Raw genomic sequence first — 288,358 nt, 5'->3', positions numbered from 1 at the left:
TGAGAAGTCTGAGTGCTTATGAACTTCTTTATCAAGGTGTCAGTAGTTTGTGTGTAAAGGCTCAGAGCGTATTTGAGGGACTGTAGGTCTGGGCTCTTTTCCAGGAAATTCTTTTTCAGCCCACTCCCTCCAGCATGGAAGTATTGCTAAAATGAAAAGCAAATATGGTTGTTCATAGAGGAAAGTTATCTGAGAAAGCCCCCAGTTGCAGACGTACAATTTTAAGTAAAATTCTTAAATGAACTTTTAGAGATAAAAGCAGGCATGTGGAGCTGGATTTATGACTAAAGCATTTGAGATAACTATTATTATCTCTGCTACAGAGCTTCTCTACCAGGGTAAAAAAAATAAGTGTTGGGGGAAGAAAAAAAATACAAGATTTTAATTTTGGTCCTCCAGATCGGAAGTACTTCTCTGCCAAAACTGGATAAATATTTGCAGCATTCCTTTAGGTTGCACAGAGTGGAATCAGTTTAAATTCTTTATCTAAAAAAAACCCCAAACACCAAACTTTCAAATCAAGGCACATTTACAATCACAAGTAAAGAATATATTGCTTTTTGCCCCTAAGATGGGGCAGTTCTTCCCTCTGCAATCAGCTGCACCAGTGTAGAGGTCACTGCTGGCTGGGCAGCAAGGCCTAACGCGACAGCCCTGCTCCTTTTACTGTCCCACTTGTCCCTTGAGTGCTCCCCCCTTCTTTCATTAAAAAAAAAACCAAACAAACACATATATATAGAAAAATAGATATTAGCAGAAATATCTAAAAGAGAAAATGACTACTGATCTACTAGATTTGGAACAAAACATGTTTACCACCTTGATGCCATGCTGTAAACTATATATATATATAAAATATATGTAAACTGACTAGAAAAACATATTATAGTCCCTTTTCAGTCCCAAAGCTGACTTCAGACAGATTCTTCTCTTCTTCCTCCCTCAATGAAGAATTTTTCCTAAAATTTCAGGCGAGACAGTCATTGATGAATTAATGCACTTAAGCTCCAATGAAAAGATAAATGTGCTACATACACTCATTTTGTTCAAACACCTTGCAAAGCATTTTGCAATCTACGTTACAGCTCTAGGTCTCAAGATCAATAAAGCTCCCATTAATGGCTAATTAGTAAAAACAAACAATGTTTTTCAGGAACACACTGTGACTACTTGATGACATGGTCCACTCTGTACAGGGAGTGCTGGGGACTGTAAGCAGAATCTTCTGGCTGCTTTTCTGGTGTTGCCAGAGGAATATATGCAATATACACTCTCTACATACATATATATCCACTAAATGCTGTATCCTAAACTTATGTGGACAGTGCAGACCTACAGTCCCTTTGTATTTAGTGTACACATTTCACCTTCTGATTCTCAAGATTTTGCAGGAGATGAAACGTAAATGCACGTTTCATAACAGTTATTATTTACATTTCAGTGTTGAAGGCTGCTGGTCATTGTAGGGAAAAAATGTCTGTAGCAGCAAAACAGGATTTGAAATCATCAGGCTGCAAAGTTTTATATATTGCTCTATCACTATGGGGGCACTTAGTGTCAGCTTAAATGGTTCTGACTAAATCACCTCTATCTTCTCATCATTGCATACTTACATAAAATTTATGTCTTTCCTAGCAAATTATTTCATACTATATATTCCAAAGAAATCTCTCTTGTCTTAATTGCTTAAAAGTGTAGCCATGATTTCACTAAGGATTATAATCAATTTATAAGCAAGTGTTAAAAGCTGTTAATATTTCTTGCTATTGTGACAATTACTGTGATTTTTTTTAAGTTCTGTCTCCCAATAAAATGTTATCTGCAGTAGCAGCTGCAAATGGCTAAAAGCTCCATGAAAGCTAATATAATTAAAGAAACAAGGACACCTGACCCTTATCTTCTTGAGTTTTTTACATTGCTTTGCTTTTGCCCATAAATGGTAAATTTTGCAAGCAAAACCAGTAATGTGAACATATCATTACTGTATGGAACCAAATATAGAAAAATAATGAGTAAACAGGGGTTTACAGATTCAGCTGGATGGTTGATATCCTGCTCCTGAGAGATGGAAACCTCAAAATAGTTCACCTGCTCCTCGTGTTCCTGTCTGAGGGGTTTCAAGGTCTGTAGGTGACACAAAAGGTTTGAAGGGCTCAGTGTCAAATGAAAGGGGCAGATGTCAAGTATATGGAAATCAATGCAGGAGCCACTGCAGTCAGCCAAAACTTGACAAATGTCACACAAGCCCTTTTGGGTGTGGGTGTCACTCTGCAGAGAGCCTCTGGGTGCACAATGGAAACTAGGACAATATTATCAATATACATATTCTCTGGGCTGAGATAATGAGACAGCAGAGAGAATTCAGCTTGAGATAACTGAGGCCAGAAAGCCACTTTTCCTAACAGTAAATTGCAAATTAAGATTAAAAAAATTATATATATATAGCTACAGTTCTTTTTACATAATATAAAACCTCATGATACGCTATATATAAGATAAAAAAATTATTCCTTTATTTTATATTCTTTGAAGCCTTAATTACATCATCAACTATTAAATGATAATTGTTTCTCAGTGAATAAATGAAAAGAAAAATAAAAAAGTACTCCTCTCTGCAAAACCTTTCCTTATCATAATCATGTACTTAATTTCTGTACACATACCCTATGTCATTTTTACCATTCTTCTATTCTTATTTGGGCAGCTTTGTTTTTTTGCTTTTCAACGAATCATATTTACTTAGCATTACCAAAAACATTCTATATTTTGATCATTAAATTTATGAACTGCATTCCTAAATCAACAGAGTAGTCTTTTTTTCTTGAGGTAACTCACAAAGTTTGTCTTTGTTCACTTTCTACCAGTGTAAGCCCTATTTCTGCATGGTCAAGGTTATTTGCTTGGTATTTTGGAAAGCAAAGATTTTGCCATATCAGGTTCCAAGTACAGTAGGCAGTTATAATGCCATGTCATTGCCTTACCATTTGAAAAGAGGTTTCTCAGAAAGCATTATTTAGCTCAGTTATGGAGCATACAGAGATAAGAATATTGAGTTAATAAAGGTTTTCCCCTATTTAACTATTCCCTCCATTTCTGGACTTTTTCTTTGTAAAATACCTATCTCTGCCTCTTTAAATGCTGGAAACTCAGGCAAGGTGAGAGTTTAGATTTTTCACAACTTTTATGTGTTTAGAACAAAGGCCTTCAACGGAAAATAGATTCACATACTGAAGACTTCACATGGCTTAATTTGGGAGCATGCAGTACTTCAACATTTTGTTCCATTTATGTTTCCACAACATTAGTAATCCCCAACGACTATTTTTATTTCTGAAAGAAATGCCAATTCCACTGCAAATCAAAAAAATGCAATTGGGCAGCCCTCTCTGATGCTTTTTTCTTGTCTTTTGAGACTCTATTTTGTTGTACAAGACTTAATCCTAAGTATTTCCTTGTGTTTATATCTTCAACTTTATACTCAGTAGCTGTCTCTTCACAGCACACACAAAACCATGCTGTTATTCTAGTAACTGATTGCTTTTAAGTTACACCAAGTAATGATACAGGCCAATGTGAAAAACACCAATAAATACATTAAATGATATTCCTTAATGGCTTCTTTTGACTTCAGAAACCCAATCTGTGAAGACTGCATGAAAGTCTCCAGTTTTTTTTTTTTTAATCGAAAAACCTGTCAGTCATGTTCTTGGTCATTCCAGCACAGAACAGAAAAACACATAAAGCTGTACCTTTATAGTAACCAGTGCTACTTCCATTATTGCACATTGCCTCAGGGTCAGGCTTTTGGCTTCCTCTCGAATCACATGGTCCTGCAAAGCAAGTGAAGACTGCAATTGGTTTTGAAAGGAAACTATTGTGGCTTGGTCTTGGAAAAACAAATATACAAGAAAATCTGTCAAATGCCCTACAAGGACATATGATTAATAGGCATTAATTCAACTTCAGATTTCTTTTACAAAAAATTATAACAGAGCAATCATGTTGTTTCTTGAAAATATGGACTGCAGGGGAAAAGATCCCCTGTTTAATACTGAGTATCTGCATAGCTTTATTTATTTTCCTAGGATGTGTTATTTCTCTGTTCTAGGGAGTAGGGGAGAGGTTAAAATTGAAGTTCAAATAATTAGATGATACAGAAATTATTACTCTTATTAATAAACCTGAGAGTTTAACTAATCTTTGTTAATGCCACATGTTTTTTTTAAAAGAAGAGGCTCCTGTCAGAATATGTTAAAGAGTCATAAAGTGATGCACTCCTGTGAAATCTTTGTGTAATGTAAGCACCAGTGACTTACTTATGTAACATTTTAACTCGTCTAGCAAACCAAACAATTATTCATAGAAGCACGAGTTGTCACATATCTGCACAAATCTGAAGTCCTAATGGCAAAATTAATTGGCAAACAACTGACATCAGTATCAAACATCTCAGCTCTCCATCAAGTGGACTCCAGCGCTGTACTGCTGAAGAGTTTATTGCAGAGGTAAATACTATGTTTCAATGCACACCATAAACAGTGTACAGAAAGAAAATTAATAGCTTTCTCACCTTAGAGCTTTTTAGACCTGGTTCCAGAAGGTAACACAAAGATCTCATATTTTTTTTGGTGATGTTTAATACTTTTAAAGCCTAGTTGTGCAACATGGGAATGAGATCTTCTTGACCCATCTAGTGATCACTTACCACATTTATTCATTCACTTACCAGTCATTTATTCATAATTGGGTTTTGATGAAACTGTAAAACCATTATTCACCTTTGAGTAGTTACTGCCATATTCAACTTATTACAGTAAATAAGAATGAGGCCTGAGGTTTGACCTCACAATCACTAAGTATCCATCTATTTTTTTTCATTTGCTCAAGCCATTCACAGCTTCATCTGGCTCCATTACCTTGAGTTTTGACAGTTGTCCAAGATCTTTGGCTGCACTGAATATCATCTGGGGCCCCTGTAATCACATTGAAAATTAAGGAAACAGACTCACTACGACACATTTGCTTTTTATGTCAACATGATCTTATTGTCTGCCAGGGCATCAGCCAAAAGTGTTTTGCAAGGGGTTTTGCAAAAACAGTGTTTTGCAAAGCTAAATAAAAGTTTCAATTACACGTGAGACACATTTTCCCTCAGTTGATAAGGCCAAGTAGTTGAATTCCTCAGCACGATTCCCTCCAGGATCCTGCACTTGAAACAAATACTGCACATTCTGCTGATAGTGGTTTCGTGTCCTTCTTTCTGCTCTCTCATTTTGTGTTTAATATTTTAAGCTGAGGCTGTGATTGCTTTCACACAGAGTGTCAGTGAGATATTTGGGCATGACCACAGCTCTCGGGCATTATGCTAAAATAAACAATCATCCTGGGAAGTGAGCAGCCCCGAGGAACCTGCAGAAGCATGACTGCCTATAGTGAAATCTCAGTTGAACAACACTCAGAAGAAAGGTAGACTGTTAAGACAAAGCCTTTTTTTAAAAAAAAAAAGAAAGCAATATTTTACAATAGCCAACTCCTGGCATGACACCAAAGGCTGATACCTACATTTTTGTCTCAGACAAGCAGAATCTTACTGTAATTCCATGCTCACATCTTTTATCACAGTTACTCCAAATAATATAATTATTAGTGCAGTTACTTGGCAGTTCAGCAAGACATAGTTCTGAATAACAGGATTTCAGAGAAAAAGGTTCATCCAACTTATGTTGGACTAATTTTTCATCAGTCTTTCTGTACCAACAGGTTTCAGTTTCCAGAAATAACTTTGATTCTATATCCTTCAATTGAAGAAGATATAATATAAAACTGCAGTTTAAATCTTTATTATTTATTAGTAGTGAGAATGGTAAGATAAATATGAAAATTAAAAAATAAACCCTGCTTCTGAATACTTGTGCCTCTCACCCTCAGACAGAAAGAAATAATCAGGGCTAGAAAAGGAAAACATTTCTCATGGTATCCTACTTTTTATTGATTTTCTTTAATTGTGTGTTTAATAGTAAGCAGAAGTGCACCAAAATAAATGCAACGAGTTAATACACCTTTCTCCTGCCAATGGAGACACTTTATATTAAGTCTACCACTAGTAAAGCTCACCTCTGAGCCATGCTGTTCTATGAATGAAAGTGTAACAACTGATTCTGCATAAAGCTAATAAATGCTCCTAGAGCATGATGGAAAATGCCAATGTTTACCCAACGTAAATTCTACTTCTGTATTTGCAGATAAGATTTCCCCCCAGATGTTGGAAAAGCAAATTAAAGATCTCAGAAACATAAATTTGAAACAGTCATTCATTGAAAGAGAGGCTGTTCCTAATTATGCATAGTAAACAACATCATTATGGTAAATATGAAAAAATTCAGTGATTAGAGTCCTGGCTATGATTTTAAGATTAGCTCTAGTCTAGAATTTTTAATAGCTCAGGTCATTTCATTACTACCTTAGCACCATTTATACATGTCCTATTAGATTTTTTCCTGCCTCTCCAGCAATATTCTTTCACGTGTCTTTAATGTATGATATGATTTTATGATATGCCTTTAACTTATGGACACTGACTAATAGATTTTTAGCAGCTTAACTGATACCATAGGAGGCATATGGCAAAATTGCCCAAAGGCACACTATGACAACATCATGATTATCTCGTCATAAGATGGTCAATTTATATTAAATAAGATTGAAAACAAGAAGAATTAACAGTTATATTATCCTAGTCCCTGAAAAACACAAAAAAAGCAATTAAAAAAAGGCCCTTCAAGCCAGGCTCTTTTTTGTTGATCCTTAGACAGAATCAGGTTTTACTGGTCAGCTCAGTCACCACTCAGAGTTCATGCCAGGCCATGACCCACATGGGTCTTGTGTGTAGCAGCCCTACTTTTTGTATTTACAGTTTTGTTCCCTGTTCTTGTCAGGCTGTAAATGTAGTGCTGCCCCAAAAGGACCTCCCATCAAATCTGCTATTAAAATACCCTAAAACTTTAGAGCTATATTTCGCTTAAGCTTCCTAATGTTAATTAAGTGCTGCCTCAAGATGAGGAATGGCAGAGCAGGCAAACCTGGAGACTGGGATGGGGCATTCCTGCCTTTTTGGAACCTGCAAAAATGGAAGGGATTGAATTTCTGCTGCAACAGGGAAGGGCAAGGAATATACTTCATGTTACTGTGCACAATGAAGTCAAGAGGAATCAAACTTAAAAGCCCTTACACAAAAGCACACTACTAAGTCAGTGATGCAGCTTCTTTTACATGACTGCGTTCACAAAAACTGCTCTGAGTCAGGGCAGGCAGTAAGTGGCAGGAGCAAGGTCTTTCCCACCATCTACATACAATCCATGTGTTATTCCTTGTGGTCAAGGTACAGAACAGGACAGTGTCAGACCCCTTGGCAAACACCTGATCAATCACTTTATTACAATCCTCTAGAACACAGGAGAATTACTGCTGGAACACTCACGGTTTGGTCTGTCAGTGGTGGAAGCACAATTTGTTTTTCTATTTTGTTTAAGACCAACTTCCAGAGCTCTTTCAAAATCCGTTTCAGAACTGTCTTCTCACAGATTTTTGCCGAGATGCTTAAACTGGAATAAAACAAAACAAAACCAGTCATTGAGACTTGTATTAAGACCTCAGAGATTCTATATCAGTATACACTCAGATTAATGGCCATTAAGGCTTAACTTTTCTCTACCAATAAAAATTTCTCAGTAGCTTGGCTATTTTGCAATATTACCAGTAAATATTTTTGGTAAAAATTACTTGCAGATTACAAACTCATGTAAATCTCCACTATGTAATTTAATGCTTAGTATATAACTGATTTATATTTATCAGAAATGCAAAATGATGATGAGTTATAAAGTTTGATGGATGATAGAATTTAGCACTCCCACACCCTTAAATTAAAGATTTGGCATAAAATTTATGTCTTAAAAATAAAAAACAAATATCTCCCTTATTTTATATTTCTGCTGGGATCTAAAACTAGGTGCTGTCAGCTAATACAAATTCACAGCTACTGCTTGGAAGCATTTATTTCTATATACTGACATGTTTGTGCAATTATACTATCTATTACTAACAGTAAAATTACATTTTTGGAGCACCTTTTCCATCTTAACTCTGAAAATGTCTGGCTAGGGAAAATAGGCATGAGGAGCCAAAAGGGTATGTAATTTGTGTCTGTGTGACTGCAGATCTGAAGTGCAGGATCAGTGCCAGGCTGCTTGTTCAATCACTTCCAGTGAAAGGCCACTGGTGTTTCACAAGTACCCGTAACAACGTGACCAGGGACAGCAATGTGCTTACAGAGGTGTCTGTGCTGTACATGGGCTTGCAGAACCTGTCACTGCTGGAGGATGAGAAGATAAGTTACCCTCACTTTCAGAGGCCAGAGTAAGTTTGCAAGGTCCTTTTAAAAATGTAGGATTTTACCAAGTGAAAAAAAAAAAGCTGGTCTTTAGGTGGTGACTAGGTTTTTGGGGACAGAGAAGTGCATATTAATAAGGAGTGGGACACTGGATGCCAGCCTAAACAAATGCCTATTTCAGTATGGGAATTTTGTTCTTTTGTTCAGTACAATCTTTTTCATAACACAGCAAGTGGAGGAGAGACTGTACACCAGTTCCTTTGCAATGACTCAAAACATGACCAGACATAGAAAGGCAAGTATGTAGCTCATGTAAAAATTGCTTAGCAGAGGTAAACAGGTTAAGCATGGTATTCTGCACACATGTGAGTACTGCAAGTATTAAAAATGCTACAGAGTGTTTCTAGATATTAACAATCCTTCAGGGTAAAGCCAAGAATGCCTGACTGTAGCATCCAGTTCCTAATCTGCCACACTTACGTTTTGTCCAGGAAATCCATGAGAGGCCGAAGCACAATCTCAGCATCAATGGCTGCACTGTTCTTGTTGGCTGCTGCATTCCCATTGCCTCTCATTTGATTCAGCTCATTGCTCATTTGTCTTACACAATCTTCAATAACAAATTGGAAACTATACGATGAAAAATAAAAAAGAATAAGAAAAGAATTCAAAATTTATCGTTTTGCATCAGAGTCTTCACCAAGATTTAAAGCTTTTCTGCAGTGGTGCAAAGTTCACAAGTGAACATACTGTGGTTACTGAACATAACTTCTACTAAGAATCATAGCTCATGCGACTAATCCATGCGGTGTTCTGATCTTTTCCCCCTTTTCTATTCTGTGATGTTTTTCATAGCCTTGTAGAGGTGCCAAGTATTTATTTTCCAGAAGCACCATGTGTATCAGAATCTGTAGGTCAGAGTATGGTTGACTGCCAGCTAGGGATGATTTCTCAAGATTTGATTTTTGGTGTCAAAGAACAATAGGAACAGTTGACGATAAATAGTTTTTCTCTTGATGGTTAATAGGAACCAAGCTTCGATATTCTTCTTGAGGACAAATAGGAAACTTCTACTGATTTTGCCCCATTTGGCTCAGTTTGACTTCTTATGGGCATCACACAAAGTCAGTGCCATCAGAAGCTTTGTGTGCTTCTTTGCAACTAGACAGAGCTAAAGGATTTGGTCTGTTTAAAATATTCTTTTCAAAAACCCTACTGAAAAGTACTGAAACTTTTCCTCCTGGGAGGAAACTTTTCCACTTCAAAGTGACTGTGAACACATTCTTGGTCCTCAAGTTTGTAGTTCAGCTTTTCTGAAAACTATTCTCTTTCCTAACTGATCTGATTAAGTGTCTGACAGTCTTATAGTGCTATTGATGTGATAGTCTTTGGTCAATATATTATACAATGCAGAACAGCAGTAAATCAGAATCATCAGTTCAGAGGCAGAATGAGTCTCTGCACACATGGAAATTCGGTTTATGGATTAATTTATAATGAAGTGAAATGGTTTAGGATTAGTTTATGAACAGAAATGCCAAACAGAGGCCAAAAATATATCAGGGCTATTAAAGTGAAAAGATAAATGGCAAAGATTAACTCGAGAAAAGTGAAAGAGAATTTACTGTGAGAGAAAAGAAACATTATAGTTAGGCAGTAAGCTTTTCCAGTGACATGGCTAATCATAAAAAGAAATTGCAAACCTCCTTGTGAAAAAGCTGGAAAACTTGGAAACTTTTCCAAGTACTCTTGGAAGTATACTTACCTACACACATCAAAGCCCTAGATAAAATTACATGAGGCTGCTGGTGATGCTGCTCATGTACATCCTTGGGACCAGTCCCTCCAACAAGTGCCAAAATAATTCATTGCCTTTCTTGACATTAGCCATCTTTCTAACATTGTTAACCTCACAAATCCAAGAAGTAAACTGACCCATGAGGAATGTTCTAGCTATATGGAGCATATCCTAGATTGTGCTATTCTGGGTTCTCTTTTGCAGAAACCTAGTCAGCTCATTCAGAAAGAAGCCCTGGAAAGAAATAATATTCATGCACTGTCAGTGATCCGAGAACCAGGGCCTGGGAGCAAAAATAAAGTAAGACAATACAGCAAACTAAGCACACAGAAAAAAGCAAACACTGTCCACCCAGACAGTTCATCGGTGGATTAAATAAGTAACTACAGACTTTGCTTAATGAACACCACTACAGCACTAATCCCTCTCTCTTAGATTTCTTTCTAATTTGAAGCAAAAGTAACTTACTGCTTCTTATACCACAGGCACTCCTGGCACAGCACCATGCTCATTCAAGACTGCACTCTGACTAATGAAAGATTTTGAGAGTAAGGCTCAGTAGACAATTTTTGCAGAGCCACAGGCAAGCAAATGATGCAAGAAGGCCATTCATGATGACCACTTGAAGCAGGCTAAACACAGGCAGACACCCCTGATTGAAGCAGGCCACTTGGAAAAAGCTGTCAGTCTCAGGAAGTAACATAAACATGGGCAGAGAGAAAAGTTTAACACAGCATCAGGCAAGACCAAACCGGCGATTTTGCTTTCCAAAGAGCAGAACAAAAGTCATCATGTTACAGAGCCTCACCTCTGTAACACATTCATGCCCAGAGATGATGTTCAGTTTTCTTTACAGCGAGGTTAATGTTACTTGTTTCAGTCTAAACACATACACAGACACAAATGCACACACCACTTCACCAGGGCAGAAGCAAGCCATGCCTTAGGACAACCAAACAACCACCCAGACTTCATCAACGAGGTAGCTTTTTGAGCAGGAATATTTCTCTAAGGTTTGCAGTAAAATGGGTTTGTTACCTTGCAGCATATGTTACACTGAGTTCATCCAATACATTGCTAAGTTTCACCTGAAGTTCTTTTAGAACAACACTAGCTTCAGGATCCAACTGCAAAGAGATAAATAATGTTATATTTTACTTATACACTAGGTTTCTGTGTTTTCCATTACAGTTAATTAATTGGGAATTATGTGCAATGATACACTGCACTATGGAAAATCAAATGTGGAAACACCTGTTGCAACACAGAATTGCTTTAGTAGGCCTAAAAATCCAATTACCATCCAAAGAAAAATATGGAAAATATTTGATTATGATAGTGAAGAATTACATTGTTAGGAATCGAAACTGTGCCATTGAAAAATGACTTTCTATGGGATTGTGCAAATAGGGTTGTCAGTCACAAGGATAGAAGTACCATTATCGGGCAAGCAGTGTTCACAAAGCACAGCAAGGGAAGGATGCATAAGAAGTTAGTGCTTGTGTTCATAGGACTGCAGATGTTTTTATATTTTTGTTGTTTTTGTACGTGTCACCACTGTTGATATTTCTTTTTTTGTGATTTGCATTGAAGATGTTTCCATATTTCCACTAATGCAGTGTAAAAGTAGAACAGCCAGCACTGGAAAAGATGGCTTGAAGACTATCCATGCTTCTTCTACTGATATAGTATGCAGGAAGGGAACCTACCAAATTCCAGTACTGCTGTTTCTAAAAGCCTTTAAGGCATACATAATTCAAGCACAGAGCAACACATTCTGATGCACAGGGAGAACAGCTCTTGTACCTCTGATACAGGTTTACTGAACACAGGAAAAAAGAAAATGCAGGGGAGAAATATATTTTTTCACTTACAGAGATAAGGATCCATGCATAGATATTTAATCAAAAAGGTATCATGTTGATATTGATCAGCAGCTTGTTTATTTGCTATGCATTCTTTTTCAAATTAAAAACCCATATTTTTTTCATCTCCTTGATGAAAGGAGTATTTAGGAAAAATAGTGACAGCCCATTGGGAGATACGACTGATGATCATCAGGATCAGCAGCTGAATGTGAATCAGTAGCTCATGTTCCAGGTCTTTCAGTTATCTGCCCACAATGTTAAGGAATGATTTGCAATGATAACCCTCAATTTCTGGACTCTGTTCTGCAGTAAGGTCAGGTACAGATCTGACAATTTCAAAGGACCTGTGCATTTTGAATACATAATCAGCTCTGTCTCTATTTGCATATTCCTATCTTTCAACTGCATGAGTAGCATTTAGTGCTTATCCTTCATCTGGTGCTTCAGAGCGCTGTGGTGCAGCAGGTCAGTTCTCATAATCACACTTCAGAGACAAGGGGAAGCTATCACAGCACATTGGATAATTTACATGAGACTACACAGGAATTCTTTAGCAAAGTAAACTCTCAAAATAGATCCAATGATCTGCTGTGTTCTGTCTTAGACCATCCTTTCTCTCCTTCGAGATTATGTGTGGTCTAAAAACATAGAAAATCCAAGATGTTCACTACAATTTTTGACAAAACCTGGAATAGGTGACAAAGGGGGTTTATCACACATCCTTTAGAAGATACTCAGCACTCTTCTAATCTGACAAGCTCACTTTTTACTATTGTAAGTACTTACTGTGGCTACTTACAGATTTAGTTTTGAATTACTTTGCATTGAGAGTTCTGTTGCTTCTCTATATCTTAGTAGTTTTCCTGGCAGATATACTGTGACAGTTCATACACTTAAAGTGATTGTTTTCCTTCATATGAAAAGCAGGGATTAAAGAGCTAATTTTACTGCAATGTCTACATTAGTTAATAGAGTTTACTAACAAAGGCAAAGATTTTTCCAGGAAATGTATTTCACTGGGGAGTTATACTGCCTCCTTTGGTGGGATACATATAAAACACAAATTTAAGACCAGAATGTTAACATAACCAGAATATTTAAGACTAGAATATCAACATTTAACAAATATTGAACACATAAGCATTCACACTGAACATGGCACATGTCAAGGAAAGCACAAAATACCAGGCAGGCAGAAGACTCAAAATTTCTTAGCAGGTCATGCACAAGCTAGAGAATCACCTTGTTACTGGGCCTACGGAGGTCAATGGAGTTCTTTCTATCAGAGGTTGTTGTGATAACCAGAAAACACAATATATCTGCTAAATTCACCTAGAACTGGACTCAGTCTGGCCAAAATTGGATTAAATACTAATGCCAGATATAATGACACACTATAAAAGGGTGCATGCAAGTGTTAAATGTTTTAGAGGGCTTTGTGCTCACAAATTGCATGAACAAGTTTGTGTGTGCACAGCTGGAGGCATCTGGCAGGACATCCAGCCTTGTGTGGACACGTGCTCATGCTTCTTAATGCGGTGTCAGAGGGAGGAGTGGAGTATAAAGAGATATGCGGGCTGCCCACCAGGTGCTGGACACCTGGGGATGCTCTCATGGCTAAGAATATGTTAGCAAGAGTTTGAAATGTCACTGTTCCTTTTGTTTAACTGGAAAATAAGGTGATTTGAGCGTCTCACAAGAACTAAAATGTGCACTTTTCATTTATTTTAACCTGTGCCTTCTACGTGCTATTGGTTGTCCTCGGGCATCATCCAAATGTCCCAGAACCATGCCCTGCCTTTTTCTTTTTCTCCTATGGTATAGCTAAGGTGGGAGCATGAAAGTGAGACAGTAGGCAATGCTGATCAGCATCCAAGATGATGTCATACAGGGATGTACAGATATGAAAATGAAGTATCTCCAGTATTGGGGACTTTTCTTTTTCTCCTCAAGTCTCATCAGCTCCACTGAGTTTGATGAAGAAGGAATAAAAGCCAACAAACTTGCCTGAATTATTTTTCAGGAAAATAAAAGGAAAAAAAGCCCTAACTGAGCAGATTATTTTTGGGGAAAAAAAAAAAAAGATGAGTGTCATTAGTGTGCCATATCTGATTTAAGCATCAACAGAGAAAAGGTCGTTTATCCCTTAGCTCTTTGGATTTCATTTCCAGTTCACAGCATGTGTGGGCTAGTCTTAAAAACATTCATAGGTTGCTCAGGTATCAAAACAGTAATTTTTTAAGGAGCAAATTGAATGTGTAAATTGTACTTTTCTACCAATTCTAAATTTGCTTGTCTTTCTTAGAGTCATATTTCTGTTATTTACCACCTTCTTAAATAATTGAGTTAATTTTTACTCACAGCAGAATATACTCATAAATTTGTTGGCACATTTCACGATATCTGTTAATTATGGGTTATTAAACAGACAATTAGAACTTTGATTTTTTTCTGAGCGTTACACGAAAACAGAGAATATATTTGCTAAACAGTTGAAAAATAAGAAATATTTGAACATCGCTGTTTCCAAATGCTGCCTGTCTAGAACTGTGACTATTTTTACACATACAAGCCTTGGAAAAGAGTTAAGAATCTTTCAACATAACGTGTTAGATTGAGCCATTCCCTGCTGTAATTTCATGTGTGCTAGTAGGGACATAATCTTGTTAACTGCAAATTTGGTTGTGTTTCAGTAGGAAACCACAGAGATGCAAATTACTTTTGCATGCGTTAAGTGGAACCCCTCTAACCTGAATTCAACTATTTATCTGCAATTTCACAGGTTTAACTGCTTATAGTTTCCTAATGCAGCTAATTCTCTTCAGAAAATAGTTTTACATATTGTATGTGCATCTAGGAAGGATACAGGTATTTATCAGATCCATCACTTCAGTGATTCTTTTTGTCTTTGATGCACATCATCCTTCCTCCACCCCCACCCAGCTCTCCAGGGACAGTGAGATGTTTGGCTGCTGCTGCTCTAACTACACTTATGAACACTGGGGCCTCTGACTTTACAGATTTAAAGATGGACACTTCAGAACTACCCTGCTTAAGTCTGGCCCTCTGTCATCCCCTCAAAGTCTGTAAGGCCACATATGGATTCCTATAGGAATTCCTGAGCTTTACACATGAAGTGGGAACTGAACTTATCAAAGTGGAAATATGACTTATCTACAGTCATTATAATACTGTCCTACATAAAGCTTTACACCTTTTTTTTTTCTGATCCTAATTGCTGTAACTCATTTCTGCCATGTTCTGCCATCTGACGAAAAGCAACATAAACATTAATTTTTTTCCTTTCTCTTTTATCAGCTTCCAACATGTCAGACATGAAAAAAGTACTTAGTGTAAATGTATGCATTCCTTTTGGATGAAAAAAACAGGAGCTAAACCAAAATTTTATGACGATGAACCTGTTTTCATGTTTTTAGACTTGATTTAAAAAAACCAAAACAAACAGTGGGTTGAATCCCACTTTACTACTCTTTGTTATGGCAGACTGTTCTCATTGATATAATTTTTAAGTACCCTTTCTGCTTTCCTGCAGCAGAAAAGGATAGTTATAAAGAAACTCATATTGTTCAGACTATTTTATTTTAATGGTGGGGATGCTGAGAAACCAGTTTTTTCTCTATTTATAGAGCTCCCTGCCCTGCAATATGCAATAAGCCTACCCTGAACATAGGGACTGCTGCTTGATTGTGGTTGGTTTGACTGCACAGTTTGAAAGACATACTGCTCACAGTATGACACTGAGGAGATTAACAGCATTTAATTTTTCTTAGAATTAGTTTTGCTTCAACTGAAATAGGTCTCATTATTCTGCTGAAAATCATCTGACTTTTATGCCCTCCACAAGTAAAATATTAAACTATTTTTTCCTTGCAAGGAAACTGCTTACAGATTTTATTGCTGGCTTTGTTTCTTATAAGTACCAGTCCAATAAGCCAAATTGGCCATTAGCAGTTGTGCTTTTGGAGTAGCTAGGGGAATTAATATTCTAACTTGAGGACAAACATTTTAGGGGCACTTCGACACGGGTGACAAAAAACTGAAAGTGAATGTACTTTTCTTCAAGAAATTGCCCTAAGGACAAACAAACAAAAGTCTGAATATGTTTTTTAGGTCTTTTTTCTTAGACCGTGAATCAGAGATGCACTTAAGGTATCTAACAAAGGGATATTAGAAAAATATATCCAAATTCTCTATGAGGGTTGTATATGTTGACCACACTTGTAGGAAATGTTGCTTTGATACTCTTAACAACCTTAATAATTCATCCTCATTAACATCAAAAGGAAAGCAAAAAGGAATGAGAAGTGATGAGAGATTTTGAAAGAAAACTGCAATGCAAAAGTCCTAATTATTTTTTGTACTATTATTTTTTATTATATAAGGTGTTAGGAGCAAAAAAATTATTATTTTCTTGAGGAAAATGGAACATTTTGGAGAAGAATCAAGAAAGTATTCTGATTTGAAATTAATTTGATAGAAATAAAGTGTTACTCAGCTTTCCACTGCCCTTGTCTGTATCAGGATTTATGGACAATTAGCTGTTTTTACGATTCATGACATTCAAATGTGGGATTGGATCCAAGACCTAATACAAAATTACTTTGCACAGAACATAAGTGCACAGAAGACAAGTTTATTTGTAACATTTAAAGAATGAAAGAGGATTAAGAGGAACCACAAAACCAGCCATGTCTGGATGATAAATATACATTCTCCAAGTTTGGTAAGATGTTTTCAATGACAGCAGGGCTGCAGAAGTTTATTTCATGTCCTCTGGAGCCACGGCAGCTTCAAGAAGCTGTTACTGGCTCAGCAGAACCTCCTCACCATGAACTTAATCTGTAGGTTTATGTGGAGGCTGCATGACACAGGGGACTCTCTCACCTCTGAGTGCCCCACTATGGATGTGGGAATATGAAATGCTGTGTTTTCCAGTTCTCTCTGTAATGTGTCCACATTAGATCAAAATTTTGTGAACTTATCAAACTACAGTCTCAATGAGACAGGGCTGATGTATCTAACTTCTTTTTTAAGGCCAGCTACTGTTATTAAGGGTAGTATGTTCATGGTATAAACATTGCTTCTCAACAAGATGACAGAATTTTTTCCATGGCTGGAAAACATGTTAGTGTCTTCACTATGTTTCAGAACGGTCAAAGACTACAGTCAGCAAAGTGCTGAAGCACATGTTTATGTCCTTTTACTGTTGACAGGACTTCAGGCACTTTTAAGCCTTCTGAAATAAAAAAGGAGACAAAGCTAAGCATGTTCTGGACTGTTGAGTAGCAGCTCTTGGTGAAATGGTATCTTGAAAACAAGCAGGCCCTCAGATACTGAAAAGTGCACTTAAAATGTTTTATAGAATTTTTTAAAGCTTTGAAAGACTTTACACTATCTGCCTAGTAAAACTTTCCAATTTAGAGTGTCAAATGAATGCCCAAGCATAGCTCTTTTTGATTTTAGATCATAGGGAATTACACAAATGGAAATAAGTAGAAAATGTGACTGTTCTTAGCCTTAGAAAATAACGGTCAGGAATAATAAAAGATGCTTACTATCACAAACCTCATAAGAGAATCTCTCTCCTTCTTTCTTCTGCTCAGTGGATTGCAAGTCAAAGGCATTAGACAAAGACATGACACATTACAGACAAAACGTACCAATACATAAAAAGCAAAGTATAGTCCAGTACAAACATTAAAATAAAGCTGGCACTCCAGATTGCAACACAGAACACCCAGAGCTGACTGAACATTACAGATCATTAGCATTTTTCTGTGAAATAGAGGTAGGTCTTTCTACTGTTGTCAGGATGTTAAATAGGTCTTGGAGACTTTTTCTCTTAACATTTTGATTTTCTTTGCAAGTAAAAGCGAAACCTGTTACTAGGTTGCAAACATGGTGCTAATGATCTCTAAGGAACTTTGAACGAACAAAGAAACAAATATGGCTCACCTCCTTCCCTCCCATGGACTCAAACATTTTCTCAAGCTGGACTCTTAATTGTTGAATGTTGTTCATCAAGATGCAGGCCTACAAAGAGAGCATCAAATGTGAGGTTGTGCATGACCAACTCTTCAGCAGCCCTGCATTAGTAGAATTATAGAATCATTAAGGTCGGAAAAGATCTCTCAGATCATCATTCATGCAACTATGTTTTTCAGAGGAGATCCCCAAACAGTGCTGCCTTTCCTTTTTCTTTAATTGATGATCAGACCCCAGTATTTCACATCCTGAGCTGTACATCCCAGGTAGTTGCTACTTAGTACAGTTACATCTGGGGATTAATGCAAGTAGCACATCATCATCTCTTGGAGAGCAGAGGCAACAATGATCAAAGTGCTTTGGAGTGACAATAAGAGGGATGAAAGGGATTGCCAGATTGCTTTCTAGACCCAGCCTTTGCAGAAAACTGACAGCACCATAACCCGGATAATGGCTGATGCTTAAGTATTTGAATAAATCAACAGGCAGATCTGCTAAGAACAGAATATTTCAGAAATATGCAGTTTTGCATTACTTTTTTGCATTACTTGAAAAGTTGGTGAATTAGACAAAGGAATTCTGTAATCATATTATTTTTGTCTAGAAATGTTGCTCTTTAAGCACATTTTCTTATGGCAGAACACAGAACCAACAAGTAAAAGAGAGTGATTTCTGTATAAATATAGGGTGAAAAATAAAATTAATAAAATTAAGGATCTTGTTAAAAAATTGTGGAAGAAAGAATCTATTGTGTACTCAGATGATCCTATATGCTGGTTTGTTATGGTGCAGGAAAAGCAATATGACAATACTTGGTAGAAGAGCTCTGGCTGGCCAAGGCCAGTGTCTTTTAGTGCATATCTGGCTTAATTTAGGCACTGAAGTAGTGCATATAAATAAATAAAACAAAACACATATATTTTTTTTCAGACAACAAGAAGGTGATGGAAGATTACAGTATTGATAAACATTTGTACCTTTCTAGTTAATAACATGTTCCAATGTAGTGCTGAAACATGGTGGGAATCAATAGCATGATTTAGCTTTAATTATTAATACATTACTCTCAAAGGCATTTAGTATCAGAGTCTTTCTCAACTGAAGGGAAAAAAAAGAAATTTAATCTAACTGCTTAATACTTAGATTACTGCTTCCCAGGAAAGCATGCTGTGTGTGCTCCTGCAGAAGGCTGCTGGCTTTGTATAGCAGCTGAAATGTTACCTCTCTGCCTGTCTCTTCTTATATTTGTCTATATACCTTCTATTAATTCACAATCATGTAAGACTGTGTCCTCTTTTCCTGTGCTATCTCCTCTCTTCTAAGAAATTCATTATTCTGGAAATTACCTGCAATATCACAAGTCAATAATTACAATTTCTGATGGGGGCATAAGTAGTTGAGTATGACACCTCGGTCCTTTTGTTCCAAACAAATGCAAATGCCTTTGGCAATGTACTGAAGCTACAAGCGAAATGCTTCATGCTGAAGTAGTTTTCAAAGTTTCCTTTGAGGCTGGCTCAGCTGGCTCTTTCAGAGCCTAAGCCTAACTTGGCTCACTGAAAAATTTGCTATTGTTGTCAGTAAAGAACATTACTTATAAACATTCTCTTTGTATTTCATTATCATCTTGCTCTTCAGAACAATCTTTGCAGCATTTTACAGGAATCAGACAGCCAGATGCAACAACACGTAAAAGTGAGTGGCAATCACAATACATAAACCAGGTTTGTTTGTAAATGCTGACAGGAGGTGGAAGATAAGATATGTAGCTTTATGAAAAGCATCTTCAATGTGCTTTTTTTTGAACCCTTTATGTGCACATTTTTTAGTGTTTAATAAAATTACTGAAAGTATTGGCTTGAAAAAGAATGCCAAATCCTAATTTTAATAATAAAAATTATTTGTTTTAATGTCTTCTATCTAATCTAGTGCAGGAGATGGACATTTATTGTGGCTGAAATTAACAGAGCAAATGGTCTTTTATTAAGCTAAAAGCTATGTATTTCAATAGGGCAACTTCTGTTAAAAAAAAGTTATGTTCCTCAAGGACATTTGATACGATAATTTATACCTGCTCTAGTGGAAGGTATGTCTGCTCATGGTAGGGGGGTTGAACGTACATGATCTCTAAGGTCCCTTTCAACCCAAACCATTCTATGACATTGTGATACTATAAGGAGATTAATTCCATCTAAATCCTTAATAAAGATGGGCATATGAGGATGACTTCAGAAATCCCGCTGGACAGGCCAAAAGACTACACAAACAGTTTGACCTTATGATTCAACACTGTATCAAGACTCATTTATTCTAGAAACCAGTAAGCTTTATTTAATATTAATACTGAAGTTGTAAGAACCACCAATAATTGATATTTAGCTGCAATAGATGTCTTTCTGAATTCTATTATTGCATTTTTTGGAGACCTGTAGATCATCACACTTCCTCTCAATACAGAGAGCACAGATGGGACAGGTACAGGTGAGATCTGTGATGGGCTGGGTAAGGGCTGTACCACAAAAGGTGCACAGAGTGAGGATGGAGCTGCAGTTATTTTTCTGACTGTAGATTGCTACAGTTGTACAACATACCACTAAATACAGCAGTCCTAGTGCTAAAGGTTGCCAGTTGTGGGAGTACCAGCTTTGACTGAATATCAATGATACTGAAAAGTCAGTTTACAAGAATAATTTTCCTAGGTCTTGTGAAGGTATTGATAATGCCTCCATCTGCTCAACCACATCTTTAGTGTCCACATCTCATTTATTTCTGAGCCCATGGCAATCTGGTCCTGCATTAGGGACTTCCTTGTAAGCAGTGAGGCACCAAAACAGCATGTGATTTTTTTTCTCACTGCTGCATGGGTAAAGCACAGTCTGCACACATTCCCTGCACAGGGAACAATGATCTTATAAACTCTCCAAGGTATAAATTGATAGAGAGAGGCAAGCCAGTGCTAAATGAAAACTCTAAACAAAAAGGTTTTCTTCTATTTGGGAAACAAGATGAAGATACATTCACCATATTCATCACTGCATAAGGCTGATGTGTTTGGATGTGTTTGTGGTCATCTTTTTTTTTTTTTAAACTTTGATACTGAAATTATTAACTAGGATTTTTAACTAACGTTGTCTATTCCAGCTTGTACATGTCAATGTAAGCAGCTATGAAAATATGCTGATCTCCTTCCATTCATGCCTTTTCTCATATAAAGAAGTGATTACATTTTCAAAAAGTACAGTAAGTCATTTAAAGGTAATTTTTGAGGCAGAAAAAAACACAGTTTCTTACCACGTTTTCTTTATCACAATATGAGCTGAAGTAACTTGAAATAATTGCAGCATACTGAAGAAGCACTTTGTTGATAGTCTAGAAGAGGAGAAGAATCTTTTAAATGGTAAATTTCATAATGTAAAACAAAAATAATAAAAAAAGAGGTTTATATAAATGATAGATTTTACAGATACTTACACATCTAGTATATAGTATTGTTTAGATATTATATAAACAATCCTGTGAACACATTTTCAAATGCCTGCACAGCAGATGGTGGGTTGTTCTTAGTGCAATGTAATCTTCAATAACAGAGATAGTTTAATTTTAGCTGTACTGTTTTTGAGAAGCATTGAGAGCTCCACTCCTTGCAATGTTCTACATAGTTCTTGGAACAGTAGCAAGCTCAAAAAATCCTCTAGGGTGACAATACATAGATTAGAAATATAATGGAAAAAATAAGACAAAAGCAGCACTGCTCAAGGCCTGGCAATATGAGTTACCTCACAATAATCATGTAAACAGGAACTTCGTTTGCAAATGGGAATTGTTGCAATGAAAGAACAGGATTAAATATAAATGTGAACTTTTTTAAAGTCAGCAGGACTATAATGGACATCTAGAGCTTGTGAGGAAATGTTACAATACAAATAGAAAGCTGCCTTAAGAGCTGAGTTTATCAAACAGCAGGTGAAAAAACCCCTCACACCTCAGGGCCTCAACCAGAAATACTTTATTGCCACACCTTGAATTTTTACTTCAGTTGCACTCACTAATTAGTAATTGCATTTCACTGAATTTCTCCATTAATTGTAGTCAGTGCTTAGCAAGGTAATAATTGACTATATAACACATGTACATGTACATATATGTATAAAATACATAAATATGAAATCTCAGAGAGGACAGAACTTCTCAAACTGGTAAATCATTTTGACAAAGTAGATGAAAACCAGTCTTAGGTCACCAACAGCCTGTCTTTCTGAGGATCCCACTCAGACAGAAAACATTGATTCTAAAATCATTGGGATCACTTAGCTTTTAAGTACATGACAACACAATGTCATTCTCTCTGAAGCTCAGTCGAGACACATTGATTTTAATTTACCTTTGCAAATCTTCTCATTAGATGAGATAGTGCTTCTGGATTAGGACACTCCAGTTTCCTAATAATCTCAAAGCTTTGATTGAGCTGTGTGAAGACATCAACCACAGAACATGAGAAGAGGGCATGATCTGATGTTTGCTGAAACTGGAAAGAAACATTCAAATGAGTTAATATTTGTTCAGAGGTCAAAACTGTATTAACTGATTCTTACACTTGAAATTCTTCCTAGAGTCGCAAAAAGTAATAAAGAAAAAATAATTTAAAAAAATCTCACTGATAATACTGAGAAATGTATCTTTTCGTGTTTCTGATACTTTCAAACCTGTTAAAAATAAAACCAAAATTCTTCTTCATGACCTCATTGTCATATGATAGGTCAGTGAAACCATAGATTAAAGTCTGTGGGGATTTAGACAGAGAGAATTAGAGGAGGAACTTGTCTATAGGGTTATCTTCCAAAAGCTGTTAACTTGTTAGGTCTAACAAGAATACTGTGAGACCAAATGTACTTATGGTTTTGCAATACTAAATCACTGTCTTAATACTTTACTTATTCTTTTATTTAAAAAGTAAAGGCTCACCCCATCTTTTTTGTCTCTTTCTAGTGCTCCATGAAGAAATTCCATTGAGACATCTTCATTTTCATCCAGCCACTGAATGACAAATGGTTCGAACCACCTGAAAATTAAAAGTAGTTTTGTAAAGTAGGTATGTTGCATAAAGATCCTGAGAGGAGAGATGTCATACTACCCAGCCATTTGGCATCTCATGTCTTCATATCCATTCTTATTGCTGAAAAGTCTAACAACCCTGGAAAAATTTTTGTCACCAAAGATGCTGTGGCTACCAAAAGGTTTTTGGGCTTCAGTTTCATAATACTGGTGTGCCTTAGCGATGTAAAATTAGCAGCTAATTCTCTACCACGTGGAAGGCACTTATCTTGTCCATACTGGCTTTTTGTTAACATTAAATAACTTGCATAAAACTCTGTTTTAGTAAAACATCAGCTGTGTTTTATTTTTCTTTAGTTTATTAAAAAAAAATAATGTAATAAGAGGCCTCAAAGCATCTCAGTAAATCAGCACACTTGCAGAAGAACAGGGAATGAGATTAAGGATAGCTCACATAAAATGACAGGACTGAATGCATTTGCTGCAGGGATAGAGGTGAAAATGAAAACAGCAGCTGAATATTAACCCAATGCAGTAAGAATCATTTCAGTAGTGTATCCCATTAGCATTGTACCTTCATCCAGATTTGGGTATGAAACAAATGCAAGGGCCTATAACAGTGCTGTTGTTCCCACATCTCATACCTTCCTCAGACATTTTATGACCAAAATATTTTGTCATTTATGAAGACTTGCAGTTACAATGGTTGTATAAAGTCTATGAAATAGCTGATTGCACATTTAACACCTGGGCTACTTCACTTGATAGAATGAAGAATTAAAGAGGAGAAAGCTCAAAAGGTGCTACACACCTTGAGATCTTGCACAAACCTGAGCATAAATATTTGACCAAAATAAACCTTGTGCCAAGGCCAAACTCATGGAAGAGTTCCCAATTCAGCACTTACAGAGAGTATTCAGGCACTGCATCCTTGAAAGCAGAGAGTTCTCGCACATATTCATTATAAAACCATTTCACTTTGAAGTGCAAATTCATATAATCTGTGCTTTTGCATAACCGCTGCTTTTCATGTTCTGTAAGAGAAGGAGTGGGAAAAAAGCACTTAATAACATTCTAAGAGTAAATAACATTCTTGTGCCTCCATGCACTGGTGACATAATAATACAGGACTTGCATTTTAAAGCATAATTGGCTTGATTTTTTTTACAGTTAGTAGTACCCACTGTTACAATTTTCAGGTTCAGGAAAAACAAACCAAACCAAAGACCAGACCACAAATCAGGCTTTTTACCTCTCTTCACTGCAATGAGAAACAACCCCCAAATTTGCTGACTTCCCATTCTTTAGATTCTTTGGCTGTTACAAAATGGTTAAGAAGCTGTCAGGTGTCAAGTGAGAAAAGACAACCATAGGTTGTGTAGTAGCCATATGAAATAAGAGTTATAAATGCCACTCCTGTATGAATCTGTAAAACCTGCATTGGCAGACGGACTGCATTTATCAGAGTTAAGAAAACCAAAGAGGAGACAATTCCACAGTCTTACAACCATCTGATTTATGGTACAAGTAGACAATCTGGCTTAATAAAATGTTTTTGAAGTTTCTCAAATGGACTTCAGCTTTTCACTGTCCTCCTGTTTTCAACATACTGGATATGCAGATGGTCATGAGTGGCAGGGGCCACCTGTAACCACTTCCTATATTTTTAAAGTCTGATTTAATTTGTTTGGAACATGTCCGTCTTTTTGCCAGGGTTATGACCCTAATTTTAGTTTATACACTATGCTCTGTAGCCTCTACCCAGCCACTTCACACCTGGACTATCCATCCCTTTGCTCCATTAGTAACAGGCACTTTATCCTTCCTCAGATCTTTCATTTCCTTCTCCCAGTGCATGAAGTCATGGAACCACAAATCTTGGGCAGAATAATCATACCTTTACTTACTGCTCATAACTTCCTAAAATCTCCACAGATCTCATCTGTTTGAGGTGTCATATCACTTGCACATTCTTCCCTAAGCAAAAGACTAATTTCTTTTCCCAGCTCCCTTAAAAAACGACGTGATACAGATGCTTAGCAGGAGTGATGTTCTTGTGTAAATAGTATGTATTAAGAACTTATCTTTTTCAAACCTCCTCTTTGCCCCTTACTTCTGCTTGCTTTGCAGCACAGTATTACACAATTTTTTCATACATATTTGGATGTGAACCTAATTTTCTGTAACAGCAGGAGCATCCCATCCTCTGTCACACAACTGAATATACCATTTGATTCTCTGTCAGTGCAAATGCACTTTGAATTACACATTCTGTGCTTTTCAGATCTGACTAGGTACATTAAAAAGAAATTTTTAGTTTTATTATTATGCCAAATCAGCACTCCAGTAATATCATCATGGCATATGAGAAGTGTTTCAGAAGCATATTATTATGCAATGAATTACTAAGTTTTGTGCAAATCAGCTTACCAAGTGCCCCTGTGGGCTCTTATTGCCTTTTTAGCATTGTGGTAGCATTTTCACCTTCACTGCCTTTTCATCACACTCAAGAAAAATCAGTAAATCAGTTTCTGTCTGAATATTGCATTTATTCATCTTCATGCTACTTGAGAGTACTACAAATTCTGTCCAGTATAATATCATTAGTTACTAGCCTTAAACAGAACCACAGAGAGAAGAGAAAGGGATGTCCCTGCTCTTGGTTCATGCTTTCTACAGACCTGAGGTACTTTTTGTTTGTTTCTGGGTAGCAATTTTTCTAGAACTTATTATTGTAGAAAGCTAAATGAGCAAATCTTTGCTCAATAAGAGGTAGTTCTTACAAGGTAGACCAGCCTTTCACTGAGAACAATTATTGCTGTGACATTCCCTGCACATCTACTGCTTAAGTCAATATTAAAAATCTGACTTACATTGCATCCCAAAAGAGTGGAATTTCCGAAATAAATAGCATTTTTTTTCATTCAAGCATTGCATGAATGGGTTAGTAGATTACACAATGTAACTTAAGAATGTTTGCTATGGTATCACAATCCAAGCAAATATTTATTTCAGTTTTAAAAATGAGCTGTCATTAATGGGCAAACTTGTCCAGGAGGGTACAACTTATACACCACCATTCATTGATATTTTCTTTTTTAAGTTAAAATTTATAAAACATTAGAAATGAGCAAAAAAGTCATTCATGAATAATTGAGCTTTTTTCTCCAGGCTGTTATACCTTGTATGGAATATTTAAAGAGTCTCCCAGGATATTACTTGTGAAAAATGCATCCTCAATTCCCAATATTAATGAATGAGAACATCAGCAAACACTTCAGATGACCTACAAAGTCACTTAGTACCCATGCATATTACCTCTTCAGTTTATATGAACCAAAGAATAGAGAAAAAGGCTTCCGTATGAGTCAGCCCATGAGAATTCTAACTGGAAAATGAATGGGTTTATCCACAGTAACCACGGATTTTGGTTACAAAACAGCAACATCACTGTAGGTGTTCTGAATTTACGTTAGGACCAATGGATTGCTTTCTTAATTTCTGAAAAATTGGCACAAGTTAATGCAAATTAACACCAGAGGATACACTTATGCATTTTGAAGATCTGTGTCTTTTTTCCTGGGAGGAAAACTGGTGCCATGTTTCCCTATACAGATGTGCCAATTTTGGACTTTCTGGAAGACAGATTTAGTAGCTGCACCACACAACTTTTTTCAAAAAAGCCCACTCTTGCTTTGCAAGATTATTATAACACTGAGTCAGTCAGTCTGGAAGTAAAGCTGCCAATTGTGTGCAGATGTGCCTGGGAGAGATGGTAACAGAAACACCTGAACTTTCTCATAATCGATTCTAGATAATGAAATCTCAGTATAGCAAACCTAATGTTATTAATCTTCTTTATTTTATGCTGCTCCTTTTATGAGACATTCCTTGTACTGCAGCACATTTTTATAAGCATCTATTAATCTACTGAGTTCCATAAAGAAGGCATTTTCAGTTCCCATTAGGGATACTGGCATATCCTATATTACTGTATCATGCATCAGTGAAAAAAACACTGGTAAGATTTCTGCAAACTGTAACATCTGTAAATTTCAGTCTGTGTGCAAGGGGCACTTTAGCTGCTTTTATGCACTGCAGTCCCAGTAAATGTAATTTTTTTACAGCATTGGGGGGAGGGTTCCATATTTCCTTGTGGGTAATGCTCTAATGCACATGTGCTTTCCTCGGGCTTGCAGTAACAGGCACTGGAACTGCAACCACGAGGAAAACTGTAGAGAGTTGTTCCATCTCCATGGTACAAATTACAGTGACAGTAACACCTTTAAGAAGACTTCCAGTAAGCAACAGTGCTGGGGAAAAAAATAAATCTGTTCAGGTGTTGTTTGTATAACCAAGAAAGAAAAGAGTTTGTGGTTTTTTTGCTTGTTTGTTTGTTTGTTTTTTAAAGGCTGTTACATGGAATCCATTAATATATACAAATATATTTGGTGTGTGATGATATCAGCTACAGACCTGGTGACGCTGTATCTTGCAAATAATCTAATTGTAGGCACCTTTTCTTTCAGAGAAAAATCTATGAATAGACATAATAGGAAGGACTGTAACCCAAGGTACTTTCCTCACAGGCCTGTGACCAAGCAACAGTACTTTGGAATCACGTTTGGTTTCTTGCTCATTTTCCCAGCAATTGATAAAGAAAGCTGAGAAGATTTTCTCAAAGCTACAAATAAAAGTCATAATGATAACTTATTACATAATGATAACTATTAAGCAAAAGTAACTACATGACATTAAAGACATAATGTCATTTAACAAACTGGAATACAATCTTGTTCATACAGAATTATTTTTTCTTTTTAACCTTGAGGTAATAACATCACTCTGAGTTTCCCTGTGATTTTTGATATATATTAGTTGCTAAAAAAGGAAACCAGAGTAATCCAACAACCTTCATAAAAGATAAACATGTTAAATATTCAGATAATCAATTTGATATTTTGTTCAACTCCGATTTTTCCTTATTTGGGTACAAAAACTCACAGGGTTTTTTTTTTAACAGCAGTTTCTTAGCCACTGTTTTCTGTAACAATGTACAGTTAAACTGCTCAAAGGATTCTAATGAGATGCTTTTAAAGTATACTTCAAATCTCTATGAAGAAGAACTACAAGGAAATTAGTCTTTAAAATAAATGAACAAATTTACTAGATACAAATAAATATATATCTAACAAAAAAGCTTTTCCAGTTTTCAGGTTTTATAGATAATGTTGCAGGGATTAATAACTACTACAAAGAATATTGATGTACAGCAAATTAATTATATCACAACCAGTTGGTTTGACTGACATACATACTATTACCCTACAGTTTGTTAAAACAGAAGTGATTGAAACTAAGCATATGGGAATTGTGTTTGGATTAACTGCAAATTTTCCCATCAAAACTCAGCTGTTATTTTCAGCCATTGCAACATAATTCCATATTATTTGCAATAATTACTTATGAATTGTTCTAGAGATTACCAGCTGCATATTTTATCTATTTATTTCAGAACTGCTGTTTCAGAAAACCCGTGATTTCCAAACTTTCAGTCGTATAATTGGGAAGTGTATGTGTGACACAAACTGAGTATGGCTAGAGGAGAAAAGCTCCTATAAGCCATGATATTGATTGAGAATGAATTGTTATCCCTCCCTCTGCATCACTGTGGGAACATCACACCTGTATGACACTCACATGTTTTGGATAAAACTAGAAGTTAATGTTTAGTGTACCTGATCTCAATGCATCTTCCCTACAGTGGTATACTATTGCCTTATTAAATGTGAGTATTGTGCTTGCAGTGCTCTTGACTTAATCCCTGTACCACTGAAATAAGCTTAAAGGCCCTGTTTGCACGTAACATAGTGGATCAGGGCACAATGAAGAAAAATGTAAACTCAAACAAAGTTCCTAACTGATTTAGAAGAAGGAAACATTACATTCTACTAGACATTCCAGGATTCTTCTACTTTGCTAAAGGCAGTAGAAGTCACTGGTTATTAACCAAAATACAGAGTAGAACACAACTAATTGACAATTATGTATAATTTACATTGATTTTGATAATGTGAAATACTACTGGCCTTTCTAAAAGGGCTCTTCATGTCAAGATAAATACAATAAACCAAAAACTGAAAAAATTCTGTCATTACCTCTTTTTTGTGTTACACTTAACTCTAATTTACTACTAAAACTCACTCTAATTCTCTTTTAAAATATATATTGTGTCTCTCATAACAGATTTCTACATATTCAGTCTTTTCTCTACATTTGCTTCGAAATTTCCATCAAAATATCTTTGAACGCTTCACAGAGGTAATGGAATGCACCTTGAACAACTGATTAAGTTGTTCAAATGGTGATTAAGCTGTGCAAATGGAAAACCAGGGTGTAGGGATTTTTTAAGAGAATATGGATAAATTATCAAAGGCAGGGTAGATCTTGAAGATTCCTTAACCATGGAGTCATATCTCCTCCCTGGATAGGATCTACAGTCAGACATAAAGAAGCTTTAACTCTAAGATCACTGCAGACTTGTAACTCAGTAGTACTCACTGTTCTGGCTATGGTTCAATATGTAAAATGCAAGAAAATGGGTCAGAGAACAAGGAAATGATAGATATAGTGGGCACCTCCCCAAGTGCAAGGTTGTGCCACACTAGAGATCGCTGAGGTAGTTCCAAGTAAAGATGACACGTTGCTACAGCACAATCCAGTGCCATGAAGAAGTATTAACTCAGCCCCTGGGAACAGTTCTATCCACTTCATCTGTCTTAATTACTGGGTCTAATTAACTCCAACAAAATAGTGCCATTTGGTATGGTTACAGTGCTTTATAGGCAAGCCTGGAGATCCCTGTGGTGCACATGATAGGTGTGGATTCTCATACTGGCAAAGCTCAGCTCCCCAGCGTGTGCAGTGGGCAGCTGCTGCCATTAACATCGTTGTCTGTTATGGTGACCAAAGAAACTTTTAACTCCACTCTTCCTCCAACTGTGTCAGCATTTTATCTTATTGTCTGCCAAAGGAAAGTTTAACTCCAATTTTAATCCCCTTGCCTTTGCCTTTACAGACTCTGAATTGCCATGACACTACATATTCCCCAGGTCTCTGAAAAAGCTGGGATGGAATACATTTGTTCAAGTGTGCCAGTGCAGAGATGAGTCTGACTAAATGAAGAAGGTTTCATATTTCGATAGCAATGAAACCCTGCATTCTGGTGGATGCTGCCTTCCTGTCCTTTCCAAAACCTCAGCCTCACCTCCCCAAACCTACTCTGCAGTCTCCCTCTAAGCCAAGGCTAAATGCTATTCACAAAGGGGAACTTCGTAAATTTGGAGTGAAAATAGACATGAAATCTGCCACCAAATGGCGTGACCTTTCTCTGGGCAGCATCAGCCTTTTTGGTTTTTTCCTATGCTGTCTCTGTGCTCAACATCATCTCACAGACCTGCCTCTTCTCTGTCAAATCATTTTATCAGTTTTTGTAGTGAAAGAAGTATCTGCCAGAGAAACAGGAAAATGGTGTCTGCTTATGCACTGGGGACAACAGCAAACTTGGAAAGCAAACCTATGTTAAATGAATAAAATGGAGGAATGACTTTCTTGTTCCTCTTCTGTTTTTATAAGGCCTTCAGAATCTCAGCTCTGCAGGACTGAGACTGTCTATTGCTGTATTTACACAGCAGCTAATTAATTTCTGGCTGGATTCTGCTCTTGACTTCTGGCTACTACTGGAATTAGATTACCATAATAACAGCAATTAGGATGTTCTCCTTCCAACAGACTGGATAGCTTCAGACACTTGATCTGACCTATTCAAAAGTTGGACATCGGAAAGATCTGAAAATGACATTTTTGAGAACAAAGAATAAAAAAGATACTTTGCAACTGTGTGTCTAATTTCAGCTCATTACTCTCTCATCATCTTTTATCCTTTGCATTTTCATACTTGTAAAGGAAAAGATTTGCTGCCATACGAAGTCAGTAACAAATCACTTGCACTACTGGTGAAATTCTCTCTCTGTTCTTATTTCTTTGTAGCACAAATGCAGAATAATTGGGGGTTTGGACCGTACAAAAATAATACCATCCTATAAGATCAGCTATGCTTGTGTAAACTGAATGCCAAACAACAGCATATAATCTGTCATGCAAATCACTGATGCTTCATGAATAACCTGTAAAGAAGAAAAAAACCTCAAAGGGATCAAATCTAATGAAGTCAGTTCTCAAAGAGAAGCCTGTGATACCTCCTCCATGCAAAATCTATACATGAGAATAATCCCAAGATCCTTAGATCAGAAAAAAAAATTAGAACTGGTGTGAGCACTATTTGTTACAGTTTGCCTAAAACTTGTAACACTATGCAAAGGCTAAACATTTTTATTAACTTAAATTGGAAGAAAATCCAGAATGAAATTATGAACTTGATATCAGAATTTAGTACAGTTTTGTTTCCAAGGCATGTCAGTTTGGCACAGCGTAGCCCTGATCTCAGCAGCTGTGGAGAACTGTGCTTTGTGATGTCCTTTCCTCCCTCACCAAGAGTGACAGCAGCCTGTCACGTGCCAGTGTTCTTCCAGGGTATTCATAGAGACACACAGCTGCTTTGCTCTTCTCTAGCAAAAGCCACTGCTGTGGAAACTGCTGTCCCCTCTGCATTCTCCATGTCACAGCAGCAGCCTCCCAGCTGAACTGTCCTGGGCAAGGATCAAGGGAGAAGAGAAGGCAGCAGGGTGTGAGCTGGTGTCCTCACAGGGCTGCTGGGTTCTACTGCAGAGGAGGTGACAGCACTGCTGGAGAGCAGCAACGCTGCCCAGCAGCAGCTGCAGCTCCACACATCCCCTGGGAAGATACAGGAGGCATCCAGCTCCACAGGGAGGGGCTGAACAGCCGTTCTGAACACTCAGGGAAAAGGAATGTAAAGTGGATGCTCCAGTATTGGTCTTCTGTTAGAGAATGGAGATATGACATGCTTATTTTCTGAAATTAAGCTGATGGGTGTGGCTGCGTATATTTGGGAATGCATTAGGTGGGTAAAACCAGAAGCAGTATCTTGGATGAGCTAATCTTTTTATCACAGGAGCAATCCTTTTGCAAACAATGTTGGACTAGTTCATTGCTTCTTGATTGGATGCAGAAAGGAATCAACTTTGTAACACAAAATATGCTGCTTCAGGAGATTAATACTAAATTGGATCAGGGAAAGATTGCAATCACAGCCCTGGACATTACGTATGAACAGATGGTAGCCTATGTTAATAACTTGGAAGGCGAGAGTGGCAGAGCAGAATGCAATGCATTTTAATGAACTCCATTAAAACCAGGAGAATCAACTGTGGCCATATTCAAGGACTTGCTTCTAATCTTATAGAATTCAAAGCAAAAAGTTTTATTACCATTAACAACTGAGTTAAACTCAGTTTCTAGAATATCTATGGGAAGAATCAATGATTTAAAAAGTAGCAGAGCTGGAAAGAGAAACAGAATACTGATCTATATTTTATGACTAAATTTACTGAGATTCCTGTTTAGGATTGAGAGTGAAAATGTGTATATTTATAATATTTTATATTAATTTCAATTTTTATTAATTATTATTTATCCACAGGAACTTTTTCACTATTGATTCTGGGAATTACTTAGAATATCTAATGACAAGAATGGCATTTACTCTACTCAGAAAGACAGTATCCACAGCAACACAGAGATGAGACCATATTCGGGGACAGGTTTGGAATAGACAGAAAGAGTGAAGTGCCTTCTAATGAATTCTCTATATCACTCTCTGCAGAATTAGGATTAATGTTAACATTAATATTTGTTTTAAAGTCCTGATTCAGCCCTACCACCCACACTTCATATATTGTATAATTAACTCTTCCTCAAGAGCTTCCTGTTCTATCCTTTACAATCAAGAAACAAACCGTGGCTTGATCTGAAGACACCTTTGAGTGATCAGCATGCTCTACTTAGCAAGTAGAGTGAATTATGTTTCGTGAATTATCTTGTTGCAGTACAGAATGTTTATAGTTCAATGACTAAAGCACTACGAGCGTTGGGGTGCTCAGGGATGTCTGTGTGCAGACTAAAGCTACACAGTCGAGGTTATGAAACAAGTTATGAAGCAAGTAGTGGCTGTTGGAAATTCTTAGTAAACTGTGCTAACTGTATGTAAATTCAATCCCAACACTGAGTTGCTGAACAGCAATTTTCTGGTAGCTGTTCTCCAAATAGGAGGTTGTTTCACCAGCAAAATGTTCTAACCCAAAACAGTGGCTTTCATTTGGTTTTCATGCTTCTCAGCTCTTGGAAGCTTTTGCCTTCATTGATCACTCTCAAAGGATAATCTCCTGCCTGACATCAGCTTTCTCAGACTTGTGTTTTTGGTTCATTCTGACATGACCACATAACATCACTTTCAAACATTAGTTTGAACATCTCTTCTACCTGTATCTTAGATTTCTCATCTTCTTTCATTCTACATATTATATTTACCTTCCTTCCTTTCTTCCTGTCTTTTTCCTCTGCTGTGTTTAGTATGCAAGTTCCACATTCAAATAACATAACAGAATAAACTAACATAACAGCAGATGAACAAAATAGTTCTTCCATCAAGAGACACTCTAGTAATTCATCTTTTTTCTGTTTTTCTTTGTCATCATAAAAATCTACCATACCATCAAAGCCATTCTGGACAAAATAATATAGAAATGATCTTCAAATATTCATTTTGTTTAAACTTTTATGTCTGTTGAATTGTATTATTTTTTAAGTCCAACCTCATACTTCTTTTTCACCCTGTCAGACTTGCTCTGTAATTAGTAGCAGACTTGACTAAAGACAATGGTAGTTTCATGCAGGTATTTTTACTTGGTTTTCTGCAGTAACCATATTTTAATGAGTAGGTTTGAAGCCATTAGTTGAAGACTGTCTGCTATATAGAAAAAAATGTATATTTTAGCAATGGTTAACCACAGTAATATCATAGGGGATAAAATGAAATTGCATTTGATTCTGTTGGAACTAGAATGAATACAACCTCCTTTTGAGCACAAAAAGATTTAATTATAGTGTGTGCTTTCTCCATAATTTCATTCTGTAAATGTTTCTTACAGCCAGGTTACCAATTTTCAGCTAGTAAGAAAATATGGAGTGTCTAAAATGCTCTCCAGCAAGGATATTTGTGGTTCTTCGGACACTTATGATTTTTGTCAGAAGTAGGTAATAAGAAATAGCATTTCAAGTCACAGTTCTTTTGTCTTCTTCTTCCACAGATGACTTCATATACTCACACTGCAATGATTTCCTTCCTTTACAACACTTCTTTTTCATTAATCTGTGAAACATCTAAAACAAGTACTCCAGAAAGCTCTTACCACACGCAGAAATCTGATGCCAGGTGTCACTTACAGTGGAAATCAGTCTTAGTGAACTCTCTAGAGTAACTAATAGTTTGTTCTAATTACCTTCCAGAGCATATTTCATATCCTGGGCAAACAGAGTCCACATGATTTCAGCACTGATTTTCCCCATGTTCAACTCTTGAGGGAACCTGCAATCAATCACATGACATCAGTTCACCTGCTGTTAGAAATTATGCTTACAGCTGCACAGCAGAAAGGCAAATATTTCCACAAAATAATTCCTCTAGTATGCACTTGCTGTATTTTATATTTTGTACAATTATATAAACCATCAAATCTTCAAATACAAACTTCTTCAGTGCAGAGGCCTGAGTAAGTAATTAGTTGAACGTTGCACAAATTCCCTCACATGACATTTTAAATCAAGAACCATCCATCTATCTTGCAGATGACTCCTCAACTTCAGATAAATCAGATGGCTTATGAAAAATCTGATACAGCTGGCTCAGATGTTTAGCAGCTACAGCTTTTCTTTAATTCCCTTATTACACTGGAAAACAGTGAAGCTGTCTGTGAAGCTATAATGGTTTTTACTAGTTGAATCCAATTCACTGTCTGAAGACTTCCACTTTGAAGTATGGATAAAGCACTAAAGAATATAACAGGTAGTGAAATGCAGATTTTAATTCAGAATTTTAGTTTTGGTTTTATGCTTCATGTCATCTTAAAGAAACAGTCCTTTTTAGACACATTCTGCAGCTATCAATTAAATGTTTTTTCCACAACTTTTTCATAGGTCCCATCTGCTCCTTATTCTATGTAGAAGTTATAACCTTTCAGTTACCATCTTCACTGTTAGCTATGAGAAAAAGCTGACATTTATGTGATAGACACTATGTTTTATGTCACATTTTAAAGAAGAGTTATTTGTCTTGAAAAAAAGAGCCGTTCTTAGTGCAGGTGTGGGATGTTCTCAGAAGCAGATCACGCCAGGTCATGCAGCTGAAGAGCAGAAAGTACATCACAGAACCACTGAGTGTTAAATCAGTTGTTTACACCACAGGGTGCAGTGAGAGCCACACAGATACACTCACAGTTCACCGGGAACACATAAAGTAAGGAAATTCTCATACTCATGAGAAAATACACTCTGTGACTTTTGTCTTGAGTTTATTACACCATTTTACACGAGCAGAGAATTTGATCCAAAGTAGTGCTTTTATTAAAGCACTAATGAGATTCAGAAAATATTCTGTAATAATTTTTGTAAAAGTGTAAGAATTTTTAAAGCTCTTGCTGACAAAGAAAGAGTGAGAATTATGTGCAACTTTATAGTGGTAGCAGTATGATCTAATTAATGTATACTTTCTAGGCACATATTTGACCCTGATAATATCTGCAAAGAAAAAGTACTTAAACAGCTCATTAGCTCAGTCACTTTAATAGGAGGCAATTGCTATCTCAGTTCACTGAGCCTTCTTTGTGCTAATGGCTGCTCAACTAAGGAACTCTGTATTAATTCTGTTAACACAAAATTAATTACTGCTCAAAAGCTGAAATACAACTCAGCTGCCTTAATTTCTTAAACTTCAGTCCAGTCTGAGTGCTCTCTTAGCACCAGACTTGAACTTTGGCAGTGTTACTCTGAGGGAGTATTTGACAGATGATTTAACATTGACATTGTCTTTTGACCCTAATACAAAGCTGGCCATGAAGCAAGGCTGGGTCTGATAAAAATGCATTTTTTTGATTAGTGGGATATATATGTGTATGCATTTTAATTTGTGAAAACACATGCGCACACACACACAAACTTCAATTATCTGTGTTGTATAAATTACTGTAGTTCAACACAGTGTCCTGGATTCATCCTACCTGACTTCACTTAGACAAAGTCTAAAATCGATAGACTTGTCTTTTGCCAACTATTTCAGAATTTGGTCCCTAAGCAGCAAAATATCAGAGAAATTTCCCACGCCAAACTCTACAAATTGCATTTTCTAATCTTTGTAAGCCACGTATTATCACATTTCTCAGCAAAGAAAAAGGATGACCAGAAGAGTGCTCTGTTAGTTATTCTTTTTGCTCTTGATACTGTTATTTGTTCCATAGGCTGTAATTTCCCCAATTTCTATGTCATTCTTAGAACAACACCATAAAATCTCAGTTTATCTCGAACAGTTAGGTTGTCCCTACATGCTGATATCCATGTATTTCCAAAAAGACTAAACTGCATATAAAAGGCAGCCACTTGTGGATGTCTTCTCTCTATTGATTTTAATTAAGTAAAAATTTAGTGAAAACTGTTCTTGGTGGCTAGTTCTAACAAAGGGCTATATATAAAACCACAGATCAATGGAGCAAAATTGAACTCAAATGAAAATGAAAAGAATCAATGTATAAGCAAAACATAAATAAACCCCCAAAGCATTTATCCCAGGTAGTGCTGCATGTCTCCAGTTAAACCCTGAAATAAGAAAATCCTATCATGACAATTAAAAATGCTTTTTCTTAATTTGTGCTGTCAGATCTTCAGTCTGCTACATTTTGAGAATATCAAATCCCTGAAGCTCAGAGGCACATTCTCAGAATAGCTCATATTCCATACTTGGATGGTTCAATCTCATCCAGGTACTAAATCTCACTGGTCCTGTGGGTGAATACATTCATTTTTGTGCTGTGCTTGCAGCAAGAGGTTAGATTACACCATCTGTGGAGTGCTGGCCATGGTCACTGCTTCACTAACCCTTAAGACAAAAGTTCTACCTGACTTCGGAAAATATGTATTTTACTTAAACTATGAGCAAAGAGTTCATTTATTCTTACTTTTTGTGCTCTATTCTCCACCTAGCCAAAGTTTTCATTTTTTACAAAGTAACATTCCTTTTCTTGAAGAAAACATAACACGTAAGACAGACACTTTGCACTACAAAACTAATAGTATAACTAATCTGGTCTTTCAGTACTACATGAGCAAATGACAGTGTATGTTGTGAAAAAACAGAGCACAGCTTTGTTTTGCAGGATAATTTTCACAAGTTCAATGAAAGAATTGATATTCATATGTTTCCACAGAATAAAGCGTAACTGATAATGGAAAATATCACTGAATCAAGACACAAAACATGTCAGATACACTCTCCACCATCAAAGAAACATTCTAGAGTCAGCCTGACACAGCCCAATTCCTGATACAGTGTACCCTGACTTTTTTAATCTTCTTTCCATAATTTTTTCCCCACTGACATACCTTTCATAACTCACTGACTCACAGGTTGCTGTTTCTGCAATACAAGTTACTATCCTTAATTTCACGGATTTATCAAACATCCTAGCTCCTGAAGCATGAGGAAATCTGCTCCCACAGATTTCACCAGCCAGTAATTTCCATGCTGTGGAATGGGGAGGGAGTGTGTGGAACACAGTGTGATCACAGAGAAAACAGATCCTTACATTGCAAAGATCTAAGGATCAGTAAAGAACAAATTGAAAAGTCCCACTAGAGCTGTCTTGTTTCTTAAATTTGTGCTACAATAGCAACTTGACTATTCTGGGCATATATGCAAGAAAAAAAAATATGTGCAGAGGCACAAAGTTTAGATTTTGCTTTCAAAATGCACAAGCATGTTTCAGGTGAAGATTTTGGTTTTGATTTGTTGTTCCTTTTATTAAAATAACTCTTTTATTTTGATAGCAATTTCTTCTGTCTCACAGCCTGTCCAATGTATATTTACAAGTGACAGGAAGCCCTAGATTTGCTTGTGAATCAGATTTCAAACACATTTTACATTGTTCAACTACTTGAATGAGAATTTCACACTTTAAATACCAGACCATGTTCTTCCCCTCAAACCTGTCGAGTTTCTTATGTCATATAAGAACTGCAGCTTCCTCCCATACTCCCACTGGATGGTCTGATCTGGTCTGTCAGTGGCTGCAGTGCTTGCTGAGGCAATCATGTCATGTTTCATTTGGATTCATAATCTGATACAGTTCAAACTACTGTATCACAGCATAATTTTTGCCTCTAAGGTAGATATAAAAATAGGGTTTCCAAAAATGGTTGAGGAAAAGAATTCTGAGCAATATTATAAAATTGTGAAAACTCCTATCAGAATGCTTGGAGGTCTCCTGAGGGTCTTCAGTTACCTCATTTCTAAAATAGATTTCAAATGGATGTAGGCCTGAACATTTCACTGAGACACTCCATGGCCATGTATTCCTGATAAGGAATCATAGTTTTGTGATATTCTTAAGTATTCAGCTTATATTTCCTTTTCATTCATTTTAATCTATTTTCTTTTCTGGGGTAAGCAAAGAGGAAGAGGCTGTAATTTGTTCTCAATAGTTTTTACGAGCTGCTTTTGTTTTAGGAGAAGCTTTTTTTTAAAAAAAGGTATCCAAAGCAACTGAATAGTTTTGCAATTTTTTTCCCCTCACAGCCTCTTCATCTTTTGCTCCTCATGTCTCCTACTTCTCAAAGACATGTTATTCCCTGTGCTCACTCTTCCACTTACAAACAACAGTGAAAATGGGAGAGAAGTCAGAGACACCAGCTCTCTCCCTTAAACTGCCCCAATTCTGTCCACTCCTGATTCTCTTTTCACATCTTACACAATCACTCAGCTGTACTTTAGGGCACCTACTAATCCCCTTAGAAGAACTCTGTTATTTATCCCTTTACTTTCTCCCTCGCATTTGTATAAAAATATAGCTAGAACAACTTTTTAAGATAATTAACCCCCAATTACACTTGTTTAATTTCAATGAAGAGACTGAAATGAAATGCATGTGTGTATTTGTTTCAGTTACATGTTTTATAATAAGTGTATTTGTTACACAGCTGTCAGACAAAAAGTTAATGGAGGAACTAAGTTGTACTACTAAGTTGTAAAAATCAGAAGGCAAATAAATATCTTCCAGGAGGTTTCTTTGTTGATTATATTTCAAGTCCATAAATAATATGGTATCTTTTATCAACAAATAAACACATCTCAATGTGCAGAGTGCCTTCAGTATCTACACTACACTGGCTAAAAGAAACAAGCTTATTCCTGCTCCCCTTCAGACCATTCAGCTAAATGCAACCACAGACACCTCTATTACTTTTTCTGTCATAATACAGCTGTAGGTTTTGATTTTAACTTTTGCATAAGTCATTACAGCCAGACTGTGCCCAGATTTTCTGTCTCTCTGTAAAACAGCTCTGAAGAGCTAAAGGAGCTAAAACATTTCCCTGGGGCCTCATCACGTTGCATTTCAATTAATGCTACGCCAGTTTCTGCAGCTGTAAGACGTGAAACGTGTTCCTTTGCACTCCTATATATTTTGTGTTCAAACCCAGCACTCTGTCTCCTCCTTCTATATTTATTGATTGGCTCTCTCTTTTCTACTACTGCATCAACCTTAAGTTATTTGACTTGTCTTGGTTATTGATTGTACCTCCCTCATCTGTTACATTGTCAATTCTGAGTAGTCAACTTCAATCTCTAGGATATTGCTCTCCATTTTATAATTTTCAAGTCAGTGTGGCTAGGTTTTCTCCCTAGCCAATTGTAAATCTGGAGAGGTTCTTTTTGTGAAGTTCATTATTCTGTTACAAATAAATCCCTAAAACTCATACCTGAAAGACTCTCAGCATGATTTGAACACTATGTGCATAAAGATACTACAATAACATTAATGCCATCACACCTTTTTACTGAACTTTCCCTTCTACCCATTTTGTTCTCTTGCATGGTATTTTGCTACTCAGCTTTTTGGGATGGTTCATATACCACCTGTCTTTAGTGTTCCCAAAACAAAAGGTTCTCTTTCCATTATCAGAGCACTAAGTTTTTATCAAACTATGCCAATGTTATATTCTGCATAAAACCCTCTAGCTAGATTCTATTTAAAATTACAAGTCCTGATTCAAGTGTATTTCCTGTCCTTATTTTAATAAAGCCATGATTCTTAATTTTTCATGAGGAATTAATTACTTACTGGTTCAAGATTGGTGTATATGCTGTTTTATCTTCATCTATAATGGTGACCATCAGAGTAATAAGCTGTGCCCAGAAATCCAAATTCTTTGTTGTTGGTCCCTGTTCTTCTTTAGGAACTTCTTGTTTCTTACTCTGTTAAAACAAGATTGAATATATTTTTACTAGAGCAATTAGAAAAAATATTATGGATTTTCACCTACAGACTGTTACTTGGCCAAGAAGTGTGATATGCTAAGAATCTTCAGAAATTTTAGAAAAAGACTGGTTATCCAACTCAGAGTAGATTTGATGGAGTACTGTACTTGACTGTGGACAAATATTAAAAAACATAGACAGTGCAAAGACTGTCACATCAGCAAAGAAGATCAATAAAGGCTTTATTTTTGGTGTATGTCTACACTTTAATTAAGTACATTCTTAAATTCTTTGTTGTGCTGAAACAGAGTGCAGGTAAAATTTTCTGCTGAGGCAGAACTTATACTCTACACAATAAAGAACAAATCAATGCTGAAGAGTATTTAATGTTTTGTTTTGAATTATACACTGAGAATATTCAGCCTAACAGCTGCTATGCTGTATGGTCTAAATGCAGAAGCATTTCCCTTTATTTTATTGGGAATTTTGTATTTTTTAGTTTAATTGAAATGTGCACTTACAGCTAGCTTTTGCATCTACAGTTTTCATTTATGAATTCTTAGCCTACAATTTCATAGACAAAGTATTTTGCAGTTCTTTACTTGACAGAAGGGTCAGATTCCTTACTAATGTCCAATAAATAACTTCACTGCAGAGACCCAAAGATGAAAATAAATATTTCTAGTTCTGTATGGATACACACATACATACACACATAATTTTTGCCTCTTCTACACAGCTGTCTGAGATAGAAAGGGGTCTCAGCTAGTAAGTCAGAAAGAACATATGCCTATGATCCTGCAAATTTAAACATATATTCCCTGTACTTTTCATTCCTAGTCCATATATGACCACTTCAATGGATCCTGTATCTTTTTGAATAGACATAACACTGTATCGGTGTCATGGTGAATTAATTAAATGTAATTTTAACCTCAATTAACTTTTATCTATTAACGGCATTTAAAATGGCAGAAAGGGAATTTCAACAGCACTTAATTGAAATTGTTTCTGTGGCCACTGTGGAATATTTTAGAAAAGTGTCATTAATCACACAGCTACATACTCAGTTGCACTACAAATGGTACCACTTCAAATGTCTAAAGCAACCGAAATAAAGCTCAGGTACAGGGGAGGATGGGCCTCGTGTCACTGGCAATTAAAAACATGTGCTAAGGAGAGTGCTTTTCAAAACAGAAATGAACATTGGAGCATTAATATCACTCACAAGGGCTTTCATTGGTGTACATTATATTTTTTTATTAGAAGGCCTTGTTTCTATATCAAAGATTTATGTCTGATATACCATCTTTTTCTGAGAGGTTTGTGCATGTTTAAATCAAACCAACTGAAAGGCAGCTGTAGAGGACAAAGCCACTTCACATTTTTCTCAGCATCTTATACAAAAACTATATTGCACAGAAAACAACCTGCAGTGAGTGACATGTAGCTTAGAGAGCTTTTCATGACCGTGAATGTGAATCACAGAATGTGAAATCCATTTTTTTAATAGAGATAGTAAAAAGTAACTAATTTACAAAGTAGTAGTTGCATAAGGAGGTTCTTTCTACAAAAATTCTCTGAAACATATATCTCTCAAAAATCAATATGGTCCTTTCAAAAGCCCCAGAGAAGGTATTTTTAAAATAGTCTCACATTAACAGATGGAGTTGTGTGCCTTGAAATAAAAGTGCATACTCTGCCCATGCCCAGTGGTAATTTCAATTCTTTATCCTAAAGTCTAACTAGTGTATTAGAAACACTCAGAATCGTTCAAGCTGTTTTTACACTGTTAGCATAGTTGGCATTGTTAGTTGTTTTATGTGGTTTCTAGCAACAGATACCTTCATGGAAGCATTATAGAAACATAGAACACCCTGAGCTGGAAGGGACCCACAAGGATCATTGAGTCCAACTCCTGGCCTTGCGCAGGGCAACCCCAAAAAAATCACACCTTGTGTCTGACAGCATTGTCCAAATGCTTCTCCAACTCTGGCAGGTTTGGTGCAGTGCCATTATAATGGGGTAAAACAATGCTGGAAATCTGATTGCATTGAGTAGTTGCAGGGTTGAAAAAAACAACAGAAGAAAGTTCCATTTTGGAATAAAAAATAACTTGAGAACAAGCTATTTTCATATAGAAAAAAAATTTTCAGTGGTGTAGTGTGTTTGACTTCGAAATATTTCTATTGACATGACTGAGAGGAACAGTAAACAGCATAACACTGTAGAAGAAGTGAGTGGAGGTACAACACCATATAGTTATACTTGCATTTTAACATTTTCATAACTAAATGAAACACTTTTTAGAGGCACTGCAAGTTTGATTTCCAAACTGCTTTGCTGAAGTCAGCTTTGGTGACATGGGTTCATCATCAGTGTGTTGTGAACAGTCAGAAAGAACTGTTAGTATAGTCGGCATTGTTATTTGTTTTACATGGTTTTTACTAGATAAAAGAGCAAGTTTTTCCTTCACTGTGATCTCAAAAAACTGAAAAACCAAGCAATTATCTCCTCTAATTTTGTAACTGTGATCATAACTCGTGTCTCAATCCTGTGATTTAGTCCCACATCCAACCAATTCTCCATGATATGCATCCTCTCACTTTAGGAAATAATACCATACACATCTACTTAGTACAGAGTATTTACAGGCTATGCAGAAGTTGTGTAAAGGGGCTTTAAAATGCCAAGATTAGATTAGGTTGTACAGAGGCAAAATATACACTTACAATAGCTTACAGATCGAATTTCTGGAGTATAACCATAGCTAACTGTGTGGCCTATTAAGTGGAAAAAGCTTATCTTGGTAATAGTAACAGTCTTTTTTCACTCTAGTTATATTCATTAGAAGAAACTGCCAGTATAAGAATATGAACTAATACCTGATATACCCAATTAGTACCATGTTGGCACAAATACAGTGAGAAGATATATGAGCCACTAAATGCTGCGTATCATTGCAGAGGATATTAACAATACTGAGAATTTTTTAAAAATAAAACTGCAAAGGTCAAGAGGAAGAGAAAATCTCAATATATCGAGGTGACAAAATCATTAATTAAACAGAAGCTATTCATGATTCTTGACTTTTGAAAAGAATCATTTTGTGAAGTGTCCTGTCTTTTGTTTTTGTGAAACCACTTAAAATATCTTGACATCACTTGGGAGGCAGTGCTGGCCCATGCACAGATCCATGAAATGCCATAAGATGTCTTGTACTTAAAAGCTCAACAACTGGCCAAAGGCAAAACAGTGATATTCCTGAGAGGCTTCTGCTGGCAGATCAAACAGACAATAATACCAGATGATGTCTTATCATCAAGACATGTCAATACAGGTTTTTAAACACTCATGTTAATTGACTTGGCTACTTCTTGAATTTAGGATCACTCTAAAGTTGTAGCAAACACCCAATAAGAAAAATATCTTTAGAGAAAAGTCATGTTATTCACTAAAGATTTACAAACACGGGAAATAGATTCTATGTGTTTTTTTTTTAATGTAACATCTAAACTAGGTGATTTATAACTCTTTGTCTTGTGACAGAAGATACCAAAATCTGAAAGAGGAAGTAAGAGCAATTTTTCATAGGATATGTATCAAAACAAATTCTTGACTTGCACTAAACCATGTTTTCTCAGCTTCCTTTTACTATATATATGAATATATATATATATGACTATATATATGTATTTGCATATATGAACTGAATTCAGTTCATATATAGAGGGATATATGTTCAAATATATATCAGTTCAAATACAGAGGGATTTTTCCAAGTTCAAGTAAAAAAAAAAGGGTAAACTGTTGACAAGCAAACATATTTTATACTCTGAAACACTGACTGAAGGTGGAGAAAGCAACTGCAGGCACGGTGGGAAGCAGAATTAAAATCTACATCTGTATTACCCTGAGACAAATCTGTAAAGGCTGATCTGAGGTACACAGGCCTTTCAACTTCTCTCATCATTGATTTTACCAGTTTGTAGAATGAATGTCTGGGTTTATATTGCTTTGTTTTTATTTTGTTATGTTATGTTATGTGCAATCAATACATGTTAGTATCTGTGTGACTTTGATAAATCCAATCCTATGATATCAGAAACTTATCTATGGCTGTCTAATACCCCAAGCTACATTTCAGAATATAATATTTTCTATATAAAGAGTGATAGAGTGAAAACTGAATGGAAACCAGCAGAGTAGCCCTGATTAGCACGAGGTTACAGAGGGCTATTTTATACATCAGTCTTAGATGACGAAATATTAACTGTACTTCGGTATTTTTAAACTGCTTAGTTAATATTACTTTATTTGGAAGATGTTAAGAATCCCCAGGGAATATACAATATGCATTATATATCAAACATACACATATATAGACATTTACATATCGCATCTCTTTTTAGAATTTTACATAATTTTTATTTCTTTTTCTGTTTTTATGTACGTAAAATAATGAAAACCAGAAACTATTTGCAGACACTCAACATGCATTCAAAACCTGTGAGAAATTTCCCTGAGCAATGCTGTTGCACAGTACCTAACTCCTAAAGTGTTTTCTTGTTTGAAACTGAATCCCTATTCATAGAATCATTATAGAATCATAGAATTGTTTGGGTTGGAAGGGACATCAAAGATCATCTCGTTCCACTCTCCTGTAAGTTGAGTCAGCAAGTTATCAAAGTGCTTCCAAAACTACTTTTTCAAGACTTTTTTTTTTTCCACATGGGGAGACTAAACACTTCACTCAGATCAGTGTTAATTAAAAAGAGAGAATACTGCATCAGCTACAAAAGGAACTAGGTAGTTCCTCATCAGAGGGCTTTGTCTCGAACAATGAGGACAGTAATATACATGTCAGTGAGACTGTCAGGCTGTCATGTTTTACTCTCTGTAGTACTCATTTGTATTTTGCCATCAGCTGTTCCTTGTATTCTGGTGTGGAACGGTAGTATGATATTTTTGCATACTGCTAACATTTGCAGTGCTTCACCCCAGGAAATATAGTTGTTCCCCAGGGTGATATTTTGCTGCAAGACATTAGCTTTATAACAGTGATTGTGTGTCTGACACAAAGGTAGAGGGTAATAAAAAGAGAGGCTGCCAAGCATATTTTGTAATTTACTTGTTGTGCTTCTTATAGTGATAAATTCCCCAAAACTCCAGCCTGGGCACCCTCAAGGTCGTCGTTCATCGTTTTGTTTTCACCCCAAAAATCAAACAATGACACACATCCAGACATTAAACATACTTTCTAGAGATACTGTGGCAGGCATCTCTGAGAGTTTCAGGTTGCAGACAAAAGCAAAGGCAGGTGATGGTTGACATGAGTTACACAGAGATCTACACCCTGAGCACGCCGTGGGCCTGGGCAGGACAGCAGCTGCCAGGCTTTCCCCTGAGAGAGAGCAGGTGCTGACCTACATATGAACCATTTCTCGTTGCTTTGGGGTTCATTGGTTTCAGTTCTCAGCACTCACAGCTCAAACCTCAGCTGTGCAGCTAAAACATGAGCCTCCTGTGCTACACCTCCACGGTGGGATGAACTGCCTCTGAGAGGAGGAGACCTCATCTGATGGGGAGGTAGGCAGAGAGAGGAGAATGGGTAATAAAGAAGGCTTAAGGGTGGAATATGGTGTAGTTGGACTAAGGGGTTTGGACACAAAGCTAATGAAATGTTAATTAAAATATTGGTTACTGCTTCATTATTATAACAGTGGTACCACAAGCCACAAGTCACCTGGATTCACTGGAAAACCTCCAGAGCTATAGAGGTTTGAACAAGCTGTATACTCAGCTGTTCCTAAAAGCAAATGTACATGTGGCTATATTGATAGGAAACTGTAAGAGGATAATGGTGAACACAGTTCCCTTGTACAACACTAGAGTTGATGCAGAATTCACATAGTAATTTGAATTATTTTACTCATCTCTCTATTAAAGCTAGACTAATTATATTTCTCAGAATTGCCTCCCACCTGCTGTGAAACAAAGTTTTGTCTGGCATTAAGATTATATATGATTGTTGTTTGATTACTGCTAGCAATTAATTATTTTGAATGCAATCTATTTATTTGTATTTTAAATTTGGGGTTTTTTACAAATCTTCACTGCAGTTTCTTGCACTGCCTAATGATTGTAATTCTATAGACACTTGTCTGCTTAATGTTTCTATGTAAAACCACTCCTGCTGGAGATATTGTGAAAAAGAACACAAGAAACATAGAAATACAGTGAAATGCAGTTAATTCAGTTTTCCAACTGAATGAATGCTTGTGGATTTTTTATTTATTTATTTTTTTATTTTATTTCAGGAGTTCATATCTTTAAGTAGATATCTTTATCCTATATTAAGGAGTTATCTGTAAGTAGAGTTGGGTGAGAGAAAAATAATAAAATGACATTGCCTATCCTGCTTCAAAAAAGAAATTTGGAGAGGACCATCACTTAAATGTGTTTTACATTCGCTACCAAACAGAAGGACTATAATATCCCTGCATCTTAAAACCATCTTTTAAAATAGACAGGCTAAACTGTTTTATGAATTCAGAGAAAAAAACCAGTGAATTTTTTGACTACAGATAAGCTTTTGCAGGTGTTACAACGCTTTGCAGAAGTAAGACCACTTTTAGCTGTTTACTAAAATTGTTGGAATCTGCTGATGAACTGCAGACTTATGTAATACCCCGTGTAGCAGCACTTCATATTATATTTAACAGACAAGATCAAATTGCTGCAGAGTAAACATTAGCAAGAAAACAGAGCAGTTTCTGATGTAAATAGATGTGATGCCTGAAGCTGCTCCTTCTACTACTTTATACTCCTACTCAGTTTATAATATAATCTGTTGTAGGATAAACACATCCACGAGCACTAAGGGTGTGGAGTGCTCATGGTGCTGGTGAGAAATTTGTATGTTCAAAGCTACAGATAAGTTTTCTCACATAACAGGAATCCAACATTAGAAAATAAATTCTTGTTTCAGAAAAGTTGAATAAACAGCATATACTACCTTTCCTGAAATATAGTTATTAATATTTTGGATTCAAATAAAATGTACTTTCAGATGAAATTTGATGTCTTATATCAATAGTATGAGTGTTCCTGTTAATTATATACTACACAGAAAATGTGCTTTTGTCAAACAAATAATCCTATTCAAGGATGGAATAGTCACTGTAATACCATTTTTTCAGTGTACCATCCAGAAAGAAAATTCAAGAAACAAGAGGTAATGTGATAAAGCAGTGATGCTCCTTTAAGACAGTTCTTAATTTTAATGTTATAGAATGAACTCTGGCCATATAGTAGGAAAAAAATAAGCCACATTCTCAAAGATTTTGAATCACATTTGGAATACAACAAATGCTATAATTATTTTGCATTGACAGTTCAACCTGACAGACTAATATTAAGAATTGTTTTAGAATTATCATCTGCTTTCTTAAAGTTGTTACTAAAGCTTGGATCCAAGTATGCATCATATGTGTTAAAATATAAGGCTGGAAATACAGTATATAATTTTCAGCAAATTATAATATTTTTTTTTTCTAAAGCTGCTGAAGTAAAATATTAGATCTTCAAAAATTATTTTCCAGTTACAGATCCTAAATGAAAAGTAATCAATCTAATGTCATCTTCCCTAAAACCACTGGACAATTTTACAGTCATATCTGATGCGATGACTCAATTATGAGTTAACATGCTTGTTTTGAAACTCAGCTTGGTAAACATTTTCGAGTTCATAGCTATTTGTGGGTGTATTTATAATATATTGCTCCTTCAACCATAAATAAAATGAAAACAACCTGAGAGCTCTGATATGAAGGAACACTGGAAGGCTTTCTATTCACTTAAGGTAAATTAACAATACTGAATGAGCAAGAAACAAGTTCATATTGACCTTACCTGATCCACTAATTGGGAGTAGAGATCATAGCAATTGTCAAAAATGTATTTATAAGTTGAGTCCAGGCAAGCTCTTACACAGTCTTTCACCACTGTACTGGCTCGAGGTGGGCTCTGCAATTCCAGGACCTAATAAAATATTTGGTAAATGGTAGAATGTCAGCATTATATGGAACACAGCAAATCCAATCATTGAACGTAGTTCTGTCACACAGGATGAAAAGCTTTGAAATATAATAAAATAAAAAAAAATTAAAATTGTTTTGACTTAAGATGATCTTGGTTCAAAAATGCATTAAAACACATGCTTAAGTTAGGCAAGCAGATTGTATCACTAAGTTTTATTTGAATGAAATTACTCATATGTTGAAAGAGACGCCAGGGTTTACACCTTTACATCTTAGGGTTTGCATCCTGAAAGTTCTTTGATTATTTAGGAAATATTAAACCATATAATTACATGCTTTCCTCTGAATATCAGCCAAATAGCACTTTAATTTTTAGAGCAAGGGTTCAGCTTTTCCCTCCACTTTAGGATACATTAATTTCAACTTTAACTTAAGGGATTATTTTAATTCTCTTCGTGTAGTGCCTAATACAGTAAAATCACATACTATTACAACAACTGTTGTTTTGTGTTTCTGTTTTTTCATTCAGTAACATTAATAAGTATCATTCCATTCACTTTGATATCAACCTTTGGAGTTACTAAGGCAATAGAGTTATCAGACCTATTTTGCTGTTTGACTTCTGATTTTATGATATTACTAAGAAAACATTATTCTATGTGATACATGTTCCTAAGGAGTTTAACTGAGTTTGCTTTATGTGGTTCAATTTTAAACTCATTAAAAAGATGTTTGTTTTCTTCAGGAGATGTAACAATATAGTTAAAAAAGGAAAATACTGTTGTTTATTTTTTTAAATAATGGTTTTTATCATATTGTGAATACAAAGTATGAATAAAATTACTTTCCTTCAATGATCATCAGTAACCTGAAAGATTTAAATTAAAATCAAAGCAGATTAATTGATTAAAATATTAACTAGAGTATGATTGTCCTGGAAAATAAAAGGTAACAGCTTTTAATTTTTTTTTTTTTTAATCTGGAGTCATTGTGCAAATAAAGGACAATACCTTCATCCGAAAAAAAGTAATGCTGGTAAGCAGGTCCACAGTTGATTTAAGATCCTGGAGTCTTTCAGAATTGCTGGCAGGAAAATTATCCTGGTGAATCAGGAAGAGAGGAAGAGTGTAAAATTCTGGTTACAGGTAAGACCCTTGAACAACTAGTTAAAAACCCTCTAGGAAAACTAAGATGCTGCTTGGAAGGATTAGAGGTGTTCCCATGTTACCTGAATTCTGCCTGTGAGGAAGTCAGTGACAAGTATCCCTTTGACATGACTAGGAACATTTTTTATAATGCTCCTATATTTGTAATATCAAGATTCAAACTAGTGTTATATTTCCAAAACATGAATGGAGTAAAAAAATACTACAAAAAGACTGGAAACTGTGCTAATTTAAATAATTTATCAGTTTTCATGGTACATGCATCACTTGTGGGCATAAATGCAGTAGTAATCTTAGTGAAGAAATAATACATATAATTTTTGCTATGATCTCTGGGTTAACAGACGGATGGGAAGTAGTGTTATTTAAATGGGTTCCTACTAATGCAACATGGGCCAAACAACCTCATGCTACGATATTATCTGGATAGCATTCCTCAAAATTAAAAGGTATTGCAATGAATATTGCTGCACGAAGGACATGGTCTTAAAAACTGAGTCTGTGCAACCTCTACTCCCCCTCTAATGCCTTTAAATATTCCATTTCTCCTCCAGTTTCAGAAAGCAGGCCAGATGAACAGAGAAATCCTTGACTTGGAAGCTGTCATTCCTAGAAGCTGAGAGAGCCATGGCTGATGGAGCCCTAACTGCTCATGTGTTCTCCAAAAGTTTCATGATCCAGCGGAACAGAAAAGGAGAGGGGGTTTAGAACTGTGTGGTACCTGGCAGGTACCCAGTGCCTGCTTTCCTGGAGGGCTGGCTTTGGAGCACACCTCGGTGGACAGAGATTCCATGAGGCAAAGAAGAAACTGAAATTCCTATCATGTAGAAAAATGCAAAGACGAGTCTTTTTCAACATTACTGGGATCTTAGGATGGAGGTTGTAGCAAAGACATCAGTCTGAGTCTCTCAAATAAATACAGCAGGAACTGCACTTTGCAATACCTGAGTCAGTGAAGGTAATTCCCAGATGAATTAACTTAATTATAGACTAATTATAGACTAATTTAATCAAAGTTGTTGAATCATATTCTTTCTTGAATGTCTGCTCATCCCTTGACCCATTCTTACCTTTTGGAAAAAAATTACTAAGTTTTTATTTTCTTTCCTTTTTTACCCCCCCTTTTTTTTTCCCTTTACTTTTTTTTTTTCAAATTACAAAAAATATTGTTGTTAAGCTGCTTGAATTCTGTAAATTTTTGTTCCAAAGAATTTGGTGTCTCATATCAGCTCTAGATAGAATACATTGTACATACCCTGTATTTGGATAAATCAATCCTCAGAGAATTGTGCAGTTGATCCAGCAGTTTTATGAACTTTTCTCTCTGGAAAAAGAAAACAAGAACAGATTTTGCAGGTTCCTGTAACTGGTGGGGTTTCAGAAAGCTGCTTTTCACTTTTAACTTATTTGAAAATCAGTTTGCTTTCCATTGTTTCAGATATGCTTACACTCTTGAAGAAAGCACTTCCCCCTCTCTGCTCATTTACAGCAGAATTTGGCATAAAAGTATGACTGAAAATTATACTTCAGAAACAGTGACTTTTGTAGGAATAGGCTAAGTAATACTAATACTGTGCTGACATAGTTTTCTGTCTCAAATGTGGAGATTAAATTGTTATCATGACAGGTGAAGGTGCAGTGAAAATATTTTGCTGTGAGATATCCAACTGAGTAGTAACACTAATGAGAGTTTCTAAGTACCATATTAGAACGTATTCCATAGTCTGCTGCACAAAAGTGTGCAGAAATCCTCGCCAGCCTATGTGAAAGCAGCAGACTTCTGGAAGTAGCAAGATCTGATACCTCTCAGGATGAACTGATTGTATCCACACCCTCCCCCGAATATGATCAGCAGTAATTTGAAAATAGTCTTTGTGCACTGTCTCTCATCAGTGGAGTACTAACCTACACCAAGAGCCACTAATTTGGCACAGTTCCCTTAAGGGATCAATCAAAAGGGAACTTTTTGTCATGTTATAAATCTGTACTGAAATATTCAGTCAGCCAAATCATTCCCAGCTGTAGCCTGAGGACTTGAATTTGAGATGTTCTTTTTGATGAATGATATGCAGCTATTCACTAACAAATGCCTTTTGACCCAAGAGAGAAAAATAATCTAATATTTTGCCTATAAGTCAATTGTCTGAAAAAAGAGCTCCAAATCTCTATTAGTGATGCTTACTACTCTTTTTCCACCCATCTGTTGAACTATGAATTGGATTGGAATTGCGTCAAAGTTAAACTGGCATTAACATCAGAGAAAGAACTTAATCTCTGAGGATAAAAGTAGTTCTGATCATTAGAAAAATGGAAAAAAAAAAGAATAAAAAAATCCAGCAGAAACATTCTAAATTTCAAAAGTTGCATCAAACTCAAAGGTCTAATAGAGCTTGAACATTGAAAGAGAAGCCTGGTTTCAACAACAGTATGGAGTCATTCCATAAAAACCCATCAATCAGTTCTAAAAGGAAAACCTGAGTAAGAACAAAGAAATATTGTACTGTCATGGTAATACAATAATTGAATCACAGATGTTCTAATATCGATTTTTGACCATAAAATGTTTTCCTTTAAAGTGAAGGAGCCAGGTTAATATTCCTCTTTCAAAGCAAATCTCTAGCAGCAGGAGACAAAGTTCCAGTTCAAGAACAAGCTATCTCCAAACCAAAAACCCAGCCCTGACTAAATTTATATGTGGGCATTTCCATCAGATTGAAAAAAGAAAAATCAATTGATATTGAGAGTAAATATTTCTCTAAAAAATTACTGTGTAGACTTGAAAATAATGACAAGGGAATTCTTAAAAATTTTTTTTACTGGCTTATGACATCCCTTAAATTTCAAAATATATTGTCACTACTACTTTAGGAGTATTTAGAACTAACTGTTGGACTATTTATGGCTGTAAGCAGCAGCATCAGATCCTGAGCATATTCAGAATTCAGTAATAATAATGGAAATCAATCTTTGGTGTGTTTACTACACAAAGTGAATTTAGGGACATAAGTTCTATCGCAAAGGTACTTGTTCAGGAAATACAAACTAATGTTTAATTTCATGTATTTGAGGTCCTGTATGATAAAAGTGTGCTATTCTTAATACACTGTTTGTTACAACCCAAAACTTGTTTTAGCATCCAGAGCAAATATTCTTTGCAAAACTAAAAATTTACACATTTTTCCAGGCAGGAATTGCGTTTATTTACTGATGATAATCTGATAATTATGTTTCTGACTTCTGATGGAAAGACAAAAGCAAAGCCAAAATTAAGTCTTTCTTGGTTTACTCATCCAAATGTATAATTTCATAATGTTGTCTTGAAAATCCTAAAATTCATAATGTCTCCACTATTCTAATACTGGAGAAGAGCACTAGTACCTCTATCACTACTTCAAACAACTGTAATTTGTGTTTAATAAATTTCAATTATGATTAATATTTTATGTCAATAAATGGTATTTTATGAAAACTATTAAATCAAAAATACCTTTGATATCAGCCTCAAAAAAAAAAAAAAAAAAAAAAAGAGAAGACTAGAATTCTATTAAAAAAGAAAGTCCACTTACCCCAAAGTTAGTAGCAGCAAAGCGATCTGAGGCAGATACATTAGTTGCTGCTGTGGTATGAGCATAGAAAGCATTTATATTGGCCAACAATGTGCTCATAACTGCTGGAACACCAGGGCACATATATTTAGAAGACAGACAGGAAAAGTGCCTGCAATTCAAATAAATCAACAGTTATTAAAGGTGGCAAGGAATCTGCTCGTTTTCTCACCACAATTTCTTTTCAGCTCCAATGATGTAACTTTCAAGCTACCTCATGGAAAATTGTGCAGATGCATATGAGGAAAATCCAGACATGTTTGATACAATTGCTCCTTGCTGCACACTGATATTTTCAAATTGAACACATCAAATTCGCATTTGGTTCTTACCCTGTTAATCCTAAACAAAAAACCATGATTTAACGATCTTAATTACTGTTAAGCAAAATGTTCATTACTAACAAAAACTTAAAACCAAAAAAAAAGAAAACAACTTATCAACATAAAAAGCCACAGAGATCTACAGCATAAAAGGATTTAATTTTTGCCAACAAAAAGACTCAAGCATTTTAGTGTAGCTTTTATTTTAGAGTACATTATTGATGAAAGCAACTTCTGGGTTCACCTTAATTTGATTTAGGTCATAACTGAAACTGTTCCACTTTGATTCAGGGCAGTAAAATTTAGGTAATCAGTTTGTTAAACCCAAAGCAGCCCAAACCAGAGTTGCAATGTAGCAGCAGCACTGTTTACTTGTTTAACACAGCAGCAGATGCGGGATTGTAGCATACAAAGAGTTTACAACACAAGAAAACACGAGAGATATAAGATAGGTGAAAGATCTAACACATGAGGAGAGTGAAAACATAAATTCCTAATGTCAGGATTTATAGCTAGGCAGGACTGGGAAGGACATAAAGGGATAAAGAGTAAATGTACATAGATAGGGAAGAGAATGAAGGCGATTAGGCAGAGAAGATGACGGTGAAAATGAGTTTACAGTCCTACAGAAAAGGATGAAGAAACTCCAGTCACTCTGGAGCTCTCTCTATGACTGAAGGTCCTGATTTGGCCACATGCTCCTCTTAGCTGGAGACTCTGGTTCCTCTCTCCTGTTTTTCCTCAGGAGCATAAGGCAGAGCAGTGTGCTGGGCCTGAACCACCTGGGCACTAGTGCCCTTCCAAGAAAAAAATTAACACAAGGTACGACTGAACTCCGTCCTGCTGGACTTACGCCAAGTACCCTTTACTGCTGTCACTGCCCATATCATCTTTCAAGACATCATTTAAGATTATTTTCATCTTGGATTTGGATTCCTGTTCCTAAAGCTATAAAAAATGAGTTCTTCATACTTTCTTCCAAGCCTGCACACAAACTCACTCTACCTGCATTATTCTTTCTGATACCTGCCCATTGTCTCAGCAGTCCTCTAAATTGCTGCAATCTGCTATTATGACTGACCCTACTAATTATATTCCTGCTTTCTGATGTTCCAGGGCTGCAGAAACTTGCTTCTGCTGAAGAGACAACAGTATTTTGTTGCCAACAAGTCCTCCATGTCACTTACTCAGTATATTTGCAGATGCCTTAAGTGTATTTGTAGATGCCTCTTTCATAACCCTTTGGGGAAATCTGCAATTTTCCATCTACCAAACAACTCTTGTTCTGTTAGCCTATAGATTTAAAAGGGAAATTAGGGGGAATGGAGTGAATCACAAGGCAGCATCACATGAAGTATCTCTTGCTTCTGCTTTTCCAGTACTCCTGTCTCAGTTCACAGACTTTTACTACAGATGCCCATCTATAGATTCAGAAATGGGCGTAAAAGATGCCCTGGGCTGTAGGTCACTCACACCACTCTTCCATTTAGCTGGCAAAGGAGACATCTCAACTGTAGTGCACTTCAGAAATCTGTGTCGGGTCAGAGATGTGTTAAAAAAGAAAATTCTCAAACTCCCCAGGGGCCCAGGCTCAGGATTCAGGCTTCATTAATGCACCTGATATCCATTCCATACCTAGATATCAGAAGCAGACACCATAAAATTTTTGACCAAACTGCTCTCCTCAAGCACTTTAGTCAATGAAACAGGTTACAGAACCTGGGAAAAGATTGAAAATAGAATCAGCTACTTGCAGTAAGGTAAATGTGATGCTGAACACATCCACCTCTCACGACAGTTGCGTGACCACTGTGGTCAATGCAGGACCAAAGTTTTTAAGTGCTCTAGACTGAAAGTGTGTTTTAATCACCAGTGAGTGCTCAAAACATGTGTGTGATCTATAAATGAAGGTATTTTTCTATTTATTTTTCCTAAAAAAAAATAAAGCACAGGAGATGTATGTCAACTGATCCTGTAATTGAAAGGTAACTGGCAGGAAAACTTCTAAAATGGTAATTTTCTAACTCTTTAGCATTTTACTCAAGATAAATCCACTTACAATTTAAACCATAACTCCCAAGAAAAAAATCAAGTAATTAATTATGTATGTAAAAATACCTAAAGAAAATCCCAGCACGTATTCATGTTTTGCTACTTTATAGTGTCATCCAAAATCTCTGACATATTAAAGAGAAATCTAAGGCTACAGTCCTCATATGTGTGGTGTTTCTGTATTTGTAGCCTTTCTAGGCCAAGCCAGGTGGGCTTTCTCTAGCATTAGACTCTCTTTAAAGTATTTTCAAGCTGGGTTTATGTATCACACAGTCTTGCCCCAATGTAGTGATATATATTGATACTTACAAGTTGTATCATGGTAGTGATGTTCAAAATGCTTTGCAAGCATTTCTCAGCCCTCCTCTAAGGTTGATCTGTAAGTTCTATTATCTCTGTTTTAGAAAACAGAGAAACTGCTCAAATCTACACTCAAATCAATCACTTGGGCCAGGACCAGAACTCAGCATTCCCAGCTATCTGCTCATAGGATAATATTATCAAACCTTTCATTCACTGCCAGTATTTTCAAGAAGTACTTTTAAATACCACTGTGTGAACCTGACAAAAACACAACACAGCTCCCTACCCCTTAGGAGAACCTGTCATTATATGTCACATGCTTTCTGTCAAGTAGAAGAATAATCATTTCCTTTGTAATAAAATACAATAGTGATGTCAGGTGATTCTTACCACGAAAGATAACCTTCAAAGTTAATGGAAATCTCTCCTGATATATTAATCACATGAATTTTGAGAAATATAAGTACAAATGAACAGAATTATTTTTCAAAAAAATGACACCAAAATAATGAATATACACTTTTACCCATGACCTTTAATTTCCAAAAATTTTCTAGTGGACCTAAAGGCCTTTAGCGTATGAGTGAACCCAATGCGGAGATAAGAAGGCACTAATAACCCCACTGGCCTTAGAGTCCTACCTAAAACATAGCAGAATGATCTGCTGTGTGAGGAGGCAGGCAAAAGGGGCAGTCAGCAGCAGCCCTATATGAGAAGCCTTTGAGATTGTGCCATTTGCCTTCAGGGAACATGACAGACCATGGAAAAATAGTTTTGGTCAACATTTTAAGTTTGGCACGGCGTCTTTGCAGGTTCTTCCAACCATTTCACACTGAGCTACCCATGACCTGTACTGAGCTCTTATATTTAAAATAGTCCCAAATTGCACCAATTTGTTGTGAGGAAAATTTAAACCTCTTAGTGTAATTTGTTTATGTCCTCATTGTATCACTGCACCATTTCACCTGTGTTAGTGAAAATGATGATAAAGTATCAAGCGACAGGCTTTTGTTTCTCTCCTTTGTTTAATTAAAATCTCTCAAGTTGACAGAACCTATTAAATATATCACATGCAATATGGATCATGACTGAGAGTGCTGATAACTCAGGTTATCAGCCACCTGCAATCCACCTGGCTTTCTTCTGCTTGCTAACATATATAAACCAAAGGGAACCTCCTTCCTTGCTTTTGCAGATCTTAGAAAAGAACAGCAAATAACATGAGTTATTAACAATTTCTAGTGTGTAGCAAATGTCACAGAAAACAGTGTTAAGTCTCACATCTTAGAGCAATATTGCATTGTTTAAGCTAGAGCCAGATCTAAAACCAGGCCGGCCTGCTCCAACTTTCTTTCTATGCAATTTCTTGACTAACATGCAGTGCCTGTGATTCTTCCACTACTTCTGCTACTGTGAACTGGTGAAGAAAGAAGGCAAATTGATGTGCTGTACCCAGCAAGCAAATGCCATCAATAAAAAATTAGTTTAATGGGCGATTTGTGTGCTTCTTGCAATGTTGCCACATTAATTGAAGACTAGCAGGAGAACAAGATGACATAGTTAATGTCCATTAACCTGCTGGAATGAGAGCTATATCACTGACTGAGGAGCATTAGCTTCTACCTGTGGTGACTCTTGCCAGTAAGAAGCAAAGATCTTAGAGCTTTTAATGCACTTGACTCCATTACACAGTAAATTCAGGTTGCTGATGTTATGTATAATTTCACTGTCTAGTCAAGCACTGTTTCAATACGTGCTCTGATTTTTGCCTCTTAAAAAGAAATAAATTACATTGAAAAAGGAATGAGAGGAAAAAAGTTTTTTTTTTTGATGGTGGAGAGGAGGCTTAATATATGTAGGTAAATAAAGTTTCAGTATGATTCCTTCAAGACATTGAATTTACAGCATAAATTGCCATCAATCACCACAGTCATCAAAATAAAGGCCAGCCAGATCACTGAGCTGATTTTCTGCTTTTCCCCCCGTTTTCTATGATAGCTATTTTCTCTCCTATCTTCTCACACATATATGCTTCTACTCCTGGGAGTTACACATACTATTGCTGTAGCTAACAGCATCCATCTGGCTGCTATTCATTTAAAAAAAAAAAAAAAAAATCTTTCTGAGCCATATAAGAATGACTGTAATTGTCTTTCATTTCTTCTCCTAACACAGACTCCACAATGAGTGGAGGAATATAATAATCATAAAAAAGAAGAGTAGACTATGGAATCTGTCTGGTCAAGATTTCAAAGAACTGTAATTACTGCAACCAAAGCAGACTTTTTGTTGTATTTTGACTTTGGGTCAATGATTGTTTTTCTGCTCACATGAATTCCACATCTGGTGACTTAAAAGCAGATTTCCTTGCTTAGGAACTGGGCAGTTGTAATCTGTGTCTTGAGAGTAAAACAACCCTTCTAAGTTGGCATCTTCAGGGAAAAACTAACTGCATTTATTCTCACAGAAATGTGGATGCCTCTATCTCCAGCAACAGGTGCAATCAAGCTGAATTCATCCTCTTATAAGTTTAATGAGAAAGGTCTCACTGGGGACAATGACTGAGAGCAGACAAGTAACTACCTATGTGATACCTTTTGGGTTGGTATCCACATTCCAGTATGAGTATACTCAGTGTATTTAGAATATCAACAGCATATTTTTGAAGTGTTATTTCTTTGCTCTAAAGGAATAAATATAAATAAATATTGAGAGCCAGGAAAAATCATCAGGGATCACATAAGAGGATCACAATGACAAAGCCACCAGCATGAACCAGCAATGATAACAAGTGGGGTTGTTTACTGCTGTACTGGAACAGGATGCCAAATTGTTCTAGACAGGGGTACTTTAGGGAAGCTTAATAAGATTTTTGTTGTGTTCAGAAATGCAGAATGGCATATGTTCCTATTCCAGCATATGCCACCTACCCATACTTAAAAGGGTCAGGACTGACTATCATTAAGTGGCATTGAAGCTTTACACGGCAGTTAATTTTGAAACAAATATGAATACTAAAAATTACATTCAGACAAAAAGAGCACCTCATTAACAACATCCTAAAACTCATGTGAGTCTGATAAAGAGCATGTGGATGCTCTTGGGGATCTGGATCATGGAGTATTAAGCATAGTCAGTTTTTCATTTACAAATGCAAACATTTTAATTTGCAATGTTATCCTGAGACATGCAGTAGAAGTACTGTGCAACTAGATTCTCAGGCAAAGAATGCTTACACAATATTCCTTTGGGCAAAGTGATTACATTCAAATTCCCTCTCTGATGTATGGTAGAAAATTGCTTTTGTTTTAGTAGGAGCTCTTCATTACCAAATGGAATCTGATAATTCTGTTTTCCAAGTCAAGTAACTGTACATTTTCTTCCAGCCACTAACATTGTTCCACAAGAAAAAGATGATCTCATAAAAAGAAGTAAAACCAACAGATAATAGTCCAAAAGAAAATTCCTCATGACAGATCTACTTTTTTCACTACTCTTCTCCCCAAAGTCTGAATCCTCTGAGACATGTCTGCAGGTGAATCAGCAAAATGATATACATGAATATGTATTCTTCTCCAAGTATTACTTGAGATTACATTCATTACTGATTTTATTCCTAACTTACAAATAGGGAGGGCTCATTATTAACAAGCAACATTTAAAAGGACGTGGGTATGGGGGCAGTGAAATCTTAGCTTTTATTTCCTGTGAGTACCAATACTGAATTAATTTTCTTACTATACCTGCCTTCAAATACTTCACTTGCAGTCACCAACAGCAAGGAAATTTAGTGGAAAAGGTATAGAAGAAAGCAAGAACAAAAAGAGGACAAGGCAAAGTAGGTCATTTAACTTAAAATGGCTTGGTTAGAATTTCTGAGTAAGGATTCCTGAGAAAAGTGTTGCAGTACTTGCCCAGTTCCATGTTAGTTGTTCAGAGTAAATTTACTTCCTTTTCATGAATATCTCTGTGTTATGTTGTTTACCAAGATAAAAGTTAAATATCTTCTTTATTAAAAGAAAAGCATCTTGTTTATATGAAAACAACCTGTTTGTTTCTAACACTGGAAGTGAAAAAGTTTTTTAAATGCATCAGTTATATTGCTATTTTTGCAATGTTGCCTTTTGCAACATTTGAATTTCTAAAACCAGTTTCAAACTTTTTCTGGCAAATTTCACATTAGTGGTATACATCAAGAGATGAAGAAAAAGCAACTTCAAAATAATTTTACAGTTCAGGTTGTCCATCAGAAATACTACCACGTGGTATTGAGATAACCAACTACTGGGCTATGGTTAAGAGGAAACACTAATCAAGATCAGTACTTTATTTCTTAACGCAAACCAGTAATAACAGCCCTCCCTTGGCACTAATAGCTCTTGAGAATTCATCTTTCATCAAACCTTGAATTCATTTTGCTACACACAGCAGGACCAATGCTATCATTAACATTTTGGTAAAAACATCATACCATTTTAAATCAAGTTATAAAACTATAATACTGTGCTAGTTAATAAGAGACATAACTTAATCAAGATGTAAAAACATACATGGCTAAAGAGAAGTTAAACATGAAAACAAAAATATTCAGGAAACTCAGTGCATGAATTTCTCCATATATAGTTAAGATATGTGATACCACACAAGAGTTGTCAAGTTTAATAAATTATTCTGTGCAATGCTGTGTAAGGTCCTTGAAGGAAAAGCAATAAAATGTATATATTACAAAGACATCCTCTGCCTTTCTATTAGATGTACAGTACAATAATTCACAGAGAGCTACATAAAGTGAAAGACATGCTCATTGCAGTAGCAGATGGTATCATTATATCCTGCAATAAAAAGAAAACTTCATACATTTATGTGCCTTCATACTTATTGTATGACTTTTCAGGAGGTAAAGAGATGGAGAAAATGAGACACGTTCTGATTCAAAATTCCATAATATCAGCTTTCTATAAGAAAAACAATTCTCTATTTCTTCTTTAGAGAACTCATTTGGAGTCCTCTGCTTTCCTACAGCTGGGTGCAGAGTGTAGTCCTTTTCACCAGAAAACTTTTTACTGAACAACTGAGAATACATGATGGGGCTCTCATGCCTCCAGGCCTCTAAGCTAAATGGTGCTGTGTTCTAAAATGTTCAGGCAGCTGCTTAGAATGGACAGTGTAGCAACAGGTTTCAATACTGTCAAAACCAGTTTGCATTTATTATTTACATATCCTATGGAAGCTCACTACAGACATTGCTGCTGTTCTATAATGATTTCTGTACTCCTGGAAAAGAGTACAGAGCTTGTTCTACCACCCCAGTCCCATCTGGAACACTGGAAGTCTTTCTGAGCCCTCCTATATATGAGTATCATAAGGATTAAGAAATGCACTAGCAGTAATACCAGTAACAGCTCATAAATGCTTATAATATATCTTAATTCCACTGCAGATGAGAAGCACTTCAACAAGAATCAAACGGATGAAAATGATAACACAAATTTAAATCAGGAATGGAAGAGAAATGGAGAATGAAAGCATGAAGCCTTGGAACTCATCTGTTCCCTCAGATTCTTGAGAGTAGAGCAGAAAAGCAGACCTGCTAATACTCACGTCATAGCTTGATAAATATATTCAATTCCATAGCGCATTGCAAATTCATCCACGATTTCTTGTGCAGCATCATCAAAGTACACCTTCCAGGCCTCATCGCCTTTCACCTCAGGGATTTTCACAACCCCGTTAGATTTAACTTCCGTCAGGTAATGGAACAGATTCTAAAGGTAAGAAACGTTTCAAACAGGGAATTCAGGCTTTTAAGTAGCATTCTGAAAATACATCCTATATATAGTCATTAATATATGATTTGCCTTATAATATAAGGTTTTTTTATTGTTTATTTTTCTGAAGACTGGCACAAACTACTCAGCAGGCTTGTGATTCAGAGCATTGCTCTGTCTCCTTGATATGAAGTCCTGACAGTCAACTGGCACAGAAAGACTGCAACATAAAATACTGCAGAAACTTATCTATTAATTGCCCTTGTTAATGAATGAAATTGTGATGTTGTAACACTTACTACATAGTGTTTCAACTTTAATTGGCTCTGTGAACAATAAATTTCAAATTCATTATTTGAGACCTGTAAGTTACAGGAAGATAACAGAAATATGGCAGATGCCTCTCTAGCAGTGCAAGGGATGCAGTAAAATTGTAACCTTGGGAGTAAAGCTAACTGAGTAGCCAATTTTATTTCCTATTTTCAGTGGTGAAAAAAACCCTAAAACTTTGAAATACTTTCAGTTTTGCTAGTTAGCCCATAACTGCCTCTTAAAGATTATCTTAAAGCAATAGCAGGTCAAAATCTATCAGCACAAATGCCCTGTGAATATCCAGTTTTACAAATGGTGAACAAGGGGATTTTGTGGATACATACTAGTGCTGAACTTTCAGCCATATATTAGCTATCAGTTTTCAGAAACTGATTGCATTTTCGGAACAGAATTTCTACATGGTTGACTATTTGAGGGAAGGGGAACCAATTACTAGGAAAATCTTTCAAAAGACACACTGCTTTGTCAGTGATGATTTTTTTTCCAATATTGACAAAAGCAATCTAGATGACAAGAAAATGAAATTTTATATTGTCTGTGCTTCTCTTGCATTTTCTCACTCTCTCCAAGATATGAATTAATGTAGGAGGAAATAAATCCTTCAGAGTTAATAGCTCTATCTCTGTAATATACCAAAATGTTTGTATATTCTCTATGTCAGAAAGCATGTAAGGAGCATCAAAGTGCTAAATCAAAACACAGTACAGGGAGAGCTTATCTGGCTCTATCTCTTATTTTTCTAACACCTACTGGCAGGAATGATCTGTTGGTCTTACATTGTTCTGCCTTTGCTTCTGAACCTGATGTGCCATCAGCAATACAAAATGGGAAATCTAAAATAAACTTGTCCTGAGGTATGTCAGCAGTTATTTGTTACAGTGTTCTAATGTTCTGTAGCCTTTTTTTCTCATCCTTGCAACAACAGAATAGTCATTTCTTTAGAGTATACTTTAACTTCTCCTACATACCTCATGTAGACAGGTGTATTGCACATGATAGGGAGCAACTTTTTCCTCTCCTTCTATTTCAACATTGATTTTCAGTCTAATGGCACCAGAGACAGCTGATTTATCTGTTCGCTTTTCTGAGGAGCAGAAAAATAATACATCAATTAACTACCAAGAACACATGTATGTCATGTGAAAAGCTTGCATAAATCATTCTAGTTTAATGACTTTTTAAAGTCAGAAAGTCCTGCTGTTGAAAAACAAGAATTTTTTAGTACATCACACATGGTTCAGCCCATGAAATAGAATACTGAACTGTGAAATAATGAATGTTTCTTATTTTATCTGCCATATTCAAATCAGACTGCATTGCAATTTATTTATCGCTCTTCCCTTTTCAAAAAAAATGATTTTAATTTTCTATCTATTATCTGTACTAATTATTACTGTTTTCCTTTATTTATGAAGACTTAAGCAAGAACTTGGACTACTGTGTTTGAGTGTGGTGGGTTGACCCTGGGGAGACACCAGGTGCCCACCAAAACCAATGTATCACTTCCCCTGCTCAGCTGAACAGGGGAAAAAAAATAGAATGAAAGCCTCATGGGTCAAGAGGACAGGAACAGCTCACTCACCAGTTACTTTCATGGGCAATACCAGACCCAGCTTGAGGAAAAAATGTGTTACCAATGAAATCAGAGTAGGATAATGAGAAATAAACCCATACCTTAAGACACACTTTCCCCCCACCCCTCCCTTCTCCCCAGGCTTAACTTCACTCCCGATTTTCTCTGCCCCTCCCTGCCAGCAGCACAGAGGGATGGGGAATGAGGGCTGCAGTCAGTTCATCACACACTGCCCCTGCCACTCCTTCCTCCTCTGGTGAAGGACTCCTCACAGTCTTCCCCTGCTCCAGTGTGTGGTCCCCCCCATGGGAGACAGGAAAAAACCCAGGAGTTTATATTCATTGTCAATAAGAGATCAAATAGTTCCGTGAAATATCTATATATGTCATTGGGAAATGAAACACTAGACAGTTTAAAAAGAGCTGTTGATTAGGAAAAAAATTTCAGAAAACTACGTCATGTAATTCACTTGAAGTTTTTACAGAGCAGGCTAACTTCAATAAAATAAAAATGTTAATATCATATTTTTATGATTGAATATGGGAGATTAACTTTTAAAATTATTTTATGCTTCGATTTAGATAGAGAAAATATATTCTGAGACACTATTCCATTAATTTATTTCTGGTTGAAAGACTGATAATTTTAAAGACCTGTCCAGACAAGAAAGTGCAGTCATTGAGGACAACAGAGAACAGTGGAAAACAGATGATTAAGCCCAGAATGGTAATAAATAATTCTTTAAAATATGTGATAAAATGAATATGAAGAACAATAAAAATATTTTTAAATGTATTTCCCAAAGAATGCTACTGTTATGGGACTACCTAAGATGTTCAGTTTTCTTATACAGTTTTAATTTTGCTTTAAATGAAATATTTTTCTTTAATATCATTGGGATTAGTCTGCTCTCTGTAATTGTCAGAAACCAAAAAAGGATGAAATCAACCTGCAATATTTAAGATTTTAAGAGCTGTATATTGGTACCAAAGCTATATTTTTTTAAAGTCACAAAATTACAGACAATGAGATTCCACCTCAATTTGTTTTAAGAAATCAGTAAAAATCATACCTAAATTATACCATACATCCATTTCTCCACTCAGTGTTCTCACTTCAATGATTGTTTGCCCCAGGAAGTCATCTGATTCTTTTTTGAAATGTTGCTTTACTCTAGACTTGATGTCATCATCTTCATCCCATACTCTCACTTTTATTCTATCCGTAGAATTATGGCATTCACTGGAAATAAAATACAAATAAAATACAAATAAAATACAAAATGTGAGTAATACACAAGCTATATATCTCTGTACTGCTGTCTAATTAACTGACCTCGATTTTCATACACTTGCTTAATTGCATAAAGTGTCAGAATACAAACAACCTGCAACATCTAGTGGAATAAAAGGCCATCCCACATCGCCAGGGACAAAACTGGAATTGCTATATATATGAGAAAGTAAAGAGATTTACTTGATTGAATTATAGATGCACAGAGATTGTATTTAGGAATGTCAAGAACTCCTCATTAAATTATTAATTAATTTAAAATGTGTACTTCTTGATGCTATTATTTAACAAGTATCCTAAGAAAGATACAGTTAGGTCAGGTTTATTTGTTTAGGAATGCTATGTAGTACATAGAGCAAACTACAAAAGTAGTAGTCTAGAATAATACAAAAAGTGAAAAAAAAATTAAAGAACATTTCCACTGTGTGTCAGGAAGCTTTTGGAAAAAAAATCAAAAAGTACCCACAAACATCACTGCAAGACAAGGCAAACAGAAAAACCTAGGAAAATAAGTAGCTTCTTTCTTTAAAAGATATAGTAATTTTCTCCAAGACCTCCATTCCCTGGTAAGGAGAAGGAGTAGAGACAGACTGCCATGTACTAAAAAATTTATTGCAAATTTAATTTGCTTACTAACCCCTCATGGATTGAGTGGATTTGAGAAACTACTGGATGTGTGAGGGAATGAGGAGGCTTCACTTGCAATCTGCAGAGTATCCAGTGGATAAAAATTTTTTCTCCCAGCTACACCCTGCATGTATTTACACAGAAATGGAAAAGAAACTCTATTGCTGCTTATTTCTATAAGCCACAATGAAGACTGTTTAGTATTCATCAGTGCTGTTTTTTGATGCCTTGATTGGAATATTCTAACAGTGACTGTAGGAGTCTGTGGTAGTGAAAAATTTTCTGCTGATATTTGATGACTAGTACAGACATTAGTTATAAGGCATGTCATACTCATACATTCTAGTTGTGTTTTTTAATATCCACTCAAGAATGCTGCAAAAATATTATAAAAATTATATATGTTTAAATATAATTTTAAAGTGTAGCAGCAAATTTTTATCTTCAGCAGGGTCTTAGTTTACACTAGATAAAGAGTTTTTACTTGAATTCTACTCAAGCACTATCACTGTTCGGTGATTTGTTTCAGTGTCTCCAGCATTAAAACAGTAATACTCTAACTTATCTTCCAACTGGCACCCCTCAGGGGTATTCTAAGAATTAATTAGTGGTGGTAATGGGCTTTGGAAGAAAAAAGTGCTGTAAATGGTATTGTTACTGTCAAGACAAATCAGACACCAAAAATGGCATGCACAGCTCTTACTGTGCTGCACTGTGACATCATTCAGTATCATAGAAATGCTTGTGTCTGCCTGTGTTCCAGATTTTAACTTTGCAGATATTTCTGGTAATTAAAACACACATTGTTCTGTGATTAGCAAAACTAATAAAGCCTAGTTTCCTTTTGTCTTATGACTGGCTTCCCTGACATCTAACAAACTGCAATCATGTACTGAATCTTTCCCCATAGTTGAGATTTTCATAAATTGCCCCTCCATGTGAACTCCCTGGTGTTTGTTATGGGGTGAGCTCATATTGAGGACACCATCAGGATCTCATCTCTCATCTTTCCCTGACCATTGATTTTCACAGAACATGACAAGCAATCTGTGGAATTTCTCTGACTGACTACAAAATTCAAAAGCTATTGGCAAGGACACATAAAATATAGGAAGATAGAGATGGATCAAATAAACATCTTTGCCTTAAGAAATGAGGCTAAACCCAGAAAATACTTAATTTTCCTGAAACACAGCTCTGAGTTATTGCTTAACGTTGCTGGAGTCCTGAATTGCATTTAGGTGTGAACCCAACAGAAATATTAAAAGCAGGGGATTTCGACAGTGGCATAGGAAGATCCACCACTGGTGAGGAATTTATGTGACCCTCATCACCATGTCTGTACTTTTAGTAGAAATCTTATTCCTGCTTTGCTTCTCAAGGAGATGCTGCATATAAAAGGTCATTAAATGGTATTTCAGCACAAATACCATATTTTTATTCTCCTGAGACAGCAACGATTTCCCTCTGACGTATGCTTAGCTGATTAAGAAATATTTATTCAGGTAGTCAGGATGACTGCACTTTTCCCTGATATCTTCAGTTGTCTCTTCCACGTCCTTTTCTCCTTTAACCTTAGGTCAGTGAGACATGGTGAGACCCATCACAACCAATGTATCAGCTCCCACGTTCATCTTTGTGTCGAAACTTTAGCACTGAGTCAGCTCTGCTACGTTCGTAATGTTCCTGTGCAAGACCACAAAAATAGCATGGATTTGTGTTGCAAGAACTGAAGAGTGGATGAATAAATATTTCTACTGGCCTGTCCTGTGGCAGTGTGACTTCAGGGAAATTTACTATTAAAATCACAGAGCTGTCTCTGCATGATTCTACTTACCTGCCCAGACTCTTAGAAATAGCACTATTTCATGACATGCACATTCTGCCTTAGTCACTGGTAACATCTGTGCAGAAGCCCTGGGTGGGATTCCTACTTCTGCTTACTCTGTCTAGGAAAATCAGCCCAAGAAATTAAAGGCTAAGACAACATATGCTATTTTTAGTGTTCCTGTTCTTGCCACTCTGCTTTATATGCTCAGTGAAAGCGTTCACGGAGATGTGATACAAGACTGTGAGAAGTGAATTGTTCTTCAGCACACAGAAAATGAAGATACTGAAAGCTGGGAAAGTTGCAGTATATTTACAGATGCAAGATAGAAGAGACAGTTTTAATAATTTACCAACAATCTGGTGACACATTAGTTCTGCATTCCCAGAATGCCACAAAGACACAAAATAACCCTCACAGAATTTCTGCTTATTCAAATGGCTAGAGTAATAAAATTGTAATAGTAAACTATCTCTACAACAGTATCCCAATGTAAATGTAATATTAGATGCACTGGTATGACCTGATTGTACACCTTCTCCAAGAGATCTTCACCCAGTGTTAAAATGACAACTGAGTGATACTATGCTACTTTCAGTACGTTTAGGAAGCAATTCATTGTTATTATTATCCTCGTGTTTATTATTATTGCCATTACTGCAAGCCAGAACCAGATCCACAGCATTGCTATGAGAAGTCTGTCCACTCTGTTCTTATGTGTTTAGAGGTAGTTCCATAGTCTCTCAAGAAATCTATTCCAGTACTTCATTAGCCCCACTATTAGCAAAATTTTCTGAAGTCTGATTTAAACCTCTCTAAATGGACTTTGTGCCTATTACTTCTTGTTCTATTATAACAGTAAGCATGGAAAATAGATTATTCCTTTCCTCTTTGCAGGAGAAAGGATGTGTTTAAAGACATCCTTACCTCCACTACTTGTCTCTTCTCTAGTCTGGACAGTCCCAATTCTTTAGCAGTGTGGTCATGGGCCATGCTTTCTGATAAAGTAGAATGAGACTAATTATGTCTTTTCTTGCTTTAGTTTATTCTGTCATAACAAAAAGAAAGTTGTATAAAATTAATCTGGATTGACAGCAGTTTGAGAAAAAGACTCAGACCAAACATGCTGTACTGTGAAACTGAAAAACATTATTGCTGAACAAACAATCTATCATTTGAATTGCTTCCTAGAAGTGTTCTTCTCTCTTGATTTGGGCTGAGGTTGTGAGATATAGTTATTTTAATTAATTAATCTCTCAGAAACTTGGCTGCTTTTTGAAGAATTCCTAAAATGGATAAGTCCAGTAAACTAATATGCAGGTTTTATTACTCAATTGGTTTTATGTAATATAATTGTCTGCTATATACTTTTGCTTATGAGACAATCCTTAAGCTATTTCAACAATTCTCAAAAAACTGTGTTTAGATATCAGTGGAACACCATTTAGATATCACTGGAACACCATTTAAACAGGTAACCAATCACATTATCTTCACTTACAGTGAAGTTCATTCTTTTTACAAGTGAGTTCAGCCGATCAAGAATGTATAAAATGACTTCTTATAGAAAGTGACTTTGGTGATGTCCTCTTGTATTTATTTTCTATACATGGCTGCTTATACTAAATATTGCTTTAAATTAATGCATTAATGATTTATTTCAGAATAAATAAAATGTGTATAATTCTAAGGAAGAACATCCACATCTGGATGCCTGAAATCAGTTTGCTCCTATGTTTTCATGCACTGAAGTTCGCAGTATATATATCCAATTAAGCTACTTATCAGAGCACATATGTGCAAAATAGAAAGAATAAATAATGTAAAATAATAATCCAGTTACTTGAAAGACTTCTGTATTCTACATTTGTATCTGAGATGTTAATAAATGGTCAGAGAAAACGTGACACCTGCAAAGTCAGCAAGGCAATTAGAGATGTGTGCTTGCCAGACAACAGTGTCAGAGAAACCAGATTTCTATATTTCAGCAATCAACTGTTGAAAATGGTCAAGAAAAGAATGAGAGTAGAGTTTTATTATAGGGTATAGATCCAAACACTTCTACAAAGCTGAAAACTATATAACCCAAATATATCTTCCTGTAACTAAAGGTGAAAATGCAGTCCCTTTTCCCACATCAGATACCACATTCAAGAAGAAAGAGAAGGTGACAAACGGCTCCTATCACTGATGTTTTATTGAAAAAATAAAAACTGCTCTGTTATCTCATTTCTAATGATGCCAGTAGAAAGGATCAAAACCCTTAACACCTATATTACATTCATTACACGACAATCTGCTGGTCAATTTGCTTTTCTACCCTGTGCACCAAAAAGCTCTAATGGTTTAGGAGTTCCCATGTTAAAATCTCTGCCAATATCCCATTTAGCAGAGGGTCACATTATAGTTTGTTAGAAACATTCACTCTCTGCTTACCATGAAATCATGTCAGGTTATGTGTAACTCTAAGAACTAGAACACTGCCCTCACTTTATCTGTTATGACAGAGCAAATGCACAGTGGGGAGCCAATGTTTTTTCCAAGTCCTTGCTTTGGAACAGATGGGGAGATTTAAATGCATATTTTGGTATTATGAGTAAATATAAGATTGTAAGATTTTGAGACACATTTTATTTCTGCAATTTTATCATTTAGGAGTTATAATGATGATTAATGTTAGATTTTAAATAGGACTGTCAAACATCACTAGTAGAGCCTACTTTAAATAATACTTTTTGAGTCAATGAAACAGTTCTATTGATTTACTTTAGATTTAATCTTGAGGTTAGACATTTATAGTTTATTTAATACACTTTAGAAATTCTCATATATTTTGAATTGAAATCCAATGCATTGAATAAGTCAGGAAGATTATTTTTGAAAGCACAAGTGCTATGAAAACATTTGAAAACACATTAAGTTCAAAGCAGTTACTCTGGAGGTTCATGCTATAGTAAGGTCTGAAGGGTTTTTATAAACGTTATTGCTAGAGCAGCAGATCATAGTAATACTTAGTGATGGGAAAAAAATAGAATTTTTTCAACTTTCCAGGGATTTTATTGTAGCTCTGCTCACATCTTTGAGAAAATACATTTAAAATATCCTAACAAATTTGCTGAATTGCTCATCTAACTTTTGACACCAAGCAACTCATACTATTAAATGCAAGAAAGGAATTAATCTCTTATCTTTGGTCACTCACACTCATGCACTTCAACTATTACTGGAGTAGCACAAATAATTTGAAAAGAAAACACCATCTGGGTAGGGGAAGCCTGTAAAAAGTTTCTAGGTGTTTGTTTTCTCTGAATTATTTCTAATTATTTATTCCTAATACAAGTGTTTGAATCTGTGAAAGGCATGAGCATACATAGTTTAATATAGTTGGATTCCCTGGTACCTTTTCCAGACAAACAGAAGTGGGACATTGGACCAAACCTCTTTTGAACTCATTACTGAAACAATAACCCCCTCAACAATAAGGGAGCAGATTTTAGTGAAAACCCGGGCAAGTGCTACATGATAAGAAGGTAACTCCTCATGTTACAATATTGCACCTTCTTGAAGAAAACAGTGCTCTGCTTTAAATGCCTGAACCTTAACAGCAATTGTTCCCACTTTTATGTAAATAGGAATAATGGCAACTCATGTTTTCTTTATAGGAGGAAAAGAACATAAGAATAAACTAAACAATGTTATAGTCTGAAGACAATTATTTTAAATTGTTGTGAGTGCCTAGTTTGAAATTGCCAGTTGCACACAGGGACCAGCTGGAGCTTCTGAATCTTAAATGTCTGCAGGATCCTGAGCTATTCTGTTGCTGCTTCATAAATTCAGCATTGCTTCAAAAAATGACACATCATTTTTATCATCACTGATACAGTCTTTCATCAAGTTGCAGCAAATTAAGACCCTGTTTTGAATATAACTATTAGACATAAGCATATTAGACTTCTATAATGTAGTACCAAAAGGCTGGGCTATTAAAATGTGTCAACAGTTTGCATATGCTCTCTGTACAAATTCAAATAAAACTATTCTATTTAACAAACATTTAAATTATAGATCCTTTATTATTATAATTTCTTATTTTCAGAATTTACCATCCTAGTGTTTTCACACAGCTTTCATAAAACACCTCCTAAACTTCACTAATATTACTGTGGTAAGTGCTTTCAGAGTAGACTGGAACTTTTCTGAACAATTTAAAAAAATCTGCCTAAATAAATGTTTCTTTTTTACTTAAAAATTTCCAAAGGAAATCTAGGGGTTTCATTAGCTTTTCAGAATCCTTGACTTAGTTTAATAATAGTAATTAAGTGCACATCATATACTGTGGTACAGCATAATCAAGTTAAGAAAAGAATAAATACTCAAATATTTCTGCAACACGTAGAGGAATAGCACAGTAAATTGATATTACTGTCAAATCAGTCAAATTCTCAGTCAGGAATACGTTGCATCCTCAGGCAATATTTTCAGGAAAGGAACAGTATAGTACCTGGGAATTAGACTTTCCTGTACTGTAACATGCCTTTCTGGGGGGGGGGGGGGGGGGGGGGAATCTAGGGACTTTAGCAGAACTGGCATGAGATCATATTCAAACCTTAGACAATGTATTACAAACTGAACACTTTTGCAGTCAGGGTTGAACTTCTGTGGTGTTCTGATCCCAAACTATACCCTATTCATTCAGAGGCTGTGGCCAAAGAAAGGAGACAGGAGAATCATACTCTCCACACGTCTCTAAAAGCATAGACTTTACAAACAGCCCATCCCAGAGCCTGAAGCACATCAGTTCCTACAAAATTCCCCAGTTTCACTCAGGAGAATCACCATGTCAAATAAAAAACGCATTTACCTCGCATGGCCAGTATCTGATACAGGGGAAGGCATTTATAATGTCAGTACTTGGTATGTAAGGCTGGAGTCTGAAAACTTACTGAAGTTCCCTAAAAAAATTAGAATAAACAGACACCACCAACAGGTCCCCAAAAAGGACTTGATTATGAGCTGTGTGATTACTTTAAGATAAAGTCACAAAAAAATTTGATGCTCTCTCCATTCAGAACTTGCTAATGCATTAATGCTATGAATATGCATAGTACAGACAACAAATATTTTCAAATTAAGTGATTATTTCACTTTGTAGCATTATATCACCTACAAGTAAATTAAAAAAGCAAGAAATAACAGTATTTTCTATACTTACAAATAGAATTTTTCATCCCATACCGGATTCAAGTTTCCAAAAATAGTTTTTGTTCTACGCTTGTTTTTGCCAACTTGCACAGTAACATATGGGTCACTTGAGCCAGTTTTGTCCTTAGCCTGCAAGCCCTGAGCACAAAGAACTGCAACAAAAGGAGAGAAATGTGCTTTAGCCCTCATGACCTTCATTATCAAAAGGTAAATGACAGTGACAACAGCAACAGGAAACAAAATCATCACAGCGAGGGCTCCTGAAACAAAGATTTCTGGATTATTGTCCCAGCGTCTATAAGTCTGGAGCCTGACAAGGCTTGTCTAACTACCCTTTTGGATGGTATACGATTTTAAAATACAGTTTAATAGAGTAATAAATGCAAAGATTAATTACCAAGCACAAAACAAATACTTTTGATGCATAATTCAAATACTCTTCTCAACCCAGGGCTTAATCAGCATGGCAAATAATAGAATATTGCTGTATAACTTGGCTTGAATTTAATAATTCCCTAAAATTCCCCCCCCATCCCCACTCCCAAAAAATAAATAACGATTTCCAAAATTTCTCCAAAGTTCCAAACTAACATTTACAAAGTAAAACTTCCAATATAAAAAAATCTGCTCTGTGGATTATGAAACAAAACATGAGGGGTATGGCTATGATTTGTCATTTGTTCTCCTCATGTGAGAGATGAACCCTGATGGTTTTCGGAATACTTTCTATGCTATTACAGAGAGGGTGACAGTTCAGATCAATTATCATTAACTGTTTATGTATTTGCTAGCTTTTCTGACAGTTATTGTGGGTGTATAGTTAATGGCTATGAATTTAGAGCCAAATATAAATCCACCCAATTTGACCATAATTCATAAAACTGGAAACCTCAGGAGAAAGCGGAATTGTCAAAGAGCAACCTGCCAAACCCAGAGAACTGCAGCTAAAACACTTACTCTGTCTCCTACCATCAGCTGAGCTTGGTTTTGTTATTCTGCACATATTATTTAAAGCATCTCAGTGGTAACATTTAGTTAACATTCTCTAATGTCATTCATTTTGGATAATGAAGCTCCCTTGGTGTGCTCAGAAAAATGATTACATAAAAACGACACCTTCTTGCTCAGCAGATCAGCTCCTGTGTGGGTTCAGTCACATATGCTGACTTCAGTGAAAAAAGTGAGATTCTGTTACTCTTTTATGCATCCAATTTCTGAAAAGACTAGCTCTTAGGAACAAACTAGCATATTTTGTCTTCCCCATTCACTCTAAATCCATAGCGAAATTTTTAGAAGGCAAGGAAGTAACCTTCTGTGATTTATACAGGAGAAATAAGTGACAGCCTAGAAAATGTCTTCCAGGGTTGTTAAATTGTATGTATTATACTGGTCTGAACACAAGACAGACTTCAATATCTTTTAGAGGTACAACTAAAAGTAAACATATGAATTAACTCTGTCCCTAGTGCTTGGTGACAGTCCCAAAATTCAACAATTATTCTTTTGAGTTTCGTGCACCATCCCTCAACCTTCAGTAGAAAAAAACCACTCCCCTGTTGGTGAGGTTTTAATTCAAAAACTTGAATGTCAGAGCCAGAAGACCTGGAAATCATCATGAGCAACCAGGCTAACGTGATTGGAAGCCATCTGGAGCATGTTCTGGGTGTGCAGCATCAGCAGCACTGAACTGGAACACACCCTTAGTTAAATAACATGAATGAATGATGAGTTTCAAACCTATGGGGTCTGGGACTGCAAACTCAAGCGTTTTTAGTCACCCAAAACCTTTTTGTGTGACCTTTGACTCTTGCAGTTGCTGGCAAAAAGCTCATCATTAGCACAGGAGATACTGGCAGGAGGTAGAGGAGATGCAACAAGGCCATTTACTCATCTTCCTTCCTAGAGCAGAAGAATATAAAGTAGTTTTGCCAGCAGCTGTAACTTAAAAGCTCTTGCAGTTAGCATGCTATAAATTCAACTGTTTGCTGATGCACCAAGTGTGCAATTGAACACACAGTTCCAACTCTGCTTACAATAAATCTTATTCCTGAACCAGGAGATGACTATGAAAGAAAGAAAGAAATTTACCTGTGATGGTTATTTTTGCTGACCATTTGGATGTTCCATCCAAAACACTTTGTTTTGCTGCTTTTGTATATTGTACAAAATCTTCTTTGGAAATATTAAACATTTCCTGGATCACTTCAAACACCTCTGGTCTATTTTTCTCTCTAATCTTCATTCTTTCCTTCATAGCACTAATAATATTCTGGGTTTTGTCTTCTGCACCATGTTTGGAACTTTTTTCAGCTGCTCCTGAAATGAGAGAAAAGGTCACTATTGTTATTAAAAAGTTAATTTAGTTCTTTTTTGCCTCTAGAGTCTCCAGTCAACTCTTGGTACTGCAGTACTCAAATGAGACCTTTGTTTAACCTGAATAATACCAAGACTCTAGAATTTATTCTTTTTGATACCTAAAGTTATCAACTGATTTAGTTAAACACGATGGGTTAATATTCAACTTTCATCAGGTGTGTTATACCTAGAAATATTTATTGAATCAGTACTGCTCAGTACTGTGAAAACATCTGAACACATGAACTGAACAGTAGGCACTAAATTGTGGTCTCAAAACTCCATCATTAAACACCACTACTGTGCTTGTGGGGTATTAAACTTTAATGCTTTTCTTAAAACTCTTCTTGAGGGATCACTCATGAAAATAACATATCACAGATACAGAACAGAGAGGTTCTTCTCTTCAGTAAAATGGTCATTACTGATAATTTCAGCAAGAATATGAGGATGGTAGAAGAGATCAGAGGATATTATCTATGTGAGAATACTTCTAGACTATATTACCCTATGGCAATATGTCAGGTCTATCCTATAAAACATGTCTGGAAAACAAAGAAAACACTCAGGTAATTTTTCTGGAACATGAAAACCACTACAGATTTTATTGGTTTAATTAAAAAAAAATAAGGATACCAAGTTGTTGCAGATTTTATTCACAGTTCTTTTCAGAAGTGCTCTGCAGAGATTTCTCTCTCGAACAATTGTAAATGATCTCAGAGGTCCTTTAAAAAAAAAAAGTGAAGTTCACCTTATAAAATGTCCTTTGTGTGCCAGAGGAAAGAGTTTCTGATCAATGTCTCTACAATACCTAAATGTACACTGAAAAAACCCCAAATATTGATCTTGCAGTTGGGTGCGAGGACGGAAACATCAGACCTCTATGATCAGGAGAGTATTACAAATGTAGCAAGCAAAAATTTAAATTCCTGCAGCACTTAACAGGCTATTCCACCTCTTGATGAGACTAACATATAAAGCAAGATGAATACTAGAAATTTTATAATCAATGACACATTGCCACTTGCTACAGGCATTGCTGAATTCTGGCTCATGTTGTTAAACACTGCTCAAAGGCTTGTGGCACTGAGTGTCACAATCATCATCATCATTATCATTAACAGCACTAAGTACTTTTCCAAAAGCTTCCGGAAACATCATCCAACTAGCCATCCTCAGCTCCTGGGAGGATCAAAATATTATTGTTCCCTTTAAAAGGACAGTAAAATTAAGACAAAATTATGCTGAATAATTTGCTATGAAATTAGAATACAGATATTTCAATACTGAAGAAGAACAGAGTTCTGTCTTTACAATACCATCAAACACCAGTACGTTCTTTGGAAGGAGTTTTTTGTTGAGTCACTCTCAGCTTGCAATGGCTAAAGAAAAAAATTATCAACACATCCACAGAACTAGAAAGGGTCATCTTTCAGCATAAAACTTCAGTGGAGTCTTACTAAACAAATATTTCATGTTTTTGTTTTCCTCATTTTTCAATGTGCCTGAAGGTATCTTAGCACATCGCAGGCAAAGAGATATCTATATATAGAGAGATAGTAAAGTGGGAAGGCATAATGTCATAAGATTGGAAAAGTGTGGGATGAGATAACAGATACCAGTGATCCCAGATTGTCAAAGGGCTGAATTATATGCCTTCTTCCAGGTGTTTTCCATGGCACTAAATCTTGAAAAATTTTGAAAATCTCCAGGTCAGAATACCTAATTTTTTTGAATGCAGAAGACCACAGTTCTAGTGATTAAAGATTTTCCAGACTGAAAAATTAGGAATTAGTAGAAATAGAATTAAATGCTACTATGAAATTAAATATCAGATAAGGAATTCTCTAGTGATTTTATTACAAAAGGGATGATGGTTGATCTGCTTGGAAGTGTGACAGGTCATTCTTGGAAGATGTAGGAAGGAATATTTTTCATTTTCTCTTATTTTCTGCCCTTCCTTAAAAAGTACAAATGCAACATCATAACTGAATGATAAACCATGGACACAATATGAATGGCAATAACATATTCCTGTTAAAAACCTTGCTGATAAAATTGTACAGATAAAATTGAAATATGTGTTAAAATGCAAATTCCTTTAACTAAATAGCCTTCTATTTATATGAAGTTATTTATTGCAACTATTTTTACATCCTCAGTTGCTGACAGTCTATCAACAACTCTTTTCATGCAGCATTGATCAAATTAATTGAGACAATATCGTTAACTTACATTGCACACGAAGTTAACAAGCCCCTTTTACCCTAGGGACTGATACAAACTCAACATGATTGAAATCAATTCTAACTTAATACTGCACCTAGTACTAGAAAGGGATATCTTGTTGAAGATGAGTGGTCTAATGAAAGTACTACTGATTTTTTTTTCAAACCTAATTTAGAACAAGGTTAGATATTGACCTTTAAGAGCTTGAGATGTGACTTCATTTCTACAGTCTACATTACCAATCATTGCATATAAAAAAAATCACAGAGGTTTGGAGGCCAATACACCCTCATGATTATGTGATGGCCCAAAGAATGACTGTGATAAAAATAACTACATATCACTTTATGATACTGTTAGCATTAGCTTTCACAGCAACAGAGATTTAACCAATTGGTCAATTCATTTTTCCAATGTAAAACAAAGTGCATGAACCTAATTTTCAAAGCAGTATAATATTCCAACCCACTGAACAATTAATCTGTTGCAAAAAAATATGACAGGATGCTCAAAAGCATTTGCATGCTAATGAGAAGAGCGGGATCCCTTAGGTGTGTTAAATATTTTATCTGCAATTTGCCTTCTAGAGGTTTGTCCTTTCAAGACTTTGCAGTTCAATATTTTCAAACTGTCCACACCACAAATGACTTCCAATCCTATTTCTTTTTTTGCAGGCCCTCTCTAAGACTTTTCATTTATACATCTGTAAAAACTCTTCAAAGACAGCATGGTGCTCTGAAATATTTTTTATGTTTTTTTGGGTTAGTGATGTGGGCCAGGGAACCTCTGGGATGAATTTTTCTTCAGCTAAGTGAAAAGGAAGATAAAAAGGGACTTTTACTCTGTATGCCTTTTGTAGTTTTTCAATTTTAGCTAGATAAAATTATTTCAGGGATGGATACATCTCTCATGCCACCTGCATGATTGTGGCACCCTGAAAACCAGCTCAGCTCTTAGAAAGTTAGCAGAGGATTATTGCCTTGACAGTTGGAAAAGTGAAACAGGAAGAGGCATGATCAGCATGCAAATATGTGAAGGTATATCACCCCATAGGGAAAGGATTACTTATTCTGAGGAGTAATAACAGCTCAGTTCCTTATTGGTGTTATACTCAGGCCTAGCTGGCTTAAATGTTGTTTTTCAGTGTGCAGTCACAAGAGATTTCATCACTTTTAAGAAGCCTCACAAAGAACAACCTCTCTAACCATTCTCTGTTATGAGAAATCATAATATTACATGCAGCCTGTGAGTAACTTGTAACCCTGAAATTGTCAGGGACATGATCTTGGATCTTGCTTTTCTCACTTTGCTTTTATTACTGAGCAGAAATAGCTGTAGTAACAATTCCAGTTTGAACTGTGACTCTCTCAAACAGCAAAAAGAGATTAAAATGCTATACTTTATATGTGCTAGCTCCTACAGACACCTCAGGAAGCTTTCATTTTCCACTCTTCAAACTTCCACAGGAATGAAAAGACACAGACTTAATCACTATTTTCTTTGATAAAAATGAACCAAAATCCTAGAGGTCAGATCTAAATAGTCTTTCAAGCAGGGGTGACTGTATGTAAGGTATCTCTTAAGAATACACCACTGATCTGTATTGTGCTGTACTTGTAGAATGCACTACAGGACAGAGGATCCATGAGACAGAAATTAAATGTTCTTGCCATATGAAACTTCCAATTAAAAAAACCTCCCAAGTCCCTCCAACGTAATTCAAAAGGGGACTGAATGCAATGTAGGTTGGAAATCCTGGTGGAGTAGAGGAGGGTTTTCACATGTTTGGTGAGACGAGAATCACCAAAATAACAGTGATAGAAAGGTTCCTCCCAGCACAAAGACATGATTACCATGCTCATAACCATCTGATCTTTGCAATACTTCATAACACTACTGTTGAAACAAGATTTGTTGTATATGTTGCATGGAGCAAATTAATATTGATTTTCTTAAATTAAAAATATTTCTGAAACAAAGTGTTATAACATGACATGTTATTCCGTTAAATCCTCCAAAACAAAATGTCCCCTTCTGGTGGAGTAAGTTTCAGCTATGCTTTATTTCTAGACCATTATCGTATGCAATTATGATACGGGAATTCCCACAACACTCTACAGAAGACCTGAGAGTTATTTCTTTGTCACAGAATACAATCAGCCTTTTCAGGGAGCAGCAAAAGTGAGTCATAGCAGAGTAGCTCCTAATCCCAGCAGTAGCCCAGTTCCTGAAGGATGTGTAGAAAGTAACCTTCAATTAGATCCAATGCGGTCCATAAAGATTTGGTTTGTGGTCCCCCTACAAGATTAATCCCACATTACATTTTGAGAATATCAGTATCAATTCAGTGCCCATGTGTTTTCTACCCCTGCACATAAATAGCACTAAACAAGATAAGATGCATAAGGGGAGACATTAAATTTAGGAAAGCTATTCCTATTTTCTGCTTCCTCTGTCAGGTTGGCAAGTGACTTGCACATATCCCGTTGCCAGCAGAAGTACAAGCTTAACTCATTTCCATGCCTATAAATCCAGGTAATATAAACCAAGTGATTCCCAGCAGAAACAGGGTGTCAAACGACTACTCAAAACAGAGAAATCAATGGGCTGATGCGCAAGTCATTATTATTTTTAGCCAGTCTTAAAACGTACCCAGAATGAAACGAGACAATTAGTCAATAAGAGTGAACAGGAACTGACATTCTGAAAACATACCTGCTTTTTTTACTGTTCCAGTAACAGAACTATTTGCACTTATTGAAGAAGCTGCTCACAAGTATCATCTTTATACACCTTTGACTATTCACCACAAACAATCACATTAATGCTGTACAAGCTACTTCTGTAGTAGTTGATTTTCAAAGCAAACATTCCTTTCTCACTTGTGAAACTGTGTCAAAAGCTTACTTGTCAAACATAGCCCAGTTTCAGCCATAGTGCAGAATTACAATTAAGCACAGTTAAGCAGCTTGATTTAGAAATTCATCATTGGTTTGTGCTCCATGGGGTCAGTTGCTCTGGGAAATTTTGATTAGTTCCTGAACAGTATGAACCTTGAGAATCCATCCCTTGTGACAGCTCTTCACACAGAAAACACAGTGGGAAGAAGGAAGACCTGATTGAAATATCTATATACTTTTTCTACATGTAGAAGAGTAGGAACATATCAACAGTGAACAATGGGGAATAACTCCAGAGTTATAAAAGCGCCTTTCATCCCAAAGTAAGAATATAAGACAATTTGCAGGTCTTGTTTTTCTATTGTTTAGAATCTTGTGTAAAAATTGTGTTGTAATTTAAGTATGTTTTCAATGTACCTGGTATATTTTTGAAGGAGAATGCATAGTGGTTGGAATCAATCTGGGCAAAGAAAAAGCAAAGAAGGTCCCAAATGACTTCCTGACTAAATCTTTGCCATTTTTCAGGCTTAGGCAGTAGAAAGTAAACAATTCTCTGATGTTACCAAGCATTATTTTGTAACTGACCCGCAACATTTGGCACATTTTAAGGACAAAAGTAAAATTAACAGTAGTTGTTTCCTAAAGTTTCTGGCTAGCTTCTCAGCTGTTGAACATGCCCTCACTGATTTAGGATGATCTGGTCCTTTGTTTCAGGATATACGTGAGGGTACACACAAAAGCAAAAGATGTGAGGTATTGCAATGTTTTAGTCATCAAGAAATACTCACTCTGCAAACAGTCAGCATTCAGGAGGTCTTGGCACTTCTCATGGCATTTGACACCACATTCAGTGCACCTCATGCCTTGTCTGGCAATGCCCCAAAGCAGACCTTCACATTCATAACAGTATGTGGGAGTTGTAGCTGTCCAAATTTCAAAGTTATGAGGTGTGGTTGATGATATAGGATAGATCAAAGCCTGCAAAGTCTTCTTGAAGACATGTATTTTCTGTTGGGTAAGGAAAAAAAAAAAAAAAAATCAATACTTTGGCTGAACTATTGTTTAATACAAGTGAACTGTAGCTAAATTATATGTCATTTACACTTACAATGCTAGAAAATATCAGAATATACATATAAGTATGAATTTGCAAAATACTGATTTACTCATTTTGCCTTACACTTTGAAGACAAAAGAACCCTGGATGACTGTTTTGTTTGAATTCAGAAAGAGCAGAGTTAAGCTGGAATCAAGTTAGTCAATTAACATGAAGTCTTATGCATATTTTTAGGCAGAAATTAAAAAATTCATCAGCAATTCATTGGTGCATTTTAATGAGGTACCTAACATTACTTGTGAATATTTAAATACTTCCTACAGGAACTTAGACACACTGCACAAAATGTACTTTGATTATATACAATGCTGTCATTTAATATGTAGTGTCTATATAATCTCATCAAATAAAAGCTAGCCAGTTTTAGGGTTCCATTTTATCTGTCTTCCTGTGCTATTATCTGTAATAGCATACTCACTACTTCCTGTTTAAGAATCCATGTTGCTTTTTACCTGTAAACAAGAATGATCCATGCTCTCAAAAATCCACATCCATTTCTTTGACTGTTTTGCCTTAAGACTCATGACCAGTTCTACTACAAGAACAGTTATTGGCTGACTAGTACAGTAACAACCTCAATCTCAGCTTCTCAGTGCTTAATGAGGTAAAACCAAAGCCATTTCTGAAGTTTTGTCTGTAAAACATGGGCTTAAACGGCCACAGTAGTCCAGTTTGTTTATCTGAGCTTTGTTTTTAGGCACCCAGATCTTCTAAGTCCAGGTGATTCACTGGGAATAAAAAAAGCTCAGCACTCTGCAGGCTGTACTTGACACCACACAAAAATATGATCCTACAACATTTGTGGGTTTTTTGGGGGTTGTGTGTTCACTAAACTCATACATGGCTGCCATGAATGTATTAGAAGTTCTAGACCTGTTCCCTTATAATGAATGATTTTTTCTTTTAGAAAGAAGAAACCATATTAAAAGGGGTGGCACAGAGGGATATTTCTGAAAGTCTGTCTGTCCATCCATGTCTTCGTTCGGTGTGGATATAATATGAGGTAGCTCGAATACTGTAGAAAATGGGGAACAACACTTGGGAATGTGTGTGATTTGTCCACTTGTGCTTCAACATCTCTGCCACAGTTCTGATAGGATGGGAAGCAAAGCAAACTTACTCAGTTGAACATTAGTTAGCACTCCCTTATACTTAATGTTCAGCTGTGGTAAGTTTATACCAAATGCAAGATATTAGGTTGTCTACCAATATGCTGACATGTTCTTGGTTTTCTCTGCTCAAAACATGTGAGATACTCTGCTAATGATAAATTGTCTGATAAAAATAAAGTATCTTTTGTGCACACATCTGCATAATGTTACACAATCAGAGCCATCAATTAAAGGACTTTTGCTACCATGGGAAAACCATTAGCATGTAGCAATAAATCTACTGATCCATAGGTTCAAAGACTAAAAATAGCAGAACTAAATGTTAAGTAGCTTAGGCTGCAACAACTCTTCTTGAAGTTAAGAGTTACACACTGAAAACAACATCCATCCTGTGAAGCCAAACCAAATATACATGGTCAGACATTTCATGGGTATTTGATCCTAGCACTTCTGAGAGCACTGCAGAACTGAACTAAGAAAAAAACCTGATAAAGCAGGAAAGACTAACACAAATTCTGAATTGCTCTCTGGAGTGCTTCTTAGCCTGTCCTAATAACTTCCCTGAAAGCAAGGAGAGGTCTGCACTGGTTTGATTTGGCAGACCCTAAGGAGGACTGGGGCAGTCACAGCCACTTAACTCTGGAGAATTCCTCTTTGCACATATCTCCACCTTCTGCCTGCCATGTCACAACTTGCCAGTCACAGGGATCAGAAAGAAACCCAAGGGGAATTTATGCAGCCTGCTGTGAAATAATGCTTCTCAGAAACCACCAGATATTTGAAGATTCCTTTGCAGGTTACACTGTCCCACTCCCGAACTCTAGTAGCCTCAGTACAAATCCTGCCCTTTCACCCTGTTCAGCTTCACTGGTTTTTCACATTATAAATTATTTTGCCAGTAACTTTTATCTTTTTCTAAAATGTCAGTAAGTAATGAAATGGCACAGCTCAACAGGCCTCAAAGTAAACATTTGAGGATAAATGAAATTTTCAGCTGAAAGGCACAATTTGTAGATTAGTTTTGCTGCTGAACATGTTCCTTCCCCCGTTGTTAATAAAGCAAATTGCAAAGGAGAGTTTTATTTATCTTTCTGTCTAGAGGCTTTCATTCCTATTACTTTTCTCTGTTTAAATGTTTCTGTTATATGAATTCACTGAGCTCTGGGTATGGCAACGTTTGGCACTCAATATATAGGAGAAGTATCTAATTACCTGCTTATCCTCTGAATTGAAGTTTATTTCTGTCATATACTACTTGAAATACTTTAAAATGTCATCAATATATTACTTTTACAAACCTGCAGCCCTGTCTCTTTGTTCAGCAAAGCAAGTAAATGAATGTTCAACTGAAAACATATGTTTAAGCATCACATTTTTTAAAATGTCTTTGGACCTGTGTCTGAAAACACACAAACTCACTGTGTCATGTGTGTGCTCTACCAGAAGGACAGCACTGTTGGGTGGCAAAGCTCACAGCCTTCACCTCAGGTTTTAATTTTTTGTGTAAGTGGCATTTGATTTTTTAATAAAAGGCGTTAGTTCAAAGAATTTCCATACTGAACCTAGTCAGCCAAATAACCTGCTCCCACCAGAGTCACTAATATTCCCTCTAGAAAAAGTTGAGGGAGGGTAAAAGCCAGAAAACCTTAATCAGAGGAATAACTTGCCCAAAGGGATTTTTTTTCTTTAACTCTCATTGGTGACTGCATTTCTTCATCTGCATTTCACATCTTCATTTTGTGGAGAGTATCTGGAGAGTTCTTTTATGCCTGAAAATGTCTGTCCTTTTTGTTTTCAAATCTTGCTCTACCCTGTTGAATGATGCCCTAGGTTATTAAGTTCAGCTGGCTACTTAGAGACCAAGTACAAAAGTATTATCTTTTCCATGTTTTAAATATCTAGCCAGTGGCTTTCCTGGCTGTAGCATTACATTTATCTGTGAAAGATTACTCACTTCCCTTTATATGCTTAGTGAGGGTTGGCTCACTAAAGAATAAGACAGGCTTCTCCTATTCACCTCTTCTCTAAATTAGCTTTTTACATTTTCTCATCAAATGTATTTGCTGTCTACCTTTGGAATTACATTTTTATTTAAAGATTTCTTGGGAAATATCTATTTCTGATGCAGAGTTTTTCATATGGCATCGTTCAAAGGGAGGCCAAAGAGTATAAAGGCATAAAAACACATTGAAATTACTTCTCCATATCTCCTGAATCATAGTTCAGTCGTTTCTCCTGGTTGACAGTAAGCATTGGAGAAATGCTTACACTGAGCTGTCTACTGGGATTTGCTGCCTTCTTTTTTCCTCCTGAAGAGTACACCTCAATAAGAATCTATAAGTGCAGTCCCCATTATTATTTATTGTCCTGCATTTGTTGGCAATTAATATTATCTCTAAAACTTGCAACTAAAGTCAGTCTGATAGTTTTTACAGGAAGGGAGGCAGGTAAATGAATAGCTGCATCTATATTAATCATCATAAAAGGTAATAAATACATACATAAGGGTTTTTTTTCAGTAAACATCTTTTAGTAAAGCATATGGAGTATCTTAGTTTCTTTCACTCAACTTAGGTATTTTTGTAGAAACTATAACTTAGGTATTTTTGTAGAAACTATAACTTAGGTATTTTTGTAGAAACTATAACTTAGGTATTTTTGTAGAAACTATAACTTAGGTATTTTTGTAGAAACTATAACTTAGGTATTTTTGTAGAAACTATAACTTAGGTATTTTTGTAGAAACTATAACTTAGGTATTTTTGTAGAAACTATAACTTAGGTATTTTTGTAGAAACTATAACTTAGGTATTTTTGTAGAAACTATAACTTAGGTATTTTTGTAGAAACTATAACATAAATGAAAAAAGTCTTTATTTTGTACGACTTGCATGGTGTAAGTTTTTCTGTATAATTTTCTCTCAGCCTTGAACTTCTTCTTAAGATTCAATAGTTCTCTTTCATTCTGTCAACCTTTGTTACTATTTTGAGATAGCAGAATAAAATAACTCCTCCTTCTACTGAAAGAACATTTCAAACACCAGCTGTTTTCTACCTCAGCAATCCATCCCTGAGTACTACCAAATTGTTACTTTATGATTACCATATAAGCACAGAAATTTCACAATAAATCAGGTGAGATGGACGTGTGTGTATTTGTGCTGTGGGTTGCAGTTCCCAGAACACCTGTCAGCATATTCTGTTCTTCCATTCTACTTTGGAGCTTAACAACTGTGAAAGAAAAATTCAACACTTCATTTTTCTTCAATGTAGGATATATTTTAGAAGGCTATGTATGCACTAGCAGGTTAAGGAACACGAAATGGGCCTATACTCCTTCAAATTAGTCCTTTTGCTTAGTTTAGCCATGTAAATCTTCTTGCATCACACTTTAAATATTCCTGAGGAAAATGACACCTTTTGTGGTTTTGTTTCAAATAAATTTCTTTTTCAAAATCTAAGTGAATAATGGGAAACCACAATACACAGGTTTTGCTAGCTATAAGAATATGATTTTTCAGAATATTCTGGTGGTCACTTCTTGTATGAATTAAACATTTCTTCAAGAATGACGTGTTATTAGTGTGAGTTACACTAAAAAAAGTCAAATAGTGTCCCAGCCACCTATAAGGACTGGGAAAACATAATGATCACAAAGAAAACTTCTTGCAGAGTCCTGTCATTCTTATTGCACCCATGATGTGATGAAGACAGAGATGCTGCAAGACTGCAGGTAAAGCATGGTATAAAATGCTTCCCCCAAATAACTGCTTGGTAAGACAAAGGTTTCTTGCTCAGTCTCTTCTGACTGTCATGGGTGTGATGCAGCAGAAGCAAACCTGGCCTTGTAACCGTGGATCAGGCAGCAAATTCTGCTCAGGATCCCTGAAAGTTCCTACTCAATAAATGGAATATTTACACACTCAATTTCATCCAGTTTGGAGCATCTAAGGCTGAAATAAATTTTAAAGATCTTTTAAGAAAAATGTCTCCATTATTTAAGTTATTTAAACGTGCCATTGAACACACTTACCATTTCCTCAGTGTTTATGGAGGTCCGGGTGAGCATGGCCATGGAAATACCAGACTTTCGAGCTGCAAGGGTCTGTTTGAGGCAAATGCAAAATGGTTAAAATTATACTTGTAACACCAGCTGTCAAATCTAATGGAAGGTAATTAGCACTTGATTATACTATTGGATACAAACAAAACTGCAGAAGTTCCAAAAACTTTTAGTTAATGTTTGCAGCCCACAACTTTGAAGATTTCAGTACATAGTGGAAGTACACCTTCCATCATCATTACTGTTTCTTTCAGCAGTGCCCAGCTTAACTGCCATTTCTAATAGAAAACCTGTTATTCAGAGGTTTGTGACTTAGTTTTTTTTAAACCACAGGCTGTCACTGTTTTTCCGCTTTGCCAACCAAATTAATGTGGTACAAGGATAGGCATCCTGCCCTAATTTGGAATCTGACTGTGCCTGCAGCAACATGGGAGATCATTTTGCAGTAGTCTTACGGTTCAAGTTGTCAGTGTGGATAATTTTTGTAACTCACTGAGCATTTTTAAACTGTGCATATGTATAAAAGTGTTACTTGTTTTAAATAAAAAGACCTTGAAAAACCTTAAATTCTTATTTTCCTTAAAGAGAATATTAATTTGATACTATGGATCATAGTATCCGTATTTCTCTCTATGGATATATGGATACATGGAGAAATACTCTGGTTCCTGGAGGCAAGAAAAAAGGCTGGAACTTTGTTGCAATCTGTCCTCTTTTGGCCACATGAGGTTATTGGTTTATGAACACTTCCTGGTTCCAAATGCTACACACTGGGTTGTAGAGACAATCTCATTTGCTCTAGTACAGTACATACGAAGTAACTCAAAATAAAATATTTTTAATATACAATAAACAATGAAATTTTCTATTCCTTATTGCAATATCCCTGAAATTTAAACAGTTCCTTGAGAATTAATTAGCAAGTATAATGATCAGAAGGAAAAAGACCCTGGTGAAATGAGTTCTGTGTGTTTTCCAAATAATATTTCAAATCTGAATATCACTTCTGCTATCAGTACTCCTTTTGGCCTGACAGAAACAGGTAACATTTATTTCACTGTGTGAAATATCAACCATAACACTGTTCTGTTACTGCACTTCACCTGCAGTCGTTCTCATTCTTCCTTCCCCCGTTCTAAATCACCCCATGTGTGTCCCTATACTTGTGCTTTATCTCTGTTCTTCTGTCACCCAGTATCTGCTTTGTCATGCACTGCTGCCCTCATAGCCCAGCACTGTGCAGATCAATGACACCACCCACTAACCATAAGTCTGTTGTTGCTTTTGTTGTGGGGATACAAATTTTCACCTAACTGTGCAGTGTGTCTCTGTAGTTCACCATTACAGAGCTATTACAGGAAAAGTTTCCGTGATATTTTGCATATGACGTTTTTTTGTGAAGTACGTATCGGGTCAGAAGCAATTCAGGCTCACATCAACAGAGGAATTGCATCATTAATCTTTGGATGAAGAGACAATTCTAATTTCTTCCCATTTTATCATTTTAAACGCTGACATTTAAAATGGATTATTATTTATTTATTTAGATATATTAAGACTGTTCAATTTTAATTTTAAATGTTCACTTCCCCTGATTCAATTTTCAATAGGTTTCTCTTGATAATAATTAAACTTGCAGATTGACACAAAATTATTAATCTTGTGAAACCAATTATAGGGTAAGAAGCCGCCCTTGGTTTAGTAATATTTGATTTGATTTATCACTGTCCTAGTACAGTTAAGATGGGATGCAAAGAACCCTCCTTTTCTTTTTCTTTTAAACTCAGCAGTTTACCCTCTCTATGCCATTAATTTGCTATCACTTTTCCCATTCGATTATTATTAAGTAAATAATTCTGTTTACTTCTCTGTGAGCATCTTTTCATTCTATTTCTGTGAATATGGGAAACTCCATCAGTATGTGCCAAAGAGATTGACAAAGTCACAGGAAAGATTAAACAGAGCCCAGAGGCTTTGCTGTTTCAAACTTTTTGTGACAAAACCTAATGCTACAGGACCCATGCATCAAAGTAAAAAAATGGTAAGTAAAAATGCAATGGGATCATTAAGAAGAAACAATTTTCATAATCAGTAGAGTTTCAGGTTAAAAAAAAATTACTTTAAAAGCACCCATCATTTGATCCCTCTTAAAGCATGGGTTTCTTCTCAAAGTCTTGCAAAGTACCCATTTATATTTATTTGCCCACAGTGTGCTAGTTTTATAGTTTGGAACTGTAGACTTCATGTCACTTATACTTAGAAAAGGATTTTATCCTTTCAGGTCTCAATTGCACAATCCCAGTCATTCCAAGTGAGAGAACAGTGTGGATGACTTGTCAGGGCAGGAGTACAAAGGGCATAATAACATTAACCTGGATTATGGGGCAGTGACTGCTACTGTGTTCTGCCCTCCAGCAATTCATCAAAGTACATGAACCAGCAGAATTGCAGCTTCATGATATCAGCAGAAGTCAATAAACAGATATTATTTCCCATGAGAAAAAAGGAAAAAAGGGAGGCAATTTTGGCCCTGTCCTGTGTCCTTGAAGCTCAGTTCTTCCAATGGATGCTCACGGAATCATGGAACTTTACCATTTTGCTCCTTAATCAGAAATGTGTCTAAAATTATAGTACAGTGCCCTATATAAAATAACAAAACCTAATAGAAAACAGGTAATTAGGTTGTTCTTAATCAAGTGTTTGTCATGTTGGAAGACAGTGATGGCCAGAGGGATTTGTGATAAACCAGCATATTTAACAGTCATATGGATTAAATTTACAGGGATTTTAGTGAAAAAAAAAAATCACAAGGGTTATTTCCATTTAGGTATCACTGTCAGAATAAACTGCATGTGCAAGAGAAAGTCCATAAGTAAAATGTTGCTGTTCTGAAATACTGTAGTTGGTGATAATTCAACAGCATTATGCTTGGGTGCTAAATGTTCTGCTTGTATCATTAAAAAGGATATTTAGAATACATCAATACCTTTTTAACACCTTTCTAATAATATTGGTATATATGATGCAGAGGACAAGACATTCTCTTATGATTAAATTCTTGGTCATAAAATATTTTTCCTACTTTCCAATACAAGGTCATAATAAAATATGACATTAACAAAATTCATAAAAGTTTTTACTATAATTTTAGAACATTTATCAGTATAAAAGTACTTACCATAGCCTGAAAAATCCAGCCAAGATAGGAAAGAAATTTTAAAGAATATTAATAATTTGTCAGATTTATTGCAACAGAATTATATATGAAATTATATCTATTTCAGTATCAAAAGAGTATATCACTCATTTCTAGCAATATTATCTCTATTTTTGTGAAGCAGTCATAAGTAGGCATAAAACAAGGATCATTTACAGTGTGTCACATCTTACAAGGACCTGATCATTAAGTCATTGATTGAAATGAGGTATGTTGGAACATATTGAAAGCTCAGAGCTTGCAGGAGGCTGCTTGAAACATATACCTTTAAATACAAATAATCTTTCAAAGATGAAGACCTACACTAAGTCTGAAATAAGTTTTTCTAATGTTGTTAAAAGTTTTTTAGGCTTACAGATGTAGAACTGAATTGTAATACATTTACTCTTTTAAAGATGTATATAGTTAAAGAACACATAGCTAAGAAGGATACTGGAAGTCCATAATGATTCAACTTCAGAATGAATTTCAGTTTTAAAACTCTGCAATTTATACTTATTACAGATAGAATTCCTTCAAGAGGAGTTATCCTTCAGGGACTGGACAGTAAAGCAACAATCACTGACATACTAGAATAATAAAATGAAAGTATTACTCCTTTCAAAGTGAATAATTAACATTCTGATGTCTTAATGAATTCTGAGCTATACTTTTCTGCAAACAGTTCCAACAATTACAACAGAGTGTCATTTAATATGCATGAATGTGTCATAATGGGGCAGTACATTATACTTGTGTAATACTACTATGTCACACACTGTAACATTTCATTGATTTCAGAAGGAATTCTACCCTAAAAGCGTTGCTGTACTTTCTCTTTCTGACTGTTCAGATAACACAGTGTATCACTGAACAGTGTAGCTGAGAAAACACAGCAATAACTTAGCAAAGGCTGATCTTTTAATGACAGCTCCAGTAATATTTACTTAGCTAACTCCCTATCATTTCTTTACAATGAAAAATTGGTTTGGGGGCTCACCACCATCAGAGACTAAGTATGGATTTTCTTGAATTATGAATTCTGCACTTCAGGAAAAGAAAAAGAGAAATGTGAATAGCACTCGAAATTCTTCAGAGCAGAGAGATTCTACTTAATCTTGTTTAGACTGGAAGCCAGAATAAATCTCAAAGGAACTGCAATTCTTTTCACCTTTCTGAAATTTATTTTTCTAGACTATTATTGTCCGTGATGACTGTTAAAAACTCCATGCCTCATCTTGTACCAAAAGTACACATAAATCTTTAAAATATTCATAGTGAAAAAGGGTTGCTTTTTAAAAGGAACTTTCTTCCTCTTTCAGTTTCAAAACAAATCAAGTCAATCACTATCCCAAACCCTTAATAGCACCTGTCTTCATAAGCTAACTTAAAATGAGAATGGGCAGTTTATTATTGCAAGAAATGCACATTACTTGATTACACAAGTAGTATCTAAATATTCACTGAGATATTCAGACTTATCTAGTCCATTATAACACTGCCTCATTGACTTTTACTGGCCTCAATCCATTCTCTCAAGATACCTATTTTCCCTAACACAGTTGTTGACAAACTGTCATTCACATGCACAGTAGTAATTACCAGAAAGATGTACACAACTGACAAACAAATGAGCAGTTTCAGGAGTTACTCACCACATCTCGAACAATGGGAAAAGATTTCTTCCTGCGCAGGTCTGGCATGCTGTCAATGCCATACAGTCCACTGCAGGAGATACAAAGAAAAAGAAGAAAATACAAACATGGGGCTTACAAGTCTGCATCCTTAAGAACTGCTTATATTACCTGTATTTACAGATAAAATCAAAATTAGCAGTTAGCAGCTAAAGAAGGTAAATGTTCTATTTCTTACGAAAAGCTGGTGAAAGTGTTCTCGGTGCTGCTGTCTTTTACTTCTGGCATTCACCCAAAACAGAGTAGTTGAAAGGTTGTTTAATACCCCCTAAAACTTTTTACCATTGATTTAGAAGTTAGAACAGTAGCTTTCCATCAGAAGGTCTTGTATACCTGGTAGTTGAGATGCAGCCCAACATTGCAGAGAATACCATTGTTGTAATAAATTTGATAAAGACTACAATATCTAGCAAAGTCACAGATTCACATCTCCATGTGAATGTGGAAAACAGAGCTTGTCCCATTATAAGATACCTCCATGGTGACCATCATTATTTTCTCTTTCCCGGTTTAAGCTTTTTCATTAAGCACGTAATTAAACTCCGATTAGATCTCACATATAACTTGGAAACAGCAGTAAAGAGCAACTCGTAATCACTTCAAAGAATAAAAGGCTGACACAATAGAATTTGAAAGAATACATAGTGATAGAGATAACAATGTGCCTCATTCTTCCTGACTCTTCAGAACAGTTAATACAGGTATTATCCTCCTGAACTACTTCTGCATTGGATATTGGAAGATTGTTACATACCTTGCCAAATCTAATTCAGAGATATATTCTCAGAGAAGGTGGTGTATAACACAGTTTATCATCTGAAAGTCCTCATTTTATTCGTACACAAAACAATTTTGGGGTGAAAAGAGAGAGAACTGAAATCAGTGACAGAATTTTCTCTTCCTTTTGAAGGGTCAGCACTCTGTCCCAGATAGTCCTTTGGTGACTTGAGGATTACAACTCCCACGCCCCACCCACACCACCTGACAAACTTTGACAAAAAGGTTGACAAAGTCTGTATCTAAGGTAAGACTCTGGCTGAGGATTCCTGTTGGATGTAGATGTTACAATTTAATTCTTCTAATGCATCAAGTCCGTATTGACACAGGTTTTTGCACAGAAAATTCCCAAGTTGCCTATATTAAAATCAAGGCAGTTCTCTGTTTCTCTTTGCAGACTTCCTTCTAGTTACAAGAGAAAAAAAGGTCATGCCCTTCATATCTTAGTTGAGTGAGTAAAGCACTTAGAGTATAGGAGAGTTTATTTTAACACTTATGAGCATTACCACTTTCCAAGCACCATCTTAACTCTTACCCTATAAATTCAGGGGATAATCTGTTTCTTTCATACCCCCTTCTGATGCCCCTGCATCAGAAAAAAGGGAAAGAATTCATGAGCTGTTTATGCAATTCCTTTATATTTTGATATGAACAGTCTTTGTGAAGGGTTGTGATACTAAAATTTTTTTTCAAGAACATAAAGATCAAAGTAGACCCAAATTGCAACTTCCAGACCTACAAACCCATCAAAAGTGTAATAGAAATAAAATAACATTTCTGAGGTTGTGAAAAGTAAATGTATGGAGGTTAAGAGATAAACTCAGGGCTTTTTGGTACTCAGGAGCAGTTCCATCAGCAGCAAATAAAACTCACCCTGTATAAGGAATTCTTATGCCACAAAGAGATACTTCTGACAGACAATATCTGTAAAATGACTTCCATCTATTATTTTGCTCTGTAACATAAAATATGACTGAAATGGAGGTTCTTACTGAACTCCTTTTACTGATCATTAAGGAGTAGCACAAAGCAAGGAAAAAAAAATCCAAATTCAAGAACGACTAATAGTCTTTTTATGGGGGAAAAAAGTTATGTCTGAGTTAAGCATGTTGATGATGTTACCAAAGAAAGAAAAGGTTGGCTTCTGAGGGAACAGCAAGAATGACAGAATAAAGACAGATGAATACATAATGCAAAGATATTTTATTATGACATTAGTGGTGTAATTTATGCTCAGTCAGTAATTTGTCACAACTCACACCTCTGTCTCTTTAAATAGCTTAATATTCTACTCAATCTGTACTTCCCCCCACAATCTTTTCATTGTGGTTTTCAACTCAACTTCAACTTGGCAGAAATATCTTGATCTGCTTTTTCCTCCGTGCATCTCTACGATATAATAAATATCTACTTATAAGTTATATATGGTGAAGAGGTACCCATTTTGTTATTTTGAAAAAGTATTACTAAAACTCACTCCAGTTATCATCTGCAAAGTGAAATATCAATGACATTAAATATTTTGGTTTTAAATGCACTTCACCATCTTTTCTGACACCACCAGGGCGGTACCGTAGCTGTTACCAAGAATTTGATGTATTCCATCAGAAGGTTCTGCAACTTCTCTGCAATTAATTTTTGAAATCTGGCAATGTCAGGAAATTCTTACGCATACACACTTATTCACCTGAATACCTTTAAGAGACTGAAGAAACTAAGCACATTTGAGGGAAGAACTGCAATCTGAAACTGCAGCTTGTGAAGGGAAACTCTCTCCTTTCTCTTGTGCAATGAATCAGTGACCAGATGAAATCCTAGAAGACAATAACATCTCCTGCCTCTTGGTTGAAATCGATCTTATTTTTGGAGAACTGCTTACGTAGGACTTTTTCTTGCATCTTTACTGAAACAGCCCCGATTTTAGGGATGGAAACTAGAAATCCTCCAATGCACAAGTTCTCTGTATAAGGACAAATCGATCCTTCTAAGAGCATGTAAGAGGACTGTAAATATGCAAAGATTGTTGGCTATCACTGGAAGTAAAGATTAATATACTGATCCGGATTGTGAGATCAAATTTTATTGAAAAACAGAAAAGCTACTTCATCAGAACTAACAAACTGGGCAATGCTGTATTGACAATGAAATATTAGTCTTTGTGTATAATCTTTGGAACATTAAAGACTAGCCATAGAAAAACCATTCATGTTAATGTAGGTTATAAATTAAATTCTCTACTCCCCTCCCTATGCCCAATTATAAGCCAACAGTAACTTGGCATAGAAGAGGGTGAAGTTTAATCAAAGTTATAATTCAAGCCATGAAAAAAATCTGCAATACTGACTATCTTTTATGTGCTTCTGAAGACATTCTGCACAACAATAATGTATTTGAATTCATTGGAGTCCAAGAAAAATAAGTTTGTTTTACCATTAAGAGCATGCCACTGAAGGAAAGCAGTAATCATCTGCATGGAGCACAATCTGTGTATCATTAACAAATTTCAGAATGGATTAGGTCATGTGAAAAATTATAAGTCTCTGACTCGCCATCAGACAAACAGTAAATTAGTACAGACCAAGTCTCTGGAAAAAGTAAAACAGTACTACTCAAGATTCATGACAAAAAACCCAGCTGACCTCCTTTTACTTTTTAAAAATATGTGAATAATGAACTCTAAAGTGTCTCATTTTCAAGAAAATGAAGAAGAAAGTTAAAATGAAGAAGAAAGTTAAAATGAAGAAGAAAGTTAAAATGAAGAAGCTATTATGGGATAGTGGTATGGAAAACCCAGGAAAGGTGGTGCTTTTTGCCATTTAACAGAGAGGTTGGATGAGAAACCCCAGGAAAGCTGTCTTTGGACTTTGCCTTTGCTTTTTTTGTCCTGGCTTTTCTCTCATTTCATGCAGGCAAGTGGAGATCATTGCAGACAACGAAGTGTTGCAGTGCCTGTCATGGACGTGGGATGTGCTGGTGAGATGTGCATGTGAGGTGGGGTTCACAGCTTTGTGCTAGGACAGAGAGGGAAGAGCAAGGCAGAAAAGAGGGAAGTGAGATATTTCTGTATAGATAGAGCACAGTATCAATGGTTGGGAAGGAAAGAAACTGCCCTCACTTCAAATAGTAACATGTTTTGGAGACCGTAAGAGTAAAAAAGAATTGGAGCTAAAACTGCAGTCAGTGAAAAGGCTGAGGGATCCTAGAATTTAGGATTACTTTTTGTATGCAGGAGTAGACTAGGAAGTGTGATTAAAACAGAGCCACGGAAGTCTTTGAAATGACAGCATTATTTTGCTGAATGAGAAGTTAAATGAAAATTGCATGACTGTTTTCAGGGAGGCCCAGTGAAACAGAGGCTTAAAAAGGATATTGCAGAGAGCAAAGGGGAGAGGCCCAGTCTACAGTTTGTCAGTAGTAGAAGTAATGTTTAATCTAAAAACATGAGCTAGTATTGAGCTATTGTCAGTCATTTGAAGTCGTCCCATGCAGTGGTCACAGGATGTCCTAACAAGGGATTGACACAGCTTATTCTCAGAGGGTTCAATATTTGAATTTATTCACCTGTGACTGGAAGAAAGGGCATAAAAAGAGCACCTTCAGTCTATACAGTCACTGTCAGTAGCAAAAGTTCTCCTAACACCTATGAGATTGTTTTGTGAGCAACCCACAAGAAATTAGAATTCTATACACTTTCGTACATTACTTTTTAGAGGCCTACATCTATTAGGAAATGGTATTTAAGTAACTGCTTATGGAAAGTAGTGCATATGGCAAAAGAGTATGGTCACATACAGCTTCCTGTAGGCATAGATATCAATACCTGAGGGTCAGTACCTACACTCTTCGAGTCTGCTTACAAAATGCTCTCCTAAATTCCACAATAACTAGATATTAAACTGCTTCTTTTCTGGTTTATGTTGAGCAACTAATTCTGCCCGATGTCACATGTGGCCTCACACTTTACAGCAATTCTGAAGGTTCTGTGTGTTGGGAAAGGCAGAAACATAAGACTCTGAAGTATGAGAAACTATTTGGAAACTCCCTAAGCCACTGAAAAGCTGGAAAATGCTCTTAATTTTGTTAGAGGTCTAACAATAAGTACAAATGTTACCTTAACTATACCTTCCACAGAAGCATGTGAATTACATTAAGCAAATAAATGCCATAATTACCTTTTAGGGTAACCCCCACCCCAAAACATAGGAATCTAACCAGGAAAACTTCATAGTATCTAGTATCTGTTGTACAGTCTTTCAGATATAAAAACAAGAAGAGGAATGCTTGATTTGATGTCATCACCTTGTCTTTGTAACAAAGCATATCTATAGCAAAAAGTGCTTTCATAGTGCACCAGCAAAATGATAATATCCCTTTTAATTAGGTACTAATGTAACTGACAAATTTACCAATGACTTTTACTTCTTTTATTTTCTGGAGAATTCAAAATAGGAAGGAGAGATTTTCCTCAAAGGAAGGAATCCCTACAACTAGATGCAAGATAACTTCATCTGGAGACAACAAAGCAAAATATTCTTGTTTCTGCCACATTCGCACTCAGCCACTGGAAGATCCTTTTCCTTTGACCTTTTAGTTAAGTACTAGACTGACATTATATTACTAGCATTATATTACATTTACTAGAATGAAGACAAAATTGTGTTACAGCTTCAAAGGGCATCTATTTCATATGCAAAAAAAGGTAAAAAGATCTGTCATCCAGTCCCCTTGGCACTTGAATTGTTGTATTGATTTCACAAAAAAATAAGTAATTAAAAAAATTAAAAAGAGAAGACACGGTCAGTTTTGCTGTGTATCTTCCCTTTAAAATAATGCAATTTCTTAAAATAAGAAAACTTAGAAAAAATACTACAATGTTATGAGACTACTTTGCAGATATAAACAACAACATTTGAAGTCATATTGGTACTCACCCAGTAAATGCCTGGACTGCATAAAGCTTGGAAGCATCCAAGGAACTTCCACTTACTAATCGAGCCTTTAATAGAGACCAAAAAAAGCACAGTTACTTGGTTGCTTTTAGTAAGCTTGGGTCAGAATTTAACTGCATCAAACATATAAGACATATGAAAATGTTTAGCAGGGTCAGCTCCAGGCCAAAGCTAGAGTAACTATTCCTTTGGGATACATTTTGGTAGCATTCAGCATTTAGTGAAATACACTGGAAGAACCCATGGGAAGATAAGGTATTGCTTCCCAAATACTGTTGTCCTTTAAGTCCTATAGTGAATGCAGTGTAGGTGATAATTAGAGGCAAATATGAGATATCATGTTTGACAGCAGCAGACCCCTGTGTTGGCAATTATGATAAGCACAACAGTGAGGGTTATCCTGTTTATAAATGCAACACATTTGCAATACACTCAAAGGAGAACAAAAGAGTGGAAAGCTGGGAAAAAAACCATGCAGATTTCACAACTAAAATGAAGGAACAAAACAGGTCAAAGAAGTCACAAACAAACATCAACAAAATACATGATCCCTATAGCAAATAGGTGATTTTAAACCTTTTCATCCACAGAACCGCTGTCTGAAAGAGAATTGGGAAGAAGGGGAATATAGGTTAGACAAAACAATCTCTGAGAAAATATCTTATGCCATAAAAATCTATTGCTGTTTTAATCCGGATTCTGTAGACCAGAATCTTAGGAAGGACTGTGTGGATAGTATATAATCTACATACCGTGTCCCATCTCCACATGATTTTTAATTTCATTGTTTTTGTAAAATATATTTTTAATATTAATGAATATATATCGCAATTGCAGTGTTCAAAAAAATAATGGTCTATTTTCAAGGAAAAGGAAAATATTGCTACCAAGGATATAAACACACCACAGTCCCTGCTCCAACTCTTGAAATACAATTATTCTATCACAGCTATTCCTATAATGATAGAAAGTGTCCCCAAATGCCAAAAGAAGAACTACACTTGTGAAAGTATATAATTCTATATTGCCTAATGCAAAACCATGATGTATTCATATTTACAGACAGAAAATATTTGCTGATAGAAATATCTACCCTTTTTTTATTCACTTTCACACTTTATAGTACGGTACATACATGAAACTGTTTTGTTTTAATTGTCACCTTACTGATCTTTTCACTTTTTTTCCCCAAAGGGAGGACACATTCTATGAACCCTTTAAATAGTTAGGGTATTTTTGAGGTGTTTGGAGATATCTCAGGTTATATACATTACAAAATAATAATTTACATCTTAAATGTGTGCCTCATTTCATTTTTAAACCAGTTTATCTGCAAGAAAATATCACATTCAAATGTATACATAAAAAATATGCCAGTAAATGTAAAGCTGAATACAGTACAGTAGTGACAATCCAGGGAACTAAAAGGCTCTATTATGCCACTAATTTAAAGGCTAATTATGTGATCAAAGCAAAGCACATGCACAAGAATGGGTAGAATAGAAACTGAAGACAAACTGTTCAAAACATGTTTTACAGCTCAAATTATATCTGATTTTGTATTATTCAAAAAGTTTAAAGAGGAGATATTAGCAATGTCACAACACCAAACTGGAATCCACAGAAAATCCAGCTATGCAACAGTCTCTTCTCCTTTGTGAGACCACAAAATTTCCCATTTTCCTGTGTTTGAATACAGATCTTAGCTTTCCTTCACTGCTGTTGTGAACAATCCTTTTAGAAAGAGTATGCCTAAAAGAATGAACAATAGCTACTTGACCTGAGGCAAAATAATGCTCTGAGTTTTACATAATATTAAATTAAAACTCTTATTAATAGTAAACTCCACAATTTAGTGAAAGTACAGTAAGCACATCTCTGTGCACCAAGTATATCTGCTTGATATGCTGTGAATTGGTAATTTTCATAGTTCATCTCCTGAATATAAATAGACACGATATCAATTTCTATTTTGGTATTTTAGATGGGATGTGAACTATTCTGATGTTTTCACTTCAAAACTTCCCTACCCCCTCTTCTGAAACAGTAGAATTTTCATTTAGCCTCAGAAATTAATTCTTGGCTAAATGAAACTATAGAGTTTCAGTTGTCAAATTATCCTAATTTGACTGAGCAGATTTATAAAAATCAGCTTACTCTTAAAGTACCTTTTCAAAATTTATTTATTTGTGAAATGTATTTGTCTGACAACATCAGATATGTTTGGCTACTCTTTCTCTATGAGCACATAAAGAAGATTTGGACAACCATATCATCCAACTTTCCCACTACAAAATTGTTACAGCATTTCATAAGCAGGGTGGGAGCAGAGCCAGGAGTAACGACATGACTGGAACTGGGCTGGCTGGAAATAGAAATCTGCTTTTATGAGGTCTAAAGAAAATATGAGGAATAGTTAAAACCAGAGTGTTAGAACAGCATCTGCTCACATGAGTGAGAGAAAAGGCAAGAGAGCAAATACCAACAGGACTCTAAGTAGGAGAGACTGAGACTGCCTCAATTCTCACACTTGTGAAAAAGGAAGGGTCCAAAAGGTGAAGAGAAATGGGGGGGCTGAGGGAAGTTTTAAGCAAGACACTCCTTGTCAGTTAAGAAGCCTCATCATAATTTGTTCATGCAACCTACACCTTCTTTCTAGAAGGTCTAATCAAAACATTGGTAATACTGCCACGTAAAGACACATAATAAATCTCATATTATGTGGAATCCAATTTTTAAATAATGTGAAGGTACTTTGCTACAAGATGTCTAAAGAATCACATGAATTCTATGTTTAATTCACTTGTTTAGAAAGTTATTTTAAAAGTTGTTGAGACTTGTCTTCCACATTAAATAGAATCTTGTATTTCAGAGTATGAGAGATGGACATATGAAATTTTCCTTACTTCTCTTGAGTCTCAGCCAACTTCATCAAATTTCACTATGCCTCTTTTACTGGAACCTAATTGTGCCTCAATTTAGGAAGGAGAGTGACAATCAAAAATTAGGGAGAAAATGTGTTTTTTAACTTGCTCTTCTTTGCAGTTGCTACATGCAAAAAAACAGACAAAGAAACAAAAACCCCCACCTATCTAATGGTCTCTTTTCTGAATAGAAACTGCATAAAGCAGACAACTGACGCAAATTTCCCAAAAAGAAATCTTGAGAGCATCTCTTATTTTGTAACAAATGACTGCATCTTCAGAGACTAAATTAGTTTGAAAACTTCTTCATTGTTTACTGCTTCTTCTGAACTCACCATGAGTGAAATAATCTGAATTGTGCAAGTGTTCTCTGCCTGTATGAGAGCACCAAATCAGGAAGTGTCCAGAGTCACCAAGCACTTCACTTTAGTAGTCGTTAGGCTACCAGAATAGACAGGAACATTCCTTGATGTAGATAAGAAATGAACTGTGATTATGTAAGAGACCATTGAAGGTATTTTCAAATCAGAGGTTCAAGGCTAGACATCTCAGATTATACTGCTGAATGACAATGATTTACTTAAAAGAGCTTATCTTCATGTAACTCATTTCTGTCATACACACATTCAAAAAACTAACCTAAAAAAGTTATGAGTGTACTAGGAGCAGTGTAAACAGTGGTTCATTTAGTTAACCCTATGGGATACTTATTTTATTTGAATTAGTTTGCTCCTTAGATTTTTAAGTGAAAATTCACTACCTAATGAAATAGCAGTAACTGCCTTTATGTTATGCCTCTATACCATATGCCATTTTAGATAACAAGAGAGTGTTTTACTAGGATTACAGGAAAATTCCAAGGAGTGATAGTGCTCCTTAGTTGTTGCTATTTTATCTCTGTGCACTCCACATATACACACTCATGCAGAGGAATGACAAAGCGTAGGGTGGTCATCTGACTGCATACTACTGAACATTATATTTACAAATATCAAATACTGAAGGCAAAAGGAAAATGCTTCCTGATCTCTTTTTTTAAAGGCAGTTAATTATATTTAATTAGGTAACTAGACATGAAATTAGTTAAAATTAGTCTTTAAATTTCCATTAATAAATTTCAGGTATTAAAAAGCTGTATAATACTTAGCATAGCCACTAAATCCTGACTTCTGTTGAAAATGCTTCACAAGTATCCACCGAGGTAAGTTCATCCCCAGATGGTGAGGACTGGGGAGGTGGAGCGAGAGAGGCTTATTTGGTATTCTTTCAGTACCCTCAAATAAGCCCCCAGGTTATTCTCTATCCCTGTAGCAGTTTAAACCAAGGCTAAGTAAAATTTCCAACAAGTGCTTATTAATGCTGCTTAATTACTATTCGAACTTAGTCTGAAAACTAACAGATCTTAGAAAAGTTTAACTTTACACGGTTCTCAACTGTTTTCAAATTAAATCATGGTCTAATTTATTCATTTTTAGTAGCAATGTTACCATCTGTAATTCACCACACAACACAGGAATTCATCATACAAGATAACTAATTCCTATAACCAAACTTTTGAGAAAAAAATCTGTGAAAGATGCTGAAAAGGCAGATTCTTCCAGTATGAAAGATATATTAGCAATGAAGATGTAGAAGTGAACCTAGAGACCTTTGCTTTTGTAGCTTGTGATACCATCAGAAATACAACTGGACAGTAAGTCTTATCCATCAGCAGGTTTGAATGGTTCTGTCCTCCCTCCCCATCATAATGATCCTTCAAGGCTTGTGCCATTATTTCACTTTTACATTTTTCTGAGCATCAGACCATTGTCCCAATACACTCCTCTTTCTTTAATAACTGCAAAAATTGAGTTCACCATCACCCCCCGCCACAGCACGAGAACTGTAATAACGTTCTACAAATCTAAGCTGTTAGGAAATGCCAGGATGGAAATGAATCAAACCCTTGATTTTCCACTCCTGCAAGTGTGTGTAATTGCATAACACTAAATTGGAAAAAGAATTAAAGTTCATCATTCTTTCAAAGTACCATTTCAATCTTTAGTTCTGCGAAGTGGCTGCAAGAATGTCAAACTGACTGATAATTACATCATTCCTGGAAGCAAACCCTTCAGACAAAATACTTGCTGGAATTAGATAACAATACAGCTGTTCCCTGGAAATAGCATGTGTAAGGTCCTCGTCTTCAGAAGTAGTTTGTAGGCTGAGCTGGGCAATTCTAATCAGCATGTATTGCTAAGGAAGGGAAATAATGGAGGAAAAAACATGTTCAGATAGAAGAAGCACGTTAAAGAAATAGACTGTCTGCCCGAAACAATGACACAAATTAAGCCATGCTAAAATAATAAATGCTGTACCCACAAGCTATTATTGCCACTGCAGAACAGAACATCATGCTGTGCAAGCCTAGAGGATGTTGTATTGCTGGAGCTTGTTCTAGGAAGATACTGTATAACGCTTGAAAGACAATATTAATGCTAGCACATCATGAGAGATGAGTGATGCTTGTCTGACAAAGAGAAGGTCAAACTTGAGTAAAGCTTGGCTGACAGGAGAAATAGAAGAATTGCTGCTAGCACTTTACTAGCAGTGATGTAGAAAAATTACTAGCGGATACATTGAGAGCCAAACAGGAGGTCAGTTTGGTGAAGATGAAAACTGCATTTGTGTCTTTATTAATAAACTGGTCTGCAAATCTGAAACAAAAGGACATGCCTTAAGATCATCTCTGGCACTTAGACATTGAGTCCCATTAGACTCTACTGTTCTACTGTTTTTCAACAGCTACTAGATTCTTCTACCAAATTCTGGAATTTACTTCTAAAAGAATCAACTGTCAAGAGAGCTATTTGATTACAGAATGTGGTGGTCTCAAAAAACTACCATCCTCTTGAAGACCAGGCTTTCTTGAAAGTCTCTGGCTCATCTGAGTGATGATAAGAAGTAAAAGACAGTGTGCATTTTAAGCAATCTCTTCTAACCCCAGGAAACATCAGTATGACAAGGCATACATTACCCATAAAGGACAAAGAAGCATATTTTACCTCCTTCAATACATATGATAACAGTACATGCAACCAAGTAATTAGTTATTTGCTATGAAAGCAAACAGATAATTGATTACTACTGAAAGTCTTTCCATATCACACAGCTAGCAATGCCACCAAGTGTTTCACTTGGACAGTTGTATCATAGTCCTGCAAGCTGCAGTCTCATTGCATTACTTCCAAAGAAATCCAAGCAAATAGCCCCTGGGTTTGACACCAAATGTGAGAGTAGTTCCTCAGAATTCCAACAAATAAAGCACATTCCTTGGTTCTTCTTACACTGAACATGAGGATTACATTCAAGCTGGTTTGTACAGCACAGACAGAAGGGGTAGCAGGGCAGGAATGTTAAATGGCTGCCTGAGACAGAGGAGTGAGCTGCTCTCCACCTTGGGCCACAAAGAATCCCCCTGCAAGAGCAAATAGTTTATAGTTCCTTAAGAAGGTCAAAGCAGTTGGTGATGGAGACCCAAGTGCTCACAGCACAAATGTTTTTGGGGCATTTACTTCACATGAGTTCTATTTTTGGCCCTGATGACTGAAAGCCCATTAGCATTGAGCACATCAGATGTGATCTTGAACAGCAACATCTGCCTTGGCTGCATCAGTAAAATATATGGATCCCACTCTGACATTCCAGCGGCTGAACCAAATGTGCTGAATTGGGAAGACAGAGAGATTTGTTTCAAAAGTGTAAATAAAATGCTAATGGTGGCAAGTCCATAAGTCATATAAATATAATACTATTGAAGACCGAGATTGATGTCTACACCAAGGATCAAGAGTAAAAGATCAGAACGCAGTGTCTGAGAAATGGTCACATATTTCACAGCATAGGATGTTCATGGCTGTTATTGGTTTGAAATTGTCCTGTGGAGTTGTATCCACTTCCTAGCTAATATTTAAGGAACTATCTAAAATAGTCTCAAATACTTGGAAAATTTTCTTCAAAAACCCCAAACTAGGAGGCTAAAAAATTTAGATAAGCCAAACTAAGTTCAAGACTTACATTAGTAAGTAAAAAACGACTATGATCATACACTGAATAAAAAGATGTCATCAGCCAGTGTGCTTGCTGAGATTAGACAAAGGTATCAGATTTTCTTCTGTTGATAAGCAAACAGGCTTAACTGACACAAGAGAAGGAAAATACTTGGAATACCACAGTGCTAATATGATTAGCATTAAAACATTAAAAATTACTATTTGCCCCCTTGTCATCTTCTATGTTATAGGTAAAACCAGAATCAAATTACACAGTTTGTTTCAGCTCTGCTTGAAAGTAACAATAAGCTGGAATATTTATGCATAAGCATGAAAGAGAGACACAAATGTTAAGAGCTATAGACTGGTACACTGGAATTCAAAGCACAAATTTTGGTTCTATTGGACTTTTTCTGCCTCATAGGACATTCATAAATCCTTCTGAATTGCTCAATCCTTTTTAATAGTTAATAAAAAAAGGCAGGTCTCCTTGTCATCTGCTTTTATGTTTTGGTTTGGTGGGTTTTTTTGTTTGTTTTGTTTGTTTGCTTGTCTGTTTGTTTTTTTAAGAAAATTTCAACCACTACGCCTTTTAAAGTTCCCAAAGAAAATTCCACTGTTTGCAGTATCCTCCTTGCCTTAGGGATGCAGAGGAGCATCAGCTCCATCCTGTTTGTGCTAAATGAAACAGGAAGCCTACAGGACAGGATTAAAAACTGCTCTAGTTATACTCATCCATTTTATAAAAATTCTTCTCTCCTGGTTTATTTTGCATTCGCTAATAGTACATTCATCACCTCTGTCTCTCCTTATTCCATCTTGGTACATGTGCAGCTGAAGGACAAGGATTCCTCTGCTGAGGCTGCAGTTGCACTGGTGATACCCAGAGCTGTGCATAGTTTAGGGATCTAGGACAGCACTGACAAATCACTTGCTGCTGTTTCAGTAGCAGCTCCAGAGAATCTACTGATGTGTCAGCAGTTGGCTCTTTACTACTACTAAAACAGATTACAGTATTTTCTGTGTTTTCATATCTTCTGGTTAACTTTTATCATTTTAGACACCATCTTTTTTATCATAACATCAGAACATTTTAAAATGGTTCTATCAGCAATACAACTGTGAGACTACCTGGAAAACCTTCTCTTTACACAGGTTTTAATAAAAAGATCAGTAGAATTTTTAGTGGACTGAGTAAGAGTTTTACACCAGTTAAGTGCAGAAGAAAATTCTTACAAAAATTGTACTTATTAAACAATACAAAAGTTCAGGTGTCTGTATGTATGCATTGATGTTTTTTGATAGAATTAGTTACATGTAAATCAATCCTGTCTTTATTTTCCAATTTACTAAAACTTCTGATCATGCAAGCTACCTGAAGAATACTCTCCACTCATCAAGGAGTCAAACCTCATGGTTAACAAAGTTTCATGAGTTTCAACAATAATTTTGCATCAGCAGGAAGTGGAGAGATTTTGGATATTTTGTGCTATTTAAAGTTTCAGGGAGCACAACTCTGTAGGTGCTCCACTGATCACCTGGAAAATGTGCATAAGGAATAAGTCTGGTACCTGTTCCATGAAAATAGTCATAATGTCCCTCTGGGAGCAAAACAGAGAATCTCTAATTTTCACACTTTGTTATAATATTCTACTTCACCAATACACCAGAAGAAGATTTAAGCTTATTTATGAATTCTTGTTTTCCAAATGATTACACTTTTTAAATATATGCCTAGATATTTTTTTCAGCCAGTTGCTTTAACAAGATTCATTTTATCCTGAAGCTGCATTACAAAATGATGCAGTATTATCTTTACTTCTAAAATACAATGATCTAAAGAAAATGGTTAAATATTTTAGAAATAAAAATAAAAAATATTTTTTAATCTTGGTGATATAATACTGTCTTCATTTTTACAGCAAAACCAATATAAAAAAGACCTTGGAACTGACACTCATGGTTAGCTTTCCTATTACTTCTAGTAAATTTAAGTTTATTTAAGCACAAAAAGAGCAGGCAAATTGCATGAGTATTTATCAATTTACATGAATTCTAAAGTCAGAGACAATAGTGTTAAATAGTCTCTTGTTTTCAGAAGTAGAGTAGCAGAGAGTTTCTTCTTTTATGAAGGAAACTAGCAGTTTTAGTTAATTATTTTTCCTAAAACCAGAAATCATTCTCTAAATAGAAAATATTTGGGGTGGTCTGCTTTGCTTTTTTGTTTGTTTTGGTGTTTTGTTTGTTTTTAATAAACAGCCAAAATACAGATTTCTGCTAAACCTTACTAAGTATGCGGGGGGGCTTTGTGTGTTTTGGGTTTATTTTTAGTTTTTTGTTTGGTTGGTTTTGGTTGGGTTTTTGTGTGTGTTTACTTGTTTGGTTAGTTTATTTGGGGGTTTTTTTCCATGATTAAAGAGTAGGTTTAGCTATTCTAGCAAAAGGGCAATAGAATTTTTCTGGAATCTGAGGCTGTTACACAACTGTAGTTGTGACACACGTTTCCCCAATTTAATGCACACTGATTCAGCAGGAGTTACTATGTTAAATTAAACTGTTGATCTTCAATCTTTTTGGTAACTATCCTGTTTACAAAGAGAGGCAGTATTATAATCTAGGATTTTATGATAACGAATGAACGCTGTAACTACAGAATTAAAGTAAAATAAGCCATGAGAACACTATTATGTTTTCTGAAAGATATATTAAACAGGTTTTTAAAATAGTTTTACTAAGAATCAATGGGGGAAAGCTAACTTCTCATCAATAGGAACTTGCTTTATTTGAATAGTAAAAGTTCCAAGATGATGATCAGTACTCTCAGTATAATTTTCCTTACTCTAATCCCTCTTTTGTCAGACTAAACACATAGCAAGCAACTAATACAGAGCATCCTTTCATGAAGCCCTTACTTTAGAGTAGGTGGTGAAGAGATAACTACTTGCTCTTTCTTCACAGACAAGAGATGGACATATCCTCTTTATCATTAACTGTTTAGATTTCCTCTCATAAGTTTTCTAAAGCAACCTTTCTAGAGTCCTATCAATCTCAAGCTGAACAGACTGCCATTTCTGTTTTAAGTCTCTGATGTCCCTTTTCCCCATCAAAGGACAGAAGAGAAATAGGAAGAGAAGGGTGTAAATACTTGTGCCTGACTCTGGAGTGAAACCAGGAGCAGGAAAAAAATGCAGAGACTCTTGTGTGTTATGAAACAAGCATATGAGTCTCAGCCAAATCAATGTATTTTGGTTCATCTACATCACCCTGACTGAATTCATGGAGTGGTTAATAATTCTCTAGAACACTATTTTACATCCTGTAATATTAGTGGAACATTTTTAGAGTGCACACATATGTATGCATATATATACGAAAAAGGATTTTCTAGAATTTCAGCTAAGCATGTTGAGTGCAAGAATATATTATATTTATCAGTTTCTACCCACATCATCTGAAAATGTATTTTGTTCTCCCCCCCCTACAGCTTCCTATCCTACAAAAAAAAAGAAAAAAGAAGGAGTTAAAGACATCCATCATTTTGTTTACCAACACAAGGTAGGACACAAACATAGTGTTAGGAAAGGAAACAAAGATAGTAGAAAAAAACTGGATTATGAAATTCTGTAGTTCATTCAATACTGTACCAAAATAGACTTCTTTACTCACAGTAAATCTTGTTTCCTCAGTACTACACATCTATTCAAATGTACAGCAAGGGTAACCACTTCTTCCCCAGCCTGCTTACACAATACATCTGCTCCATTGTGATCATCTTCTGATGCCAACACAGAAGGGAATTTACACTGATGAAAACTCCCTGTAATCTGCCTGTTTACATTATTTATATACGAAAAGAACAGCAACAGATTAATCAACTTCGGTTGAAAAGCATTATGTCCCCAAATCCAGCTCTTTAGAGATGATACATTATGGGAATATATTATTCTTAAACATTGCAGATGAACTATATCGGCCACACCGAATATACAATCAGTCCTTATATTAAGTAATTCATCACTCCTGGTGGAAAAAAACAAACAAACCGTAAAGAAATGAGATGTAGGAAAATAAAATCTTGTATCACTGAATACTGTGGTACCAAGATTTTGAAACAGAACAGAAAACGTTGAGGCTTGGTATTGCTGTTACCTTTTATTAACTCTAAGTGTTTTTCTCTGGGCTATTCTTTCTCAATGATGCAAAGACTAATTACAGGGTACTCATTCATTAACTTCTTTCCCCCCATCAGACTAGGCCTGAGATTAGAAAGATGAGAAATGCCATTGGGCTCAGTGAAGGAAAAGCATCTCAAAGAGATCACATAAAAAAAAGGTTCCTTCGTTGCTTTGTACAGGGTGATGTTAAACTTACAGAAAACTTAGTGTAGCCACAACCCTGCTTCGAGCCTTCCTGGGGGGGCTTCTGGTGAGTGTTTACTGTGAAGTGACCCTGAAGTGTATAAACTATGTCAACACCATATCAACTTAAAGCTGTATTAGTTCAAGACACCTTGTTTAAAACTAATTACACCTAAGCTTTCAACAGTGCCACACCACCATTATATGTTAAAGGGTAAGTGTAACCTAAAGTTAATATTCAATTTTTTAACAACAAAATACTTGAAGAAATGAGGAGTAGTGAGAACAGAAGGGTCTTACAGATTTCAAAGTATTACCACAAGGTGACAAACTGTTCCTTTTGTTATAACAAAAGCAGACTGATTAAAAAGGGGAAAAGATGACTGTTATCATCAACCTCTTTTATACTGTCTTATGAACAAGACCGACTGGCAGTAGCTGTTACTACTGGTCAGCGAAGGAATAAGCAGCTCATTTTAACACAATATGTGTAAATATACTTGTCCTATCTTTATTAATTGCTGCAGTATCTTATACACTAAACTAGAATTCTATTGTCTGTCTAGACATCCTTCCCTTCTCCATTCTGCACCAGCATCCTGAGAAGGAACTTTATTTTCAAGGAAAAAAAACCCCACAAATCCGAACACAACTCGCAAGATGTTAATCAGTCAACATAATTACCTCAAGCAATTAAAAAATAAGATGGGATATACATCTACTTTCCATTTTTCTTCGTACAAACAGTAGTCCTTTCTTAAAGCCCACTTCCCAATGCAGTTTATGTAGACTGAGTGTAGAAGAACTCTTCAATATATAAAAGCAATTTAACTTGTAACAGGCCACCAACAAATATGGAATTTCCATAACCAAGGTAATGGTTTTATTTATCCCGTTTCCAACTGAATGGCTATAAAATTACTGATTTGTTTACTAAACAATACCAGACAAATTGATTTTCATCTGGGCCACAGCACTGATCATTTCAAGTCCAAATTCAAGATTTATATTCACATAACAAAACCAGTACAATACTATTAGTTACTACTAGCTATCAGTTACCAGTACCTGGGTACCTATGCAACTGTATTAAAAACAAACATGATGGAGGTAAGACATAAAGGATACAAAAGTCTTGAGTACCACAAGATGAGATTAGATTAACTTCTAAAGCCTATACTCTTTGGGAAAATACAGCTGACTCAGGCAGTTCTAGCAAACAGTTATTACTACAAAAACCAGAAAAAGTGTCAAAATAAGAAAATGTATATTTGTTAAAAAAATCCAGACATAGTTTGAATAAACAGAGATTGAGATATGCATTGAAATAAGCTTACTTATTGTACTGGCAGCTTTTCTTAATATAGAACAAAATGACCACACCACAAGGGTAGCGAGGTAATACATTACTGGTTCCTTTGGTTTCAGATGTTAGCAAGATAACAGTATTGATCTCATATTTGATCTCTAAGTTCTGTTCTCCAGTTAGACATTATTAAATGTAATACAAATGCTTCCTATAAAACACTAGAAACACTTTCACCCAGTGCTAGAGAGGCAATTGCAATCACTGGGCCCTGTCCTCTGACTGGTCACTGTATGTATGTACAGAGCAAGATGAGTTCAACCATCTTGACACCAGAAGCAATCTATGGGTTACTCTGTGGCTGAAAATTCAGACCAAAGGCTTTTAAAAATCTGTCTGATTTTTAAAATCTGACATATCAAATGATCACCAAGATCTTCCTCAATGAGATCAAGAAGTTATTGCCCACAAACTACCATTCATAGAAAGAGACTAAGTTACCATTAAAAGCAACTCAGAAGAGGGTATGCAACTCTGAAATCTTATCCAGAGAGATAGTTTTGTCAGGAGAGAAAATGATGCTTATTCTAAGGCACCTGTAAAAGATATGTGGAATGAAAGAAGACACTAGGGAAAAAGAAAGCTAGAAAAAAACAAGTGAGGAGTGGAACAACAAATAAAAGGGTAAGTTATTCTTGATTACAATGTACAAAGAAATAAACCACTGGCTAGCATTTCTTTGATATTTTTCAAGCCATCAATCCTTCTATTAATACACACCTGTCATCACAGTGTCTCTATATCCTTACAGAACTTTAAATCTGAGGATTACTCATGTACCACTCGTGTCTCCTTTCATTCATATAACACATTAAGTCACCCCAGTATGTCTCTGAAAACATGTTGTAATAAAGAACACATAAGCAATCAGCCCACGGTGTATTTTTTCTCACCAGCTAGAGACAGAGAACAGAACTGTCTGATGGGGTTCTTGTGCACTAATAAATTATTTATGTACCAAAGCTTCATTGACCTTACCTTATGCATTACTAGAATGAAAATCATATCACTCTAAACCTCCCCTTTGTATTAAATTGAGAACTAACACTGCTGTATTTTAAGGTTATAACTCTGCTTGGCCAGGTTGTTGTTTACCCACTCCTACCTACATGGAGGGATGAAACAATTCATTAAATAATAGATTATGTTTTGGTTATATAATGAAGATTAATTCAAAGAACTTGTTTTCTTGCTAGTACTTTTCCATCCAAAAGTAAGAAATTGGAAGTTGACTGTGAATCAGTTATGGGGTAATAGAGTAAAAAAAACCACACACCCATTCATAAAAGTCGTGTAAACCCTGGAGTGTCTATTAGTCACTTTTCTTGAAAGTTATTATTGATCCTGAAAATATTAAAATAAAGATAAAATACCTCAAACTACTATTTGCTTAAATACTTAAACTACTATAGTCAAACTACTACTTACTTAAATGGACACACATGAATTCACATGTGTGAAGAGGGGGCGGGTTGTGACAACTCAAGTTACAAATTGTACATGCTGTGAATTTTGTAGAACTCCTCTAAGAACTGATTTATAAGATGTCCTTTCTCATAATAATGTGCAATTCAAGTAATAAACAGAAGATGAACGTATTTTGTATTAGTGGACAAACTGACATTAAGAACGTATCCTTCTTCAAAGGCTGTATATAAAGGGTTCAAAACTGCATTTCCTTATCACAGAACAGCTGAGGCTGGAAGGGAACTCTGGAGGCCTTGTCTGAGAACCCTCTCAAATGGGGCCACCTAGAGCAGAATGCCCAGGACCACGCCCAGATGGCTTTTGACTGTCTTCAAGGGTGGAGATTCCACTGGATTTCATTATCTGTGAATAGACTGTCTATAATACCAGTTATCCAGCTCAGTGAAAGCAAGCTGAAGGTAAAATAAGGGAATATTTGGCTCCAATAATACTGCATGCCACTCAGCAGAAGTTGTTCTTCAGGCAATATGTTCTTTTAGTAGGCTGTTCCCGCTAGAAAAGATATTTTGAAAGTTTTAAATTCTGAACAATTGTTAAATGTTCTGCAGACATAAACGTAAAAATATCATATCATCCACTAGATATAAAAACATGAAGGACTTTTTTGTTAGTAAGTGTTGCCAGATATACTAGAGGACCTGAAGATACACTCTTAACAAACCAGTAAGTGACTGCTGAGGCAGAATCCCTGACTGAAACACGTCCTCCTTGTTGGCATGAAAAACAGAGTGTGAAACAAAACTGTCACTCAAGAGTCAATGCATACTGTTTTCAGAATAAGTTGAGAAGTAGTGTGCTGTACCAGTTCATCTGTAAATTCCCCTTAGCCACATGCTGTATTTTCTCCTTTATAATAATTTATATTATTTTATTTGTGGAAACAAAAATGGAGGTCCTAGTATGACATCTTATAACCATGGAGACACATGTTGCCCCGAGACTACATCCAATAACATATTTTCATAACCTGGTCTTTGTGTCAAATGGATTCTCTGTAAATATAAGAAATACTTCAGCGATTCAGAAGGAAAAAAAAATAGACTGAAGGACTTTCACCTGCTGGGTTAAAAGAAGAATTTAATTTACAGAAACGATTGCATGAGATGTAACATCAAAGTTAGTTCTTATTTTCTAACAATGTACACAAATGCACAGACTTTAAATAGTGGAACCAATTTGAGTTTCAATATTTTGGATCTTCCTTGTGTGTTATCTTCAATTATGCCCTCAGACCTTCATATTCTTATTGTACTACAACGACTAGGTAAAGGGACTGTGATTCCCCTCTCTCATGCCTCATAAAAATCAGGAAAAAATAATGAAAATATTAATTATTGATAGCTGTTTCTTCATATATACACCATCTAATGTTTAACACACTACTGTAGAAAAATACCTGCAAAATACAATTATACGACCTAGTGTCATTATTTGAATATAGAAGTAGGCTTTAAAGTAAACTCTACCATTAGCAATATTTAAATGCTTGTGTAACATACTTTCAAGTTGACTGTATGTTTATTGTAAATGTAGTTGTTCATGTACCAAAGAAGCTCTATAGTAGCTCACGCTTTGGATGCTCATTACTACGAAATAAAATCTTTGGCTACAGGCACAATTTTTCATCTTCAAAATGAATGTATTAGATAATCACTTTGCCAAGGCAGATAAAGAAAGTAAAGATTCAGTCAAGGTGACAATTACCATCTGGTCAGCTACCATAATTATTATGCTCCCAATTAAATGCACATGCAATATTATTACATTAACATTACAGTGTGTGTTAATATTGAACATCACCAGATTTGTGTATTATTAGAGGTATTAAAGTTATATATATGTCTGTCTGGTTTGAAGTCTGACAATAAATCTGTGTCAACACCCTCTGTGAGTTAAGTTCTTTACTATTCATACATGGATGCTACAATCTACACTCTTTTGTCTTTCCTCTGCACCCTTCTCCCTCCCAGTTTTGGGGACTGACTACCTGACTGAGTGCTTCCTGGGAGTACAAATAAGGACTGAATTAAAATAAGGGCAAACATGAAATCAATTTAGACTTTCCCTGTTGTAAGTACCTAATAAATTGCCCAGACGATGGAGAGCAGTGCTCACCAGGATGAATATAGAACCAACAATGCCTTGAAAACTGCTAAAGAAAGCAGGCTAATGTCTGAACACTCTAAATTGAATGCATACATTTATAAATCTATAAGAAGACCAAGAACAGGGTGCCATTTAGTTCTTTTTTTAAGATTTAAATCTTGTGAAATTTAATTTTGAAATTACTGAAGTTCAAAGCAATACAATAACCTACAAACACGTTTGACTAAACATGTTCAGCAAACTCTTTCAAAACAAACTTGTGAAATTTTAGCCTTTTGACTTCTATGGAACTATTTCAGCTCATAAATAAAACCAGACAGAAGTAGAATTTTAGCCACCAAATTCAGTGGAAGCAGGATTAAGTACTATACAAAAATTAACATCCAACTTTGGTGAGAACGATGTTTTACTTAAAAGAGTATTAAAGTATTATTACCTCCAGCAAGGATCTTCTCTTCCAAATCATTCATTTGTTTCTTGTATGCTTTTAGAGCAGCTTCTTTGAATGATGGTCGTATTCTTTTTTTCTTTGGAATTTCAATAACTGTCTCTGGGACATTCTGATTTTCATCTTCTCTTATTTCTACCTCAGGAACCACATCGCTTTCAACTTCCAATATCTCTTCACTGATCACGCTGTCAAACTGTGTGTCATATTGCTCCTCTGGCAGCATTGCATACGGAGTTTCATACAAAGACTGCTCCAGTTCATATTCTTGGACTTGCTCGCTAGTTTCACTACTATTAGTTCTGTTTTCTAGTTTAGCAAGCACCTGTTCCATTACTTCTACATAGTCTGTTTCATTCTCACCAGATGGTTCAATTAAGTCTTCCTCATACTCTGCTTTGTAGCAATAAGGCTCAGCATAAACATCAGAATCCAGTGTTGTACTTGATTCGTTTGCAGTAGACTGAGATAAAGTTCTAAACCTTCCCATAAAAGATGATCCACTGTCTTCGTATCCACTTAAACTTTGTGTACTTTTATTCCAGACTACTTCTAAAGCTGACTTAGCACGTTGAAGTGTAGACCCAAATTTAGGAAAGCTGAAAGCCTTATCAGAAAGGTCTATGCTCAACCGGCTATGCCACGATTTAGGGGCTGTTTCTTCTGAATCATCGCTTGGTAGTTCACTCTGACTTCGGTACATCATAGGCAATCTGTTTTGATTCTGATAAGAGGACATAGAATTTGTATCCTGATAATCATCATATTGACCAGTCCACTGACTTTGTGTTTCACTATCAAGGCCTGGACACGATGGAGAAGTACCATCTAGGGTGAAATCATAGCTTTCAGTATCATACTGGAGGTCAGAACCTTGGCCCTTTCCAAAATCTGTCTGTTGATCTGAAGGGCTGCTCATATCATATACAAAAACTTCCTGTGTGGATGTGTCTAGGCCCAAATCTGCCCCTTGTTCCAACTGATTCCAGTCTTTCCATGGGGAAAGATCATCATGTAAAGCAAGCTGAGTATCACTATAGTGGTTTCTGTCTCCAGATGCACAGATCATTCCATTGCTTACTCCACTATCAACAGTTTCTATGTTTTCTATTTCATTTTGCTCCGGATGCTGCTCCATGTCTTGGACAAAAGTCTGTTCCTGGGAACTGCCATACCAGTTTGTAGAATCATCTTGCCTTCGTTGCCAAAGTTCTCGATCAGAGGAAGATAATAGTGAACTGCCATTTGTTCTGCTAAAATACTGGTTTTCTGAAAAATCCTCAGAGTAAGACTGACACAATTTTGAGAAATCTGACTCTGAACGGCTGAGCTTTGGTGTTGCAAAGTCATTCTGTAAGTGCCACAAAGGAGTCATGTCTGAATAATAGGCCTTTGATTGTTTCTCCAGATTGTCAAATTCTGGTGACTGATTGCCATAACTTCTATTTGAAAAGGTGCCATTGTCAGCAGTTCTTTTAAGGTCTTTAGTGTCTGGGGACTCAGTAATCCCCTTTGTAGTGCTTGTTTTTATTTGAAATGCTGATTTAGATATCTTTGCATAACTGTTCTTATTTATATCTGATTCCAAGTCTTTATCACTGTCAGGTGACTCCCAGTCATGCATTTTAGATTTTGTCTCCACAGTTAAAAGTTTCATATCCATACTTTCATATGTCTGAGAAGAAGGTAGTCCTCTTTCTTTTTTGTCTTTTATGTCATGGGAAAATATATCTGTAGAAATTCCAATGCCAGTTCCCTTAAGTTTATAAGACTTTTTTAAAATCAAATCTCTCTGTTGTGATGACTCAAAGTAAACAAGAATGGGTCTTGGCTTTGCATTTGGACAGTCTCTTTGTTGCCCCAATCTTTGGGCAAATTCAATTTTAATAGTGCTTTGTGCCTCTGAGAAGCCCATTTTATCTATCAGTATTTTGTAAACTATGCTTTCAGTTTTTTCAAGTCTCTCTTCAGGCACATTTAGAAACCTAAGACTTGCTTTGTTTCCTGGATGGCCTATCTGCTTAATGTAGTCATGGATGTCCCGGGTTTCTCTTCTGGACTGTACAAACCCAGTTCGCAACTGTTCGATTTCATTTTGCACAACTTCGACGCTGCTGGAAATTTCATCAATGGATTGTTTCAGAGCATTAACGTGCCCTCTTAATTCAGAGAGCTCTGTTTCAATTTGACTTATTCCCTGAAGCTCTTTAAAGATCATTTCCATAACATCATGGGTTTGACTAATACAACCTGTCGAACTAAAGCCAGGTTCAAGAGTGTTTGATTTCTGGTGACGTCCAGTTCTGTCCAGAGATTTACTTCTTAATCCCCATGTTTTCTTCCATGTACTTAGTTCAGAGTCCGATGAGACACATTCTTGGCTCTTTTTCCATTTCCTTAGTTTTCGTAAAGCTCCCAGTTTCAGTGTGTGCAAAGTGCGTTCTCCATCTGAACTTCCATCGGATGGTGCGAGGCTGCTCAAGCTTTTCCTGTTGCGTCTCACAGGCATTGTGTGGGATGAGTATTCGTTCTTCTTGCTATTACTTTTTATTTCACTTAAAGAGTCAGAACACGAGCTATCATTTGAAGACAGATCTTGAACTATATCTTCATTATTAGTGTGTGCTACCAAAACATGCCTTTGCAGTCCATTGGCAATAGCAACTCTGTAACTGAACGTTGGCGAAAGGGAAAATTCTCTATTGCTTTCCTGTTCTTCAGTTGATAAGTTGCGAGCAGATGGGCACTTGGCAATCTTTTTAACGGTGCTTTTTAAAGTATTTGAAAATTTTGGATTCTTTGTATGTCCAATCTGAGTAAAGTCTTGTTCCTTTTTGCTCTGACAACTCTCTTTCCTTTTTGTACTATTTCCCGATTTCTTTGTAAACATTCCTTTGCGGATCTTATATATGTAAGATGAGATCAGGCTCTTTAGGAGGGCAGAAACCATGGAGTGTAATTTATTTCAAGCTGTTTCCACAAAACACCATTTTTGATCCAGACAAGTATTTGTATCTCCAACAGGATCACCATCAGTGGGGACCATATCCATATAAACTATTGTTGCTCTGGAATAATTTGACAGAAAAATACAAAAAAAAAAAAAAAAAGAAAAAGAAAAAAGAAAAGAATCACACATCTGCTTGATGGAAACAAAATCCTGAAGGGGTTTTGTACATCTTGCAAAATCTCCCTCTGTTGTTCATGGCTTCTTGAAGTGTCTAAAAAGGAGGGAATGATGTTACAATGGCTGCCAAGCAAACTTATCATTCAATAATACTGATGTTGTTTTAACTAGGTTACAATGGAAACACAGATGATTCCCCATAATTGTCTGAACAGATTTTTTTTCATGAATAATTGAAACTGAAAACAGTTCTAGGAGAATATTTTTAACATAAATGAAAAATCTATACTTATTTACAGGCTTCTTCTTCCACTTTAACTCTCTGACTTTAACAGAAATATTCGTATTAATGCTCTGTGGTTTCTTTCAGAGTAATGACATTTCAATTTAGATCCATATGATATACAGCAGTGATCAAAAAACAGACAGGGAAGTAAGTTGTTACTGTCTAGTAAAACAGAAGTAGAAAGTTTTCTCTTGCTTTATCTTTTGGACCAAAGTTGGATTCAGATATGACAAATGAGTATTGTATCCATGAAGTACTGTTCTATCTTGACATTGGGTTATATACATGATTATGGTTTGGGAAATAGATGCTTTCTTTTAATATCAGACTTTAACAAGGTCTGGTAAGCCAGGACTCAAAAGTAAGCATATCTTCTTTGTTTCTTTTCTTTAAGAAGTAAAAAAAACCCAACAAAAAAGGCATAGAAAATAGCAGAAAATCTTAATGACAACCGATGGACCTTATGGTTACTAAATGTGACATTGTTCTGGTCACAGAAAGAAAACATCAAATCTATACAAAATAATATACAGATATGATTTACAAGTTGCAGGACGGAAACAGGTGCCATTATAACAGGAAAGCTGTTTGATCTAAAAGAAGACTAAGAAAAGATTTCATGAGGTATCTGGAAGCTTCTATTCCATAATATATATTTATGGAATATTCTATTCCATAAAACAAAAGCTTGCATTCTATCGAAATGTGGTCAACACACTTTAAACATGTAAATGTACTTTTTTGTACAGCATATCATTCACCTCCCTGTTTCATTGCTGTGGAATAAAAACAAGACAAATAGCTCAGAAAAGTCCAAAGAAGTTCTTAAAATGACCATTTTGGTTTCCAAAGCAGCTAAAAATTCTTTGGCAAAAGAAGAATATTATTTAGATACGTGGTATATGAAGGGTTAAAAATTGCTCTGTGGTGCCTTCAGAGGCACAAAGAATATGAACTGTCCTTGTCTGCAAACAGCATGGCAGTGTTTGAAACATTATGGAACACTCACACACCTCAAGATCTAGTCTTTGCATAACATGGTTTGTCTTTGCTGACCTTACTGTTAAACTCATGCAATGGTCAATAATAAACACTAGCCACTGATTCACACTGCAGCAGAAAAAATGCACTATGCTGCAGAAGGCACAGGGAGAGCTGCTAAAAGCCTAGTTGGCTTCTGGAATACTGGAACAGAGGATGTAAACAGACTTATTTCTTTTCCAGTTATAACAAAATTGGAATGCAGACCAAGAGCAAGCAGAACAAGAATAAACAACATTCTTCATCCTTTCCAAAGTTGCTACCTATTATTTTATAAAAAGCTGAAATATCTGTTGGACATGAGTCACGTTTATAACGTATCATCAGCACAGCTCTTACCACTTCTTTTTCTTGTAGGTTTATGCCTGAAGTCAGAGTATTAAGAGTGAATTAAGAGCAAGCAACGTTTGGAAGCAGAGGAGTGCTCAATGTGACTGCATGCAATTTTCAAGGAGTGCAAATGGCATCTCTCAGAATATTGCAAAGCTTTCACTACAGCCAAGGCTGCCTGGTTTTTACATATTATTAGTAGCGAAAGGAACCATCCTGGGACACTTTTCAATGTCAAAGGCATGTTTCTAGGTGTAGAAACACTTGTTAACAATTCAGCTCTTACACTGAATGTTTGTAACCATTTATTGAAGAGGATTTAAGTGTGACTGCCTGCCTTCTATGCCCACACAGAAATAGATTTTTAAATGCCTTCTTATATAAACTTCACTTGGATAACTTGGACATTCTTCAAACGACTTCAAACTAAGAATGAATAAACAAGCTAGAAGGTTTGTTTCCTGTCTCAGCCTAAAAACATCAAGAAATAATGAAGTTATCACTGGAATCTGGAATATTTCCATTCATTTTAAATAAGCCTTAATGCTTCTCTGTAGAATAATCTTGATTTCATAGCCAGCCATATATATATATATGTTTGACCTACTGTCTATCTTATGCTTTTTATCAGAGATAATTGAAAGTATTACAAGTAGGTACACATTCAGCACTCAATCTGTCAGAAACCCAGTTTCTGACAATGCCATAGTCAATTAAAAGCTGTACTGCTGCAAACACAGGGAGATCTGCTAAATGGAGCAGATTTATGTTCTCTCATGTGAGTTCTATTCCATCTCAGCTGTATTAGTCATATGATCTGTTAATCAGTTTACAGCCTACCATTGCACTGTCAAAAACTCATTTTCTAAAATTGTCTATCTACACACAGAATCAAGTTTGAGTCATTACAGGTCTCATCCATTTCTTTCTGTAAAGATTTACATGGGTTGTTCTTAACATTTTAAATCAGTGTAGGTTAAAACTTTAGAAAATAAGGAACATTCTTTTAAGAAGCACATAGGACTAAGTCAATTGTTTGAATGATCTGCAAGCTGTCATTCAGAGATTTTCTGGTTTTATTCAGGTCTCCCAATAAGCCATTAGGACCTGATTTTTTAAATTTTTACTTTCCTTGTTTATTGAATTAAAACAATTTATATTATAAAGTTGAACACCATTGAATTAACCCATTCTAACCATAAGGAATCAAGTTGAAATGATACAGTAATGATGTATGGACTTTATGCTAGATGGTTATAGAGCAGAAAACTGGAAAGTGTTATGAATTGTGAGATTAGAACTAAAATTGTTAATGGGTTTCTTCTATAAAGAAAGGACACAATGGCACTTCCATCAACTTTTTACCCATAGCAAGTCTGAAAATAGACATTTGTCAATCAACATGAAGGTGAAAAGGTAATTTGGATACTGTTGACAACAAAGCATTGTCAAAATAAATATATCAGTTGGAAGCATCACTTATAAAGGATTCTTTTCCAAGTCTAAAACTAATGTGTCAGGTAGAAGGGGGGTGGAGTGGGCTGGGTTAAAAATTACAGCTTTTTAAACAGTGTATTCTAGTTACATGTCTGAGCACCAGACCCTCATAGATTCCAATTTTTCAAAATTATTTTAACAAATCCAGCCCTTTATTCTTATAAAGAAAATTGAATCATCTTAAAAACATGGTTTCAGTATTTAAATAGAATAGTTAGATCGCTGCTGAGCTTCTGTTCAGACCCCAGTAAACAAAGCTGTAGAGCAGCAGCTCTCTCCATTCAGAGGTAGCTTTGTGGATGCAGACTGTCCCCTTAAAAAAAAAAGCAAGAACCAGGTAGAACCACAGCCTTGCTCAGCCTTTACACGAAGAATCAACTGCAAGGGGACTGTGTGTATTAGAAGGGGACAGGGAAGAAGATGAGACTCAAGTGCAGCCTCCCTCTACAAAATGCCACACGAAAGTTTGTGTTCACAACACCAAGACAGTAGAGGAAAACAAAACAAACTCAGACAGTCTTTTTCTGCAGTAATACCACTTTGTATTACTGCCAAAATAGTCACTACTCTCTATAGACAGCAACGTCTTTTTTTTGACGTGCAAAATGCTTCACAGGAATTAATTAATCACACATAAAAAAATGTAAACAACTTACTTTGCAGCCACAGAAAGTAAGGCTAAGAGAGGTCTTCTTACTTTCAGGAACACAAGGAATCAATAAAAGAATTCAGATGTACAGATTTATCAAGCATGGTATTTTACTAGTCTTAAGGTTGCCTGGGAATAACGTTATCTTGACATAGCTGTACTTGCCCTCAGTGCATGTCTCTTGGGTGAAACCTTTGCTACTTTCCTTTAAACAAGGTGTATACTCCAGAGAGCTTCATTAATTTCCTATAACAGTGGCATTATACTGACAATCATCTCAGATGACCTAATTCAGAAGAACCTAATTTAGAACAATTATCTGCTCCTTTACATTCTTCTTAAATTCTCCTCATAATCTTAAATACTGACACTTTTAATGTGCAGTATTGGTGAGTCTTTCAAGGTAAGGTGGCACATCTTAATACTGCACAAGCTACATGGATGGCCTGCCTGCAGACCCTGGCAAAGGTGGGGGCCATAACAATGGAGTAGTCCTGCTTCCTCTTTTGGATAATTACTCTTTGTTCCAGGAATTCCTTAGATTTTCACCAGTAGACCTCTGTCCTACTGGATTAGCCCCTCCAACATTCACACAAGAGCATGGAGTGTTATCAGCAGTGTTTACTTTTGCCTAGAAAGCTATTCCTATTTTTCACCAAAATGATTTGGAAAGTTCACTATATCTGTTTATTTATCTGGTGACATTTCTTCATGGATCCTGCTATTAATGTATCTGACCACCATTAAACATGTTGCCCTCTCTATTTATAGGGAGTGTTATAAATACAACTAACACTAAACTGTTTTTTCAAACCCCAATCTAAGGATCCCACAAGCTGCTTATGTTTTAGCCCACAAGACCTACTGCTGTCCTGAAGAGCTCGCATGTATATTCATCAGGTACAAGGTGGAATCCAACCTAAATTTTTAGCAGTTATACTGCTCATTATACTGGTCATTCATGACTGTAACATAGCTGTTCTTTCAGCATACAACTTAATTGAGTTTAAGGATGACAGATTCAAGCAGCACAGGCTTAAAACTGATTTTCACTCATTGTGATTTAAAATAGAGTCTGAAACAGAAATCACATATAGAACTTTGTGCATTAGTGAATGAACTCAGTTACTTGCAATTAAACTACTTTGTAACATGTAGAAGCATATTCTCTTCAGGAGAGCTGAGGAAAAAAAAGTAAATTCCCAGCAAGCTAGAATGAGTAATTATTCCGGAAAGAAAAGTCATCTTCACTGTTCCCCCACTGCTATGACCACTACGGGGAAAAAAAGAGGACTCTTTTGCAGTAAAAGATAGGGGTTTTTTTTCAATTACTGCTGAACACAGACATGAGTTGAAAAAGACCCCCCACTATTTTGCAGTAATTTCCATAATTACTTTTTTTAGTTACACTATTCTCCACACCTTTGTGTGTATCTGTAATATTTACGCTTTTCTCTAAGAAATTTTGTTGCAGCAACTGTGAGGCTAAAGTTGTCGTTCAGTTATTTATGAATTACTAATGAAACTATTGAAGACATTTAGAACACTATTTCTTTAGAAACAAATCTGCAGCATGATATTTACTTTACAAAAATGAAAATGATATTTGAAGCAGTTGTTCTTAAAGGACAATGGCCTTGACTAGAACTAAAACCAAAGGAAGAGATGTGCCAAATATAGCACATTAATACTTAGATGTAAAAAGCTACTGAATAGATTCTAAAGGTAAAATGTGCTCCATTGGGAGCTGTCCACAGACAGCTTAGCATAGGGTAATTGAGTGTACTAATGCACACAAGAATAAAGGCTGCAAATGACTTGGAACACAGTTTCAATACTGTTTGACTAAATGTACTATAACCTTTTTCTCTTTAATGTTTCTAGCTGCTTCCTCAACTTTTTCAATTAAAAAAAGGGGGAAAAAAACACTCCAGTGTATAAAGAAGGTGGCAGCAGTGACTTTTCCCCCCTTTTACAGCTGACTATATGATGTGTGCTGTCTTACATAAACATATTTTTAGTCAATACTCTCACTTCAAAAACCTGCTAAAATTGAGATGATTCCACCTAATAGTTCATTTCTATTTAAATGCAGACTACAAAAGGAATGGAAAATGTGGGAAGGGAAAAGTTCTGACAATATGGGGATTATTGTATTACTAAGTTGGTACCAGACATATTAACTTCTGAGTTAGACTATTACCTGCATGCTATTATGTCAGATTACCACAAATAAACAAGAGTTATACAGTACAGAATATATAGAGAGTACAGAATAATCAGAACCTATCTAGTGCCTTTTAAAAGATAGAAAGCATCAATATACAATTGACAGAATCTCACTTCTATCCTTAATTTCATCTGTGTTTTAATAAGGAGAGTTTTTTAGACATTATACACTGAGAAGATAAGTGATTTAATTTACAGGGAAGCACAACACATATGTAGAGAATATGTTTGCAGTATACTGAGTATATTCAAAATTTCTTTTAATAATAACATTTCAAACTTTTCAGCAACCTAAACTGGTGTTGATAATAATTCCAACAGAAAATATAATTAAACAAAAAGCCCTCAGTTTTCGTTCAGGTACAGATTTTTAATCCTCTAACTGTACTACCCTGAGCCTTAGAACAGGTAACACACTGCCCTGAATTAGATCCCTCTTGGACAGAGTTTGCCATGAAGTCTGTGACCATGTGTACACTACACCACTCTATAGCTTTGATTTTTTTTGTTTCCTTGGGGTTTTGGGGAGATTTTTTTAAAAGTATTTACAGAAATTCCTGATGAAACATTTAGATTAAGAGAACAATTTTATATGGGCAAAATGTTACTTGTACCCCTCTAGATTCCATCTCATGTGTTTTCTAAACTCTAGTAAACTAATAATTACATTACATTTTTAGAACATAAAATTATGAAACAGGCAGTTTTTATAAAGAGGCCTTTCATTTGATAAATGGTAGCAATCACTGAATTTGAAAAATGCCACAAGCACAAACTGCTACAAGTACTGTTGACAACAATATACACCAGGATGAGTAGGCACACACAGATAAAAGTCACGCTTGTTAAACATGTGAAAGGACTTTCATTGATCAGGATGGTAGATATTAAACACAATTTTAATTTGCTGCAAAACTTTATAAGGAAAAAAATCTCTGCTTTCTTTGCTACAATATAGTGACTGATATTTAGATTTACACCTGAAAGCAAGACCCTCTGCTTTGGAGCTGTCAACTAAAGTGAACGACACAAGTGAGAAAAACAAAACCTGCATAAGAACCTTCTTGGGTGCCAAAGAATTTTTATGCTTCAGAGCTGTATTGGTCTCAAAAGTCAGAAGCTGTTATACTACCTTCTTTCCAGATTTTCACAACACTACAGTTAAAAGAAAACTTGGAATTTTCAGTCCTCCTTGATGCTTTAATGAAGTGTGAGATATTCTGAGCTATCAGTCTTCTCCTCCTGAGTAACACTCTGGAATCCCAATACTTCACCTGAGATTTCCTAAGTGTTTTCACAGCAATATATAGTCATTATGATAATGTTGTGGTGACATCACTACAGCACCAAGCAAATAGACAGTGACAGAACACCTTTATACAACTCTCCAAGTTGTGTGCATTCCACCTAAAGAAACCTCATATATGTTGCATCATGGCTTCTTTCTGTAGGAAAGGTCTTTGAGATGACAGTCAACCATAATTTCTATCATATTACCCTTTAAAAAAATAATTTATGATGAACAACACATGTTTTAACCTTAAATTCTACTTTTGACTCTTAGTGCTCTTAGACTTAACAGCATTCTCTCATTGCTTTCCTCAGTATTTTGGTTTAGATGGTAAGAATTACCACTGATTTTTAGAACATTCAAATGTATCAAGTAACCTTCCATTTTCAATTGTCAAATCATAGCCGTGTATTACACTAAATAAAGGCAACTATTTTATATAATCACCACCAGCTTCAATCAGAAAACAAGCATTGTATCACCTTCTCTGTGAAAAATAATTACAACTTTATGGTCAGAGTTTATTTCTACTTCAGAAAGCAATTATTGTTACCCCAATGAATGTTTTTCAGGCATAAGAGTTCCTGTCAACCAAGAGTTAACACCAGTACTAAGATGCTGGAATTGATATTAACCCTTTTTGGTTCAACATGTTACTAAAAAAAAAAAAAAATCATCTTTCTTAAAACTGGGCTACATTCAAATTTGAAATGCAACAGAATGCTGTGAGATATTTCAGAACTAATGAATAATCAAATAAGCATTACCTAAGTGGGTTTAATACATTCTACTGGACATTATAAGATAACTATTAGTGTCCTTAGTTTAAGGGTACATAGCATCATGTTCTATTTCACTTATTACATATAATCTGTAGTCAGCAGAAAGAAAATATTCTTAATAAGACAAAAAATGCAAAAGGAGCCAGGTGACTAAAGAAAGTTAAGGGTTAATGAATAAAGTCAGATTTTTATATCTGCATAATTCTTCCTCTTAAAGCAAAATGAACCCTCAATCTCACAGTAAGAAATTAGTTTCAGCTACTATTACTTGGCCTCTGAAATTGCAGAAGGCAAAATGCTGATGTTATCTTCTTGAACCTAAAACGATGGACAAAAAAGTATAAAATATCTCTGGTGGTTCTTTAGGTTGGGCTTGGGGGAGGTACATGGAGAGGGTATTCTAAGACACAGATTTAGCTGTGGAACAGAATCAAGCCTGTAGTCTAAGCAAGCTGCCTCTTCAAAAGAAAGCTGCAGGATGTTCATCTTGAAGATTAATCAAGACCCAGAAATACATAACCATCCATAAAGCTCAATGTATTACTAATCCTGTCACAAGTTAGGAAAAAAGTACTGACATATATAAGAAAAACATACTATATTTTCACTGTGTATTCATATAACTAATTTATTTATCTTTTTATACCAATTAAAATGTTCCAACTCATTGAGAAATCAAACACCACACTGTCTTACTCAACTTATATTGTGAAGTTGGTACCTTACAAAATTACACCCCCAGTTTTTAATGAAGTGTTAATTCCAGAAGCCCAGACAGTTTCATCAACATTATAGCATTAGAAAGCAAATCAGTTACAAATCAATGCATTGCATTAGCAAGAACAGTGGGAGGTACATTCAGAATGAAAATACGAAAAGGAAACAAAGGAAGCCGAAAACTGTTATGTAGACTAGACACAAAAAATAAAAAGAAGCATACATACCTGGATTAAATTCTTCGTAAAAATAAAATACAAATTACATACCACCATCTTTATATTATTTTCCATTTATGCAGAAACACTGTACACAAATCCATTACTATTTTGCTGTTCTTCCTCCAGCCTTAGAAACGGTACGATACAACATGAGGCTGCTGCTCAGTGCTCGCACTCAAGTGCAGTCAGGCATGCTGCTAGTCCGCAACGGTATCTGCCCGAAATTCCACGGTATTCCCTAGGCAGCGTTCAGTGGGGGGTTTTATCCTCCCTCTCCCATTTTCCTCCCCCCTCCTACAACTTGTGCTAACAGCTGAGAGTAATCATGGTGTTAGCTACCAATTCATTCCGCAGCTCAGTTTTATTTCTCCTCTATAATAGCAGGGCAGGAGTCAGTGTCCTGCTCCCATTCAAAACCAACATCAGCACGGGAGAACAGTAATCATCCTGGTGTTTTATGTGCTGGGAACTTCACCCACTGCTGTTTTCTCCTGCCACTGCTTCCGAATGCAGCATCCCCTGCAATAGGCACAGCCCTCCTGCGTGGAAAGGCAGCCCCTGTGCTTCACGGATCCAGGCAAATGGGCTGACTGAGAAACCCTGCTCGCAGAGGCAGCACATGCAGTGCGTCGTGAGAGCTGGCAGGTGCACCAGTGGCCGCAAGGATAACGGTGGGAGATGGGATCTCTCGCTTGGCAGGGCCATGTTTCAGCCTAACCTTTTATTTATCAGTCTGACATGACCCAGAGCAACAACTGTATAGCTGTTCTTTCAGCAGTGCTTTCATCAACAGCTGATCATTTTTGCTAATGAATCTGCTAAATAGCTTCTTAACTACCGTCATTCCATGATGATTTAAGGGTGCTCCAGATAATAGGAAACATATCACTCAGCTTCCATGAAAACTACTTTGCATGTTCCCAATTAATACCTAGACAATAGGACTCAGTCATTTGTTTACTGCAACTCAAATAGCAGAATGGATTATTATTGTGCATGCAGTGAGTAAATTATCCTGTGCAGAACACATCGGGGGTTTTTCACAAATGTTAACAGGTTTAGCAGTGTGTTTAAGGCCTTGGATGTATTGATATTTAAAACTAACACATGAAGAACTACAAAAATGAATCCAGAATGATCCTATATAAAACCATTCTACAAAGTGTACACATAACCCAAGTGTAAATCTTTCACAAAACATGTGTACAGGCATAAAACCACGGGTATGTTATTATCCTCTTTAATCTTGGGAGATAGACTGACTGAAATGCCATAACAAATATTAAATTATGTATGTTTCCTGTATAAAAATAAAAACCCCCAAACTTTGGACATTCTGGTAATAGCTGACACATTTGTAACAGAGAAGCTTGTAATTAAGTTACTTGCTTAAAAAACATATTAAGGATACCTTGAGTAAAAGGCAGCACTTAAGAGTGTTTAACACTTTCTAGTAATAGTTAAAAGTTATTGGTTGCAGTTTTTACTTTGTCCAATCTTTGTATTACTGTTAGCAATGTCATCTTGGATGCAATGCTTTAGATACAATTTATCAGTTGAGAAGTTCTCTTACATACAGTTGTAAAATTAATATTTTGGATTTTTTTATATCATTGTAAAAATAATTATGTACCATTATATATTTATTATGTCCTGTTGAAATTAATATAACCCAGAAATACTCCATTAATTAGATTTATAGTTAAGAGCCAGATGAATGGATGCTTTGTTATTCAAATCTTATTGTCGTTATTAGCCTGCAGCAATTACTTAATATTCTGTCTAAACTGAAACAAACTGATTCTTCATATCTGCCATGTTGCATGCCAACAAAATATACAATAAAACTTTTATTGTACAATATTGTACAAAACTTCTACTGCACAATAGGAAATATTCCACTGGTATCAATACTCAGTGATACAGTCATAACTACATGAGATGTATCAATAACCCCTCTCAAAATCAACAACACCACTCATGTAAGGATTAAAAAGCGAAAAACAGGCAGCCTAATCAGGCAGGGTCACCCACAACAGATACACACTTGAAACAGAAATAAATATGGGTTGTAGCAAGATTAAACAACTGGTCTTGAGACTACAGACAATAAAATCCATAAATATCAGGACTGTTTTGCAAAAATATAATGCTTTTTCATTTAATAAAAAAACGCGTTCACAAAAAAAGTTAACTCATAACACTTAATGTCATCTTCAAGGAACTTCTGAAGTATTGATGCTGTTTATACTAATCTATTACATCACCACATGTTGAATGTTTCATGTGGAAGCCACTTATTTGATAGCCCAGCACAAGCAGGACATTTTGCTCTCCCAGTTGCATCACCTAATTGATATTTCAGAAGGAAATATAAACCCAGACATCAATCCAAAAACCTCCAGAATCAATAGTGACTTATCTTCCTGGAATTAAAATTCTATGTAGAACTTGCCAAGGCAGAAGAATGCTGACTTCACTTATAATGAGACCAACCAAACAAGAATCAAGTTTCATATATAAATACATACTCATTACTTACTTACAACTGATGTCATAATGAAGTTACCTTGTACCTCTGTTCAGCCCACCCTCACATAGATATGATGTTAGGAACTTCCTACAGTAAGTCTATGAGCAGTATTAATTGTGTACAGTAACTAACATTCTCACAGTTCTGGAAGCCAATACTTGTAAGTCAATGACTGCAAGGAAACTACAGTGAATCTAGAGGAGGCATCCATGCCAGCCTTTGATAAACTAACACAAAGGAGCAGTTTGAATGTGTGGGCCACAAGTGTTTTTGTGGTTACTTGCCAGTATCCTGACATGTCAATGAAGCTGATCTTAGAGAATCATAGCTTTAAGTATTCCCACTGATTTACTGGATTTCCCAAACATGGTGCTAAAGATGTAACTCCCACACGTAGAAGGAACAGGAGAAATACATGTATTTACAGGTGAATATAAACACAATGTACAGAGTTGCAATTTGTTACACAATTCTAGGTGATCCCTGTGGCTTAATGGACAAAAAAGTGAAAACCCACCCAAACACCATCACCACCCACCCCAAACAAAAACCCCAAACCCCAAATGGCAGCTGCAAGCCTTCATCGAGAAAAGAGTTATTCTATGTGCCTTTTTCCAGGATTACATGACTATGACTTTCAGAGATGATTCTTTGAATTCTTAGAAATAAAAGCCCGTCCTCTGAAAATATTGCAGTAATTTCTATCACTGTTTTTGCATAATAAACCCGACATGAAATAACATATAACTATTTTAGGTATTATTTGACAATTTCTATTGTTTAACACCTATATTGAAATGCTGACAACGGTAAACTGACAGAACAACTTCGAAGTAATTTATATTTTGTGATGAATTTCACGGTGGAAAGTTGGAAAAGCTGTCACAGGGTTAAGCTCTCTCGCACATGACACCTCCCCAGCCTGCTTAAGGGATGGTTGTTTCTTCCCTTTTATCTAAGAAAGGACTGTGTCAATTCTTAAACCTAATCAATCAATTCAAGCGAACTCCAATCCTGCGGTTGTTTTAAATCTCGCTGCTGTGCCTGGACCAGGCCGGGAAGGGCCGTTTCCCGAGGGATGCGCCGCTCCCGGCGGCCACGCCGCTCCCCGCGCGCCCCCTGCCGGCCTCATCCCGGGAAAACATCCCACACCCACAGCCCTTCCCAACGTTTCTAAAAGCGCATGGAATACATCCTCTCCCCTCCCCTTTTTTTTTTTTTTTTGGAAGCGCACACACAGAGTTTAAACTCTGTTTTCCTTTTTTTTTTTTTTTTTTCCCTATGCAATTATTATTTTACTTACTGGAAAGCTCAGTGTTTTCACTAAAAAGATGAGTTTGCAATAAGAAGGGGAAAGAGGAAATAACTGTTTATGAGATTCGAATCTTGGTATTTTGTAATGCACAGAAAGTACCTGTGAGCCGGTTTATTAGGCTGCTAGAGAGCACCTAAAGGAGGGCAATGAAGACAGGGAAGGGCCCTGAGGAAGCCGAGTGAGGAGCAGCTGAGGGCACTTGGTCTGTTCAGCTGGAGGAGACTGAGGAGGGACCTCACTGCAGTTACAACTTCCTTGGGAGGGGAAGAGCAGGGGCAGGTACTGATCTCTGCTCTGTGGGGATCAGGGATAGGACTCCAGGGAATGGAGTTAAGTATATACTTAACAGTGCTACTAACTACAGTAATTAAGAGCTGTTTCAAGATTTGTCAAGAGTGGCAGCAGCACAGAAAGGTATAGCAATAAAGAGCATACCAATAAACTTGAAAAGAAAAAAATTATTTGGCAGTGAACTAAAACAAGCAACCCCATTAATCTGAAAATAGTTAAAGAGGGTATATAGCAAGAAAGATCCATAATGATGAAGTAGGAACTCTAAGGCAGATGCTGCAAGGATTCTAGAAAATTAGTGCTTTCAATGATTGTACCCACAGTGCTGGGATTGCCAGAGCCAAGAGTTACATCTTTTATCATAAATCTGGAAGCCAAGTAATTTGCTCTCCTGGATCTCTTTTTCCCAAGGCCTCTCTCTCCAGCTTCTGCTCAGATTCCATCACTATCATTCATTGCCTTTTTAGTGTATGACCTGTCATTGTCTTTGCTGGGATTCTGAGTTCCTCAGTGCTCCATTCGTGGCTGCTCTCAGCTCTCTGTCCTATCCCAGATCTCCCACTGATATCACTGCAGGTTATCCCAGTATTTCTCTCTCCTCACCCTACTTTCCCTTTCCTGCATCATGAGAGGTACTCTGCCAATTCTTTTAATTAACAACCTCTAACATAATGGATTCTTGCCCTCACAATCCTCACTATTTATCTTCACTGCATTCCAAATGGCAGCTTTTGCCTCCACAGAATGGTGCCCTAACAAGACAGCCCAATTGATTCACAGTAACTGGCTTATTTGGCCTGGTTTTTGTGAAACACAGATTATCACTCGTAAACTTTCTCCTACAGGAAACCTGTTGAGATTCAGCCTTCTAAAGTATTCTCCTTTTAAAAGCATTGCCTCAAATGCTCACAAAACTCTCTATAATTCAATTACAAATACGCACCAGGACCTGTATAATTCTATAGCACATTTAATCAGCCTCAGGTTACTAATAAAACCAGTAAAAAATCATTTAACAGAAGTCCAAAGACAATCTGCAAAATGCTACAACATGGTTACTCAAAACAGGAGGAAGAGAAAGAATGTTACTATGATCCCTTTTTGAACTACAAAACAAAGGAGAGAACTGAAGTTTCATTGTGGAAGAGAGCATATTATATTCCTGTTTGTTGATATTCTATTATGACAGTCAAGAGCAAAAGCTTAGGTTTCTTACCCTCTGTTGTGAATCATTGTATCTCACTTTTTGAAGAGAAAAGGTAATTCTTTTTCTGACCTTGCCTAACAGAATCCTCAAATAATGGTGCAGCAGCTCAAAGGTTTCTCCCCGGGTCTATAATTCTTAATACCTTCAATTAACTGAAGTAAGGAATTTCCAATTTTCATGTCAATTTAAGAAGTGAAGGCAGGGAATAAATTATAGAATATCTAAACTCACAATACCATAGGAACGTCTAAGTTCAAATAAGTCTTCAAATAAGTTAACTGTAGCTTTATTCAGATAAAAGACCTCTCCATTTTCTTTTACTCACAACTGTATCAATTTATAAAACATTTTCTCCCCAAGAAACTTTCAGAGGAAGTAATTCCAGAAGGAAAAAAAATAATCAAGTATGTTAGTGTCTTTACCTAGAATGATAGGAAATAAAAGAAACAAAAGCAATTTGGTCAAAATTGATGGAAGTGTGATTTGATCTTTTTACATGCAATCTATTCTGCATGAAAGTCATAAGACATGGAAGACAAGGTGCTGGAATAAATTTTAACTTAAAACACAATCCAATTATAATTAATCTGAGCTGGATAATTTACAGGGCAGCATAAAACTGCTGTTGTATGGAAGAAATTGCAAGTTATATTTATTGCTTTTTGTGACTTTCCTCCATGCCTCAGATATGGGAGCTGTTCTGAACCACAGCTGAACTTCTAACCCATTATCTCTACTTAGAGCTGTGCTTTCCAGGCTGGAATCAGGGTGAAGTCATGCACGATTTTTGAAGCCATGAAGGAAGATGAATTAATTTCCCATGATCTCCTTGAGGAAAGAATTGATGTTATTTGCAATCATTGTAATCCTTGTTGAGGGTTCACTGACCACAAGTGAGATACACTCTTGAACTTTTGCCCTTAATATGAATCTCCTTTTGCCAAAGTAAACTTTCTAAGCACAACTTTTTGAAAGCCTCAAAATCAACTATGAAGTGATCTTAGAACTGCCAGTCCAATTGCCCCACATCAACCTTTTTACCTTCATGGAAACTCAGGCAGTTCAGACACAAGATAGTCAAGATTATTTCTATTACAGAACTAGGACTGCTTGATATAGCCAATCAATAATTTTCTTCATGTAAAAACTGTGATTCATAAAGCAAAGACATCCCAGAAATTCCTTTGAATCATCGGGTATTTTCATTTTCCTCATGCACCAATTAACCTTCTAATCATTGTCAAAATATCTTCAAGCTGGCAAACCTGCACAGATCCTAAATCCATTTAATTGAAAAGAAAGTGCACCTCAACCTTTCTTTGTTTTCGAATTGTCAGTTTGTCAATTTTTTGTTTAAATATTTCATCTTCGAAATAAATTCACAAGACTAAGAAAAGCAGTTTGTTTGCAGCCATTTAGCTCAATCAATATGCTGATTGTCACTTGAACACAACTTTTTAATTGCATCAGGATACAAAATATCTATTATTCATACTTCAAGAAAAGGAAATAATTGTTTATTTCCACTTCAAGACACACTTGCATACAAAACATTTCTTGGAATGGAGGGTTAAAAAATTGTTCAAATGAAAGACTGATTGAAAAAAAAAGGCAATTTCTTTGGGCCTACTGGAATATTTTAAAGGGAAGTTTTGTGTTAATCTCATAGCCCCATGGCTCCTAAAATAAGATTGATTTCTGCTTACCCAGCCCTAAATTCCCATTGCTGTCACTGTGCAATACCTGCCTCAGTATTAGTCTATCAAGTTTTGTTTCTGAATAAGACAGTAAATCAATAGTGTTGACAAAATCAGGCACCTGATAACTTCTCTATTAGTGAGCTTTCTCATCCTGAGCATCACCACTGCGTCCATCATGTAATTCACCACAAATCACAAAGAACAGCATTAGAACAATCCACAATGAATATTTAATTCTACATAATATTTTTTTTAATATTGAAACACACCAATATTTTTTGAATTAATGGCACAATTTGTGGTCTATGGATGTATTATGCTCATTTTGCAAAGTTAGGAATAAGGCATCTAGAGAATATTTGTTGAGGCAAATCTGTACCACTGTCACTGTTGACCTCCAGGTTATAAAACTGGTCAATATAGCGCCACTATTTCACTGTCTTTTTTCTCCAATACTCACAATTGTCAATAGTTGCAGAATCATAGAAAGGGGAACTTACAAGTGTAGCCTCCCACTTAATGTCAACCTCAGGAATCAATTAGTATGCTTTGTATTTTATAAAAAGTATATCCATCTCAGAGATGTGACATTTATTTACTTGAATATATTTCAGCAGCAAAACAGTCTCTACTCCACTTAGGATTAGTAGCTACAGATATAATCAAAGTGACAGACACAACTGAGGTAGGAGGGAGGAAAGGGGAAAATCCACTTGATTTGACTCATGGCTGACATAGAGTTAAATGAAAAAAACCCTCTAAGTGAACCTTTTCATAATAATTGCCAGGACTCCATAGCACTCATTTCTAAGTTGTTAGAGAACTAAGGCAACCCAAACAAAACCTATTCACTGTTCCTGATAGTACAGTGAACATGAAACTGCAAGCCAGATACTAGGACTGGGTTATTGCAAAAGAATTGTGGTTTGGATTTTTGTTTTTAATCAATATGCAGAAGTGCAATTAGAGGACCCCCCCAGTGTCTTTTTAGAAGTGATTAATTCCTGATATTAAGTTTTCCCTCAAATGCTTAATTCCTCTCCCCTCTGAAATATGGGAAGGATTTCCCTAATGCTTTTATCTTACTATTGCTAGATCTTACATGATTGCAAAAATGTTTAACTATGTCAAGTAGGCATCAAGGCAATTTATTATCTGGAAAGACACACTGGCCAAAACAGTTTGGCACTTTTCCTATCTAGTCAATGTTCAAATAAATATTCATCAGCTACAATGCCTCTGGTGAACCACTGGGCTGTCATCTCATATTTGATCAGAACAGCCTAATTCAGTTTCCTATTTCCATAGATTATCATTAAAAGCATACATTCCAAATATTCTTACTGGAACTTCAGCCATCTGAATATTTTCTATTGCAGTAACAATTCATGTTTGTTCCACCTGTGAGGAAATACCTGAAGGCCATCAACCTCAGCAAACTACATCTCCCCTCCTCTGTTCAAGCTAAACCCACTTCCCTACACTTCCAAGAACAGCTAAAACCTCCCAGAAATTTACTGTTACTTCTCTGTTCTTAAAGGCCTCCAGTGATTGATTCCCTGCCTACAGCCTACTCCAAAGACTAAAAACCTCCCTCATGGTTACTAAAGGCTGTTATTTCTTTTTCCAGCTCTTTATGGATAGAGAAATTTCTCTTCTTGTGGGAGTAGTATCTTACAACAGTTGCCTACATACACAGATCACTTTCAGTGGAAAATTACTTACTTTGCTTTATGTGTTTGTTTGCCTCCATTGTGAGGCTCTGTGCACATTGTATCTTCTGCAAAATACATCAGGATTGTTTATTTTTCTGATCTTATTGTGCTGCACAGTTTTTTTTTAATTGATGGCCCTTTTTATCCCCAGTAATACTTGCAAGTGTGAAGCTTATTTTGATAGGCATTGGCAGGGGTTCATCCTTCATGCCTCTCAGATTTTCTGAGCAAACAATGGCACTAAGTGTCACATCAATTGTGTTATATCAATGATGAGATGATACCAGTGTACTGTTTCTGAAAACCAGTTTATCTTCAGAAAGAAAAGACAAAGTAAAGCAACCAAGACAATCCACAATGTAAGAGACTGAAGCATAAAGGACTAAAGATGTAAGTGTATTTCAGGCAAAACAATTTTATAAGGAGAAAAAAAAACCTCATTCAAATTAATCTGTAGCTTAAAAGAAAGAAAAAAAATTCTTTACATTTAAGCAAACTACAGATCTGATGTAACAAGTGATCAGACCCTACATTTTGTTTTGCTTTGTGCAATATCTCTTAATGTGTGCATAGGCCCAGGAAAAATCAGGAGCTTACCTGAGTAAAATGCTAGCATGTAACTTTATATTATATATGCATCCATACTTTTCACTTTAAAAGGCCATTAATTAGGAATAGCATTACAATGAAGTTCTAACAAATATTCAACACTAGACACATGCTTGGTGCAGGAATCATGACAAGAACACAAACTACACAACTGAAAATACAAAAGTTGTCCATTTCCTCTTATTCCCTTTTCCATTAGGATGGAAAAAATCTTAACATAATGTTCAGTTATGTAGCATTAGAATGATTTAAATACTTTTTAGGTTAAGGTTTCCTCCCCTCTGAGGTCTACTTCTATCTCTGCAAGACAACTCAGCCCTTCAAGAACTATGTTTTCATAGTCTCCAATGTCCCAGATTTCTACTAAATTTACAACTAGAAGCATATGAAGAACGAAGTTTAACACATGGCTTATAATGAAATAGTAACTTGAGATTTAAATGACCCTTTAAGTATTTATAGAAATTTTCCTCTTCAAAGAGTTCTACGTGGGGTAAATACACATCCCATCCCACCTCATCTTCAAATTCTTTAAAGACTTACAATAACTTTGCCACCATCATTCAGCCCCAAACTGATGCTACATTACCTGCTGGGCAATCTGCTCTTATTTCAGTGCACTGAGATATTTTGACAACTTTGCTAAAGAAAAAACATCAATGGCACAGTGACAAGCCAAAATTCCAGCTCACACATATTAACTTGCTTACTTAACCATCTTCTAAATGCTGACCTCAAAATTACTTTGAAGAACTGTAGCACGAAGTGCAATATTAATATCCCTTTATTCAAATTCTTCTTTTAACATTTGAAAAAAATGCAGCTGAGTCATCAAGTCATAAAGTTGCTGACTATATGACATAAGTGATTTGGTTTTAAACTCAGAAATGAATGTATCCCACTGACTGGGCAACTAAACACACACTGAAGGATGGTTCTTCACAGAAGAATTTTTGAATGAGCATCTTAAAACTACTGCAAACTCTCTCTACAAAACAAAACTGGATTATTTAACATATCCAACTACTCTTGTGTTTCATGTCAGTTAGACCAGGACTTTTTGTCCTGTCTTCCTCCTACAGTGAGCTAACATTTGGCATAAAAGAAAGAAGAGATCAAAGCAGTGACAGACACAGTAAGACACACAAACTGAGATCATGTGAATCAGGTAAGTATTTTTCCTGTGACGCCTCAGTATAAACAAGATTTTCCCCATGCTTTTCACACAGGTACAGTCTATGGATTATCACAAAGGCAAGAGAATTCAGTAAAAAATAAATAGGACTTGCCCCCCGAAAGAACAGGAAAAAAAACCAGCTCAAAATAAACTGATGAAGGTGCATCTTGGATGGAGTTTGACTCATATTTACTATAAACAGGTTTGGCTTTACCATGAAACCATAGAAGTGACATTTTACAGCACACTACCTGAGAATAAGCAGTATTTCCAAAAGGCTGACACACCAATGAAACAAGAAGATAAGTCCATGACTCTTTAGCTTTTTGGTAGGTCACTGGACACACTAAGGACATAACTACAGTGTTTCTCAGAAGTTATCAACAGTAGTTTTGCAGGCTGGAAGACTGGTCAAAAAACTGATGACGTCTGAATTCCCCAAGCATTGTGGTGAGGTCGTGGTTTGTACAGTTTAAGAGCAACAGTGAGACAGAAAATACTTGGTACCGTTATTGACCACATAAACAGATGAAGAGATAGTAATAATTTCTCTTACTTATCACATCTAATTAAAAAAAAAATCCCTATTTAGGCAGTAGTATCATCAGTAGAACTTAGAAGATTTTTTTTTTCTAGGAAAAAATATTATTAAAACAATTTTTATTAAATATTATTGAAGTACTGATGTTTCTCAATATCAGAAATTATTCAAAAAAAGATGTGTGAGGTTATCAATTCTGGATTAATATACAATACAGATAAGATGGCCAATCTACAATCACTCCTCATGCATCTAAAATTTCAGAATCTCATCCTCTTTCTGTTTCAGAAATCAAAAATCCTGAGGTGAGGGAAAAACATGGATTTAAGAACCAATGGAAGGAACTGTCTCTACAATTAGAAACTCAGCAGTCACATCCTCAGGTCCTGCTGTAACTAAGTAGCAGTTTATATGAACTAGAAACCTTATACTAAATTCTCCTTCAAACCTAGGAAATTTTTTGAATTACAGTAACACATCAGTATCTTTAAGAGCTGTTCTTACCTTCTGAATAGCCCTGGCCCATCTTGCTTTTGCAAAATTACCTCCATCACCCTGGAATATATTTCTCCTGGAGAAAGGGAGGGGAAAAAGAGTCAGAACAGCAAAACATGAAAAGAAATAATTAAAAGAGGTCTTTGACCCACTGTGGGCAAGTGAGTCAAAGTCAGATAGCTCCATCATCCATTTCTTCTGTATACAGTATTCTCTATATCCTAGAATATATTAGCTCTGTGGAAGTTATTCTTGACATCAAGTTATAGAGGCTTATCCTGGTAATTTGCATAAGGGTAACTTTACACTCAGTAGGATGTGCTGGTTTTGGCTGATCCAAATTTCACACTCTCTTATCTTCTGACTCAATGTGAGCTGTTAGTAAGGACTGTTTCAGTGAATGGTTTGCTTTGTCAATATTAAATTCAAACAAACTGTGGAAAATAATGGAGGAAAGCACTTCATTATGATCTATTTAGGCCTCAACATGGAAGATTTATTTTATTTATATCTGATGAATGACAGGAGACCATGAGCTAAATCAACAGTTTTTGCAGAGATGATCAGGTTAAAAATCATCAACTAATGCATTTTTAACATTACTTCAGTCTATTTTTAACTCCAGTCCACTTTTTCCAAAAGGTAAATAAAAGCATCAGCCTAAGAAAATCTGATATTACCGTTACAAACAGCTTTGTTTCTCTTGTAGGTTTTGAATGTTAAAATAAAATACTGAAGTTGAATTTTTTTAAAAGTTTAATAATTAATAATTTTGTCTTATTTTTTACCAGACTTGAAGATAAGGGTAGAAAAACATATTTTTTTCCCCACATTTCCCTGTTTATTTCCAAATACTGTGCCACTCTCTACTTAGGCAGTTGGTTGATAAAAGAAAGCAGAATGTATACAGTAAAGAGTCCCTTGACCTGATGGTGATTTGACTGTAAAGTGAGATCACAGCACACATATAGTTGATATACAGAGAAAAAAATAAGCAGACACTAGACAGTAACTAAAGCAAAACACATGGAAGTATTTCTATATGCTGATTTTCTCTGCTGTAACAAAATACTAAACTGCATTCTGCAACAATTCAGATATACTCAAGCAGAGAAGACTGGCTCACACTATCATCTTTGGATTACAGGGGGTTCCCTGAAATCTAAGAGTTCACTGGCTTGGAAAGACTTGATTCCTGTTCCTCATACTATTATCAGGGTATAACAGACCATTGGTAAAGGAATATATTTCCAATTACAGTAGCTCATAAATCAGGATTACAAGATCTTTTGCATCAAATGGCAGGAGGAGAAGGGGAAAACAACAACAGCAAAAAAACTCCAAACCACCAAGAGAGGGGAAAAAAAAAAAAAAAGGGAAACCTTTGAATTTCCTCAGTAAAGGTATTTCCTTCTGAGGCACAGAGTGAGTGCTACTACAAATCTTTGCAAACTGAATTAAAGGAGTTACTGAGAAACCACATTACACAAAACCAGAAAACCACAGGCCCCCCCCCCAAAAAAAAAAGTGCCACCAAATAGAAGCTTACGTTTAGTCCAACAAATCTTTGAAATATAATCTGTTATGCAATTGGTTGCCCCCACACAGGAGTTGCACACTTGCACAGGCCTATTGCAATGAGGGCTCATTATTCAGCTATTTCACAACCCCTGCGAAGAATGCTGTTTTAAGATGAAAAATGCTAATTCAGTTCATGGCTGTTCAGCACGGGTTAAAATAGTGTAGGCTCTACCAGTCTTGCCAGATTCTAAGTAATTCAAAAGACACTTGTACAAAAACAGTTAAGTTGCTAAATAAAAGTGTACAGTAACATTCTACAAATACAAATTACAAAGGACAGTAGCAGCCTGTTTACTAAGTAAAGTTGCTGGAGCGCATTTCTGTTATATTTCAGTGTCATCCCTTGGTCTACACATTACTATTTAATTATCTTGGACTTTTGGAACAGTGCTCTTTTATTTGAGGAGAAAAATGTTCTCTCTGATACACACAGCTGAGTGCACATGATGCAAACTAAGTGTGAAGAGGCTTTTCTTCCCTTGCCCTCACCTCTGAGGCTGCATCATTGCAGGTTCAGCCTTTTTCCTTCTCACAACTATTTTCTTTTTTTTTTTTTTTTTTTTTTTATTGTAAGGTAAATCAACCAAGTGATACTAGTAATTGTTCCACTCCATTCTGCAGCTGTTAACTAGACTGGAAATACTAGGTAATAATTAACCTTAGGAATTATTAAGGTAATTAACCTCAAGGTCAGATGGAGAGTGGGTTGCCAGTGTTGATTCAGAGGGAACAGAAAAAAACAGCTTTTATTGTTTTAACTGAAGGTAGTTAAGGTCAGGAGCACACTTAAATTTGGAGGCATAATGTTCACAGGCAGACAAAAACATTTAACTGGTTTGCACTTCAGGAAGACATTGGGCTGTGACCAGACTGCTGAGCAGAGCAGGTAAATGAGGCAGTTGAATACACTTCTGCTTGTGCCACATAGAAACTCAGCATGGACAGACACAGCCAGAAGCAGCTTTTTACCTGCCCACTGCCTGCTGACACAGGGATGGGTCCAGTTTAGACAAATGATTGTTAATTTTCTATTCAGATCTAGTAAAACTAATCAGTTACCCGGCAGAAAACAATTTATCAATACTGAACAAAGCCTCCAGATGACATATGATTTGCAGGAATTCTGAGTAACAAAGACCAAGAAGATACTGCTGGGAATCATTTGTCCTGGCAACTGAACTATGCACAAGGAATGTATCATGTTCCAGGCAAACGCATTGCTACAATTTTTTGAAACAAAGAACTTAAACAAGAACGGATTAGGAGAACTTCAAACAAGCATTAAGTCAGAAAATAAGGCAATCACAGCTATAATTAGAAAAGCATTAATTGCAAGTGGTAGAACAACAAAAAGCTTGAAAACAAATGACAAATGCCTTAGGAGTGCCTGAAAATCACACTGATTTGCCATTCCTACAACATAATGCCCAGCTGAGGTCTCTGAACACAGATCACAGGAACAACAGGCGGTAGAATCAGAAGAAAAGCCTCTGGAGAAGTCCAACAATATTTAGATCCAGAAAGCTGAGCAAGCAGCCCAGGTAAAAATTTTGATGCATCATGCATCAAACCAGCAGGCTTCCACATCTCCCAGCAGTAAGGATCAAAATAACAAATTTTGTTGCAGTGATTTACCAAGAGAAGACAGTTACATGCACAGGAATGCACAGGTTAGATAAACACAAGGGCTCTTCAGACTGGTTTATTGAAAGAGATCTTTAATAGACAACAAAAGTCACACTGACACTTTTATTTAATAGATGTTTTTCCTGTCAATTTTGCCGCAAAATTACATTAAAATTGGTCTAGTATTTCAGTGATGATTTGCATTTTCATGGCACCTCTTGTAAAATTAAATCTCACTGCAGACTTCATTGTAAAGCAGTTAATTATAAAGCAGTTGCAGTGTGGCCACATACGGACAAATAATGACATCTTCTGAGTGTTTATTTGTTTGTAATAGACAATCCTGAACATCTGCATGGGTTTGTAAGTATTCATCACTAATGTCAATATTGTCAGCTTTGACTATAACTGGAAATAAACTGGGGAAGAAAAACTGAAATAATCACACTCTATTACGACATATTATGACAACGTTTTACTCAGCAACTTCCACTCTCCACTAGCAGCAGCCAAGCTGAAACAAACATCATGTGCTCAAATCAATCTCCAATGGACAGATCAAGCAGAGTTGTACTTTGGGAGTACACTATTACAAAACCGGGATTTTTAATTTCCTTTTCCTTTAAATATGCTCCCCAGAACATTCCAGTAATAGTAATTCTTGTACAAATATAGGACAAGGATGCTAATGGCAATTTTGATCTTTATTCTACATTCTTTTATAGTTCAGGAGGAGGATAGAAAAGAATAAATAAAGATGAATAACAGTTTCTCTGTTGTTTATAAAACCTAAAAAGTACTTTCAAGTGCTGCACTTCCAGTGCTGTAACTTCTGAAACAATTTAATGTGCACTGGAAGTATGTCAGTTTGTAAGACACCCAAAACTTTAGTGTGAGGATTTCCACATTTGTTACTCATTTAGACTGCAGCAGCACAAGTTCCTTGGGACTTGTGCGGTTGCTACCCCAGCCTTGCACATCAGGCCAAAGCAACATTAGTTATATTAACTGCACCTGGGCTACCAAACCTTGTCCTCGTTATAGCACCTGCCGGGGATTATCTGAAGCTGATTGCACTGAAATGGTTTCCAGCTGAAAAGAAGGTGCTTTAAATCACTAACTTTCAAGTCAGCTCATGCACTTAGGATAAGGGAACACTATTCTTACTGGGATATTCTTATATCTGGGATGCGGAACTATGGAAATGGTATCCCATTAAGGATTATTGTACTATAAAGTTATAATTCAATTTTAAACTTTTTCATAGGCCTCAATTATACAGTATAGATAAAAAAATCAGTATAACATTAAAAAGCTGTGCAATAAGTAGCAGTTTAGTAGAACACTAGGAGGAACTGTAGGCACTACTTGTCCATCTTAGCTATAATCACATTAAAAGGAAATTATTGATGTGGTAAAATTGCAAGAGAAAATTAAGTGATTTAGGCTTTCCACAGCTAGCTCTATCACAGTAAGACCTACTTTTTTAAGCCTCACATAGATTAATATAATTTAGCATTACCCAACAGCCTCATAGATATTTTTGTGTGTCAGTGGCAAAAGAAGGCAGATTTTCCTCCAAGATACTTTTTGGTAGCACTAAATCTATACCCTTACACAAGTTCCCTTTTGCAGATGCTCAAGTTGCACTTAAAAACCTACTTTCCGAACACCAACCAGTTATTTATGTCTACAGTAAAATTTTAGTTTTAAATTTGACTATTATTTTGTTTTCCATCTGCTTTCTTACTGTCCAAAATCAGAAATTTCAGTAAACGTATTATCATCTTCAATCACATGTTTATATCAATTAGATTACTGGTGGCTTCCACTTCAGATAGTTTACATTTCTGAGTTTTTGGTGGGTTTTGTCTGTTTTAAAGCTAAAATTGCAAGACCTTAGTTTCTTTGGGACAAAGTATTTAATTTTTTCAGCTTGTATTTTGAGAGCAACATTATTACAGTAATGAAATAACATTTTCTGATTTCTTTGAGATCACTTTGTATAAGTGCCTAAAACACATAATACAGCAATAACATGTTTTCTAACCATTCAGATCCTAATGCTTAGCAAGGCATGAAGAGAAACAAAACTATGCTTACATATATGCTCTACTTAAGTTCTTAGAATTTTTCCTCCACCACTCTTACACAGGTTACTCACCTAATCATTAAGAACTTAAGTCTTATACAGGACCTACATCTTTTGACTCACCTCGAGAAGATGAATAGTTTGAAGCTATGCATTTATCCTCATAGCAGAACTCATGTTTTGACTTTTTCCTCCACTTCTTCACAAGATTTTTCTAGGGACAGTCCACATTGATGTGGACCTTCACCCCCTGAAGGAAGATGTCTGCCCCTGCTTGTTTCTAGAAATACCCCTGAGCCAAGTGCACTGCCAGCACAGCTGTTCCAGATAACCCAGTAATTACTGCAGCCCCCACCACTGCCCTTCCGGGGGATAATTAACTATTTGTTGCAAGGAAAGTACTTTCATCTGCCTGGTGTCTTTTCACCCTTCAGACTATTCTGAAGTCTGATCTCAGCGTGAATTATTTATTGGTTGCTGCTGTCTCTGTTAAAGTTGATGCAGAAAGTCCCACCTTGCTTTAACAATTACTTTCCAGTTAGGTTATTTGAGTATTCTGACTTCCCATATGACCCAATAAACTTTTGTTTTATCACAGGTAGAGAAATAGCAAACTTTTCTGTATAGCTGAGAATAGGTGCTGGGAAAGAGAGGTGATAACTACTTAAACTTCTATATTTTAGGCCACTTCAAATGCTTAGACTTCAAAATATGCATTTTGGGTTCAACATTGTGGGATTTTCTTGTTCTTTGATCAACTGTTGTTCTCAGACATTAATGAGCCCGTTTCTCAAAAGGTGGTATGCTCAACTTTATGGCTTCTTATTTTTGTTATGTTGGAGGAACTTAACCAAATTAAACCTTGTTCTGAAGAACCACTGCAACTGAAGGCCTGATGCTAAAGGGCGTGCAAAGAGAGATGTACAGTAATCCATACCTAAAATATTTAAATATCAATTCTTACCACTCAAAACTCTGAACTGGACTGTAAACTGTCGTTCAGATCAGTCAAAACCACCGCTTGTGATAATTATCTAGTATAGTTCATAGAATGTCAATAAGTAACAGCTCATATCTTCTCCTATCTTACCATAGAAAAATAGCTTTGAAGAAAGATTCTATTTTTTTTAAAGTGTGCCAAGACAGTAAATCAAGATTTTCCAAAGTAACTTCCAAGTTTTCTGCTGGACATAAGGAGTCTACAAGGCAGTTTTGCTACCTGAGAAACACTCACTAGATACATTATCTTCTCAGTGCTGAAATAACTACATTATTTTTTTCCAAAGTGCAAGATATTTATCAGAACAAAAGAACATGCAACTAAAACAGAACAAGACCAAAGGCTATCACAGAAGACAGAGGACACAAAGAAACACATGCTCGTACAAATAAGACATTAGCAAGACACTGATCTGCTGTCCAGTGAAGTTGCAGCTTTTAGTCAATCTTGAATCTGTCAAAGTGTCATCTTGGATTATTCCCAGAAAGCAAACAATGTCTAACTGCCACTTAGAGAAACTTTACAAATTGCTCCAGATTTTGCCTGGGTTTGCCACTATGGAACTACTTGGTAGTCACCAAATTTTCACCTTTTCCTCTGCTATATAATTAAAACTTTTTTTTCTTCTAATACATCCAACTCAAAAAATAATAATGTATTTTTTTCCAAATACAATATATTTCTTCATTCAACTGAACTCAATTTTCTTTTACATTATCAAGTCTCTGTATTCAAAACCAATGCCTAATCTTTCAATTTAAAATGAAAATCAAAATCAGTATTATAAAAGTATTTGATTGTGTATGCATGCAATAAACCAAATAAATATGCAACCTTTAGATGTAGGATGGTCTTATAGAGTGTGTTACATCACACTTCCACAGCTACATCTCTGCCTCAATTTCTAAATCAACCTTAGAAAAAATGTCCAACAAGCTTGATTTCATGTCAAAGAAAGAAACTCTCACTGTTTCTAAGAGAGGTTTCATAGAAGACCCTGTAGGTAACTATTGCCTGAACTTGGCCTCATGCATGAAACTGTATCTGACTGTTATAAACTTCTATATCAAACAGATCCTTAGATAGATTCAATCTGTCTCTTCTTCTAAAAAAAACATGGAAAGACATAACTAGTCATAATTCCATCAGGTTGAACATCTGTAGGATTCTTTTCCTTATGGTTTTAGCTAATGAAAGGTCATAATAATAGTGAGATATAAAAATAGCTACAAAAATAACTTACCAAAATCTATTTGGGACAACTTCAGGAAAGAAAATGTACATCAACATGTCATATGAGCTCACCATCATTTGTTCTAACTGCAAAGTAAAGCTGTTTTGTTCTTTACTACACTTCTAAGCAGTTTTATACATAATTCATTGTTGTTGTTGTTGTTTTTTCTGACAGAATCTTCAATTCCCTAAATGTTTCTCAATTCCCTCAATGTCCTTTTTCTCAATCTCTTTCAAGTACAATGTTTTCTCTATATATTTTTAACTGCTAATTTATCTTCTTTTGTATTTTTTTTTGCAACCGAGTATTTTTTAAAATGTAAGAATAAAACTGGTAATGATCGTAAAGCTGACATAGTTATAAAGTAGAGCTGTATAACAAAACCCATAAAAATTGCTTCAACTTCAAATTCATTTATTTATGAGACTTAGTATTCTCCAGTTCTAAGTTTAAATTTTGTTTGTAGTTTTCTTGCTGTAGAGAGCTACTGCAACATTCTTTAAAATTCCTTTTTTTTTTTTTAAAGTAGTCTTTTAAAATACTGGTTTTGTTCCAATCAAGAGCAATAGTTCTAGGGTACGGAACATCTGAAGGAAACACATTTGCAAAAAGCAAGAGGGTGGAGCTGAACTTGGAAAGGACAGCAGAGCAGGAAAGATCATGCTCTTTAATATGTAAAAATATTTCATAACTCTTGGTTCATGTGTTTTGATGTAAACAACAATTTTACCTTGCCTTTGGAACACAGAAGTATTACATGAGTTAAACAATCTACATTTTAGAGAACAGCCTCAGAATAATAATTAAATGCAAACACACCCATCACTAATTATAATGTCAACTGCTTTTTATATTTTAAAAATAATATGCCAGTTCTGAAAAGCTGGGAACCGGTGGACAGTCATAGCTAAAAGGCTTACATGTGACATACAACTTTTGTTACCCTGCCTCCTTCTTTACTTTCTTTTGGACCTTATTTCTTTTTGGCAATAAATATGAAAGGAAACAACAACACATTATGCAAGATCAGTTATGCTAAACTATTCTGTAATTTCACTTTGAGAAACAATCTCTCAATGAATGATCAGAACAGAAAACAAACTTACATGGACAAACATTATCTGCTTAAACAGCTATGGCTGTGTACTGGAAATATGGCTTTAGTTTAAGGAGTTCATAACCTGTAGCCAAGTGGCAGAGATGGAAATTTTCATGGTTTAGAAATAATTTTATGCCTGCCCATCAATTTTTCTGTTATCTAGGCATGAATAATGAAACAGATTTTTGGAGAAATGGCTGTAAAGTGATCACTTCAAATTAATTTAGACCTTAGCAATCATTTGGTTCTTTCTGTATTTAAAGCCAGGGAAGATTAATTACGTTCTTAAAAGGCCATTTAATGCTCATGATGCTCCAAGCATTAAGAAACTTCTGAGTCCATCACATTCAAGCTTTCTTTTTGGTATTCATCAGTTTGAAAAAATAAACCTGTATGTTGCTGTCATAGATCACTAATTTGCTTTAATTAATATCAGTTTAATGAATATTACATTGAAAACAACATTGCAATGGTTGTAGGTCATGAAGTCCACTTTTAGTAATATATATCCTTTTAACACTCAACAGTTACCACCACCCAAAACATTAGATCAGAGGAAACACTGTTAAAACCAAACACTTAAGAATCAGATACTCAAATCCAAATTTGTCCATAAAATCTCTATAGATCTAGCACAGGTTTGTGGGCAGCATATCCCTCCTTCATTTCCTGTGTATGTGTGTATGATATCTACTCATGGGGCCTATGCAGGTAGAAATAAATAAACCCCAATAATGGATTTTTAATTTTTTTAAACGTAACAAAGTCTTTTTTTCTCCTTGTCCAATGACTGATTTTCAGTTCTGTAGAGAAGACAAGTATCACAGGACAAATCAATATTCTTTTTAAAAGAAAGATCCTTGTCCATGTTGCTGTACTTAGGTTTTGGGGTCGGTTGGTTGTTTTTTAAAGGAAATTTTTGTTTCATTTTCTCTTTTTTGGAAATGCCCCTAATCAATTTTATGCCATTCACCTGAGTTTCTGATTAACAGGCATATCTGGAAATTTCTGGCAGTTCTGGATATACAGTAACATATTTCTACCTCAGTGGTACCAAAGAGATTACCTGTGAAATCCTAATTCTTGCCAGTAGTAGCATTCAGCACTGGGTACTAATGATGCAAACAGAAAGAGCCAACTGACTTATCAAATGGTTACTGTACAGAGCTGGAATGAAGTATATAATAAATACTCAATTGCTAATTTTTATAAATTCACAGTTATTCATTCATTGATTACATTAAATGGAGAAAAACTTAGGTGTTTTTTTGTTTGGGGTTTTTTTACCAGTATTTTCCCTTTCTCTCTCTCTCATTTCTTTTTTTCTTTTTAAGCCTCTGGGAGAAAATATATTGCTCTAATAAGAAGTCACTTAATAATTTACCACATCCTTCAAAATCTGATTTAGTGAGTTTATGCTTTCTGCAAAAAGTTAATCAATTACACTTAATTAGCTATCAGTCTACATTTAAAGTTAACTGCCATAAACACCATTTATATATATAATCAAAGACTTGACAAATAAATATCAGTGTAAAAAAACTTAATGAAGAAATTTTATCCCCATTAATACTTGAATATTTACAGGATAGCTAAACTGGTGTTTAATACAGCTATTCAAAACATATAGTGTAATCTAACTTCTCAGACTTTTAGTACAAAACAGTTATTTTGAATAAATACACATCTCTAAGTAAACTGTAAAACAATCATAATCTTTCTGCTCATAATCTTTGAAAATACCTATTATTAGATGAAAGAACTTTTCACTTAAAAATAATATGTAGTTCAGTGCTTACTCCTAATTTATTAATATAAAGGTTTAATTAAATTCAATAAAATTATTTGGTACAAAGAGGTAAAGGAAATAATTCCATAGTCAGATCAGGTTAACTTCTTTTGGTTTAACTTAACCTGCTCAGAGGCTCAGATCTCTGTTGAAAAATACATGTCAACCCAGATGATATGCTAATGACTGGACATGTGCTTAGAAAAACATAGAGAAGCAGCTCTTGAATGCTGCCATTGCTGACAGCTCACCCCCTAAGGAGGCACTTGTACTTCTCTGCAAATACCCTGCAAGGACTTACTAGCAAATGTAAACAGGCTAAGGATGACAAGAAGCAAAGAGATGCCGTGGCACCTTGTCCATGTACAGCCTCTGACTCACTGCATCCATGTGCTTGATGATCTTTTTGCAGACTCATTTGTTTCCTAGTAATTTTGTGTTGATGTTACATGGACTCTGCTTTTTTAGAGTCCATGAAAAGGTCATTTAAGTGCATCCACATGTTATTGCCTCAGAGAACACATAACTTCATAATGGAAGAGGTTTTATCCTATTTTCTCCTGTGTTTGAGCTAATTTTCTGGTACCACTGCTGTTAAGCACGACTTAAACATGAGTCAAGTGCCTGACACACCATTTAGTCTTGCTGCTTTTCCCAAGAGCCTGTTCTACCCTTCATCAAGAAAACACCTTTTTTGAGTGTCAGCTGCTCACAGTATCTTTCCTGCACTACTATAGATAAAGGACACCATAATGAAATGTAATACAGTCTGTGACAGCTGACATGAAAGCCAAAATGAACAGTAGAGACAGAAAACTTTTTTTCTCCCCAGTTTGCCTTTGCAAGAGAAGGGAAGTGATTATACCAAGGCATAGAAGGCTCTCTCTGCTCGGAGACCACTGCTGAGAGATGTTCTCAGAGGCTGACTGGACTCCCTCCTGAGCATTCAACTCCACTCAGCAGAAGGTGATGGAATCAAAGTAATACAATTTTGCCACCTTGCCCCTTCCTCTCTTTATGTATTATCATTTTCCACACTCAGGGAAGCAGAAAGACAGCAATTATCTTTTCCTTATTTTCTTTTTTTCCCCACAGCATTTGTGTTTGCTCAAAGTAAAAAGACAGAAAATATTAATTCTCTTCTGGAAAACTTGTAGAAGTGAAGATAGCCTGTCTAGGTAAATATATTAGCTTCAAAAATGGAATCAAATGTCTTTCCTGATTTCCAGATGCAATCAGTTACAATATCTAAATCATGTTAGGACTTGCTACCCTTCTTTTCTTAAGTTTTCAGAAAGTCACTATTGAATAGGTGAACTCTGTGTAGACACATGCCCAAGGGTGAGAACAGGACAGATATACATGTATCTGCCATAAAAGAATATAGCAAAGCTAATTATTACCTGCATTGCCTTTAAAACATTATCCTTTAAAACATCACCTTAAATGAACACCAATCAATCAATCCCCTTGCACTTCTGAAACCATGTGTATATACACAGCAATCCGCTGCAGAACAGTCTAGAATGGTATTTACCCCTTTTGCATCATTAATAGTTTATATTCTTGTCTTGTACTAATTAGCCAAATATAAGTTTGGTTGCCTTTTCTTTAATGCCTACATTTTTTGTAGGTTATAATCTGCTTTATTTACCACCAAAGATTTATTGAGAAGGCACATGTTTGCAAAGTGGTTTCACAGGAGACAGTATCCTTCATGGTTTTTCTTTCATTAGAAGGTGAAGATTTATCATGCTCTGTCCCACCATAATAAGGAAATATATCCCTTATGGGTTTATAAGTTTATGAAACTTTTTAAGTTTGTAAGTCACATTCTTGCTTAAAATGACTGTAAAGTATCACTCTGGCATTCAGACATTTTAAAAAAATCAACAAACATTATCATACACGTCTGATGTGACAAGGCAAAATACCTTGGTTTGCTCTCTTGTGTGCTGAGACCACTTTCCATGGGTGACCAAATACCAGATGTATCTTGATGTGAAGGTCTTGTACTTTGGAGGGGTGGCCCTCTGTGCCAGGCTGTGCAATCTAAGTCTTTGTGGGTATCTGTAGAGAAGGAAAAAGCTGTTAGAAATCTTTCAGCCCATTTTACTTCTCAAAAGAGGAAGTACACATTAAATTAATTAACTTAATTCGTTAAATTTACGGTAATAGGGAATTAATGAAGTCAATTACAAACATTATAATGATTAAATCACTTATGACGAGAACAGCAGAAATAGAGTTCCAAGATGATCATTTTGCTCTATAAATCATCCTTTTAGCTGTAGTGAGAGGAAGGGGTTCATGATCTGACCTTGATTGTGGGGGCATTTTCTTCCACAATGATGAGAAAAATTTGGGTGCTCGTGTCTTTTCTCCTTTTTTTTCTTCTTTTCTCTTTTAAAGTTTTGTTACGTATTAGGAACTATGTTTTGATTTATTTCCTCTCACACTGTTTACTAACACGAGGTTAGCTGCCAAAAATTTGTGTCATATATTTTCCTCAAAGTGAGTGCAACACTGTTGTGAAACAAGGAGAAGATAGAGATAATACTTTGGAAAACAAGAGGATCTTTTGGTTTTCCTTCTGCATAAGTTAATCACAACTTTTAGGTTATACGTAAGGTTATGTAAGTATGTAAATATATGTTTAGGTTGTAAGTATATACATATGTAATATATACTTGTAATATGTGAATTACTATACTAACTAAAGTGGTCTGTACTTAGAATTCTATACTTTGGCACATGAGTTTTCCCAATCACTTCACTGTGATTTTTCAGGACCTTGGTTTATGCTGATCAAAATGGTATCAGAACAATTAATGTTGTCATTTGCTAATCCTTTATTATTGTTACCTCATTTGCTAATTAACATATATGAAAAATGTGACAATGAGCTGAATTTCAGCCAAGCCTTAGAGGTGAATACCTGCATGGTATATTCCAAAATTATTCATGAGGTAAAAATTCTGTTGACTTTCAGCAGGCTACTTGTCAAAATGAGATCTTAGTTCCCAAGGCACATAAATGATTTTCAGAATTATAGCTATTGCAAATTACATTTCACTTCACTAAAGTTCTCTTTAATTTCTTATACTCTTTATGTAAGGTATAATTGAATGTTAAGGAGCATGCCATACATCTCTAATGCTGAATTTTAGAAAAAAATAAGATATATCCTGTAAATTTTCTTCTGTTTCTTACAAGAAAGACCTAATAAAATTGAAGTAAAATGATTGTATTTTATAAAAAACCCTGACTATCTTTAAAAAACCTTGAGTTTTAGACACATTAAAAATGTTTGCAATCCAGCTCTAGTATTTATCTAAATAGGATTTTATTACTGTGACTTTGCTTGCAGAATTTTAAATATATTAGATCCTCATTCTACTTAGCAGCCTTTTAATGGAGCTTAGTATAAATGGCAATGGTGAAATGACAATTTTGTTGCTACCACATCAAGTGATACTGCTAGAAAGAAGCACTCATGGTGAGCTGATGATGTGAAAACATTTCCCTGTTACACACAAGTGCTTCAAGTCCAAATGAAGTCATATTGTTAAAGCAGCAGTATCTGGCATTCTCAAATAGACAGGTCTCAGGAACTGTCAGAAGTAACTGAAGCCTTCTACCTTCCCAATGTAACTTTGTCATCATAAAGAGGCTGTACTGACTCCAACAGTCAAGGACAGACCCTCAGCTGCTCCAGTTGAGCTGAGAGCCATTCAACAGAGTAAGCCATGGAAATGTAATGTCCAGGTAAAACTCCAGGTAGAGGGGAAACGTGGCTTTCTCAATAATGGAGGCATAATGCTTTAGGGTTCCTTCCTCTATGCAGAAAACTACAGTGTAAGAGTGACCTCTACAGGATTTCCAGTGCTCCGAGACTGCAGTCCCAGGGACTGTCTTTAGAACACTTTCAAATGTATTTATTTGAAAACAGAAGACAAACTGCAACATACAAACCAACACTCCCTCCAAGTATCAGCCTGAAATTGGTAACAATCTGAATTTACAGCTTGTAAACACACAATTAGAGTTCCTGTAACAGATTTACAGTAGGTTTCTAGATATGAAAACTATGTAAGGACTTACTTAAAATATTCAGCTGATTCAAAGGAGGTTCCAAGAATCATTGGGTTTCATCTGGAAGGGCCTTAAAGATCCTCTAGTCTCAATCTCACTTCCATGGACAGGAAAAACTACCACAGGTTGTCCAAAGTCCCATCCAACCTTGCTTTGAATACTTCCAGGCATCTACAACTTCTCTGGATGACCTGTGCTATAAAAGTACCCTTTGTACCATTTTTTCCTCCTTTTTTAATGGGCATTCCACTGTTAGTGGACAAACTGTTGTCCTTCTCTGTCATCTTCTTTATAAACTGCCTCTTCTTTGTTCTATTAATCTATTTTTATGCTTAAAGACTCAGTCCATTTGTCTTCTGTACACTTTCCATCATACTTAAATGAAATAAAATTATGACATAAGCAAAAGATGGAGGCACATGAGAATAGCATGAATTTTTACTCAGACAACTGAAAATTGTGGCTGCTGGGGAAAATAAACCAAGCAAACCAAGCAAACAAAAAATAGAGTGTGGCTAGGGCTTAGGTTATCTTTTAAAATGCTTTATTGGCTAGGAAGTAGTAAAGAAGGAGTAATTTTTTGTTAAAAAAAAAAACTGGGCCCTGTTGTAACTCATAAGAATCCACAACAGCCCACAGTCACTCTGTGAAAAGATATGCATTCTACCTCACCTATTAACAGCAGTGTAGTCATGCAAACTACACCCAGAAACATCAGAAATAACTACTCAAATCAGCATGAGCTGTATTACCAACTTCAGTCTCAGGCAATGCATTTCAAAAAGAACCTTAGCCAGCTAGTAAACCTTCTAGTCCTCCTTTCAAGAGATAAATAATGTTTCTCATTCTCTCTTCTTCACTTTTTAAAAATTTATTCTTTTGTAAATTTTAATATTAGTCTACATTAGACTACATTAAAGAGTAAAATGTTAAGCTAACTTATGTTTGAGAACTTATTTGGCATAGACTACCATACAGATGGATTGATAATCTTAATAAAGTCTATCTCTTTGTACTGTATCTGGAAATAATGTGTGGTGATACATAATTTGATGTTCGTTCGGTTTCCATTTCTACTTTCATATACATATATATAGTTTACATCATCATGTGCACTATTCATAAAGGCAGACAACATCTGCTAGTAAGGTAAAAAATGCTGTGAAAGCCCTGGATTTTACTACAATTTACATCATGCAAACAGCTGATGTGCTACAGAGCTGTAACACACAGGCTCTGTATTGAGCCTTAAGGAGATATTTCCTTATGTGGAAGACACATCCACGTGTGGATGAACATTACCCAGTGAAACTCGTCATCCAGCTTCTTGTGGAAGTGGCTCTCAGTGATTCCATTACTTACCAGTACCAATTCCTGGTATCAATTGTGCAAATGCCCCAGTGATGAAAAAGCATTTAGGATTCTACAGAAAAATTGCTATTTGGCATTGTATTTCAGAAATTTAGAGTGAAATATAGAATGGCTGGAATGCTGGAGAGAGATCTTAATCTGTAACTCACCAAATGGTAAAGCAAAATAGACATCCAGTAAGATCTCGTGTGAAGTTGGTGTTTTTGTGCCTTGAATCTCACTTCCATTTTTTATTACTTCAGAATGCAAGGTCCACCAGGAACCCGGGCCTTCCTAGGAAAAAGAAGTTATGAAAATTACCTGGGCAGGATTTATTGGATTACCCACTTTTTACTGGATGAGGTTTCCCCTGAGTCAATAGGAGTTTCTTTGTAACAACAATATGCTTAGATATCCATTCTTCCAACTTTTGTTTTTGTGAGTGTTACTTAGGACTTCATCAAGTTTTCTCACAGTCATTGAATTCAAAATAATATAACATTTGCTCTAAAATAGAGATGAATACACATTAAGGTTGTCAGATGATTAAGACACAAGAAATATGACTGTTGAAAATCACACTTATCAACTCAGATTTTCCAGTTTCCCTTTGAACTGGTGCCAAACAAGTACATTGTAGAAAGACTGAAACAATCCGTATAAACTAATAACAAAGCCAAAAAAACTTGTTTCTGAAGTAATGCTCCCTTATAGTTTATTTCTGAGCTATAATGCCCAGAACAGAGCTGTGGGGTTAAGACAAGCAGCATAACTAGGAAACTTCCGCAGTGGATTAATTATAAATGAAGGTTTAGAGGATCTGAAGAAATTAAGAAAAAGTCCCTTATCTTTCATCTGTGTTTGTTTAAAGTTTCAATATTTACTAGTAAGCCACAATCTCTATGTCAGCAAGTTGTAACTCAACAACAGCCAGGGCAGCAGAGCAGAACCACTTGCCTGGGGGCTGGAAATGGCACTTGGCAGCTGTGATACAGAGCAACTTCTAATTTAAGCAGGAACTACTTTCTTCCTCTGCTTCCATTTTCTGAGTAGAATCATTGAAATGTCAGTTCAATGCATATATGAATATTTATTACTTCCTGTAAAGAAATTGCTATAGGGTCTGATGAGAGATACTGTAGGAAGTGGTCTTCTGATTTTCTCTCCTTTCCCTCATCTTCAGTCGCCTTTTTTATGTTTTAGAAAAATTAAAGAAGGCAAAAAATTTTTCAAAGATTAAATTAATCTTCTGTCATTCAGAGCTACTTTAAAAACAGACTCCATGGACTATGTGTAGCAGAGCATATTCATGGACGGGAGAATTGTGGAATATTAGAATGAGGTAACTCTTATGTTTTCTGAATTCAGAAAATTTTGCAGCACAGGCAGTTTGCTTCTGTATTTCCACAGCCCCAGAAACCTTTTTTCCTTATTTGATATCCTACTGAGGGCAAGTATGCTCACTCTGGTGGCCAGCTGACTATGCTGGATACATAACTCTTGATATTGACCCAGTTTCTCCACTCAGCCTTCTCTATGCACTCTGTAACTTCTTCTATAGTTCCACAGGGCAAATTTCAGTTTTCCTCTCTGAGACAGTGGCCAATTCCCTTGACAGAGAGAACAACAGTATTTTGCCCACTTTAGTAGAGATTTACCCAAAGTCACACAATGAAGAGCCAGGCCTGGAGAGTTAATCTAAAACTCTTTCACTTTAATCATATAAACCAGACCACCCCTGCCTCCCTAACAGTTCATGAGAGCAGATGAACTAACTCACTGCCTGTGGAATACCTGGCTCAGTATCCGAGCCATTTCTCCAGGATATTTGGATAAAGCATTTCAGTTGTCACTTTAAGAGTCACATGTACATTATGCCTCACCATTGCAGACTGGAGCAAAGGAGATAGAATATACACTGATCATAAATGTCATTACAGTATTTGGGGAGATTAAGAATGAGAAATTTGTTGGATTTTACTCAGTGTTCTATAATTCCACAGAAAGTCAACTTACATCTGTTGCATATTCCACAGTTGCAAGGGGAATCCATAAAACTCCCAAAATGCTATCCCAGAGCAAGCCTTTCTTCCACAGCTCTACAAGGAAGCCCTTTCCATCAGCACAGATTTCACTAAAAAGAATGAATACAGAAACCGTTAAACTGAATCTGAAAACGCAGTTTCAACCGCTCAGTAATCTATAATAATAAGTTAGTGACTTACAGGAGATATAGAGGTGGGTTTTTTCCTATATAGTCACAAAATAGTAGGCAGTGGCGTCTCTGCTGTGACTGATTGCACATAATCTTCATTTGACTGAATTAATTTTTGTTAAAATAATCTTCAAGTTACTGTGTGGTGAACCACAGAGAATTACTGTGTACTTAAAGTTATCAGGAAAAGAACAAATGAAATCTGAGAAGGGCAAGGGCTGCCACCTCTGAGACAACTTTTTGACTCATCACATCGCTCTCAAAAATCATTATGTTGGCTGCATCAATGTCTACTTTTTTGCTGTATTCATGCAGTTGAATAGATACATTGAATTTTTGTTTTGCTCAGCTTCTCTCTTTATAAATATGTTATGGAAGACAGACTGTAAATTTTTAGACCCCAACATTAAAATTGTTGCACCGACAACAATGAAAGTACAGACTGAAAGGTTAAAAAATATGCAATTTTTAAAATGCAAGCTGGTAATATCTGTGTGTAACAGAACATAGTTTTTACTGTGAGAGATGGAGTGACAGCCCTTAAGAAAATGAACTACAGTATGACTCACCAAAGTCTACTTAAATGTATTTGTAAATGCCTACTTTTAATCCCTTTTAAAAGCCTGCTGTGCTGTATAGATGAGCAGGCAGTAGATGGAGCTACAGCAACCTTGTAACATGCTAGAAAAGTGCTTTAGTATTCTTTGGCAAGATTTACATTGCCAACTAAGAAAATAATCCCAATACATTGCTCATTTTCAATGATATCATGCGACACTCGTTTACATATAATATGATAAGAAGAAAACCTTTTAAACAACAGCAAAGCAAATGTATTAACTAATATTTTGACACATTCTTCAGGTAACCAGAAAATACGAAAAAGTTATTCAAAACAACTCATGTGTCTGACAAAACATTAAAATACTTGGATTAGAAAATACCCAAAATTGTAAAAATGACATTTTTTCATAAGAAGAACTACAGCAAATTAAATGTTGAATTCTGCAAAAATATTTCAACCAGCTCTAGACCTCAGCAATTAAATTTATGTTCCCACAACAGGAATATGGTGACAAAGAAAGATTTGTGCAGGGAAAAAGAAGGGACCAAAAATGGTGGAGATTAATGTGCTAAATCAGGATCTAATTAGATTATATTTATTGGGTTTAACTGCTTTGGAATTGACAGTTGGAAGCAGATTTCCTCAGAATGTCAGGCAGTATATAAATGCTTGGACCTCCTGACCAGTGAGGTGTGTAGAAGGCTCTAGAGAAAAGAGGACAATAACAACAGAGTAACAAGATGGAGAGCTGAGTGAAGCAGACAAAGATCTGCAGACAGAAGTGAGAAAGAACAGGGGTCAGTAACAGAGAAACTACCTAAATTAGCAGCTGAGGAGATAAATTAATGCATAAAATATGAGTCACACCAAAAGGAAATTGAGTGAACAAAAATCAAGTTGCTTGAGGATCAATTTGAGTTCTCTTTATTCTCATTCCTGTATTCCTACAACATTATATGAAATTAAATTTGGAGACAAATTCTTCCCCTTGTTGGTCCTGGCCTTGATCTGCAATGTACCTTGCAAAATTAACTTTAGTTCTGTTCCCCAGGGCTAGTCTGCACCTTTTCTCTGAGCTGGATACTTTTCCCTTGCTTCTGTGGTCTGTACATGGCCTTGCATGTACTAAACTATTCTAAAATATACAAATACAACAAAGATACAACAAAATCAATTGGTAACAATTCCCTGTTACTTACAACATGAAGTCTTGTTCCCAGCAAGGGTCACTTCCTCGTCTGTCGATTGTAGTGCTTTTCAAATTTTGGACTTTTAAAACAACATAAGTTTTGGATGCATCTGAAAAAGAAATAACCAGCACATTAAACCTCACTTTAGTTCTTTCCAGAAGCTAGAAATTTAACCCCAAGGCAGTAAGGGTTTAATTATCAATCTCCCTGACAGCTCCTGCATGAAACCAGCATGCAACTCCTTTTCTGAAAATTAGGACTTCCTTTGCCTTTCCATTGCTATGATAATAGTGATGATTGGCTGATGGGTTTTTATGTCCAATTAAGGCAAGGCCACAGACTTGTAATATGTAATTCAGCCTTGGTGCATGAATCTAGTTCTGTTATACATGCAGCAGCAAAATGGGTTTCAGATGCAGCCCCAAATGAACTCATATATTTTTGTAAATGCCTTTGTAAAAGAACAGTATGAGTATTCATAAATTGGATCCAATCAGCAAAAAGAATAAAATTTTAAAAATTTCAAAAGGCTTGAAAATATCACTGCCAGAAAAAAGCAAAAGAACTGAGGGAAAGCTCTATCCTGTAGGGCCTCATACAGGAATCTAAGGTGGTAAAAGGTGTATTATATCATCTCAATGAGTGTGGCTTTTTAGCTTGCATGCAGGTAACACATCCTTCACTACCTTCCAGCATCCTAGATAAGGATAAACATTGACAGAGGACTGAAAAAAAAACATTTTTTTTTAATAGAACTACTGCCAAAATATATATACAAGAGGTAGCTAAGAACAGAATTTTTGAGCTGTGTGTTTTACCACAGGTCAATCAAACAGTCTGAATTACAGGGAAGGTGTCAATGTCTACAATAGATTACTGAATAGGTTGTATCAAATTACATTGCAGTTAACAAAAAGTGTGAAGGAGAAGAGTTAGCTGTGTACATCCTGTGTGTAGATCTTATTGATTAGAACTGATTATAATGTTTGTCCAAAGGACAAAAGATATCATGTAACAGGAACTATTCTGTTCAATAAACACATTCAACAGTGGCCAATGTTTTCTATTTATTTTCTATAATTCAGTTCACCAGTCCTCTCAAACAGGACTTTGTTTTTTAGCTGCAACTCAAGGTTTGAGAAATTTTCAACAGAATTCTAAATGACTTGGCTGAAAAATAGCAACCCACAGTCTTTAACTTCAGCCATTTAGAGCACCCCTGTAAATTAAAACTACAATAACCAACCTCCCTCATAATTAAAACATATGTCCTTTAAATGAAGCCATAAATGACAAGATAGAAACTTAAAGATGCATTTTAGTGTTAGTCTGTTTCATTATACTATTATCTTTATATTCAACTATAATTTCATGGACCAGACGAGACGACCAAACTTAATCACCTTGTATCTTTCCCCACCTCCTTTTCTATCACAAAAAATAAAAATATTTTGGACTGCTTGCATTATTGTCTTGCCTGAAACCCTGCCATTTGTTTTTTAAAATAGCTATTTTTCCAGTAGTTCCTTGTCTTCTTTGGCTCTTCTCTGGATCTAAATATTACCCTTCAGTGCTTTACGACTAATTCACCTTCTTTAGATGTCATGAGTTGTGTCAAGTAAGAAAAAGACACTCTACCTCGTAAATAACTGGGAGTATATAACCTCCTTGAGGAATAACACTGCCCAGGGTGAATATTATTAAAATACCCTGGCAGCAGAAAGGAGCTGTCAATTTTGCAGTTTTGTTTCCATGAAGCCATTATCGTGACTCCCAAACCTTTCAGCTGTCAAAAAACAGAGGCATGTAGTGCAATTTTTTGTCAAACAGCAGGTTATCCACTTGCTCAAACCTTCAGCTTCCAACCCAGAGCACAGCACAGCAGCTTCACAGCAGTTTACACAAAGGAGTAAATAAACTACAGGATAATCACAGAATTTTGAGAAACATGAGGGTATTTCAAGGCTGCTCTTGGTCACCACCTGCATAATGGTTCTGCCCAAGAAAACATGACCAATTATCAGAGAATACACCATTCAAATTTTATTGCTATTATTTATGGTGTTAACAAGTCTTCAACAGCACTCAAAAGAAACTTGAAACTGCATCTTTTTTATCAAATTATTCTGTTTGATAGTCATATTCTGTACATTATCACCTCTTTTGAGCATCAACAAAATATGAGATTTGCTGAACCCTGCAGAACATTTCTCTGACTGCATTAGGGTTTCAATGAAAAAGAGAAGATTCTTCAGTCCATACTTTGTACAAAGATTTCACAGCCTGCTGTTAGAAGTGTCAAGAACAAACAGCTTGATCTGTGCCCATTCAGGTTACCTTCCTTTAATTCAGATAACTTTAAACAACTTGCATTTGCTTAAATATATTAACCAGCAAATTTTGCTGCACTGATTGGATTGTATATCAGCTTCTCCTGAGAACTAGTAATCACAAAGGTCTTGAAGGCCTTAAATTTATAGTCCACCTCTGTGTGAGAAACCTCTGGCTGAGTTCAGACTTTCTTTTCCATCCTGGCTAAATCTTGGTCCTGGAAACAAACTTAGCGAGTTCTGGGCAGCTTAGTTTTGCTCATATTTATTGGCTGGGGCACACACCTGAGCTCTACAACTGTCCATCAGTATCTCTAACCTGTATTTCCTCTCTGGGAAAATTCAGACACAATCTCCAATTGCCTGAGGCCACAACCTTGTGAGGATAATTTGATCTCTAAAACATATATATAATCTTTAATTCTTTCCACATTTATTCATTTTTATTGAACTGTTGATCAAATATATTAAAATAGTCCCAAGCTTAGGTGATTCTTTAGTGTGACACAGACATGCATGCCTAAGAAAGAAAAATGTAAAGCAGAAATTGAAAGGGAAATTAAACTTACCAGTCATTTTATCCAGCCTTCCTTTTTTCACTGTATTAAAAAAAAAATATTATTTTCAGATAATACCTTAACAATGCTCGCCAATGGATTTTATGAAAAATAAAATCTAAAGGACTTATGTGGTATAAAAAACCTCAGTCAAAAATGAAAACAAGTAATCTTCAAAAAATATAAACATCATTGTGGGACAGTAATATGATTTCTTGGAATTCTTTGGGGAAGAGAACATGTGAAAACTCTTTGCACCTTACAAGAACTTAATAAATACATAGATACAACACAGAGGGCAGAATGAAGAGCAGGTGTCCAGGAAGGGCAGTGTGCTATTCATCACCTCTTAATACTAGTTCAAAATTCTTCCCAATAGACACAGAAGAGTCACAGACTGTATATAATCTAAAGTAGCTTCTATCATCTTACAAAGAATCCTTTATTACATTGTATTTATTCTGGCTGTTAGAAAGGATACACTTCAGTCAATACCTTACCAAATAAAAAGTGAACATTTCAAATTCTGATTTTGCTCAGCAATGTTAAGTTTCACACTAAGGTATCTCTTCCATTAATGAAAAATGCCCTGAAATTAATAGGATTGGGGTTCATATAATCATAATTATGAAGATCTAACCTGGTCATAATTTTTTATTTGACTCCTAAAGTTCATTAAATTTAGACTTTTAAACAATACAACTCAATATTCTATAAATTTTCCTGCCATATCAATGCATGTAAGACAGTTTGGTTTAATTTGAGTGAAACATCACAGTTGTCCTACAATAATTGAACAAACTCCAGTAATACACTAATGTATACATGATATATTTCACTGCTACACTTAGGACTGTAGTAATTGCCAATAAAACAAGAAGTCCACAACTTTACAATGCAAAGGTTTCCAAAAGCTTGCCACTGTTTTCCAATATCCTTTCCACTTGCTCAACCTCACCTACCTTCCTATTACTGATTTTTGCTTTCATCTCTCCCTAAACGTCCCTGAGAATGCTCTGGAATTGCACCACATTTGCAGACTGTTCGTCTGACAGCCTGAATGATTCCACCGTTGTCACACTAAAAGAGCTTTCACTTTCCACACAAATGGTGAGGGGCCAAAATATTGCTGAGCTACCAGCACTCTAAACACTGCAGCAGCTCAACTGCACTCCAAGAGTGCAGAATTTACACACTGCATTTACTTGACTTCCCTGGAAGGAAGTACTGCAAGAAATATTCTTATCAGCTTAAACAATGCACATCTCCAGTCTGTGAGGTAACTTTTTATAGCCACGTACTAAATATTGTCACATGGGTGAAGGAGCTTCTATGAGAAGAAAAACCTACCTTTCACAGAGAGAAGTTCCATTTCAGTAGAGAAACACTTTAAAGAACACTCATTGGAATTCAGCTTTTTCTTCACAAGAGGAAAAGAAATAGTTTGGCTTGAATTAAATTACTCTTCTGCTGCTGTTCCCTCCCTGCAAGTGTGTTTCACTTTTGCTGCTCGCTCCTCCCATGTTTCTCATGGAGCAAAGCCAATCAATTGATGGAGCAGTAAAATACTGACGACAAATTCCTTCTCCCTCTCTACACACAGAGATGGAAGAGGAAAAGAGAAATATTATAACTGTTTGCTTACCCTCATTTCCTCACCCTCATTTCCTCAACTTCTATCTGCTGTATGCAGCTGTCTCCAGTCTAAACAAATTTCTGAATGCTGTCTTTTCCAGAAATAAGAAACTCAGTGTAACTATTTTATGAAGGACATACTTTTGGAGCTCTTACACTTTGATTTTAATGCTTGCAAAGCATCTGAATTGGAATACAGAAAGTTCATGGGATTTTTATCTTTTAACACAGAGTCATATAGTCAGAACACATATTTTACAGTATTTGCTATAGCTAGGCATAAGTAGCCTTAATTTTCTAAAATAGTGTGAATAAATATTACACAAAAAGTTGGACTTTATTATACTGCATGAATTTCTAATTCTATTGCAGCAGTTCATAGGGTTGTAAATATTCTCATGAAATGTTAAAATATTTTACAACAATACTCAAAACACTGAAATATCATAAAAATAGTGGTGTTTATGACTAGTTGTTCAGATTAATACTGGGGTTTTTTGTTTGTTTTTAATTGTGGTTAACAGTATATATATTTCCACAGATACATAGTATTTTTATATAATTTTCTCCATTATATTATAATTGAATACTTAGGTCTTAAATCCAAGTAAGGAAGTGTCCTTGGAGTAGAGGGGAGTGCATATATCTGAGTTAAGGAGTGGCTGTCTGAAGCCCCAAGAAACTGGGTCTGGAGGAAGGCACACCTCAAAAGACAAATGAGAGCTGAGACTGGTTGGCCCGGCCAGGAGAAACCTTTGGGAGGTAGGATGGGTTTAATCAACGTTTATAAAAACCTGATGGAAGGCTGCAAACAAGACTGACTCTTGTGATTGTTGCCTATTAACAGGTGAACAGGCAATGGGAACAAAGTGAAACTCACAATTTCACCAGAACATGAGAAAAGTCTCTTCTTCCTGTGAGGATATTTTGACATTAAAATAGGTTGTCCAGAGAGGATGTGGACTCTTTTTGTCCTCGGAGATACCCAAAACCTGACTGAACAAAACCCTGGGCAACCTGCTCTTGCTGACCCTGTTTTAAGCAGGGATGTTGGACTAGATGGTGTTGAGAGTTTCCCTGTGATTCTGTGAAAGTTCACAAGGTCAAACTGTTAAGTGTGACATTGAAGAAAATGTAGTTCAGGACATCATGAAAATCTACAGTCACTATGCATAATATGTGTAGAGTTTTTTTCCCTCCATAGAAGTGTCATAAGAAGTACTTATGTTGTTTTAGGATCATGCTACTATGCCATAATCTGAAGTTGTCAGCATATTACATTTTGGTCTTGTGTTTTAGATTAATATATTTGCATCTCTCTGTTCTGAATTCTGTTCTGATCAAGTCTCTCACAGCAGTGTGAGACTTTTAGAGACAGGTTTCCAGATTATGAAAGCAGTGGAATTCCACTGTGGTTAACAAAGATAGTCTGGTGCACACTAGCTGAGAAATTATCCTAAACGGTGTACTTGGATCACATGAAAAAAAATATTTACTTGGAACAAAAATCTAATCACTGATTAGTAAATAGAGTTCACAGTAAGCCTTAGCATGAATCAAAGTTACACAGCTGCATCTCTGTGTCTCCCTGAAACTGTGCAAACTTGACTCTTCTTCCTTTCTTCCACTCCTTTCCTCAAATATCAGGGCCCTTCCCGTGGAATTTTCTCCTTGAATTCTTGGGTTGCAGCTGCAGCAGCAGCAGCCATTGTGGCTCATTTACTTTACTGTGATGCCATGGCTGTTTTTTACACAAGCTACTGGGAAAGATGTTGTGACTTTATGGTAAGAAATATGCAGAGAACACCTGAACATAGGCAGAAGGTCACTGTGGACTCAGAACAGTGCATGTACAAATGCTCTTTCATTTGGAAAAAGTATTTATTATATTTAACAAAGGAATAGTGAAAAGCACTGAGCTGGAACAAGCTGTCAAGATGGTGTTTGGCTAAAGGGCATAAGAGTAGAGGCTGCAGTACAACATGCACGTTTCACCAACTGATAGTTTCAGTACCTCAGTTAATTACCCTGTTACTCAGCCATGCCTTCCTCAATGTTTTCCCTTTTCCATATTACAATTCCCTATTAATGCCTGATATAACACTTCAGCCCTATATGTTGACTTCAGCTAAAAGGTCTCAGCATGCCAGATCTATATGCAGAACCGAGAATTTAGAAAGAAATCAAAAAAAAAAAAAAGAAGCAAAATTGTTTACATTGTATTTTTTACCTAAACTATTTCAAGACTGCCTATAGTGACTTCATTCTATTCAGTGTGTTATAACAATATGTATAACAGTGCTGTTATGTATAGATAGATCTGACATTGTTGAGTGATCAGCTTCTAAAAGAGCTATCTAATTATTTTCCAAGCCAAATTTTCAATTGATATGAGGATGATATGATCCTTTTCATTTGTGAGCATACTTTCTTTTTTAGTGAGAATCTGCCTTTTTTTTATTCGACTTCTTTTTTTTTATATGAATTCACATAGAATACATTAGCAGATTAAAGCCTGCCACCATCTTCCAGTTAATTCATCAAAAGCAAGGAGATTTCACTCTGATGATTTACCTACTTGGCAGCAAAACTACATATTGTTCTTTTCAGGAAGTTTCTTGTCTACAGGATACTCGTAATGCAATAACTAAGGTCATGTACTCATAGATTTTAATATAAAATGTTGCAAAAGGAAAACAAGGATCAGAGAACATTGGAATACTGATTGCAAAAGAATGTGGAAGACAACTTCTAACTTTCACAGGGAAAGGAAGACACAGCCTACTGCTGTTTTAATATATATCAATTATGAAAGAGAACATTAAAAAATAAACTTGGTGAGAAAAAAAATCCAAATTTCAATTGATATTAAAAATACAGAATATAGGAGCAGTTTCCTTGCATGCCCTACTTTTCTGTCTGAGACCATCATGAAGCCATCTTTTCTTGGCTATTTTTATGCTGACCCATGTGTATTTTTAAAGGGGTTTTGGCCTTGGAACACCAACATTTTAGCTATTTTTCTTCTGAAGTTCTTCTCTTGAGGAGAAAGAGAATTTGCTCCTTTGCAAATTATTACAGACAGTGAAATTTTCAGCTGAACATTCATCAGCATCTCCTCAACACTAGCACATGAAGATATATGCCAATCACCTCAGAAGACTAAGTGATAAAGTGTATTTTTGCATCCCCCTTGAAGTCAGTCGTTAGTTTAAAGTTAGAGCTAGTGGGAGAAGATTTTTGTCTATTATAAGGAAAACGTTACGCACAATTCAGGTAAAATTCAAAGATAAATAGTTATATTATCATTATGGTGAGCCTTATAACACACAAAGCTGAAATCCATGAACAGAAATTCAACCAGGACAGCAAGAAAAAAGAAAAAATCACTTTTCCTGGACAGTTCATTTCTGCCTTTCAGAAATACAGACTCTGCATCCCCCAGTGTATTCTATAATTTTCAGTAGAGTTTGTAAGTGATAAAAGACAGAAATAATGAACTCTGTAACAAAATATGCTATCAAGAGATACATCATCAGAGCGACAGGATAAGCAGAAAATCAATCAGCTGATTTCTGACCCTGAGAAACTATGAGCAATATTGCAGATAGGAACTACAAATTAGATCAGTTTTGTCCTTGTCTCCAAAAGATTGGAGCAACTATGGTTAGGGATAATAGGGGATGTGTTCTGGGCTTCACAGGAATCACCTTGATAAATGAGTTTGAAGCACTCCATTTACCCTTTTCCAACAGGACACAAACCAAGGGCCCTCCTTCAAAACGTTCTGTGTTATTAAGCACCAAGTACATAGATATAAATTTCATTGAAATATCTACTTGTTATTAATCTCCAAAACTGCAGTGAAGTCACAGCAATAAAATAATCCTGAAGTTTTAACACAAACAAAAATACAATAACTTGTCATAGATTCATATTCCACCTGTCATATTTGTGATAGTCACAGGAGATAGTAGGCTATTGGACTAAAAATAGACTTATCCCACAGGTTTGATCTTATTATATTATGGTATTTAAACTGCAAATAAGTGCCCCAAGTTTTAAAATTTTGAATAATTGAATACTTGGAGGTATTAAAAAAAACATAAAATTTTTTTTTTAATTTGATCCTAAATTCTAGAAAAAAATAGATTATTCAGTTCACACATGAAGAGTCTTTTTATACAGATTTTGCCTGTCATTTCACATCTGCCCTTCCTTGACTTCAATTTCATGAGGACTCAGAAAACTGTCACCTGTCTTTTGAGAATAGTGTTGGAATTAGCATTTGTACAATGCTTTTGGATCTTCCAATCAAGGATGCTGTGAAAAGAAAAATATTTTTACAGAATATTTAAACAGAAATTGAATACATACAAACATTGTACTACTGCACTAACTGGGAAGAGGATCACAGACTCTGATTATAGTCCTTAAGTTTGGGACCAGTTCTGCCTCCACTGCGACCTCTGTCTCCTCAGTGATGGAGTTTTTTGGACCAGAAAACATTGACCCTTTGTGCAGCAAGAGAGATTAGAAAATGTGACATTAAATCCTGCAAGGAAATATAAATCTCGTAAAAATGTGCATTTTCTCTTTTGGGGTCTATTTCAAGTTAACCAAGATTTTCTACAGGTTTTTATTTCCTTGTTAATATTGCTGCTCATTGGTATGATTTCTGTAAAATTGCTTCCTGCCACACAAAAATTACACCGTGCTCATTATAATTGAGAAGGAATAAGTTTCAAAAGAAACAAACAGCTTATCAGGGGCCAAATCAAACATTTGTACTCAGTAACTCACTGTTAGAAGTACCAATCTGTTCCCTATGAAAGGAAATATTTTCCAGTCGCTTGCATTGCTCTTCCACATGTTCTGCTGTAGCCTTGGCAACCCCCTTGACTGCTTTCATTTTACATTCAGAGACCTCTAGTGGCTCGTGTCTGATCTGCTCTGGAAAACAGCAATGATTTCTCATTTCCAAATGTACTTCAGGTGTTTCCAGATCTTAATCTCTTAAAACACAGCATGGTAAACATTTTACTTCACAAAAAAAAGAAAAAAATACTAAAATACACAACTGCATTTCATAGTGCACATGAAAAGTTTGAGACAACAACGAAAAGTTTGTCCCTTTTTTCATTATTTTCAAAATGAGTAAACATAGTTATTTTTTTTTAAAATACCATAGAACATGTACCTAAATTATTTTTCCTTAAGAAATTCAATTTTACTAATCTTGGGCACCAGATTTATTACTCTGGCCTCTGTATCTTGTCCTAACTATAAATCTCAATTATGTGTCATTTTTCATCGTTTCACGTATGTTGGTGCTCATACAATCCTCCCTCTGAACTTCTGATTTAACAGAGCACTTGAACCCAGGCAGCTCTCTCGGTGTCAGTTATACATGGGGAAAAAAAGAAAGGTGGTAGAACAAAGCTCCTGCCAATAAATCAGGCAAGGCTCGGTAATTCCTTCACCTCCACTCTTAAATGAGCCCAAAAGTTCCTGAGCAAACACTCCAACAGCTTCAGTTTGACCACTCTGCTATTTAGCAGAATTTTTTCTAACCCTGATAATCTTATGAGTCCACAATTAGTTACATATGCTGCAAATTTAATGTACCTTTTCTTAATGCTTTCAAAAATCCTCCATTCCTGGGACACTCAGTGATTGCACTTAACCTGCATGAGCTCTGCATCCATAATTTTGAGACTGTAATCCTCTTCTCAGTTCACTTTAAAATATTTGTAGTCAAGAAAAGCCATGAAACCATAGTAGAAATCAAACTGTATGAGACATCCTATTTCCTGTATCTCTGTTAAATGAATACATACAAAATACTTAAATTAATATTTCTAAAACCCCCCAGTAATAGCTCAGCATTTTCAGCTTTTTCTTTTCTTTTTTTTTTTTTTTTAAATTACTTTATACCCTAAAGCCACATTAAATACAAACCTATAAGAAACCCAAATATTTCTGCTTCTGTATAAAAACAGAATAGATAATTTCTTTCTCCTGGATTCTCATGTCCCAAAAGTATTAAGTGAGGAACTCTTAGAAACAAATATGTGTGGCCTTACAGGACCAAGAATACTTGAAATGTTGTGGTCGTGATCCTTATTATGAGACATTTAAATTGGGAAATTTGTTACAAAAACTCCCTCATGTTTTTCCCTCTTAAAAATGTAATTTATTATTCCACACTTTTCCTCAGAAAAATGCAAAGAATGAAAAATAAATCCATTTTACACATATAACCTTGCAAGGAAAAAACGTGAAGTGAGGAATCAAAGCAAGGAAAAAGCCCTTAAATATATACGAGAAGGACAAAACAAGGAGGTTACTTCTGCAAGCTCCAAATGCAGTTAAACCACAATTCAACAATAACAAACCACGTTTTTGCATTCCGAGCAGAATTAAGCTGTAAATAGGATTTTTCCTTCCTCCCTGTTTGCACTTTGCTCCCTCTGGTGTCTCAAAGAGTGAATGACATTCCTTGGTCATTACAATAAAGAAGCAAAACCATACTGATTACTCATGTTTTAAAATTATTAATATTGTGAAGCTACCCCTTTGTTGGACGTAGTGACTACAAATTTATTATTTTCTGGGAAAAAAGCCAAGCAATAAACTACATTTTGTAAAGCCAGTAAGAAAGTTATTAAGAGAGTTCTGTATCACCAAGCACTGCCTGGTTTTAATTCCACAATGTAACAAATACAGACTTATCTCACCCTTTTATCTCACAGCAATTTGTGAAATTACATTTATTCTCATAAAGGTTTGTTGATTTAATCAACAGTATTCTTAAGTCTCCAGAAGTCCAGCCAGTGGTGAACATACTCATAGCTTATCTTTGCAAAACAATAGCTCCAGTGTGATGAAATGTTACATTTTTTCATCAATATTTCATCACATTATACATAGGATAATATAATAAATTCTCAGTACTTGACAACTATCCCCTAATGCAATCTAAGCTAGTGCTGTTTCATATTTCAGTAGGTAACATCTGTCAACAATGTTGTTAACCACTAATTGCTCTTATTCATCTCAGAAACATGCCTTGATTGCTAATTGAGGCCAGATAAATATTTTAGTTTATTGAAATTGCTTTGCTGCCCATTGAGATAAAGAGGAAAAAATTTCAAAAGAAGCTGAAGGGAAGAAAACTAGAGAAATTAATTATTGGATGATGATAATCCCGACAGAGACTGAAATTATTATATGGCCTGAATGGTTAATAAAATAGTGGCCCAATATTGGTTTTAATGAGAAGTATGAATGTACAAGTTCAGGTTCATACAACCCCAGATCTCAAGAAACAGGTCCAGTTTTTCACATTCCTGAAGTTTTTTCAAAGTTTTTGAACTGCTTTTCATTAGTAGACGTCAAGAGTTTTCATAAGGGAAGTAAATATAATTTTTATGAAATTACAGATGAGAAAAGTAAACCACCAATGAGGATATTAGCTGCACAATGTCTCCAGGTAGTTGAATACTCAAGTCTGTAATGCAACATTGCCTTTCTGAATCTAGCACTAGTTCACCAAGCCAAGATAAATCCTCTTCAACAAAAGAATCTGAAAAATACTTTAAAACCCCTCATTTTACCCCTTCTGTTAAAAAGAATCATGTTGGGATAAAAGAATCATGTTGGGATAATGAGATGGCTAAACCAGGGATAGTGAGAAAGGGACATAGCGAGGGAGCATTTCACAGGAAAAGAGCAATAAACCAGACTTCTGTGAACCTGATCATCGTATCAACACTTTCAGAAATAACATGCAAAAGTTATAGTAATGATTTCAATTATTGTCTCACCCTCATACTCAGGGCAATTATGCCTAAAATCCTATATTTTGCTCTTGAAACAGGCCTTAAAATCTCACTTTCTGGTCTCTTAAAAGAAATTACAACAGAGTTCTGAAACACTGAATAATGTTATATTAAAAATCTTGTGATATCTATAAATCAGGTAATTTTTTCAGAGCCAAATCATTATTTTTAAAATAGCAGAATGTGTACAGAACAATTTTCAGCAAATTTTTTTATTTCCTGCCTGAAGGGGGCCTACAAAGAAGCTGGAGAGGGACTTTTGACAAGGGCATGTGATAACAGGATGAGGGGGAATGGTTTGTGGGCACATTTAGACTGCATATTAGAAATAAATTCTTTCCTGTGAGGGTGGTGAGGCACTGGCACAGGTTGCCCAGAGAAGCTGTGGATGCCCCATCCCTGGAAGTGTTCAAGGTCAGGGTTGAAAGGCAACCTGGTCTAGTGGAAGGTGCTCATGACAGGGAGGTTGGAACTAGATGATCTTTAAGGTCCCTTCCAACCCAAACCATTCAGTGATTCTATGAAATATGTTTATATGATATTAATGTGTATTACTTTTATGGAGTGATTTGTTCTACCAAGGCAACATGTATGGTGTTGAAAGACGAAAAAGAATCACAGTTTCACGACCCTGTCTGAGCAAAAGATGCAATTAAGGTCTTTGGTGTGACCTTCCCTTTGTGTCAAATTGTGCTAAAATGTATGTGACAGTTTTTCTTATGGAAACCTCCAGGTATTGATGATTAAGGAGAGGCTGTCAAAATAATTTATTTAGGTTCACAGGCAGAATTCACAACTCACATGAAGTGTCAAAAAGCACAAGCAATATCTAGTTTATCCATTAGGCTACTTGGTCTCATACAATTTCACTGTATCGATAAGCTTCTTTTGACTACAAAAACTTTAACTGAGGCTCCAATTATCACTACTGACTTTAAAGGGCCAGTGTTCCCCTTTTCTGAGAAAAGTAGTATTATGATTTTTAAAGTATGTTGACTTGTATCATCTCCTTTTGCTTTCAATATGATTATTACTAAAATCTCTATAAACAAGCCAAGAAAAGAGACACCTTTTTAAGTTTTCACCTAAGATACCATGTTTCACTGTTCTACACTGGGCCTAATGCAGTCTAATCAAACATCACCCTTTATATTGAACTTCCATTTTCAGGACTTGTCTACCTAAAAGAATTCATAAAGTGATGTGGTTTAAGAAGTCTGATCTTTAAAGTCTTTTATTTTATTGAAATCCAAACTACAAAACTGCTAAAACAACAAAAAAAGTTTGCAGGAATATGGTTCAGCATGTTACAAACTTTATAGGCTTTTGTTTTTATTTATTGTATTTGCTTACCTATAAAATGTAGCATGTTGATGCAGACTATGAAGCACATTTGACATTATTATTATTTATGTTGAGTCAGATGTCTTGGGCAAATAGTCTTAGTGTAAATGCAAATTCAATAATGCTAAAATAAAAACATTGCATACATTAGCTATCACATTTATTACATTAAAATCGGCATTTATTACATTAAAATAGGCACCAAATATATACTTAAATCTCTCCTTTCAACTCTCTGAGGATTTCAATGTAATTTTTGTAAAAAATTGAAAAGCATCAGGTAAACAAATTTAAGAAGACGTGATTTTAGAGGTTTTTTTAATATAATGATGTCTCATGATTTTATTTGCAGCCCTAGATGTGACTGTGACTAAGTATTTCAGCAGTTCAGATGAGCTCACGTGTATACTTTACAGCCAGTCCGGCTTGGCCCCCTCACAAGAATCCCTTGCAGACCTGAGCTTCTCTGTGACCGACCTAGGAACCAAGAAGAAGAAGACTACTGAACTGACATCACGCTTGACTTTCCTAATGTATTTATTCACTATGGTTTATATTTCAGACAGAAATGCCTGAACGTACAAAACTCACATCCTCGACGATACACAGCCCTCACACTATGAAGTGCCCGCCTCTGTGGGCACCACACCCGGCAGCTGCTGGTGCCCACACCTGTGGGAAATCACGCTGCCCCCGCCTCCCGAGAAATGCTCCTTTCACTGTACTTAAGGTAAGGGCAGACAGGTGAAAGTTCTCCTGCGCCTCATTACCCGGCGGGGGTGTCTTTAAGGAGCAGCTGAGCCCTCGGGGGTTTGTCCCACTGCTGGTGCGGAGCGGCCCCGCCGGGTCCTCAGCGCCGTGCCGGGCAGCCGGGTGAGCAGCGAGGCTGCAGCCCCGCTGTTCCCAGGTACCTCTCCCCCAGCCCGTGTTTCCCCCTCACCACTGCAGAGCAGGGAGCGGCCCCGACAGCCCGTTCGCTCACCGGGCTGAGGGTGGCGGTGGCGGGGACAGCGAGCTGGCGCCGGCCCGCGCCGCCCTCGCTGGGTGTTGCCGCTGCCGAGTGCGATAAAACCCGTCCCGGCTCCCTCCCCTTGTCCTCGGCCGGTCCTGCCCCCCGCGCGGTGCCCGGGAGCCGCTGGCGGTAAGGCAGGGGCTGCTCCCCTCAGCCCCCTTCTCCCCCGGGCTCCAGCCCGGCGCTCGCTCCCCGTCCCGTCCCTCGGAGGGGCTGCTCCGTGCGGCCCTGGGCTCCGCTCCCCCGGGGATGGGGTTGGGTGTCGTCGTGGCCAAGAGCGGTGACATTGGGTTCCACGGAGCTCTTCGGTGCGTGGCGAAGCCTTCTCTGGGTGGTGCGGCGTTTGTTCTTACTTTCCTGGGCAAACTTCATCCAAGTTTCTGGGAGGTTCTGTTGTCCTCTATGTATTTAGCATCAACTACGTAACTTTGTTGTATTTTAACTCTGATGATAAATGTCTGTAACTTCTGTTTCCAAGGTAGTCTAGTGAATTGTATGCGTTCCATCAATTGTCTTAGAGTATATCTATTCACTGGATTTTTTTGGAGAAAACCATTAATGTGGAGGCACAGAGTTCAAGATATTAGCTCCTTGAAATGGAAAAATGCTTTTGTGCTATTTTAGTGATTTCTTAGCAAATAAATGCAGAGCTTTAGAGTAGAAACACTTTTATTATTTTTTACAGGAGTTCTAGTTACTTGTGAAAATAGTTTTGCTTGGAGGTTTTTCTTGAGACTTGCTCAACTATGAAATTAATTAGAATGGCTCACTTAGAGCCTTGTGTTTGTGTCATGATTACTTTCCTAGTCACTTCTGGGAACTGTAGTAGTGTTCTCTTAATATATCATGAAACTTTAGTATATCAGTGATGCCAATGGTACAGAACTATGGGCTTTCTGGGATTACTCATTGCAAAAATGGCTGTTGTGGTGAGGTAGTTCTGCTCAAGAGGTTTGTGTCAGTAGGATTGATTACATGACAAGATCAGGTTTTTCTCATTAAAAACTTTTCAGTGTTAGAATTAGAAGTTCACTGTAATGAAAACTGCAATCCATGCATTGCAATACATTGGATCAGTTTTGGACTTTGATCCTGCTTCATAATAAACAGAGTCTTTTTACTTGAGCAGGTTTGACTGTACATATAATAAATCATTTGGAGTTGTTTACAGCAAACAGCTGCATGCCCCATAGCAAAGAACACTGGAGAGATATGTTTAGTAATTGAGAGTATTCTAAGAGTGAAATGGAAAAATAAGCAGTTCTTCTTGTCAGAGTTTAGAAATCCTCATTATGATGCAATTGATCACAACAGTGATTAATGATTATTACATCACAATCCAAAAAACAAAGGCAGAGGATATATTTTGTTTTATTTCCAGCTTCTGATTCTAGTTTTGTTTGTTGTTTAAACATCCCAGAGTACAGTGTAGCTGAACCAAAAATATTACCTCTCTCTCATCAACGCGGTTTTTTGTCTTAAATGAGCTCAAGGTCACTTAAGGAAGACAAAATTAGTGATTTAAAGCTTTGATTCATATTCACTGCCTCCATTTGATATTCTTGTAAATTTGTTTTTAAGCTTTATGTGTCTTTACTTGATTGTATATTTTCTGTGTTAAAGCAGAGTAAATAAGAATGAATTCTGTTATGGCTGGTTCATGAAAATGAAAGTCTATTAAAACTCTTGTTGCTTGCAAGTGGCTTTTGCTTACAGCTTGAAGTCTTGGCAGAGACTTCAAGTTTGTAACACTCTACACTTTTCAAGTTATATAGGCCATAAGCTTCAAGTAGGTACTACCTTACTAGGCCCTTTGATTTGTGTGGGATTATGTTGGCATCATCGACTCTGTCAAGGACATAAATGTCTCTGCTCAAAAGCAAATTTATAATTGAGAAAATGAAGGGAGCTGTCCCTTTACTAGCGTGAGGAAGGAGCACTTCCTCACATAGAAAACTGTTACTTTCGATAAAGATCGGGATGACTGAATGTATATAAAATTAAGAGCAAGATCTGTCTTTAAGTAAGATGCAAGTTCACAGAAATCTTACATTCTGCAGAAATCGATGGCTCTTTCTATCACATGTCCTTTCCTGTGAGAATTGATGGGTGAATGTCCTAAAACCTGATTAAACTCCGCTGCAGCAAAGCATTTCACCATTTGGATGTGAGTAACTCCACTGAAGATGACTTAAGTGATACTTCTGTGCTTAAGGCTTTGAAAGGGGCAAATAACTCACGTTAGTAGTTCTGCATACTGCCTAAGCAATGTATCATTTCTTGTAGATGACTATTCTTGTAGCTGATAGGACATTCAGACACTTCTTTAAAGAAGACAACTTTTATGGCTCCACACACACTTGTATAATGTATTTCTTTTTTCAAACAAACTTGGTTTATATCCTTGATATATGTGATTCAGAACCACCTTTGCTAGCTCACATGCATTAATTGTTGTCTAATGTGTTTAAACAGCTACGATATAATTGATTATTGTTGAAGCCTTTAATGACATTCAGAGAGTGGAAATTCATATTTTTGCACACATTTTTAATTTATCTACTCAGCAAAAGAGCATGTTGAGAGACTTTTCTAGGGAGCTTAATATAATGTAACAGTTCATGGGGTAAAACAGTAACTTCAAGGAAGTGTAGATTATTTTACTGTGGCATATGACAGTAAGAAAAACACAAGTGTTCTGAGTTGCTGATGTTTTCACTGCCCCATTTTCCAGCTTAGGTGCAACATAAACTATTTTAATTAATATTGTGTCACCAAAAGGTTTTGAGATGGCCAATTGAATTCTGCCAAGATAGAGTCTTTTGATGAAAACATATCTTTATTGATTGTAGAAGAAGAAAATCATTCTTAAAATGAAATCCAGAGAAAAAATCATATCCCTCAGAGAAAATTTCTGAGTGGCAGGTTGAGATTAACATCATAAAATTGAATTTGTGCTGCAAACCTTTGATGTAATCAGCAGCTGGGAGATGGTGTTGCCCTTACTGTGCTCCTTCTGATTGTGGTGAATTATTGTGTGGAATGAAATAAGTGTTTCTTGTGTCACTCGTTCAAGAAATACAAACAAGGTATTACTAGGTGGCTCTTGCTGGTTAAAATGGGTTGTATCGATTGCTGGTCCCAGTCTCTCCTCCCTTGGACTGCAAAAGCAGGACGTTCCCATCCCGGGAGAGGTCCGGGTGTCACTCAGCTCTGCCTGCGGCTGGTGAGGGTGCAGCCCGCCGGGCCCTGCAGGGAACTCCCAGCACCTCCTGAACTGGGAGTGCCGGCCTTGGCAGGGAGGGGCTCCAGGGCGGCACCTGGAGCAGAAAGCGAAGTAGGGAAAAGGTGTGGAATACTGAGGGCTCTGGTGGGATATACTAAGACACAAGGAATTGGGACATAGGATAGAAATGTTGATCGTTAGAGTATTTTACTTGTTGCCCCCATCTGATTAGATATATCAACTAAATATTTGAAACACAGAAATATTTTTTTTTACTGCTGGGGCAACAGAGAGCAGATTCTGCCTCTTAAAGGAGCCAGTTATTGCTTTACTTGTACAATGTACTGATTATGAACTAGCTTTTAATTTCCTCTATAAATCTTTCATTGTTTTACTTTTTGTTAATAATTACTTCAAGTATCTTTTGTTACCTTTATCTTGTCTTGCTGTGTTTAGTGTAATTTATTTGGTCATTTCCTTTCTGTACTTGAGATACTTTTACCAAAAATCTTGTAAACTTAATATATTATTATTGATTCTTAGATGACTTGCTATACGTTGTGGATAGTTGGTAAATACAGTTTTTTAGTTTGGGAAATGTTATCTTTGCTGGTTACCAGACATAATATTAGCTTAAGGAGAGTGCAACGTTTATATCATAAAGTAAATTGACAATGTTCTGAAAGCAGTATAGAACGAATCAGTAGACTGCAAAGCTGTTTTAAAAAGAAATAATTAGATTTTTACTAGGAGTAAAACCAATATTGATGAAATTTTATTTTCTTGTGTAGATAGTAAGAGAATATGTCAGATAAAACAAAAGACTAGACAGGAATCAGAGAATGAGAGAGATTAGAAACACAGAAACCTTAGGAATTCGTCATGAAAACCTACCAGGCTCTGCCTAGATTTTACTTCCTAATGCTTCCTTTATTACAGTGATGAATCTAAAGGGTTGTAAATAGAGGGAATTTATTTAATCCAATACAAACAGTTAAATTCTGTGAATATGGCCACACATCTCTCAGAGATTGGAAGTGAGAAATCTGGGTTCTGCTTTACCCCCACTGAAGCTTGTAGAGCACGTTCCCTATTGCTCCTTGCATTTCCATGCAGTGTTTGCTCACAAGCATAAAGGAAGCTTTACTGGAGGGAGCATTCTGAACACTATTGAACTACTAACTATAGTTTCAGAATCACATCTCTTAATAAAGAAACAAATTGGGGTGTGCATTTCAATGAATTCAGAAATAACAGTTCATATATATCAAAGTTCTTAAAATTAGGAACTGAGCTCCCACCTAGAGAATTAATCTGAAACATTTCACATCATCAAAACAGGGAACTTTTCAGTAATGAGAGCAGACCTTTTGGCAATGTTGTTGTAGGGGCAGGACAAATAAGCTTATTAGGCTGTAAGCAGGGAGAAACAGGAATAGGACTGAGAAACATGATTTCAAGTTGAATTAGGGGTTAGTGCTGCAAATCAGACATGCTTGAGTGGACAGAGCTCTGGGAATTTGACACGTGCTGATAAGCTCCATGCAGCTCAGATATGCCTTGGGCAATATTTGACTTTGTGGAAACAATTTTTACCTTTTTTAAAGGAACAGTCTGCTAAATATCTGACTTTATTTCAAAGAAATTTGCTACAGGTGCCATCAGCATCACTAACACATTTGGTAAAGCTGAGTATTGTCAGACAAAATGTGTGTGTGTGTGAATATGCTCCATTCCTAGTGAAGTCATGGTACACTTTAGAAGCAAAGGTTTCACATCAAACTACTTATGCATCAAAATATTTTCATCCAAAAGAAAAGTTAACCAAGAAGCAAGGGGGGGGGGAGTTAAGGACTTTTCTATTAACATGAAAATTCATATACCTTCTGCTTTCTTTCTCTTGTGCTTCAGTGATAATGTAAAGGAAAATGTACTAAATACTCTCATGACATTTCAGTCTAAATTAATTCTCTTATAACCAGTGTTTTGTCTGTAGTAGTAGTTTTTTTATTAATTCATCTCACTCATGGGTAATTAAGTTTTGCAAATAGACCTATACATTAGTTAATTCTATCAAGTTTTTTGTTTTTAACTTGTTGATTTGAGTTCTGTTGCCCATCACTTGCTCAGCAGTAGGTCTTCTGCTAAGAATATTGATTTTGATTCTATGCTTTCTTTACAAGAAAATATAATTTATGACTTAGTATTCAATATTCAGTGCAGTACAAACCTGACTTTTGCTTCCTTATGGTGTTTTACACTAATTGAACACTCACATGGTACAAGTATAAATGACTACATGATATGAAAGCAAATGCACTTTAAAGACTCAGGATTTGAGTTATCAAACTGTTTTGGCAGTCACCATTTTATGAACCCTGTGGAAATGGCAACCTTTTTTTTTTTTTTGCTGATAACTAAAACCATATCATTCGATTGGCTAGAACACCTTTTATTTCTGCAAGAGAAAAGGACTTCATGGTTACCAGTAAGAATAATACTTCATATGACTAGAGATTTAAAAAAATAAGTTTTAGAAAAGTCAGATTTTAATGCTGAGTTCAAAACCAGCTCTCAGTGTAGTAAGACCCCTCCTGTGTGTGTCCCTTTCAGCTACTGTTGTGCCAGGTTACAGTTTCTTTAAGCGTAACTGAAGTTGTGCTCCATTTAAATCTTCCAGTTAAAGAAAATACCCTGATCCCTTTGACTGCTTCTTAAAATAATTTCAGAGAGATTTTTATATGGAGAATTTCTTGTGGGGAAACACTACAGCCAAACAGCAATGTGTTTTAAGAGCCTCATCTCAGAAGTGGTTGTGTTGCTGGACCGTGACCATGACAGAGCCTTTGCTGTGATCCAGAGGTCAGGTTGAAACCCCTGGTTTGCCTTTTAAATCCTATGCTTATAACCTGATAAAAAGGCATTTTTTTAACAGTTTGTAATTGCAGTGTAACAAGTAACTTGATTGTACAGATAGTTAATGTGGCTTGAATGCTATATTAACAAAAAAAATTGTATAGTTTACAGAGCAATGTGGTGAAAATCCTTTTGCAGTAAGAAGCAGAACATTTATAGTGTTACTCCATTTCTATGCTGTGGTCTTTTCTGAACATCACAGGAATTGCTCTTCACGTCCCTTTACATCATTGCTGTATTTCTTCCTCTGACTTGCTGTTACTGATTGCCATGCATTTTGTTGTACCCAGTTCCTGTCTCTTCTCACAAGATTTCAGTTTTGCTGTCATGTTTTTTTCACTGACTTCTCCCAACTGCACTACTTCAGCATCTTGTTTCATTTTAAACATCTTTGCTTAGGATGTGCAAAGGGCTCTGTCTCTCCTTTCTCCACGACAAAGAGGAGCATACCTTCTCTGAAGTGTGGTATTATTGCTCTCTTCAGTGGTATTATTGCTGCCTGGATTAAAAAGTAGGTGATGCATAGTATTTTTGAAAAGAACAATTAACATATTTAAGTGACCCCAGACAATGGTGAATCTGAAACAGCTTAAAATCTGTTTTTTCTTATTCACTCACACTTAGGAATAGCATCTTTACGTATACAAACATTTTTGACATTGCTCAATGTCTGCTGTCTGTCCAACTGGCTGTTGGGAGTCAAAACTACCCTCAGTGAAGTTGAAGAGAATTTCAGTTTTCGAAAGAGTTTCTTCACATGCACAAGTCAACTTTTCCATCCATACCCTTCTCCATCCTTGACAGTAGCTAGAAGAAGGTGACAACAATCTTCTGGCATTTTCTCTGGACAGTGGAAAGGAAATGAAGGTAAACAAATGGTTTAGAAGCATCTGTACAGACTCACTGGAAAAATGAAGAACTACCATCATAGGATACAGGAAAGGAGTGCTGGATGCTGTTGTGTACTCCAGTCAATAATTTGGGAGTTTTGAAACAGGTGACTTGTATATATGGGGATTTTTGGGTTTGGGCTAAGGTAGGCACTGGCAGTTTAGTGTCTTTCATTTAAAGATGCTAAAGACATTGTTTATCTGTGTCAGTTTTTTTTTTTTAGCAATCAATACTTTCACTTAAATTGACCCAAAGGAGGCATACTTGCTGGATGTGTTACTAGTTTCTACAGAATCCAACTAAAAAGCAGAAGTGGTTTTAAAAGGACCAGACATCAAATTTAAAAACAAGCAAAGTAGAACGCTTTGATAAGAAGATTTTTTGGAATACTTTTTAGGTACTGGTGTTTGTGTAGACATTGAAAGAGTTTCCTGGAAATGCCGTTCTTAAGAATGTGTACTGAATTAACTAATGACCATCAGTCATTTTGGACAATTCCATTAAATTAGTTTTATGCAGCAGGGGCAAATCTATTAGACGATAAATTTTTTTGGACAAGGAACTCATGACTTGGGCAACAGGAAGAGTCTCTTCATTCTCCCCATTTCCCAGCTTGTAATTCTGCCTCTATCTTCTGGTTCTTGTCGTAGGAGATGGCACAGAATGGTTGAGTATATAGTGCTTTCCTGTCTTGGGCCTCATTTTTCTCTTCCTCCCTGACCCACCACCAGTTCTATCCTTCCAACCATGTTATTTTTCTCTTGCCTTATCCTTCTAATGGTCCCAGACTTTTGACACCCTGCTCCTGTGCCATCTCTGTGCTCCAGCAGTTAAGTGCTGCTGAGGATGAGCAGCACCGTTGGTTGGAGGGAATAGGGGAGCCATGGTGCACTCACGGTGTACCAAAATCAGGAAGAAACAGTCACATGGGCCCACCAGAGCTAAACCAGTTTGTGGGGCGGACAAAGCTCCCGTTGCTGATATTTCAGTATTGTGATAGTACCTGTCCCCAGAAGTGTCAGTGCTGGCAACAGAAATAAAATGTTTCAATGCCTCATCAACTCCTTATAGGAACATTTTATAGCTTCCCTTTTCAGATGTCGATTACATTGCCCTATTTTTAGGTTATTTTTTTCTTACATTTCATGTTGCTTAGGGTCATCATGACTTGTTTCTCTTTGCAGGTGCTGACTATGAAGACATCGGTGCCGGCCGTGGCCGTGTGGGGCAGAAGAGCTCCCTCCCACAGCATCACTGCCATTCTGGTCACAGATGACCAGCAGACCATAGTGACAGGAAGTCAAGAAGGACAAATATGTCTCTGGGATCTTTCACCAGACCTGAAGGTTTGTGTCCACTGTGCTACGGTTTGCCAAATAGACAGACTGGAGTTTTATCTTTTAGTATTGACAATGGGATTATCCAGACTTGCACTTATTCAGATGAATTTTTAAAGATAGTGTGGTATTTGTTATAGGAAACTCATGAAGCAAAAAGTGAAATGCCTATATGAGCAACCTGCTATTTGCAGACTTGGGAAAATTTCTGATAAATTAGCATGACTTGTGGATTATAATTTGAGACTCTGTGCTCTGAGTAATGGCAGCAAGTAAATATATACAATTATCATGATTTCTATCTTGTGAAGTCTTTTTTCCCTTTTGTAAATCAGTTGCTGAGCGTGGCCTGTCATTTAAGGAAAAAGAATCTATTTATAAAACTGCAGGTATCTGCCAGGTTAACAGCAGAAAAAGTCAAGAAAGATGGAAGATGAAATATGTATTTTATGTATAATTAAGATGCAAATTATTGCTTTGATTATTTCATATTTTTTTCTGAGAATGTAACAGAGTCAAAACAGTTCCTAGTGTTTTTATTCTGTGTTCCTAGAACTATGGTTCTAATATTTTTTATATTTAGTTGCCCCATTTGTACTCAAATATAGCCTTAAAAGGTTGCATTTTTGTGGGGCTACCTTTTTCAATTAAGACCTTTGCATACAGTGAAGCTAATCAGAGAGATTATTTAAACATGTGGTATGAAACACATCCTTAAGAACTTTGGTCTATCAGTTCCTACTTCTCATGCTGTAGGGTAAAGGCCAGAGGTGTTCTGCACATTGCCTGTTTTACATCATTTGATGCTCCATATATTCTTCAGAAGCTGCAGTTTTCAGACTGCAGTGAATACAAAACCTGTACTTTATGCAAACTGCATCATTCATCCACATCTTTGTGCATTCCAGAAACATGGCTGAAGAACATAAGCATATAAAGCAGGTTGACAGTTACTTGTTAATATCTACAAGTAGTGTTCTCTTGGATTTAGATATCCTTAGTTTATGTGGAAATTATTATGTTAAACCATTGTATTATTCTCCTAGGTTTCATCTAAAGAAATTCTCTTTGGCCATACTGCTTCTGTAACTTGTTTGGCAAAAGCAAGAGAGTTTGAAAAACAACCATATGTAGTAAGTGCTACTGAAAATGGGTAGGTAACTGAATATTCAATTATTCATTTCTTAAGTCATGAAATGTATGTCAGGTGTAGGTCAGATTATATATACATTTGCAGATGTGTTTGAATCCAATTTCATGATATGAAAATGATAGCAGCTACGTAGGATAGTTACTATATTGCTTATGTACAATAGTCTAAGAGATCATCTCATGGACAATAGAAAGGTTTGGCAGATTCAGATATCCAGCTGGGGCCCATTCAAAGGGAGACTGATGGGCTATTGAGGGACATTAGCAAGTTCAGAAGCATTTTAATGTCATGGTGCTTTTCTCTGTTTCCTCCTGAACTGATCTTGAGAACTGAACCAGTAAAAGAAACTGATGGACTCTGATCTGGTTTATGGTTCCTCAGTCAGTACCTGTGGAAGGACAGAAAAGACTGCCCTTGAATAAAAGGCATATATGTTCCTTGTCTGTCTTTAAATCTGACATGATGTTTTGGAGTATATCCTGATCTTGCAGCTTTTCTCTTACGTGTTTGTTGTGACATGGCCCATCACTTGAGTCCAACTAATTTCTGCAGTTCTACTAGGTTAGCACTCAAGAATTTTTTTCTCTGAATATTTGATAATCTTTTCAGCTGGGGTTTGAAGCCCATCTGTTCAGGATTTCAGCTGCTGAAGGTAGTTAGGGATAACTGCTTACTTCCATAAGGGCTCTCCTAAACAATTTTGTCTTACTGCTTAATTATATTCTTATTTTGGATTCATCTTTTCCAATTAACAGGGCAGCTCTGTTGAAACCTCTTTGCACGAAGAGCTCCTGTCAATTGTCCTCCTTCAAGCTACACCTTGTAGCACCTTAAGACTACTACTGTCTCACTTAGGAGCTTACTTATCCTTTCCAGCTGCTAGGATCTCTGTTGGATTCTCTCATTCATGAGTATAGAAGAAAGGGATAACTTTAAGAAACCTGAAACAGTTTTTTTCATCTTGAAAGGTTAGACAGTCTCACTAGACAGGTAGTGGTAAAGAGTTCTGGTTATGTACAGAAAGGAGGGTGAGAAATCTACAGAACCAGTTTTGTTCTAGAATTTTGTTTCTCTACAGTTCTAGTCAAGGGTTTTGAGATGACGTTTTTCATCTCAGTTCTGAAGTTCTCTTAGCACAGTACTGTTTCCAGATCATATTGGGAGCAAAGATACTGTATTTCAAAAAAACTGGTGTGGAAAGTGTTAAGAAAGAAATGAGGATTTTGCTATGGATATACCATAGAGATGTTCTCATCCTAAAGATTCTGCCTCTGAAGGGAGTCATTGAACCTCTTTGGAACATGTGTAGGTAGGATTGAATTGTCTTCTGGCCCCTTTAAATGTTCACTTTTACCAAATTACTGCTGACTTCTCATCTGTGTTACATAAGGGCAGAGCATCCATCACTAATCCCTGGAAGGTCACAACATGAAGTTGAGATAATCACAAACAGGAAACCTCATTTTCAGGAGATGGAGCATTTGTCCAGCTGCATTTTCTGGCTTGTGAATAATTCACTTCTGCCATTTTCGAGCCTCCATCTCCTTGTAGTGAGGGTGGAAGAAATTGTATGGAACATGATTCCATGATACCCTTCCCTGTACAACTTCAGAATCTTTAAGAGTTTGATGTACCTGACTAATCCACAGAAGAATGAGCACTGAACAGGATTTTTGTACTTTTAACATGGAAGTTTGTCTATAAATTAATCTATAATGCTTTGTATCATGGATATCCTGTGTCTGCATATAGTATATGTTGTAGGACAGGTTTATCACGTGTGATACTGCTCACTTCTTGCTAGTACACACAGTAAATTAAGTACAATATACAGAAGCTGAAGTTCCATTCTGGTCCTGATTTTTGCATGTTTGCATGCCTGATCACAGTAATGTAGCTAAAGCAGTAAAACTGTTATTCTGATATAAAGAAGGAGAAATCACTGCCTTGAAATGTTTAACAACCAGCACAAGCATTCTGTTTAAGTTTAGACTGAGTCTACTCTGATGCTGTGCTACGTGTTTATAGATTTCACTGCTATTGCTCAGCTGAAAAATATCAGTTAAAGTAATTTTTATATATCATAAAATGTGAAAGTAGGTGGATTAAGATGTAAATCCCTGATTAGTCTTTCTGATGTATAAAATACTTTCCCCATGGGTTCTCTAACTCTTTATCCAGAAAATGGCCTTACGTATAATGTCAAGAATCATAAAAATGAATGCTTCAACTGTGAAAATAATGTGTTGATTAATAAAATCTAAAGCATCAAAGTTAACATTCAGTTGTTGAACTCTGATAACATACCTTATACATCTCATTTACAACATTTAATTTGTTTGCGTCTCTTGTACACCAGTCCCATCTCATGTTGAATAATGTGAAGATAAGCAAAACGGGCTAAAGTGTCTTCCTCAAACATCAACCTTAAACGTAACCGAGTGTAGCTGGGCTGTCACACAGGTTTTCAGGCTGGCAAGCATCGGCAGCAGATTTCGGGAGCAGCCTCACGATGGCACTGTTTCTTCTTAACAGAAGTTGTTCCTCTCGAGAAGTGAAGTCTGGCGCGGCAGATGATGCATGATGCCTTTCAAAACCTGTGGTTTAAGTTCAGTGAAATGAATCATTTTCAGGAGGATGTAGTTCCAATGACAGATAGTTCCAGTGACGTGTTGATGAGCTGTAATGGCAGTATACCTACAATTTGTTGCAGACCAGAGTTGGCCTTAAAGCCAGGTTTGTTGCAAGGCAGTAGGGTGTAATTACCAAAAGAAAAAGAAACAGATACTGTATGTCATCCCCTGCTAATGACTACAACATTTTCTTACCCAGTAATCTGTAACAAAAAGCTTTATAAATGACCAGACTGCACTTAAATACAGCACTAAAGAAAAACTTGGTGGCACAAAATTATTCCAACCAATTGAGTGGAAATGACAGAGAATAATATGAAGTTATCTTTGGCAGGGAGATGTGTGTTTGGAATGTCACTAGTGGACAGTGCATTGAGAACACAAAGCTTCCTTATAGGCATACAGCAATCCATGTAAGTATAGCAACTTTTCCTGGGATATCTCTGTTCATTACAAGAGTTTTGCTTTATTAACATGATTTTTTCAGAAACATACAGTTTTAAATGTATAGATCATAATCTGGGGGAAAAAACCCTGTCACAATACAAATCATTTTATATCTTGTTTTTTCAGTTTTGTCTTTTGTCTAAGAAAAGAATTGAGATTTTTTTATGTTCCTTTGAATTTCTTAAATCAAACTGATTACTTTTAAGCTGCAAATATTTGGAATGCAGTAGATTAACTTACTGTTTGTGAATCAGGTAGCAAACTGAAATGGTCTAAACTTTTGTTTTGTGCGTGGAAACTTCAAGTTTCATGTTGGCTCTTTCATGACATGTTTTAGAAGCACAAGTAATCTGGCCAAACATTTAAAGACAATCTGCTGAAAGACTTATTTTTAAAGTTTTGAAAGGTTTTGATGCTTAACTCCTGACCTCTAAAAGATTGCTCCTCACCCCACTTTCAAGAATACACTTTCATTCATTGCACAGATTGGGACAGATCCCTTATTTGCAGAGGCCAAATTGCTTTAAATATTACTTCAGATAATTTCAGGTGTCTGCTTTGAGCTGTATCCAGGTACAATAAGTATCTAGATTTTGCCATGTGGGATTGTTTGAAATACACGTGTGTATGTGATTGAGGGGCCCAATGTGTCTGGATTCGATAGAGGGACACAGTTTATTTCTGGGTGTGTTTGTAGAAGAGCAGCTCAAGGCTCCGAGGTTAATTAAAATGCTGTTTTTCTTCAGTAAGGAAGTCTGTGGTGGAACTAAGTCTCCAAATGATGGAAATCTGAGGCCTCATGTAACTCCAAGCTGTAGCCAGATTTTGAATCCAAAATTTTTAAAGCTTCCAGGAAGAAAGAGCGTTTTTCTTGATTTGGTTGACATAAATAGTTCAAACACTTTTGTTAACTATAAAGAAGAGGAAAAAGCTTGAGTAAATAAGCCACAAAAATTACAGAAGATAAACTTCTTAATTGTATGTTTTTTTCTGTGTGTGTGTATAAAAGCATACACTAAGAAGTAATTCTACATTTTTATTTGTGCAGAGATTTAAAACATAAATATTCTTTACATGAATGTATATACACAAACCCACAATACTTAAATTATGATTTACTAGAGGTCCAGTATGACCTGCTTTGTGCTATTGCTTAATTAGGTTTTAATAGTTGAAGTTATGGATGAGTCCTGCAGGACAGTAGGCAACCCTGGCCCAGTTGATTAGCTGACAGTTGGTACATTTTTTGTGGAGATGAGAGGCAGAATATTCATTCTCACCCTTCAAGGAGTAGCAAGTACTTTTAGAAAATGGGTCCTTCACCTCTGTTAGAAGTGAGCTAAACCTAATTGTGACTAGATGATGATTTTTGTTTTATAATTTGGGTAAAAAAGCTAAAGGAAAACAGGAACTTCTAATGGGAGAACTTCCTTAGGAAAAACAGTAGATGTTGTTAGCAGGTGAAATTTTCTTAAAATGCAACCTTCAGATAGTTATAATAAATCGGGGGGTTTTATAGGGTTTTTTTGTGTGTGTTTTGTTGTAGGCTTTTTGTTGTTCCATGTGGAATGGTTGCTTGTGCTGCAGCAGTACCTGTGAGAATATAATTCCCTGCAGAATCTTATTGTCTGGAAGATTTAGTGCACACTGATTTCAGTGGCGTCATAATTTGAAATTTTTACTTTATTTTTTGGTTAGGTTTTAATTGAACTACTAGCCTGCCTACCTGTTCTAGTAGGTTCCTTTTGTTCAGGGTAGGTAATTCAGCTATGAATGGCAGATGTCAAGTAGTGCAAACTGCATATTTGCCATTTGAAATGAAATTTAACACCAGGGTCATCATTTAACCATTTGTGGATCTTAACCAGTGTGGGATTTTCTCAGAGGAATAACTGACTATACTGATCTTCTAGTTCAAGCTAATTTAATGGTAACATTATTTGTAAATTCTAAGCATTTCTACCTCTGATTATTCATAATATCTGTAGCAATATTTATCCTGGTCCCAGTTATTTATACTTCTTTTGTTTTCAGACTTCAATTTGTTAACTGATAAACTAAGAATTATTACATAAGCAAAACTCTACAGAGAACTTGTAAATGAGGTACAATTTTGTAGGTCTCTTTTTGCCTGCTTACATGATTGTTTTCTTTATTTTAAGTTTAGCATTTAAATGTAAATTCTATTTGAGGTAGCTGCTTACTTGTTTATAGCAATTATGTGTAAAATTACAGATAAATACATATGTAATGCAAGTGTCCTTGCACATGTAAAACACATGGCAAAAAAGAACTGTTCATAGTCCCTCTGTACCAGTGTCATCTCTGTTCCTTTACTGCGTATCTGGTTTTGTTTTTTTTCCTTTATGTGACTGTTGAGAAAGAACCAATCTTCTGAACAAGGGCATTTAATGCCAAAATAAGGAATATCTCATGGAGTAGAAATCCTTCCTGGAAAATAATCAGAAACTCATTATGAAAAAATTAATAATGAATATTCTGCATGTTCACCTGTTTTTAGTGCTTTAGATGCCTCTTGATAACTGGAGCTTTGTCAGATGCTTGGAGAGCGATGAGAAACAAGTTCCAAACTCCTTAGCAATTAATGAAAATTAACACCTTGATTCCTTCCCCAAAATTACAATAATCCTAATATTTATGCAAGGCAGATACTGCTTGAAGTAGGAAGCAGCTCTTCCTAAGCTGTATGCCGTGCTTGTGTCGGTAGCAACGCTGTGTATGGTTTCACATATGCCTTAGATTTTTTTTTTTTAGTAATGCTGCAAGTGTTGATTTTAAATCCAAGTATGAAATACTTAATGTGAGAAGTATCCCTGCCATTTGTAGCTCTATATGCTGACTCTCTGCTTTCCACTTGTCCAGTATTACCATTGCTCATTCCGGATGACAGGTGAAGGCTGGCTGCTTTGTTGTGGAGAATATCAAGATGTTCTTATTATTGATGCTAAGACTTTGGATGTTCTTCACACTTTATCATCATCCCAGTCTTCTGATTGGATAAATTGTATGTGTGTTGTACACTCTGCAAGAATTCAAGGTATATGTTTTAAGTGTGTTTATATAGGTAAATTAAATTGTGATAAAATATTTATATATAGTATGATCCTACCTGATTTAAAATCCAATCATGTTTTACAGAGCAGTTATGTACTAGATTTCACAGTTTCATTGATAGCACGTGAGGTGTTCTGAATGCTCCTAATGTTGATCATGTTCCATTTAATATATTTTTTAGAGAAAGGCCTTTACAATGGCTCTAAGTGGTTCATTTCTTGCATTTAAGCACAGATTAGTTTTGTAATATCAGGGAAATTAAATGCACTAAATCACAGTTCTATTCTTTCTGTTAACACTTTCACTATTTGCTTACATGATTTGTATAATAACCAATTAGTTATCTTCTTTTTTTATGTAAAACTAATATTTCATCCAAGCAGTGTCCTACAGAATCCATGTTTTAGTGCTGAATAGGTAGGTAGTCTCTACATTGACTTCAAAGTGACTATCTCACTGTTAACTTTTCACAGAAGACTCTTTGGTTGCAGTGTCTTTAACTGGAGTTCTTAAAGTGTGGGACCTGTCATCATCTCTGAATAGCATCCAGGTCAGTTTGAGATGTGAAGCAGCATGAATGTAGTAATATTCTCAAATAAAGCCTACATTGAAGCAGAATACGAATAAATTTAAATCTTCTGGACATGTATTAAACAGATTTAGCTACCTTTGTTACAAAATTCTGAAAACATGTTCTGATATTATTATTTTAAATGAGTTGGGCCATTGGACAGCTCTTGCCTTGACAGCTGCTCTGTCCTGTGCCCAGGCTTATTGTCTCTTTTCATATTCCATGATACTGAAGTAACTGTGCTTTCCTACTGTCCTGATAATGCCTTTGAACCCCTTCACTCTGTCCTTTAAACGTAAAACTCTTCAATATTGGCCTTTGTACTCCCTCTTCACCCTGGTTTCTTTCTTCAAAATGGTCCTTTAAACTCAGTTTTCCTCTCTCTGCCTTCCACAATGTTATTTTCACTTGGAGAAGACTCTCGGTGTGTCAAGTGTCCTATTCCTCTCTTCAAACTCATTCTTTTCTGTGCTAATATTCTCAGCAGCTATCACTTGACATGAACAAGTGCTAGAAAAGGAACACAACGTTTTGTGTTTGAATTAAACCCACTGTCATGTTGTAAAAATTTTGGGAATGCTAACAACTGAATACATCAGAAACATAGGGTGTGGTGCCTTCTTTTTGCTGCCTGGGGCCACCTTTTGTGCAGGGACTGGTGCAGAGTTAGTAATAATTCACCTAGTTCATAAAGAGCAGTATTTTAATAAAAGTTGTTGGATTTCTTTGGAATTAATTGAAGCTGCAAGGTGTAGTAAGACAATGGTTTGCAGTTTTGTAACCATGATTCCACGTGTACATATACCCCTTCTCTGAGAGGTGTTGATGCTGTTGGTGTCTTTCAAAACAGAAAACACCAGTTTTAAGTGATTTAATAAATAATTAATACATATAATTCCTATAGCATAATTTTGATCATGACAACCTTGATAAGTCTGATATTCCCATAAAAAGCGTGAAAATGCATATATTATTTTTAAGAATCTATACATTCAGCAATACAAAGCTAAGAAAATGAATTACTTTTTCACTACTTTTTGAGGGTGGTAAGTTCAAACAAGACATGGCAACACCAACATCTGGGACTGTCCTGGTTGCAACAAGGATGAGTGGGAAAGTACAATATTCACCCACCTTTCTGAATCTCATACTGTCAGTTTATAGGTTGTTGTAGCTATTTTATTTTTCACTACAGGACATTTTACCGGATGCTCATTAGACCAGATGCTGTTTATGACCTGTCTTTGGTCCTTCTCCATGTTCATTATCACTTTAAGTGGGATCAAGGTCTAAGCCACTCTGAATGTCTTCTCTTTGCACAGTAGTTGTGAACCCTGTTGTCTTTCTATCTCATTTTTAATTAATTATATGCTGCTTTGAATTTTGAAAGTCTGTTAACAGAAAGTTCTTTTCAATGCATTGTTTCCAACCTAAAAGTAAAAGCTCAGCTATCTGGAATGAATCTTATGGCCTTTTTTCCTCTGTGCTGTAAAGGAGAGACAAAGTGTGTGTGAGAAGGAATCAAAATCTCTGGACTGTGTAAATTGTCAAGCAGTTCGATTTTGTACTTACACAGAAAGGCTCCTTCTAGTTGTGTCCTCCATGTGCTGGCAGTATGTTTGAGCATTATACTTTCTCTTTAGTTTGTTAATAATTTAAAAGCTAGGATGTTTTCTACATGAAGACACTTGTTTTCTTCTAACTTATGGTTCACCAATTGTCAGATATAACAATGCCTGTACCCTTCTGCTTATCTGAACTGCCTGAATGAGAGGAAGCTTTTACTTTTATCAGTGTGTTTCTGCTCTGAAAGTTTAACACTAAATTGGCTGCATAGAAAGGAGATTACTTAAGTATTAGCAGTTTTAGAGTTCTTGGGTGCATTATAGTCCCTTCCACAGGGAGACAAATGAAAAAACCCTGTTTAAGTATGACAGAAGTGATCACAGCTGGCAAGTCCTCGGTAACCAAGGACCTTTGTTGTTGATAGAAGCCAGCAAAACTGAAGACTGTACACTATAGTGTTTCTTCTTGCAGCTGTAAGAAAAACTGACATTTAAAATAAGCTAATAACAGTTGCAGAGAATACACATTTAAATGCATTTAGACTGAAGTTTATTGTAAAAATTCTGTTTGTCTTTCCCAGTGTTATGAATTTCATTTAAACCTGAGTGCTTAGTTCACATATGTAACTAATTCAAGCACCACTGCTGAGATTGGGTAGGGCAAAAATTTCTCATACAACTTTGAATAATGTAATTGTAGGCTACCTGGAGATGTCTCTTGGGCTACTTAAATGCTGTACAAAAGCACTTATAGGGAAATTTCATGTGTAGAATGGATAGGCTTTTCATAGAAAAATATCTGTAACGTGCATTGCTTTCTATTAGTTTCTGTAATGTTTTCCCACAAGAGGTGCTTGTGTTTTGTAATATCTCCATTTGCATAAGTCCTTTTTGATTTTCAACTTCTATGTTTCAATGAGTGTAAGGAGTAATATCACGATCATATTTTAAATAGAAAGGTGTGTGGCAGGTAGCATAGGAGAAATACAGATGTGTGTTCAGAGTGACTCAGTAAACTCACTTCTATAATAATGAAAATATAGAGGATATTAGCTAATGAATAGAAATTACCTATTAATAATTCATAGAAATTCTCATTCTGAGATCTGTTTCCTCACACTACTGGAAGAAATTATAAGAATGTGACTATGAATATTCTCTCTGTGAAGCCATAAGAACACAAACAACAAGATAATATCATAGGTTGTCCTTGTCATATCATGTCTTGGCTTAAAATGGGAAGGTCTCATAGGAAGCAAACAAATCAATTTTTTTACCAGATCTAGAAACAAAAAAAGATTGCAAGGGGAATTACATGTTCTTTACTTTCAATTAATTTGTAAACAAACCCCCCAAATCACAAAAACCAACCCCTCTAAAAAAACCCCACAAACAGAAAAAAAATGTCTTGCTCCCCAAAGAAAAGAAAAAATTACATTGCTAAGATTTGTGCTGTGATTATGTCAGCAGATAATCTTTTCAAGAATCAGGCAGAAGCATTTATGCCTTCTGTTGAAGTCTTGAGTGTCATATTTATGTTCTAAATTCATTATCTACCTCTTTAAGAAATTACCAGTCCACTAAATATTAATAATGAGTGCAATGCAAAACCAAAGTAAATCCCTCCAAAATCCCCTAATCTAACCTAAGACCCTAATGCTACTTTTTTTTTTTTAATTGTCAGTTTCTTTAACTGTGAAATGTATGGTTTGATTCTGCAGTAGTTTTAGTATCAAAACTGTTTTGGCTTTAAAAGAATCAGTCCAGCTACAAAGAGTCAAGCTCATGTTGTACATACTGATCCATTGCCCCAAACCAGTTTAAATAAATGAAAATGAATGTGCCAGTACTGTTTGCTTATATTTTATTGTTTTTCTGAGCTTAGGTCTATGACTATTGTGATTTCTCCTTGCTTTGTACTGAGTTCTGTAAAAGTGGTCAGTGCTTTGCTGGTGGAGAAGTGCTGGCAGCTTACAGACTGATCATCTGGACAGAAGATGGCCACAGTTACATCTACCAGCTGCTGAACAGGTGGGCTCAGCTGGGAAATTCACACAAAAAGTTCAGGTACAAGATGAACTTTGGGAGGGTTACTATGGAAAATCTCTGCGTGTTGCAAATGATCAAAAACCAGAACAAAACCCCTTTGGCACTCAAAGATTTACCCGGAGTTTGACAGCCCTCAGTCTTTGTTTGGCACAGCAGGGGAGGCAGGAATAAGATTAGCCATGTAGAACTTGGGCAGCTGGTGCTGTGATTTCAAAAAGTCGCTTGTAATTACTTATTTGGTAACTTTTAATTGAACTTGTGAATCTTGGACGTTACTGTTCTGCTTTCTAAAACAAGATGACTTCCTAAAGCTTGTATTCTTTTTATTTTTTTTTTATGCAGTGGGCTTTCTAAAAGCATATATCCTGCTGATGGGAAGGTGCTGAAAGAAACTGTTTATCCTCATTTACTCTGCTTTACTAGTATGAAGGAAAATAAGGTAAATTCATAATGGTTTGCAGCGAGCTTTGAAAGTTGATTTGTCTGTTTGCAATTACATGAATATGATGTATTCATCAACATTGATGAATTGATGGATTAATCAACAGATTTAATTGTTCTATGAAAACAATGATTAACACTTCATTTTAAAATCTTTGCTTTACAAACTTGAAGATGCTTATAGTGTATTTGGTCTTGGATTCTGGCTATATCTAGTTTTTTTCACAGGGGAAAAAAATGCCCTTATCTTCAACTATAAGTAGGATAATTGTTGAAATGGTTGATGTTTCTTTTTCTAACTCTGGCAAAAGAGTGGTTTTTTTTAGGGTAAAGATGTGCTCTATTTTAGAGCTTTAGCAACTTCTGCTTTCAAATTCATAAAAAAAGAAAAAATATAAAAAATAATAAGTAAATAAACAAACCCAAAGAACAAAAAAAACCCTCCATAAAATCAAAAGAGCCAACCCACAAGCAAAATGTAAGCAAAATGTAAGCAAGTTACTCAGTTCTTGTTTTATTAGGAAGTATATGTGTGTTCCAATGTAACTACATAAATATGTTGCTTCCCATTGTGTATCCGTCCTAAACTGAAGGGGTTTGGATAAAATCTGTGGCATCTTATTGAAAATAAACTGTTGTCCTGAGCCTTCAGAGGCATAATGACATTCCTGACTTTGCTGCACTGTGTGAGGACTGACAGTACCCACAGTGCATAAAATCAGACACATGTGACTCTCTTTAGAACCCTGGGCTCTGCTTGGAGAAACCTCTAATGTTAAGAAAAGAGGAAGCTGAAAAAGTAGGTGATCTTTATACTTTTGTTTGAGAATTTGTATTTAGCAGAGCATGTCATACCAATTTCAAATTTAGAAGTTACTGTGTAGACAAAGTATCTCAAATGGATTCAGCTATTTTGGAAAAACCTGTATTCTGACTCATTTTTTGAGTAGTGCTTTGTGTGACCACAAAGGAATAGGTAAGTAGAACCAGTTGTGATTTAAAAAGTAGAAAATTGTTTATAATTGGGAAGTTGTGGAGTGGTGGGCAGGAAAGATATGGCAGGGCTTCCTTGGCAAAAAATGAACCAAAAAATACAACAGATTATTCTGTGTAGCTTTGGCTCTGGTTTTGTTGCTAAGTCTTACTGCTAATACTGTTTATGAACTTGTAACTGCTGGAAGATGTGGATTTAATTCCTGCCTGAAGTTGCATTAGTTGTGTGTGTGGCAGCTCAAGCAAGTCTTTAAACAGTTTCTAAAGATTTTTATTTGTACCTGACTGTTAAGTACATGCCTGTGTGAGGTTTTCTGGTGTTCTCTCTTTCTGTTGACAAATGTAGGCCCTTAGGAAGCGTTTTTGTTGTGTAATCCTCTGAAGCCTGACAGATCTAATTTTTAGTTGAAGGGAAATAACACAAACCATTCAGCTTTTTCCCCAAATGCTGTGATCTAAAATCAGATAGGGGATAACTGCTGAAGGATGCCAAAAGGTCAGGAAAGGTGAGGGAAAAGAAATAGCCAAAACACATGGCTTAGCAAATAATAGGGTTACAATGGTGGTAGAAAGTTCATATATGCTTTCCCCAAAAAGTATGCTTAAAAAAAAAAAATGTGACCTGCTCTTTTTTAATATTTCTGCCTTAATATTTACTTACTACCTGAATGATTTTTATAGCAGATTGCTGAGACAACAAAACTGCCTGTGTAATGATCTGTTTTGATCTCCATTCTGAGATTATAAACTGAACCACATTACAGTAAAGTTGGTTTTAGTGGAATTGACTCCCAAACTTTAATGTTGTAAATAAATATATCCAACATATGAGGTAGTTGTAGAGAGTGTGAAGATCACCCCTGAGCCTCTTTTTTCTCCAGGCTAAACAACTCCAGCTCCCCCAGCTGCTCCTCATCAGAATTGTGCTCCAGACCCTTCACCAGCTTCCTTACTCTTTGGACTTGCTCCAGCACCTCATGACCCACTGACTGTATTATAAACTATTACCTATGGAAAAGCATAATTCTTACCTTTCCTTATTTGTAGTAATTCAAGATGTGATGATTGATGTTCCATTGAATTTGTTGTGATGCACAAATTACCACTGTTTCACTGTGGGGGTTTTTTGTCTGATCTTGATGATTACGCTGCCATTTTTTTTTTATATGCCGGTGACACTATTGATGGGTTCTCTATTTGGAGACAGTAAACCTGGGGAGAATTTCCATTCCAGCTTCCATTTGGGATGTAGGTTTAGCCAAGAGTACTGACTGGCAAAGCAGAGGTGACCTTTGAGAGGTTTGCACCAGGCAGGGTAGACTTGGTCTGAGCAGGACTTAGTGGCAGGTGAGAGATTAACCATAGTTTGTTTTGATATTTTTACAGCTTTTGATGAAAAAGGCCTTTGCACTTGCAATTAATTATTACATGGATTTTATCAGCTCTTACAGAATATTGATTTGCTGTTCTTTTTGGCAGAGTTCTCCTTTTGTCATGGGCTTCATGAATGAAAGAAAAGAACCTTTCTATAAAGTTCTTTTTTCTGGTGAAGCTTCAGGAAGGATCACTTTGTGGCATGTTCCTGATGTCCCTGTGTCAACATATGATGGGTCACCAAAAGGTCTGGCACTTTTGGCACTTTGCTACCGTCTCTTTCATTATGTCTTGAGGTCAATTTTCATGAAAACTGAAACTCTCATTAAAATCTTTCCACACTAGAAAGTGATGTTCATTTATTCATTGTGTGATGATTGTCTGTAGGTAAAAGGAATAGCAGCTGCTGAATTTCCATCTCTAGGCTGGAGAAAGGATAAGTTAGGGGAAGTGATAAAGAGATGAAAATGTGTATTTTGTTTTGTTTGGATTTTTATATTTTGTTTTACATAAAAATCCTCTCTTGCCCCACCCTCTAGAGATCCCGATTACAGCAGTGTGGACTCTTCAGGATAATTTTGATAAACACCATTCAATGTCAGAAGGCATTATTGATCATCTTTGTGCATCTGAAGATGGAATTGAAGCTGCAATTGTCAGTTCCTCTGTGTACATATCTGGGCTCGATAAGCTTGTGTGTGGATGTGAAAATGGGAAAATTTTTGTAACTTTAGGTTTAAAAACTGTAAGAGCAAGACTTTTAGGGAACGTATCTTTGCTTAAAGGTAAGTTTTAACAATTTTGTTCAGATTCGCCTCAGTGAAACACTTCTGGCATCACCTCCAGTGATCCCTCTAAAAATTCTCTAAAAATGGGGCAGATGGTCAGAGATTGAATGAGGAAAATGGAAGATGATGGGGGTTTTTCTTCCTCTGTAGCTGATCTGCCAGATCCCAGCTTAGTAATACCAAGATGCTTTCTACTGTTAGGAGTCTGGGAATAGCTGTGGGCATGGAATTACCTGAAAATGAGATGTTGCATGTCACGATTTGGGTGGTAGTTTTTGTCATTTGCTCTTTAAAGATCATTCTACTGAAGGGAATACAAAGGATACATCGCAGTAGAGGAAGCTCAGGATGTAGACCTTTGTCTTCCCTCTTAGGAGCAGGTCAAAAATTCTTTGACTCCATGTAAAGGATTGTTATATTTAGTCTTTTGAATATCCTGACTTTTAGGAAATAGACTGTAAAATGTGGAACCCCTATTTTTAAAGAACAAAGTTAATTTACGTACCATCTTGTTTCAGATAATCTGCCCTATAAGGTTCTGAATGGTCATAGTAGCAGAGTCACTTGTTTGCTTTATCCACATGACAAATCAGTGAGATTTGATCCAAGCTGGCTGTTATCAGGGGGCCAGGATTCTGTTGTGATCTGCTGGGATATGTTTACTGGAAACATCTTACACCAATTTAATCTGCAATCTGGTCCAGTGACAGAGCTCTTGCGGTCTCCAGAAAACTATAGAGTAAGTAAAAGAATAATCAATGATGTCTTAAAAGAAAAACTCTATATACCTGTCTTTGTGTGGGGGGTGCATGTATATGTATATGTAAGCAATTTATTCTTAATTTACCCTCACTTAATTGGCTTCTTCAAGAGTTGCCTTTAATTTCAGGGAGTTGGGTTCTTGCAAGTCTGTAACTTCAGTGACATATTAAGTTGAAGGTCTTAACATTCTATTCACCATTTTTAGTATCATGATTATCAACCTATATGTTAATCTGATTAAATCCTACTTCTGAAGTTAAAAAGTGTACTCAGTAAGGCTAGGAGCTTGAACACAGTAAGAAAAGATTAGCTTAAAATACTACTGATCCAAAATGTATATGCTTTGTTTTGACTCCTGACACATCTTTGTGGTCCTTTGCATGTATGCTTTTGCATTATATGAGATTTAGAGTACTTTAAAGTTGTTTTCTAATAGAATTTTTAAGTTGAATTTAGGTGAAGATCTATTGTACTGAATGCTCTGTTGTAACTTTTCTGAATGTTGTGTTCCATGGGGCTGGGGTTTCTACTTTTCCTCTCAGGAAGCCTGTGAAGACATTTGATGTCTGTGACTCAGTTTACTCACAAGCTAAAATAGTAGTCAAAAGATATTTTGCCATAAAAAAAGTTTATAATGCTTGTAAGAGTCCTCTTAGTCCTTTTCCTGAAAGCTGGGTAGGATTTAATGTCTTCTTGGATGGTGCTTCAGTCTTCTTTAAAGAGCTGAATTTTTCCATAGGGAAATTTCCTCTGTGTCACCAAAAATTACTTGCAGGAAGGGAAGGCTTTTCAGATCCATAGAGTGTAAAATTAATTTGAACTTACCCAGATTTTCATTAGAAATACATACTTTTGTCATAAGACCTGACATAATTTTATATCACATGAACAAGAGTTGGTTTTAAGGTAATTTTTTTGCAACTTTCTTATCTGGGACAACTGCTACTGTATATTTGGTTATATAACCTCTGCTATGAGAGGCTAAATATTGTGAATAAATGGCATTTAAATTATTGTATTTAAAATATTGACAAATGGAAGAAGATTGTATGTTTTCCTGTTGGGAGATGAGTTGTACAGCTGGCCTGGTGAAAACAAGTTGAAGATGTTGGCTGATTTTCTGAAATGAGTATGTTCTGGGAAAGAAATCTCTGGACAACTTTTTTTTTTACTAGGCTTGTTAAAGTGATGTGGTCAGGAATGTGGAACTGAAGTTTTCTGATTTGCAGGTAAAAGACCAGAGTATTGTGTGCTGTGTGTGCAATGATCACTCAGTAGCAATTCTACACCTTCAGAAGAGAGAATGTCTCTTACATGCCAGAAAGCATCTGTCTCCTGTGAAGAAGATAAAATTTGACCCTGTTGAAAATCTGCTAATTGTTGGATGTGAAGACAATTCAGTTTATATTTGGGAAATTGAAACAGGTAATAACAGAGGGGTGTTCACTTCCCTAAAGATTTGTTTGTCTGTTATGTGGTGTTATATAAGCAGGACTTACAGAATACCAATAGAGAAATACTAACACAATGAATATATTTATTGAGGAGTTTAAATGTTTATATAAACAAACAAGAAATAAAATTTTCTTGTGGTTTGATGTATACTCTGAAATAGAATAGCTGAAGTTGGATCCTGACAATCAGGGGTTTAGCTGACATGGCAATGAACTGAGTAGAATATTTCTGGAAGCTATAAATAAAAATGCAGGTTACACTCTTCAGTTATTAAAAAGAATGACATTTTCAGTCCTAACAGTCCCAAGTTGGAGCACAAAGTTCTGGTTTCTTCAGAAAAATCATAATCTGGGAAGTCTTTTAACTTAACTGATAAACAGGTAATAGCAGAAGATAATTGCAAAGCTCACAACTGTGTAGTCAGGAAAACTAAAGCTCAGTGTTTCAGGTTAAACTGTAAATTCCCAAGTGATTTGAGAGTGTCATGCTGATTCACATGGGTAATAAATATAGTTATTTGAACTTTGGCAGACAGAACTATTAGAGGTTATAATGGTGCTGGACATTACAATACAGTGTTTTCATGCTATTCAGATCTATGTGTCCTGAAAGAAAGTGCATCACGAGTCTGGAGCCACTGAAATGCACAGCATATTAAAACTGTATCAAAACACAATTTAGCTAATGTAGCATTGAGATCACAATTTACTTTACAAGTTATTACACTGTCTAGACTGTCTGCTCAAGACAAAAATAGTCCCTTTTTTTAAAGTACAAAATACCTGCAGTTAATGAAGGACTTGGTAAAATGAGTGCAGCATAAATTACAAGCTGGTTGTGTTAGTAAACTCTTCAATATCATTAAGCTGGGATAGGAAATACCTTCTGGTATTTATTTTTTCCCAAATGTACTGAGTTGCTTCTTGAAATAAAATGTTTAGAAATAAAATTAAGTTGAACTAACAATTATAGACAATTATAAACTCTGGGTTTACACTGGTTTCTCTACAGCTACTCAAAAGTACGAAATTCTCCAATAAGTTTTTATGGTTTTGCATTCTAATTTGAGATTTAAAAATTATTTAAACTTTATTTCAAAAACATCAATAAAACTTTGAGAAGATGCAACCTTAGGAGACAGTTCAGTTGAATATAATGTTGTACTTACTTAATGTGATCTCTGAGTGATTTATTGTGATTGCTGAGTGAATATATGATGGTTTTGCATAGGATTTTAGCTCTAGCTGTGGTACTAGGGAAAAGAATACAATGCCAAACTGTCAAAAGTAATACTAGACTCTCAGTTGGGGTACTTTAAACTTCTTATCTTGCTTTTATTTGTTGGGTTCTTTTCTGCATAACCTTGAATTCTGTTTTCTGGTAAATATGCAAGATTCATCTTATGTGTGTTCTATTGTTTATGTAGATGCATAATATTACAACTTTCTGTGCATTTTCTCCAGTCGGAGGGAGAATGGGTTCTACCCTTCTGCTGAGTCCTCTTTCTGCAGTGTCTGTGGAAAAACTGTCTTGGGATCCTTCTTTCTGTCTTGTTGTTCCTCTAATCCCTTCATTTTACCAGACTGTCAGCACATCTGCAACACTAAAAGTTGTCTGGTGTTGGAGAAGGCCAGGTCTGCACTGCTCAGAATGGTACCTTGCAGGATTCAGTGGTACTTAGAAGTGTATAGTTCTGAATTAACTGCTGACAGGAGGGATACTTTTATCCCTGCAGTGTGGTGGAGTGAGGATCTTTCTTAGTTAGAAACCAGAGAACAACACTCCCTTTACCACATCACCCCTGCCCCTGAAAAACCAAACAGAAACCCCCCAAGTGTATAAAAGAAGCATTTCTTTCCTAGATTTCTGGACAAAAAATATTGTGGAGAGAACTTAGTGGTACTACAGTGTGTGCTGAACAGCATGGAAAATTATTTTGGCTCAGTTGTATAGAGGTGATGGGCCAAAATGCAAATTTGTGCACTATAAGAACTGATAGTTTCTATCTTCATACAATACCCAAGGCAACCCAATGCAGTTAAGGGGCTGGAAACAGAATTACACTTCAGATGCAACTTTATTTAGTGCAGCTGGATAGCTTTGCACAGAAGTACAGTGAATTCTTTGTAAATCAGTGAGATTTAATAGCATAGGACTGTAATGGTACCACAGAGAGAAAATTCAGAGTATATTTGGTCTGTCCTCTAGTCATAAAAATGCTGCCTATTCCAGCATTAAAGAGGAAGTAAAATTGATACCACTGCTCATATATATACATATTCAGAAAGAATGGAGGTGGTTAAGTGTGTTTTTAAGTTTCTGTATCTTCTGTTACAAAAGTATCATGGAAGGGTAAGTGCCACAATCACCACCTCTTTAAGAAAATCTGGAACACAAGAAAAAATACCGTTATTTGCCATACAGTAGCAATTAAAAGAATTAATTTTTTTTCTCTCCTGTTACGCAATAGTGACTAAAAGATGCCATGTGGGGTGAATACCTGAGAAAGTCTAGTAGGGTACAACTGTAGTTAAAGTTGAGTTACATCTGTATTGCAGCAGAACACAAGAGGTCGTGGCGCTGATCCTTGAAATTGGCCTGGCCCACACCAAGAGCTGTGCAGGTATTTCAGTGCCACTGGGGCAGCCAAAGCACTGGTCAGAGGTATCAGGAAGATGTGCACAACATCACAGCCCAACCTGTGCAGGAGCACAGCAGCCTTTCCTGATGATTTTCATCTACTGGCAAACGAACAGGCAACCAACCACACGTGGTACCACCTGTCTGTACAGTTACTTGTGAGCACACCCCTGACTCAGTTAAAAGTCTAAGTGGTAGGTAGCCTTGTGCTTGAATTCCCTTATGGAAAGGGACATAAGACAGTTTTTGTTGTTTCTATAGTCAAAAAGGGTTTATATTTCTTCTGGCTATGTAGTTAACTTCCATCTAAAGCTTTGCCTCTTTAACTTAAAGTCAGTGGAGGACTTGATTTTGTGTCACTCATATATCACTGTTTGCAGTTAAAAAAACTAATCTGAGCAGTGTTCTTGCACTAAAGTTAATGGAGGACTGGGAAAACAGCCAGTCTGTTTATAATTTCAGGCTGTGGATTAAGGAATTTCTATGAATATTTCAATATTTACACTGCTGTACAGTCAGCAATAATTCTGTTGAATTTGAAAGATGACTTTAGAAAAGTTTAGAGGCCTAGGACCATTTTAACTCCAAAACTCTCCTTCTACCAGGTTATTAGTAGGTTGACCCCTTAAGAAGATTGAAGACTTCATTGTGCATAACAGTTTGTTGTCCAGTTTGCTGTGACAGAGGCTGACATGCTTTTACAGAAAAGCATTCTGAGGGCTTAAAAATGTTTATCTCTTAGCAGGCTTTCATAATAGGACTTTTACACTTTAGGGAGTGGGAGGAACTTTGTCTCACAGATTAAAATCTAAGCCAGTACTATTTCATGTACCCTCTTTTCATGAGATTCCTTTGACCATGTATAATAATGTTATCTTTGGCAAAGTTTTCTGAGTACAATAGGCTGCACGTATTCCAAATAAATAGGCATTTCTGCATAGTTTATGCTGAAATGTTAAATATCAACACTATAGTTGAATTCAAGAGGAATTTAAGTCAGTGTCTTTTTCCCAGTGACTACAAGGTGAGTCTGAAAAGTGGGGGGGGAGCAAAGCTAATTACCTGCTGCTCTTACTGGTCTAGAATAGATAAATTTAATCCCATTCTTTTATTCCTTTGATTTGCACAGCAAAGTAAAATTATTCTATTCTAAGTTTAAATGTTCTTGTTGCACCTGCATGTGGGTAATGACAGAGAAAACAGTACAGAAGCCATGAATTAATATCTATGTAGTTTAATTTATTTTGCCTAAATTTTAATATATGGATATGGCAACTTTCCATTACAGTGGAATATCTTTCCATGACAATGAATATTGATCTAATATTACATTCAGAATATTAATATAACATGTGTACAGGATATGTTGGAAACCTGTGTGCTGGAAGACAAATACGGAAATCAATAACAAATTTTATTCTAATTAAAGTGCAGAATATTTCTTCCAATAGCCACCACTTGAAATCCACTTCAGTAAGGAAATTAGCTGTTACCAGTATTGCTTTTACATTTTCCTAACTGGTTGGTATCTTTGCCTTTTAAAAAGGTAAATATCAGTACGATAAGATGTAGTAACAAAAGGATCAATGGATTTTTTTCTTGCTCTATATAGCATATGACAACATGTCCACCAAGCTACCTTTATATCTTACATGTATTGAGAATGAGGAAAAAATTGATAGATTTTAAATAGCAATCTCCCTTGCTCAGAGGTAGCAATTTTCATTTATCAGAGATACATTATTTTTCAATTAGTACTAGTTTAATATGAATTTATTCCTTGATGTTCATAATACTTGCAGAATGAATCATCTACCAATTTCCTGTTATTTTCTTTTACCTTAGGAGTCTTGTTCTGTTTTATTGTGCTATGATGTGTTTAGTTTGAGTTTAAAGTCAAAATAACATCACTTAATAGAACTTCAGTTTATTGTTCAATTATCATAATACATATTTAGCTTTGTACTGGCTACATTGTGTTTTTCATACTCAGCTGGGGAACACAAACTTTCAGAACTGTCTTACATGTTGGTAGCTCCCTCATGGGAAAAAAAAGTTGAAACATACCTAAAGCGTATTTCTGCTGAGGCCTGATCTCCTGAATAGTCAAAACTAACTGTATGCTAACAATCCTTACTAGAAAAGGTCAAAATAATCAGTAAATAATAGACAATTACTAAAGAAATATCTATATGATATTGTTTATCCACACTGTTTAATGTGTATTGCTTTCTCTTTGTGCTCTACTTGAATCCTTTTCTGAATATATTACTTTTTTTTTGTATTTTGCCATGTTGATTTTCACAGTATCTGCCTGCTTTGTAACAATAGTTATGTCCTTTTCCTATGAAGTGCAGAAGCATTCAAGTTGTCTTGGCTTCTGACTTCTGCATCTAAACAAAGCAGGAATCCTAAAAATGGCAGTGCTTTTCATAGAATTATTATAAGAGCACTCCAGATATGTAATTTTATGTAATTTTAAAAAACATGTTTTAATGTATACAGTGTACCAGAGGTTTGTATCAAAGTACCTGCTACCTCAATTCAGAGATTTTCTTTGCCATTACTACCTGGTTTTGCAGACATAACATTAGGTTGATACTCCTGTGTTTAGCTTGGGTGTTCTAGTGGAGATAAGTGAAAGAGCATCACTTCCACTCACTGTGATAGGATTGACTCTATGTAAGTCATCATATGGAATGGTCTGAATTGCCCCCCCTTGCTTGAGCAAGAAAAAGCGACAGTTCTTCCAGTAAAACTGTTGTTGTGTGTGGGAACAGGAGCTCAGCACTGACAGTGTATTTCACAGAAGTCGAGTCCATACTATAAGGCATGAAGTTGTTCTGAAACACCTGTGTTTCATGACTTAAATAAGAATGATAAATGACTTGAAACACTTCTGCTGAGAAAGGAAAAAAATCATACTGCCTTAAAATAGCTGTCAAGCATAGAAAACTTCACCTCAAGCATTTAGATGCTACAACAGGTACTATCAATAGTAGTATTGATAGAAGATATCAATAAAACAAACTAGGCTTTTAATGAGATTGTCAACCCTCATAAAATATGCAGTGTCTAACATTAATCAAATCCATCAGTATGATCACTGAAACAATCTTTATAAAAATAGAGAAGAGTTCAGAAATACTTTGAAAGTATTTTTCATTGTGTTGATGTCACATTGTGAAATTTAAATGTTGCATAAAACCTCTGCTGTTGCAGAAATATGTTTGCTGTGGGGGAAATGAAATTACTCTGCAGATAGTGATGTTACAGATCAAACCTTTGATCATATTGATGGTTGAACGTGCTGGAAGATTTTCAAACACTGCTTAGAGATAATTTGTGTGTACTATACATGCTCCAATGTTTTTATAATTGGTGTCAATAGTAATAAGTCTTCTAAACCTCTGGTAAAGAGCAAGTATCACGTGAGTTGCAGAATTCGTAGGGGGTTGTTTTGGTTTGCTTGACCTTTTTCCCAAGTAAACCTTCATTTAGTATGTCTGACAACCTTTCTCATCTCATAAAGAAATTAGTAATTAAACTGTTTAGAAAACTAAGGCTTAGATTTCACCAGGTGGCTGTGAAGAAATAAGTTTTAGAGTTTCATTAAAACTTAGAACTCTATCCAAGAAAATTCAGTTGCTACTAAGATTTATGCCTACTTGACTGTAGAAGCAACAAAACTTTTTGTATTTGGGAAAATGCTCTAATATAACTCTTCCGTTCTCAAGTTATGATCTGACCTTCTACATTAATAGTCAGGGCAGACAACAGTGACTTGATCTGGTTTTTTCTCGCCCTCTACCTTCATGGTCAAGAGGCATCCTCAGAGTAAGGGAGGACCTGAAGGAGAGAGTTGAGCCAGGTATGCACTATTGAACTGAGACAAGATAATTTCCTAGGCCAAGAGTACTGGAACATCACACAGCTGACATAATGCAACATTAAACAATTTCTGGTTTAGACCATCTTTCTCTAAGAAAGCAGCTCTGAAGAAATTCAAACTATGATGCAAATGATATGCAATAAGATGGAAGGTTGGCATTTTACTGTGGTTCTCTGCATGTGTTATGTTGTCACTTAAATCCATTCTAAAAGACATTAAGGATGAGGAACTGTTAGTTTGCATGTTTTGAAAACATGGTTTATTCCAAGTAAGGCCTAAGCTTGAATATATATGTGGAAGTTCAACATTTGGGTTTGGGTGTTTTTTGTTTTAATTTGTCAGCCTTAAGCTAAAACGTAACTAATGTTTTACCTCCTTTTTTTAATTTTTTTTATTGCATCTTTTATATGTGTAAGCCTTAGGTCAGTCTGTAGCTTACAGTTGAATATTTCATAGCTCTCTAAATTTGAGTCATCGTTCAGTAAATACTTATTGATGTAGAATAATAAAAGGTAGTGGAGCTTGGAAAAGTCTGGGGGGGGGGGGGGGGGGGGGGGGGGGGGGGGGGGGGGGGGGGGGTGGTGGGGGGGGGGGGGGGGGAAAGCAGTGTCATCCTTTGCCCAGTCTGGCAGAAGCTGAGGAACACTTTTATGCTGACAAGAGTTGGGTACCTTTCTACTGTAGGTGCATACACACCATACATTTATGTACTTTATACTAGGTGGACACGGATGGAATTTAGCTGTATGTGTCTATTAAAAGGATGTGTTACCCTCCAGCTCATAGTTTGATTTCATTCTTATTTTATTGTTAATATTGGTAAGTATATTATATACTTTTATGAATGTGGAAGTGAAGACTGATTGCTATAGTGTCAGTGCAGTCAGAACGAGTTTGTACCAGGAGGGTTTTCATTCCAGACACTAAGGAACAGATTCCATTCCAGGTTGTTCAGACTTTAAAAAGGCAGACAGAAACTCTCAGTTTGCATTCCAAGTTCAAATGCATTTCTTACTTTCAACCCAGTTTAGCACATTTACTGTGTCTAAGCAATTCCTACTTACAGGATTTTGTTCTTTCTCTTTGGAATAGTTTAGATGGAGTCCTGAGAGAACAGGGAGTTTCATGTCCTTCTCTTTTGGAGTATTGTGCCTACATCAGAAATCTGAAATGAGGACTGGCTGCATTGGGGACATATTGGTCTTTTACCTACAGTTGCAAACTAGCATTATATTTCAGTTGTTTCTTTGTGTTCTTCATTGCTTTCTTCAACTAAATAGGTATATCTGATGGGAGTTGCTAATGCATTCTGGAAGTGGATATTCTGAACAATGTCAGTAACACCACAGACTTTGGACATGACAGATCTTCCAAATGCAAAAATCACTAAGGAGGGTCTATCCAAGGCCTCTGGGGCTCCTGTATTAGAGCATGTAGTCACAGGGCATCCCATTATTCAATCTATTCCTATACGTAAAATACCTTTTAAAGATATTAGCCTTTAAGACTGGTTCTATGCATCTGTCTCATTTCTGCTGTTGCCAGATGGTATTTACTATGTAGTGATATTAGTTGGAATAATATTCTTAATGCAATGTTTGTTCCCACTGTTTTGGGCCATTTATGTTTTAGAGTGGTAGCAACCAGCTTAAAATTTTTCAAGCGAAGTGCTGGTCCACTGTCTTGGAGCAGACTGCAGAATGTAAAATCCAAGCATTTTTTAGCAAGGACATGAAATTTCTGTATGCCTCACTCTAACAGCAGAAGAAGAAAGTGTGTGGGAAGGGTTTTTTTTCAGATTAAATAGGTTTTGGAAGGAAAATCTTGACAGAAAATAAACCAACTAGTTGTTACAGATGATACTTGTTTTAAAAGGTGAGTTTTCGGTTTTGGCTGCAGAAAAGGGAAGGATTTGTTCTTGACCATGTGCTCTTTTAACATTCGGAAATAATTTCTCTCATTCCCAGATCACTGTTATGCTGTAAGATTCAGCTGTTCCTGGGTCACAGCAGCACAGAAGTACTGAGGATTTTTGATACTTCTGCTGTGACAGCAAACAGAAAGCACTGGAGCCTGATGATGTGACAGGCCATGTGATGGCAGTGAATTCCTTGTCTAGAGGCAGGAGAATATGTGTGACCTCCCCAGTAAAATGCATCATTCAGTGGGAGCAGAACCCAGAGAACTGTGTGGACAGCACTAACACCAAGAGACACAATTTGTACTACTTGGTCCAGAGGAAGAATAAGAGTGTAACAGTCTCTAACCAGTCACATCTGGTGGTCCAAAGCTGCCCAGAGAGTGAAATACTCCACTCTTGTCTGTTCCTGAGACTTGGTTGCCATGGTCACAGCTTTAGAGATAAAGACTTTCTTTCCTGTATTTTGTATGTATAGTAGGGGGTCAGAGCAGTGGTATTGCTGCTGTACAGACACCTTACTCTCCTTCATCCATTGTTGTTTTTACTCCCCAGTTGAGATCTTTGGGTTCATTTGTGTTTAAAATACTTCAAGTTTGAGAGTTGTCTTTATTCCTGTTCCCTTTGCTGTACTCTCATGTACAGGCTTTGTTTTTTCTTACTCTTCATTATTTTCCCTTAAAATCAAAGACATCGTATTCCTAACAAATAACTGTTTCTGAGCAATAGCTGCTGTGCCCCAGTGTTGTTCTGACTGTTTACAGTGGTCAGAAAGTCCTTGTCATATACACAGGCTTCTAATTCCTTCCCCCTCACCCACCTCCCTTTTGTGTCTCTGAAAGATGTATTCAGAAATCACAGAATACAGGGCTCTTCCTTTATTTTGGCTCTGCCACCTGCTCGCTTAATAATGAGTATTTTGGGCTCTTTACAGTGATAATAATATAAATACTTTATAATACTTTCATAATCACCCACTCCCTTCATACATATTTTGTATGCACTTTGCTGATTTATTACAGGTCCAGCTGTACACACAAACCTCTACAAGCAGATGCACACATATAGAGAACAGTCATGATTAGGCATTATATGCATGTATATGCATGGGTTTTTTTAAGAAAGTAACCATCTTCTGGAAGGTGCTACTTAAAAGGGATTGAGACAGCATGATATATAAATTATTTAAAGATGTAAATCTGAGTTTTTCAAATTGATTTTATAATATAATTTCTGTCAGTAAGAAAGCAAGCTGGTTGTCCAGGGCAGTTTCTATTCAATGTTTCTCTCTATAAATATGCCTTAAAAATAAAAATTAAAAACCCAAACCGATTGTAACTCCTCTATGTGAGAGGCCAAATATGAACCCAGAAGGGATTTTTCAGTTGATGTGAATTTTCTCTTCTCCAGACTACTCATAAAAAATGGTATTACAATGGCATTGTCCCCACCATTGACAGTCAGAAAGGAGTTTGGTTGTAGCAGAAGTGTTCAGTAACCCAACCACCTGCTTGGTGGTTTCTCAGTTTGCATTCATAATTCCATAATATAGAAGCAGATCTGTCATCTGTTTAAATAAGATGTGTATGTGTAAAATATATAAAATATCAATTTGCTTTCATGTACATCAAGAATACCTGTATATTCCATTCAGATAGTGAAATTCTGCTCTCCCCTTTTTCTGTAACTTACCACTCATTCTGATCTGTTTCTTTTTCTGTCCATTAAATTCTTTTTCTTCAACCAGAAGGTGAAAATTTGTCTCTGAAGCTGTTGCCAGGGAAAAGCTCTGATATATGGAAAATAACACAAGGCTTAAATATATTTTAATTTTTACTCCTATGTGTATATGTACTCACAGGAGGATACCAAGTCAGACAAATCTTCATTTTTGTTGGAAACATAGTTTTATCCTCTTTTCCCCCTGTACTATGAAAACCTTAACTAAATTGTATTCTCTTATACATCCCCGTGATTCTCCCACAGAATGATCTGAGAGGGATGACTGGTGGTGAGGCACTTGTGCATCTGGAGCTTGCAAAACCTGTTTTGAAGTTCTCTCTAATATTAAAGAGTGTGTATAATCAGGTCTTTGAAATTTAACACCATCCCCCCAAAATCCTTGCATTTATCAAAAATTTATTGCAATTTCTGCCTTAGATCCTTGTCTATAAAAACAGCAGGATATCTGTAATTTCACAGGGAAATTATGGTAATAGTCTTTCTGAAGCACTCGAGGACTCTGGCAGTGAGTTGCCCTGACAAAAGTGTTACAGAAAAGGAGTCTGGATATATATATATATAAATATATACATACATACAAATATTCCCTGCATGGTGAACTCTCCAGAGAAGGTGGTAGAGAAAACTTTGTCTCCACACTTGACAGTAGGGAGAACAACTAATTCTTTAGTGAACTTTATCTTTTGCTCTGAATAATCCAGGGAGTTCTGTGGGGAAGCAAGGCATGCTTCCAGCTTTACAGTTTAGATTACGTGTATTAAGAGGCCAATATAATATTAGCTAAGTGACTATTATTTCCAAACTTCTTAACTTTTCAAACACTACAATACTTTTAAGAATGTGTTTGCTCTTGTCTGGTGTGAACTGCATAATCCTCCTTTATAGGCATCTACTAAGAGTTCTTGTGTTCCTGAAATACTGAAATGTTGCAGTGTTGGGATCTTTATAGCCAGTGTTGTCTTTCCAAGTATTTGTAGACAGTCTAACTATGAAGGTCTTCGGGCAACTTACTTTCAGTAAATATTCAGTTCTGTAATGGTCCTTCCACTGGCTGCAAGTGCTGGGGAAGGATTAAGAAAATTAAGAAAACTTAAGAAAAACAACTGCTGATCCTTATTTTTTTCAGTGTAATATTACAGCAATCTTTGGCATTCCACTGATTTTTGAAGGGGACAGAGAATCAGTTGCCTTTTTTTTTTTTTCCTCTGCTCTGAATTCAAAGACTCTTTGTCATATGAGTAGCAGAGGTGATGCTACAGTGAACAGAAATGGGAGTTTCAGAGAAATAATTTCAGATAAAGAGATTTTATACACACATATACACACAAACACTTATTGTGTGAGATCCCTCAATCCCAGTCCAATATTTTTAGCAGGTGTTACTGATAGAACTTCAGTGTTACACAATTTTTTTCTTGTAGCAGTGAACGGGAAAATTCATGTTGTATTACTTGAGGGTAGAAAGAATTCAAACTTAAGGGAAAAACATTTCACGTTCTAGCTGATATTTAATACTTGAAAAATCCTTCGGATGTACTCTATCTCTGATATTTATAGGAAACATGCTATTTCAGCAATTTCTTTTAATTCCTATAGGAAATGTGCAGTATATAATAGTAGCTCATTTCAAAGACATTTAATCTCAGTTTAGATATCTTTAATGGGAGTTACAAATAAAGCACTATTACTAAAATTATTACTAAACAAATTTTTACTAAAATAATATAACTGTGTATAGCAGCTGGAGGAATCAAATTCCCTAAAGCCACACAAGAGATGATACAGTCTCTGAAACATTGAATTCAAATCCCTAATGACTGAGCCACATGTATATTTGGGTGTTTACAAACTGTCTTTACCTCTGGCACTTTTAGGGATGGAATGAAAAATTGAGCTTTGTCTTGCTATTTGTAATCTAGAACACTAGAGGACAGCACTAAAATATTACATAAGTGTGTTATTGTTTACACTGTTAATGATATAGGTGCTCTGAGAGGGCTTTGTGAGAAGAAAACCAATTACTCTTTTGAACAGTTTGGGCAAGTGGTGTTTTGTGAATATTCTTGACTCCCTTTGAAAACTGCATCTCACTTCACACACATAAAATATCTGGAGTTGCTTTTGATCTGAAACAAAGTTTTGTTGCAGTGATTTCCTTAGACATTAAGCTTTTTTTTCTTTTTAATAGCAATACTGTAGAATAGATCCTTGTGCAAAATTATATTTTTAAGTTCTGAAAGATGAGGAATTAATTGCCTCACCTGTAAGTGTTTTGTGATTTATTTACTCACATGAAGCTTGCTATGTTAATACTATGATCCTTCCACAGAGATATGGAATACTGTAGTTCCCTGAAAAAGTTACAGCCTCTCCTGTGTTTCTCCAGGCACACTGGAACGACATGAAACAGGTGAAACAGCGAGAGCAATTCTTGCTGCTATTGAAGATTCCGAATGCTTAGTGACAGATGCTCCACTTCTTGTATCTCAAGAGTCAAAAAGAAATAAGAATTCTGGATACAAACACTCGAGTTCCTATAAGCATGGCATGGGCCCTTACAACTTTATTCATGCAGAAAAATCTTCAGATAAGGTAAGAAGGAAAAGTAGAATGTTTCTCAAGAGTCATGAGTTGTTATCCAAATTCTTTACCCTTAAACCCTCACTGATATATAGCTGTGTGTAAGTGCCATGTGGCTTGGGTTTAGTTTATAAAGGCTTCTTCTGACTGGCTCAGTTTTTATGCCTTCAGCAACCTCATTTCATAAAGAAACCCGCTTTGCAATCAATGTATTTTGGAATTCTGCTCTCTTTCAATAAACAGAGGAAGTCACGTCTGCTTTCCTCAACCCTCAATGTAGATAGAACTATTTTCCCACAAGTAACGAAAATGAAAAATGCTTTCCTCAACTCACGTGTGGAAAACAGACTTGAGGATGGTCTCTGGCCTTTTCTGACTTTATTAATTATAGTAAATGAAGTACTGGATATTTCCAAAACTGTCTGCATCAAGTACAGCTAATCTAAGTTTAGTTCTTGAATTATCTGGTCTTTTCTTCATTGTATCTACAAATTTGCGCATAACATTGAGTTTATAACGATGTAGTTTAACTCTTAATATTTCTCTTTGACCCTTTTACTAACCTTAGTCTGATTTCTAAAGTTCTTTTTGATCCCATTTCTGAAAAGTCTTATTAGAGCGAAATCCTGCTGAGCATGTTGTGGGCAGATGGTGCACTAGTTGGCCTTGACACAGAATCTGATCTCCCTGTTTATTAAAAGGAAGAGTTTCTTCTTTCCTTTTTAAATAGGAACAAGGCAAAAAGTTTTGGGAGTTGCTTAGAGTGAAGTTTTAGGCATATCTGTTAAAATGAAATTGCACGGATTTAACAAAGTGGCTGGAAAGAAAATGTGCTGCTTATGGAACATGGGAAAATAGTTTTTTGTCAGTTTTTAAGTGTGGAGTTTAACCTGCTTTGGGAATTATCGTGATCTTAAATGAGGAGAATATCACAGTAGGCAACAGGGAATTGTAATAATTTTAGTGCTTTTCTTGACTCAATATTCATCTGGGCTGCTCTGATTTCTCAATACAATATTCCATATTCTTGTTTAAATGTTCATAATTATCTTTTCCAAGTGAAAATGTTTTTATTGAGAATGTTATTGATGTCTTTTAGACTTTTCTTGTCAAAATACTTTCTTGGTTTTTTTAATTTCCCCTTTTTTTTTTTGTCGTTATAGACCTGTTAGGTTAGTCTAATTTTGTAATAAATTAAGTTCTGTACTTGGGAAACCACTTTTCATTCATCAAAAATGTGTCACCCATTGCAATCCAGAGCTGCTTCCCCTTCAGTCTGCATTAGAGAAGGTTCTGTAGATTGGTGTGGGAGATGCTGGAGGCTAAATATATATCTAGTGTAGCTGAACCTGGGAAGAGATAACAATGGACATCCCCTTAATGCTATTCCAGAAGCCCAACACAGGCTGCACAAACGGAGTGTGGAGCTCTGCAGCTTTTTTTAGCCCTGTTTTGTTTTTGCTGAAATGAAGGCTTGTTATGAACTCTACTGTTTTTCTCAGTTTTTCTGCAGGAAACTTTTTTTTTGGTTTGTTTCAAAAAGTGCTGCATTGACTCTTTCGAATTCTTGTATTTAGCATCTTGAAATAGACTGTGGAAATTGAGATCCCATGAAATAACTGAGAGGACCGTGGGTATCAACCTTCAACATTCCATACCATATTCATAAAAGCATGTAATTAGCATACAGATGAAACATCATGAAACTCTCAGATTATAAAAGGTTTTAATAGAGAATGAGTATTTCATTATAATTTCCTTCCTTCGCAAATTGTGTATATAGACATTTAACAAACATACTAAATTGTTAATAACATTTCTATCAAAAACCCCTGACACCATCAATTTTAGCCTATTTTAAGAACTCCATTTCCAGAAGATTTATGTAACAGAAAAATGAAGGGGTAACTATTCTATCCTCCGGCATTGTACTGTGAGTGATCCTTTGTACAATGAGATGATCCACGTGAAGGCTTCAAGTAATATTCAGCATTTCTTCTTACTCTTTATATTATGTTTGTTTACCATTCCTATATATTTAAGGCAAAAGAAGATTTCCAAAATAATGTCGCTCTCAGTCATCCTAAGAAAAAAGATATCCTCACATAGTAGTCCAACTTCAAGGCTTTCTTTCAAAACATTTGCCATCATGTAATCACAGATACAAGGCAGAATGTTTTGATTTTCATGGTGTTTTGACCATTTAATTCTTTTATTGTGCAGCACGTGCCAGTGGGAGTAGCCAATAACAGATGACTGTGACAAATGGAGTTAACACAAGATCCATATTAATGTTGTCAAATCCCCCAGATATATTTAAACAGATTTAATTACTTTTTAATGTCGAAGACCCCCAAATATACAGGTTAATAGTTCTTCAAGAAAGCTTTACTTAATACGTGAATGTAAAACCTCTCATAAAAATGAAACTTTTATATTGGCCTTAGTCATTGACGTAGGGTATTCATCAAGTCAGCAATTTGTGTGGCAAAGTGCCATTTGAATAGTGTATTGTTAGAATACTTATGGTCCACTTGACAAGGGCTCTTGCTGTAAATAGTGCAATTTGACTCCAGCTGTTAAAGAGTGGCTTTGACAGCAGCCAAATAGAATGGAGATGCTTTACTGCACCGCAGAAAAATCAATATTGGGTTCTTGTTCATAGTAACCTGGTTTTTTTTTTTTTTTTTCCCCCCCAGATTTATACAAGACTATCTAGAGTTCATTTGCGAAAGTTTAAATATTATTTCGAAAGTGAGGCTGTTTTATTTTCAGAGTAATGTTGGTGATGAATGGTGCTCGTGTTTAGTTAAAAAGAAAAAGATAGTACTTTGTGGAAATACACTAATGTGATAATGCAGCATTTTTTCAACTCTCAGTTTATTGGGATGGATATTAGGATGTGGGTGCATAAGTTGTGTAATGAATGACAAAAAAATGATCTTTTCTTCCTCTTAGTTTTTTTTTTCCTTTTTGTAGTGCCGCTTCAGTATCCCTGTCAATTTTCTAAGTATAGGGGTCTTTTTAAAGCAGATTTCTTTGTTGTTCTCCCTGTAACAACCCCCACAGATGTTGACTATCTGTAGTGCCATTGTAGATTTTCCTGAAGCATAGTCTTGCTAGTGCTGAACAGTTTTCCAGCAGCATTCAGTGACACGAGGTTGCTATGATACCTGGCCAGTAGCAATAGGTATTGAATCACTGCTCTTAATTACAATAGACTACACACTAGACTCTGTGCTCATGGTGTTTATATGGAACTAGCTCTCATTATACCTTTAAGTCATAGTTATATTTGAAAATTGGAGCTGTGTGAAAAGCTGATTTTAAAAGAAAAATTGAAATGCTTCAGTGCGTCCTATGAAGATTTCATTGATGCACAGAAAAAGCTGGATGTGTCTGGGAATTGTTTTCCTGATGTTCCAGAAATCTTTCATGTTAGAAAGTTTCCTAGCTTTTCAGCTTCAATAATTTGGATATAGATGTGTGTTTTTCACGCACTAATATTTGTAGTGATTTCAGTAATGTAATTAGAATCTTCTGTGTAAAAATGTTGGAGGAAGAGCAGCTTCTAAAACCTGCCAATAGTTGCTAATACTTGAATTCTTGAATTATGCTACTGAAGAGGGAAAAGGGAATGCTACATTAGAAAAGGGAAATTTTTACTGTGTATCTAAGAAAAGACAAAGATGGGGGGAGAAATGTATTTATTTATATGTGAACTGTTGTAGGAGTGTTAGGTATATGTATTGCTTGATATATAAACCCAGCAATTTTTTAAAATACCCAGTATTAAGAGTTCTAAAGAACTTGATATTCACTTAAATAATAGTATACATAGCTACTCTAAAAAAATATGTAAAGTCAAGAATGCTCAGAAATTATAAATAATAAATAAATATCTATTTTGTTGCTGCATAGAATAAGTAAGAGACAAATGAAGACTGTAGGACAATAGCGGTTATTTGTTTTAGTATAGCAAAGGAAGCAATTTGAAAATAAAATTGTTATTGGAAGCCTGGAAAATCACTACTAGTTAAATCTTACTGATGGAAAAATTGGTAGAAAAATGGAAATGAGATACAAGCACAAATACAAAATAATACTTAGCAAATAGGAAATCAAGAATGGTACCATAAACAATGGTGTTGTAGGCATGGATTCCTTTAATTTCTTTCCTTTTATAATATTTAGAGTATTGTTATAGGGAATTACAGATCTTGATCATTTCTGTGAAGTGGATTATTAAGAACAAAGCAAAAGAGAAAATAGATATTTCTCCTTGAAGTTGGTAACCTTATGTTGTTGCTTCCAGGATATTTTTTTTTTCTGGAACCAGTGTTCAGTAGCTTTATTTAGTAGTATATTAAGTAAGTGTAATAGGAAAATGAGTGAAGAAAAAAAGAGCTTGATATGTAAGATATATTTTTTTTTCTCTGTAATTCAGTTGCAAAGCATTTCAGTACTACATTTCCTGTGAAATTTCACAGTTAAGTATTTTATCAAGGCACCAGAGTAACAACATAACTACAGCGAAGCAATAGCTTCAGAGTTATGGGATTAAATTTGTACCAGTTAAAAGGAATCCTGATCCTGAGAGCTATTGATAGCTTTGACCACATGCCATCTCTGATGAAAGTTATTGTAGTTTTTGAAATGGTCCACCAAGTTAAGAGTTTGTTGGTTTGTGTTTTCTCCATTGATCACCTCAAAGCAAAATGGAAGCAAAAAGTTGCCATTGTGATCTTGTAGCACATTTAAATCTTGTAGGTGAGGCTGGCAATCAACACAAGCTGACAGAAATCTGATAAGAAGCCTTAACTATTTATTTCAAGGCTTCTGACCCTGTTTCTATATACATTTACAAGCTTTTCTTCTCTTACTATACTGAAGGTGACTGACTTAAAATTTTTGTTTTCCCTGCCTAGACAACTAATTGAACTGTGTGATAAAGCTAAAGAAGGTGCTGGGGTGTCCTACTAGAAATAAATCTGAGGTCAGTGTCAACAGTCCTTGTGAATTAGTCCATGTTGAGGGATGATTTTTGAAGCTAACCCAGCTATTGCTGTCATCTTTGTCTTCTCCCATCCCTCCAGCACCATGCTGCAATTCCCTTCTCTGTCCCTTGGACACTCTAGCAAATTTTACATTTTGTTTTTTAGGAGACATATCTTTATAATTAGAAACATACAGTTTCTATCTTGCGGAAGTGCTGTTCATGATCTTATTTGTCACTTAGGACTGTTTCTTTTAGGTCTGGATGTGGAGATGGGCATTTTCTCCTCTTAGATTTTACTTTTACTACTTTCTAGTCCATAAATTGTGATTTCTTGTGTAGATCAGCCTAATTGATTTTCCTTCTAAGTGCTCTACCTAGTTCTAAAATAAATTACAGCATCTTTGTTCTAATATTTATATTTCATATTATCCAATGGTGTTCTTGAAAATTCTCCACTATTCATGAGAGGCACATGGTGGAATCTTCATACTTGTGATAATCATCTTTTCCTTTCTAAACACTGAATTCCTGACCTCTTATTGTTTAATTAGTATTACTTTAGTGAAGAAAAACATTAACAGGAATTCAGAGTAAATTCAGGGTGAGAATTTTTTAGGTTTCCACCTCACACAACTATTTAAAAAAAAACAAACAGTGACTCTGTCAGAAGCACATCAGCATCTGAAATGTATTTTAGAAATTGGACTTGCAGCAAACAAACCTTACTGTGCAAAAGAAAGATTTGCTATCTGCTGCTTTCCTTCTGATAGCTAAATCTCATTTAAATAGCAGAAATAAAATCCTAGACTAAACTGTGGTTCAATTTCAAACTAAGTAACAGCAGTGGTTACATATTTTTTATATATTAATATTCAAAACCCGATTTGTTCTAGTGGTCAGATTTAGTTCTTGCAATACTTATGGGAAAGGATGGATCATCCAAGCAGACATCTGAGAATGTTTCTTTGTTGTCCTTCTGGAAGCCCCATCAGTAAGATTGAACAGACCTCAAGGAAAGAACAGTTAGAAATCTGTGCACAGAAACTGAGCTGCCATCCTGATACATCCTTAGGGTCTGAAGAAAGACCAGCTTGCCTATTACTGAGTTTTCAAGAATGGCACTTTGTAGGATTCACAGGATTTTAATATTTAAGAATTTAATCCCATGGTTTTTTCTGCTCTTTTTCATGTGATTTGATCCAGAACTTTTATGCAGACAAATTTTCTTGGTGGAATTCTTATAATCTAAGGTAGGAAATGCACTGTCAGAACAGCCTGGGACAAGTATGTTGTTTCAGTTGGAGTCAGCAGTCAGACGTGGTTTGGTAACTTAATTTTTATATGCATCAATCCTTCTTAGGACAAAGCAATTCTCATGCTTTTGCCCTCCTCCTGAGGTCATGTTGGCAGTATCTGTGTTCAGCATTATTCTCACAGATATTTTGAATGTTCGTTCATCCAGTAAATTGTTCAGTATAATAATTCCTAAATCCTGAGTCAGTAGTCTGTGTTTTTGGATGGCTGTAGCATTGTTGTCCAGTGGTGATCAAGGTAACTTTAGAGATGTTCCATCTTATGACTTTCTGAGTGCTGAGTGAGGATGAAAATGCTTTTGCTACACCCATCACTGAGCCCTAAACATTTCTGAAGATATGGTTAGGAAATTTACTTCTACATTCCGAAAAAGTATATAAATATAAAGAGAGTATTTGAATATTGAGTGTATAAATAATACTTAATTTAAAAAACCACCTTATTCTTTCTTCCATCTAAGCTTTTCATGGTGCAGAGAGTGTCTGTGTTAGAAATGGATCTTAGTCTGACATGAGTGGATCTCCAGTTCACTTTATGTTCTTTCTATGATAAAATTATTAGACAAGACTTTGTCAAGAGTATTTGTTTAGAATTTCTGATAGTGTACCCAGACAGGTTGTGACATGAGTTTTAGAGCAAAGCAAAAGTTGTCTGTATAAAATAGTCTGTATATCATATATGTTTCTTAAGGTATTTTCTTGAAAAACAAAAAATATAGAAACTTGTTTCCTAGTGTGAAAAACTTACGTGAAGAATATTCTGATATTAGCTTTACTTGCCTGTTATTCTTTGATACCTTTTTATGATTTGTCTCCAGGATGACCTTTATATGTACACTTTATTAAATCCAGTAAAAAACCCAAAGTTCAGTATTTGCGATGGAGAGAAAAACAAAATTGAGAAGCATTGATTTCATACCAGATCTCTACATTGACCAATAGATGTGTTAGCAATTCTTCCTGAACAATGAAAATGTTTGTGGCCAGGAGATCCATGGACAACAATCTGCCTGACAGTGGCCACATGTGATGGGAGAGGGTTTCTTCAGTCCTTAGTCTACTCATTACACAGCTTGAGCTTGAAGATCCTTCCCTAATTACTTATATTGGGCCACAAACTCATCAGGAGTGATGCTGCAGTTACTGTTGGAAGTGCTGGGCAGATAGTAATGCTCTGCACTGGGATTTTAAAAAAGAAAAGAGGGAGAAAGGTTACGGTGTTGGAAGGAGAGAGGTTCTTACGATTAAGTTCACAGTGAAGCAACCTTGAAAAACATTGTAGTTTCTTTATGGGAGGTGGATTTTAGGATGATCTGGGCATCCTCAATAATATGACCAGAGCTGTTGTAATGAATACTATGATGAAAGCAATGAAAGGCGAGTTCAAAGCAGTTTATTTAAGCTAGTTCATATGGGAAAATTCAGTATGAATTGACACGTTTGTTTGGGACTGCATTGTCCAAATGAGGAAGCCTCAGGTCAGGCATAAATTGTGCTGTGAAAGCAATTGGGGCACTACTATGACTCCAGACTTTGTACATATAGTCCTTTATATGTGAGTACTGAGCTTTAAAAAGGGTAAATTAATAGGAAGAAAAGTTCTGAATGCCTCCCTCAAGAGGATCCTCTGTCCTGTGACTGAGTGAAGTGTGTGAAGGTGAGGAACATGAGTGACCTTAGTATAGTGACACCATGACTCTGTATGACACCCGTGCACAAGGCCAGCATTGCTCTGGAGTGGATGAGCCTCCCCTGTTTGTGTATTCTGGGAGGCAGTGGATGCTTTTAGTGACAGAAACTCTTCACATGCTCCCTACATTCAAAGCTCCAGGAGGTGGGCAGGGTTAGACACAGGAGTGTGATATGTGGACTGCTGATTCAAGCTAATATGGATTAGAAAGTGGATAAGGTTTTTATGGGGAGATGAAAGTGTAGCTGATAATTTGCATCCTTTCTTCCTCTGCAGGTTCTTTCAGAGATGGTACATGGTGTATGTTTAAGTGCTATTTCAATTATATACCTGCTGTTTGTGTAACTATTTTTAACTGAATGCACCTTTGCACATATCCTGGATTGCTCATCCTTTCAGCAGAACAAGAAAATAAGACAACTGTATATTGCAAAAAGGTTATGAAGTGAAGAAGGCGGGTTTGCTGATGCGATTTACCTCAAATAACACACCATCTGATGTTATTGTTGAACAATAGGCTATTTTTCAATTACAAATAGATATGATTGGAAGACCATATTTATGCCTAATTATTAACAGTTATTCAAGCATCCCCTGGAGAATTTGAAGTTTCTCTTATGTATTGTGTGGCTAGAATTTTGATCTAATCTTTTAAAAAGTGAGCACTTTAAGAAATATAAGATAGAGAAATCTGTAATGAAGGTCCAAGCCTCTCTTGAATGGTCTGTACTCTCCAACACTTTTAGTACTCTTCCACTGAATGATCTCTTTGATGGTTTGCTGTATGCTGTGCTGCTGTCATGGGAAAAAGCTATATTAATTTTTCTTCTTGATTTTCTTTTCATGATCAAACTAATTAAATTAGGCTTTCTAAATTCAGAATTGACTTAGTGCTAACTAGACATGTTAAGTTACACCAAGCTTTTAGTTTTATATGTAGAAACCACAGCAAAAAAATTTGTTTCCTAGTAGATAAAGAGGTGGTGTGTTCATGGTGTAGATTTAGGATGAGCTATTTGAAATCCCGAGATTTTTGTGGAACTTGCTAACAATATTTTATGCTCATAAACCAGTTTGAAGCCCCAAACGCAATTTCATTTATCTTTATATTCTAAGCTTTATAGACTCTGCAAAAGTGTCCATCTGTTCAGCTGAGATTGCTTTCAAATAGTGAGTGGTCAGAGAGACTTAGCTGATAAGGTCAAAGGAGCCTCTTGACCCTGTGGTACTTGCCAAAGCAATGGAGCAAAGGGACTGATATACAGTAGATACAGCTTGCTAACGTGATCTCCACTTTAATTGGTAATGATAGCAAGAATACACAGTAAAGTCATTGCTGAAAGAAAACAAAAAGTATCCAATATAGTAATTTATTACCAGTCAGTGGGTTTCACGCACTGGGTTGTTTTACCCCTGCAGTGGTCAGAGAAAGCAAAAAGGTACTCTAACACTTAACTGAAATGGATGCCTGCTGCTATCAGAGATGCATGGTGGTCAAACGATTGCCTGTGCCATTAGCTTGGTAATGTTTTCTCTATTGTAAACTCAGCTCCCCATGTTCTTCCTGTGCATCAGCTGCAGATTGAAGGCTTTCTCGTTTGTCTTCTATTTGTGCTGCCAATCATCAAGCTGCTGTCCACCAAGCACATTTCAAGGAGGCAATTTTTTTTGCTCCTATCGACTACCATCTCTAGCAACCGGGGGCTCAGAGGGCTTAGAAATAAATTTAATGCTTTAATTTACACCGTGCCAGCCATTTTGTGCATTGTTTATGTATTGTTTTTCTGAGACAATACAGGTTTCCTATCTTGCAAAACTATACATGAGATAGCACCTGCAAACGTGTCCCCAAACATAATTCATAAGAAAGAATTGCAGGTACTATATTTATATTTATGTAATAGAAAAAGGCTGAAGAAAAAAATATCTGTGCAAGTAAGGACAATTTTTAAGCTATACTGTAGCTAAAATAACAAACAAACACCAAAAATGCAAACCCAAACTAAACAAAAGTAGAACACAGCCATTCCTTCCCACCATCAGAAATAAGACATCATGGAGAATAGAATAAGTTATGGCAATATGTTAATGTTTAAGACCCTTAGGTGTAATAGCCATGCTTCAAGTAACAGTTCTTTGAGCTCCACAAAGTACAAATATAAGAGACAGGGTAGAAGTACCTAAATAATTTTACAAGCAGATGTGTGATGTGCTTATCTTTTTGTGAGCCCAGAGCCAGACCAATAACGAGATGCAATTCTGAGAAATTATGAGCTCTGAACTTTTACTGACAATGCAGTGACTGGCTTGATCAAGAGACACAAAATTCTTAATTGCAATACATTTTGGTTGACAAATTCTACTCTCCTGCCCTTCTCTGTCACTTCTGTAACCAAGGTTCTCCACAATTTATTTTTTAAAAACCTAAATAGTTTTATTGTCAATGTCATTGGTTGCTGCAGAGGTAATGAAGAGTGATTCAAACATGTAATAGTCTTTAAAGTTTCTAGTGGCTTTGTAGTGTAATAAAAGGGTCAGATTACAGCAAAGACAGATGATGAAAATAAGTGTTAATTGAAATAAGCATAACTTGGTTGATGTTAGTGGATTGTGATATACTCCCTCACAAGAGATAGCTCAAAGGAACAGAATTAAACCCCTTGAAACTTACATAATTTAAGAAGTTATTAGAATCAGTAGGATGTCTCACAATTATGCTTTATTTAACATGATTCATTCTGCTGGCAATAGGAACTTTGGTACCAGTTTTCTGTCATTTTATCCTGTTGTGTTTGGGATAAAGTGAGAGTGCAGTGGATAAAGAAGGCCAAAAGTCTGAAACAAATATCACATTTAATACTAAAGGACTTGTTTTATGTAGAAGCTGATACTACCCATGCTTTGAGAACTGAGCGACTTCTTGTCAGTGGTATCAAAGTGGTGTCTGAGTATATTTTGAGTCCAGTTTGCCTTCTAAAAACCTACCTTGTGATTTTACCACTTTATTTCCTTTACGTAAAACGAATGTCAAGATCATTCCTGTCAAATCTGTTTTTAGTACAAAACCCACAATAGAACACATCTGGTAAAGGAAGAGGGTGTGTGGAGAAAGTGCATATATATGAAGAGCTGAAACAATATGGGAATCCTTGCCAGTTAATGGAAGTGTGTATTTTAAGTGGAATAGCATTCTCAGAACAAGTTGGATCCCTGTGGAAAAAGGCCTTTAGAGATGAGAAGGCAGCTAGGTAAAATAACACTTGAGTTGTACTTCCCATGAAATTTTTATGTGATATGTCTGTCTTAAACCTGTTAAAGATAATGGCATATATTGGTGTGGTTGGGGGCCACAGTATAAGCCCCCCTGCTGCCCCTTTCCCATAGACAGGGGGAAATTTTTCCTTAGATGCTAAGGTAAGAATGAATAAAGGAAGAAAAGAGGTAGAAGAACAGGTTTGTAACTTGTAGAGCAGTGATGAATTACATGCCAGAAGGAGTCAATTAAAGTGAGTCTTCAAGTTTGTTGCCCCATCCCTGAAGAATGGGAAGGTCCTTGAATGTGCACAAAGGAAGGGAAAAACTGGTGAAAGGGCTAAAAGGAATCTTCTAAGCTCTTTGGACTTGTTTAGTTTGGAGAAAAGGAGGCTGAGGGGTGGCCTCGTTCCTCTCTATGGCTTCCTGAGGAGAGGTGCTGAGATTATCTGCCTGTTATCTGGTGATAGGACAGTGGGAATGCTTCAAAGCTGTGTCAGGAGGTTTAAAGTGGGCATTGTTTTACCAAGAGGGTGGTCAAGCACTGGAACAGGTTTCCTAGGGGGGTGTTCAATGCCCCAAGCCTGTGAGTGGTTAATGGGCATTTGGACAACGTCCTTAACAGCAGGAGGCCTGAGCTGGTCAGGTAGTTGGACTAGATGATCACTGTAGGTCCCTTCCACCTGTTCAAGCTCTTGTCTGATCCTGGCTTAAACATTTTCAGTGGCAAACCAGGGAGATGCTGGGAGATAGTTGCCATGCATGGAACATAGCTTGGCCTTTCAAAGGCTCCCTGCATTGTACTCTGTCCTGCATTTAGAAAGTTTGTTGTTCTTCTGGTTAGTGATGCACAAGAGGTTCATGAATCTCAGGATATTTTAGCCTGTAGCCAGACCTCTTGCTTTTTTAAAGCTTACAGTCCACGTCAAAAATAAAGTTTAAAATTAGAAATGGTTAAACTAGAAAAGGGAAGGGTACAATATATGATGTAAATATCTGCTTTTCGATATCCACCTTCAAATGCTATTCCCAGCTCTCTAGTTTGTAGTTAGTTTTATGGGTTTCCCTCCTTTTTCTGTCATCTTCTGTTACAGAAAATAACTTGTCCATATTTCCTAAATAGCATTTTATGTCTTAAGCTTTAGATGTCCACCTTCTTTCACTGGAATGAAATGCCTATGCCAGAGAGCTGATATAACTTGATAGATGCTTTTAGGATCAATGTCAATAAGCTTTCATATTGCCAATAAACAATAAACATCTATTGTGACTTCACATGCAGGAGCATCACCAGATGTCTCAACAGATTGACATTGTCACGGTATTTCCCTTTGTTAGGATGGTGATTTTACTGAAGGTTTCTAAATGTTAATCAGCCAAATATAAGTGTATAGACAGAGAAAATGATAGGCCAAATAATAATAGCTTCTATGAATGTCAAAGGTAGCCTGTGAATTCCAGTGTTTGCATTCCATGAGGTTGAGGTTCTCCCTATGTATTAGGAAACAGCATAATTAAAGATTAAAATAATCCTAGTGCTTAACTACAACGTGTTATTTTTTTAAAAAAGGAAAAAGGAAAGGGATAAAAAGAAAACCTGAACAAGCAGTTATAATCTCTTACTTATGACTCCCTATGGAGATCTTTAAATGAGATTATGTATTTAGAGTGCATCCTCATCTGGTGGGAGCATCATTCTCTAAATGACAAAAAAAGCCAAATTATATTACTGCCCAAAACTAAATAGCCAAATAACTAAAGGTTAGAGAGTCGATTCTTTCCTTGTGTTGTTCTTACTACAATATTAAAAATTTAAAAATAGCTAATGCTCTAAAATCATAGTTTGTAATGTAAAAAGAGTTAGGTAAGGAGTAGTCATGAGAAGGAAGATGTCATCAACATTGCATTCCAGTTAAAGCTGCCCTATTTACTAACACTTGCTGGTTTCTTTTAAGATTTGACTATTTTCAACAGAAAGTTCCTTGTGTAAATGGAATATTTCAAATAATCTAGGAAATGAAAACTAACACAGTGATCCGTGTCACTTGTGATATGGAAGCTGGCATGATGGTTTGCAAAAGTATTACTGAGCTAAAAAGTTGCTTCTTGATGCTGTTCTTCCTGCTTGTACGTGTTTGCCTGGGAATGTGAAGGGGACTGAGCACAGTGCTGAGAGCACGAGCTTGTGCAGGACAACAAAAACACCCAAGTCATAAGTGCTTAAAGATAAGGGCAGAAGTGTCAACAAGGAGTTTACACTCCTTCACTTCTGGTATTTTCCTGAAGGTAAAAGATACTTCTTTACTAGATACAGTCAGGATTATGATACAAGGTGTTGTAATCATAACTGTACCCTCAGATGATCCTTTGGGTACCTTCATGAAATGCTGTGTGGTGGTGCAGCATGATGATTCTTGTGAAAGAAAGGAGGTGTTCTACAAACTCATCTGGAGTCTCCCTCTTGGACAAAAATTTACACTTTTATCGTTATAAAACAAATTTATTGGAGTATTCTGAAAGATTCAACTCTGTCATTTAGTTCAGTTTCTGATATTTTTTTTTAGTATTGTGCAAAACATTTGTTCCAAATGACATTTTTTTATGGCTTTTTTTCCCCTCAGAAAATAGGTCTTATTGAAAAATTAAGATAATTCTTCTAAAATCTGAATGCTTGTCATGAATTGTACACTAGTATTTTTATCATTGCAGACTCTTCATTGGTTGGTATGTAGATTTAGACCTTTTATAACAAAGGAAAAAAAAAAACAGTAAGGAAGCAGCCAAAGGGCCTGATACTTTATTGTGCCCCCACAGTAAGTTTTGTCTTCTTTCCAAAACCCGTAGAAGCTGTGTCAGAAAAATTCTGTCATTCTGAGAGTGCACAGGCACAGAAAGCTTTATGGGGAAAAAGGCAACAGGAGCAGGAAATGCTTTTCTTCTGAATTTGAAGATGTGTAAAGTGGAAAGTCCACTATTCTAAGTGGATCTTGATTGGAATGTGGGATCTGAGGTGATGTGCCATGTTTCCTCTCCTTAAACACTCTCAGGTATGAGCCAGCACAATAAGCCAAAACAGAGCAGCTCTTTTGGAGAGTTCATGGGAAACTGGGAGTGGGGGAAAAACCAGTATGGAATGTTTTCCATGTAGAGAAATATCCCAATGGCTACAGGACAGATTTTTGTAATTTCCCCCTCTTGTTGCTGCCTTCATGTATCCTTCATTAACATGGCTTTATATAAATTATTTTTCTTCATTCCTGTGTTTATCCTTACTCCTTCCTTCTTTCCACAGTTCTACTTCCAGAGTATCTGATCTGTGGACTTTATGCTGTAATAGAGCAGACTTCCTTGTTGTAGTTTATCTTCTCAAATATTGTATTCTTTTTGCATGTTTGGACTACGTTCTGTCTAAGACCGTAATGTCCAGGACAGATTGTTTTTGAGGGGCATTTCTGTGGACAAATTCTTCTGTGATATCAGTATAAGAAACTGATTTTTAAAGTGTTCAAAGACATCTCTTCCACTGGAGTTTGCCACAGCACGGTATCTACCCCATGCCAAGGATATTGGTAGAAGAAGATATGTAAAATTTTGTTCTTAGTGATGATTTATCATTTAAATAATGAAACTACATGAATAAAACAGAGGAGAAAAAAAAGTGAAGATAATTTGGAACATTTCCTGTTGTGTTTCAGCTGGTACTTATTACGGTTCATAATTAAGTTCATGTGTCAGTCTAAAGTTGTTTACTAACTGTAACTGTTCTCAAATCTTTATTTCTGCCAGATTTTAGGAAGTTTCAAAAACTATTTTCTTGGGGCATTTATTAGCATCAGTAATCAGCCATGTGTATTTATATCAACACAATTATCATGTACGTAGAACTGAAATGCTGCTCTACAAATCCTGAGAAAGGACTTTAAAGTTGGGGAAGAAGTATGGAGAATTTTAGAAAGATCCAGGTTGAAAATGGGGTGGCACATGGTGAAGTCAGTTGTTCACGAACATTGTAGTAGCTCTGTAGCCTTTTCCTCTCAGTTATTTTCAGCTAGGGTAATTAATTTTGTAAATGGAGATTTATACATGTAAGTTCCTTATTGTTGCTGATAAAGTATGTGTGACTTCACTCAGAACGAAGTAACTTTTAGATAGCTTTGCATGTTTTGAAATGGTAAAAGGTGTGGTGGTCTCCATCCCATACATATATCAAATTGCAACAAGGCATTACAGACATTTGGGGTGTGCAAGAATTTTGCAACATCATAGGATTTGCTTCCCTAGCTTTATTTTGTAAAAACAAAAGCTGTATGCTTTAAAACTTGCCAAGAAGTCTTTTAACTTGAAATGAGACTTAGCAGAAGAAATACCAGCCTAGAGTTTTTGTAAAGATAAATTCAAGCCGGTGTTGTACCCTTTACATGTACATGTCTCTGTGTATCTTAAGCTATTTAGAAGCAAATCTTTTTTTCCTTAGTAACAAGTGAATAAATATAATTAAATTGAACTTAGTAGAGTTAACAATTTCATCTATTCCATTGGCAGTTCTGTGTTCATATCTTGAAAATTACAAAGTGCTCTGGATTTGTGTTTGGACATTTAATATTTTTCTTTCAGCTAACTGATACCAGCTGCATCCAACAGCCCTTTACTATTTTACCAGTTAAGACAAAATGGAACAATGCAAACTTTCATATTCTCTTATTTGATCTGGGAAAACTTGAGGAACTTCTCCTGTCATCTCAACTTGATGGATTGAAGTCGTCAAAATCATTCCACAACCAATACACTCTAGAAAGAGCTAAAAGTACTGCTGAGAAAAGGGCACTGACACTAAAAAGAAACAGAACTGCTGGTTCCATACCTCCAGTGGATGGGCAGGGAGATACTGTTTGTTCAAACCAGGTCTGTAGGGGTAATAATGTACCCAGGCCTGTGGAGGAAAGTGGTGGCATGAAAAGACAGAAAAAAATGAAGAGTTCCAGAAAGATTGGACTGCAAACATCGGGGAAACATTGATGTGACATCGCCACTGAGGCAGCTTAGCTGCTTTTGTCCTGTCTGCTACCATGGGGTGTAGATAAAGAATCAGACAATCTGTGTGTTGGACACTTGGATATCCTGAGGCTTCAGTGTCCTGTTTCTTTTGGACTTGTGTCAAGTGAGAGCCACCTCTCACTAATGTTGCCAGGATGGAACTGTGCCGATTGTGCTGTGCTAGGAGAAGGTGAAATTTTCAACTTGTTTTCCAAAAGAGTGCTCGATTTGTCAAACAAATACCTTGCTGCAACTGAAGGAGAAACTGGAAGGAAGGAGGGACCTGAGAATCTTTATGGAACAAAGGATTTGGAAACAATATTCTTCTTATTTAGCAGAATAGCTTTAATCAACAGGATAATTAATATACCTTCAGCAGTTACAGATGAAAGTGAAAGGTAAGAACTTTTTCATTATGAGTCTTCTCTTCCTTTATAGTGGTTAAAATCATTAAAAAACGTGAAACAAACTTTTCTTAAATATGTACTTTTGTAATGGAGCCTGTATTCTTTCTCTAGGGCTTTTTAAAAGGATGTTCTTTGAACAAGAGGAGATCAGGATAAAATTAGCTATCTTTACATTTTTCTGTGTAGCAGATGAGAAATGACATAAGAATTGTTTTCATCAGAACAAGAACTTGAATTATCCAGCTTCACACCCTGCTTTTCCAGAGATGACTCTTTTCTTCACAATTTAGACTAAGTAGAATAATGAGGTCTCTTTATGCACATTGTGAGAAGTGCATTAGGCACATTTGTGCTGTTTAAACTTCCACTCCCTATAAGCAACATACTTCCTTTGCCATGAAACCCTTGACTTCACAAATAAATAAAACATGAGAGCCAAGAACAGTCTGTCCTAGTTATACTGTCTAAAGTACAATATCCCCAGTAACAATAGTAGCTACTGGGAATGAATGCCTCATCGGCCCTTATGTTGTGAGAACCACCTCAAATAGCATTTATGTTACTCAAAACAAATTTATTGACTAAATGCTTTTTCAGCAATAAAGGAAAAATAACATGCTGGACATTATTTGACCAAACCAAATAGAGCATGCTAATCAGGCAACAGATATTGCCCACAGATTTGTTGTTGTTCAGCAAACGTAGGTTGGTCTGTATTTAGTATTTTAGGGACAATTAACTCCAGTGTTGGTGATGCTGTGGCCCTCAGGCAAGAAAGGGGGGACAGAAAATATTGATCTTGACGCTGCAAATATCTGTCTTCCATTAAGCTCTAAGCATTCAGCAGATCTCAAGACATATGCACCATCTCACAGGACAAAAGCAAGTTTCTCAGTTGTTTTTGCTGCTGATCTTGTTGCCTGTTGGTCCATATTCACACAAGCTTATTTCAGGATTCCAGCTTGAATGGGAATTCCTTCTATGCAAAACAGTACTTACTTGCATTGTGTATTCCAGTACTCTTTTGGAAAGACATTGTGTAATTGAAGTTAATTATCATACCAGAATCAAACATTTTTCCCTGACATGCACATGCTGACTTTGGAACATATCTCCTGTAAAATTATAAGAATAAAATTATATAGCACTCTTTTGACTAGCAACAAGTTTAAGTTTTCTCCAGCATATGTAAAACCATAAAAACTAGCATCCCTTGTAGAAATAGGTGGACTTTTGTACAAAAGAAAGAAAGAAAAAAAAAGGCATAAACTTTGGTTACAAAAATTTTATGAATTTTATGCCGAGAGTTGGAAATGTTTTATTTGGAATTTTGACATGATATAGTTTGGTTGGATTACCTCTTTTTCCAAACTGAATAGTATACCTATTATAACTCTCTCATAACTAAGTTTTAGTTTGGTGCCCTTTGTGATGCTCTGATATGGGTTGTTGCCTCCCAATGACCTCATCTAGAGAAAAGCACTTGAGTTGTATCCATTAAATTCTTCTACTGGAATTTTGTTTTGTTCATGGGTTTTGGTGGGTTTTGTGTTGTCTTTTTTCTTTGTTTTTCTCCCCATCACTATATTTTCCTTTTGAGTTCTTAAGCAACAACTGCAAGTGCTGCACAGAGACAACACACAATTATTTTCCTGGCTGTAGTTGCAAACACTTGCCTACTACAAACCTACTAGAGGTTATACCCTCTATATTCATCTCTTACATGTTCAGAAATTAGACAAGTAACCACAATTTTTATTATTGAAGGATAAAATGTTCTTTCTCAGGGAACCTGATCAGAACTAGACAGTATTTGGTGCATCTCCATCAATGCAGACCTCAGAGGTTTTAGTCACCTGGGCATTTTTCTCTTTACTGCTGGTGACAGGAAAGTTTTTTTTCTCATTATGGCTCTGTCCCATAATAGCACTGAGTTTATCTTTTCCCCTACCTTCAAGAACTGTTCCAGAACTTTAGATATGTCAGTCATACCTTTTTTCCTCCTCCAATAAATAAAGATAAGAGCAGTTGAGATAAGAAATAATATAAAATCCTTTACCTAACCTCTGTTAAACTGCAAATGACATCCCACTGCAGTCAAGAACCATCATTTTCACATGGGGTCAAAGTTCTTTGGGTGGCACCAGTGAGATGATGCTGTTGTGTCAGCATTCATGGGAGAAATGTGTTAGAGTTGTGGGAGAAATGGATTAGAGCCATGGAAAAGAATTCCATGCTTCAGACACTTTTTTAAAAAAACCCATAAAATACTTATTCCATGTATGATGTGATGTTGTTACCTTTGTTACCTTTGAGTATAATGGCATAATTTTGCTGTCTGAATGTATCTATACTTTCTGTATTGCCTCAAAACCAGTTATGTAAAGCAAAATTATCTCCCTCTCTCTACCTGGGGGGAAAAAACCCCTTTCCTGTGATGTTCCCTCTCCCTCTTTTCTCCTGTCCCTTCTCCAGTAATAAACAGAGCATGATTAGGACTTGGCCTATTTGTTAAGGTCTTAGTATTCAGCCTTTTCTTCAGCTCTTCCTCTTGCAAATAACTGTGTTCTGAATGAACTCTTGTAATCTGTGTTCATTCATTTCTTAAATATTTTTATATGATTTATCCTTATTTATCATTTACTCTGTATTTAGGGTTTGAGTAATTTTCTTTGCTGTGATCTGTTACAATAATGTACTTTCGTCTTATTAGAAGTTTGGGGGAAAAAAAAAAAGAAGCAAATGCTGTTTTGTCCAATTTGCCTTCTGAAAGTACAGTCAGTAGCCAAACCCCTTTGGGCAGTGGCTTTAGCCAAAATTACAGCATCCTCAAGGGGAAAAAACCTACATTTTGAATTCTGATTCCCACAGCATTTGCAGCAGTAGTAGGACAGCTTTCACAGCTGTTTGTCTCTCTGTTAGTTTTTTGCAACTTGACCCAGCCTGTGAAAATAAAGGAACCTACAACAAAATGTGTCAGATCATAAAAGTGAGACAGAAACAGGAAGAAACCAGGAAGAGGAGATCTTCAAGGAATTTATTTTCTCTCCTGCCTTCTAACTTAAATCTCTCAAGCTGCGAGCTTTGAGTTGTTTAGAATCGTAAGGCCTTTTGAAATATTATCACTTACCGTTGATTGTAGTGAATTTGAAAGGTGAAATATATTGGTTTTAAATGACAAAAATGTAGTTTTTGCAGGATCACATGGTGATATATTTAAAAGAAACAGTTTAAAGTAGTGCAAGGGTTTGGAGAGATTTTTCACTTCCTTTCTCCTCCATCCACATCCGCTGGTTGCAAGGGTTAGATTGCTGAGTTAGTGACAAAATACTAAAGAACAGGAGATATACACACTATTTTCATAAATTGTAGCCAGCTACTGAAATCTCAGTATGATAATGATATTTTGAATTATTTACCACTGTAGGAAAAAAAAAAGAAACCTATGAAAAAAAAAGCTTCTACTTTCCCTTGAACTTTTTTCCCTACATATTAGAAAAAAACCCCAGCACAAGTTCTTTATGAAAATGATATTTTAATTGATTTCTTCACATACAATTTTTTTTCTTTATTGCAACATAAAACTTTATATTTGGCTCAAAACTTATTATAGTTAAGTTCCTGCACGTGGATGGTGCTTTTCACTACTTGTGCACATGTGAATGTTTCCATACCAAGTTGTAGACAAAACAATGCAAGTGACTTCTAAGAGAAAACTGAAATGTGGTTGATAGTGATTGACAGCAAAAAAACCCTACTACCCTGAGACAAGATTTTTTGTGTGTATGTTCAAGTTCTGTTTAACAGTTTCATATTCTTTTAGTCCACAGAAATCAGAATCTGCACATGACAAATGGCGAAATATAGAAGCAGCAACACCTTCATTGCCCAGTTTTTATGGAGACTTACCAAGCAGTAAGTATATGGAGGAATGGCAATATTAGTTTTTAAGTGTTATGTTTTGCCTACCTCTTTTGCTAAAATATATAATTTAATTTCAATAATGAAAAAATTAATATTCTTTAGCTTTGAGCAGTCTAATCTGCAAACAAAGAAACTGCATTATTCAGTTTTCTTTTGTGAATATCACCAGAAATATGTAAACAAAATGTTAAATGGAATCAAGGATATTTTTCCTGTCATGGCAAAACATTTAGCTCAGTTTCTAAAGACATTTTCTAGCAATCTGAAAACCAACAATGTAATAAGACAAACACTGTTGTCTCCCCCCTCCCCCATGTCCCTCATCACCATTATGAGCCCACCCAATAATATACACAACCCTCCAAGCAAACTGTTGCCTTAGTAATACAAGAGCCACCTTGGCTGTTCAATAATGCCTTCAGACTTCTGGCTTAGGGCAGAATAAAGTAATCTCTTCACATTAATGTCCCACAGGCCATTGCTCTCAATCTTGGCTTTGCAGGCCAGTCTGGGTTTGTTTACAGTATGCAACTAACCCAGGAACGTTTAAATAAAAAGCTAAACAGAATATGGACATTTGTCAGTATATATTACCTGATGAATATAGTACTCCTCTTATAGACTAAGTCCTGTCTAGACTGAAAACAGAAATTCTTTCAGGTCAAATCTTGCAAGTAAGCCATAATATCCCCATCTAAACCCAGTTTTTAGTTACCTGTCCTTCTCTGACTCTTACATGCACCATAACTGTAGAACCTGTGATGACAGCAGAAATGCCCATTGGAAGAAAGATGGAATATTAATTCAAGTGGCGATAGAAAATGAGTAGATGAAAGGCATGGAAAAAGATGACTAACATGTTCACGAACATAAAAATAGTTTTATTGAGTGGCCTAAAACTTCTGAGATAATCTAACTCATGTGCCCTATCTCGTGGTTCACACAGTTGTTCAGATTTGCAAATTAAAATCTTATCTGAGACTTGCAGGTGTCAGACATTTTAGGAATGACCTGTTGTTTACCATCAGGGACACACTGGACAGCAGAACAGGGAATGCTAAATCTTGATTCTGCTGACATTTCTGGACTTTCTCTATACATTTACATATGTGCAAAGAGATGGGAGTAAAACCTAGATAGAACTTGAGTTTTCAATCCTTTTTTTGCATATATGGATGTAAAACTGAAGTCCTGCAGCAGGGGATGAGGATAGAGGAGAGGTACCATATTGACTGCACTATTCTTGATCAGTGGGGACACTTGTTTGATAACAGACTGTTTTGTGCTTAGACCAGAGTTGCCTCAAGTTATCTCTTCAGTCAGTAAGAACTATAAAAGCTCTTGATGGCATTGCTTGAGTCTTTCCTGACACCCAAGATTTTGGAGAACTTATTCTAACCCACGGGATTTCCCCACATCAGGAGCTCAAAGCAAATTCAGTAGGTTCGTACTAAAGAATTTGCTTATTAATCGGGGACAAAGGTTTGAAATAATATTGAGCTTTGAAACAAAGTTTCCAATATGACAGGGGAAAAAAAAAAGAAACCAAAAAGAGAAATTCATCCTGATATGTAAAGAAGTTACATAAAATTCAAATTCAACTGTGGGAAGGGAAGACTGACCTTTGTATGATCAGTTCTGTCTATCATTTTGTCATGTCTTTTTTTTCTTTATATTTTGTATTATGGTACATGCCATGTCAGCTGTCAGAGACAGAGGCTAAAATATTTCCTTTTATCCCATCTTTCTGTGAAAATATCAAGTGTTCTGGTTTTCATTTTTCCTCTTTTCTTTTTTATTCTTTTTTTTGGATCATACCTGAACGCATCTTTGTGAAAATTTTCATCTATTAAATATTGATGTAGTTACATTTGTACAGTCATTTAGTGAGCTGCACACTGCTCCCCTTCAGACTATACTAGAGTACCCTATTCACTTCGAAAAAAGCAGGTACTTATGTGATTTTTTTTTTTTTTTTTGAACTTCAGCCTTTGCTGCAGGAATCCAACATTTCAGCATTGTGCCATCAGGATACTCAAACTTTGGTGTTACTGAAACACTTAATTGCTCCTTATAATCCAATTTCCACTTCTCAGTGCATCGTATCATGTTGGCAACCAGAGATTGTTGTGTGGATTCAGAAGATCATACAACTGATTTACTCAAGTATCCGTCTGGCAGCAAACACTGCAGTTCAGTGCTGAGATATCACATTTTTCTGTGGAAGTCCAGATTAGAAAGAAGTGGACAGAATTCCAGAGCTGCCAGTTCAAACTGTCCCTTGCTCTGAAAATCTTAAAAATCAAGATGGGTAGTGCTACAACTCACATGCAAATCCCTAAATATAACATCTTTTTTAACTGTGATCAGAACTGATGAGCCACTCATTGTGTGACATCTTGACCACACACCAGTACTGTTGTTATCCTTTAGTAGGAAAGTAAAAAAGGCAAATTGTGACTGTACAAAATGTCATTGAATACATTTTTGCATGGACTGTACTACTGTTTTAAAGGTAAAGAAACACATGTTAAGGTAGTTTTAGTATATATATAGCAAAATCCATAGTTAGGTGGTCCAAAACAGAAAGCATTCTCAATATCTTCAGAAAATTGTGATGAAAGGTTACTCCGTGGGATATCTGTTCTCACTCTAAAAAAAAAAAAGTAATAAACTAAGCTAATTTAGGGTAAGAATGAATGTTCAAACAATAGATTGTCTGAACACGAGGTTTAGGTTAGATACTAGACAAAGGTTCTTCCCCCAGAGGGTGGTTGGGCACTGGAACAGACTCCCCAGAGAAGTGGTCTCACCACCAAGGCTGAGAGAGTTCAAGAAGTGGTCACTTTGTGCTTATTGCATCAGATGAAAACATACTCTAAGAAATTGTGCTTTTCCAGATGTTTTCGGGTATGTTGCTGAAGTAAAAAATTAAAAATGTTAAAATATCTTTCTCTTTGTGTACTTCTCTGTATATTGCCAGTTCATACATTGTGTGTGTGTTTTTCAGGTAAGGGTAGATATCATTCCCCAGACTTGGGAATCATTTCATTGCTGAAACTGGTTTGTCGTTGGAGCGAGGAATCTGTGAAGGTAGGAAAGAGCCTGTGCCAGTTGTTGCAATGGAATCCTTTTGTAACAGTGCTTGTAACTTAGTATTTGGAATCAGTAATGTGACTTAATAATTATGATTTATGGTGAAATTATTGTATAAATCATGCCATTCAGATCTGTGGGAAGCAGATTGTTATTACAGTATGAAGTATGTTGCTCATTAAACTATTTTGCTGTAAAGTACATGTTTACATGCGGCAAAGTAACTGTCCTACTAATTTTTAATCTAGGTGATCTTGTTCATAGCATGTATTTAAAAAATGAGTTATCTGTTCTCTAATAACCACTTGTAACTTAGATCACAAATGCCATTTTATGCTCTAGGAAAATAGAAGGTCAAAATAATAGTAGTGTCATATACCAGTGTGTTGTTATAGAAGAAACCAAATGCCTTCATAAAGGGCAAATAATTAATCCCGAGTCCTTGTTTATTACAACACTCTTTAAGAAGGACATGTAAGTTCTGAGTTTCCAGGACAGATGATGCTCATCCCTATTGTTACTGAAGAATCTGAAGTCTTTGAGAGATAAATAAGTTTCTTGAGAGTTGACAGGTAATAATAAATCAGTCTGAACAGTGAAATCTAGTGACCATTTTTTTGTTTTGGAAATATGTCTTTAAATAAAATAGTGTCATTTATTTGAGAGAGTTAATATCCAGGAATACAAAGCACAGGATATTCTACTATGACCACAACGGATTTTATTCCAGAAATTGGAAATACCTGTTACAAATTTATTTTATCATGTTACTTTTGAAATAGAATGCAACCCTGTACTGCATTTCAAGTGCAAAGAATGTTTCCCAAAGCTGAGGTTTGCAGGCGTGCTGCAGTGATAGTCCCCTGTTCTGTTAGATGGAAATGGTTTCTGCAAATATTCACATTCAGTTGATTTCAGCATTTCATCTTAAGCTTATCAGTTGTTTATTATATCCCTGCTGTCTGCAGGTCTTCTGTAGCGGTTATGCATTATTCTTCTTTCCCCTTTCTCTTACAATAAGGTTTTTTTCCTCTTTTTGAAACATTTTTATGAGAAAACTGAATACAGGAGCTCCATTTCAATAGTTGCAGTTGTCATATGAAATGCATATAATCTCTTGCTGACCTGGTCAGCCACTGAAACTCTTTAGAGAGGAGTCACATATTCACAAAAGTTGTATTTGCAGCATAGCTGATTTTGTGAGATCTAGGTATTTATATTTTCCAGAGTATTTAGCAACTGATCAGTGTACACAATGATAATGCTCTTATCTACCACACGAGGTTGGTGTGCAGGAAGATAAAGTGTGGAATAAGCTACCTCACAATTTTTTCACCTGAAAAGACTTTAAGACACTGAAGTTGTCAAGTACCATCAATGTTTCCCAAATTTTAACACTATCCAGGCACAGCTTTGCAGTTGCTATAATAAGCTTTGTTACCCTTCTTCGTAGTGAATATTTTGGGTTGTTTGCAGCCAAACTGCCATAAACCTTTTAACACTCAAAATAATTTGTGATGCTGGCAATAGGTGTGCATGTGTAGTGACCAGTGGTTTATGCAAAATTATAGCTTTTGTTGACAATAAAGTGGCTTTGTTGAAACTCCACTTATACAAACACAGATTTATGGCCAATTTATTAATCCTGGGCAGCCCGATTAAGGACTTGTGTACATTTGCCAAAAACATCACAAGTTACCCTGTTTTTAAACCTTTTTTATTGTGATCTCTGGTGAAAGATACTGACTCTCAGACATGACCCAAAGGAGTTACCATTTATTGATTCCTCATCTCCTTACAGTACTGTAGCAGATTCTGTGCAAACAAGGAAACCAAAAAAACCTGCTGCAAATGTTTGATGAAAGGTTTACTGACTTGTTGAAGTTGAAAGGTTGAGGGAGGTCTTTGTTTGAAATTTTAAAAATGTGTATATTTTTAAAATATTTTTCTAGTAATTTCTTTTCCCCAGTTGATTTTAAAGAAAAGGTTGTCTTCAATGTGTGTTGCTGGTCTTTCAAACAAAATATAGCTGCTTCTTGCCACACTCCCATCCCACCCACAAATTAAGTGTGCTCATCTTTTCAGACATATGTATATATATGTATATTTATAAAGCTTACTTTAAAGCATTTAATATGGGGAAACAGTGGTTGCATTTCTGCCCTTAATTGTCCGTACTCCATAATTAAAACAGCCAGTTCCTTAGATATGTCTTGTGATAGGTATTTGATTATACTTTCATTTTTTAAAAATAATAATACTGTATTATTGAACCTTTTTGGCTGAAAGGGTGAACATTAAAATAGAACTTAAAAAAATTTATCAGAATAGTCAAATGCTGTGCAGTCAAAAAGTTTTGGCTGTTGTTGGCTCTAGTAGATACAAGGATATTTTTTTCCCACCGGAAGGATTTATTTGATAATGATTTCCTTGTTCTTCATAGCTCCTTAACCTTCAAATGACTGATGTTGAAATGTCTTCTCCCTGTATTTTAATTAAGGCATTTCAAGAGGAAGAATACAGTAGGAATAACTTGCTTCCTTTCTTTCCTTTCCTAAGATCTTTTTAAATCTCACTGAGTGAAGTTAGTTCTTGTTAGATTGGCTTTTCAGAAGACTGAAATCTCTTTATAAAGTGAAGCAAGCTTCCCCCTACCATATGTGTTACTCTCTGAGCTGGACAACCACTTGTAAACCAGCAAATGACCCCACTTTCCCAGCCAACTTCCCATTCTCAGTGCCAGTCTCAGTAAAGAAATTCAATGCTAAACATGGCAATGAGTTTTGTATGAAACTTAAATAAATCAGTAGTTCCACAAACAAAACCTTAAGTATACAGCCTTCATCTACACCACGAGGGCTGTCTGTCACCTCAGGGTGCCCATCAGCTTATGGGGCTTCAGCAGTTTGCCTCTGTGGTGAGACAAACCAGGATAGAAATAATTGAGCTTTATCAGAGTCATTACTGGCACCTTTGTGATCAGTAGGAGTCATACACCAGCTCCTCCTAGTTCTGAGACAGCTAGACAGGAATCAGCTCTCTCCTTGACATGGTTCCTTTGTACAGCCCCAAGTAATCAGACCTTGGTTAGAACTTGGATGTATTATTTCAGGAGCATCATCTATACAGCATTTAGGCCCTGCTTTGGAATTCCTTCAGCCCCATCCTGATGTTGCAGTATTCCTTTTGTATAAGGAAATTTGTTAATCTCCACTTGGGAAAATTGCTGATGACATATGTAGATCTCTGAAATAATCATCTGAATGAGGAATGTAGGTGCTTTAACCTTCCATTTTTACCAATGGAAAAATATAGGCATTGTGGGGGCACTGCTGAGATTTTAGGAAGAATGAATCATCCTAGGACTTTCTCATCTCTCTGTATTGATTCCTGTAGTGCATCTGTATTTTTTTTGTTTACTTCAGTTTTTTCAGTGCCATTAGTACCTAGAATTAGGTGGAATGAATCTGAGATATTACAAAGGACTTCAGTTTCGAAGAATAAACATGTTAAGGCCATTGCAGACAGTAGTACTGATAAGCTAAGTACTGATGATACCCAAGTTTAGAGTAATATGTCTAACAAGCTCTGAATTGTATTTGATTTTACAGCCTTTGGCTCTGCCTGAAGCCAATATACTTCAGTATAAGTATCTAAGCTACTGTCCTGACGATTACTGTGGAGAATTAGGGGAAAGAAGACTGGGTAATTCCAGCTGATGTTTTATCTGTATTTTTTTGCTCCCTGATGTGACTGTGTTATGGAGGCTTCTGGGAGATGGTTTCTGCACGGCTCGGCCCTGCAGAGGCTGTGGCCTGAGCAATAACCAGGAGTGATACCTATTGACTTCTCTCCTTAAACCCACTCATTATAAAGGGAATAGTAATCCTTGGAAGTAATTGATAAAGTGTAGAAAGGAAGGCAGTATAACTTAGTACAGATGTAACAGTACAGCTTGCCTCAACTTCTGTTCACTTGTCTTTTTGAATTACTCTCTAGTATTGCTGCTGCAGAGTCAATTACCTTTCACTCTTTAATATCTGTATTTATAGTTGGACATATGCTATTTATACTTTCTAAGTCAAAGAAGCAACATAATTCCCGCCACATTTAACACTCCCAACTGAAAAGCAGGTAGTATTTACAACAGCATTTACAGTTACGGGGCAAAAAATGCAAGAATATATTACTACCCAATAAGCTAGCTAATGTATATCCAGAAGGACACTAAAGATAAAGTGGAAGTGATCAGAGAAATTGAAAGGTGCTCATGTAGATTTGGTTTGTGTTAGAAAAAAAAAAAGCTTCTGGAGATTGTTAGACTTGGTGATGACAGATGAATTTTTGGGGAAGACGCAGCGACAGGACAAAATTAAACATGTGGAACCACACCAAGCACTGTGGAAATGCAGGTTCAGTAAAGGGATAGACAAGTAGCATGCAGAGGAATATACAGGTGGCTCTACAATAATATCATGTTGTACCATCTGTTATTTTTTTATTTTGTTTAAAGTTGTTAGAGGAAATTGTTACCAATGCTTCCTGACTGGCACACACAGCAATGATCCAGATTAGTGACAGGTTCTTGGCAGATTTGTGTGCCTCTATAAGAATCTTTTTTGTCAAAAATTTCCCCAGGACAATGAAAACATGTCTTTGTTTCCTTCTCTTTCTTAATTATTGTAGATATATTGTAGGAGTCTGCTGTAAAGTCAGGATCTGTAATCCCCAAAGCTCAGGGTTGTATAGATGTGAGGAATTGGAAACTGCCTTTGGTTTCCCCTGTAAAATAAAGTTCTATTATAACAAGATGAAGGATTGTGCTGTGTTGAACCACACAGGGCTGGGTTCACTTGCAGTGAACTTTTACACTGTGGACCTTAACTATGGTATACTTGTCTACAATAAAGGGTTTTGTCACAAAGGATACCCACAGCCTTTGTTCCACTTAATGATTTGAATTTACAAGGGCAGCTAGACATATGATTGAGGACCTGTACTTGATTAGTGAGATGAAACCATCTCTTCCTGGCATTTTGAGGGATCCTACATATCAACTTCAATTTATATAAATCTTAACAATTTTAATAACTTTTATAATATAAATATCATATAAGCTTAAAATGTTTATAATATTAAGATTATCAACTTAAAATTTTCATACTCAATTTAAGTTCATATTTAAACTGAAGTGGGTTACACTGTCCTGGAAACTACAGTCACTCTGTTTTTCAGGAAATTTCCTGTACTTGAGAATGAATATCTTCCCAAGGGGGAAAAATTGTATTCCTTTTCTGCAGTAAATACCAAATCAAGAGAAGACATTCATGCTGCCATTCTGCACCATGCTGAAATTTAGACTGAGAACTGTAAAAGTTTGGGTCTTCATGTGTTTTATAAGATCTTACATCTTTAAATGTTCTTAGTTCTCCTGGGACTTCTTGGCTAAAGAGAAGGAAAGCAATAACTGTCATATCATCTCCACACTGCCTTGTCCCAACACCCATTTGTGGTGCATCAGTTCCTGCAGGTGCTATTTAAAGGCTGTTCAGAACTCCAGTAGATGTTCCTTTTGCATAAGAGGAGTTTGAGGAACCATATTTCCCTTTGTGTTAGACAAAAAAATCTAGTGGTATTATGTTTGAGCTAGAGGAATAGGGCATCACCACTGACAACAAAACATTCTTTAATTTTATCAGAGATTAGATGCCAGAAATTCTTTAAAAAGGCAGAACACAAGGTCATTATTCAGTTTATCAAGCATTTTTTGCACACGTGAGAAAAAATAAGATATCTCTTTTTAGCCATTATTACCATGTGCTTTGTTCACATATATTGTCATGAGCCATTGCATCAAGGAGGCCGTAGGTGACTGATTCTAGATATGACATTAAAGAAAATGGTGTTTATTGGAAAGCAGTCCTGTCTGAAAACTTACTCCACTCTATTGCTACCTAGTTTGGTTTTTTTTCCTCAATGTGTATGTAGAGACACGATTATCACTGTCTGAAATATTTATTAATAAGTGTCGACTTTCTAATGACATTCACCAGGACAGTCTTAAGATTTTGTGCTAATTGGTTGAAATTGTCAAATACTTAGATAAATAATTGAGGTACTGCTATCATCCAGTAATAATTTGCATTTATGACAGATTACTGAGGCAATGCAAGCAGTGCTACTGGCAGAAGTTCAAAGGACTATCAACCCCTTGAGAAAGATGACAATTTGCAGAGAGTCCTTGGCCATAGTAGAGAATGGAAATGGTAAGTTGTGGACACTGCCAAAGACTGAGGAGTGGGATTTGCAATACATTAAAAATCATAGTGGTTTAGGTTGGAAAGGACTTTAAAAATCATCCATTCCAACCCCCTTCCATGGGCAGGAGCACCTTTCACTTGACCAGGTTGCTTGAGGCCCCATCCAGCCTGGCCTTAAACACTCCCAGGGATGGGGCATCCACAGCTTCTCTGAGCAACCTGTGCCAGAGCCTCACCACCCTCCCAAGAAAGAGTTTCTTCCTAATATTTAAGCTAAATCTCTCCTTTTTCTATTTTCAGACATTGTCTTGTTCTGTCACTACATGACTTTGTAAAATGTCCCTCTCAAAAAAATTTCTTTGTCTTGTAGGTGGAAAATTTGTTGGTATATTATTTTAAAAGAACTTCCTCTAGTAATCAGAACAAGTTGGGAGTGGGAGCGTGTAATACATTATTTCTGGGTGAGACAAGCCAAATGGCCTATTTCTAACCTTATCAGGCTATGAGTTTTCTCATATGATTGTCAAGGAGTTAAAGGACTTTCACAGTCTCTTATCTCCTTTGAATAGTAAAGAAGAAAAGGTAAAGTTTCTTTGATTGTATGATAGTTTTGGTATTATAAATATATTTGCAAATAAAGGAAGCAGTATGTTTGGAATAGAATCAATAAATCATATTGAAAAGAAGTTTTAAAAATTTAGCTTTCCAGTGACATCAGGCCTTACACAGTACTAAAAATTAATTGCTTAAATTTTATAACTTCATAATCTAATATAGAATATTTTATTTTTCTTTTAGAAATCACCTCCATGCAAGGAGATATCAAATGCATTTTACAATTAGATGATTTCATTTTACTAGAAGCTTATTCTTTGCAACTTTACAATGGTGCTAATGTTTATGGTAAAAAAGATTGAACCTGAATTTATGTTATGAAGTTATACCCTTTTTTTTTTTTTTCTTTTTAGCCTATTAGCTGAGTCTTAAAATTAAGTGACCTAAATATTAGATCCAATCTTATTAGTGAGCCTTCACTTGGGAAGCTAATTTATTATCTCATCGAGTGTGTGTGTCTGTCATGAAAATTTGTTACCCATATCCTTGTTCCAGCATACTAAAAATGATCAGTGATACTTTGCTTCAGGCCACAATACAAAGTGGTGTCTCTCTAATTTGGACTGTTGGAATACAAAACACTTTGAATAACTGTCACATATGAGTTTATAGGTTGCTTACACTGAAGATTGCTTTGAATCATTTTGTTTATATGGTTTGGGACAAGATGCGTTGTAATTAAAACATCCCCAGCTGTCAAGTTCATGGATTTAATTTCCAATTTCCTGATTTTTCAGCATGTATTTCAATGTAGTGTTTTGACATAGGTTTACAGCTAAAATGGAACCAAATGAAAGCTGCAAACTCCAGATGTGTTTAGGCCTTTGGGTTTGTTTCAAAATGTTCCATACTAGAGGAAAAAGCATTTCTGTTGTGTAAAAGGTGCTGGAATGACTCTGCAATTCTAATAATCAATTATTGTGTAATTCTAATTAAGTTTTAAGGCTCAAACAAGTTATGAATTCAGGGGAGTTACTTTCACTCTCTGAATGTGGGATTTGTTTGTTTGTATGTTTAGTAACAGATTTTTACCGTCATTTTGTTCTTAACCTGATTATTTGATGGCTATTCAAAAAACAACTAGAAAATTGCTTTGCTAGAATGAGCACAGTATGCATAAATATTCATGCTAGCTAGGAATTTTTCTCATACTTCATGATCTGAATTACATAAATGTCTTGTAAAACAGAGTGGATTTTTTTGGCTTTGTTCAGCATTTTACTGTAGTCTGGAAGAGGCAGAAAACATACAGGAAGATGAGAAAAGAGGTGTTGCACTATGAGTATTTAATATTATATTAGCTTTCTTTTTGTTCTCATTTCCACTCATGTTTTACCTTGTTGCATTATTTATCACTGTGTGTAAATAGCAGAAATATTCTTGTTTTGACTTGTTTGGTTTTGTAACATGCATTGCAAAAACTCAGTAAGTTCACACAGAATTGAACAAATTTTTCTGTGATTTCTAATATATGAAAGAGTAAAACTATTTGTGGCATGTAATCATATGCAGAAATGATATCTATAATAATATGCATAGCTGTAGTAATATGTATTATTAAAAACCCATGCTGGAGTAAGTCCACAACCAGTGTAATTCTAAGACAAGTAATTATATCTGGGTTTAGTCATTCATCTGATAGGTATTTCATCTTTTATTTCATTAAATACTCTGTATTTATGGGTTGTACAGTAGCTGTCATTTTGTGCAGTATCAAGGTAAAGGTTAAATAATGTTCCAGGTTTTTAAGTCATAATTCAAGACCAGGTTCATGTCCTCTGACCCAAAGTAAAAGTATCTGAATCTTGGCTGCCATCATCATTGTATTGTATTGCATTTTTCTTTAATTGGAATTAATAGATTTGATCTGGAGATATTTAACCTTACTTAACTCCACAGTTTCTGCTGAATCAATAGAAGTTCTCCTTAAAAACTTTCAGGATTTGACGTTCAGTTTTTATCTTCAAAGTTTATACTATGTTCTAGAGTTGCTTTTTTCAGAAAGCTCCTTATTCCTTTGAAGGTCCTGAATCCTTCACGGTTAAGGGTGATAAGATGTAGACAACAGCTTCTCTTGATGAATAATTTAAAATGCCTTATTTTTCTGTGGTTCCATACCAATATTTTATTTGAATTAAAAAAAAACCAAACCAAACAAAACAACAAGCCACCAAACTTATGTTTTTCCATAAACAAAGATAAGGAATTAAAAGAACGATTCATGCAAAGTATTCCAGAGAAATATGTGGTGTGTCCTAGTACATTCTCCCACTGTTACTAAAAGGAAATATAAGTGCAAACAGCTGCAATTTCTTTATGTTAATGTCAGAGATAATAATTTTGGACCTGTTCCAAACATATTGATAGCAATCTTACCATTGATTTCTGCAAGATTCGCTTCAGTTCTTCAAAGAAGTTGAGGTTTTCCCTAATTTTTTCGACATTCATCATAATTCTGAAAAAGTTTATTGGACTTAATCCCTTCTTGCTTTTTTCTACACACTGATAATCTCAGATTAGTAGTACCATTTAACAGGTTGTCAGTGTGATCTTGTTTTCCACTGTCATGTGCATCAGAGGCAGTGATTTTCAGGTCTTAAGAATTTATTTATCCACTTTTATTTGCACAAAACCAAGAGGAGCTGTGTTTACTGGCATCCATTTCTCATTTTCCAGTATTTGATCTTATGACAAACATACCTAGTCCACACCCAGCCACGTGCAGAACTTCTTTGATCAGAGGGAGTGTGATGGTCATACCACTGCTGTCATTCACTGGCCTGGTGGTTGGACACAAAGAAATTCCTGGTCAGTCCTTCAGCTGATTTGAACCTTGATCTTTGTCGACAGTAATTCACTGCTCATCCTTGAGGCATTCTGCAGTGAGTCATCTGCAGAAATTGTTTCCTTTCCCATGGAAATCTCAAAATATTTGCAAGGCTAAGAGCTAGAAATGAGATTCTCTCAACTTCTGGTGCATTTTGTGTGTAGGACAGGGATCTCCTTATACTGCACTGAATTCTCATGTCCTCATACTGAACTGTTTCCCATGTGCCATCCTTTGATGTCTATTTCTTCTAATGCATAGGGAGCCAAAAATATCTGAAACATCATTATAGCATGTCAGTTCTTGTGGAATTGTGTGCCTCAATGTTTTGTAAAATGTGAAGAACTGGATCTATTGTGGGCATAAATATGTTTTAGAACTCAATACTCAGGTATTAAATTGAGGAACTGTTGAATGTGATATTCCAGGAATGCCAAAACCTGGAAAAGTGAAAGGACAACAAAGTACAGGCTTTATTCCCAAATACAGAATGTTATTTTAAATATCTCCTGTATTTGTGAAAAAATTAAATGTGAAAAATCGCACCATTAAGACTAGCTTGCAATAAATTCTGGTTTGCACTTAAAAATTCCTAGTTTAAGCAACTGCTAATGATTCAAGCTTTTAAGTATATTTGAAAGCTATTAGCTATAACCTCATCTTTTGTATGTGGTTTTGGAGCCCTTTAAACTATTCAATTAAATAAATTGGTTCTTGCAGGAAAAAAGCTTCTGCTGATAAATACCAGAGTGAAATTAATGGTGGCAATTGAATTCCATAGGTTAGTGTAAAGAATTGTCAAAGACTTATCTAGAATATAACAATATGTTTTGTTAAAATGAGGAATCTGTTCAGTAATGGTAAATCAATGGAAGACAGGATGTAGCAGCCTCTCTTCACTGCAGAGGTGCAGTGACGTGCAGCACAGGGTTTCAAACACTTCTGTTGTCTGGGTTTCAGAAATCTGTCCAGTTGCAGACAACTTTTTTTTTATTTCAGCTCTTAGGAAGTAATTCTTTGACTGTCTTTCTATATAGTAAAAGAAATTTCTTTCCTGCCTGCAAAGTCTGAAGGTTTTGCCAAGGAAGGGCAGATAAAGAGAAGGGTTGTTCTGTCTATATTTTCTTTAGTATTGTTATCTTGTTACAATCTTCTGCCTGCTCATATTAGTCTAAATGTACAATCTAACTCTACATTTAAACAAATGGCACATCTTGCTTTCTTAGTCAGAATGTCTCTGCCTATATTGTTATTCTTAGCTGAACACAGTGTTCAGACTTGCTAATAGCATATAATTTGTCGTCCTTATACTTCAGCTGGAGCTCTGGTTTTCTTATGACTAATTTAGTACACAGAGCCATGAGTCAAACTTGTAGTATTTCAGGTGAAATTTGTCAAATCTGTCCCTCCTCCTATGTAGTCCCTCTGTGTTTTGAAGTATTCCCAGACTTTAGTTTTAGAGCAACATCTGAACCAAACAGTTTAATCATATTTTCTTGCAGTTTTTACTTTTCAACTGGTTTGAGGTTTGGCTTCAGATATCTCCCCATTTGGCATCTCTCATAGTTTTCCAGTTTAACCCTCTTCTTGTGTTGCGTGTTACATCTTCTATCTGGATTTCTTCCAGCCTGTTTTATTCCTTTCCATTCCCATCTTTGACTACCTCTTTTTATCAAGAAATAAGAATGTTAAAAATTATCTCTGACATGAAACTTCCTTTCTCTGTCCAGTCTGTTCTTATTAGTGCAAACATTTCATCCAATAAAACAAAGGTTTTAGATGGAACTGAAATTTTGTGTTCTTGGGCAAGATCTTACACATAACAAAATTCACTAAACTATTAGACTCCAGGCTGTTTTCAAAATTTCTCTGTTAGGCCAATTTTGTGTGCGTGCATTAGCAATAAGCAGCGTACAAAATGATTGTATAATCAACATTTCATCATTATTAATGAGTATCAGATTAATCTGTAATCTCATTTTAGACTGTGAAACAGCAAACCAATCAATCTAGCATTTGTTTGATGAATGGCCTTTAAGGGTAAACTGGTGACAGCAGTAGCTTTTCTCTGTACTGAATGTGCAATAAAAATGAGTGTATTGTTTCCTAGTTTCATATTACAAATATTTCCAGTAAAAGAATACAAATCAATGTTATATTTTAGCATCTATCCTGCAGTTTAACTATACCACTGTATCATGTCCTATATATCCAATTAAAACCGTAGTTTGATCCAGTAGTCTTTAATATTAGTGGTCAAGTACTAAAGGAAGTGAGCTTAAAGACTCGTGGAGAACTACAGCTGATTTCATTCCATGCGTCATATATTTTACCAGAGGACTCCTTAATGCAGCAGAAATCAGATTTGGTGTGTATTTTTACACAAAATCAAATTCTACAGGCGCCATCTCAGACTCCTCCAAAACATTAGGAAGGATAGGATTCACTGGTCAAGGAGAGGCAGTAAGGATCACGTGCATTCTAAATTCAAATGCACAATAAACTTTAGTCAATTTTGTTTTCTATGTGCTTTTTTCAGTGTTTACTGAATGGGAAGAATCTCTAATGTACTTTCTATTTAGATCTTTAAAGGTAAACACTCTTTTTGGTAGGGGAGGAGCTCTTAATACAGAGATAAAATTATCATTGGTTCATTTTTAGTCTCTACTGTTCATTTAGAAGTTCATTGGGTACAGGCAAAGTGCAACACAAATCTTACAAAGATTTGAAAGCTGGTTCCCAGTTAGGGTTTCAAAATAACAGGTGAAGGAACTGCAAGAACTCCGTGTTACTCACATAATCTCCTCTGTCTTCTACTGGTTGCTTTTTTTTTTTGTTTGTTTGTGGTTTTAGGTTGGTTGGTTAGTTTTGGTTTGTTGGGGGGTTTTGTTTTTGTTTGGGTTTTTTTTTTGAAGAGCCACTCCTTGTCACATCTTGCTTTCTTAGTCAGAATGTCTCTGCCTATATTGTTATTCTTAGCTGAACACAGTGTTCAGACTTGCTAATAGCATATAATTTGTCGTCCTTATACTTCAGCTGGAGCTCTGGTTTTCTTATGACTAATTTAGTACACAGAGCCATGAGTCAAATAAACCAATAGAACTGGAAGAGGTGTAAACATACCATGGAAAATGTGTTTAAGTCACAAAGTAATGCTTTAATGCCTTGTGTGTCACGTTTTTGGTTAGGTTACATTTTGAAGTTTATCCTTTTACTGTTTCAACTTAGAGACTGATAAATGCTGACTGCTCAGATTCTGCCCTCCCTACTGTCTACACTGTTAAGGAACTTCCAGGCCTCAGTGGTGTTTCCCTGCTTCACTGTTTGTCCTTTTTCACTCACCCAGCATCTGTAAAAGAAGCTGAATAAAGAAGCAAAAATAGAATACTTTAGTTCTAAATGTAACACCTCCTCTAGAATGCGTGGTGCTGATAATTCTTGCAAAGCTGGAGATTTTCTGTTAAGTGGGTCTATTATGAGAATCAGACTGAGGTGGGGGGAGAAAGTACTTGTGTATAGTCCTTTATTAGCCCTGAAGCTGAGCCCTGTGCCAACAGTCATAGATAAAAACACAGTATCAGAATGCCTTAATTATATTTATAACACTCCATCTAGAGTTTTTCCATGCTGTATTTTGTAATCTCCCACTTCCTGATGCTATTTTTATTAATTTCTTTGCTGTTCCATGTTCATGTAGAATGCTATGAATACTTGAAGGTCAGGAAAGACCTAAATAGGTCCTACCCTAAAAAGATTGTAGAGCTGGATGCCTTTCTGAGAAAGGAGTGGTACTGAACAGCATGGATAAGGGGGATGATCCCCAGGCAGAAGGTTTCTTCTCTGTGTTATGTGATTACACAGCTGTCCTGCTTGAAAAAGGTTTGCAAGAGTTTGGTGATATTTTCTTTGGGTGCTCTATTGCCTGGATTTTTCTTGTTGGGGGGAATAAAATCTTGCTGAGAGGTTTTGACTGCATTTACCTCTGGCTTGTAGTGGGCTGTTGGGAAGGCAGAACAATCTACAGTGTCCACTTAATTTTTCTCATGCTTTGGTTAATCTTCTGTCATGTAATCAGAATATCATTTATTGACTTTTTTTTTTTTAATTGACATGTGAAGTAAAGTACCTTCTAATTTTGAATCCTGTATTTTTAAACTTTTAGCAGATACTGAATTGATTCCTGAACCTGGTCTATAACTGTGTTTGAAATGTTTCTGCCCTTGAATTTCAGAATATTGGACTCCCGTAACTTAATTTTATAATTTCCTTCCAAATAAGTTCACTCAAATATTGAACTAACAGTATTACTGTAATTATCTGGCAGTAAGACAAGTTAAATGTTTTAATAGTTTTGTTTGTTTAGAAAAAAAATCTTTGCAGAAAGAGAGAAATTACTTCAAGCCACTGCTAATAGTTTTCAGTAGAGGTGGAAATTTTCCATTATGTGTTTTGGGAAAAACACACTGAAAGGTAGAACTACTTTATTTATACAAGAGGTTATTAGTATGGAAGTAGAGAGTCTGGCTAAGACTCACACAGCAGATTAACACCACTGAGCAGTTCTTGTCTCTAATAATGAGATCAAGGTATCTGTCTCAGCAAACAAAAAATGGAAATGGCTCAAAAGAAGCCTTTCTCGCCTACCAAGCTTATCAAGAAAATATTGAACCAGTTGGATGTACATATATCCATCACTGTGGAGAATGGATCTCAACAGAACTGTCACATTTCAGGATGGACAATGTATTCATCTCTGGGTGCACTTCTGCACCTGCACACATTCTTAAAAGACTTAATACATCCATTTGTATTTCCTGTCTCTTGTATTCCAGAATCTGTTTTTCTTTTTATTTAAAGATATGATCAGCGTTATTTCAAAGCAGACAAACATCATCAATAGAAATAGTATTTCATAACTGGATGATGAATAGAATTAATCAGCACACAATGACTGCCAAATTCTGAAACTTAAGTAAATTGTTCACTAATCTCTCATGCTTGGTTCATATCTAATGTTTCAGTGTATGCTTTATTTTAAAGACCAGAGTAAGGTCCACCAAGTATCCTATCTTGCTTCAACATTATGTTTTAGTTTTTCAATTATATTGCTAACAAAGATGGCAATTCAAATGTTAAAAAATATAAAAACCTTTCTAGTATATCTGAGGAAATTTTTTCTCAAATTCCAAGTGTATCAACACTAGAGTTTTTTTCTTTCTACTCTTGGAAAAATTCAACTTATATCACACTTAAGATACCTATCACTAATTCCCTAAAGACCAGGTGCCTGTATTGTTCTCATATGATGGATGTTGGTCACATCACCTGCTGCACTACTAGAAGATGCTCAGATAGCCTAGTGAAGAGGGTGAAGTAGGAATCTGAATTCAAGAGGTATTTCCTGCAGAATAAATAGCTGATCTGTGTGTTCTTCTCTACCACCCTTATATCTGAATAAGTTTTGGATTTCCTTTCCCTTTAGCCTCAGAAGTAAGTTTAAAAAGACAGAAGGAAAATATATTTGACATAATTAAATCATGTCAGCTCACTTTTATTACTAATAGTGTTCTATTGCTAAAATTTTTGTTTCTTTTGGAAATGGAGTGCTGTCAGGGTTTTGCAATCACCAGACTGTAGTTTAATGCTGACAATGAACATTAAGTCTTCGTCTTGACTGAAAAGTCAATCTACTTTTTTACGTAAGTTAAGCAGACACTAGTTTTAATTTGTGTTTCCAGGATGGAGTAGCATTTTGATATGTTAGGCAGATGTTTCAAATAGATGTGTCCCAGATAAATTTAGCAGATTAAGGCCATCCTCAAGGCACAGGAAAGAATTTATTATTTAATTAGTATGTGCCTCTTAGAAGGTTCAATAGGAGCCCCTTCACTAGTGACCATTGTTACCCATGTCAAGGTGTGATATAGTATATCATATGAATTACACTGCTGTCAACAGACTATATTAAGGAATAGTAAAAAAAAAAAAAAAAGACCATGACTTTAAACCTGTGCTTTTATGTAATGAAATGGAATGGTTTAGTTGCATGGTGAGGAATGTTTTAAAATAGGTCTTGTATGTGGTCAGGGGCAAGCATGCTAGAAATAAAGCAGAAGCATCAGCACAGGGTCTAATCTAACAGGCACAGCAGGCAGATCTACCTCACGTGCACAGGGACAGAAAGGCATGTCTCAAAAAAGAATGGACAGACAGGGGAGAGAGAACCATTGTTTCCAGTCCTCTTGTGATGATTGTATATAGCAGACATATTTGCAAAAGTATTTCTTTCAAGTTTTATGGCTTATAAGGGACTCTTTTCCCTCAGCCTGGTTTTTGTGACGGGTCTTGAATGTTCAGCACAAATGGAAGCTGGTTTTTAGTTACGTTCTGACACAGCTCGTAGATAATATAAAACAATGTTCTTTTTCAGTCTTTGTGCTTCTTAAAATGTGCCTTTCACCATTTTGTGTTCTACTACCTAAAGAGGATTTAAGGGATAGAGCTACTTTGGAATAATAACTCCCCCTTTCCTCACTGACCCCAGTCCCACTAAAGTTGATCTTGCAGTTTAAACCTTAGCTGTGTGATGTGGATGCATTTTCCCTGAATTGATGAATGAATAACGTGACAAGTGTAATCTAATTTACGGAGAAACAAAATTGATAATTTTGGGATCAGTGGTCAGATGTGTATATTTTTTATCTTAAAAATAGGTACTTAAGATCACAGTATATTTATAGGTCCATTACATAGTAATATAATAATACAAAATGAAGAATTTTCAGTGTTTTTTCAGATGTCTTTGTGTGATACTTGCAATCATTTGAGATTTTTAGAGTAGAATGTGAGGGGGAGCTGTCCCTCTTATAAAAGATATTGTGCTCAGTGCTTTTAGGAGTCAAGTAGTAAAAAACTTGCAACAAAAGAAAAACCTTTAAGAACCTTGTTTATTGAATTCTGTTGGCTAAAACTGTCAAAAATAAATTAATAGCTGTTACCGCTGCAGTGCTTTTTTTGTTCACAAGAAAAATATCTTGACATATTTTTTCATTCTGTGATTGGTGCACATTTCAAGGGTATAAATTAATCTTCAAAGGATCCTGGGGAATATCTTTCCTGGACACTTCACTTATACATCAAGTTGGCCATGTTAGCAATCTAATCACAATCCTGTAATTCAGTGGACAACAATTCCTTATTGTGAACAGCATAGCAGCTTTTACTATCATTTAGGTCAGCCTAAGATTGCTGATGCACCATATGTTTCAGGCCATGGATGATGGATGGTATCCTCTGGTGCCCATCCCTAAGTGATTGGAAAGATTGAAGACACACAGTTCACTTAAGCTTGCTTACTATTACATCAAGTAATCAGTGTGATAGGCAAACCTGTGCTCCCCGTGTCACACTGCCCAACTTTCTGCAGGGACACTGTGTCAAAAAAACAATCTAAGAACATTTCCAGATGACAGGCCAGTTACTAGAACAGCCATTTAACAACTGGATTCATCTAAAAAGCTTAATAACATGGAAAAGTCAATACATGTTTTTAAAACACTTTTATTTATATGAACCAGACACGGTGTTTTGTTTTTTAAAGGGTTTTTATCCCAAGATTGAGCTTATGTAATAGATATAATAAAGCAATCATTTTCAAAGTTTAGCCTTTAGTGTGTCAAAACATAGTGTTCCTAATATTAATCAGAGAGAAATACTACTTTAAGATAATATTGAATGCTTTAGAAATTGTACAAAATATTGTGGTTAGAAACACATGACATCACTTTAGAGTTTAAGACTGAAATCTTTTTTTTTGTTTCCCGATGCCTGTCTCTACTGATAGCACTCAATGTTATTTTCATTTTCCTCAACTTTCTTGGACCAGTATCAAACCCAGGCAGTTGAGAGCATCTTCCTTTTTACGAGGTGATACTGTGCTGAGGAGTCTTTTATGTGACACAGGAAGAAAAGCCAGGATGATACTCTAAATCTCATTTTGCATAAAAATCCTACAGCATGTATGCCATCAGTCAGAATAAACCCAACCAAATAATATCCAAGTGAGGTGTTTAAAATACTATAATTTAAAACTACTACTGGTGTATGTTATTGCAAAAATGGATATTTTTTTGTTGTAAAATAACTCAGTTGAAAACTCAATATATAGGACCATTGTATCTTATACCACATTAACCATGAAAAAGGAGCTAAGCAGTTCTGTGAATTCAAATTCTTTAAAATACTCATAGACTATCATTAATGATCATATTTTTGTGTGTGCATTTTGTAATTAAAAAGGACAGCTATTGCATGCACTTTGATTGAATAGCTCATAGAACTGCATAATGTTTTCCTAAGGTAACAGACACTATTTCAAACACTAAATTCTGGCAGCTATTCTGCTGTTATTTAAATTTGTCTCAACTTCCAACTTCTTTCCTTTAATTGATCAGTTACTTGTTGGCCTAGTTAGGTAACTGTGGTGTAACACCAAAACAAACACATTTTTCATATTTGAAGTGTGTAGTTAGTGAGAAGTGCTGGAATTGTAGCTGTAAATGCATTTGAAAACTCGCCACTCCAAATTCAGAATTTCAGGACAGGTTTCCTTTTGTCAGTCCTTTGATAGCTGAGACACTGAATTCCATAACCAGACAATTTAGGCAGCAGCCTCTAAAGTAAATATTAAACTAAGGTAATGGAAAGAAAAAGCTATTCTGAGGAAGAGAGTTTGGGGAGTAGTGATTAACACTGATTTTAAAACCAAGGCTGTCAAAGACAGGAGGAGATGTGCTGGTATTAGCAAGGCTCATCACTTCCCTGCAGAGCAGAAATGTTAGAAAGCTGAATAAGAATAATTGTTTTAGATGGTGTATGAATACATGAACCTGTCCATGTTAGAACTGAGATTTTTGCAATCATTGACACTTTGGTTGCTTTCTGAGACACTTCCTGGGGAGAGATATTTACTGGGCTTTGCTGTCACCTGTTCTGCCATGAGGATGTTCCCAGTGGAGCGCTAGAGCTGAGAGAGTAACTCAGATTGAAGTCTACAAATGAATGGAGGGATGAATTAAGCATTTCAAATATAAAATGCACGGGCTAGAATAGTTCATCTGGAAGAGACCTACAATAATTGTTTAGGACACTACTTTGGCCTTGTCAATGAGAGACAGACCTATAATTAAGGAAAAAGGACTTTAAATGTCTGATAACACATTTTTATTCAAAGGACATTTGAGAAGAGTGAGAGCAACTTCTGGAAAGTTGCTTTAGCAACCCCAAGTATGCAATAGGAACTTTAAATAAACTAGAACCCAGAGTCAAACTCGTATACTCTGAAAAATTCTTTGTGGGATTTTTTGCTTTTCTGAAATCAAAACTGTCAGTCACCATGGAAATATTATCAGAATAGAGAGTTGTAGTAATTTTATCTTTTTTTTCTTCTTTCCACCTATCTTGACTTGGATAACAGTGAATCTTAACTTGGAAATAACCTGCAGAAGTTAAAACTATCACCTAAAAATGCATTGAGGCATCTACAGGGAAGTTTATGGAGAGAGAGAGGGTCAGAAGCCCTGTAAAACACAGTTTAGGTATTTAAGCATGGACAAAAATCTTATTAGCCTCCTATAATTGTGTTAATATCAGAGAATAACATGGGGCTCAAGCCCATTGATATGAAATGCTGAGGTCTCTCTGCTTCACATTGTGACTATTATGTGAGAATAGTGGTGGGGATGGGCTGCAGTGGGAGAACCCATGCACTGCATGTAGAACGTCTGGAAGTGACTGGGTTCATAATATTTGGCTCCAAGCTGGGACTTCCAAGGTAAAAAGGCAGTGCAGCCTCAGCCAGTGTGAATCACAGGCAGCTAAATGTCTTTAAAATTCCAAACAAAATATCCTCAACTCCTGCTGTGAAGAGAAGTCACTGCTTTCACCTGAATAGTGCCCCACTATTCAGGACTGTTTAGGTGACTGTAAGCACTTTATATTAGCCAGGTAGTGTTATATCTTTTCCCTAAAAAGAATGCTTCCTAGATATGACAAACATGGAGATAAGTATTCAAAATCTGCTAAAAGCAAATGTGGTGTAATTATCCTCAGGTTTTGCAAAGATGTATTCTATGATATCTGTAGCATCATGTCAGTGAAGAATGGAACCACAGCCAAGTCATTAGGAAGATAGGATTTATATTTTGGAAAAAGTAAATTACTTCATTTCTGAGGGAGGCCAGAGAACAGGTACATTTTGGCTGTTATGCACAATTATACACCACGGGGTTTTTGCAGTATCTTTTAAATGAGGCAGTTCTCCCTCTACAACCAGCCCTATCACTGCAATAACAAGCCTGTGATAAAACTGATTATATTTTTTCAATCACTGCAGTTAAACAGAAGGGAGGTTAAGCTTTTAACTACTGCAGTCTGCTGTCCCTTTTAAAATCCTGTAAAGATGGCAGACACTTATGTTAAACACAGTGGATTGTTGGTAAAGTTAACCGTGTGCATCCAAAAGTGGCAGAATATGGACTAAGGTGCAACCTCAATCTGCACTGTAATAAAGTAGCTGTTCATCTGTGGTCAGAGATCGTCATGAAAGACCTTGAGTTCCTTCACTTTATTTTGCAGAAAGGCCATCAGACAGCTTTGCATCATCTAACTCTATCAATCAAGGACCTCAACCACTGCTTTCTGCTGAAAGCTTTCCTGTTTGGCTCTGTTTTTCACAGACAGCTCAATAACTTGTCTGTGGAGCTGTGATAAATGTACCATGTGCTTCTAAACTGTCTCTTTAACACTGAACTGAATTTCAACTCTTAGTGCTTGTAACTAATTGTTTTTATCAGAAACATTTTTTTTCAACAATTATCCTAGAATCTCTGATTATCTCTTTTTCATTTGTTCTCTGGCAATGGTAATATTTGAAACCTGCCCTGCATACAGTGGACTGCTAGAAAACTAGATTTTACTCAGTGAATAATCTGCATAGTATAAAGCATAACATCAAAAGGAATATATATGAAAAAGAACTATAAATTTCTAATACTTTTTTTTTTAACCAAGTGTAAATGAAGACAAGAATTTGAGCTAGCCCTAAGTGAAACAGTCTTGTGGTTTTTTTCAGTGTGTATATGAACATGCCTGGGCTCACAAAACCTTATGCTATCTGAGTACAATTGCCTAGTTCTGCTGAGGAGGCCCAAAATAGAGCTATTACAGCAAATGAATAACTTTTCACTCTGAAAGAAGGTGGTTCTTTTAGGTCAGGTTGTAGGTCAGTGGCAGGGCAAGGTGAGGAAACTCATATTGCAGCTGTCTGCAAATGAGCTTCACTCCTGATACAGTATAAAGAGGACTTAGAGATTTTTAAACGTTAAAAGAATGGATACAGATACAAATATGTAAAATATGGGGAGGAAGAAGAGTTTTCTTAGACACAAACTCCACAGGCAAGTCTGTAGCTCAAGCATTTTTAGCACTTACGGTTTTACAAAATCCAAAAGAGAAGACTGAAATTACATGCAGTTCAAGGATTGAGAAAATATGATGACTTTTGACAAAAAAATTTGTAAAATATCTTGTAGTAATTAAGGTATTAAACAAGAATACAAAAGCCTTATGCTTTGGGCTATTAGACATCTTGGAGCTTATATGCAAAGAAACTGTTTCTACTAAATAAAAAACAATATTGATTGCAGTATGTTTATCACTGTGATAATGTGTAGGTTCTACTTAGAAAATCCTCAGCTCATTAGTTTATACAAGTTGCAAAACTGTAGTACATATTCAGCATCAAAACAAAACACAATGTTTTCAAGGGAAAAGTGGCATATGAAATTACTCAATAGACAATAAAAGCCACAGATAGCACAGACTGTTCTGGAATATATGAACATGGCTCCTATCGAGCTTAATTGTGCTAAAAAACTGGCAACCAGGGCTTTGATTTGGCCCAAAGTTAGATAAAACATACCAAGGTGAAGAGCTAGTTTTAGCAGGAGGAGAAGAAAGAGCATAAGGCATGTTAATTGCTTTTGGGAATACTCTCTTCCAGGTTAAGAAGAATAAATATTGTACGCTCTGAAAAGCATGTTGATTTTTAGTGGACAGTACTAATTTACACATTCTTCATTTAGAGCACAGAGGTAAAATGGATCCTTTGGTGGATGTAGTCACTGCATAAATGGGCAGAATAAAAAGTAAAGGGGAATGGTGGTGTTGTACTGCACGAAAAGCAGGACAAATGGTTGAAAACATCAGCCAACAATTAGCTGTCACTACAATGGTAGAGTGGCACAGGGTGCATGAAAACACAGCTAGATTTGTTTCACAGTTTTATTGTGGAGTACCTGTGTAGGATGATTTTCTGTAAGAGAATTGCTTCCTGTTATTACAGTACCAGTTAGGTACAGTAACTTCTCTGACTTCTCCTTCCCATACCTTTGCAAGCCCAGGGTGAGATCCACACTGTCATTTGCATTTGTTTTCTCCTGCTGAGCAACAGAATTTCTGCTCACAGGTGATCCCACTGGGTGGATCTCTCTCTCTCTCTCTGATAAAAGCATTTTCAGATGTTGGTTAATAGATGTGTCTCAAAACTGTGATTCTAATTAACAAAAGCCCAGCTGATTTATATAACAGAAGATTTACCCTGCTAGGCAGCAGCTTCTGCCTTGTTAGGGTCTTTTCAGGGGAAAATAGGTATGAAGCTACTGTGAACAACTCTGACTTACAAAATTACTTGTACTCCCGTGGCTATGAAATAGAGAAGCCATTGTAAGGCAGATTGAATGTAATGTTTTTAAGGAAATCTAGCAGACTTACAACAATACAAAGCAGCAAGACTAAGTACATTTAATTGATGCACAGGTGCAGTAAGAAAGTCTTCTTTGCTAGTGGAAGGTTCTGCTGTCTTAAATATATGAAGCAAAGCTACCAGCAGATTTTTGAGCAACTTTTATAATTGAATCTATTTCTAATCAAATTGTATTTCAATTGCATGCAGGCTGGAAGTGCAGGAGCTGGTTACTGTTACTGGTTCCCTAAATGAATGCACTAAGGTTTAGAAGCTAGGTTCACCAACAATGAATTTAATTGGTATCTACACACAGTACTGAAGTCCCAAAATTGTATTCTGGGCACACACTTGACTCAGTGAAAAATTGGGATAGATTATGTAGAGACAGTGTGTAATTCCCCTTGCAAAGTCCTCACAAGTGCAGAGGGAAGATGTGTGGCCAAGACAATCCCTTGCTTCAGCTACCCAAGCTATTGGCTGCTCCAAGGTCTTTGGAGGCAGTGATAAATTTGAGGGTAGTCATCTGACTTGCCTTAATCAGCACTGATTAAAAAGATCTAAATGGCTCCTGGCAGCCCCTGGATCAGAAGGATACAGATGCTCTCTCCCTAGTGGTATGCCAGTCACCACTGGGTAGGTAAATTCCATCTATAAATGTCAGGGATAACATTTCAGTTAAAAGTTGTACAGTGGCACTCAGAAGAGCTGATGCGCTGTGAAGGTGTAAGAAGAATTAAAAAACACTGTAAATATTACAAAGTTATTATGTACATTGATTGTGGGACCTTTTGGGGAGGTCATGCTCTTTTTTTTTTTTTGACTCTGAAAAGCTATGGATTAAATAAAGGAGACTTTAAAGATAGGCAAGAAAAAATTAACAATATAAGTGTAATTTTAAAAGCTGGTTAGCTTAAAGAGGAGATTAATAGGAAATAATATTGTAGAACTATACATACTGTTTGACAAAATTAAATCAGCTAATCATTCTTCTTTATCCTTTCTCGCAATTCAAGAACATGCAGCCATGCAGCTAAACTGAAAGGTTGAAGCTTTAGAAAGCTTTTTTCTTCATGATGCCTAGTGCCTCAGATTCCCCTTCAATAAAATAGGGCAGCATTTTTTTCTCCATTTTCACCAAATATTTGAAAGTTTCTGAGTTCTTAAACACCAGTTGTTGTGTAAGTTAAAATTAGCTTATGCGGAGCAACACAGAATTGAATAGACCCCAATAATTTCTCTTTAGTGTTTTTAATGTAGCCTCTAGACTTCAGTGGCTAAAAGACATCCTCTGTAAAAGTAATAATGGTGACTTTAAAAAGACATAGAAAAGCTACTTTAGGTTTTGTGGTTCCTGTAGCTAATTGTATTCACAGTGACGTGTTTGGAGATGAAGAGAACCCAATCAGTTATGTTTCCTTACAAATCAGATCTCAAGAATAATATTTAGAAATTTGACCTGACGTTGCTACGTCATGCAGAACATAAACACGTAGATACATTCCTGCAAATTTGTACGAGCAGTGGTAACATACCTGAGGCATGAGATGTGGCAGTTTGTAGAACTCAGGCCCAGCACCCAGACTGAAGTCAAAACTCTGGGTTTCTGAGGTCTGCAATGGAATAGGATTCCACTGTCCAGTAGGACATTTGCACAATGAAATCTAACTTAGGTGAGAGAATGAATTCTAGTACACTACCCTCTCTTCTTCATGAACCCTGTGTAACTAATTTCTGAGTGCAAGTGTTCAGGAAGGAATTGGGAGAAAATAGTTGTTGGCCTTGCATACTCTAGGCTTGTCTTTTACGCACAGAGGAAGAAATATATTAGCTTGAATTTAAATAAAATGAATTTAAATAAGATAATTTTAAGCTTACCTTAAAAATTATTTTTGTTGACTTGTATTAAATGAGGTGCCAAACAAATGCACTATCAAAGTATATCTTTTCAGGCTACATCCACTGAATGGGAACCATGTAAGCGTGAAAAGACCTTAAAGGAAACGTTAGTCAGGTATTATATTTTCTGGCTAAAGGCCACCTAGGAGAAGCAGTAAAATAATCGTTGTGCTGAGGATTACAAAGTGTGTCATATTGCACCTCACTGTAAATATCACTTTAATTTTTTATGGCACAGATTATTTGTAAGTTTATTTTATATACTGCATAAGACTTAAATGTCACTGGCTCTAAAACCTTTATCCGGGAAGCTCATTAGTTGAGCTGTCTGCGTCTGTATATCTGCCATCAGCATCTGGTGAGAGGGCTGCTGCTGACCCTGCCAGACTTGGGTCATGAGGTCAGCAGGTCTCATTTATTATTCAAAATTGCTTTCTGACCTTTTATCAGCTAGGTCAAAGAATGCTGCATTCTCCTTGGTTGAATTTTATAATGAAATCAGTATCATGCACAGATAATAAAATTACCAACTCAGGTGAATCTCGTCCCTCTCTCTCCAAAAATGTACTCACTTGGAGGTTGATGAAGTTGGAAGAGTTGCACGTGCAAACTCACGTGTGATTCAAGACCATGAATGTACCTTGTCATCCTTGTGAAATGACACATGTGGCTTCACATCTGGTTCTTGGTACAATTGTACATCTGCTTTCCCCTGGTGTGGTACAGAGGCAGCTAAAGGCAGAGCTCCATAGTAACAGATGACCTCTCATTTTTGCCACTCCCATACTTTTCCATAGTTACTTGTTTACTGTTTATATATTCAATGTATTTTCACTGGTAACTCCATCTTTCCCCTTCAGCTGCACCCGTGTATGAGTTGAATATAGGAGAACTTAGAAGAATGGTAAAGCAAGAAAAGTCAATAAATATGAAGACTTCTTCTTGGATATTTTAACAAATTCTGGAAAGAAAAAACACTGAGTCTAAAATATTTAAAAATATGTTTTTATTAGATATGTGATTTAGATATAGGGAGTGATTTTAGTCCAAGTGGAATCCAGAATACCCAGTAAAATGATCTGAAATTGTCATTCTGTGATGAGTAAAATAGGAAGCATAAATGGCAGTACAATAAAAACCATATTTTGGGGAATTTTAGAACACTAAACTTTGAAGAGAAAATTAGCCATCAGATCTTAACAAGTCATACTCCAGTATGGAAAATTGGAAACCATAAATGGCAGATTGATTCCTAAAGGGAGCTGTGCAGTTCAGCATTATTCCTCTGGAATGATTTCATCCTTTTTAAAAGAAGGAGCCAAAGGTCACATTGGTCTTGCCCTTGAAGCAGACAATATGAGATGTCAGCTTGTGCTTTCTGACACTGCATATGATGAATAACCTTGACGTAGTAATAAACAAATAACCTGTATTAACGTTTAGAAGCACAGTGAAGTATTAACGCAATATATACTTCAACGGTATATTGCAAATATACAGCTTTTCATAGAAATGGATTTCCTCCAGTAATACTGCTGAAAATTTATGGTTTCTTAAATGTTGCTGTAAAATACATATTCTTTAAGTAACGGAATGTATACTTATGTGAAATACGGCCAATCACATGCACATAAATGAAGAGAGTTACTATGAACAAGTAGCAATAAATTGAAATTATGTAAAAAGACTCTGAACATCGCTATTCATATAGATACTCAAATTGCTATGAATACTGTATTTCTGCTGTTTCAAATTGTCTTTGTAAATGCAGCTCTGTCATAAATCAGTATTCAGTAGGATTGTCAGTTCTTCTATTCTGGTATTTCCAGTAGCAGACATATAAGTATATACTGGTAAGATGTCAAGATGTGCATAATAGTGGTTGGAATAAGGTGTTTTCTTCTAACTATGGTAAGCTGGAAGTCTGCTTGTTGTGGGGAGAGTTGTAATATGGTGCAATAGTCCTTTCAACAAATTCCTTAGCCTTGTACTCTTTGTAGTTGGCTTTATGGCACATTAAAGGTTTTTGTGGTTGGGTTGTTTTTAACTGGAAGTGAAACAAAGCCATTTGATATTAATGAAATCAAGGATAGTATTTAGCAGAGTTTGAAGAACAGAGTTTCTCTTGTTTATAAGTACTGTCTGTAATTTGCAGGTCTTCTGTAATTTTATACATAATACTTACCTACACACCGTGGTCCCAAAGAAGTAATCTATTTTTGGTATAGATGAGCTGTGTTGAGATTTCTCAGCATTCCCTCTGAACCTTTTAGGGACATCCCCATGTGCTTTTCTATGTGAGTTAAATCCAGCTCCGACACCAACCTTTATTATCCTGCAAACTCTGTTATAATCATGGCACAATAAATATTCACCTTATATGATAGTTTGAGAAACACTTTCTGCCTTAACACTTGTGAAACACCCTAGCACGTATCCCAGTGTACTTTAGGAATTGAAAAAAGGAATTTGTTGTTTCTGCTTATGCATATTATGAATGTTACATGTCCATGAAAGACACTTTGCAGGAGGTGTGTATGCAGAAGAGGCCAATGTTACGTTTTGCAGTATCATAAAAACTTTTCAAAGGTTCTAAAATTTAGATTCACAAATCTGGAGGATGTCATGCCATTGATGGAGATGAATAAAACCAAGACTGCCAGTTAGAAGCGAAAAGCAACTGAACAATCACACTTGCAGAAATATAATGAGAAGAAAAACATATAGAAAACAGTACTTAATAGATTAATGAAGTAAAAAGTTTTATCTCCCTCTTTTAACAAACATTTAATTGCTCAAAGGTTGACATGTCTTTACACACACTCATTGTTTTTCCTATGGTTAAGTAAGGTGAAGTGCTAGAACTAAATGAACGAAGGACAATTCCTCTATTGTCTTTACTTTGAGTGTTAAGTGAAACTCCTTGAGAAGTCAAAAGTAAAGAAAATAAATATATATGCAGAAAAATGTGCAGTCCCAAAGAAACCAATAAATAAATAAATCTGCTCTTTCAGGGTAACACTGTTAGCATAAAACATAAGACAAGAAGGAAAGTGAGCCCTGCCTATTCATTTGCACTCCGTAGCTGTCTTCATTAGCTAAAACAAATCAAGTGGTTGGTTCTTCTAAACCACGTTTTCTCTTTCTGTTAGCTCTGAGTCACTAATTCCCTGGGAATGGAGCCTGAAGTGGCAGCTGTGTATGCAACTATAAAAGTGTCAGATAGCTAATGTGTTTTATAATAATACAGTGTAGTAATACTGCTGTGATCCCAACTTTTTAATCCTGAATTTAACATTTCACATTGATAGAGTTATTAAATTCTGTTCTTTAGCTTTTCAGTATTTTCTAGGGAAAAAAGAGTGTGTTTAAGTGAATTAACATCCCAGGTACTAATGCCTTGTACAACAGTAGACCTGTTTGCACACTCTTGAGGTCCAATAGGTCTCATACACTGTAGGTATTCTTTCACCTAATGCCATGAGAATTCTTGAAGTAGCAATGTAAAAATGTGAAGTGGAGCTCCCTTGCCAGAGGTAGGCTGTTCCCCTCTGGAAAAAGCTTAGGGCTATGGGAGCAGTTTATGGCTAGAAGCTCACCTGCATTTGTCATTTGTCTGTGATAAAGGATGTGCAAAGACTGGGGTTCCTATGAGCTTCAGTGGGTTTTGCACATTTAATTAACAATTGGAATCAAGTATACTGTAGTGCTACAGCTGTGTGGTCTCAAATCACTGGAATAAGAAGGCTGAGGTTCTGTTTTGGAGCTTAGAGTTTACTTGAGTTATTTTGGAAAAGATTAAGCAGATTCCAGAGTGCCAGTTATAAGTGAACTTGTCTTCTACTCTTTTGAGCAAAGTTATGGAAAGTCATATTACTTCTACAGCATCTGTTCTAATCTTTTTCACATATCCATTAGAACTTCTATGCTGCTTCATTTTGGCCACCTCAGCCAAACTCAGATTGTGGTAAATCAAGAGCAGCTCTATTGCTTTTTATAAAAGTGCACGTAGTCAACGCAGAGGTGAACTCAGCGCCCGAGAAGGGAGTGAGCATTCTGTGATTTATTTTACAAGACTGCTGTGTTTTCTGTTAATTATGCTACAGCCATTGCACAGTCCTTTTGAAACTGCAGTCAAGGTCCTGCTGCATATTTGTACCTTTTTTTGTGCAGAAGCCCTTTTGGCATTTCCACTTCAGTCATCTTACAAGCTGGAGTGCAACCTTCAGTGATCTCCTGAACTGTCAGTTTTGTTTCCTGAAACACTTAATTTGTTTTTATCCTTCCATATGTAGAAGGATATATATGACTGTCCCCAGATTCACCTCTGATTGTACAGACAAGTTGGTAGTTGAAAGCATATAGGAACAGAAACAAATCAACCAGTAAAGAGAAGAATACCAACACTAAAATTGGAAGTACTTGCAGAAGACAGGTGGGACACTTCATACAGAATTTCTTGTTGAATAATGAATCATTTCCAAATAATCAGTGTATATTTACCTTTTCTATATGTAGCTGGAATATAGATGTGTACAAATAATCAACGCTTTAGTACAGGTAGGTTTCAGAGCACCTAAACAAAGGTATTCCAGATACTTTTGACTATGTGTATTGCAAAAAGCAATAGAAGTATTTGTTTTCAGAACAGGAAACTAATGATCAGAAATTAATGAAAAATCAAATTCTTATCAGTGACTTGGCCACTGTGATAATACAGCCAGTGTATGTAATGTTGTTTCACCAACCTTCATAATTTTCTGGTAAATCTTATGGTACCTTGTGTGTTTTCTTCCCAGAAGTCCCAGATCATATGGCAAAGTGATAACATACAATTATTGCTGTAAGCAAATTCCTCTTCCTGAGGAATAAAAGCTCAACACCCAAAAGGGCTAACACTTGAAAAAACCACTTGAATAAAGTGAAAAAGAACCTAAAAATGGGCAGTACCAAAACTGATTGCGGACTTACATTTGACCAACCTTATTGAAGCAAAGTACAATGAATTTGACATTTTAAAATATCTTGCCACTTCTCCATCTGGATTGTTTCTGCCTCATGCTCGCACATAGCACTTGAATGCACCAAAGAGTCCATGGAAGAGCTCACACTTGTGTTACTCCTTGGCCCTTTATTGCCCCGTGGTCCCTAAATTCAGTAAGAACATGGGCTTGCACAATGTCTCACCTGTCAACAGCAGATTATCTGCACTTTTTGGAATCATTCTTTTTGCTTCCTCACACACGTAGGTTCTCACGGTCTCTGGAGCACCGAGGCGGTTGTCAGTCACCTCCTTAGATGTCCATCTCCTTGGAAGTGCCTGTAGTGTCTGTCTTGCCTGTTTATTACCTGTCTCAAAGTGGAGGGTCCAGGCTCTTTCGTCCACTTACAGATACGTCTTGCTGATGGCTGGAAGAATAAGGTTGAGTGTAGGTGGAGGGAAGGGGCAGTATTTGACAGGGGTCATCTTTTACCCTTTAAGTACTTCACAGCTTCTTGCTTATCTACTCATTGGAGGGAGTGCCACATTTGTTTTCTGGAGGTATATCCAGTGGTGCTTAAAGAGAAGAGTTGTTTTCCCAGAACTGTGTCTGTTTTGTAACTGGACCAGATGGTCCACATTCATTACCAATATAATTATGTATCATTCATCAGTCCAACAATCCACCTTTCTGATACTTATACACAGCAACAAATATTGCTTATTAATTCACAGAATAGCAGTCCAAATTCTCTCCTCAGTTGCATCAGGAGAATAGCTGCCTTGAAATTAATCTAAACTCATGCTTCTGTAACACAGCCCAGAACCACTGTCCACATCTACAAAATTGATTTCCAACCACAAAAAAAAAAAAAAAATAAGGGGGGGCAGCAGCAGCCCCTAGTAACTGGTGTTTGGGAAAAAGTGCGAAATTATATTGTGAGATGCTAGTTTGTTACCCTGAATGCCAGTTTGCTACAAATCTTAACTGTGTAACTGGAAATCATTAATTAAATCCTGTGCAGCCAGGAATCATGCATAATGTAACAAGACTACTGCAAACAGTTCACTCCTGATCATTTAAATTTCTTTCTTGCTCTTACCGACATGAGGAGCCTGTATTTGAAGTAGTCCCTGATGAGATTTTGCCTTTACATCCTTGAAGAATGTCCTTGTGCATATTTATAGGACAAAGTAGAAGGATTAAGTATATGGAGTTTTTTTGCTTTTAGGGTATTAAGTGTAATAATGTAAAAAAATACACACCTTGGCACAATATGGTCACCTCAAAAATCTTTTGACTACCTGGAAAACAAATAGTGTAATGCTTTAAGCCTTTAAGTAACAATACTATGATTGGGTCATTTTGGTAAGGTGGCCACTTTTAAATTGAATATGCAATTCCCTCTGAAAAATAGATTTACATATATTCAATTAATTTTTATAAAGAAGATTTTAGTCAGCAACCCACTCTATATTATTTCTGTAGCATTGTCATGTTTATGGTAAGATTAGATAGGTTATTCCACCAGCTGCTAATGTTCAAAAAGGCAATTTGTTTCAAGGACAGGCACAGAAGGAGAAGGAAGTGGACTTCACAAATTAAAAACTGCACAGCAGTTTCACTGCAAACCATCTACTGGTCATACAGCACTATCCAATTAATCCATTACTCTTAGAAGAGGAATCCCTGTATATCCAGGTACAATCCTTGCCAAATATCTGGACACAATCATAGGCTTTTAGGATTACAAGTGACATAATAAAGGATAATGATCAAAAATTAAGCACACCAATACAGAATGCTTGGGTTAACTGGACTTGCCATGTGCACTGTAAGGCAGCAGTCTGTTAGGTTTAAAGTGAGATTAAGGAGTTGTGTAACCTGCAATTATGCTGGTTTTCATTAAAAAAAATAAGATGATTTGGCTCAGTAGGGCCTTTCCTTATATTTACCTCTGTTTAATTGGATTTGGAACTGCTTAAACATCTTTGAGTTGGAGCTTATAAGAAGATGATCCCAGCTGTTTTTCAAAGCTTAAGACAGCAGGCAGACAACATGATCATGTCAAGACTCATACTAAAGCCTTAATCCTACTTTTTCATCAACTAGCACTACAGCTGAGTCTTTAACCTCCTAAGTACTAAATGTGCTTTGGATCTCTCACAATACATTTGCTGGCTGTTTTTCCCTAATAATATTAATTTTTGCTTCCTTTCTGAAAAGTGCTTTAAAGAATAGTCTCTGTCTATCTGAATTTGGAGAGCTATAGTGTCAGCCTGTATTTTCAGTCCCTTTTATTTTCAGTCTTTTTAAAAATACAGTTTATAAACTTGCACATATTGAAGTCTTTTGTTCTCTATGGAGGGAAAGCAATGCATTGACATGTAGCTCGCATTGTTATAATGAATAATCAGCTATATTGATAGCTATTTTTCATTGTACATTAATTACTAGATTGAATATAATTTTATTTGCTACAGGAAAGAAATGACAATGACTATAGTTTTATTCAGGTCATTTTCCCAGGAATGGTTACCATGACCAAAAGAAAATTTTCCATATTCCTATCCTCAAAACTTGCTAACCAGTACATTATTTTCTTTAATAATCCTTGAGTTTCATAGAGATTAAATGTTCTAATGCAGTTATTCCTGCATCTGTTAATAGTACCCATGCAATGCAGTAATCTGCGCTCCTCAGCCTCTCCTTTTCTCCTTTCTTTTCTTTTCTTTTCTTTTCTTTTCTTTTCTTTTCTTTTCTTTTCTTTTCTTTTCTTTTCTTTTCTTTTCTTTTCTTTTCTTTTCTTTTCTTTTCCTTTCTTTTTTGTTTTCTTTCTTTTTTCTCTTCTTTTCTTTTTTTCTCTTCTTTTCTTTTTTCTTTTTCTTTTTTTCTCTTCTTTTTTTTTTTCTTTTTCTTTTCTTTCCCTTTTTTCTCTCCTTTTTTCTCCTCCTCTGTCGGGTGGTGCTCCGATTTGTCCTAGTGACACAGGGCTGCCAGCAGGAAAGCAAGCGTAGTTAATGCTCAGCTGCTCAAACCAGTCAAGCAAGCTAGCAAGTCCCAGCTGTGCTACTTGATGTTTTTTGATTGCACCTAGTCCTCAATCTGTGAACTGTTTTCTGGACTTAGATTCATCAAGCTCTGCCGCTTTAAAAACTCATGCAGGCAGGCATCCTAGGATATGCCATTATAAGCTGCTGCCAGGGGATCTTCTAGGAGATAAATGGAATCTGTGTGAAGTAAATTAGTGTGAACCAGTCAATCTGTGTGTCAGCCTTGAGCCACATCCATGGGTAACTAGCTTGCTGACTGAAAAGTCCACTGTCTTTTGCCAATCAGAGGTCTCAGCCACCGGGAAGCAGTCCTATACAACATTAGTTTCTTGGAATAATGCCTGTTTGACCAGCTAGTGAAACTCTCCAGTATACAGTATTGTACTGCTTGAGTTTACTTATTGCTTACAATTGAACTGAAAATCTTTTAAAGTCAGATAACATTTTAACAGTAGGGAGCATCACAGAAATATCTTGGAAATAAGTACTTCCACTTTCCTACAGCAGCCATTCAGCAGAGTCATGCTGTGCTGCAGTTGGCTTTACCTCCCTATCAGTAATACATCTTCAAGGCCATAATGCAAAAGAATAACAATAATCTGGCCAGAAGAGGTTAATGTAGAGGTTCTATATATATTTTTTTTCCCGTGGATTAAGCTATTTGGACAGCTTTGATCGAGAGATGGGGAGAGTGTGCAACTATAACACTTACATTATGCCTAGGGATGTGTCAGAGCCATAACTGTGCTGCACTCTTTTGTTTCGTTTTGGTTTAAAAAGCAAACTGAGACATTCTACAGCAAGAATTTCTCTGTAGAAAGGGACTGAACCAGAAGTCTCTGAAAATTTCCTGATTAATGATTCTACACTTGAATATCAAATCAATCTACTATCATGAAAATAATAATGTCATTACTGTCAATAATGTGATTTTAAAAACAGGAAGTGTTCCTTTCTTCGTTTGTTGGTTTTGTAGGTGTTACTAATACACTGATAGGCAATCCCATCTGCAGTGTGTGCTCTGCCACACCACTGGTTCAAGGGACAGAAGCAGGGGGGAGTTGTGTTATATTTTTTTTTTAGAAAATGGCTCTTCCCCCAGAGGGTGGCTGGGCACTGAACAGGCTCCCCAGGGCAGTGGTCACAGCACCAAAGCTGACAGAGCTCAAGAAACGTTTGGACAACACTCTCAGGCACACGGTGTGACTCTTGGGGATGGTCCTGTGCAGAGCCAGCAGTTGGACTTGGTGATCTTTGTGAGTCCCTTTCAACTCAGCATATCCTGTGATTCTGTGATATTTGTAGAAATTTGACAGATGAGGAGATGTTATATACTTTAATTAAAAAAGATACTAATTATCTAGTAAGTAACAGATTTGAAAATTGACCTTCTTTACTAATTCTGTAACCTTTTTTTTCCCTATTATCTCCCAGTTACTGATTGAAAAAAAAATGAGGGAGAGATAAATAATGTTGATCAAATAATTCAGTCTTACATCATGTTTGATTAAAAGACACAATACCCTACATTTAGGGAACTGGAAAAGAGAAAATTAGGCTTTCTAGCCAGAGAGGAAATAATGTATAACAATAGAAGAATTAAGAGAGTTTGGGGTTACATTTTCCTTTTTTAAATCCTCCTAAGTTCTACAGAAGCTTATGCTTCAGAGCTGTGCAGTAAATGCTGTGTGGGATTTTATGGGAAAGTATTTTATTTCTTGCAGCAGAACCCACTGAGACAAATTTAACTAGTTAGGTGTTTTATAATATATACTACACAGAATACATGGACAGAATCTGATATAAATCACAACTACGATCAAGACAACTGCTTTAAAATTGAGTGAATGTTTCATTGCACTAATGAAACAAAAATGGGATATCCTTTGAGAGCATAATTTGTTATGTGCCATTATATTTTAGTTGAGAGAAGCAGGGGAGTCCCTCTGGGTGAATAAAACTTCAAGGTATGTTGGGAAAAGAATCACTGAAAATTTCAGTTTTTCTGTCTGGAGGAATGCTACCCTCATAGATATAAGGAGAGAGGAAAATGGACTTTCAGGGTTGTTTGTTTTTTGTTTTTTTTTTTTTTGATATATTAAACCCTTTCACACGTACAGGAAGCAAAATGTTCTTTAGTAGAAATTCACCCAGTGAGTGGAAGGAGCTCTGTTTGCACGTGACTCCAGAGGGCAAGAGCCAGCTCGGGCTTCCCCAGGCACGTGGGTTGGTAGTTCTGCAAACTGAGCTCTGCAGTGTGATGTTAGGTTCTGCTTCTGTATTCACTGTAGTGTATTTAAAATACAGTATCTTCCAGTTTGAGTGGTTCCATACTGGCTTATTTCGAGGACAGTTCCAACTTCCATATGCTGCAGCATTTACTTCAGAATAATAACGTGTTTCTCCAGGTTAATTTCTTAATCTTTCTCTTTGAAATTAAAATGTAATGAAAACTGGGCCTATGTGATATTTAATCATCAGAAGATAACCATCAGCCATTCTCAATTAAATGACAACTACATACATCAGTGCAGGGTTTTTTTAAACTACAGTAAAAATTATGAAATGACCAGCAGCTGATGTCTTCTGTCAGTGAGATGAATTACTGGTTTATATGGCCTGAGAAATGGTCTGGAAAAAAATAGGGTTCAATTCAATAAGGATGAAAACAAGGATCTAGACTGAGGTAGGATTAATCTTCTGCAAAGAGGTAGGATGGGGAAGAAAGAGCAAGGTAACAGTTTCTCAGGAAAAAATCTGAATCGCAAGCTGAGCAGGAGTCCACAGCACTTGTGGCGTGGCAACAAAGACAAGCACTGTACCAGGCTCTGGTACCAAGCTCATTCCAGGGAGTGTCACCTGTAAAACCTGGGAGGGATTCCTTGCACTGTGCTCTGCAGTGGTGCCATCAAGGGCACATCCCCAGCCAGCCTGACCCCTTCCTGCTGGCACCTGCTGGGTGGGGAGTGTCACCAGGATGGGTGCTCTGACCGGTGTCACCTCAGTGTCTGCTTTTTCTGTGTCCCTGTGGTTTTGGGGAAGTGCTGCTAATATTCCTCTTGCCACTCCAGAATGCATTCTGTATTTCTTATATTAGTGAGATAATATCACCAAAATATATGGGTAAAGCTAAGTAAAATAGTGACCCTCAGTGTGGAAAAGAGATGAAACAAAGGACTTCAGTCACAAGGGTCATGGGGAGAGAAGGCAGGGCTTGTATCTGTGCCTTCTCTCAAACAAGAATAAATGTCACATTAAGCCAAGAGGGACTGGGCAGACAAACAAAAGGGGATGCCTTCCTGGGTGGTAAAACTGTGGATCTTGCCAGGTTGAAGTGAGTTAGGGTGTAGGATGTTAAGGCTGCAAAAATTCCACATGTTTAAGGGAAAAATGGAGAAGTTTGTGGAACAGAAATCTACTATGAGTTATTACAGGAGGGGGAAAATATTGTTTGGAATAACCTGAGTTTCAAATTGGACTTTAGGAGAAATTTCTGAAGTATAATCTTATGGTTGTTGGACTCTCATGCTGATGTTTTTCAGTCTCAGTAAATACAGCTGTTCTTATGCTTTTCATTGTATTTTTATGGTATCTATGAAATGTGCTTTTAAAATAGTACTCAGGGCATTTATTGTTCCATCAAGCTTCTTAGGTACAATATGGTGAGTGCCTATAGAGACCATACAGCTCAACATTGATATTGCAGCACAATTGTTTTATCTACTTACAAAAATAAAAAATACTAGCATTTTGTTTCCCTTTACAGTTTTGTTTTCATGCATCTTTCATGTAGATTCAGATTCCTTTGTGTTCCATATGGGACCTTAGATACATTTATCACCTATAACCTATCTTGCCTAATATTTTTGAATGAAAAATATTTTTTTACCTTATCTACTTTAGTTTTGAATCACAAATACGTTCTTGTTTTCTCTGCAGACTGTCTGTAAGTCACTAATCCACCTTATCAATAAGACAGGCCTCTTGTCAGAAAATGCTAACTTATTTATTCACTTGTGTCATGCAAACTTCTTTCTCCAGTGTGTCTACCCTCTGAAAATTAGTATGCAGGGCAGGTCATTTAGACTTTAGTGTGTTATATTTCCAGAGTGGAACGAGGCTTTTCAGAGTTTCAACCGAACCTGTAGCAATAAACGACGGTGATGAGTTGTTGCTGTATTTAGTGATTAGTCTGTATTCACAAAGAACAGGTCATTCAACAGTTTGTTCACACAAAGACTGTTCTTTAAAGGCTGATCACCACTCAGTCTGTGGTATCTTTCTAGAAATAATTTGTTTTTATTTTATGAAACTGTTTGAAATATCTTGAAACTAGACGCATAAATATTTCATTAAACACACTGTTCTTACGACATTCATTTACTACTCTAAATCCCATACCTATTTTAATGACTTTTTCTGTTTCAATAGTGTAAGAGAATGGGTATTGAGTTCAGTAAACAAGTCCTAAGACCTTAATAAGATGCATCGGAAAAAAATACCACAATTTTCTAGATTGATCCTGTACAATGAAGATTTATGTCATCTTTATATGCTAAGTTCAAGGTCATTTGCCTCAATGAAATATGTCCTTTTACCTTACTTCCATGCTAACAAAAGTAATCTCTACTGACTAATAACTGAAATGACATTGTGCTGAATAGAAAAATATGTTATTGCAGTTATAATATCAGAAACGGTTGTTTCTTGACTTTTCCTCTGACTTGTAGGTTTGGGGCTCATTTATACTCCATTTATGTCACTTTGGCTACAGAGATTAGCTTCCAAAGGGAAGCAAAAGTAATTTTAAGGTCCATTTAAACCCAAAGTAGGACAGAGTATCTTCTGAATAAAGATCACACTGTTTATGTTTAAATAACTTAAATTCCATCAGCATCCTTAGTATAAGCAATTCAGAACAATATTTCTCCTATTGGTATTTATACATGAAATCCTATTCCCCTGAGGGAATAGGCAGTAAAGTAGGTGTTAGTGTTGAGATTCTTTTTTTGTATTTTGTCTTGATTACATAATGCCATTTATTACTTTCACTCTTTATTTAGGCCAGACTGTACTTTCCTTATTTTTAACTTTTCAATTCCCTTTGTTCTTTTATGATATTTTTAAGAAACCTTCCTTTTCAAATTGAGCATATAACGTGATGTTTAAAAAAAAAAAAAGATCTGAAGGTCTCTGCCTTGGTCCCTTTCTTGCTCACTGCACACACTCATTATGTAACTTCATAAACCAGGGTCTTGTGAAGTTTATTTGCCTGAGTTTTGCCTAGAGAGTTATGTGCATTTCTGAGTGGCAGGGCTAAGATAGATCCCTTGCTTGCACCAGTGATCTGATCCTAGTCTGTCCTGGCCTGGCTCCTGGTTTTATGAAACATGTACTTCCCTCCCTTCACTTGCACCTGCTGAACTGCCTTCTCTGACAGCTTTTACACAAGTTCTCTTGACAGTTTTTACACAAGTTGTCTAGAGTCTTCCTCTCTGTCCCCATGAAAACCCTTTCCATTTGTGCTTTCCACTCCCTTCAACTGTTCCTAATGATCCTTTGACTCCAACTGTTACTGTGTTTCATGCCTTTTTTTTTTTTTTTTGGCATTTTCCAGCTGTATCAGCTCTGCCTGTGATCTGTCATCCTTTTTTTTCTTGTTTTTGTCTTTCTTGGCTTTTAATGGCTTCATCCTCTCCCAGATTGCCCCAAATCTCTCCAATCTCTACTCAGATATATCAACTGGAAATCCTCCTGCTTTGTCCAAGGATCTTGCTGGACTGTCTTGGTTTCTGTCCTGCCTTGGTTTCTTTCTTGTTTGCTTCCCACCTTCCTCCCGATGTCCCTGAGCTGTGTATGGACCTGCTTCTAGTTGTGTTTTATTTGCTGTGCTCTGAGTTGCTTCTCAGCTGAATCTGATACCTTCCCTAAAAACACTGCTCAGAGCTGCTTTGTTGTAATATCCACCAAGTTAGTTTAAATTATATGACTTATGCTGACATGGTCTGGGACGGGGAGAGCACTTGAACAGGTTTGTCCTTGTCCCATTCAAGAGCAATTGCAGCACAGACTTCCAGCAAGGGGAGTCCCTGCCAGATCCTACCTGGGACTGATGCTGGTGCTGTGTCTCCCCTCCTTGGTTCACTGTGAGTTCTTTACTGGGTGAAAATATACAGTTAGTTTCGAAAGGATGATTCTGAATTTTTGGTCACTGCTATGTGACCAAAACAGACAGCTCTTGTGATTTTTTGCTTTCTCTGCAGAGACATAGCTGTACTTTTTGTTTTCTCTCTTTTATCACAGGATACTCTGTTGGAAATTTTCCTCTTGCTCTACTTCAGAGTAGTTCTGACTTTTAAGTTCATGCAGCTGTAATGACTCAGTCTGTCACTCAGCACAGTGGAGCTGACTCCACTGTGGAAAGAAGTGTTTTAGAAAAAGCGTGTTCTAATAAATGTGGTACAAAATTTTTTAAAAATATAATATATAAACTTGTATATTCCAATTTTTCTTTTTTGAAGGGGCAGTCTTGGTCTTCAATTAATGTATTTGAAAAGTATTTCAGTGTTGTAAAAAACAGAGGGAAGCACAGATACCTTTGCAGACATTTCTTCCTGTACATATCGTAGTGTTTTCATGTGTGCATAAGAACATTTGGTTTTTGTTATTGTAATTGTTGTTCAGTGTCAACTCACCTCATGCAGATTATCATGTCAACACTTCCTGCTTTACCTGGGCAGGGTTTTATGTGATGATTATTTGCTATCCAAGGCAGACCTTTTAAGTAAAATTTACTGGCTTTTTGTTTTTCCAGGCAAAACGTATGGTGTCACTATAATAAACTTCATTATTTATTGTGTTTTAATATTACATTTTCAAGGATCTAATTACACAATTGTATTGAAGCCTTGATTGCTTCAAACAGACTCTGTGTAGATGCAGGAGTCGAGAATGATGGAACCTTTTGGTGACCTGGGGTCAACAGCTGCAAACCCATGGAAAGCTCAGCGCACGGAAGTGGGATATGTGTCTTTTGAGCCCCTCATGCCTCCATAATGCCCTGAGGCCTTGTTGATTCACTCATAATTTTGGAAAATTTAAATAGGTGTTTAAATTACCCGATCCTTCAGAGAATATTCACTTGGTTAAAAAAAATCATCAAAATTTCTTGCTTTGAAAAGAGGACAAAAGTACACTGGTATTGCACACAGCCGTTGGTGTCCCACATTGATATCCAGGCTTCCACAAGGAAGTTTGGAACCTTGCTTAGTTTTCTAGATATTAGAAAAGAAGGAGTGTTTTCTAGTCACTGCTATTGTCCTAGAAAATAAGATCTAAGTGTTCTAATGGGACAGAAAAATTGGGATCTAGTCTTTATAATATATTGTTTAATACTTGTACTTCATCTTTAAGCTGTGTTTGTGGCTCCATACAGAGATATGAAGCAGAAGAGTGGGAAATGGACATTGACAAGGGAAATACCTCCCTACTCCTGAGGAAAACTATGTGGGATTTGTTCAAAGGCCAAGTGAATTAAAAAATCCTATATAGACAAAGAATTGTTTCCCTGAAAATATTTTTCTGCTCTGAAAAGAAAATGGCTTTAGCAATTAAGAGGAACATATAATTAAATTTGGTAATCTCTAAACCACAACTCAGTCTGGGTTTTACTGCACTTTGGAATTATCACTAATTTCCTTACACATTCCAGCTTGTTGCATTCAACATATTTTCATCTTAAAGCAAACACCATTGCTCTCCCTGGTGAATGACTCCAGTAATTACAAAACCACCTAATTGATCTTTTCTGTTGTTTACTGGCTTCTTTGGTGAAACAGACAGGCATTTTTTTATGACTTCTAAATGAGTTTATTAGTTTTGGATTCTATAAGAAAAAAAAAGCTGGTTTTCTACTTCAAAGGAATCTCATTTAAGCTGATGCTTCAAACTTCACCCTGCATGAATTCTTGTCTATAGATTTTTCAACTGCCCTATGGTTGCATATAAGTAGGTTGAGTTTCTGGGAGATTTTTTCAATCTATTATTTGTGTTTACAAATTATGTCTTCAGCATTGAAAGCTCTGCAGAAAATCAGGAAGTGTTGGTTTCTGCGTACATTACATTTCTCCCTCCCTGTGTTTTTATTCTTTCTTGCTCCAGTCAGTGTGCTGAAGCATGGCAAGAGCTCCAACTCGGCAAACTTCCAAGATGTGGAGGATACGCCTGACAGATGTGTCTTGGAAGAGTCTGAGAGTCCAGGTGAGAGGCATTTAAAGACAGTCACCAAGTATCAAGTGATAAATCTGACACAGCTTTTGGGTCTGTAAAAAAAGCACATTGTAACGCTGTTTCCTTTTTAGCAGCTGCAATGTCAAATTAATGGTCACCTCCAGGGGTCACAGTGTGGAGCTGTTATCCTTTCCTCTTTCATCAGGAATTCAGGTCTTAGAAAGGATAAAGGCTTTATGACCAAAAAGAAAGCTGACACTACTAGTTCATTATAATTACTTTTGGACTACACTGCTTACTTAATATATGTACAGTGTCTGACCCTTTGAAGGTAGCATGAGATGATGAAAAATTAGAAGTACTGTATATACTGCAGCTGAATGCAGCAGTGGACAGTCAAACACTGTATCTCTGGAGGAAAGCAAATTGGTGGCATTAAATAGCTTGATTCTTTCCTTTAAATCAGCTCACAATCATTATTTCATTTTAATGACTCTTAACATTGATTCAGCTAAATACAGGAACATCCATAAAGTGCATCCTTTTTGGTGACCAAAAGATTTATCTTCATGTAGTTTCATTATCTTTCTCGTTATGGAACATCTACGAAATTTATTAAATGAATCCCAAAAGGAAACAATTAAATATAAATTGTATCGAGTCACAGCTGATTAAAAACATTCTGTGCGACTAAATACTAAGATCTTTTAAGCAAACTTTGAGCTTGACCCACATATACCATACCCATAACCTGTACACAGTCCTCATTAGTGAAAGAGTTAAACATCTTTCTTCGCTTGGTATTTTCCTTCCCTGCTTTATCTGGTTTCTCTGTACCCTCCTGCATCTCTGTGTGCTGATCCGTGTATCATATTTTTGATTCATCGTCTCTGCGGCCTGTCAGCTTAGTTAAGAGATTTCCAAATCTTGCAGCCTGTGCTGACAGGGGGCAGCTGCCAACAGTCCCCTGATCCTTCCCCAAGGAACACTGCTGAGATTTAATTTTCAGTCAAAGGGTGCAGTCTGAAATCCATGTCAGGTCCCCTAAGTCATCTCAGAACCCAGATAGGACCCATGTCTGGGGGATTATATTTCAGCACACTCCACTCTTCCAAGATTCCTTGGGAGTTCAACTGCTGTCATATACCTGATTTGAACTACATTCCCTTTTCATCTCTTCCACAGAAATGAACACTGGTATATGTTACAATAATTGAAACCAATGAATTGTAAATCTCTATTCATTTTAAAGCCACATAGACTTGGACTCAATGTTGTCCAGCAGAAAGCAGCATGAGATTTGGGAAGAAATAGATAATCTGCTCAGGAAGGAGCCAAGTTTGACTCCAACAGTCTGTGGTGTATAGCACCTCCTTCAGAAACTGTCTGTAGTCCCTTCAACAATAATTATGGGCCAAAATGCAGATTGTCCAAGATTTGATCAGTTCTGAAGTGAGAAAGTGTTAAGGCAAGGTGGCACGGAAGTGTTCAGGGGAGAATTAATGTACCTTAAAGATAACATTAATTTTAATCTCAAATTGGTTCTGTCTGGCCAAGTGTACCCATTTGGATGGGAACTTGTATATCCAATTCTACATATCTATATGAAGTAATGGAAAGAATAAAAGCCTGTCAGGAGGTGAATATTGACTGGCAAAAATACATGTTGATAAAGCATCTAAACTTAAAAACTGAGTTCCAATCGGTCCATCTGACATCATTAAACTAGTAATAAACAATGAATTACTCTGGCTTTTGTTTCTGTCCATTCCTGCATTTTAAGACATCTTGTCTTATAGGTCTGAAAACCTCAGGAGATTTCACTACTGGTCTCACTGCTTTCCACTGAGAATTTGTGGCTTGGTTGTCATGGAGACATCGTATTTCTCCAAGAATTGCTCATATTGATCCGTGGACAGGCGTAAATGGCCAGGCGAATGTGAGGAGTAAAGGGGGTTGGGCAGTACTATAAAATGACCAGAGGTTATGGGTCGGAAATAAGCTCATAGCAAACACTTAGGTAAAGAGAAAGAAACAGTTTCATTTTGTTTCAGGATTTCGTTTTTGCACTTTATGCCATTGTCTTCTTTCACTATAGACTGAAAGAAACTTGTTAGTCACTTGTCATGTCAGATCTTTGGTGCTTGTCCTGACACAGCTGTCAGCCTTCCAGCTCTGTGCAGTTCAGGGACACACAACAAAGAGCCAGGAACATGAATTATTTATTGCTCCTTGTGCGGATGAAATTCTGTGATAAGAAATTAAGACACTTCTGACAGAAGTGCTTGTTTGAAAGGAAAGATTTGGTAACACAATACATTTACTTAAAGCTTAACATTTACTTTTAGTAGCAAACATTGAAACAATAATATGACATTCAGTTGGCTATGATTTTCTCAGTTGCTTTGACTTTGAATCATGGAACCTGAGAATGCCTGGGAGGTCAGCATTTGGTTTGGTGAAACCTGTGACTTTAGAATCTCTCTTACACATATTCAAAGTCTGGGCAAACTTAAAAACTTAATTTGTAAGTTTCTATTAATAAATCCATATATGTCTTTTTCAGAGTCTCTTATGCTTCGCTTACAAGATGTTGTTGCAGGTGCAAAAGGGGTGTTAATAAATATATTTATTTTATTATCTCTTTTGATGAGGAAAAGGTGAAAATATGATCGTATACCTGCAAAGAATTCCAACTATTTCTGGAAAGGGTTCTTTATTACAACTTCAACCAGAATCAGGAAGGCTGTAGAGCAGCCATCACACTTCTGCCTGTGTGTTGTGGTTTTCAGTGGTGAAAGATGCAGTCTCTACCCTTGACATTAGACTGAGCTTTATTTTCAATGTGATCTTTATTTTCTAAAGTCACATAAAGCTTACTCTTTTTACTTTCACATTTTCTGTGTGTCTGCACATGTTCTCACTGCTCTGGACATGGGCCTCTAGCAATTGTAGAAAAAGCATATGCTCAGATGAATAGCAGGAGTCCATTTGACTACCCAAGACACCAATCTAAGATTTGCCTGTGATTTTTTGCGTTCAGCGTGTGATCTGAACTACTCTCAGATAGGTAATGAAACCCCTCAACCTGCACTTTTCTCTTGGATAATTCACAGTAAATACTTTTCGTGTGTGATGGACACAGGTAAATATCAGACTGCAGTTTCCTGTCTAAGTGAAATGGATTTTAGTTGCTCCCCTCATGTGCCTACAGGCTGCCATTATCTGTGATAGTGGCTCATGTCTATTGTAGCCCCCACACAGAGGAGATGCTGGGCTTCTCTCCCAGATGCCTAATAGTAGGTTTATCACTGCCATTTTTCCCCACATGCTGAGGACTACTTCTGTTTGACATGCAAAGCCTTGGCTTTTCAAACTCGTCTCTGCTCTGGCCTTGGAACATAATAATCGGATAAGAATTACAACAGCTTTTTGTAGAACTTGACTTTTAATCATATCAACCCCCCATAAAGAATTCACTATCCCTTAGAGTGCTTCTTTATATAAATAAATATTCCCAGCAGTTTACTGTTTTATCAGGCAAATTTTCCTCATTTAAGGAAACTGAGAAAGAGGCTGAAAGTGAGGGTGCATGGATGTGTAAGAGACTTCTAGGTCTGAGCTATTCACCTGAGTTTTCTTATACAAACAATGGTGGAAAATTTACACTTCCAGAGGCAGATCATCTTGTCCAAAGGGAGTTACTTGAGATAGGTTTTAAGGGGATTGAAAATGCTCTGAATTTTGTCAGTCAAAATCTAAGAGGATTGCAGCAGGACTAGACACAACTTGAATTGTCTTAGCTTTCATATGTGGTGCAGTCCCACTAAGGAGGATTCTGCAAGTGCAGCTCTTCTGAAAAAGAGAAATGGATTTGAGTTGAAATCACATGAAACAATGTAGACACAGATACCCCTTCCCCTTTCTTTCCCACAGCAGAGATTTTTGCAGTAGAGTAGGAAATAGGCTATTAGTTCACTTGGTAATAGGGGGCAAATGACACTCCCTAATGGAAGATTGAATGGGAAGCTGTAGATGGAAAGTATGGAGTGTTTTCTATCTTTTGGGTAGAAACCAGGTAAATGGTAAAACCCCCATATGCTTCTGGCCCTCAGTAGCCAGGCAGTCTCTCCCTGAGTCAGCTGGTCCCTTCTGCAGCTCGTGATCTCTCCCACCCTTTCATTCCAAAAACATGGCACATGTTAAATTTTTCCCTCTTCAATTTTTCACTTTTCAGGATGGAATGTAATTCTGGGTGCATAACAGATAATAGGGAAAATCTGAGCAGTTTTTGCAGCCTTGCTTAATTGCTTTTCCTAGATAGACCTTGGCATAGAGATGAGTAGGATCTCTGAGTTTCCCTGAAACCCAATCTGTGAGAGGCAGAACTGCAGCAAATAGAAATGAAAATGTATGAAGAACAGCAGATTCTTATTAGCCACAATGGGCCTAAAAATACAGCACTAAAAGTGTGACTGTGTTGTTACCAGGCAAGTTATAATTATTGAATAATCACTTACCAGCTCCAAGTTCCATTCACTGAAGAGTGTTATTTGAATCAGCACTGTGTCACCTCTGTGGCTGTTGATCAGAACACAGGCAGAATATGAAAGCAAATATTCTGTAAGTTTTCAAGTACAAAGTACCCTAGAAAAGCATGGTTTTCTTTTGCTGTGTTTGCATCCTTATGAAAAGCAGATGGCAGTAAATGAGGACTGCCTTGGGAATGGGATGCTGGAGGCTGTTGCTGATGATGGTGCCTGGAGCAGGAAGAGGATAAAATGTAGGGGCAGCCCACTGGGCACAGCCACTGGGAGCCCAGTGTACTCAGTGTGTAAAATGTCAGTGCCTAGGAATTATTCCAGAAAAAAATTCTGAAATTTCCAATGTAGGCACATTTGAATTCATAAGAATTTCACTGCAGTGGATGTAGTGTCACATCCCATCAGTATTCTGGGCTACTAGAATATGACTCACAGGTTTTGGTTTGGTTTGGGGTTTTTTTTTGTTTGCTTTCGGATTTTTTTTTTTTTATTACTAAATCAAACTGTAAAACTAGAAGACTACATAATAGACAGTAAGAAAATGTGTATCTCTGTTCCTATGACACAGATGGAAAGATATAGATAATATGAAAAATTTACAAGATATCCATTAGACTGGGAAAAAATAGTGTGTGGTGCTTTCTCAATGTTCATGTACTGATGAAAAATGTGATATCTGTTTGAGCAGTTTCTAATGCAAGCAATATTTAAAATTCAAGTTGTAAATATTACAATACAGCAAATAACAAGAAATCATGAGGGTAAAAACTGAAAATTGAGAGTGCTTTTCTGTGGAATTATAAAAGGCCTTGACAGGATTAAAATATAATGCCTTATGAACAGAACTTCTTTTTACTTCTGTTTACAGCTATTATAGAATTATTTCTGCTGAAGGAAAATACATCTAATTCAGCAATTATATTTACTGAAAAAACATAAACACCCTATTAATTTGAAACAGAAATTATCTTTCTGCCAATCCACTGGAGCATTTTCCTTTAAGTCAAAAAAGGAAGAAGCAGAAGACTGTTCAGGAGAAGAGTTTTGAGGAATGCCATACATTTTCCTGAGCTCTTTTGGGTTCCACATTGCTTCCTGTTATAATGTTATCAGTCTTCTGGAGGTAGATTTGTGGTCTTTTTTAACACTAGCATGAGGGTGCTGAAAATTGTTACTCCATTACAAAAATTATAGCGTTTGCTACTCTATGAAAAGGCTGTAAGATATATTACATTTTAGTAAAAAAGTCTTTGCTATTATTTCAAATTGTAAAGTTGTTAAGCCAGATGAATTAATTTCTTTTCCAGATGACACGAAGACACATCCCTGGATATCTAAAGTGTGCTCCTGTAAGGTGTGTTAGAGAAACCTATTTAGCTGAAAGAAGATGTACAAGGACAGCCAAGAAACAGGACATATGTGGCATGGACATGAAATGGCTTCTTGTATTTATTACGATATACTTTTAACAATTCATTTTCAGAAGAAATACCTTCCGTAAGATCCACTTCTTTTGGCTGATTTATTGGTTTCAATTCACAATTCCCTCAGTAATAGATTTACATGTGTTTAGCTACATCTGGATAGTTTTAACATAGAAAATATCAGCTTTTCATTTTTAGATGTTTTTCATTTATTTATGCAGTGATCCCAAATCTTACAACTTTGATTGACCATTAAACAGTTGCATCAATTTTAGTGTTGTTTTACATACATCAAATTTAAACTTTTCTCCTTGCTTCTGACTTTTATTACCAAAAGCATTTTAGCACTGAGCAAAACCAAATGCATTTCTAATAATTAGAAAATTTGCTAGTATTTAAAAGAAAAAAATGCACATTTTGAATGAAACATGGAATATTTAGAAATAACTAAAATACGAAGAATTTTCTGCGCACAGGAGAGGATGGGAAATAGATAACAAATCTGGTCATGTCTAGGATGTAAATTTTCCTGTTATATAAATACTGCCATCACCATCATCTGTAGAAATGTACTACCAATATGAAGTTGAAGCCCACTGGAGTCCTTTTTTGAAATTATACACTTCATTGAACATCTATTTGTGCTCATTGGGAAAAGCAGCTATACATTTTTTTTTCCTTCTTTAAAAAAAATATATCATTATGTTTGTAGAATATGTGCAGCTGATTAGATTCATTTATCACCTCACATTCTGGGGGATTTAGGCTGTTTGACAAATAATGGCCATTCAGAGAAGGAAGTTCACTTTCTGTGTTAGAGAGTAGTAGTTGGAGAGTTAATGGAGTGAAAGGGACTTGAGGATGTGACTTTCTGGGTCTGTACCTTGTGGTGGAAATCCTGGTCTGATGTTACCCTTTCTAGTTGTCACTTTAGCCATAAGTTGTCTTTACTATGAGGGTGGAGATTTCTTTGATGTGAAATATTCTCTGGTGAGAATGAATCCTTTCCTTGTGTGGAAAGGTCACAGCTGTGGAAGTGATAAAACCAGGTTTCTGTTGCCACACTATGGCCTGAATTTGGTTCAACATGATACAGGCACAAAACCTTCTTTCTTCTGCTTTCTCCTGTCCCAGGAGTCCATGTCCCTAAGTGCAGAGTATGGCAGTGAGGCCTTCAGAAACACCAGGTGGAAGGGCCTTGTGAGAAGCAGTATCTCAGTTTTTATTCAGCTAAAGAATTTATTATTAAAATTGGCAGCAATCCAGAGAAGATAAAGATATTTAACGTTATTTTTCTTAAACAGTAAATACCATGCAGAAAAATGGCATCTTTTAACAGAAAAGTCATTGGTTTTCACACATTTGGCGTTTTTCAGAAACTTTCCTTATTCTTAGAAGGTATTTTCCTCTGTAAAATGTATCTTTTGTTCATACGAATTGTCCATACTTGAATTATGGTGACTAAACAGAATGTGGAGTGCTATGGCTTCATTCTTGCACTTCTTGTGATGGATGTGTGGAATAATATAATTGATGTACTTATGCTTGTACAACACAACTGAGAGCAGAGCATGTCTTCAGCTGACATTTCTCCTGCTCTTAACTTTCATGGCTAAATCAGAGTTGCAAACATCTAGAAGGTAAAAATAAAATTGCAAATATACCTACAGGAACTTAGTAGCCCTTCAAGAACTTTGCAGACAGTAGAATAAATGACAAAGGATGGACCCGGCTCTCTCCTTTGCTCCACATCTGTGTAAACAGCCACATCCAGTTTGTTGCAGCAGATCTTCCATTGGCACTGAAAAGTCCCTTCACAACAAGAATCACTGCTCTGCAGCAGCATCTGCTCACTTGGGCCAGCTCTGCTCCCAGTGCCAAGGCAACAAATCTTTTTAAAACTCTTTCAGTAGATAGTTAAAAACGGATGTGTTCAAAGAGGTCTCATAGCTCAAGGAATTGGCATTGTCCATAACACCCAGGACCGCTGTAGTAGCAATTACATTTGTGCAACACAATATTTGATTGCTTGTCTTTAATTCTGCAAAGCAGTGCACATCAGCAGCCTGCCAATAAAGCCAGCCCTCTGGAATGGCTTGTAGGGAGGTGATTGGTGTTTGGCACATGCTTATGCGTGCTTTGTGCTAATTACAGTTGCAGTATGAGTAAGGTAAGGCAGGAACTTTTTTTATTAGGTACATTTATTTCCCAGTAAAGCAAATATATTTCCCATGTCTTCTGGATGTCTTTCAAACAACCAACTTTATAATATGTGCTCACGATGAACTCTCACTTAGAGAAATCTTCTTGCAGCAAAGTGACAATTTCAGAGCTGAATACAAAACCACATATGAACCTCCTGCAATAGTTTCTAAGCTGAACTGAAGGAACTTTTCTATACTGCTGTGGTCTGATGTACCACTGCATTCATGCTTATGGAGATTGATTTTACAACAATGTTGCAAGGTAATTAGGAGTATATTTTTCTGTTGTGTTACACTAAAGGAATTCTGCCAAAAAGAGTAATATGCTAATATTTTAGAGTAGTTGTACAAATTTTAGATATGGGGTAAAAAATTCCTGAATACCTGAACTCTTAAGGAGTGTGGTGGTTTGGGTTGGTTGGGTTTTTTCCATCCAGAAGTCACGGGGTCCAATGGCCTGTAAGGCTCAAGCTCTGGTTTCACAGGGGAATTTCTCCCTGCTCCTGCCACATCCTTTTCTGCCTCCTCCTTTGCACTAGTGCTTGTGTGACCAGGCTGTGGCAAGACAAGCACTGGCCTCAGTGCAGAGGAGGAACAGGCAATCCAGGGTGGAAATGTGGGACAGTCCACACACACATCAGCATGAAATTGGAGGTTTAGGGTGCTGTATGCAGGGATCTTCCTGGAACGTAGGTTTTCAGTTTTCAAATCCTGTAGGGATTTTTTCCATTTTGTGCATAATTCATTGTATTATTAAAAAAAAAAAAAATCAAAAGGCACTTACTGGTTTAGTATTAGCTCAAGGTAAAACTCATCAACATCTCTTTTATTGGAGGGATTTTGAGTTTTCCAAATAACTCATACTTGCTAAATGGTCACTGACTTAGATTCCTCCCTAAAGTTTGAACTGTTCATTTATGGTTCCAAATCCAAGCAATATGTTTTGAAATCTCTTGTGCTATATACATATTTTAAATTTGATCACTGTAATAAACTGCTTCCATTTATGGGTTGTATTTTGTTGAGTAATGCCCTTCCTCAATCCAATCAAAGATGTTCTGAAGGCAAGTTGGCATGGGACTTGAAATATATATATGGGATTATGTGTTCCTTTGAAATAAAGACACACTTTAACACAACCATTGTGCAGCAGGGCTACAAGACAACATCAGCAATCTAGCAAGGGAAAGGATTTTGCAAGTCTGACTGAGCTGAAGTGCTGAAAATTCAGAGAAGAATGGGACAGGTTCAATCAGAAGCATTGCCTCTCTCTCCAGGATTTTACTCCTTTTGGAAGAGCGTGTTCTCTGAAGGCAGACTGGGGCAGCAAACTCCAGCACAGTTCCAGTTATTGTGCCAGTGCTGAATGGCATCACGTGCACATTCCTGATGGGATGACAAAGTCCTGCTTCTCATGATGGATATTTCTGCTGGATTTTGCAGGCCTTTCTTCTTGCCTGAGAAGAAGATGCAGAGGAATTTCAAGGGCTGGTCTTCTGCTTTTTCCTTCCTCCTAGGATAATCAGTCTGAGCTGCTAGGCAAAGCTCTGAGCATTATTATTACCATTTGAGTTATCATCTGAATTCACAGATCCCCAAAGTGAAAATTCGTCACTCTTATTTTTGAAGAAGTAATTCTAAACCTGGAGGCAACATAAAATAACCCAAGACTGTCTAATTGGTGTCCATGGAAAGTTTTTTTCCTGAATGACACCTGCTGGAAGGTCTCAGGTGTGTCCAAGAGCTGTGTGCATCACATCCAGAATACAGTCCATGTCTTCTGATGAATCTGGGCGTCCTGGACATGGTGTGGTCGGTAAGTACAAAGTTGAACCAAGGTTTTAAGGTGAAGCAGTGAGAGTTGCTAAACAATATTGAAAATTATGGAACGTAGCAAACATCTGCAGAGGTTTTTAGAGTGGGCTGTGCATTTGACAAAAATTCTTACACAGTACAAATTTAATTACACTTTTCATGTAATTCTAGAAGACTTAACTTGAAAATACAGCATTTTGCAAACTGAATTTACATTCTGTCTTGAGAATATAGCAATAAAACCTGTTTTTCTTCCTCTGCAATATACTCTTAATAAGACAGTTATGAAAAATAGCCTCACCAGAGTAAGTAGTATATGTAAGTAGTATATGTTGTTTCATTAAGTACATTACTCCCTCCAGTTTTACAGCAACAGGGAGATTTTTTTCTGGGTTTTGTTTTTTTGTTGTTTTTTTTTTTTTAGCATCGGAAAGCATAATACTCATCAGAAAAAATATTAACAATATCCAACGCTAATAAAATAGTAATATTTTCCTTATTTATTCTCAAATTTTATCTAAACAATAAATAATCTTTTTGATAATAAGGACCTGGGGAATTTGTACCCTAAATCATTATAAATTTTCACCAGAAACTCAGGTTCATAAAAGATTTCATTTCAGAACTTTTATTTTCTATAATCACCCTGACCTGCAGACTTACAGCTCTGCCCAGTAAATGTAACATACATATTTTTGTTGTTTGTTTTGGTTTATAGTCTTCCTGCCATGTAGATGGCAGCAGCACTCAAGCCTTGAAATTCACTCCAGCTTTTTCTTGAGTTTATCTGAAACCCCACTTTTAAGAATATTATTGCTGAGAATGAACTGAAAGCATGATTACTTTAAAGATGGATATCAGTTCAGTAATGTGTACCTCTGAAGAAGCTTTTAACATCATAATACAAGTGTTTAAAAGAGAATAAGTCATATCTGTCTGTATTGATACAGTTGCCACTATTTTTTTTTTGTACATTTTAACATATTGTTTTCTGTAAATTAAATTGCTGGTGTTCTTTTTATTGCATTAGTTTGCAAGATGCACAGGATGTTTCTGAAAGTTCAGAATTGTTAAGATTTACAGAGGCAGTCCCCATGTGTAATTCCTTGCAGAATGAGAAGCAGCCAGCAGGTGCTTGGGCAGGAAAGTGTTGACTCGGGGCATCCTTGTCGAAGATACAAAGAGGAAGGACAGAGAAAGGTAGTGGGATACACAGTGTAGAATTCTGTGCTATAGACTCTTCTAATAGCAGTGCTTTATAGAAAATGTCATGAATTATCCTGGAAAAAAAAACACTTTGAAGGTCCAAATATTTTTGCCTTGGCATAGTGTGGAATTGTCTGCACTGACATTTACTTTGGCTAAGAAGTTGAGAGAGATTTTCAAAGAGAAGCCACAAAACTGAGGCCCAGAATCAAAGCTGTTCACCAACCTTAGTCTCTGCAGCATCAGCTGAAACCTCAGGAAGACTTTGTGAGATCATCTTCAGGCCCTCAGAGATAAAAGCAGGTGTCACACATGTGACTGTGCACAGAGGGAAAAACTAGCACAAAAAAAAGCATAATGATGGTAGTGCCTTGAACTAGAAAACACTGTTTAAATGCTGGAGGCAAACAGTAGTGTTTTAGTAAACTGTCAGAAAAAGTAGATCAACACTAGCTCCCTCAGTGCTTTTAACCAGTAGCAGCTGAAGTGAGAGGGAGATTAAATATCTGATGGACAGCATTTCTCATTCCATAGGATCCTGTCTGAGGATGCATTTGGTGGAGGTTTAATCTACACTGAGTATGGAATCAGCTAAGGGAACAGGGAAAGTGGGCAGACTGTAGCACTTAAACCCTTGTCATCCAACTGCCACAGCTACAGTTTTGGACAGCTCTCCATTCCTCTGTTCCTCCTATTCCTATATATTCTCTGTTCCTCTGTTCTAGCCCTCTGCAGAAGCTGGGAGAGAAGCAGGAACCAATATTTCTCTGATGCCCTTGCTATGTAATACGAAGCAGAAACCCTTGGCCCAGTGTATCATCTAGTCACTAGTCAGGCAGATGATCTGAAGAGGACAGATACCACACTGGAGGGTTTATCACAGCTCCAAGCTGGACTCAGTGGATGGTCTGTGACCAAACAGGCTCCTAATGCCTGATGGAGGTATGACTAAAAACACATTACAGATGTCATGACACTTGTCCTGGAGTGACAGCATTCCTTCTCCTTAAGTACTGCTTCAGGTTAAGGACTTCCAAAGGGAAAGTATGGCTTCTTGGCTGATAGAATTTGTAACAGTAAAAGCAGATTTAACAGTGATGAGAAAAGAGCAGCAACAGGATATATGTTGTGTCCAAGCACTGGGATAAACAGCCTTTGTCTCTCCTACGCATTGTTGAGTACAGTGTGTTGGACATTGGTAATGGGAAAAGCACTTCCCTTCTTAAATGCCTTCCAGACTAAGGCATGCCAAGCACAAACATAATTTATCTGCTTACAGTATATGTTTTGGAGATTTGATGGGTTTTACTTCTCACTTCATAGCATCCATTAAATAGGTCTTAGATTCCATTCCAGTGAGCAAATATTTGTCAGAAAACTGCTTCAAGGTCTCCCAAATCCACTTTTTTTTTTTTTTTTTGCTTTTCATAATTATGCCACTGCTTAATAAAAAAATATATTTGCACCTTTACTCTATCTCACTGGTAACACACTCAATTTAGTTATGGGAGAGTTCTGTGCCTTGTAACCAAACATGCATTTAAATTCAGAATTCGTATCAGTGCTGATTATTCACGGCCTATAAAGAAAATATATTTCAAAAGCTCTTGGAAACTTAAAATAACTATCTCTGTGTTAACATTTTGTCTGTGAAATGGAAATACTTGCAAGGCCCTACCTCACAGAAGTTTTGTAAGGATAGATAAAGGGCTGTGTGGATGGTCATGGCATTCTGTAAGTAAAATACACAACCAAAATTGCATAATAAAAATATTGGTAGATTTTCATTATCCATGAAGCAGCAAAATCACCTGAGTAATATGATACAGAACTCTGAGAACTTTAAAACATGGCTTTCCTCAGAGATACTTTTGCAGAAGCACCTTGGAGTTTAACTGCTCCTTGGAAACTTGAGATTTGCAGCAATAACATTTCAAGCTTTTAAAGAAGGTGATGAACAATGTTAATGGATTGGATACTGAGAAAATATCAGAGAAGACATCACAAGTGAAGACTCATTCCAGGCACTCTTTCTTATATTTGTTGCTTTAGTTATACGAAGTGACAGCCCAATGAATCACTGGGTGGTCTTTTGGTCTGACAATTTGGGTATTGTCCAAGCAATTAACAGGCAGCCAGCCAGTTGCAGTGGCTACTGATTAAATTACAGAGGTTCTTTGGTGGT

At 36.2% G+C, this 288,358-nt stretch overlaps 3 protein-coding genes across 8 annotated transcripts in view; 1 reads left to right on the top strand and 2 right to left on the bottom strand.

Annotated features, from left to right (window-relative positions):
- The window catches only part of UNC13C (unc-13 homolog C), a 144,074-nt gene extending 17,477 nt beyond the window's left edge, over nucleotides 1-126,597 (bottom strand). Inside the window, exons 1-31 of one of the 6 annotated variants that reach the window (XM_032700018.1) lie at nucleotides 126,015-126,597; nucleotides 113,827-117,059; nucleotides 97,694-97,716; nucleotides 97,100-97,164; nucleotides 91,353-91,422; nucleotides 89,680-89,685; nucleotides 86,472-86,543; nucleotides 80,998-81,217; nucleotides 74,814-75,041; nucleotides 72,736-72,877; nucleotides 64,848-65,017; nucleotides 63,171-63,286; nucleotides 61,703-61,866; nucleotides 53,385-53,535; nucleotides 51,074-51,142; nucleotides 49,663-49,752; nucleotides 48,525-48,653; nucleotides 40,474-40,607; nucleotides 34,591-34,676; nucleotides 24,021-24,147; nucleotides 23,024-23,120; nucleotides 22,443-22,586; nucleotides 21,353-21,430; nucleotides 18,032-18,109; nucleotides 17,642-17,671; nucleotides 11,226-11,314; nucleotides 8,870-9,019; nucleotides 7,478-7,601; nucleotides 4,917-4,973; nucleotides 3,750-3,830; nucleotides 1-146 (exon numbers count right to left, since the gene is read on the bottom strand). The exon at nucleotides 1-146 is cut by the window's left edge and continues 2 nt beyond it. In XM_032700018.1, the coding sequence (XP_032555909.1) occupies nucleotides 1-146; nucleotides 3,750-3,830; nucleotides 4,917-4,973; nucleotides 7,478-7,601; nucleotides 8,870-9,019; nucleotides 11,226-11,314; nucleotides 17,642-17,671; nucleotides 18,032-18,109; nucleotides 21,353-21,430; nucleotides 22,443-22,586; nucleotides 23,024-23,120; nucleotides 24,021-24,147; nucleotides 34,591-34,676; nucleotides 40,474-40,607; nucleotides 48,525-48,653; nucleotides 49,663-49,752; nucleotides 51,074-51,142; nucleotides 53,385-53,535; nucleotides 61,703-61,866; nucleotides 63,171-63,286; nucleotides 64,848-65,017; nucleotides 72,736-72,877; nucleotides 74,814-75,041; nucleotides 80,998-81,217; nucleotides 86,472-86,543; nucleotides 89,680-89,685; nucleotides 91,353-91,422; nucleotides 97,100-97,164; nucleotides 97,694-97,716; nucleotides 113,827-116,788 (6,098 nt within the window). In that variant the 5' untranslated portion in view covers nucleotides 116,789-117,059; nucleotides 126,015-126,597. Of the gene's footprint in view, nucleotides 147-3,749; nucleotides 3,831-4,916; nucleotides 4,974-7,477; nucleotides 7,602-8,869; nucleotides 9,020-11,225; nucleotides 11,315-12,854; nucleotides 12,966-17,641; nucleotides 17,672-18,031; nucleotides 18,110-21,352; nucleotides 21,431-22,442; nucleotides 22,587-23,023; nucleotides 23,121-24,020; nucleotides 24,148-34,590; nucleotides 34,677-40,473; nucleotides 40,608-48,524; nucleotides 48,654-49,662; nucleotides 49,753-51,073; nucleotides 51,143-53,384; nucleotides 53,536-61,702; nucleotides 61,867-63,170; nucleotides 63,287-64,847; nucleotides 65,018-72,735; nucleotides 72,878-74,813; nucleotides 75,042-80,997; nucleotides 81,218-86,471; nucleotides 86,544-89,679; nucleotides 89,686-91,352; nucleotides 91,423-97,099; nucleotides 97,165-97,693; nucleotides 97,717-113,826; nucleotides 117,895-126,014 lie in introns of those variants that run through there. The other 5 variants (XM_032700019.1, XM_032700021.1, XM_032700020.1 and 2 more) reach the window with 5 other exon arrangements.
- Nucleotides 126,598-149,313: 22,716 nt separating this feature from the next.
- LOC116792951 (protein unc-13 homolog A-like) lies at nucleotides 149,314-161,771 on the bottom strand. The gene is made up of 7 exons (XM_032700457.1): nucleotides 161,665-161,771; nucleotides 160,327-160,356; nucleotides 157,437-157,536; nucleotides 155,474-155,591; nucleotides 153,628-153,751; nucleotides 149,947-150,082; nucleotides 149,314-149,380 (listed from the first exon to the last, which is right to left on the bottom strand). Exons 1-7 carry the CDS (start codon nucleotides 161,684-161,686, stop codon nucleotides 149,314-149,316), a joined length of 597 nt encoding a protein of 198 aa, XP_032556348.1. The 5' UTR covers nucleotides 161,687-161,771.
- Nucleotides 161,772-178,995: 17,224 nt separating this feature from the next.
- On the top strand, nucleotides 178,996-283,335 carry WDR72 (WD repeat domain 72). Its single transcript, XM_032700629.1, is given in 20 exon segments — nucleotides 178,996-179,158; nucleotides 180,367-180,528; nucleotides 181,566-181,672; nucleotides 184,640-184,718; nucleotides 187,636-187,810; nucleotides 188,301-188,377; nucleotides 189,893-190,010; nucleotides 191,847-191,994; nucleotides 192,355-192,451; nucleotides 194,926-195,067; nucleotides 195,360-195,605; nucleotides 196,127-196,347; nucleotides 197,600-197,795; nucleotides 210,405-210,610; nucleotides 226,467-227,284; nucleotides 231,117-231,208; nucleotides 234,228-234,310; nucleotides 240,468-240,579; nucleotides 274,912-275,010; nucleotides 280,832-283,335. Coding segments are annotated over 20 exon segments (3,240 nt in total). The 5' UTR covers nucleotides 178,996-179,152; the 3' UTR covers nucleotides 280,888-283,335.
- The last annotated feature ends 5,023 nt before the right edge of the window (nucleotides 283,336-288,358 follow it).

Source organism: Chiroxiphia lanceolata, chromosome 12 (genome assembly GCF_009829145.1).
Source record: "Chiroxiphia lanceolata isolate bChiLan1 chromosome 12, bChiLan1.pri, whole genome shotgun sequence".
Taxonomy (NCBI): Eukaryota; Metazoa; Chordata; class Aves; order Passeriformes; family Pipridae; genus Chiroxiphia; species Chiroxiphia lanceolata.
Note: the sequence above shows the minus strand (reverse complement) of the source record. Positions and strands in the feature narration are given on the sequence as shown.

Coding starts and splice junctions, on each gene's coding strand:
- LOC116792951 (XM_032700457.1), bottom strand. CDS start 161,686: ATGGAACTTCTCTCTGTGAAAG. Junction 155,592..157,436: donor TGGGAACAAGACTTCATGTT/GTAAGTAACAGG, acceptor CATTCTTTTTAG/TGAAATCTGTGCTGATGGAA. Junction 153,752..155,473: donor CTGTGGAATATGCAACAGAT/GTAAGTTGACTT, acceptor TCTTTTTCCTAG/GAAGGCCCGGGTTCCTGGTG.